Source organism: Ornithorhynchus anatinus, chromosome 9, assembly GCF_004115215.2.
Source record: "Ornithorhynchus anatinus isolate Pmale09 chromosome 9, mOrnAna1.pri.v4, whole genome shotgun sequence".
Classification (NCBI taxonomy): domain Eukaryota; kingdom Metazoa; phylum Chordata; class Mammalia; order Monotremata; family Ornithorhynchidae; genus Ornithorhynchus; species Ornithorhynchus anatinus.
The window spans coordinates 38,208,920-38,497,277 of record NC_041736.1 but is presented as its reverse complement, the minus strand read 5'-3'; the positions used below and the strand labels follow the sequence as shown (position 1 = coordinate 38,497,277).

The 288,358-nt window shown below is 46.2% G+C and overlaps 1 protein-coding gene across 1 annotated transcript; it reads left to right on the top strand.

The window, feature by feature from the left end:
• Positions 1 to 63,096: 63,096 nt before the first annotated feature.
• On the top strand, positions 63,097 to 264,180 carry LCLAT1 (lysocardiolipin acyltransferase 1). Its single transcript, XM_029072100.1, is given in 7 exon segments — positions 63,097 to 63,154; positions 87,809 to 87,864; positions 153,712 to 153,883; positions 163,569 to 163,767; positions 186,581 to 186,727; positions 197,593 to 197,709; positions 262,110 to 264,180. Coding segments are annotated over 5 exon segments (1,134 nt in total). The 5' UTR covers positions 63,097 to 63,154; positions 87,809 to 87,864; positions 153,712 to 153,715; the 3' UTR covers positions 262,613 to 264,180.
• Positions 264,181 to 288,358: the final 24,178 nt, after the last annotated feature.

The window sequence follows — 288,358 nt, the reverse complement described above, 5'->3', positions numbered from 1 at the left end:
GGGGGGGGGGGGAGTAAAGAGAGCTGAGTTGTTTTTCATTTGCAAATTCCAGCTTCTGGCCAAATAACAGCTTTAAAATCCCATTGTCATGACACAGTCGAACTTCTTGGCAGGGACCTGAATTTCTTCAACTTTTTTTGGCAAAAGAGAAAGAATTTGTGTCTCCTCTGGAGCCGTGTCTGTCAGATAGTCTACTCCTTTTCTGCCTGTGTGTGGACAGTTGAAGACACCCTGTCCCCTGGCCAAAACCTGCAATTTGCGGACCCAGAGGAGATTATTTCTGTCGGGTCCCGTTTCACAGATTTTTGCCATGCTGATCTGAAGGGAGCTGAGGAAGAAAATCTGTATTTATGGCAGAAACAGAGAAACTTTCCATTTAAGAAGTTATTTTCGGATGACCTTTTGGATCACTCTGATCTCTTTAGTCTCCTTTATGGTATTTGTTAAGTGCTTACTATGTGCCAGGCACTGTACTAAACTCTGGAGCGGATACAGCAAATCGGATTGGACACAGTCCCCGGCCCTTATGGCTGGCAGTCTTAATCCCCATTTTACAGATGAGGTAACTGAGGCACCGAGAAGTTAAGTGCCTTGCCCTAGATCACACCCCCTTCACCTTCCTCTCCTACCCTGTGTCTAACTGGCAAATGTGAGTCTCTGCGGGCGTATGGAATGGAAGCCCTTTGAGGGGAGGGATCACAGTGCATTAAATAAATGCACTAAATTTACCGTCTACAGACACTTTCACCAGTTAATTTCCTTCCCTCACCTGGTGGTAGGAAGATTGAAGTATCATTTCCTACCTCATGGATTCAGCTTGTTACACAATCCCACAGAAAGAGTGTGTGTCCCACTTAGTTTTCAGGTGCTTCTCACCAAGAGCCCTGGCCACACTCCGGGGCAGGGGTATGGGAAGAAATTGGACAGAAAAAACAAACTCCAAGAGAATACAATTCCATCTCTCTCAGGACGTGGGAGGGGAGGTCAGGGAGGCAGAGAAACGTCAATCAATCGATCAGTCGTATTTATTGAGCAATTACCGTGTGCGGAGCACTTTACTACGCGCTTGGGAGAGTACAACAGTATAATATAACAGAGTTGGTAGTCCAGATTTAGGGATCGAGTTGAAGAATCTCGAGGTTTCTCTGAGCCCATCAATCCATCAATCAGTGCTCTTTATTGAGCACTTACTGTGTGCAGAGCACCTGGGAGAGTGTGGTACTTTCGGTCTCCAAATTGGAAGGCGAGGAATGGAGAATCCCCCTCCATTTGAGAGCAGGGGCTCGCGAAAAAGGGAAATGAAGAAGCAGCATGGCCCAGTGGATAGAGCATGGACCTGGTAGAAGGGCGTGGATTCTAATCCCGGATCTTCCACTTGTCTGCTGTGGGACCCTGGTAAAGTTTCTTAACTTCTCTGTGCCTCAGGGACCTCATCTGTATAATGGGGATTAAGACTGTGAGCCCCAGGTGGGACAGGGACTATGTCCAAACTGATTAGCTTGTAGCTATTCCAGAGCTTAGTACAATGCCTGGCACAGAGTAAGCACTTAACAAATGCCATTTAAAAAAAAAAAGCAGGGAAAGAATTCAACATTAAAGACTGCCAGATGACTTCTCATATTCTGAATGCACCTTCTTCAGTTCAAGCGAGATGAGTTCATTTCTAACAGAGACCCATTATCTATCCTTTGATCCTTGGAGTTCACAGTGACCTCTCTATTTAATAGCCCACGAGAAAACTGGGAAATTACATAAGGCCAGGAAGAGCTGGAGTGAGACAACAAGGCCTCAGGATGGCTTTTTATGGCAGTCGCATTACTGTTTTCCTGCAGAGTATTCCTTTATTTTCTTCCGGGTTTACAAGCCCCTGTGAGGCGGGGACCACAGCATTCTTCGCCGCAACGGATGCAGCAGCCGGAGAGTTGGAGTTTTCACTGACCCTATGGCAAGGTGAGGTGCTTCTTAACCCCTTCAAAATTGGAAGTGTCGTGGACTCTCGAGAAGCGGCGTAGCCTAGTGGAAGAAGCACAGAACTCAGATCGGAATCCAATCCCAGCTCTAGCCACCTGACTGTTGTGTAACCCTGGATGACGTTGCTTTAACTTCACTGCGCCTCCGTCTCCTCATCTGTAAAATGGGGGTTAAATACCTGTTCCCCCTCCCCGGTAGAGCCCCCTGAGGCTTGTACTGAACCTACTCCGGCACTTGGCCATCGTAAGCGCTTAACAAATATCCCAGTATGTGTGAATTGAAACGTTTTTCCTTGGAAAACCTCCATCGGTTGAATTAACACTCAGGTGGAATAGACTAGGGATGAGGGGATTCCTACGAACCCCAAGGGACTGGTGGATGCTGAGGCTGGAGACTGAGTGGAACCCATCTGTGCCTATTAATATTTCACCCCCTTTTCCAATGGGGGCATCCAGGGCCCACACATTGCTTGAGTTCAACCTCTAAAACTGGTCAGAAAGAGGATCCATTTCAGCCTTTCCTACAATCTCACCCAGGTCATGGGAGTGGATGAGAAACAGCATGGCCTAGTGGATAGAGCATGGGCCTGAGAGTCCGAAGGACCTGGATTCGAATCCCAGCTCCACCACCTGTCCACTGTGTGACCCTGGGCAGGTCACTTCACTTCTCTAGGTTTCAGTTACTTCATCTGTAAAATGGGGATTAAGACGGTGAGCCCCTTGTGGGACAGGGACCGTATCCAACCCAATTTACTTGTATCCACTCCAGGGCTTAGTACCTGGCTCCCAGAAAGCACAGATTATTATGATTGGCAGCGACTGAGGGCAGTATCCCCCCAGTGCTACAGCGGGTGGGCCAATCAATCAATCGGTTTGTATTTATCGAGCAGGTACTGCTTTATTTATTTATTTTATATATATTTATTTTTATATATATATATGTATTCATTTATTGAGCAGAGCACTGTCCTAGGCACTTGGGAGAGGACAATACAACAGATTTGGTAGACAATTCTCTGTTACCCAAGGGCCTTACAGTCTATATGGTCCATTCCAGGTGGCTAGGAATCCACCCCAGGACAAAGCCCTTTCCTGACTGCATAGCCCAGGGCACTTCTCCCTTTATTCAGCCTCCCCTCCCAGCCCCACAGCCCTTATGTACAGGTCTGAAATGTATTTATTTATATTAATGTCTGTCTCCCCTCCAGACTGTAAGTTTGTTGAGGGCAGGAAAGGTGTCTGTTTTATTATACTCCCCCAAACACTTAGTACAGTGCTCTGCACCCAGTAAGCGCTCAGTAAATACAATTGACTGACCCAGTGACTGTGGAGAAGGGAGGTGAAGAGCTTCTGGCCAAGGCTGCGTTCCTTTAGACTGTAAGCTCTTTGTGGGCATGGAACTCGTCTACCAACTCTGTACATTCCAAGCGCTTAGTACAGTGCTCTGCACGTAGTAAGCGCTCAATAAGTACTATTGAATGAATGAATGAACTCTGTTGCACTGTACTCTCCTGAGTGCTTTTTACACGGCTCTGCATGCGGCAACTGTTCAATAAATGCCACTGATTGATCGATTACATGCCCTCCCACTGGTTTGCTCCCCTAACACCTAGAAGAAGAATCAGCCCCCAGGAGTCATCACAAGCCATTTACTCTCTCTCTCTCATTCATTCATTCATTCATTCAATCTTACTGAGCGCTTACTGTGCGCAAAGTACTGTACTAAGCACTTACGCCTCGCAATCTATTTGTGTTCAGCTTGGCTCTCCTTCCCCTGCTCCAAAAATGCTGGGAGGATGTACTCAAATGAACAAGATGACAGAAAGGTACTGGACATCGTGCAAAAAAAAAAAAAAATTAGAAGTGGGTACACCAGCTACACTGAAGAGTTAAATATTCTCCAATTTGAGGACAGAGGGCTGGATCAGATGACCTCTTGAGAATTCTCTACTCTGAGAGACCTCGATTAAGCCTCATCTGTCTGAACAGAGGATGGCAGTTCTCAATGCCGGGGCAGTGGGAAGAACAGAGCCCACTCTGTGGACTTGGGTAAATCCCTTTCTTTCTTTGAGTCCCATTCTCCGTCAGCTCAATCCGGAATGCCCGAGGACATCCCGAGAGACAAGAGGTTTGTTCAGACTTGGCTTCCTCGGGAATCGAGCCCGAGCGGCAGGGGCTCGTGTACCGAGGCAGCCGGAGGCATCGCTGGGATGGGTTAGAAGCGACTGTGGTTTGGAAAGAATGTCTGGCATCTGTCATGTCATTCTCTGCCTGTTTGTCGCCATCCGGGCCGCTTGAGAAATTCTCTCTGGGCTCACTGGCAGGAGGACGAGGACCCCCACCCGCCGACCCAGCGCTGGGTGACAGGCCTGCCCTCTGGCCCGGCTGTTTGCCGGCTCTACTCCCGCTAATGGCTTTGAGAAGGGAGTCATTGGCGGGGCCCCTTTTCCGTTGGAGACCAGCGGTACATAGGTCGGGGTCGAGGAGAGCCGCTGACTAGAGGCCGACGTGTTGTTTTCTGCTTAGGGAGAAAAAAGCCACAGGGGGAGTAAGCTGGACGCCGCCAACCCCTCACCCACATCCTGCCTCTGGCCTGGAATGTCCTCCCTTCTCATATCCGACAGAAAATTACTCCCCCACACCCCTGGCTTCAAAGTCTTACTGCAGGCACATCTCCTCCAAGAGGCCTTCCCTGACTAAGCCCTCCTTTCCTCTTCTCTCATTTGCTCCCTTTATTCATCCCCCCTCCCAGCCCCGCAGCACTTATGTACATATCTGTAATTTATGTTAACGTCTCTCTCTCCCTCTAGACCGTAAGCTCGTTGTGGGCAGGGAATTGTATCTGTTTATTGTCATATTGAACTCTCCCAAGCGCTTAGAGCAGTCCTCTACACACGATAAGTGCTCAGTAAGTACAACTGACTGACTGACTGATTGACTGGTGCAGCAAGTGACTGTAGAGGGCTGTGACTTTGTATCCTCAATCAATCAATCGTATTTATTGAGCACTCAAGTGCCTGGGAGAGTACAATACAATAATATAAAAGACACATTCCCTGCCCGCAACAAGATTACAATCTAGAGGGGAAGACAGACATTAATATAAATAAATTAGAGATATGCACGTAAGTGCTCTGGGGTTGAAAAAGGAAATAAGCCGTAGTCCGGTAAGGCCCCTTGGAGGAGATGTGCCTTCAGTAAGGCTTCAGAGGTGAAGAGAGTAATTGTCTGTCAGATATGAAGAGGGAGGACGTTCCAGGCCAGAGGCAAGATGTGGGTGAGAGGTCGGCGGCGAGATGGACGAGATCGAGGTGCAATTAGTAGGTTGGCACTAGAGGAGCAAAGTGTGCAGGCTGGGTTGTAGTAAGAGAGCAGCCAGGCGAGGTAGGAAAGGGCAAGGGGATTGAGTGCTTCGTCCTCGGTTCCGGACACCATCCTCGATGCCTCCGTAGACGTCGGCTCCCTTGGAATCGCAAGTGACCCGGCTTCTCTGCAAAACGGGAGTAAACAGGCAAAGTTCAAATGAAGGGAAGGCTCGGCGTTCCGGTGAGAGGATATCCCACAGATTGGAACCACTCACTGAGGCTCCGGGCTCTACCTGACACACCTTTGCCTTAGTAAGCCCGACTTGATTATGACTGGACTTCCCTTTCGGTGCTTCAGTGGTGCTGCTCAGTGAGCACTGTTAGGGCACTGGACATTTCCTGGTCTCTACACGTCTGAACTGAATACATGGAAGGACACGAACAGGGTCGGGGGAGGGAACTTCTTATTTATTTATTAATTTATTTATTTATTTATTTAATATTAGAGAAGCAGCATGGCATAGCAGAAAGGGCACGGGCCTGGGAGTCAGAGGACCTGGGTTCTAATCTTAGCTCTGCCACTTGTCTGTTGTGTGACTTCGGGCAATTGGGTTCGTTTATCTGTGCCTTAGTTACCTCATCAATAGAATGGAGATTAAGACTGTCAGCCCCATGTGGAACATGGACTGTGTCCAGCCTGATAATCTTGTATCTACCCCAGCTCTTAGTACAGCGCCTAGGACATTACATGCACTTAAATACCATTAAAAATATGTGCTTATTTATATTAATATCTGTCTCCCCCTCTGGACTGTAAGGTCCTTGTGGACAGGAGTTGTATTATACTCTCCCACAGGCTAAGACCGGTGCCCTCTACATCATTAGGGTTCAAGAAATGCCACTGATTGATTTACTGATCGATTGATTTATTATCCACTCTTTAGTGCTCTTTCCACGATCGATCGATTGATCCACTGGTGGTCGTGGACACTTAGGAATCTGGAGGAGGGGCCTAAGAATCAGGGACATGTGGCAGGGCTTCATTCCACTCTCACGGTCCTATGTCTTTATGGTCCTGTCATTCGCTGTTTTATAACTTGAGCGAAAAGCTCATTAAAAAATATAATAGTAACGTGTAAAAGTGGCCCCGCCAAGTCTCTGCTCTCCGGGCAGAGAGGCAGGCTTCTCGAAGCCAGCTTTCCTCGAGGACAAGCCGTAAAACCCGCCTTGGCGGAATGGGTTTGGAGGCCCAAAGGGGAAAGGTCATTTTCTGGGTGCTTCTGAAAGGGAACGGTGCCGAGCACGGTTCTACTCCGGGAAATTCGAAGCAGCATAACCTAGTGGGGAGAGCGTGGGCTCCTAGTGGGGAGTCAGAGGGTCTGGGTTCTAACCTTGGCTCCACCACTTGCCTGTTGTGTGACCTTGGGCAATTCACTTCAATTTTCTCTGCCTCAGTTTCCTTATCTGTTAAATGGGGATCCGATACCTGCTCTCCCTTCCCTTTAGACTGTGAGCCCCATGGGGGACAGGGACTGGGTCTGACCTGATTATCTTGTATCTATGCTAGGGCTCAGTACAGTGCTTGACATGTAATAGGTGCTTAATGAATATCGCAGTTCATATCATTATAATCCAACCATTCTGTACTATTGTTTCTCTTGAGTTAACTGAGGTTCAAGTCTACTTGCAGGGTCTTGAAATGTCCAGATAATTAGTTAGCGGTGACCAACTCCACTTCAGGTATTGTCTTTGCTCCTCTAATGCCAACCAGACATTAACTGAGGTTCAAGTCTACTTGCAAGATCTTGAAATATCCAGATAACTAGTTAATGGTGACCCAACCTCGGACTCCAATTAAGATATTGTTTCTCCGAGGCAGGGCAACAGGCTTGGGAACGCTGCAGATCAATCGGTGACGTTTATTGAGCATTTTTTATGAATAGAGCACTGTCCTAAGCACTAGGGAGCACATAACACAACAGAATTAGCAGACCCGTCCCCTGCCCACCACAAGCTCACAGTCTAGAGGGGAAGACAGACATCAATATGAATAAATAAGGAACTTCTAATATATCATTTAAAGATATGTACGAAAGTGCTGTGGGGTTGGGGCCGGGGAGGATATCAAATGTCCAAAGGTCACAGGTCACATATAACTGGCTCTTTCTCAGTTTTCCAGATATAGAGGAGGAGGAGAAGGAGGAGGAGAAGGAGACAGCTTGCTGCACACTACCATATCCAATCTCCTACAATTACAGAACAGATAGTAAGGATGCTTGACGTATGGCATAAGATTGTGACTGTGAACGGAAATTTATCATCTCAGATTTTTCTCTCTGATCTCTGGGAAGGTTTTCCTGGCATTTGAAAAAGAGAATACAGTCTAACGGTGTGAAAAGGCAAAGTTGCTGCAACGACCCAGGCCATGAAAGCTTTCGAGAAGCTAACTATGGTGCTAGTCTCCTAGGGAAGTGGTTACGGTGGGGTGAGTCACCTGCTGGCTCTCACTGTATTCCTCTCTTTCCCAACTCTTGAAGACTGGACACTCTCTAAGCCCAGAACCAATGGATCAAGCCCATACCGGGGTAGATCTCGTGGCTCTGTTCAGCCTAGGATACCCCCAAGTCCACCCTAGAACTCCACTGAATCTCCAGATCAGTTCCGGAATCTCAAGAAAACGCAGCACTGAGAAGGATTACTGTTTATAGACTGACTCCATATACGCCAGACCACCACTCTCTCCACCTTCAAAGCATCGATAAGGTCGCCTTGTCTCCAAGAGGCGGTCTCCGATTAAGCCTTCTTTTCCCTGCCTTACTCTCCCTTCCACGTCATCTATGCACTTGGATCTGTGACCTTTGGACATTTGATATTCGCCCTAACTCCCTCAGTACTTACGTACATTATCTTTAAACTGTATATTAAAAAATTACTTATTTAGTCGTATTACTGTCAGTTTCCCCCTCTAGACCGTAAGCGCGCTATGGGCGGCGAATGTGTCTGCTAATTCTTTCGTACTGTACTCTTCCAAGCATTTAGTACAGTCCTCTGTACATAATAAGATTCTCCCCCGATTAGACCGTAAGCCCGTCAAAGGGCAGGGTCTGTCTCTATCTGTTACCGATTTGTACATTCCAAACGCTTAGTACAGTGCTCTGCACATAGTAAGCGCTCAATAAATACTATCGAATGAATGAATAAGGACTCTATGAATACCAATGATTGATCGATTGAATGATAAGAGCTAGGAAAGCCCAGGCAGGTTGGCCTGAAGGAACCAGCTGAGCTTGTCCTTGCCCTCTTGCCCTCGTAATAATGACAAAAGAAATAATAATAATAATGATGACTATGTGCCGAACACTGTACTAAGCTCTGGGGTAGATACAAGTTTATGGCTGGATGCAGTCCTTGTCCCACATGGGGCTCAAACTCGTAGTCCCCATTTTACAGATGAGGTAACTGAGGCCCAGATAATTTAAGTGACTTGCCCAAAGTCACACGGCAGATATGCAGAGTTGGGAGTGGGCTGCCCCTGGCCCCGAGTCCTCGTTCCCGGTGGGGACTGTGAACTCTGGTATCCTTCTCTGCCTCGGGGAGTTGGCCCGCTCAGAGGCAGGGGCTGGGAAACACCCCAGTCTGCATCTCCCATCGGCTTGTCACCTCTGATGGGGTGAGAGAATTTTGAGGGCGGCAGAAATGGCTTTAAACAGTTTGTCAAGCCGATGGTGAGCAGGGCAGAAAGACTGAATTCCTATTTTATTTTATTATGCTATTCGTTTAGCGCTTACTATATATCCAGTACTGTCCTAAGCGCTAGGGTAGCTCCGGGTTAATCAGATCGGACACAGTCCCTATCCTACATGGGGGTGACAGTCTAAGTAGGAGGGAGAGCAGTATAAGTCCCCATTTTACAGATGAGGAAACTGAGGCCCAGATATGTTAAGTCACCTGCCCGAGTTCACACAGCAGACAAGTGGTGGAGCCGGGATTAGAATCCAGGTCCTCTGACTCCCGTGCCTACGCTCTATCCACTAGGCCACGCTCCTTCCCTGAATGAGACCTGTATCTCTGGCACACTCTAAGCCACTCTTCCTCACCTGGCTCTTTTCTTCTGCACCCACTCCTCCGAGCCTCACACACACAAACACACATACACACACTTACTCACTATCTCTGTCATATGCTCACAACTGCTCACAGCTTCCTGCCTGTTGCTCTTTCTTGCCAACACCACCGCTCTGCGACAGTCAATCTTGCGAACGCTCCCGTTCTTCTTGTTTCACCTCTCTGTCTCTGCCTCTGTCTCTGTCTTTCTCTCTCTTTCCCCTTCTCTCTTTCTTCCTCTCTCTATTTCCAGACATTTTTATTTCACGGCTCACATTCTGAGAAACAACTTGCTTCAGATCTGTCATGATTCCCAGTCGAGGCAGCTCCTCAGACATTCTCTCCCTCGGCAATGTGCATTTAAAAAAGAATGGAATGAATTTGTTAGAAATACCATGGAAATGAATTCCTCGGGGAAATGTAACAGATAATCTGGGAAATGCATGAGTAATGGAGTCTTTGGTAGGATAAGAGAAGAATGCAGTCCACGGAAACACAAACCAGGAGAGGCCGAACTGAAAGGGGAGTGATTAGTATTAAATATGAATGTGGCAAAGGCAGTGGGATATTTGAGCCCAGTACACCCAACTGGGAGGGGGAGGAGGACAACGACGACGCAGGGAAGAAGGGCAAAGAGGAGGAAAGGAAAGGGGAAGGGCGGGAAGTGGGGCAGGATGGGAAGAGAAACCACTTCGGACGTGGTTTAACAAGGCTCCAAAACGTTCCTGTGGACTATAAATGGGAGAATGGTGTGAGAATTCAGGAGACTCGGCCGACAACGGGTCAGGATGGGAATGAATCTCTCACAGGCACATCGAATTCAGTCGGGCAAACCAGAAATGAAGGTTCGAGCAGAGGACTCGGGATGGTTCGCTTGTGGTGGGAAGTTGAATTCAAGCAGACTCCACATCCTACGGTGCTGTTTCTTGGTCCACTGCTAGTCGGTGAGGCAGCGGGTCACTTCGCCTAGCTCACCCACCTGAAAATCATTAATACGTTGGTGATGATGATGATCAAGCCGTCGATGGCCTTTACTGAATGCTCACTATGTGCAGAGCACTGTACAAGGTGCTTGGGAGAGTGCAGTGCAATAGAGTTGGTAATAATAATAATAATTGTGGTATTTGTTATGTGCTTCTTGTGCTAGAAATGTACTAAGCACTGGGGTAGACACAAGATAATTGGGTGGGACGCAGTCTCTGTACAGATGAACAAATTGAAGCACGGGGAGGGAAGTGACTTGCCCAAGGTTACACAGCAGACAATCAGAGGACCCGAGATTAGAACCCAGGCCCTCCGACTCCATGCTCTTTACACTATGACATGCTGCTTCTAAGGTAGACACAATCCCGGCCCTGGAAGAGCTTACCGCCTAGTGGGGGAGACAGATGTTAGAATACATTACAGAAAGGGGAAGAGTCACTCCACTTCTCTGTGCCTCAGTGATCTCATCTGTAAAATGGGGGTTAAGGCAGTGAGCCCCATGTGAGACAGGGACTGTATCCAACCCCATTACCCTGAATCTACCCCAAGCACTTAGAACAGTGCTTGACACATAGTAAGTGCTTGACACATAGTAAGGGCTTAGCAAATACCATTATTATTATTAATATTATTAATAAGGGGATGTCCAGAAGTGCTCTGGGGAGGAGATGGTGTATCCAAGTGCTTAGGGGGTACAGACCCAAGTGCATAGAGGATGCAGGAGGGAGGGAGAATAAAGTGGGGCGATGAGAGGTTAGTCAGGGAAGGTTTCTTGGAAGAGATAATTTTGATGATGTTGATGATTATGATAAGGTTGCCAGTCTCTTCTATTCTCCTCAGAGATGTTCCAAGAAAGGAGCAGTGAAATCAGGTAATTTAAAAAATTTCTCAAATGACAAATGTATTTCCAACTTTAAGGGAGGGGAAGGGAGGAAGACACTTTGCTCCACCCCAATTTCCCTTTCCTCTCTCTTCTCTTCTATTTCTGGAAGCACCCGGAGAGTATTTTCAGGCAGAAAAGTAAACAGGCAGAGATTGACAATCCAGTGTGGGATCCGGCCTCCCGTTCGTTCATTCATTCATTCCACTGTGTTTATTGAGTGCTTACCCTGTGCACAGCACTGTACTAAGCACCAGGAAGAGTACAATATAACCATCAACAGACATGTTCCCTGCCCACAAGGAGCTTAAGGTCTAGAGGGTTAGCGGGGATTAGCATTCTTTAGGAATGTCTGGATGTGCTTCGAGATGGTCAACAACAGGATGAACATCTACTGTATATTCAGAAAGTAGGAGAGAGCTCGGTTCATTCAAGGGGACTTCCAAACCAAATGGCAAAGATGAGAACTTGCCAGCCCTTCATTCCGGCTGAAATCACATGCTGATAATGTTGGGTTTTTTTATGGTATTCGTTAAGCACTTATTATGTGCCAGGAAATGTGCTAAGCCCTGGGGTAGATACAAGGTTGGACACGGTCTGTGTCCCACATGGGGCTCCCATTCTCAATCCCCATTTTACACATAACTGAGATACGGAGAAGTGAATTGACTTACCCAGGCCACACAGCGGACAAGTGCCGGAGCTGAGATTAGAAACCGGGTCCTGGGCCCCTGCTCTACCCGCTAGGCTATGCTGCCTCTCCTATGATTGAATCTCCCCAAGGGTGGGAGCTTTCAAAACATCACCATTTGAAAAGAAATCAGCGAACATTTACAGTTTGAGTTCAGACCGGCCAGCCCCTCCTCCCTCTCCTAAGAAAAACATGCGTCCTTTTTTTCTGCTAACTGAACATTTACATGGGTACGATGGGCTGCCTGGCCCGTGTCATCCGTATACAGAGAGTTTGGAAGGGAAAAAATGTCTGGGGTGACAAAATGGGAAAAATTAGTCACCAGTGATTCACAGAGACTATAAATATGGAGCTATTGTTCCCTTATTTATGACCCAGCTGGGATGAGTTGTTTTGGAGGAAGCAGGAAGATACACAAACGGTTCCAAAAGAAAAGAGTGGCGGTCCCCCGCTCGGGTTCCAGGTTTCCCTAGACATCCCTGTGGGAGCCTTTTCTCACCTGGGTGAAACTCGTCTCAGTTATCACAGCGAGTTGGGACCACGTCTTGCCATATGGAGACAGAGTTTGGGTTGAGGACAGGGTGGGAGTCGATGGATCAATCCATTCATTATGTTTATTGAGCCCCTGCTGCGTGGAGAGCACAATGTTAGGAAGTTGGAAGAGTGCAATAGAAATGAAAGTCTTGGGCTGTACACTGTATACGGTGGGCATAGGAGGAAAACAAATCGATTCAACCGATAGCAGCAGGAGGGTGGAAAAAAAGGGAGTCAGAGACTCCGCCGCTTGCCTACAGTGTGACCTTGGGCAAGTCACTTTTCTGTGACTCTGTTCCCTCATCTGCAAAATAGGGATTAAGATTGTGTCCATGGACTTTCACTCATTCAATCGTATTTATTGAGTGCTTACTGTATACAGAGCACCGTGCTAAGTGCTTGGTATGTACAATTCAGCAACAGATAGAGACAGTCCCTGCCCAACAACGGGCAGGGACTTTGTCCCAGCCTGATTATCACGTGTCTAAATCAGCACTTAGAAGCTGCGCTATGTGTCTGGCACATAGTAAGCGCTCTAACAATTAGCAAACTTTTAAAAAAGTCACAACTTTTCAGGCCTCAGTTTCCTCATCTCAACCCTCTGAACAGTTTTTCGAAGCCCGTTTCTTGCCCTCAGCCCCATCCATGGAGCCGTCTCAGAGGCCCCGATTTTGAGTCGGCCAGCCTGGGTCGGATTCCATTCTCCTGGACCGGGGATCCAATTTGGACTGGAGACCCTGCAGGTCACTGTCTCCTGCCCCTACAGCTCAGAACTGAGCCGTCTCTCTAGGGGTCTTTGGGACTGTGGTGTCTGACCTACGGGACGTCAGGAACCTGGGGAAGTTACTTCCAACCCAGGGTGGGGAGTTCAATCCCGAGGTAGGGCCAGAGAGAGAGGAGGGTTGGACGAAGGACCGGAGTCATCTGCTTCACTCTTATCACTCTTGGTTGACTTCCCGATCCACCTCTGGTTACAGTTTCCCCCTTCGTTTTTCCAACATGTAAGCTCGCTGTGGCTGGGGAACGTGTTTCCCAACTCTGTTGTATTGTACCCTCCCCGGCGCTTATTACAGTGCTCTGAACACGGTAAGCTCTCACTAAATACCACTGACGGATCGGTTGATTGATGGAGCAAGGTGCGCTGGGGCGGTGCAATGCTCTTGGGCAGCTTCCCGGAACTCCTGGTCCTCTCTCTGCAGCACCGTTTTATCTTCTGTGATTACAACTGGCCCCTAGACCCAGGCAAACCCTTTGTTATTGTCTCCCAATTCTGTAATATTGTATTCTCTCAAGCGCTTAGTAGAGTGCCCTGCACCCTTTGCCTCCATCAGAAACTCCTCACCATTGGCTTTAAAGCCTTCTAATCAACTTGCCCCCTCCTACCTTACCTCGCTGCCCTCCTACTACAACCAAGCCCACGCGTTTTGCTCCTCTAATAACGTTGGTATTTGTTAAGCGCTTACTACGTGCAGGGCACCGTTCTAAGCGCTGGGGTAGACACAGGGGAATCAGGACGTCCCACGTGGGGCTCGCCGTCTTCATCCCCATTTTACAGAGGAGGTATCTGAGGCACAGAGAAGTGAAGTGACTCGCCCACGGTCACACAGCTGACAAGTGGCGGAGCTGGGATTTGAACTCATGACCTCTGACTCCAAAGCCCGGGCTCCTTCCACCGAGCCACGCTGACCTCTTTCCCTTTATTCATCCCCCTTCCCAGCCCCGCAGCACTTATGTATGTATTCATTCATTCAGTCACATCTATTGAGTACTTACTGTGTGCAGAGCACTAGAGAAGCAGTGTGGCTCAGTGGAAAGAGCCCGGGCTGGAGAGTCAGAGGTCATGGGTTCGAATCCCGGCTCTGCCACTTGGCAGCCGGGTGACTGTGGGCCAGTCACTTCACTTCTCGGCGCCTCAGTTACCTCGTGTGTAAAATGGGGATTAACTGTGAGCCTCACGTGGGACAGCGTGATCACCCTGTATCTACTACCCTAGCGCTTAGAACAGTGCTCTGCACATAGTAAGCGCTTAACAAATACCAACATTATTATTATTTCTAAGCGCTCGGAAAGTACGATCTATCCATTCATATTAACGTCTACCTCTCCTGTAGAGCGTAAGCTCGTGTGGGCCCGGAGCGTGTCTGTTTATTGTTCCACTGTACTCTCCCAAGGGCTTAGTGCAGTGCTCGGCACAGAGTAAGTGCTCGGTAAATGCTGTCGACTGCCTGACTGACTAGACGCTCGATCGATGCCAGTGACAGATTGATTTTTTTCTATTGAAAAAGTTCTCAGGTGCACAACAACCAGCCCGGGATCTCGGGGTGTTGCTTCGGCATTCAAGAGTTTCGGTTTTACCGTTCCCCTCTGCCCAGTTATCGGTAAAGGCCCAGATGCTGACCGCTTTCAGAGCGGATGACGGATGACTGCGGATTTCAGGGGGTGGGAAGGGGGAGGGGAAGCCTAAGCCACAGCTCATCCGAGCGTCAGCCAATCCTTCCTCCACGTCGGGTGTTTTTACGTCGGCTTCCCGATCCGTCTCTACTCCGCTCACATCCCGCTGCATCTGTTAGGGGATGGCTGTTGCTATGGCTACTGGATGATGGATTGCTTTCGTGTCTAGCGTGTGAAAATCCTCCACGTTGAAATCTGACCCGGAACGATGGCTATCCTTGGCCGCGGACTGTAGGATGCAAGACTGAGGAGATGGAGTTATAGGAGAAGCAGCGTGGCCTAGTGGAAAGAGCCTAGGCCCGGGAGTCAGCGGAGCTGGGTTCTAATCCCGGCTCCTCTGATTTTCTGCTGTGTGACCTGAGCATCGCTTCACTACTCTAGGCCTACGGTTTCCTCATCTGTAAATTGGGGATTCGGTACCTATTCTGCCTCCTTTGGAGACTGTGAAGCCCAAGTGGAACAGGGACTGTTTCCAACCTGACCGACTTTTATCTACCCCAGCATTAGAAGTTCCCTAAGTGCTTCACAAGTACCATAATTATGATTACTCAGAGTCATCAGCAGGGAGTCGGGCTGGAGTTTGAAGACGACAAGATTCCTGAAAAAGCCTCCAGCTCTAAATCCAGGAGTTTCAAACTCACCTCAAGCAGCTGATAAAGGAAAGGGCCAGAGGAGTTCCAGAATGTGCTTGGAAAGGATTAGAATGTTTTGGTTTCATTCCTGCCTCCGTGATTCATGCTCTGGGTCTTGAGTTCTTCGGCGTCAAAAGAGCCATTTTTGCTGTTGTTCGAGAGTGGAAAGGCGAGTGTGGAGACATCGGTCAACCAATCAGTAGGGTTTATTGAGCTCCTAATGTATGCAGAACACTATGCTATGGGCTTGAGAGTATACAGTAGAAATGAGAGAGATAGGCCCTACTCGCAAGGGACTTTCTTTCTAATGGGCACTGATTTCTAAGCCATATCACCGTATCGTAATTCCACATTCTTCTTAAAGAACTCGAAAGCCCTTTGCAAGCACCATTATCTGACTCACCCTTACCACACTTTTAAAAGGAAGGGGAAGCGGGTATCCAAAGAGCTTGAACATTTTTTCTGACTTCTGGAGATGCTTAGTGCCTTGGGCAGAAGTGATATTTCTAGTATAGCTTTCTGCAGTCGGCCAGGATTTCATCTACCAGTTCTGTTTTGTTCTACTTTTCCAAGCGCTTAGTACAGTGCTGTGCACACAGCACGCTCAGTACGTACTGTCGGTCGACTGATCGGGTGCCTGAGCCAAAAGGAAAGAGTCATCCTGAATAATGAATTATTGTGCTATCTGCTGAGCATTCGCTCTGTGCCGAGCCCTGAGCTAAGCATTGGAGTGGATGTAATAATAATAACGATAACAGTATTCGTTAAGCACTTTCTATGTGCCGAGCACCGAACTAAGCAGTGGGGTAGACACAGGCCAATCGGACCCCATATGGGGCTCACCGTCTGAGTAGGAAGGACTGCAGGCATTGAACCCCCATTTTGCAGATGAGGGAACTGAGGTCCAGAGAAGTTGAGTGACTTGCCCGAGGTGGAACAGCAGGTAAGTGGCGGAGCTAGGATTAGAACCCGGATCAATCGATCTATCGGTGGTATTTACTGAGCGCTCACTCTGTACAGAAGACCGTACTAAGCACTTGGGAGAGAACAGTGTAACAGAGTTGGTAGACACGTTTCCCTCCTACAATAGGCTTACAGTCTAGAGCGGGAGGAGGATCAGAGGTCCTTGGATTTCCAGGCCCGTGCTCTGAGCAGACACAGGGACTGTCCTAATGGGGATCCCAGTCCAGTGGTGCTGCCTTTAGAGATTTCAGGCTTGGGCCTCCTGTCTCCTCTGGGAGTTGTCCTCCTCGCGGACGTTTCGGCCTTGGCCACACTTACAGAACGGCCCTATTCATCCTTCTCCACTTTAGAAGCGCTTTCTCCCATTCAGAAAGTTAGGGTCCACCAGATGGATGTCCTCAAAGGGTGGGAGGAGAAGCTCACGCCCCACTTTATCGGGGGCGACGGCCCCAGCGCTTCCACAGTGTCCAGCGTCGTCGTGTCCGGTTCTCGGCCCGCGGCCCCCAGTGACCACCCTCTCCCGCAAGATGGGAGGTTTAGAAGGGGATGGGTCAGTGAGACTAGGATGCGGTCTATTCGAAGATTCCTTCAGGCTGTTTGGCTGGGGATTTCTGTGAGTGAGTCTCTCCCTGATCCCTTGGCATTTCAGTTCTATTTCTGAGCCCCAAATCTGCAGAAGCCTGAAGGGGTGCAGCTGTTCAACATCTGCCATACACCATCCCCCGGGTAGCTGCGTTTCAGAGGCAAATTGAGTAACTTCTCTCAGCACGGCTTAGTGGATAGAGCAAGGGCCTGAGAGTCAGAAGGTTCTGGGTTCTAATCCTGGCTCTGCCACATGTCTGTTGCGTGAGCTTGGCTGAGTCAATTTCTCTGGGCCTCAGTTACCTCCTCTGTAAAACGTCGATTAAGAGCGTGCGCCTCATGGAGGACGGGGACCGTGTCCAACCTGATTAACTTGTATCTACCCCAGCGCTCAGAACAGTGCTTGGCACGTAGTAAGCGCTTATCAAGTACCGTAATTATTATTTTGAGCCTTTTTTGCAAGGCCCTTGGGGAATCATAGGAGACTAAGGTCACGAGGAAGATGCCGGGGACTGAACCTATGCGTGTTTCCTGCAGATGAAGCACATATAAGCTGGTTGTGAGTAGGGAATGAGTCTGTTTATTGTTATATAGTATTCTCCCAAGTGCTCAGGACAGTGTTCTGCACACAGAACACTGACTGACTGACTGACTGTAACGTGCAAAGGAGATTTTTTAGGATCGGATTAGGAAGAAGTGAGGCCCTGGTAGAGCACAGAAACACTGAACCAGCTGACTTGGATCCGTACCCTTTAAGCACTTGATATTCGCCCCACAGCACTTAGGTACACATCCATAATTTATTTTAATGTCCGTCTCCTCCTCCAAGACGGTAAACTCCTTCAATCAATGGTATCTCAATCAATCAATGGTATTTATTGAGAAGCATTTAGAGCACTGAAAAGTATTTATAGAGAAGCAGGCCTACTGGGAAGAACATGGGAGTCAGAGGTCCCGCATTCTAATTCCAGCTCTGCCAGTTGCCCTTAGACAAGTCTCTTAGCTTCTCTGTGCTTTAGTTTCCACATCTGTAATTTGGGGATTCAGTACATGTTCTCTCTCCTTTTTGAACTGTGGACCCTATGAGAGAAAGGGGCTGATTAACTTGTATTTACCCCAGTGCTTGGAACAGAATTTGCCATGTAGGAAGTGCTTAACCAATATAATTATAATAATGATAATAAAAATACTGAGCACTTACTGAGTGCACAGCAGTGTGCTAAGCACTTGGGAGAATGCAATACAGCATATTTGGTAGACATATTCCTTGCCCTTACAGGAGTTTACTACACAGAAGACTCCTTGTAGGCAGGAAAAGTGTTTATCAAGTCTGTTGTATTGTACCCCCCAAGTGCTTGGTGCAGGGCTCTCAACACAATCGATGCTCAATAAATAGCATGTGAATGATTGATTGATTGATTCACAGCTTTTAGCATTTGCATTAGAAGTTGGAGAGGAAAAATATTTATTTGCTGCCCCAGCGAGTTTCTATGATAAAATTGAGTATGTGCAGTCACTTCCTGTTTTTCAGTACTTGGACTCCCTTTCCTCTTTTATTTTCCCTTTTTTTCTGCTTTTTTCTGTCTCTCAACCCCTCTCGTTTCTCTCTCATTCTTCCTCTATCCCTCTCCCTCTAGTTCATTAAGCCCCTTCTCCCCCGACCCCATCTGCCCCTACCATCTCCTCCCTCTCCGTCTCTCACTCACGATGTTCGGCAACTGAAAACTGACGGAGGGGAGCGGAGCTCGTGCAGCTGGGGCATGTGGGTAAAAAAGACCCAAAAAGAAAACTCAAAGCTGCTAAACAAGATGTCATGCTAAAACAGAGGCCGTCCCGCTGCCTTCGAGGTCAGCCCGGGTAAGCGCTTTCCGGTGATGCAAGGATGAATTTTACAAGGGGCATAAAATGACCACTAACTCGAAATGAAAAACATCGTTCTCCTGCAAAGAAAGCCCCCTGAGGAACGATGTACTGGGAATGACAGACATGTCCAGAATGTAGCCAATCTTCCGGGCTCTGGCTCTGTAATGAATTCTGGGTCTAGACATCAGCCCCATGAACAGGGATGAAGTTTTGGAGTGTTAATAGGACCGCGATCCGCCTCTCCAAGGCAAGTGGGTGAAGACCGCGGAGGGTTAAGAGGGAGAGGGATGTTTTAAAAGCTAGGATAGACAGTGCAGTTTTTAAATTAGAATTAGGAGAGGCCCTGAGAGCCAGGAGGTTGGAGACAAAAGGCAACAAATTGAAGTAATGAAAGGAAGAAAGGAGCCATGCTCAGAGATGTGGTAGAGCAGGGTTTAATGGAGTCATCCTTCTTGCTTGTCCTTCCCGTCCCTGTCACTCTCTCTTACTGCGGGGAGCAGGGAGGGCGGAGTAGGTGGGAAGCTCACTGTGAGGAGAGAACGTGTCTGTTTGTTTTATTTGTTTTATGGTACGTGCTGAGCGCTTTCTGTGCGACAAACACTTGTTCTAAGCTCTAGGGTAGGTACAAGTCAATTAGGTCGGATACAGTCCCTGTTCTGCGTGGAACTCACAGTCCTAAGTAGGAAGGAGAACAGGTATTGAATGCCCATTTTACAGTTGAGGAAAGTGAGTCACAGAGAGGTTAAGCGACTTGCCCAGGGTCACATAGCAAGCAATTGGCGGAGCAGGGATTAGAACCCAGGTCCTCTGACTCCCTGGCCTGTATTCTTTTCACTAGGCCCTGCCGCTTCTGCCAACTCTGTTGTACCGTACTCTCCCAAGCACATAGTAAGCGCTCAGAAAATACCACCGATTGCTCTGCATATAGCAAACGCTCAATAAATATCATTGATCGATTGAGATGCTTCAGTCCCATCTGATTTCAAGTTAGCTCACCTCAGAAGTCTTAACTCATCTTCCCGAGAAATCACAAGATATTGGACTTTCTCTATGAGGACCTAGCACAGCAGCGAGCGAGGTCAAAAGTGGGCAAAAAGAACACGACGAATGAAGCGGGAAGAAAGGCAGCTATCAGCGCAAGAACCACAGCGCGCAAGGCGAGCCATTTCCTTTTCCTCCGGTGTCTCCAGTACCACTTTAGTTGGCATGTGCCCGTGTCACATCTTCCGCTGCTTACCCACGGTGACAGAGTGGGAGAACCCCCTTACCTCTGTCCAGTCTCTCTTGTCTCCCACTTCTGGCCATTTAATAATGTTGGTATTTGTTAAGCGCTTCCTATATGCCGAGCACCGTTCCAAGCGCTGGGGTAGATACGGGGTGATCAGGTTGTCCCACGTGAGGCCCACAGCTAATCCCCATTTTACAGACGAGGTAACTGAGGCACAGAGAAGCGAAGTGACAGTCCCACAGCTGACAAGTGGCAGTCGGGATTCGAACCCATGACCTCTGACTGCCAGGCCCGGGCTCTTTCCACTGAGCCGCGCTGCTTCTCTTTCCCTTGAAGGGTTTTGAGCTCTCCACAGAATTCTTGAAATTCCTTTAAGAAGGTCACACCCATTGAATATGTCAGAAAGAAAATCCCTCCAGTCTGTAGGCTAGTCCATGACTGAAAGCTCGCTGTGAGGAGGGAACACATCTACCAACTCTGCTGTCCTGTACTCTCCCAAGTGCTCAGTACAGAAGCAGCGTGGCTCAGTGGAAAGGGCGTGGGCTTGGGAGTCAGAGGTCATGGGTTCGAATCCCAGCTCTGCGGTGTGACTGTGGGCAAGTCACTTCACCGCTCTGGGCCTCAGTTACCTCATCTGTACAAATGGGGATGAAGACTGTGAGCCCCACGTGGGACAGCCCGATGACCAGAATCTACCCCAGCGCTTAGAACAGTGCTCTGCACATAGTAAGCGCTTAACAGATACCAACCAACACTCTGCCCCCAGAGTGGAATAAGTAAGGGCGGAAGAGCTGGTTGAGTGTTTTAAAGTCAGTGGTCGGGAGTTTGTCCTTGACGTGGAGAGGAATGCGCAGCCACTGGAGGATTTTGAGGAGTGAGGAGTTGAGTAAATACCATTGATTGATTGATTCACGTCTCTATTCCTGGCACCGTTTCTTGTTTTCTTGATGCTGAGGTACAGCTTTCTCCTGGCAGTCAGGACTAGCTAAGCCTCCATGTGAGAAAATAGATGGTCCCCTCAGGAGAATGACTGGATCCCAGATCTACAACCCCAGTAGCCGGGCACAGTGAAATTCTTGGTAGCTTGTCCGAACCTCACACACCAATCCATCCATCAGTAGTATTTATTGCTTGCCTGCTCTGGGCAGAGATTATAGTAGGCACTTAGGAGTGTGCAATGATTAGAAAAGCAACATGGCCTGGTGGGTAGAGCCCAGGCTTGGGAGTCAGAAGGACCTGGATTTTAATCCCAGATCTAGTACTCTTCTGCTGTATGACCTCGGGCAAGTCACTTAACTTCTCTGTGCCTCAGTTATCTCATTTGTAAAATGGCAATTAAATACTGTGAGCCCCACATGGGATCTAGACTGTGAGCCCGTTGTCTCTATTTGTTGCCGAACTGTACTTTCCGAGCGCTTGATACGGTGCTCTGCACGCATTAAGCGCTCATTAAGTACGATTGAATGAATAAATGAATGTAGACTGTGTCCGATCCGATTAGCCTTTATCTATTCCAGGGCTTAGCACAGAGCTTGGCGTATAGTAAGTACTTAACAAATGCCACTAAAAAAATAGTTGACACGATCTCCGCCCTCCAAGAGTTTACAATTTAGCAGAGGAGACAGGCACTAAGATAATTTACAGGATGGAGGAAGAAGAAAAATTGGGAATGTAGATGAATGAGCGCTTAAGTAATTTACCGCCATCGTTCTCGTCTGTCCGTCTCCCCCGATTAGACCGTAAGCCCGTCAGAGGGCAGGGACTGTCTCTACCTGTTGCCGACTTGTTCATTCCAAGCGCTTAGTACAGTGCTCTGCACCTAGTAAGTGCTCAGTAAATACTATTGAATGAATGAAAGGGCCTGCAAATTGATATGCAGAAATGCTAAAGGTAGGTTGTGAGCGTATAAAAGTGCTGAGGTAGTGCACGAGGGGTGACACAACCTGAGAAGGAGAGAAATGAATGGGAAAAATGTCTCCTGAAGATAAAAGGGCTTTGAAGAGGGGAAGAGATGTAATTTGACAGATAGAAAGGCTGAGAGAGTTCCAGAGAGTGGAGAGGTTGTGAGCAAGAGGTCTTAGGTGGGAGAAATGAAAATGATGTACAGTGAGTAGATGAGCTAGAGATGAATGAAGAGTGTGAGCTGGGATGTAATGGGAGAAGAGAGTGGAATGAGTAAAGGGGAAAGAGCTGGTCGAATGCTTTAAAGTCAACGGTGGGGAGTTTGTCCTTGACGCGGAGAGGAGCGGGCAGCCGTCGGAGGATTCTGAGGAGTGAGGAGCCGTGTGCAGAACATCAGTTTAGAAAAATGATCCGGGCAACGGAGTGAGGCGTGGACTGGAGATGGGAAAGGCTGGAGGCTGGGAGATCAGCAAGGAGACCGTAAAATCGGGATTGAGACCGCGAGCCCCAGGTGCAACATGGGCCGTGTCCAACCTGATTACCTCGTAGCTACCCCGGCACTTTGTTCAGTGCTTGGCACGGAGTAAGTGCTTAACAAATACCATAAAAAGAAAAAAATCAGGGCTGTGGCAAGTGTCTGGACCAGCCTTACCATCGGCTTTAAAGCACTCAATCACCTTGCCTGCCCCATCTCACCTTGCTGCTCTCCCACTACGTCCCAGACCACACCTTGGCTCCGTTAATGCCGACCTACTCACTGTACCTCAGTCTTGTCTCTCTCGCTGCCAACCTCCCGTCCACATCTTTCCTCCATCCTGGAACGCCCTCCCTCTTCATATCCGACGGATAATTACTCTCCCCACCTTCAAAGCCTTATTAAAGGCACATCTCCTCCAAGATGCCTTCCCTGACTAAGCCCTCATTTCCTTTTCTCCCACTCCCCTCTGCGTCATCCTGCTTTACTCCCTTTATTCTCCCCTCCCTCAGCCTCGAAGCACTTATGTACATATCCGTAATTCATTCATTTATATTAATGTTTGTCTCCCCCTCCAGACTATAAGCTCATTATGGACAGCATAGTGGATAGAGCATGGGCCTGGGAGTCAGAAAGTCATGGGTTCTAATTCCGGCTCCGCCATTTGTCTGCTATGAGGCCTTGGGCAAGCCACTTCAATTCAGCTGTGCCTCAGATACCTCATCTGTAAAATGGGGATGAAGACTGTGAGTCCCATTTGGGACTGGGACCGTGTCCGACTTGATTTGCGCGTATCTACGCCCGTGCTTCGTTAAAGTGCCTGGCACGTAGTAGGCACTTATTAAATGCCATTATTATTATTATTATTATTATTATTACTCTCCCAAGTACATAGTACAGTGTTCTGCACATAGAAAGTGCTCAATCAATATTGGTTGGTGACCACTTGGGTGAGGGGAAAAAGGAGGTGTCAGATCCCAGAAATGTTGTGAAAGAACAATAGAGAGATTGTGTATGGAATGTGTGGGAGTCCGCGGGGCTTGGAAGATCCCCAGAAGCAGGACTTTGAGGAACAGTCAGGCCTGACTTTGGATCCCAGATCCTGTTTCTCCAGGCCTCAGGCCGGGATGCGAACTGCCTTTTTCCCTCAGAGCAAGGTGGAGCAGAGCAGAGTGGAACGGAAGAGAGCAGAGCAAAGCAGAGCGGAGAGGAGCGGAGCGGAGCAGAGCGGAACAGAGCGGAGCGGATGTGGTAACTGTGGTTCCCAGAAGCTTGCTCCCAGTTTCACTTTCGGCTTCTCACGCCCAAACCCGACTTGGCTTTATTGTTCAGCAGTTTTCACTCTTCAGATGAAAAAAAAGAAGATGAATACACCCCCCACCCCAAAACCAACAACCTAAGACCACCCCCCTTCCCTGAATGATTGCACCTGAAACTCTCTCTCCTTATTCTGAATCATCTGACTAAAAATAGATCCAGGGCACTAACCCTTTGCTGCCACTGCCATCTCAGCAGGTGCACTTGTTCTTCTGTACTGAAGCTCCCGGTTTCTTTAGTAAGTCCAGTTTCTCGAGTCCAGTTTCTCCCTTCCATTTGTTTTGCATCAGCCTGCACACGTTGCCTCCCCCAGTCCAGCCCCGAGCGCACCGAAAAATCTGCTCAGGCAACTCTTTTCCAAATCATCTCCCGGGGTCCGGCTGTTTACGGGCGTTTGAGTTTCCAGGGAGTTGGGAGGGCAAGGAAACACAGGAATGTGGCCAATATATGATTTGACACTTGGGCCTTCAGCTTGTCAGAAGTTTCCAATTTGAGAAGCAGGGGAATTGCAAGGGGGAGGGAAGAGGGAAAGATGGAATTTTGTTTTCCAGAAAGATGAAAGCGGGGGACCCCAGAGGGAATAAAGTTATTTGCACTCTCCAAGCAACCAGAGGTCTGCGGTCAGGGCATGCAAGCCACGCGGTGCATGACCAAACAGAAATCTAAAAATGGGGCAAGAGTACTATCTAACACAAATGTGGTCTTATTTGGCTTAATTTTTCTGGGTCAAGACAGGCCAAGTGTGTCATCTAATCTCATGTCACGCTAAGGGAGCTCAGCCTGCCTTGCCGGTGCTTCGAACATTATCTTGCTTTCTTGCGGGATGCCAAAGAGACACCTTGAATATTTAGTTTGTCAAGCTGGGGTAAAATAACGTACTGAATGCAGAGGGGTTGTGTATGGGGGCTAGGGACATAGGATGGGGTTGGGGCCGTTACCTGGGGTTGGGTTCTGATGCCTGTGGGTCGGTCTTGATGCCTAGTAGGTGAGGTTTATATCTCATAATTGCGGCATTTGTTAAGTGCTTACTATGTGCCAGGCACTGTACTAAGCACTGAGGTGGATACAAGCAAATTGGTTTGGACGCAGTCCCCGTGCCACGTGGGGCTCCCAGTCTTAATCAACATTTTGCAGGTGGGGTAACTGAGGCTCAGAGAAGTGAAATGACTTGTCCAAGGTCACACAGCAGACAAGCGTCAGAGCCGGGATGAGAACTCGTGTTCTTCTGACTCCCAGGCCTGTGCTCTATCCACTAGGCCATGCTGCTTCTCATGATGGGGATGCTGCCTGGGTGTGTGATGTTGTCACCTGGAGGGAGCGGTTGGCGCTTGGGGGTGGGGATTTGATGTCCGAGGGTAGGAAAAATAGGGAAGCCAAGAACTGTCTTGTGGAAGATGTGACGTGGAGAGCTTGGAGCTCACCTACCCTCTAGACCGTGAGCTCGTCGTGGCCAGGGAATGTGTTTGTCTTTTGTTGTGTCGTACTCGCCCTAGCACTTAGTGCAGTGCCCTGCACACAGTAAGCACTCGATAAATACGTTTGAATGAATGATTGAATGAACCTTACCGGGACCTGGTGAGCAGACCCAAAGCGGATCCCGTCCCAGGCTACAGCTTAGCCCTCTGTCTATCTTCATTCACTCAGTCATACTTATTGAGCGCTTACTCTGTGCAGAGCACTGCACTAGCATTTGGAAAGTACAATTCAGCACTAAAGAGAAACAATCCCTGCCCACAACGGGCTTACAGTCTAGAGGGGGGACACAGACATCAAAACAAGTAAAGAGGCATCACTATAAATGAATAGAATTATAGATATATACCTATATACCTAAGTGCCGTGGGACTGGGGGTGGGGAGAGCAAAGGGAGCGAGTCGAGGTGACGGGGAAGGGAGGGGGAGCTGAGGAAAAGTGGAGCTTGGTCTGGGAAGGCCTCTTGGAGGAGGTGCACCTTCAGTAGGGATTTGAAGGGGGGAAGAGGGATTGTTTGGCGGATTTGAGGAGGGAGGGCGTTCCAGGCCGGAGGTAGGATGTGGGCCGTGGGTCGACGGCGGGACAGGCGAGATGGAGGCACAGTGAGAAGATTAGCACCAGAGGAGCGGAGTGTGACTCCTGGGATGTAGAAGGAGAGAAATGAGGTGAGGGCAAGGTGATGGAGAGCTCTGAAGCCAATAGTGAGGAGTTTTTGTTTGATACGGAGGTTGAAAGGCAACCACTGGAGATTTTTGAGGAGGTGGGGTGACATGTCGTGAAAGTCTCTATAGAAAGGTAACCCCACGACTTTCCAGCAGTGGGAAACATTGAAGTGGAGAGCCAGGCTGCATTTCCTCAGACTGGAGGCCCCACGTGGGTCACGGACTGTGTAATACTTTATCATTTTCTCTCTACCCCAGAGCTTAGTAAAGTGCTTGGTATATAATAATGATAGTATTTGTTAAGAGCTTACTATGTGCCAAGCACCGTTCTAAGCACTGGCACTTTACGCATACCACAATTATGGACATGAAATGAACATAAATAAGTATATGTATACATTCAGGAAATTACTGGGGTGGAAGCAGCTTGGTTTAGTGGATAGAGCACAAGCCAGGGAGTCCAAAATACCTGGGTTCTAATCCCAGCTCCACTGCAAATCTGCTGGGTGACCTTGGGAAAGTCACTTCTCTGGACCTCAGGTACCTCATCTTTAAAATGGGGATTAAGAGTGTGAGCCCCTCGTGGGACAGGGACTGCATCCAACCCAATTAAGTTGTATCTACCCCAGTGCTTAGGACAGCGCCTGGCACATAGTAAGCGCTTAAGAAGTACCTCAATAGTAATAGCTATTATTACCAGAGGAACTGAGCCAAACAATCAGTCAATATATGATATTTACTGAGTGCTTACTGTGTGCAGAGCACGGTACTGAGTGCTTAGGAAAGGTCCATACAGCCAAGTTGGTAGACGTAATCCCCGCCCAAAAGTAACTTATGTCTTTAAGGAGCCGGGTAAGTGAGAGGTACAGACTGTGTGGGTAGGGCAGAAGGATAGGAGAGATTAAATGGGTGAATACGGGCTTTTTTATGGTATTTGTTAAGCGCTTACTATGTATTGAACACCTTTCTAAGTGCTGGCGTAGGGATAGGTTAACTTTATGACGGATACAGTCTCACATCCCTCATGGGGCTCACAGTCTAAGTCTGAGTTGGATTCAGCCATCCGTGACCCAGAGCAAGATAAGAACTGGTCCCCCTCTGAATCAATCGGTGGTAGTTATTGAGCACTTACTGTGTGCAGAGCACTGTACTAAGTGCTTAGGAGAGGAGAATACAACAGAGTTGGCAGACAAACTCTCTGTCCACAACGAGCTTACAGACTAGTGGGGAGAGGTTGGGAAGTAGGGGAGGGAGAGGCAGAGTTCAACCCAAGGGGAAAGAGGCCATTTCCTAACCGGGGGCATGAGGAAAAACCCTGGATCCAGGAGGAATTCGCTTTCCCATCGCGTAGCTTGAAATGGGAGCCCAAGTTGGATGATGGTAAATCTATCAAAATGAAACGAACTCGGCTTGCATCCTGAGGGCAATAAACATTCGCAGGTGAAATTTTATGAGGTTTTAAAAGGAACTTTATGGGCTTTGAGGGAGCCTGGGTATCATCCTGAAAACAGCCATGGAAAAACAATAGAACGTGAGCCGGGGCAAGTGTTACCATCGCAAAACGGAAGGGTCCGTTGAGGAAGCAGAAGGGGAATTTGTGGATTGGACACCTTGCTGTGTGTCTCTCTCTCTGGTAATGACTCTCCCTCCTCTGTTTTATTCTCCAAAACTCTGCAGGAACAACTGCCAGCCCCTGGGGTGGAGACTGGGACTATACGTTCACCAGCTCTCTTGGGAGAGAGGGAGGAAGCTAGAGACACTGGAAAAGGAGCAGGAAGAGTTCCCCCAGGAGACTTCCACAGTGCTGCTTCTCCGGGGCCGCTTTGCAGCTGAGCTTCATCGAACGATTTTGCCGTCAAAACTCTTGTACCGCAGCATAAGAATATCAGGCCAGGAGTTAGGAAACCTGGTTCCGTTCCCGCCTCTGCCCCTGGTTCATTTGGAAACCTGAGGCGAGTCGCTTTATTTCTGGCTCCGGTTTGGGATCTGCAGTTAGCGAAGGCTGAGCTTTTTGTCTTTCCTTGCCAATGCTGTACTGTAATAAAGAAGTGTTCCTCTGAGAGATGCGGGAACTGGCAGAATAATGTTCTTCAGTCCGGTAGGGATGTAATCTCTGCCCGGCAAAAGCCGCTGAGATAAATATTAGTCCCAGTTACTGAGGCCGTGGCTGGTTTGTGGCCCTCATTGTGGGAAAGACCAAGGCCTCAAATGTGAGGAGAAGTTGGGGTGTGGCTAGCTGTGTGTTTGTCCAGCCTAAATTCCCACCTCCTCGTCCCTCCTCTCTTGCTGACCTGGGGGTGACCCACAGCGATGACCAGCAGCCCTCAATTTGGTTCCTCGCCAAACTCAAAGGAAGCAGGAAGTGTTCCGATTTTTCACTCACGACTGATCAGAGCTCTCAAATCTGGGGTTTAAGGGACTTGATCAAAAGCACTGAGCATGGTTTAGTAGAAAGAACGTGGGGTCGGGAGTCGGAGGACCTGGGCTCCAATCCCTGCTCTGCCACTTGTCTGCTGTGTACCCTTGGGCAAATCACTTCACTTCTCAGTACATCAGCTTCATCAACTGCAAAGTAGAGATTCAATCCCTGTTCTCCCTCCTACTTAGACGATGAGTCCCATGTGGGATGAGGATTGTGCCTAACCTGATTATCTTGTATGTTTCCCATCGTTCAGAACAGTGCTTGGCACATAGTAAGAGTTAACAAAAGCCACTATTATTGTTATTACAAAGGAAAACCGTGCCAGAATCTGACTTCCAAGCTCAGGAATCAGTGCTCTTTATAAAGAGCTCAGCTGGGCAAAGTAAACCACTCTCAGCTCAGCACTCTGTTATTTCTATCCGAAATAGATTAATCCAGGGCAGAGACATCTATGAAAGCACAAAACTGTGTGCGTCTCTCTCTCTCACACACACGCACAAACACACACTGAGAAAGAACATTATGGCAAGAAAGCAACCTAAGCAATAATTACTTGCTTTATGTCGGAGGTTAAGGGATGTAAGCTGTGTCAGGAGGGTAAGGTGGGGGTGGGGAGGTGTGTGAGGAAATTGTTTTCTCCCATCCATTCGGAGAACTTCCAGATGTTGTTCTGCAGCTGTTGCTCAGACCCAGGTGCTTTTTAGATGGGATTTATGACCATAAATATTGAGTCTTACAGACAGACGACAATAATGCTTACAGGTTCAGAACTGTGGGTCTCGTGGGCCGCTTAATTGCACTTGACAGGACTGTTCTTTCATCAGGCTCCCAGTTGGCTAATTCTAAGGATGATTACGCCTGCAGTTTTGCCCTCTGAAATCACCGAGGTCGGAAAAAGTTGGGCAGAGCATGAGGGAGAGCCAATGGGATCCCGGTAAACGGGAGCCACGGAGCGCTCAGGAACCGCCAGGGCCCACATTTTTCCATCTGGAAAGATTCCCGCCCTTCTCTGAATCCAGTCCCTCCCCTGGAAGTTCACTGTCCTCTGGGAGACGTAAGGCCGGTGCAGCGGATTCCGTGACAAGCAGTCTCTTGAGGAAGACTGTTCTATATGACCACAGCTGTTTTGCGGTTCTGAAAGTGTAGGGTCAGCTTAGGGTGGAGTGTCATATTTTACCAGATGCTTTCTTGGACCAACTTTCTTTTTTCCATGGTCATGAATCATCATTCTCCAAAGTGTTACTAATTGCTCACATTAACCAACTTGCTGTAAGGGACGAGGCCGGGATGAGCCAGACACATGATATTAGCCTAGGACATAAACCTGACTAGTGTTTCTACTTGGCAGAGGTTATTCAGGAAATCTTGGCATCCGCTTAGTTACAGCTTGGGTTCTGACTTGTCCTGAGTGACATGCAAGCAGACAGGAGCTGAATGTCCATTCTACTCTCTCGAGTAAACCCACTGATGAGTCTTCTGCGACCTACTGTTCAGAGCTCACGGAACTCTTGAATCTGGGGTTAAGGGACTTGGTCGAAGGCGCAGAGCATGGGTTTAGCGGAAAGAGCGTGAGGTCGGGAGTCTAGTCCCTGCTGTGCCACTTGCCGGCTGGGTGACCTTGGGCAGATCACTTCACTTCTCGGTGCCCCAGCTTCCTCAGCTGCAAAATGGGGATTCAATCCCCGTTCTCCCTCCTACTTAAATTATGGGCCCCGTGTGGGATAGGGATTGTGTCCAACCTGATTATCTTGTATTTGACTCATCGTTAAGTACGGTGATTAGCACGCAGTAAGAGTTAACAAATGCCATTATTGTTGTTATTACAAAAGAAAACTGGGCCAGAGTCTGACTTCCAAGCTCAGGTATCAATGCTCTTTATTAAAAGCTCACCTGGGCAAAGCAAACCACTCTCGGTTCTGCACTCTAAGGGCTTTCTATTTGAAATAGATTAATTAGCCTTCATTTATTTGCCTTAATTTGCCTTCATTTATTCACGGTCTAGTGGAAAGAGCGTGAAGTAGGGAGTCAGGAGTCTCAGGTCTGCTACTAGCCTTCTCATTCATTCATTCATACTCACTGAGCGCTTACTGTGTGCAGAGCACTGTACTGATTGACTGGAACTCATCAGCGGACCAAAGGGCAATTTATCCAGGAGGAGCAGCGTGACCTAGTGACCTGGCTTCTAATCCAAGCTTGGCCAGTTGCCTCCTGTGTGACATTGTAAGTCACTTCACTTCTGTGGGGCTCAGTTTCCTCATTTGTTCTTCCTCCTACTTAGACTGCGAGCCCCGCTGGGACAGGGACCCTGTCCAACTCCATTAACTTGTATCCGACCCAGCACCTAGAAAAGTGCTCGACACGTAGGAAGCATTTAACAATTCTCATAAACAAAAACAAGCAGCTTCTGTCAGGGTGCAAGATCTGGCAGAACCATTTCCGCTGGGAAACCACCACAGGTGAGGAAATCTGGACTGGCCCAAGATCAGCAGGATGAACTATAGGAAAAGCTTCCTCTGCAAGGATGGAGGTGTGGTTATATGCCTTGTCCAGGGCCAGAGGGTCTCCAGCGTATAAACCCCTCTGAGACTTTCCCAGCAAGTCTACCTCCCTGACCAGACTGTAACCTCATTATGGGAAGGGAAAGTATCTGATAATCCTGTTGTATTTTATGCTCCCAAGTGCATAGTTCAGTGCGCTGCACATCGGAAGCGCTCAATAAATACCACTGATTGACCGATAGAGAGAACCCTGAAAAATCGAATCCACCTCCCCAGCCTTCTCTTTCAACCCTCCGATCCGATGGTTCCCATGGTGATGGGGATGAAACAATGGGTTTCTCTTCCTCCGGCTGGTTGCTTCCCGCCTCAGGGCTGCTGAGTGAGGGGAGGAGAGTAGGAGAGCTGTGATGCTGACCCCTTTCAGTTCCCCACATCCAAATCGCAGTCCTTTAAGAGATCTGTTCTGGCGGGAATGAGAAAGCTCTGAATTTTCAGGGCTTTAAATCATCACGGTCTGGAGCAGGGAAGGGTCTGGAGAATCAGCGGTCCGGGGCTCAAGGCAACGGACACATAGGGCTGCCACCGTGCGTGGACAGAGAACGTTCAGGGTTCGGATTGGAAGCACCACCCTTTGAGAACTATCAGTCAGGATCAAGGCCCCAGGAGAATCTAGGCTGTTGATTTTGAAAGAAGCTGGCACTGAATAGGCATATTTATATTAGGGTCCTGCAATCCACTCAAACTAGAGATCACTTTTGGCAACGGGTACCCCTGAATGGGGAACGAGTCTCTTTGCCCTCCTTCCTCTACCCTCCATCCCATCATCCCAGTTCTATTCCTGGTTTGGAAGATTTGAGAACCGTAATAGGGATATTGCTTAAGGGCTTACTATGTGGCAGAAGGGTAGATACAAGATAACCGGGTCAGACACAGTTCCTGCCCCACACGGGGTTCACAGTCAAAGCGACAGGAAGAACGGGTATTGAATCCCCATTTTACAGATGAGGAAAATGCCTCACAGTAAAGTGACTTGCCCAAGGTCACCCAGCCAGCAAGTGGCAGAGCTGGGATTAGAACTCAGGTCCTCTGACTCCCAGGCCTGTGACCCTGCCACTGAGCCATACTGCTTGAGTGTCAATCCAGGCTCAGCTCAGTCACAACATGGCTCAAGCCTGTGGTTGAGAAAGCAGGGTTGGTCTTGGCCTTAGCAGACACGGGACTGAGGACGAGCCAATAAGGGGGTAGGTTAGCCCCGGGGAGAGGTGTTAAATACCGTCACCCCCGAAACCAGTGGGACCTCCTCCGAGGATGACTGTCAGGGTGAAGGATGCCTGGGAGAAAACTAAAGTGCTTATGTTAACAGAATGTCACATCCCAACGTGATTCAAGCCCGAACGTTCAGGCAGAAGAAGGAGACCAAATGCCTTCCCCATTCATCACGTCGGACACGGTTATTTTTAGCGCGCTGCAGCTCAGCGCCGAGCCCAAAGGATTGTCCTTCATCAGGAGGAAACGTAGCGTGGCCGACGGAGTCAGCCACGAGTGGAAATCTTGCTGCTGTGGGGATGAAGGGAGAGGGAGCCCCGTCTCCACTCCTGTCTCCTCATTTCTCTGTTGCTCCCCAAGGCCGGGAAGAGTCCACTGAGTTTCTCTTTCTTATGGTTTGGGCCACACCCTCCCGCTCCTCCAAGCCCATCTGTGCTCAAAGGATTTATACAAGGTCAGACTTTTTTTTTATACAGCACCAACTGGATGCAGGGCACCCGACGAGGCATTGGTTGGTGGAGAAAGGAAGTAGAAAATGGATTCCTTTATCTCAAAGAGCTGAAAATCAGTTCCAGGGGCCTGTCCTGGTTTGGAACCACTAGGAAGCCTTGCTTGGGATGCTATTCTTACCAACTCTGTTATATTGTTATATTGTACTCTCCGTAGCACTTAGTACAGCTCTTTGCACACAGAAAGTGCTCAGTAAATACATCTGCTTGATTAATATTTCACCCACACTGTAGATTGGAGACATCTGGTCATCATTTGGTCTTACCCAATTCCATTCTCTCCTTCAGTCCTCAGCACTGCCTAAAATGCATCTTTTTTTTCCTCCACTCTTCCAGACCCTGCCTTCCAGCTTCTGTAGAGCCTGCCAGGTCATATTCAGGGCAGGTGCTAAGAAAGATGAGACTTTCCCCTCGTGTCCCGCTGGACCTCACCCTTTGAGCCTGTTGCCTCAGTTTACTATCCACACTAACGTCTAGAGGGACTGAGATAAGGTTCTTCATGTCCTCTGACCCGGGGAAACAGAGCAGGGAAAATTTCAGCTGAATGTTGGCTTGACTGACGATACTTCACCTCTACAGGGAAGTGCACCTATTTTCGGAAGACTGGTGAGTAGCAGGAGAGAGACAGACAGAGAAAGAGAGAGACGGAGACAGAGAGAGCCAGGAATAGCTGGGTGTATGCTGTTTCCCATGCTGTTCTACCCACACCTTTTGCCTCTGTCTAAAATTGAGAAGCAGCATAGCCTAGTGGAAAAAGCCCAGGCCTGGCAGTCAGAGGACTTGGGTTCTAATCGCAGCTCTGCCGCTTGCCTGCTGTGAGACAGTGGACAAGTCACTTCACTTCTCTGGGACTCAGTTGCCTTATCTGTAAAATGGGGATTAAGAGTTGTCAGCCCTATGTGGGACCGAGGCTGTCCCCAAATGTATTTGCTTCTATCTACCCCAGCGCTTAGTAGACACTGGCGCATAGTAACGCTTGACAAATACCATTAAAAAAAATTCCTTTCTGTTCTTCTACAAGCTGTGATTTAAAATAGGCTCAGTGTCCAGTCTCAGGGTATTCTTTTCCAACATCAGTTCTGGCAAAAATATTACTTTTCATCTCACTGCTTTAGTTCTGTTCATATTCGCTAGCTTTCTTTATCATCCACTTCTCTCCCTTTATCTCTGACTTCATTTTCCTTTCTCCACTTCCAGCTCATTCTTGCTTTTTTGGCCATTCTCCTCAGTGTTCTGATGCCAGTGTCCGTGGCAGGGTTGTGTGCCCTGTCATGCTCCGGAATCAATCGATTGATCAATCGATGTCGTTTATTGACATTCTCCCTGTTCTCTAAACTGTAAGCTTATTGTGGGCAGGGAACATTCTAGTAACTCTGATATATTGTAGTCTCCCAATCTCCTAGTACAGGGCTCTGCACACAGTGAGCGCTTAACAAATACAATTGATCGATAGACGATGGTGGTGAGTGCTCCGGGCATTGGTGGATACCTGTGGGGGTTTACCGAAATTGGAGAGAGAATTAAATGAGCCACAGGCCAAAGAGATCAAGCCAGAAGGAACAATACCAAGATCAATGTCGAGAGGTTTCTTGAGGTCCTGTATGAAAAAAGAGAAGGAAGAGCTTAAGAAATGTAGGACTGGGGATAAGATTTTCTCAAGTACGTCTGTAAGACTTCACAGGTATCTGATTGCCACATCAGGTAAGATGCTGAATGCGGCAGAGAAATGTTCTTCTCAAGGGGAATGGTTTGTGTCTGGCTAGGCCAAGGAAAAATGATTATCGAGCCACGGGAAGAGGGAGATGGGAGGAGATTTGGTTAATTCGGATCAGGGAGAGGCCTCTGACAAGAGCGAGGAACAAATTTTTACTTACGGTCTCTGCTGGACCACAGAAATCAAGGAAGTGCTTGAAAACTTTATGTAACAACATCAAGTCAATCCCCATATTTGAAGGAGGGTTTCAGGATGACTAAAATGATGAGACTCCGGTCTGGATACCACTGATTGATGTTCTCAGATGATGATCTCCTACCTGAGGGTTTATGCATCAGGTATTATATTTGTCCAATGTGGGGATGAAAGAAGAGCATTAGTTATGTGTCTATTTTACTCTCACCTCTCTCAGAGTCTGTCACTCCAGGAATCTCTTCAGACCTTCACCTTCTGTTCTTCTGTGCGATGGCCCTCCAATTCACTGTATTTTATCAATCAATGGCATTTATTGAGCGCTTACTGTGTGCAGAGCACTGTTCTAAGCACTTGGGAGAGTTAGTAGAGTTGGTAGACTTATTCCCCGATCTTTTCCCCAAATCTGAACCCCATAATCATCATTGCAGACAATAAATATTGCAGCCTCAGTGGACAGGTAAGAGATATAGCAGTGCATTCAGGCATGTGATGTTTATGCTGAAATCCCAGCTGAAGTAAATAAGGATAGTGGTGACAGGAAATATGGGGAGGATGATGGAGTGAAGTTTGAAAGTAGAAGGGAAAGCTGGGGAACCAAAAATTCTGGGGAACCATTTTTGAGGAAAGATGCAAAGGAAAATTAGGAGACTCACCAGGTAGAAGGCAAAAAAAAAAAAAAATAGAGAGTGGAAGCTCTAGAAGTGAACACTATCACAGGAAGCAGAGTGGTCTAGTGGAAAGAGCAGGAGCCTGGGAGTCAGAAGACCCAAGTTCTAATCCTGGTTTCACCAGGTATCTGCTGTGAGAACTTGAGCAGCTCATTTAACTTCTCTGTGCCTCAGTTCCCTCATCTGCAAAATGGGGATTCAATACCTATTCTTCCTCCTACTTAGACTGTGAGCCGCATGTGGGACCTGATGATCTTGTATCTACCGTAGAGCTCCACAGGTAAAAAGCACTTAACAGATACCACTATAATTATTATAATTATTATTAGTGAATAAGAGCAGCTAATCCACATCACCCAGTTTCCAATGAGGGAAACAGGGTCAGGATTGTTGTGATCACACAAATGCTATCTTACGCAATTCATAAGATGAAAGGGAATGTGATCACGTCATCTACCTAGAGGCAGGAGACAGTAAAAACAGAGGAGGGGGACAATGAGGAGGAGAGGGAAGAGGAGGAGGAGAAGGAGGAGGCGACAAAGGGAGCAGTTTGAAAGGACAAGCAGATGCCACATCTCCATGCCAAGAGGCCAGAGGTCGACAACCTGACCGAGAGAGAACAAAAGGATGATTGCTGAAATAGTAAAGGGCAGCCTCACTTCAAACTGCCTGGTGGATTGTAGGAGGTGAGGAATAGGGATGAAGAGGTGGAAAGAGTCCTAAATGCAAAAGGGGAGAGAGATCCAACGACCGTTCCCCCGGGCTCCACGAAGATAAGAATTGGGCAGATTTGGGGAAAAGATCAGGGAACTTGTCTATAAACACCGTTGTTTTGTCCTTTACCAGGCACTTGGTACAGTGCCCTGCATATAGTAAGTGTTCAAAGAATACCATCGTTTGATAAAATATAGCGAACTGAAGGACCACAACACAGGAGAACAGAAGGCGTGTGTGTCGGGGGAGGTGATCAAAGGTATTCTTGGAGTGACAAGAATACTGGTAGAGGTGAGACTAAAATGGGCAATTGGTGGGTAGAGTGGAGAGAATCTCCACAGTGGAAGGATGAAGGTCCTGGCGCCCCTTGCTTCAACACTTACCTTTCTTTTAGCATTCTAGTAAAACGAAATAAAATGAAAGTGAAAGAGGAAGCAGCAAGAAGGGAAATACTGTATCGTACTCTTCCAAGTGAAGGAAAGGGAAGCAACACTCTTCTAAGCTCTCGGTATTCATTCAGTAGTATTTATTGAGCACTTACTATGTGCAGAACACTGTACTAAGCGCTTGGAATGTACAGATCGGCAACAGGGACGGTCCCTGCCCTTTGACGGGCTTACAGTCTAATCGGGGGACATGCTCTGCTCACGGTAAGCATTAAATAAAAAATAGCAGTGATTGATTAACTGAGGTAATAAACAGGAGGAGAGGCAACCTACCTTAGCACGTCTGCATGAAGCGAAGGATGTTTGATGGCATCGCTCACACTGAAGTCAGTGCTCTGCACACAGTAAGTGCTCAGTGAGTACCACTGAATGAACGAACAATATCAAGATGTAGGCAGTCAGAGACGTAAGCACTCAGTAAATACCACCGATTGATTTGACTGATTGCTTTGCGTTGAGAGGTTCTTCCCAGTCCTAATCTTCAAGCGATGATACAGATTCCCTGAAATTTCAGAAGAACGGAAGGTGCGTGATGTTAACTTGTGATGCTTCTGGGCAACCAAGGTGGAGGAAAAAAACATATAATGCCCACGGATTTAATTAAGCAGGGGATATGGAATCAACAATAGCTAGTTACAGCCACCTGAGGGTACGATTTTAGGTCAAAAGACTTCTCTCTGCTTTTTCTTATACACTGGCTTTTCAGAAGTCTTCTGTCTAGCTGGGGTACTATGACATCACAACTCTTGTTGTGTCCAATCGATCAATAGGATTTATTGAGTGAATACTCTGTGCAGAGCACTGTGCTAAGCAAGGTCCAGAGTCAGAAGCCGTAGGATACAAAGCTCCCCAACCCTGTTACCCTGAAGGGGAGGCTGCAGCCCAGCGCACTGGGCAACAGAGAGGGGGAAAGGATACACTTTGCTTAAATGACACCAATAGTGCTGACTCCCCCCTTCGGAAGCCTTGAGGATGTTGTCACGTTACCGGGACAATATCAAGAAGGGGTGGAGGGTAAGACTGGGGGAATGCCCAAGACTGCTCCCTGGGCCAAATGCAGATTTATCCTTGTAATCCTCCTTTGTGTCTCCCAGCTAGATTGGACCAGCCTCTGGAAAAAATTCCTCTCTATTTTCAGAAACAGATAAACGCATTCAGATTACACAGCACAAATCTAGGCCTGAAAAACGGCTGGAAAAATCCACCCGGCACTCCTGACAGTGACCCCCCCCTCCCCCCCCAACCCGATCCTTCCGAGTCATGAAATTCAGTCTCTGCCTTGATCCGTCCTCCCCGCTCCCTCCTCCATCCCTCCCGGAACAACCATCCCAGTGAACATCTGGACTGTGTCATCTTGCCGTCAAAGCATCTACCCAACTGGGAATCAGATAATGTGGTGGAAGGGAATACTTGCATTTGCCGTCTTTTTTTTTTTTTTTTTGATTCAAGGAGAGAAAAGTTGATATCCCTCAGCATCTCCTGTTGCCTGTGCTATCGGCAATTTTGAAGGACAGGTTTTACATCACAGCAAGATCAGCTCCGGAGCCCACCACCCAAACTGGGCAAGAAGACAAACTGCAGTAGCCCTCGTGATATAATCTATTCCCAAACCCCCTTCTAGTTATGAAAACACTCCGTTCTGGCTAGAGTTAAGGGTCAGGTCCTGATCTCCCCAAAACAATAGTTTACAGCCTCATCGATTAGGTCATTACATTAGAGATTTAGCAGGAGGGATTAGTCCCAGCTTCAGTAGACTGTTCTGTAAGACCTCTGCTGCCTGGTTTACTCTTGTTTACAGTGGATTAATCAGGCTATTAAGAAAGAAAATAGAGTACACAATACAGCCATCTTCCCACAGCGTTAAGTGCAGTACTTGATACTCAGAAGAAATGAGTCAATTCTCACTTCATCCAGATCCAGCTTCCACACAATTAACCTTGGAAAAGTTTGACGCGTTCGGTAAAGAAGAGGGAATCTGTCATTCCTATGAGAACCCTGTTTCCGACTACTAATTTATTTAACCCTCTTCGTTCGGTGGCAAGAGTTTTAGTGTCGTATGAGTTTAGTGTTTTACAGAACCTAGAGGAAGCGCCAGACCCAGGTCAGGTGTCTCCTGGCTGAGAAAAAAACATCGGTTTGTCCCGTTGACGAGGAGCTGAGAAGGCTTGGATGCTGGGTTCTGGATTGGGGATCTGCTTTGGTGTCATTTCAGTTGGTTTTCTCCTTAGGACCTGCCAGTCGGACCAAGATTGAGGGCAACGGAAGGAGTCAGACCAAGGGTATATTCAAGAGGGACTTGAAGACAGTTTGGCCGATGAAAATAACTGTGGTATTTGTAGAAGGCTTCCTCAGTGCCAGGAGCTGGGATAGACACAAGGTAAACAGGCCTTGCACAGTCCCTGTTCCACATGGGGCTCACAGCCGAAGTAGGAGGGAGAACCGGTATTGTATACCCTTTTTACAGATGAGGAAACTGAGGTACAGAGAAGTTATGTAAAGTGTCCTGAGGCGAGATTAGAACCCAGGTCCGCTGACTTCCAGGCCTGTGCTCTTTCCACTAGACCGTGTTGCAGGACGGAGAAAAAAAAATCACGCTATCTGTTAAGTGCTTGCTGTGTTTCAGGCACTGTTCTAAGCACGGGAGTAGATAAAAGTTAATCAGGTTGGACACAGTCGCTGTCTGACTTGGGGCTCATACTCTTATCCCCATTTTACAGAGGAGGCAATGAGGCGCAGAGAAGTAAAGCGACTTGCTCAAGGTCACCCAGCTGACAAGTGGCGGAGCCAAGTTGAGAAAGAAAAGTCGTCCTGGCACAGGAGAATATTCGGCGACCGAAGGGAGTCGAGGGAAGGAAATCAAGGAAACCGAGGGCCAAGTGCATTCTTTCTATGTGCAGATGACAAATTATGATAAAGTAGGTCTAGGTAGATCAGAGGAAGAGAGATGGGAGATGGGAGGAAATGGAGCAAAGGACGTGGGTAATTAAAGGTAGACTATTGTGGGCCCCAGCCAAACAGCACCACCTCCACCACCCTCGATTCATTCTTTTCTCTCGGCTTCTTATGAGTCACGCGTATTATGATGAAGGGGAAACGGCCGAGCGAAGCGGGAAAACGGCTTTGCGGATGGTTTATTGAGCAGCGGAAGCCCTGTGCGGCAACACCGCCCGGTACGAGAATCAGCGCTGAAGAACTTGAAGGTGTTCAAAGGAAATCAATCAGTCAGTCGGATCTAGTGAGCACATACTGTGCGCGGAGCACTCCCGGGTACAATCTAATAGAGTTGGTAGACACGTTCCCTGCTCCCAACAAGCTTATTGTCTAAAGGGACATTCCAGATGGTTTTGAAAGGTGGACAGCAAGTCCAACAGAACTGGAATGATTTAGCCAAGAGGCGACTGAGAGAAACGGCAGGGGCCAACGGAAAGATCCTGGACCTGGGAGTCAGAGGAGCTAGGTTCTAATCCCCATTCTGCCACTTGTCCGCTGTGTGACCCTGGGCAAGTCAATAGTATTTATTTATTTATTGAGCGCTTCCTATGTGCAGAGCACTGTACTAAGCACTTGGAATGTACGAATCGGCAACAGATAGAGACAGTCCCTGCCCAGTGACGGGCGCACGGTCTAACCGGGGGAGACGGACAAAAACGATGGCAATAAATAGAATCAAGGGGATGAACACAACTTCTCTGGGCCTCATTCCTGTAAAATACAAAATCGGCAAAATGGGGATTCATTACCTGTTCTTTCTGCTTAGAATGTGAACCCCACGTGGGACCCAATTATCTTGTATCTACCCCAGCACTTAGCACAGTGCTCGACACACACGGTAAGCATTTAACAAATACCACAATAATTTATTATCATTTTTGAGAGGAGACTGAAGAGAGGTGCTCAAGTCCTGAACCCGAAGGCTTGTCGTACAGAGACCCGACTTCATCTTCCCTGGAAACTGAAGAGGAAATGGTTTTGGCCGCAGGATCAGGATGTAAGGTGGAGCTAAAGGAGGCATTTCCTCTCCCGGGGTTCCAGAAGAGGAGAGCCCACCACCTCCTTCCATAAAGTCATGCCAAACAAGTGAAGGTGGACATAGTGAAGATTGTTTGGGATGACTTATTTGAGGAGGTGGGGAACTCTCCTTTCCTGGAGACTTGGAGAAGACACTAAACTCTAATTTGACTGAGCTGGCGTAGGCGTGTTTTGATTAAAGGAGAAAATAGACTACAGGACCTCTCAAGAAGTCTTTTAGTCCTCTAAATGTATGATCTTCATGATCCCTTATAGAGGAGGAATTGCAGTAAAGAGTTTTTTTGGCTTTTTATGGTGTTTGTTAAGTGCTTACTATGTTCCAGGCACTGCATTAAACGTTGGGGTAGCTATAAGGTAGGCAGGTTTAACACAGTCCCTATCCCAAATAGGGCTCGCAGTTGTAATCCCCATTTTACAGGTGAGGTAACTGAGTCACAGAGAAGGAAACTGACTTTCCCAAGATCACACAGCAGACGAGTGGCAGATCTGGAATTAGAACCCAAGTCCTTCTGATTCCCAAGCCCAGGTTCCATCTCCTAGACCATGCTCCTTCTCGAAAGGGTACTTCAAGGGATATGGCGCTTGTCAGCTGTGTGACTGTGGGCGAGTCACTTCACTTCTCTGTGCCTCAGTGACCTCGTCTGTAAAATGGGGATTAACTGTAAGCCTCACGTGGGACAACCTGATGACCCCGTATCTACCCCAGCGCTTAGAACGGTGCTCGGCACATAGTAAGCGCTTAACAAATACCAACATTATGATTATGATTATTATCATATGGCAGAAAAAAGCCCTGTACTAACTAGGATCATGATTTGTCCCCATAATCAGTTCATCTGATCAAGAGTGAGAAGTAGTTTTATATCTGTTTTCTTCAGTACATCTGCAGAAGCAGAATAGCCCAGGGAAAAGAGCATGGGCTTGGTCAGACGACCTGGCTTTTAATCCCAGCTCTTCCCCTTGCCTGCTGTGTGACCTTGGGAAAATCACTTAACTTCTCTGTATCTCAGTTTCCTCATCTGTAAAATGAGGATTCAAGACCGGCTCTCCCTCCACCTTAGCCTGTGAACTCCTCGAGGGACCAGAATTGCCTCTGACCTGATTACCTTGCATCTATTTGAAGTGCTTAGTCCAGCGATTGGTACATAGTAAGCAATTAACGCAGGCTTCCAACATTATTATTCCCTAGCCTTACCTTGCAAGCCTCGTGGTCTTTAAAAACTTTACGTTACAGGAAAATCCCATTTTGGTAATCGTAGGCACACTTGCGATTCACGGATTGAGGTAGAAGGTTTGAAGTCACCATCAACACTGACATCTCTCATTAAAGGTTCCTGTATTATTATGTCCGATTTTAGCAAAATGCTTTGCGCCTTTGCCACTCATGATCAATTTACTATATTAAATACTAAGCAAGTTGCATAAACACTGAATTCTGTTTGGTAAAGTACAGTAAGCTGACACAGAGGCTGGGAAGCGTAGAGAAGCATCACTGCCCAGTGGATAGAGCGCAGGCGGAGAGTCAGAAGGATCTGGGCAAGTCACCTCACTTCTCCGGGCCTCGGTTACCTCAGTCAGTAAAATGGGAATTAAGACTATGTGGGACAGGGACTGTGTCCAATCTGATTAATTGGAATCTATCCCAGTGCTTAATATAGTGCCTGGCACTTAGTGAGCACTTGATAAACACCATTAAAAGTAAAGGTGTAGCGCCATCAAACTTCACCTGCACCACACACATTCCCTCAGATGTTTCTTTCTACACCGAATCGCCTCGGGCTAAATCATGCATCGTGTTTTCTCCAGAACAGGCTCACGTTGAGTGAAGAGCATTGCCTAATTCTCCCATCCTGTTATAACCGAACACGTATACGCTGACAAATACAGTGGGACAGTCAGGAAGCGCTTCAAGAAACCTCGGAGGAAAAGAAGCCCGACATTGTCCAAGCCCGCCCTCCCCTTTTCTCTCGCCTGATGGTCTTTACAAGGTAGTTTTTTTCTTCTAGAAATTTCAGTTCTTCTAAATGACTTTCTAAAAATCTCTCCTCCACAGCTCCCTCTGGGTAGAGTTCAGCATCCTGGCAGAGTGGGATTTAACCCAGCATTCAAGAGAAGCAGTGTTGCCTAGTGGAAAGAACACGGGCCTGGGAGTCAGATGACCTGGATTCTAATCCCAGCTCTGCCTCGTGTCTGCTGGGTGACCCTGGACAGCTCACTTAACTTCTCTGTGCCTCGGTCACCCTATACGTAAAATGAGGATTTAATCTGTCACCCTCCCACCTGGACTGTGAACCGCATGTGGGACGAGGATGTGTCCAGCCTGATTAACTTGTACGTACCCCAGCGCTTAAGAACAGTGATTAATACGCAGTAAGTGCTTAACAAGCACAATAACGACAACCTTAACAATAATGATAAAGTTTGTGCTCAAACCTGAACCAGGCTGGACAAATAGGCTCCCATACCAAACACCGCAACATTTAAACAGTTCTGAGATGCTGCAAAGAACCCGGAGCTTGTACGGAGAGATCTGCCGGTGAGGTCAGAGGAAACAATTATTCCTACAGTGTGACTGATGAAACTGCCACAGACCGGAAGATTTTTGAACTGCAGTAGACAGGAGCAGCCTGGGATGTGTCTTTGGGATTGGAAGATTTGGCTTTTTTTTTCCCCTTTTAATCTCTCTCTAATTTGTCCACGGAATCTCCCCGTCGTAGGGGTTACTGCCGAAAGCCTCGTGACAGATCGGCGGACGTGCAGAAGCCGAGTTTGGGGACAGAACGCAATCTCACTCCGCTGGCACAGCGATACGGGACTCGGCATGTTTGTGTTGGACTGGTAAAGGCATATAAATAGCCCGGAGAGTCTATGTGCATGAGGGAACACAGGTGTGGGTTCATGCCTGTTTGTTTGATTTCACGTGTTTCCTCAGCAGAAGATGAGCTCGGTGCAGGCAGCGCTGTTGATTTTGATAGCGATCGTCAGTGAAACAACGAAGTCTAGCCCCGTGCTCCTTTAAGTGAAATGGCAGAGGGCTTGACCTTCACCAAATCAATGCAGCGCTTTGGTCTCTAAGGTGATGTTCTCCGCTACTTTTCTTTTTTAGCCCATTCTTCCTGTAAATTCACTTTCCATGAGTGAGCTGGGAAGATGACATCTTGTTGCATCACTTTAGACAGTGCCATAATTCTTTCCCGGGAGCCATTTCCAAGCCTGTCTGAGCAGATGGAATTGAACAAAGACAGACAACCAAACCGGAGTCAAAAAGCGTCCTCCTGCCGACCAACAGGGTGATGTCTCAGAGGACTTGGGTTCTAATCCCGGCGCCCCGCCGCTCGTCTGCTGTGTGACCCTGGGCAAGGCACTTCACTGCTTTGGGTCTCAGTTACCTCGTCTGTCAAATGGGGATCGAGACTGTGAGCCCCATGTGGTAGAGAGACTGTGTCCAACTCAATTTGCCGGTATTCCCCCCGGCGCTTAGAAGAGTGCCTGGCCCAAAATAAGTGCTTAACAAATATCATACTTATTGTTATTATTATTCTAAATCTCCTAACGTGTTTTGAGACAGTTTTCCCTCCTCAAGTAAGATATGTTCCCCACACCTCTGAGCCCACCAGTGACATGTACCTGGACTTAAAGGAAGCAGCGTGACCTAGTAGAAAGACTTGGGCCTGGGAGTAAGAAGAGCTGGGTTCAAATTCTGGATATGCCACTTGCTGACTATATGACTTTGGTCAAGTCTCTTAACTTCTCTGTGCCTCATTTTCCCCATCTGTAAGTTGGGGTTTCGATACTCGTTCTCCCTTAGATTGTGAACCCGACGAGGGATCGGAACTATGTCCAACCTGATTAACTTATACCTACCCCTGTTTTTAGAGCTGTGTTTGACACAGAGTAAATGCTTAATAAATACCATCATTATTATTATTATTATTATTAATGTAGATAAAAGAAAAACAAGTATTCAAAGTCTTTCCTAAGCATCTGGGATACGTGGGTGTGTCGGGGGTGGATGGGTATGCGTTCCAACTTTGTGGTGTTCCTTGATTACTAGGAGCGACAGCTTGGGAAGTAGTTGCATTTATTTCCTGAAGACAATGATTGAAGTAGGGAATTAAAGGTGGGCGAAACAGACTTGTTAAACACATCCTGTGTAGCAAGGGAAGCTGAAGGCAGGAGCTCAATTTAAATCATCCGGAGCGCAAAGGATTGAGAATAATGTGATGAAACGAGACCAGGGCCTAAAAATATCTTTAAGGGAAGAGTGCAAACACAGGGTAGGAGCTAATTGCAGCCTCAGAAGGGACGCAAGACCTTGTGTTATGGATGGAAACGTTCTGGCTGGAGAGCAAAGACCGTTCTCCCACGAAGGCGTATGAAGAACGAATCCGGGAGTTTGGGTGTTCCCGGGAATGACCGAGAAGCTTCAGGCCTAGAAATTAATGGGTCCAATTTATGGAGCCTCGTCCAATGCTCTTGTCCCGTACAGAGTAGCGCCTATGTAGGCATCTGTAAATTATATAAATTATGCACTTATATTAATGTCTGTCTCTCGCTCTAGGCTGTAAGGTCTGGTGGGCATTCATTCATTCCATTCAAATGTATTTATTGAGGGCTTACCGTGTGCAGAGCACTGTACTAAGTGCTTGGGAGAAGGCAGTGCAACAATAAACGGACACATTCCCTGCCCACAGTGAGCTCACAGTCTAGGGAGGAACATGTCCACCATGGCGGAGAACATCTCTACCGACTCTGTTGAACTGTACTCTCCCAAACGCTTAGTACAGTCTTCTGCACATAGTAAGTGCTCATTAAATACCACCGACGAAGAGCAGGTGGTCCAGGCAGCCTGCTTTACTCCTACAGACTCGTAAGGGCCCAAAACTAGTGGTGGCAGACCTGCACGGAGATTTGACCTGGCGTGGACTTCCAAATCCCCCCTACTCCATTAGTTTAATCATTCCCACGAGTAAATTTTCTTCCTGATAATCGGTGAAAACAAAATCTTTTTCATCTCCCTTTGGTGCAGAGCTGCTCCTTGCCTCTTCAGAGCCAATAAACCAGCCCTTGGTGATGCCGGATGACTTGTCTAAAATTGGCTTCCATAAACGGGGCCCGCCTCTGAGAGACCACATCCGCTGTTATCGACTGCCAAGGGAAACTGCTGAAGGTCCCGTCCCAAACACAGCCCTTCTGAAATCCTTCATGTGTCAAGCAGCCTGAGAAGTGCTGAGGCAGGAAAGCAGCCGTCGTCTGTGGGCAAAGAGGGGCCCGGTGTTTGGAGAACAGACTCGAATATTTTGCTCCGATTCCAACTCTTTCTACTTCGAGGAATTGAGATGATGGACTGTGACAGGATTACGATTACAAGGAGGGGGATGAGGTCCTTCTCGACTCTCTTTCTTGAATTTGGCCATCTTGCTGCCTTGAGGTGGGAAATTGGCTCAAAGGGCTCAGTTTCTTTTGTCTTTTCACTCATTTATTCATTCGATGTATTCATTCATTCTTCCGGTTGTATTTATTGAGTGCTTCCTGTGTGCAGAGCACTACGCTAACCGCTTGGGAAGTACAACACAATAATAAACAGTGACACTGCCTGACGGCAAGTCTTCCTCTTAGGCCTTATAGTCCAGTGGTCTGACCTCTTCTGAACCACATCCAGGGCAATGGAGAGGGGTCAGGGTGATCTTAATCACTCTTTCATTTATTCATTCATTCAACTGTATTTACTAAACTCTCACTAGGTGCAGAGCCATACTAAGCACTTGGGAAAATACAATATAACAATAAGCGGACACATTCCCTGCCCACAAAGGGCTTACAGTCGAGAGAGGAAGACAGATGTTAATAGAAATGAAAAAACTACAAAGTAGTTCATTTTCTGGGAGAGGAAAGGAGTCATTATCAGGTGAAATAGTCCTGCCTGATTCTGAAGAGGAGAAGAGGAAGGGACTGGAGGCTTCCCTGAAAGCTTAGTTAGTTACAAAGGCAGAAATGACTTTTGGAAAAAGGCACCGGGAATGGGGATGCCAAAGGAATGGAGGAAGACGGAAGGAAAAAGACATGCGAAGAAAGAATAATAATAATAATAATGGTGGCATTTGTTAAGCGCTTACTATGTGCAAAGCACGGTTTAAGCACTGGAGGGACACGAGGTGACGAGGTTGTCCCACGTGGGGCTCACAGTTTTAATCCCCATTTTACGGATGAGGTAACGGAGGCACAGAGAAATTAAGTGACTTGCCCAGAGTCCCACAGCTGGCAAGCGGCGGAGCCGGGGTTTGAACCCGCGACCTCTGACTCCCACGCCCCGGCTCTTTCCACTGAGCCACGACCCGCTGCTCAACCCGTCGGTTTCCCAATATTACGGGTGTCTACGATCAATGCCAGTGCCAATCAGTGGCATTTATTGAGCACTTACTGCGTGCAGAGACCAGTACTAAGTGCTTGGAAGCATACAGTAGGGTAAGTAGTCACGTACTCCGCCCTCAGTGTGATTACATTCATTCAAGAGTATTTATTGAGCGCTTCCTATGTGCAGAGCACTGTACTAAGCGCTTGGAACGTACAAATGGGCAACAGATAGAGACAGTCCCTGCCCTGTGACGGGCTTACGGTCTAGTCGGGGGAGAACGGTCGAATCCAGCAAGCTCAGAAACTAGATGTCCCAGCAGCCCTGAACAAGCCCAGGATATCCGAAGCTGGCATATACATATACATTTTGGCCCTACTTAGCACTTTCTCTGTGGCTTACGGGTCACGACCATCATCGTGATTTGACCTGCTCCCAGTGCGAAGATTAAAAATGTTGACCCCCACCACGTGACAAAGAGCCAGAGTGGGAAACCAACTATTCACTGGATCACACGTGGTTCTCTGAAGTCCTGGGATCCCAAAGAGAAGCGGTGTGGCCTAGTGGATGGAGCAGGAGCCTGGAGCTGGTTTCTAATCCCAGCTCCGCCACTTGTCTGCTGTGCCACCTTGGGGAAGTCACTTCACTTCCCTGGCTTCAGTTCCCTCATCTGTAAAATGGGGATTAGGACTGTGAGCCCCACGGGGGACAGAGACTGTGTCCAACCTGGATAGCTTGAATTTCAGTGCTTAGAACAGTGCTTGGCATGTAGTGCTTAACAGATACCATATGTTCCCTGCCCGCAACAGGTCCCAAACGTGCTCCTCTTTTGATTTAGTCCAAGATTTCCTCCAATCCCAAACCATCGGCCTTTCCATTCCCAATACTTGCCTCAATTTTCCGTGACCAAGGTGATGATGATAATAATGCTAATGTCGGTGTTTGCTAAGCGCTTACTACGTGCAGGGCACCGTTCTGAGCGCTGGGGTAGACACAGGCGAATCGGGTTGTCCCGCGCGGGGCTCACAGTCTTCATCCCCATTTTACAGATGAGGTCACTGAGGCACAGAGAAGTGACGTGACTTGCCCACAGTCACACAGCTGACGAGTGGCAGAGCCGGGATTCGAACCCGGGACCTCTGACTCCAAAGCCCGGGCTCTTTCCGCTGAGCCACGCTGCTTCTCCACGCCACGATAGGATGATCGTGGAATCGGTGATTACCAAGTCTTACCAACACTAAGACAGAGGTACACCCACTGAAACCTGAGGGCAGGAGGGTCCAACACTCAATAAATACTTTGGAATGCCTGTTAGATTTTCAGTAGGCTCCTTTACATGATGCAGCTCCAACCAAATCCTCGTCCCTCCCCTCCCAACCGCTTACCTGTAAAGACGGAGTCGTGGGCCCCGTGGATAGCCAGTACATGTTACCTGGAGAGTGAGGGCGAAGGTACTGTGAAACGAAAAGCATCAAGATCAGAGAAATATTCAGATTTTCCCTTCGCCCCCAGTAATGATGAGAAGAAGCACGAATTAGTGGAAAGAGCACAGGCCGGGAAGACAGAGGATCTGGGTTCTATTCCCAGTTCTGCCATTTATCTGCTGTGTGACCTCGGGTAAGTCACTTCACTTCTCCGCCCCTCAGTTCTCTAATCCGCAAGACGGGGGTTTAATACCTGTTCTCCTCCCTACTTAGGCCCATGAGGGACCTGATTTGTCCTGTATCTACCCCAAAACGTAGTACAGTGCTTGGCACAAAATAAGCACTGAACAAATAGTATCATTATTATTATTATTATTATCAAAATCTTCATTCTTCCTATTTCTCATATCATCCCATTAGCATCACTGTCAGTCCAACTTTCCAACAGTGACTACTTTCCTTTAGCTCACTGTCTCCTTTGCCACTTGGCTTCAAATGCAATTCCACGCACGCATACACACGCACGCACACGCACCCATTAGCCTTTGCTCTAATAACTTGTTATCCAGCATTTATTTGCCTTGCATGACATCTGCCATTTGCCGGTCCAGGTGATTAAACAGAATAAATCTTTTTTTTTTTTTTAATTTGACTGTTTTGTCCTCTATTATTGCTTCGCCTTTCGTATCACTATAATCTCTGGAAACTTGGATAAGATGCTTCGGCTCTCAGCGTCCAAAAGTAATAAAACGTCGCAGTCCCGAATCTCTTTCCTGCAGTTCATCAACCAACAATCCCTTCCTAACTTGAAACATTCAGCTTTATTGCTACCTTTTGCTTCCTGCCCTTTGGCCAAATTCTCTCTCCAATGGGCCAGTCTTCCTCCCGTCCCACAGACTTTGCTTGCTAGACTTTTCATCTCTGATGTGAAACTTGGAGGCTCTATTTATGGAAGAGTTGTCACCTTCCTGACTTCCGGTCCATTGTTCCAGCGCGGTCCTCAACGAGTTACGATAACTCGCTCCAAGTCTCCTAGGGTAGCCGTTGGCCCTCATCTAGATCCCAGAGTTTTGGCAATAACCACTCAATCTTCCTCTCTGCAGCCGCAGTACTCTAGTTGGTGAACTCCACGTGCTCCTGAGATTTGGTATCTTCTACCTCTGCTCCCTTCATCGCACGTTGAATATCTGCTGTTCACGTCTGGCGTCCAGTCTCGTTTTCAGATTCCCTTAGGCAGGATTTTTTTTTTTTATGCGACTCTGGAAACAGTGGAATCAACGATCATCAGCGTTCCCCAAGAGGCAATGTGTTATAAAAGTTTAGTTGACAGAGCACAGGCCTAGGAGTCAGAAGGATCCGGGTTCTAATCCCAGCTTCATTGATTGCCTGACGAGTGACCTTGGGGAAGTCACTCAACTTCTCTGGACCTCAGTTACCTCATCCGCTAAATGGGGATTAAGACCGTGAGTCCCGTGCGGGACAGGGACCGTGTCCAACCCGATTTGCTTGTATCCAAGTCGGTGCTCACTACGTTGCCTAGTACGTAGTAAGTGCTTAACAAACAACACAGTGATGATGCCGACGATAAACAGAATCGGGGCGACGTACCTCCCATTAAACGAAATAAATAGGGGTGATGGAGCTCTATACAGTCGAGCGGACGGGTACGGTGCCGAGGGGGTGGGACGGGAGAGGGGGAGGAGGAGAGGGAAAGGGGGGAGAGGAGGGTTTAGCTGCGGAGAGGTGAAGGTGGGGGGTGGAGGGAGCGGAGGGAAAAGGGGGGAGCTCAGTCTGGGAAGGCCTCTCGGAGGAGGTGAGCTTCAAGTAGGGATTTGAAGAGGGGAAGAGAATCAGATCGTCGGAGGTGAGGAGGGAGGGCGTTCCGGGAGCGCGGGAGGACGTGGGTCCGGGGGTCGACGGCGGGATGGGCGGGGCCGAGGGCCGGCGAGGAGGTGGGCGGCGGAGGAGCGGAGCGTGCGGGGTTTTTATGAGATGTTCTTCCCCTCGACTCTATTCACTGCCATCGTTCTCGTCTGCCCGTCTCCCCCGATTGGACCGTGAGCCCGTCAGAGGGCAGGGACTGTCTCTGTCTGTTGCCCGTTTGTCCATTCCAAGCGCTTAGTCCAGTGCTCTGCACATAGTAAGCGCTCGATAAATACTATCGAATGAACGAATACTGTAATGGCCTAACGAGAGCAGAGGACACTAATCTAAAGTCTGGGGCCCCCGTGGGACATCTCCTGTGGTACCGTAGCTCTTAGATCCACCGCATTTTCCTTCATCCATTACCTAGTAGCATTTAATAAATGTGTATTTTTTGAAGCGCTTTACAATTCTCCCTATGAATTATTCCGCCCAACTTGGAGAATCGGATTCATTTTGCTATCACCTCCCTCTCGCGGCTGAGGAAACAGAGGTAGAGGCAGCTCAGGTCGGGAGGGTCCTGACTTTCCAAGCTCTTGCGTCCCCCCTCCCTCGCCGCCCTTACGCTTTCCCTTTTGTCTAATCATCTTCTCCACGGCCGCTTTCGGCCGGCCAGCTGCCAGTGATTTCCGAATCTAAGGACCCGATCCCCCAGCTCAGATGGCTCACGGGATCGGAATTCTCATACCTAGGCATCGCCGTCCCTCCGCGGGCCCCTTAATCCGACCGCGACTTGCCGTTTCCTGGGGCCCATCTCGAAACACGCCTGCGCCTGCTGTTATGTTTTCGGCGGGAACGGTTAAACCTCAGATCGTTGTTTCTCTGAACCAGAGGATCCTTATTTCCACAGGGGTCTCGTTCCCGCCCGGAGGCGGGAGGGATTATGATCGGAGAACCCACCTCCTTCCTACTCTTAAGCAGTGGTGACAGAAGCTGGCGCCCAGTTTTATCCTCCTCTCTGGAGCTGGGTGGGCTTTCTGCGCCGCTTCCTCCGATCTCAATCAACGAATCGGTCAGTGGCATTTATTGCGTACTTACCGCACTGTACTAAGAACGTTGGTACCTGTGAAGCGCTTACTATGTGCCGACCACCGTTCTAAGCGCTGGGGTAGACGTAGGGGAATCGGGTCGTCCCACGTGGGGCTCCCGGTCTTCATCCCCATTTTACAGATGAGGGACCCGAGGCACAGAGAAGTGAAGTGACTCGCCCACGGTCGCGCAGCCGACGAGTGGCGGAGCTGGGATTCGAACCCGTGAGCCCTGACTCCAAAGCCCGGAAAAGTACGGTGCGACGGAGTGGGTGGCCACGATCCCTGCCTTCGAGGAGCCTGTAGGCTACAGGGGGAGGAAGATATTAGAAATGTCACAGATGGGAATAACGACACAGGGCGTGGCTCGGTGCAAAGAGCACGGGCTTTGGGGTCAGAGATCATGGGTTCGAATCCCGGCTCTGCCACTTGTCAGCTGTGTGACTTTTGGCAAGTCACTCAACCTCTCTGTGCCTCAGCGACCTCATCCGTAAACTGGGGATGAACTGCGAGCCTCACGCGGGACGGCCCGATGACCCTGTGTCTCCCCCAGCGCTCAGAACAGTGCTCGGCACACAGTAAGCGCTTAACAAATACCAACGTTATTATTATCATTATCATTCTCTGGAGCCGTCTGGAACTGGTCCAGCCCTAACCTGTCCCTGACGGCCAAAGACAGAGACCGGATTGGCCGAGTGGGATCTTCCCGATATCCCGGGGCATCCCACCGGGCTGTCGTTCTTTGTTCCTCGGACTCCCAGGCCGGGGCTCTTTCCGCTAGGCCAGGCTGGACTGTGTCTCCTGGATTAGACACGGGTAGATCCTTGAAGCTGCCTCTGACCCGGTGGAACCATAAGCGTCTCGGACTAAAATGCCCAAAGCCAGCGTTAACTCTCGGGATCGTTCCATCCGCTGGAGCGCCAACTCACAGGGAGGAGCTCAAAGCTTGGCGTCGCTCAAACCCTGCCATTTCAATGACCGTCTGAATGATTTCTGCCGCACCGGAATTAGATCTCACTGCTACTGTCCCCGTCTGTCCGTCTCCCCCGATCAGACCGCGAGCCCGTCAAAGGGCAGGGACCGTCTCTGTAGCCGGTTTGTCCATTCCAAGCGCTTAGTACAGTGCTCTGCACATAGTAAGCGCTCGATGAATACTGCTGAATGAATGAACCTAGTCATTTTTTCCAAACTGTAAAGGCTCACTGTCATCCTCCAGCATTTGGAGCAGTGCGGCCCGGTGGAGAGAGCAGGAGTTCAGGAATCAGAGGACCTGGATTCTAATCTCGGCTTCGCCACCTGTCTGCTGCGTGACCTTGGGAGAGTCACTAAACTTCTCCGCTCCTCAGTTTCCTCATCAGTCAAATGGGAATTGAGACCGTGAGCCCCAGTGGGACAGGGACCGCGACCGACCCGCTTAGCTTGCATCCACCCCGGCGCTCGGTGGAGCGTTCGGCGCATAGTAAGCACCTGACAGATACCCCAGCTGTGAGTATCTGCTGCCCATCCCTAAGACGGGAGGAAGCGTTCAAGTGCTCAGTCGCTCGCCGAGGTACGAGAGCCATCTCTGGAGGCGCCTGAAGTGGGCCGGGTCATTCTCAAAGAGAGAAGCTGGAGTACTGTATATCGCTGGCGAGAGGCTCCGTGACCTTTGAAATGACAAGCGGTCATCATTCCTATGAGCACTTGCAATTACGGGGCATCTTCCGTAAACCCGCTTCCTATTCATTCATGGGAACCTCCTCACATCACCGGGCAACCGGCTGAACCTACGGGGGATCTCTTGGCGGCTTGAATAACCCACGATCCTTCGCTTGTGTTTGCGTTTTCCTATCCGTGACCTTTCAGATCTAGGATCTCCTTTAGACGAAGTCCGTTTGCTGTGCCTATTTTTTTTTTTTTTTTTTTAACTTTCATCTGTCCTTTAGTCTGGGAGCCTCACTTCCTTTCATCAAGATGATGTCGGGTAATATTTCAGGGCCAGCGTGAGAGGAAAATGCTCTATAGGACTGGTAACCCCTCAAGTTTCCATTCATCCGAAACCTCTGCATCCCTCAAGTTCATTGTTGCGTACCGTCCCCTCTAAAACCAAACTGACATTTTCATTGGGAAGTGAAAAACGGTTGACCTCCACCACCGGATTGGGCGGCATTATTCAATAATAATCATCATCATAATAATAATAATTTTGGTATTTAAGCGCTTACTACGTGCCGAGCACTATCGTGAAAACCGGAGTAGACGCAAGGTGATCAGGTTGGACGCGGTCCCTGCTCCACATGGGACCCGCAGTCTCAGTCCCATTTTACAGATAAGGTAACTGAGGCACAGAGAAGTGAAGTGACTTGTCCAAGGTCACATAGCAGACATGCGGCGGAGCTGGGACCGGAACCCTTAATAGCACTTGGCTATCTTATATAAAAGTACATAGATTATACTTTCTATTACTCCCCCTACCTATAATTAATTGAAGGGTCTGTCTCCCCTGCAAGACTCTACACTTCTTGAGGGAAAGAACTGTGCCTTCCGTTTTGCACTCTCCAAAGCACTTGATAATAATAATAATAATAATGTTAACGTTGGTATCTGTTAAGCGCTTACTATGTGCCGAGCACCGTTCTAAGCGCTGGGGTAGACGTAGGGGAATCGGGTCGTCCCACGTGGGGCTCCCGGTCTTCATCCCCGTTTTCCAGATGAGGGAACCGAGGCACCGAGAAGTTAAGTGACTCGCCCACGGTCACGCAGCCGACGAGTGGCGGAGCTGGGATTCGAACTCGTGAGCCCCGACTCCGAAGCCCGGGCTCTTTCCACTGAGCCACGCTGCTTCACTAGCACAGTGCCCGGCAGACGGTAGCTGTGAACACGGCACTTAGGACGGTGTCCGGCACACAGTCAGTGCTGAAAAAATACCGTTAAAAAGTAGGTGCTCAATAAATGCTGTTGATGATGGCGATGAAGACTGATTAAGGGATGGGATTAATAGCGTGTAAATTAACAGAGAACTACGCCTAATGAAACCGCATGAGACTGCAGTTGGCAGGGGACGTCAAGTTTATTCAATTTAGGCATTCTGTCTAAAGAGGCAGCCTCCTCCAAAAACTTCACTTGGTACCAATACCAGTGGAGAAGCAGCGTGGCTCAGTGGAAAGAGCCCGGATTTGGGAGTCAGAGGTCATGGGTTCTAATCCCGGCTCTGCCGCTTGTCAGCTGCGTGGCTTTGGGCAAGTCACTTCACTTCTCTGTGCCGGAGTTACCTCATCTATAAAACGGGCATTAAGACTGTGAGCCCCACGTGGGACAACCTGATCACCTTGTTTCCTCCCCAGCGCTTGGAACGGCGTTAGCACGTTGCAAGCGCTTCACAAATGCCATTATTATTATTATTACCAATACCAGTTTAAGTGGTAGGCTTGACTTATTCTGTGGGAGTCAAACATTCTGAATTCAAATCCCGATTTTGTCCTGGAAATTACAGAAGGGTGGCCCTAATGCTCTCCCTTGAATTTGGGCACTTGGCTCGCTCGGCCTCAGAGGAGGAAGAACACGGTTTGGCACTTCTTTCGATTTCCTCGAGGATGAACTTCTAGATCCTTCTGTTGCCAAAGAAGCCGGCTTCACGGTTCTCTCCCATTGACGGTGGTATCTGTTAAGCGCTTACTGTGTGCAAAGCACTGTTCTAAGCGCTGGGGGGGAGGGGTACAGGGCGATCAGATTGTCCCACGTGGGGCTCCCAGTTTTCATCCCCATTTTACAGAGGAGGTATCTGAAGCACAGAGAAGTTACGTGACCTGCCCCAAATCACACAGCTGGCAAGCGGCAGAGCTGGGATTCGAACCCATGACCCCCGACTCCCAAGCCCGGGCTCTTTCCACTGAGCCACGCTGTCAAAACGAACTCCTTCTTCCATCTTTTTTCAATTCGGACTCTGGACAGGTGGGCCGCGTAAGATATCCGGCCCAAAACGTCGGCACCACCGTGGTTATCCACGCCCTCGTTCCGGCTCTCCTCCTTCCTCATGCCGAGTCTCAGATACGGCTGCTCAGCCTAAAGTTAATAATAATAATAATAATAATAATAATAATGGTGGTATTTGTTAAGCGCCGGGGTAGAAGCCAGCCTCGTGGTTCTCTCCCGTCGGCGGTGGTATTTGTTAAGCGCTTACTACGTGCCGAGCACCGTTCTAAGCGCTGGGGGAGATACAGGGTCATCAGGCCGTCCCACGTGGGACTCACAGTCGATCCCCATTTTACAGATGAGGGAACTGAGGCCCGGAGAGGTGAAGTGACTCGCCCGCAGTCCCACAGCTGACAGGCGGCGGAGCCGGGATTCGAACCCGTGAACTCTGACTCCCGAACCCGGCGGGCTCTTTCCACTGAGCCACGCCGCTTTCTCTAAAGATGGGACGGTGGCAGACCACATCGAGACCACGACCACCTGCTTGTGGTATTTGTGAAGCGCTTACTGCGTGCCGAGCACTGTACTAAGCACTGGGGTAGATACCCGTTAATCGGGTTGGACACAGTCCCTGGCCCACGGGGGCTCCTAATCCAAGTTAGGAGGGAGAAGAGATACTTAATCCACGTTTTATAGAAGAGGATACTGAGGCACAGAGAAGGTAAGGGACTTGCCCAGGGTCACACGGCAGGCAAGAGGGAGGGCAGGGATTTGAATCCAGGTCCTCCGACTCTCAGGTCCAGGCTCTTCGCCCTAGACCATCCCACCTTTCTTTGCCGCGTACTGGGACTCACGTCCTTTGTCCTGAATGGTCTTCATAACGGTGGCTTCTTAATCTTCGGCCCCGGCAATATTTACGTCGAGGAGAACTGTGTGGATCAATTCATGACCGGAGGTCAACTCTACCTTCACGACGGCATCCTATCAGATAGATCTCTTATCTTTTTGATAAAACCGCTTTCAGGCTCTCTTCAGAAAGTCCTAGCTGAATCCCCGCCTTGCAAACCTCACAGAGTTATGCAACAGTACGGCCTGCATTGCCAGGAGATATCATTATTCAGTCATACCTTAGGTAGCAAATCTGGATTAGAGGCAGAAACCCTTTCATTATTATCAGCTTGATTTTTGCATCTGCGTGTGATTCCAAGAGAGCACCATTTATGGCGACTTTTACTCGCGCGTGCTGGTGTGGCTGAAAAACCCAGAGCGGAAGTCTTTATTCCCCTCTGGATTCACGTGAGGACCGTCCTTGGCTGAACACCCGAACACCTGGGAAAAATGACCCTGTCTTTGAAGTCGAAGGGCAACCGTACGAACGTATGTGGGCAGGGAACGTGGGTACCGACTCCGTTATATTGTACTCTTCCAAGTACTTAGTACAGTGTTCTGCGAACGGTAAGCGCTCAATAAATACCGCCGACGGTTAACAACGTACGCAGTGTCCGGGTACATAGCATACGGCATTTTCACAGACATGCGCTGTTGCGTTTGATAGCTTCAGCAACTAGAGGGGTCTTGGGTATTTCCTCCGATAACACGGTTTCTCCAGAGCTCTGGGGCAAGGCGAGTGTTTTTTAGGGTATTCGTTTAAAGACTTACGATGCGTAAAGCCCCGTTCTAAGCGCTGGAGAAGCGCTCGGTAAATACCACCGATGGTTATGAACGTACGCAGTATCCGGGTACATAGCATACGGCATTTTCACAGACATACGCTGTTGCGTTTGATAGTTTCAGCAACTAGAGGGGTCTTGGGTATTTCCTCCGATAACACGGTTTCTCCAGAGCTCTGGGGCAAGGCGAGTGTTTTTTAGGGTATTCGTTTAAAGACTTACGATGCGTAAAGCCCCGTTCTAAGCGCTGGAGAAGCAGCGTGGCTCAGTAGAAAGAGCCCGGGCTGGGGAGTCCGAGGTCATGGGTTCGAATGCCGGCCCTGCCACTCGTCAGCTGGGTGACCGGGGGCGAGTCACTTCACTTCTCTGGGCCTCAGTTCCCTCATCTGTAAAATGGGGATGAAGACCGTGAGCCTCACGTGGGACAACCCGATGACCCTGTATCTACGCCAGCGCTTAGAACGGTGCTCTGCGCCTAGTAAGCGCTTAACGAATACCAACGTATATTCTCCACCCTCTGAACGCCCCCCACAGCACCTGTTTTAGAGCACGTTCACTGAATATCGGAAGACCGTGAGGGTGACGACGCTGACGCTGATCTGAGGGAAGCCTAGTCGATTTGGGTATTTGCAGCGTTGCTCTTTCCCAAGCGCTCAGTACGGCGCTCCGCACACAGCAAGCACTTAATAAACACGACCGGACGAATCCGCAAACGAATGAATGCGGGGAAGCTCTGAAACCCTGAGCGTCAATTAGGACTCTAACTCGTTTGGGTGACTGGAGACCATCTGTTCCCCTCCTCTTAGCCTCGATTCCTCACCGGGAAAAGGGAGGGTCATTCATTCATTCATTCAATTCGACAGTATCTATTGAGCGCTCACTACGTGCGGAGCGCCGGACTAAGCGCCTGGAACGAACAAGTCGGCAACAGATAGAGACGGTCCCCGCCGTTCGACGGGCTCCCTTCGGTCCGATCGGGGGAGACGGACGGACGAGAACGATGGCGGTAGACGGGGTCGAGGGGAAGGACGTCTCGTAAAAACAGTGGCGACTGAACGGAATGGAGGCGATGTACAGTGCATTAACAACACAGTGATGATACTTCGGTCAGTCGATCGATCCATCGTGTTTACTGAGCACCTCCCCTACCTGCGACGAGCGTACGGTCTAGAGGGGGAGTCAGACGGTAAAATAAATGCCGGATAGGTCCATGAATGCCAGGGGGATGGCGGCGGCGTGAATAGCGAGCGCTTAAAAGGGACAAATCGACGTGCGGGGGCGACGCAGAGGGGAGACGGAGTAGGGCAAATGAGAGCTTAGTTGGGGAAGGCCTCTGGGGAGAGAGGTCACTTTAACGAGCCTCTGAAGGTGGGGAGAATGACGGTCCGGCGGACACGAAGGGGGAACTCGATCGCTGAACGGGATACGGTGAGGGAAAGAATGATCGTAAAGGCCTCGGCCCTCGTAACGTGCTCCGTAGAAGCCCCGTAATGATAAGGAAGGGGCTCACCTGCCGCTCCGGCATCCAAACCTACCCGAGACGCCCACGATGAGTCACCCGCCGGAAGCGGCCGACACTGCCTCTCACGCCGTGACCCGAACAGCCAACGCGGTCGCTCTCGCGCAATGTCGCTTCCTCCCCCGCGCAAAAAAAAATGAAAAGCCACTCATTTTCGGGGCCCATTTCCCCTCCCCCGGGGATAACTAGCTGGTCCGGTCTCTTCGGGACTGTGCCGACACGGGTCCGCAGGCCCGTCGATTGCCCATCCGGGGTTATGGGTATCCTCAAGCCCCGCCCCGTCACGCGGCCTCCCCCCCTTGACGCGTCTTAGACCCTCCTCACCTCCTGGGCTCCGGACTCTATCCCACCGTGACCTCGGGCTAGTCGCTTACGGCCGTAAGCCCGTCGAACGGCGGGGACCGACTCTATCCGTTGCCGACCCGTCCGTCCCAAGCGCTTAGTACAGTGCTGTGCACATAGTAAGCGCCCAATAAATACTACCGAACGAACCGCTCCGCGCCTCAGTCTCTCCTCACCCGGTAAATAGGGCTTCAATCCCCGTCCTCCCTCCTACTTGGGCCAGGGATCGCGTCTGCGTCTATCAGCTTGTATCTATCCCACCGCTTGGAACGGCGCTTGACGCGTACTAAGCATCGAACGAAAAATATCCCCGTTACCATTACCGCTCCGATTTAAAGAGGGCTTCTCCGAGAACCCGAAATGTCGGGAAAGAATTCCTCCCGCCACAGAGGTTTCCGTGTTGTGGGGTTTCTTTAAATTTTCCACCACCTCTTTCCCCAGGAGATCCGGAGTCCTCGCCGGGCCTCACAGGAGTCAGAGGAGCTCAGACCTCGGCGGCGATTTAGGCGATGGCCCCCGTGGGTTTTCGGGCCGGACCCTCAGGCCCGCCCACCTCTGCTCTCCGAAAAGACCCCCGTGAGGCGGCTGGCCTGAGAGCCCCCCGCCCCCCGTTTCCTCCCGATCCCCTTGAGAAGCGGTGGGGAAAGAGCACGGACCCCGGAGCCGGAAGGCTTGGGTTCGCATCCCGGCTCCGCCGCTCTCTTGCTGTGCGATCTCGGCCGGGTCACTTGACCTCCCCGGGCCCCGGTCTCCTCCACTCTAAGACGGGGTTCGGTCCCCGTTCTCCCTCCAGTTTACTAATGACGCCGGCATTCGTCGAGCGCTGGCTACGCGCAGGGCACCGTTCTCGGCGCTGGGGGAGATCCGGGGTCATCGGGTCGGCCCCCGGGAGGCTCCCGGCCCACTGTACAGATGCGGGAACTGAGGCGCGGAGAAGCGAAGCCACTCGCCCCCGGTCACCCGGCGGCCGGGCCGGGATTCGAACCCGCGGCCCCCCGCCGCCGAGCCTCGCGGCCTGAGGCGGAACCCCGCTCCGCGGGAGACTCGCCGATCCAGTTCGGTGTGTGCGAGTGGGGAGGTCTGCTTTTCGATCAAGCGGTGGGAAAACCGGAGAGGATCCAGAGGAGAGGAACGGACCCGACCGGAGCGTTGGGAAATCGGATTTCTGAGAGGAGCTGCTGTTAATTTTAGCCCAGGGAGGGGACGGCGGAGGAGGTGACTTAATGACCGCAAGCATCTGGAGAGTTATTAATGATAATAATGATAATAATGTTGGTATCCGTTAAGCGCTCACTACGCGCCGAGCACCGTTCTAAGCGCTGGGGGAGACGTAGGGGAATCGGGTCGTCCCACGTGGGGCTCACGGTCTTCATCCCCATTTTACGGACGAGGGAACCGAGGCCCGGAGAAGTGAAGTGACTCGCCCCCGGCCGCACGGCCGACAAGTTAGGAAGACAATGCCGAGCACCTGTCTGACCTCTCCGGGGGCGGATCAAGAGGTCACCGGCCTACGCAGAGAAGCGGCGCGGCTCGCTGGCGAGAGCCCGGGCTTGGGAGTCCGAGGTCGCGGGTTCCAACGCCGCCCCTGCCCCGCGTCAGCCGGGCGACCGCGGGCGAGTCACTTCTCCGGGCCTCAGCGCCCCCATCTGCAAAATGGGGATGAAGACGGCGAGCCTCCCGTGGGACGACCCGATCCCCCCCGCGTCTCCCCCCCGGCGCTTAGAACGGCGCTCGGCGCCTAGTGAGCGCTTAACACGTAGCGGCATTATTCTGTAGCAGCAGGAAGACTGCCGAGGCAGATTCTCCCCGGGCACACGGAGGGAGAGGAGTTTTCAACCTTTTTTAAGAAGGCGATTTGGGGGCGGGATAACGAGGATCTTTTTTTTAAAGTGTGGGTGGAACTTCAGGTGAAAATCCCCTGGACTGTAAGCTCGCCGTCGGGCAGAGAGCACGTCTACCGACTCCGTCGGGCCGTACTCTCCCAGGTGCTTACTACGGCGCCCTGCGCACGGTAAGCTCTCCGTGAAGACGGTCGGGCCACAAAAACCGGGTCGTTTCAAAAATTCGGAGTTTGTCTTAGGCATCCTTACGGAGGGCGGCCTGGCCTAGGAGGAAGAGGATGGGACCGGGCGTCGGGGGACCCGCGTCCTAATCCGATCTCCGCGACCTGCCTGCCGCTAATGACCTCGGGCAAGTCGTTTAGCCTGGCGGCGGGGCCTCGGTCTCCTCATCTGTTAAATGGAGACGATGGAACACCTCCTCTCCGGGACAGGGACCGTGACCGATCTGATTACCTCGGCTCGGTGGAGAGAGCCCGGGCTCGGGAGTCAGAAGTCACGGGTTCCGACCCCGGCCCTGCCGCCTGGTGCGCCGTGGGACTGTGGGCGGGTCACTTCACTGTACGACGGGGGATGAAGACCGCGAGCCCCACGTGGGACGACCTGATCGCCTTGTATCCCTCGGCGCTTAGGACGGTGCTTTGCACGTAGTGAGCGCTTAACAAATACCCCCGTTGTCTCTGTTCTCTGTGCCTCGGTTCCCTCATCTGTCAAACGGCGGACGGAGACCGGGAGCCCCACGCGGGGCCACCCGATTCCCCTGCGTCCACCCCAGCGCTTAGAACGGCGCTCGGCGCGTAGTGAGCGCTTAACGGATACCAACATTATTATTATTATTATTATTATTATTGTTGTTATTATTACCCCGCATCTCCCCCAGCGGCGACTATTTATCGCCATCGTTCTCATCCGTCCGTCTCCGCCTTTCGGACCGTGAGCCCGTCAAAGGGCGGGGACCGTCTCTACCTGTTGCCGACTTGTTAATAATGATGTTCATAATGTTGGTGCCTGTGAAGCGCTCACTACGTGCCGAGCGCCGTTCTAAGCGCTGGGGTGGACACAGGGGAGTCGGGTGGTCCCACGTGGGGGCCCACGGGGGAAGCAGCGTGGCTCGGTGGAAAAGAGCCCGGCCTTCGGAGTCAGAGGTCATGAGTTCGACTCCCGGCTCCGCCACTCGTCGGCTGCGTGACCGTGGGCGGGTCACTTCGCTTCTCCGGGCCTCAGTTCCCTCATCTGTGAAATGGGGATGAACCGTGAGCCCCCACGGGGGACGACCCGATGACCCTGTATCTCCCCCAGCGCTTAGAACGGTGCTCGGCACATAGTAAGCGCTTAACAGATACCAACTATTATTATTAATCCCCATTTTCCAGATGAGGGAACCGAGGCGCCGAGGAGCGAAGTGACTCGCCCACGGTCACGCGGCCGACGAGTGGCGGAGCTGGGAGTCGAACTCGTGAGCCCCGACTCCGAAGCCCGGGCTCTTTCCCCTGAGCCACGCCGCTTCTCTACTTGTTCATTCCCAGCGCTTAGTACAGTGCTCTGCACATAGTAAGCGCTCAATAAATACGATTGAATGAATGAATGAACAGTGCTCGGGGCACATAGTGAGCGCTTAACAGATACCGACGTTATTATTATTCCCCTGTAGCTCCCCCAGCGCTTAGAACGGTGCTGGGCACGTACTAAGCGCTTACCAAATACCAACATTATGATCATCATTATTCCCCTGTATCTCCCCCAGCGCTTAGAACAGTGCTGGGCACATAGTAAGCGCTTACCAAATACCAACATTATTATTATTATTATTATTATTATTATTATTATCATTATTCCCCTGTATGTCCCCCAGCGCTTAGAACAGTGCTGGGCACGTACTGAGCGCTTAACAAATACCAACATTATTATTATTATTATTATTATTATTATTCCCCTGTATGTCCCCCAGCGCTTAGAACGGTGTCGGGCACGTACTAAGCGCTTAACAAATATCAACATTATGATGACGATTATTGCTAAGCGCTTATTAGGAAGAAGGGCTGCGGGACTGGGGAAGCGCCTATGACGTCACGGGACCCGTCCTAAGTGTAGCGGCGGGAGGGGGGAGGGGGCGTGGCCAGAGGCGGGGAAAGGAGCGTCGCCATTGGCGGGGAGAAGGGGGCGCGGCGAGAAGGGGGGAAAGAAGCGTCGCCATTGGTGGGGAGAAGGGGGCGCGGCCAGAAGCGGGGAAAGAAGCGTCGCCATTGGCGGGGAGAAGGGGGCGTGGCCAGAGGCGGGGAAAGGAGCGTCGCCATTGGCGGGGAGAAGGGGGCGCGGCGAGAAGGGGGGAAAGAAGCGTCGCCATTGGCCGGGGGGAAGGGGCGTGGCCAGAATTGGGGAAAGGGGCGTGGCCGTTGGCGGGGGAAGGGGGCGTGGCCAGAATTGGGGGAAAGGGGCGTCACCATTGGCGGGGAGAAGGGGGCGCGGCCAGAGGAGAGGGAAAGCGGCGCCTCCATTGGCGGGGAGAAGGGGGCGTGGCCAGGGGCGCGGAAAACAGCGCCGCCGTTGGCCGGTCCCGCCGGCGGGGGCGTGGCCTCCCGTCCTTGGTCTCCCCCCGAGGGGGCGGGGCCGTGACGTCACCGCGGCGAGCAGCCAATGAGAGCGGAGGAGCGCGGCACGCATTTCTAAGGCGACGGCGGGGACGCCTGCGGGTAAGAGGGGCGCCCCCCGCTCCCCCCCGACCCCCCCCCCCGCGCCCCCTGACCTCTGACCTCCGACCCCCCCCCCCCGTCCCCCGCTCCATCGGTCCTATGGGGGGAGGGGCGGGGCCCGGGTGCGGAACCCTGTGCTGAGCGCTTCGGGCAGGACCCGCCGGGCCTGAGTGAGAGCCCCTGCCGCCTGCAAAGCCCTGCTCTAAGCGCTGGGGAGAGGGCGGGAGAATCAGCGGTAGTTGTATCGATCGCACGGTATTATTATTATTATCATTATTATCGTTATCATGTTGACTCTGTGCAAAACGCCGAGCCGAGCGCCGGGGAGAGGACGGGAGAATCATCAGGAGTTGTATCGATCGCACGGTATTATTATTATCATTATTATTATTATTATTATCATTATTACGTTTACTCTGCAAAACGCTGAGCCGAGCGCCGGGGAGAGGACGGGAGAATCATCAGGAGTTGTATCGATCGCACGGTATTATTATTATTATTATTAATATTATCATTATTACGTTTACTCTGCAAAACGCTGAGCCGAGCGCCGGGGAGAGGACGGGAGAATCATCAGGAGTTGTATCGATCGCACGGTATTATTATTATTATCATTATTATCGTTATTACGTTGACTCTGTGCAAAACGCTGAGCCGAGCGCCGGGGAGAGGACGGGAGAATCATCAGGAGTTGTATCGATCGCACGGTATTATTATTATTATTATTAATATTATCATTATTACGTTTACTCTGCAAAACGCTGAGCCGAGCGCCGGGGAGAGGACGGGAGAATCATCAGGAGTTGTATCGATCGCACGGTATTATTATTATTATTATTAATATTATCATTATTACGTTTACTCTGCAAAACGCTGAGCCGAGCGCCGGGGAGAGGACGGGAGAATCATCAGGAGTTGTATCGATCGCACGGTATTATTATTATTATCATTATTATCGTTATTACGTTGACTCTGTGCAAAACGCCGAGCCGAGCGCCGGGGAGAGGACGGGAGAATCATCAGGAGTTGTATCGATCGCACGGTATTATTATTATTATCATTATTATCGTTATTATGTTGACTCTGTGCAAAACGCTGAGCCGAGCGCCGGGGAGAGGACGGGAGAATCATCAGGAGTTGTATCGATCGCACGGTATTATTATCATTATCATCATTATCATGTTTACTCTGTGCAAAACGCCGAGCCGAGCGCCGGGGAGAGGACGGGAGAATCATCAGGAGTTGTATCGATCGCACGGTATTATTATTATTATCATTATCATCGTTATCATGTTTACTCTGTGCAAAACGCCGAGCCGAGCGCCGGGGAGAGGACGGGAGAATATCAGTAGTCGTATCGATCGCACGGTATTATTATTATTATTATCGTTATTATGTTTACTCTGTGCAAAACGCCGAGCCGAGCGCCGGGGAGAGGACGGGAGAATCATCAGTAGTCGTATCGATCGCACGGTATTATTATTATTATTATCGTTATTATGTTTACTCTGTGCAAAACGCCGAGCCGAGCGCCGGGGAGAGGACGGGAGAATATCAGTAGTCGTATCGATCGCACGGTATCATTATTATTATCGTTATTATCATCATTATCATGTTTACTCTGCCAAACGCCGAGCCGAGCGCCGGGAGAATCATCAGGAGTCGTATCGATCGCACGGCATTATTATCATTATCGTCGTTATTATGTCCACTCTGTGCAAAACGCCGAGCCGGGCGCCGGGGAGAGGCCGGGAGAATCATCGTCGGTAGCTGTATCGATCGCACGGTATCATTATCATTATCATCGTCATTATGTTTACTCTGCGCAATACATCGAGCCGAGCGCCGGGGAGAGGACGGGAGAGTGTCGGCAGTTGTACCGAGCGCACGGTACTATTATTATTATCGTCGTTATCATCGTCACTGCGTTTACTCTGCGCAAAACGCCGAGCCTGAGCGCCGGGGAGAGGACGGGAGAATCATCGCCAGTAGTCGTGTCGATCGCGCGGTATCACGATCATCGTCATCGTTATTATGTCCACTCTGTGCAAAACGCCGAGCCGAGCGCCGGGGAGAGGCCGGGAGAACGTCGGCAGTTGTACCGATCGCACGGTATTATTAGTATTATTATTATTATTACGTTCCCTCCGTGCAAGACGCCGATCCGAGCGCCGGGGAGAGGACGAGAGACCGGCCGTCGGCCGGGTGGCCGCGGGCGAGTCGCTTCGCTTCCCCGTGCCTCAGCGACCTCATCCGTCCCACGGGGATGAAGACTGGGAGCCTGACGTGGGACGACCCGACGACCCCGCGGCCGCCCCGGCGCCCGGTGAGCGCTCGACCGATGCCGACGTTGTTACGGGAGCCGGTAACGACGGAGTGAACTCCCAATAGGCACGATCGATGGACTGATGGAGCGAGCGTACGCCGGCTCCGCGGACGAGGGGAGACGGCGGACCGTCACCCGGGGCCTTCCCCGGGCCCCCGCGGAAACCGGGTCGGCCCCCGCGGGACGACGGGACGGGTCCGCGGGGCCCGGAGAAGCCGGTCGGAGAGGCGGCCGGTGGCCGGAGGCAGAAGACGGGAGGGACCGTGTCCCCTGATGAGGCGACCGGTCGCGCGGCCGCCGAGCGGCGGAGCCGGGAGTCGGGCCCGTGACCTCTGACCCCCAGGCCCGGGCCCCCGCCACCGAGCCGCGCCGCTTCCCCCGATCAGACCGTGAACCCGTCCAAGGGCGGGGACCGTCTCCATCTGCGGCCGATTCGTCCGTCCCAGGCGCTTAAGTCCGGTGTAGATACCGTCGAATGAATGAGGGAACCGGGATCCAGCGAAGTCAAACGATTAGGACCTGCACCGGCCTCCCCCTCCTTCCACCGGATCCCGTCGCTGCCCGACTGCCAGTCGCCAAGCGGTTGATCGGACTCGGCCGGTCCCCGTTTTCATTTTCTCACGTTCCGGCGGTCCGCGTGAGTCGTCGGTTTTCAGATGCAGCTTGGCACCCGACGAGATCTCTGCAGCTCTGTAGCTCGATGAAGTGATTCCCGCGTGCCGCAATTCTATACCGTGCGTTCGGACAACCCAGTCACGTATATTTAGGGACTGTTCTGGGCATCAGTTGTGTAAATAACAGCGGCGATTGGTCTCGTCGGCCTCCACCGGAGATTTCTGTGGGGTGGTGACTTCAGTCTGCCCCGGTGAGAAGTGATCATCGTGATCCCGTTGGTATCCGTTAGGCGCTTACTGTGTGCCGGGCGCCGTTCTAAGCGCTGGGGGGAGACGCGGGGGGAATCGGGCCGTCCCGCGCGGGGCGCACGCTCTTCATCCCCCTTTTCCAGGTGAGGGAACCGAGGCCCGGAGGAGTGAAGCGACTCGCCCACGGTCACCCAGCCGACGAGCGGCGGGGCTGGCATTCGAACTCACGGCCCCCGACTCCAAAGCCCGGGCTCTTCCCCCCGAGCCACGCCGCTCCTCTGGCGTATCTGCTGCTCGGAACCTGTTGAAAATCGTCAGGCGATGGGATCTCTGCCCCCTCCCGTCTTTGGTTTCCATCATTCTGGCCGCTATTTAAAATCGCCTTAAGGGGTTCTGGTGACTGATTTTTAACGCGATACGTAAATCGATAATTAAGAGAAATCTTCTTTTCTACCCGACTCCGGAAACGAATAATCGATGGGAACGCCTCAAGAGGGAATTTGCGGCTGTGTTGCCGCCGCGCGTCTCGAGATAAACCCCGGCGTTGCTAAAACACCCTGCTGGAGATGCGGCGCGGCTCGGCGGCGGGGGCCCGGGCTTGGGAGTCAGAGTTCGTAACGACGGTGACCTTGGTATCCGTTAAGCGCTTGCTGTGTGCCGGGCGCTGTTCCGAGCGCTGGGGAGGGTACGAGGTGATCAGGTGGTCCCCCGTGGGGCTCACGGTCTGAATCCCCATTTTGCAGATGAGGGAACTGAGGCGCAGAGAAGCGAAGTGACTTGCCCAGAGTCGAACGCGGCTGACGGGCGGCGGAGCCGGGGTTCGAACCCATGATTTCCGACCCCCCGGCCCGTGCCCTTTCCACCGAGCCGCGCCGGTTCGAATCCCGACTCTGCCGCCTGTCAGCCGTGTGACCGTGGGCGGGTCGCCGCGCTTCTCCGTGCCTCAGTTCCCTCATCTGTAAAATGGGGATGAACTGGGAGCCTCACGTGGGACGACGACCTGAGTGTCCCGTGCCCGCCCCGGCGCCTAGAGCGGTGCCCTGCGCGTAGTAAGCGCTTAACAAATACCAACGTTATTATTACTGTGAATCTGACCTCACTCCGCATTGCCCCGTGCCATGAAAAGAGCAAGAAAGAGTGAATCAGCGATGGAGGCTCTGGGGTCTCGGTATTCACCGGCCCTCATTCGGTGCCGCCGAGGTAATTAGCGTGGCTCGGGGGGAAGAGCCCGGGCTTTGGAGTCGGGGGCCGTGAGTTCGAATGCCAGCCCCGCCGCTCGTCGGCTGGGTGACCGTGGGCGAGTCGCTTCACTCCTCCGGGCCTCGGTTCCCTCACCTGGAAAAGGGGGATGAAGAGCGTGCGCCCCGCGCGGGACGGCCCGATTCCCCCCGCGTCTCCCCCAGCGCTTAGAACGGCGCTCGGCACAGAGTAAGCGCTTAACCGATACCAACATTATTATTAATTTATACGGAATCCTCCCTCTTCATTCAACGGGGAGTTGGTATTCCCACAAAATCCCAAAATCCTTATCGTGACGTTCGGGATGGAACGGCGGAGCCCAAAATTATCCCGAGCGCGGGCCGGGTTCCCCTTGGGTCAGGCGAGCTACTGCACTGCATCTCCTCCGCCCGATCCGCCTCCCTTTTCTCAAAACGTAAACTCTCCCCCGACTCTAGACAAATCGCTTGGGCTTCACTGGCAGTAGGGAAGAAGATCTGGGGATCCGTGCGGATTCCTAGACCGTAAGCCCGCCGGGGATTCCCTCTCCCGGTCGCGGAATTGTACTTTCCAGGAGCTCGGCACGGCGCCCCGCACGCAGTAAGCGCTTGATCGACACACGATTGGGTAAAGGAAGATTGCCTCGGGTCCCCCCCCCCCCCCCCCCCCCCAATTGCGTTTATTGAGCGCTTACGGCGTTCGGGGCACTGTACCAAACGCTTGAGAGGCTTGTCCGCTGTGTGACCGTGGGCGAGTCGCTTCACTTCTCTGTGCCTCAGTTCCCTCATCTGTAAAATGGGGAGGAAGACCGGGAGCCCCACGGGGGACGACCCGATTCCCCTGCGTCTACCCCAGCGCTTAGAACGGTGCTCGGCGCAGAGTAGGCGCCTAACGGATGCCAACGTTATCATTATTACGCTACACCAGAGTCGGTAGAGGCGGGGAAGCAGCCTGGCTCAGTGGAGAGAGCCCGGGCTCGGGAGTCCGAGGTGACGGGTTCGACTCCCGGCTCTGCCGCCTGTCAGCTGGGTGACCGTGGGCGAGTCGCTTCGCTCCCCTGGGCCTCAGTTGCCTCCTCTGGAAAACGGGGATTAACCGCCAGCCTCACTTGGGACGACCCGATGAGCCCGTATCTCCCCCGGCGCTTGGAACGGTGCTCTGCGCGTGGTAAGCGCTCAACGGCTGCCGACATCAAAAGCCCTCTTTCGTGAAGGGCGCTCTTTGGCCCAGCTGATTTGAGCTCACTCGGTTTGTCGAGGGGAGAAACGAAAGGTTAAGGGATTGGGCAACTGAAAAACCTAGTTACTAAATATAATAGCCGTGACTCGGTTTCTAATATCCTGTTGGCGGGAGAAAATAAACTGTTAGCCAGAACAAAAACAGGCAGGGCGTTTTGTAATGCCCGGTGCTTTAAAAAGATTCACCTGGACATGATTATTTGATAACGCGCAGATTTGGTTCCAGTTATTTCTAATTAGGGCACACCGCGCCACGGTTGTTGGCGCGATTTTGCGGATTACGACGGGCCTGCCGAAGAGGGAGAGGTTAGACAGTTAAAGGATTAACGGCGTCCCGGAGCCCTTCCGAATGTAATAACTTACCCGAAGGCCACGGAGGGTAGCTTTAGCCTTTTCTGTGGGACCGGGGGCGACGTGGATTCCGGGCTGGTCGCCCTGGAAAGCTAGCGGAGGACACGCGCTCGGCCCTTCCGAATCGCCGGCCTACGCGGCGTGACTCGATCTCGCCTCCCACCCCTCGATCTCGGGACTCCCCTTCCGTACTCGACCGACCCCCTTCCTCACCTTCAAAGCCTTACTAAAATCCCGTCTCCTTCAGGAGGCCTTCTCTCCCAAGCCCCTATTTCCCCCCTCCTTTCTTTGTCACCTACGCACTCGGATCTCTCCCCTTTCAAGCGGTTATAATAATAATAATGATGATAATAACGTTGGTGTTTGATAAGCGCTCACGGTGGGCCGAGCACCGTTCTAAGCGCCGGGGTAGATGCAGGGTCGTCGCACCGTCCCACGTGAGGCTCACAGTCCTCGTCCCCATTTTCCAGATGAGGTCACTGAGGCCCAGAGAAGCGGAGCGACCCGCCCACGGTCCCACAGCTGACAGGCGGCGGAGCCGGGATTCGAACCCGTGACCTCGGACCCCCAAGCCCGGGCTCTTTCCCCTGAGCCGCGCTGCTTCTCCGCCCTACCCTCAGCCCCCGAGCGCTTATTTGCGTCTTAGGCTTGGACTTGGAAGTCAACGATTCTGAGAAGCTTCGTTCCGCGCTTGGAGACAAGAAAATGCGATTTAGACGGAGGTTTTCCTCATCGAAAGCGTTGCGGAAGATCCTGGAGGACTGTAAAAGAAAGGAAACGGGAGCCCGAAGGAAGGGAGTCGATGGAGCGGAAGCAGCGTGGCTCGGGGGAAAGAGCCCGGGCTTGGGAGTCGGGGGTCATGGGTTCGAATCCCGGCTCTGCCCCTCGTCAGCTGTGTGACCGTGGGCGGGTCGCTTCGCTTCTCCGGGCCTCAGTTACCTCATCCGTCAAAAGGGGATTAAGACCGTGAGCCTCCCGTGGGACGACCTGGTGACCCTGAATGTCCCCCAGCGCTTGGGACGGTGCTCTGCACGTGGTAGGCGCTTAGCAAATACCAACATTAGCGGTTATTGAGCGCTGACTATGTGCGGAGCGCTTTACTAAGAGCTTGGCGCAGTCTGATTTAACAGAATTAGCAGACCCCTTCCCCCCCCCATACAAGGAAGAAAGAAGAGACCCACGAGGTGGGGGGGGGGAACATGGAATTTTGTTTCCTTCTCGGTCCAAAGCAGACCAAAAAATAGCTGTGTCGAGCCTCCCGCCGTTAGTCCGCTCCTGCCTCGGAATACCGAGGCACTTAGAAAAGTGACATTGATGATGATGATGATGATGATGATGATATTGGTTAAGCGCTTCGTATGCGCCGAGCACCGTTCTAGGCGCTGGGGTCGGGTTGTCCCGCGTGGGACTCCCGGTCTTTAATCCTCATTTTCCGGAGGAGGTAACGGAGGCCCAGAGCAGTCCGGTGACTTGCGCAAAGTCACCCAGCTGATCGGGGGCGGAGCCGGGATTGGAACCCGCAGCCTCTTCCAGGGTAGACCCAGTTGGCCGCGATCGTTATTAGCGGTGGACGTTAGTTAGCCGTGGCATCCTGGCCACCGCCTCGGCATTTCGCGGCGGGGATTCCAGATTTTCCCGAATCGGGAGAGCCCGGCACCGAGGTACGCCGTGCCAAGCACTTGGGAGAGTGCGCTGTAACGGAGATATCGCTGTGTCCCAGTCTTGTCTATCTCGCCGCCGATTCCTCGCCCGCGTCCAGCCGCTGGCCTGGAACGCCCTCCCTCCTCCCATCACGTCGCGGCGCGGCTCGGCGGCAGGAGCCCGGGCCTGGGAGTCAGAGGTCCTGGGTTCTAATCCCGGCTCCGCCGCTTGTCGGTCGTGTGACCTGGGGCGAGTCACCTCACTTGTCAGTTACCTCATCCGTGAAATGAGGACGAAAGACCACGGGTCCTACTTGGGACAACGTGATTACCTTGTATCTACCCCAGCGCTTAGAACAGTGCTTGGCACATAGTAAGCGCTTAAATGCCAACATTGTTATCGGAGAGACCTGTTCTTCAGAGTCCTGTCGAAGGCACATCCCCTCCAAGAGGCCTTCCCTGACTAAACCCTCCTTTCCTCTTCTCCCACTCTCTTCTCCGTCGCCCTTACGCTTGGATTTGGTCCCTCCGTTCACCCCTCCGTCAGCCCCGCCGCGCTTACGTACGCACCCGTAATTTATTTATTTCTATTAATGTCCGTCTCCCCCTCTAGACTCTAAACTCGTCGTGGCCGGAGAATACGGCCACCGACTCTGTTATGTTGTACTCTCCCGAGCACTTGGAACCCACGATGATAATGGCATTTGCTAAGCGCTCACTGGGTACCCCGCACTGTACTAAGCGCCGGGGCGGATACAGGCAGACGGGGTCGGCCACAGTCCTACGTAGGTCTCGCGGTCTCCATCCCCGTTTTCCGGATGATGTAACTGAGACCCAGTGAAGTGCGTGGCGCAGTGGAAAGAGCACGGGCTTTGGAGTCAGGGCTCATGAGTTCGAATCCCAGCTCTGCCACTTGTCAGCTGTGTGACTGTGGGCAAGTCACTTCACTTCTCTGTGCCTCAGTTCCCTCATCTGTAAAATGGGGATTAAGACTGTGAGCCCCACGTGGGACAACCTGATTCCCCTGTGTCTATCCCAGCGCTTAGAACAGTGCTCTGCACATAGTAAGCGCTTAACAAATACCAACATTATTATTATTATTATTATTATTATTAAGTGACTTACCCGAGGTCACACGGCGGAGTGGTGGATCCAGGCTTAGAACCCGTGACCTTCTGACTCCCAGAGCCGGGCTCTATCCACTACGCCATTCTGCTGCCCTTGCTTTGCGCGCACGGATCGTTCAATAAATGCGACTGATGAAGGGTCGCTAGACGTGTTCCCTGCCTACCGTGAGCTTGCGGTCTAGAGGGGGGAGATAGGTATTGATATGAATTATGGATCCGCACATAAATTTTCCAAGGAAGAGACTGGTTGGAAATGGATTCAGCGTGGGGTTAGGCTGGGGAGAGGGCTGTATTTTAGCTGGGACTTGGAGACTGACGGACGGGGAGAGCACCGTAGTCAGTGATATTTATTGAGCGCTTACTGCGTGAGGCACACTGAACTGAGCGCTTGGGAGGGTAAATACCACAGCGTAACAGACGTATTCCCTGCCTGCAGTGTAGGGAGAAATTGGGTGGAATGAAATGAGGATCTGCAACAGTTGGCCAATCCTCTTCAGCTCCAGAAGATTAGCCATCATTAAGGATAAAATGAGGAGGCAAATCAGCAAAATGGGGATGAGAGGAAGGACCGCATTTCTCGAGACCTCAACGAACGGTTGAGAGTGGCCGTATTCTGCTCTGTAGATGAATGTGAAAGAACGGCACTGGGTTTTGAGATACCCCAAACCCAGAAGAGATGGTTTTTATCGTGAAGCAGAAATAATATTCCTTTGTTTTACATCAACTTCAGTGGAAAATTTCCTCTAGGTAAAAACTACTTAAGTTCAGAGGCCCAAAGCCTCAAACGATACGAATGGGATGAATTAGGTGTGGTTTTTTTTTTTGGGGGGGTTTGGTTTTTTTAAATGGTTATTTGCTCAGCGCTTCCTCTGTGCCTGGCACCGTTCTGAGTGCCGGGGTGGTTACAGACTGTTGAGGTCCCCTGTGGGGCTCACAGCCCCATTTTACAGATAAGGTCACTGAGGTCCGGAGAAGCGAAGCGATATTCCCACAGACGTAAAGCAGACGGGTGGGAGAGCTGAATTCTGACTCCCGGGTCTTGTTTCTATACGCTAGGGGCCACGCTGCTTCTCTAGTTGTGGACTTTTATTCTGTTCCGAGTAGCCGTCGAATAGTGTTTGGGAACGGTAGCGAAGGAATGAGCAGCTACTTTTTGTGCACCTCTTGCATTAAGCGCTTACTCTGTGCCAGACACTGTACCAAGTGATGGGATAGACACAAGCTAATCAGGTTGGACGCAGTCCCGCATGGGGCTCACAGTCTTAACCCCCGTTTTGAAGATGAGGAAACTGAGTCCCAGAGATTCGTGACTTGCCCAAGGTCACACAGCAGGTAAGTGGCAGAGGCGGGATTAGAACCCAGGCTCTCTGACTCCCAGCCTGTGCCCTTTCCACTAGGCCACACCGCTCCACGCTGTTCCTTATGACATTTATTCTTTCTTTTTTCCGGGTACCGATTTAGCCTGTTCTGTTCAAAAGTACTTCCGAAGCTCCGTTTCTTTTTTTCTTTTTCCTCACGTACCTGGGCGCTTTGTGTTACTCCTGAATTTATGTGGTTTTCCATTGTTGTCATGATGATTTTGGAAGGTTGCTATAGTCACATCGTGCTCGTTTGAGAGAAATGAATTATTTACTTGTGTTTTGCCTGAGTCCTGGGAATGTTTGCTATCGTTAACTGAAAAAGTACCAAGCCAACCAGGCATCCAGCGTGGGGGGTTTTTGTGTGTTTTTTGTCTGTTTGGTTCAGAATTGTGTTTCTGTTTTGTGATGGATAACGGTGTCTGGGCCCGATGATTCAGAAAGAGGGGAGAAATACATGGAATTGTGTACGCCTTAGCAAACAGAAGTCGTTTCCTGTTAGCGATGGCAACGTTTTAATTTTTTCAGAGTAAAAAACACTTTTTGGATCTGCTTTTTAGGGCCAAAAGTTTGTCTTGAATCAATGGAAGAAAATGAATTATTTTTCGTTTGGGAAAAAAACGCCAGTGAAGACGGTTAAAAGCCTCCAATTGAATTCACCCTGAAAGGGCCGGCTTCGGCCCGCGTTGGCTCGACGGCGCCGTGGAAGCGGTACCGCCGGTTACCCGGGCTTGTGGGAAGGATGAAAACCTCGGCCAGCGGCAGGGGCTGTGGCCGTCCGAGCTGGGGTTTTCCAGCGGTCCAAGTGGTCGCTCGCTTCTAGACTCTGTTCTCGGTATGGTCACGTCTTCCATCAGTTGGCTCCAAATTCCCAAGTTAGAGTTCCGATGCTAGAACGCGACGGGGTCGGTAGACGTTCCCTGCCCACGCCGAGCGTGCAGTCTAGAGGGGAAGACGGACGTTAACGCAATTATATCACTCCCATGTTCTTAAGTGCCGGAGGCTGAGGAACGGGGTGAATAAAGGTTGCGAATCCAACTGCAAGGGCAGCGCAGGAGGGAGTGGGAGAAGAGGAGATGAGAGGTTATTCGGGGAAGGCCTCTTGGAAGAGATGTACTTTTTAGTGAGGCTGTGAAAGTGGGGAGAGTCGGTCAGATATGGAGAGGGAGGATGTTCCAGGCCAGAGCCAGGACGCGGGCAAGGGGTCAGCGGCCAAATAGATCGAATCGAGGTGCGGTAAATAGGTTGGCATCGGAGGAGCGAGGCGTGAGGGCTGGGTGTTGGTAGAAAATCAGGGAGGTAAGGTAGGAGGGGGCAAGGTGATTGAGTGCTTTAAAGGGGTTGCTTTTTGACCACTGGAGGTCTTTGAGGAGTGGGGAAACACGGACCGAACGGTTTTGTAATAAAAGGATCTGGCCGGCAGAGTGAAGTAGGGACCGAAGCAGGGAGGTCGGCAAGATGACAGGTCTCTCGGTTTTCAGAGGGCTCCTAAAATCCCACCTTTTCCACGAGGCCTTCCCTCAACCCACCCTTACCCCTTATTTGCTCCTTTTTCTCACCCCTCCCTCAGCCCCGTGGCATCTGCGAACATATTCGTGATTTATTTATATCAATGCCGGTCTCCCCCTCCGGACCGAGAGCTCGTCCTGGGCAGGGAACGGATCTACCAACTGATCATTCGTTCAGTCGCATTTATTGAGCGCCTTACCGTGTGCAGAGCACCGTAGCGAGCGCTCGGAACATACAGTTCAGCAATAAAGAGTTATATTGTCCTCTCCCAAGCATTTAGTATAGTGCTGGGCACGCAACGAGCGCTCAGTAAATATGAGTGGATGTATTTTATTCCAATACTCGGGGCCTCTCTACTCCTAGAAGTGGTTTTCTTTTTACAGTCAACTATTTCATCCCAGAAAGAGCCCGGGCCTGGGAGTCAGAGGTCATGGGTTCGAGTCCCGGCTCTGCCACCTGTCAGCTGGGTGACCGTGGGCGAGTCGCTTCACTTCTCTGGGCCTCCGTTACCTCATCTGTAGAACGGGGATGAAGACTGGGAGCCTCACGTGGGACCACCCGATGACCCCGTATCTACCCCAGCGCTTAGAACAGTGCTCTGCACATAGTAAGCGCTGAACCAATACCGACATTATTATTCATCTATCCCCTTTTTTTCTCCCCCTCTCGCTATCTGACGTGATTTTCATCCGTTTCTGCCACGATATCGGTAGACCCCTTGAGGGCCGAGAATATCCGCTTTCTTCTCAAGTGCCTGGTACCTTGATTCACACTCTGGGTGCTCAGTAAATGCCATCAGTTGATCAGTTATTTTCTGTCATCCAGTTTTTTCCTCCCGAATGTTTCTCCCGCGTCCTAGGTCCCACCCTCAAAATTCCTCAGAGTCGTCAGCTTACTCTGTACTTCCAAGGCATGTGGTGCCGCGTTATTTATAGGCTTTAACCAAAGATCCTGAGAGCTGATCAGAGCCTGCTAATCCCCCGGCTTCATGACTCTTTTAGAAGTTCAAGGGTCTTAAATTGGCTTTGAAATTTCATGTCCGGAAGAATATAGAGAGTAAAAATAAATTTGACAGTCCGACTTTCAGCTGGTTAGTAAAATAATTTGTCAAGCATTCATTCTAGGCCTTCCGTATACACTTTAAAACATAGTCACTTATCTTGTTAACACCTGGGTGTTAGCTGTTCTATATATGCCTTTGACATTGACCCCTTTGAAACATTTTTATAACAACAAAGACTAGGCGTGAGGATATTCGATACGTTTAAGTTCATGGAGAAACACGTAGCCAGTCGTTTTCAAACTTAGGGCTAAACAGTTGATCAGATTTATAAAACAACTAGGAAGTGATGTTTTATATCATTTGTAGGGTATATTCAGATCTATGCTGAATGGGATTTTTATTTTTTTTTGGAATTTGCTGTTGCATCCAGAGAAAATACTCTATTTTTCCTGTTACTGAAGCTGCATTTCCCCCAGAGACTAGGTTGTATATAACCATTTTGGATACCTGACAAGATGTCTTCAATTCAGCATTAAAGAAGTGTTTTTATTTTTTTCCGAGGGTGTCTTTTTGTGCCCGACTTGGAGGCAGAGGATGTTGAACAAAGGTTACTCTGTTTTCTTTGTCCAACCTTTCTCACGGAGAATTATAATACAATGAGTAAATAGAGATGGGGAAGCAGCTTGGCCTAATGGAAAGGGCAAGTCCCTAGGACTCAGAGGACCTGGGTTCTAATCCCAGATCCCCCGCTTGCCTACTGTGTGACCTTGGACAAATCACTGTGAGTCTCTGTGCCTCCTTTGCCTCAACGATAAAAAGGGGATTCATTACCTGTACTCCCTCCTACTTTAGACTGTGAATCTCCTTGGACGGGGAATGTATCCGTTCTGATTGACTTATATCTACCTCAGCCCCCGGGACAGTGCTCGATGCATAGTAAACATTTAATAAATGCCATGATTATTAGATAGCGACTCAGTTTCTTCCTTCAAGAGCTATAAACTCGACAAATGAAGCGTGGTGTGTTTTTGTTTGTTATTTTTTTTTGGCTGTTAACCTTCCACTGTATTTTGGGGTGGGTTCCTTTAGAGTCATCTAGCCTTAACCTCTTACTTGTAGGCTTTCCAGAAATCAAAGGAAAGTTCTTTTATGACACTTTGGAGCATTTCTCCAAACAGAGCTTTTCGGTTGGGGAACGACCGGAGAGTCAGGAAGATGTTCTGCGAGTTTAGCATTCCGCATGAGTTTGAGCTCAGTATAATATTCCTCGGCAATAATTGCATCGAGCTGTGTGATTAGTAGTTTTGACAAAGCATTTGTGAAATTCTTGTGCTAGTCATTTCTGGAAATAAATTCATCCCCAGATCGTTTGGCAGACAGACCCTTTAATATTTCGCTGATGATGCAGTTTGTCATTTTCCATCACTAATAAAACCGTGGCTCACGTTTAGTGTGAACCCGTTGGCTGTTGAACTTTGCCCATTAGTTTAGCCCTTTTAAAGATATGCGTATCTCGCGTGACTCTAGTTTTGGCTAAAGGGCACCGTTAGTAGTATCGCCACTAGGTATACGATTTGTGTTGCGCTCTGTAGGTTGCTATTTCCGCTCTCCGATTGACTTAGTAGACGGCCCCAGGTGGCGATTGGTAAATTAGCTTCTCCCCCCGGGGCACTGAGTTTCTCGCAGGGGCAAAGCTGTAGCGAAAATAATCTTACCTAAAACACCCTTCCTCAACAAGCAACGCTACGTGCGCTTACTCTGTGCAGAGCACTGTGCTTAGCTGTTGGGAGAGTTCATTACAGCAGAGTTAGTAGACGGAAGCCCCGCCCTCGGAGAGCTTACACCTGCCAACTCAAGCTTGATAACGAACTAAAGGCAACTGTTTCCTTAAAGTGGATCATATATGAAATTCACAACCCCGAGGGCGTTGTGCAGGCCATATGGGTCGGGGGACCGAGAGGGGTTCTGATACTTTGATGGACAACAGTCCAGAGTGGTTTGCTAGAGGGAAGGCTAGATGTTAAAATTAGGCACGTTAGATAGTCCAGTTAGACCGTAAGCCCGTCACTGGGCGGGGATCGTCTCTATCTGTTGCCCAATTGTACATTCCAAGCGCTTCATACAGTACTCTGCACATAGTAAGCGCTCAGTAAATACTATCGAATGAATGAATTCCATCCCTAACCGTGAGAGGAGAGCATCAAGATAGGCAGGTAGCTCAGTTTTCTTTTGTTTTTTTGGTATTTTTTAAGCGCTTACTGTGTGCCAGTCACTGTACTGAGCATTAGGGTAGATACAAACTAATCAGGCAGACAGGGTCTTAATCCCCGTTTTACAGATGAGGAACTGAGGCCCAGAGAAATGAAATGTCTTTCCTGAAATAACACAGCGGACGAAAGGCGGAGCTGGGATTAAAAGCCAGGTCTTCTGACTCCCAGGCCCCTGCCCTATCCGGGCGAAGCCCCCCTTTTTCTCAGCTTCCCCCCCACATACACCTTACCCCAACTCTCTCCCTTTGCTCTACCCCCCTCCCCACGCCGCATCAGTTGTAGGTATAGGTACATATCTATAATTTTATTTATTTATATTAATGCCCGTTTTACTTGTTCTGATGTATGTATATATATCTCTAATTCTATTTATTTATATTGATGCTATTGATGCCAGTTTACTTGTTTTGATGTCTCTCTCCCCCCCTCCCCCCCCTTCTAGACTGTGAGCCCATTAATTGTCTATCTTTGTTGCTGAATTGTACTTTCCAAGCCCTCAGTACAGCACTCTGCACACAGTAAGTGCTCAATAAATGCGATTGAATGAATGCTGCTCCGAGCATTGTCTTGGCCGTGATAGAGTGAGTACTGGGAAGGAAGGACCAGTGTTATTTCTTAGGTTACCAGTGGCTGAAGACAACTGTACTTTAATCACTAATAATAGTGGTATTTGTTAAGCACCTACTGTGTGCTAAACTCCATACTAAGTGTTGAGGTCCATGTAGGATTATCAGGTCTCACGGGGGCTCACAGAGGAAGTAGGAGGGAGAACAGATGTTAAAACCTCAATTTGCAGATGAGGGAATTGAGAATTTAAGTAACTCGCCCAGGATCACACAGCAGGAGCTGGGATTAGAACACAAGTCTTCTGACTTCCGGGCCCGCGCTGTCTCCACTAGATCACGCTACTACGTTCTCCCACTTGATGTGTAGAAGCTTAACTATTTGAAGCTTGTTTGTTTAAAAAAAAAAATATCGGTTTTACTGGCATTTTGAGTTCATTTTTTTTTCCGCAGTTGCAATCAGATGTATTTTTCCCGAGTGAAAAAAAAATGTAACTGCTGCTGGAATATTTAAGTTACGAGCGGTTATTTGAAATCTTCAAGATGGAAAAGGCGTGACTAACCTATTGAAGGGGTGGATGGGTAATTGGAAATGTTGCAGATGCAGCAATAATTTTGTCGATGAGGAATGATACACTCATCCGATTTTCTTCTTCTCTGTTCTTCCTTTTAAATGGTGGTGGGGCATTAAATAATTGGCTTGGGTTAATTGTAGGTGGTTTGATTTAAATGGTGCTATAAATTTGTCTAGAAGTTTTGCTTTTTTGAAAAGCAGAAAAGAAGATATTGGCTGGGGAGCAAAGTATCAAATCTTCAAAGAAATCATCATAATGAATTTTTTCTCCCTAGGGGTGAAAACTTAAAACATTGCGCTGAATACAGGTGATATTTGCGTATATCTACGACGCTGACAAGCTCATGGTTCAGAGACATTTTTTTTTTTTTTTTGACAGCTTGTCTGGATGTGTTCTTTCCGGTAGACCGTTAATTCCTCCTAATGTGGAACGCGGTTTTGAAAGTGTCCATCCAAATGGGAACATGGGCGTTTTCTACCCGGAAAATATTTGTCACTGCCAGTCGATCCGCTGCATCCCTCTCCCACTTAGATATAAAGGTATTCAACTGTAGGAAATTCCTTTCAAAGGTGGATTCTTTTAGTTGAATTAGTGAATGGGTCTCTTTTTGTCTTCTCCATCTCTCTTCAGTCTTCTCTGCATCGCACATACATCAGTGTTTTTAGGGTTGCCTGGGCTGATTAAAAGCGGGGAAACTGACTTCGGAGAAGAAAGCCTCCTTGTTAATGTTCCTAAAAACAAGTGTTGAGAGCCATCCCTAAATGGGAGCCGTTTTGACTCAGGTCATGAATAGGGCCTGCTTTAGGGAGTATTTGAGTTGAGTTTCCTTTGGGTCTTAGCATTGCGACTTATTGACTGCAGTGGACATTAAGTCCCTTTAGATCGTAAGCTTAACTGGGGGGGCCGGGAACGTGTCTACCAACTGTGTTGTATTGTGCTCTCCCAAGTGCTTCCTAGAGTGTTCTGCACAAACTAAGTGTTCAGTAAATACCATGGATGATGATAGTAAGCGTGTAGTAAATTCCGTTAATAATGAGGGCAAGCACTCAATCAGTACTGTTGATGATGAGAGTAAGTGCTCAATAAATACCGTTGAGAGTAAGCAATCAATAAATACCACTGAAGAGAGTAAACGCCCAATATATACCATTGATGATGAGAGTAAACACTCGATAAATGCCGTTGATGTTGAGGAAGCGCTCAGTAAATACCACTGATGAGAGAAAGCGCACAATAAATGCCATTGATGAGAGTAAGAAGCCAATAAATACCATTGATGATGACAGTAAGCTCTCAATAAATACCATTAATGATGAGAGTAAGCGCCCCATAAATACCATTGGTACTTATTATCGGCGCTCAATGAATACTCTAGATGCTCCCCGTAAATACCACCGATGATGGTAAAACCCTGGTTTTCTTGCTCAGTTTCTGTAGGGCAAGTTGGAGGGAAGGGTATTTTTCACCCCTGGTCTCATATTAATGCCTGTAGATAAGCTTCAGGCACCTCGAACCTCTGCAGACGATACCTATCTTGAGTCCACATCAACCTCATTTTCCGGCTCCTCGATTTCCTTTTTGATCATCTCGTGGAGTTAGCATTTATTATCTTGGTCCTTATTGCGTATATGTTTCTATTTGCTTCTTGCTCTGTTATTTACAAGAGACAGATGGTGCTGTGCATTGAAGTTGGCTGTGTTTGTTTTTTTTTCACATTTGGTATGTTCTTCTGTATTTTGCAAACAACCAAATGCGAGGGAGAGGATAGAGCTCTTGACTCAAAATATTTTTATTTTCGAATTTCTCTGTAAGCAGACTTTGTTATAGTCTCCTTGTCCCAGAGCTTCACCGTCAGAATGGAAAAGAGACCCCGAAACGATAACCAACTTTGCTTACAAAGGAAATTCCAAAATAAACATTATGATAGTTTCTGGGCTCTAGGCCTCGCAGACTATCACCTGGTTTTCCTCCCCTCACCCCCCCCCCCCCCATCCCAGGCCCTTTGGGATTTTTTTCTGTCTGCAGCTAAGCAGTGGCAATAGTCAGTCGGTGGTATCTATTGAGCGCTTACTGTGTGCAGAGCACTGGACCAAGAGCCAGGGAGAGTGCCGTGTAACAGTAAACAGACACATTCCCTGGCCGCAACCTGTTTACGTTCACTTTTCCCGCTCCCTTTTCCCACTCATTTTTCCCCGCTCCCTTTTCCCGTACGTTCCCGCGCTCGCCCTCTTTCCCCCACGCTGTGCTGACAGTCAGCCCCCCAGGGGGGCCGTGAGCACGGCACTTTGGGGCTAGGGCTGTGGCCTGCATCATCGGCACATCTTTCCAGTCCTGTAGCAGTTTCTGCCGCATGCTACTATAGAATGCTTTTGAAGCACCATAAAGCCGTTTTTCTTCCAGCAGTGGAAACAGCTGTGTCGGTAGGGGGACTATTCTTTCCTCATGCTTTGGAGAAAATCAGCATGAGTGGAAAATCTCTGAAGGAGCTGCCCCGGGGAGTGGACTGTTTCTCTTCCGTGGTCGTCGCCACCACTCTTCTGGACACAGAGGGGAAAAAACAAAATGTCCAACTGATTAATAAGTGATCAAATGACATAAGATCCGCGCCCTTTCACCTCTCTGGAAACCCTTTTGTCAGAATGCAGTAGAATAGTGCGTCGCCTTTAGAGCGCGTGCCCTTTTTTAGGTAGAAAAAGTTAACTGAAGCGAAGCTCTTACGCTGTTCTCGAGTGTTTCCTTTATGGCCTATATCAGTTACTTTGAGGCACGCTAACTGAATACATTAAGAAAACGCACCTTTTAGGAGCATAATAAATACAGGATGTGGCAGGGTGGAGGAGTATAGCGGATAGCTTCATTACGTGTGATTTATTTTATTAATTATTTTCCTGAGGTTTCTTGGACCCCTCGATCAGTTCCAAAGGCGTCATCTCACAGAGGTGACTTCCATCAGCGAGTACATTGTAATGCGAAATCTCGCTTAACTTTTCGAATCGGTATTGTAATGGAAAGGAAGAATATTTACCTTTTCAGGAAGGTAATTACACGCCTTGCAGATTACCCAGTGGTTGTTTCATCTTGAAGCACTTAGAAATACATTTTGGTTTCTCATAATTACAATGTTTTAGGAAGACAGACATCTAAACGGGGGGACTGCATTTTGGCAATAGCAGGCATGTTCTTTTTCTAAAGTAAGCACAGTTTCTGTGGTTTACAATTTTCCTCTATAAATATAGATTTAATCAGCGTAGGCTGAGCTTTTTTCCAGGCATGTTAAAATTAGCGTTAGCCGTAGCTTAATCCTCAAATGTGTAGAAATCGAATATAGTTTTTACTAGCCTACTTGCCGGGAAATGAAAGTGAAATGTAGTCTTTGAACCTTTTTGACATTTCTGAGTGCGTGTTTTCCATGAAATCTTTCAAAGCCCATATAACTTCATTAAAAAAAAATACCTCCCCCCCTCCCCCTAATTGGCTGTTTTCCAGTGACATAAGTGTCTCCCCGAAAAGTTAGTTGCTAAAGGAGGCAAGATCACCGGCTCAGCTGCCGGGATATCATCTAATTCGCTGCAGCAGAAATACACTATGTTCTACCCTTGAGGCCTGATACAGCTGATGGGCTTATCTAGCGCCTTATTGTCTGGAAAGGACACGGGCACACCGAGGAAAATTGGCTCATGGAGCTTCATCCTGACAAATAAGAAGAAACTGCGAAGTTTTCCGAGATGCATCTCCTTGTGTGAGAATAGTAATAACGGTATTTGTTAAGCGCTCACTGTGTCAAACGCTGCTCTCAGCGCTGGGGTATCCGCACCTACAAGCTAATCAGGTTGGACACAATCACGGTGTTGATCCCCATTTTACAGATGAGGGAACTGAGGCACAGAGGGTTGAAGTGACTTGCCCAGGGTCACACAGCAGCCGAGCGCGGAACCAGGATTAGACTCTAGGTCCTTCTGACTCCCAGCCGCGGCCTAACGGAAAGAGCACGAGTCTGAGAGTCAGAGGATCTGGAGAGAACGCAGGCATTGGGAGTGCTCGGCGTGGCTTAGTGGAAAGAGCACGGACCTGGGAGCCAGAGGTCATGGGTTCGAATCCCAGCCCTGCCACTTGCCAGCTGTGTGACTGTGGGCGAGTCACTTCACTTCTCTGGGCCTCAGTTCCCTCATCTGGAAAATGGGGATTTAAGACTGTGAGCCTCAGGTGGGACAACCTGATTACCCTGCATCTCCCCCGGCGCTTAGAACAGTGCTCTGCACATAGTAAGCGCTCAACAAATACCAACATTATCATTATCATTATGGGACCAGGAAAACGAGGAAGTTTTCCAAGATGCAGCGCCCATCTCCTAGTATGAGAAGCAGCGTGGCCGAGCGGAAAGAGCCTGGGAGTCGGAGGCCCCGAGTTCTAATTCCAGCTCTGCCTCTTGCCTGCTGGGTGACCGTGGACAGGTCATTAAACTTCCCTGTGCCTCAGTTTCCTCATCTGTAAAATGGGGGTTAAATAGACGTTCTCCCTCCTACTTAGACGGTGAGACCCATGTGGGCCAGGGACCGTGTCCAACTTAATTATCTGGTATCTACCCCAATTCCTAGCACAGTGCTTGGAATGTAGTAAGTGCTTAATACTGTTATTATTATTTGTATTAGTATTATTACCTTAAGACATTGAACAAGACACTGTCTTCTGCTGTTACTTTTTACTTTGTCTCCTTGGAGTTCCCATTACCTGCTGTACCTGTACAGTTCTCCTCTTACCCCATAGAAGATCATAATAATAATTATAATGATGAAGGCATTTAAGTGCTTACTACGTGCCGAGAACTGTTCTAAATACGAGGTATCAGGTTGTTCATTCAATCGTATTTATTGAGCGCTTACTGTGTGCAGAGCACCCTACTAAACGCTTGGAAAGTGCAATTCGACAACAGAGACGATCGCTACCCAACAACGGGCTCACAATCTAGAAGGGGGGAGACAGACAACAAAACAAAACAAGTAGGCGCACAGTCTCAATGCCCATTTTACAGATGAGGTAACTGAGACACAGAGAAGTTAAGTGGTCTGCCCAAAGTCGCCCAGCAGACAGGTGGCGGAGCCGGGATTAGAACCCACGTCCTCTGACTCCCAAGCCTGGGCTCTTAAGGGAATTTGAGGGAATCACAGCCCCCGCGCCAGTGGGTTAACGCACAGTCCAGGATCTTGTTTTTGGTGATTTCATCAGGCTATTTGAAGACAAGAATGCCCCATCCAGGAGGCAGTTGAAACTCCTTTAGAAGTCAGATGACGTTTATGGAAGGTGAGAAGCTGCATGGCCTCGTGTATAGAGCACACGGGCCTGGGAGTCAGAATAGAGAAGCAGCGTGGCTCAGTGGAAAGAGCACGGACTTTGGAGTCGGAGGTCATGAGTTCAAATCCCAGCTCTGCCACTTGTCAGCTGTGTGACTGTGGGCGAGTCACTTCTAATAATAATAATAACGATGTTGGTATTTGTTAAGCGCTTACTATGTGCCGAGCACCGTTCTAAGCGCTGGGGTAGACACAGGGGAATCGGGTGGTCCCACGTGGGGCTCACAGTGCTTCACTTCTCTGTGCCTCAGTTACCTCATCTGTAAAAATGGGGATTAAGACTGTGAGCCCCACGTGGGACCACCCGATTCCCCTGTGTCTACCCCAGCGCTTAGAACGGTGCTCGGCACATAGTAAGCGCTTAACAAATACCAACATCGTTATTATTATTATTATAAGGATATGAGTTCTAATCCCACTTCCGCTGTTTGTCTGCTGTGTCACCTTGGGCGAGCCTCAGTTACCTCCTCTGTGAAGTGGGGATTAAGACTGCTGTACGTGGACTGTGCCCAACCCCATTAGCTCGTAACTACTCCATGCTTAGTACAGTGCCTGGTACATAGTAATGGATTCACAAACACAATTAAAAAAAAAAAAGTCCAAGTTTTGAAGCTCTGGGGGGAAAAAAAGAGGTGGGATACTACAGTTTAACTCAGTCTGGAGCTTGATGCTGTTTTGACGGTGAACTCTGTTTGCCTCCCAACGGGCAGGCTGGCTTTCCTGATTCTGTTTAGAAATTCTTTGAATATCAACACATCATTCGACAATGTGTTTGAAAGTAGTAAAACTCAGTGAGAGGTTTCAGCTTGATATTGCCAGTGAAAACGATGCTAGTTGATTCATCATTTTGGTTGTCTTAAGATTTTATCCTCAACTTTTTAGCGCTGTGCTAACCCTGTGCAATTGCCCCTGGATTTCTTGTGTGGCATCTTGTGTATTTTCTTGTGTGTGTGTTTCCCATGCTGTAGCGTCTGACTGACCCAAGGACTGTTTTGGTTTTGTTTTTATGGTATTTAAGGGCTTTCTATGTGCCACACACTGTACCAAGCGCTGGGGTAGATTCAAGCTAATTAGGTTGGACACAGTCCCTGTCCCGCCTGAAGCTCACAGTATTAATCCCCGTTTTACAGATGAGGTGTCCGAGGCCCAGAAAAGCAAAGTGATTTGCCCGAGGTCTCAGAGCAGAGATTAAAACCCAGGTCCTTCTGACATCCATGCTCATGCTGTATCCACTAGGCCACACTGCTTCCGACTTCAGATCATTCTAGCAGGTCACAGAAAGTATCACCCAGAGGGTTTGGCGGCTCAGTCTTAAGGCAAGACGTCCAGTTCCCTTGTTGTCGCCTCCGGTGTATCTGTGTAAACTAGTCTGAAAAAGACCAGACTTAACGGTGCTCGCTCTGCTTTTCTTCCTTTATCGATGGGCAAAAGAAGGCCGGCGCATCGTAGTGAACGACGAACTGAGTGTGAGAGATTCACGTAGCGCCGTTTAGGAAAAACGTCCACGTAGTCCTGTCGGTTTATGGGTAATAATAGTAATGTTGGTATTTGTTAGGCGCTTACTATGTGCGGAGCACCGTTCTAAGCGCTGGGGTAGATACAGGGTAATCAGATTGCCCCACGTGGGGCTCACAGTCTTAATCCCCATTTTACAGATGAGGGACCTGAGGCACAGAGAAGTTGAGTGATTGCCCACAGTCACAGAGCTGACGAGTGGCGGAGCCGGGATTCAAACCCGTGACCTCTGTCTCCCAAGCCCGGGCTCTTTCCATTAAGAAGTGCATTACCCTTACGAGCAAGAGTGACGCTCGTGCAGATCCTTGTTCTGGATTGTCCGCTCCCGATGGTTGCGTTTTACAAAGGACGTGTCGATAAGAGCGGGTTTAGAGAACGGCAGCAGTCGCTGTTGAAGGGATAGAAAATGAGTCCTATTAGGAAAGTCCAAAGGCTTAGAAGGGAAAGTTCCTCCTCTTCCAAATCCAACAGACTTCCACTCTCCCACCTTCAAGACCTTATTAAAATCACATCTCCCCCATGAGGCCTTCCCTGACCGAGCCCTCGTTTTCTCTTCTCCCGCGCCCTTCTGTGTCGCCCTTGCTCTTGGATTTGTACCCTTTGTTCATCCCTCAATCCCACCACCCTTATTTACATATCTATTTTCCTAGAGGCAGTGTGGTGTAATGGATAGAGCCCGGGCCTGGGAGTCAGAAGGTCATGGGTTCTCATCCCGGCTCCTCCACTTGTCTGCTGTGTGACCGTGGGCAAGTCATTCCACTTCTCTGTGCCTCAGCTACATCATCTGGAAAATGGGGGTTGAGACTGTGAGCCCCACCTGGCTCAGGCACTGTGTCCAACCAGATTTGCTTGTATCCACCCCAGCGCCCAGTACAGTGCCTGCAACCTAGTAACTTGGAACAGTGTTTGGCCCATAGTAAGCGCTCAAATACCGTCTCGTTGTTATTAACAAATAACGTTATTATTATATCCATAATTTACCACAGCGTTTGCCTCCCGCTCTAGACTGTAAGCTCCTAGTGGGTCGGGAACCTGTGTTGCAACTTTGTTGTACTCTCCCAAGCGCTTAGTACCGGGCTCTGCACACCTAAAGTGCTTAGCACCTAGAACAGTGCTTGGCACATAGTAAGCACTTAACAAATACCATAAACAAGTAAGCGTTCAGTAAATACTATTGATCGATCGATATAGCTTGGTGTGCTGAACGGTCTTGAGCGTCGTCGAGTGCTCTGCACACAGTAAGCGCTCAATAAATACCGTTGAATGAATGAATGAAGAAACACCATCGACTGGACGATAGTGAGCACGTACTGCGTGCGGAGCACTGTGCTCAGGGCTTTCGGAGACCTCAGAAGAAATGGCAGTTGTGATCCCGGCCCTAAAATTCCCAACTCTGGGTTCGGGTGGGACTGGAATTGTGTTTATCGGTGAGAAGATTAGTTCAGTGGGAGTGGTTTCTGTACAGAGTGATTTGCTAAACCAGAGGCATCGTGGACACTCCGTTGCTTGGCTTAGTGTTCGTAACTTTGGTGGTCACCAGAATGAAAGCTGGCGGTCTCGGTTCTTTTTAGTTCGTAAACGTCTCTACTATTTATCCTCCTCTTAAAATCCAAGATTACAAAATCCTGAAGAACAAGCCCCAAATGACTTGGAATTGTAATAAAATTCTTAAAATCTAACACATGCCAAAGTGAATATGGCCCTCCTGACTTGAGTGCTCATATTTGTTTTTTCTTCTTTTGTCTTTTAGGAAGCCGAAGCTTCAGGACAGTTCCCAAAGTGCTTTCCTGTCACCTGACCCATCTTGTAAGGAATTTTATTGATCTCGGGCCTCTCCCCCGTGAGCCCTGGTGAGGCTCCACCGGCCTCTGAGTTGGTCCCCTTTCTGGTTTAACGAATCAGGAAAAGTCCACCGGTGACCATATTAAGTCCTCTTTTTAAAATTCAAAAAAGTATTTCGTAGGCATGATTATGTCTGAGGCTGCAGATCTTTTTCTGATGTCAGGAAAAATTTTGGTAAAACGTTTATTATTCTTCCTACCGTTTCGATTAAGCAGAGAATTGCTTAGGACCCCACCGATGAAATTCCCCAAACATTAGTAGGCTGCTCTGAGGTAGAAGTGGTTTTGATAATGGTTCCACTTAAATCAGGCTTGTGTTTCACCAATGAATACTTGAACATTTTCCATGAAGAGTAGCACGATAAGCTATCTTCTACCAGTGGAAACCATTAACTTCAGAAAATTATCAGCAGATGTTTTCCATTCGTGGTTTGTTTCATTTGGTTTAATCCCCCTCAATTGAATAATTCCAAACCGACTGGAAAGACGCAAGATGAACATTGGCACGTGTGCTTGAAACTTGTTTAAGAAAAGCGTCGGGTAGTATTATGTTGTTTTCCCAATCATTTGCCTTAGTTTGTGGTGCCTTTGGTGTTTTTTTAAAGGAATAATTTCTTATTTCAGAAAAATCTCTTTCCAGCTGGTGCAAATGGCAGAAACGTGGTACGAGATAGTGACACTAATAATAGTAATAATTCTGGTATTTTTTAAGCGCTTACCACGTACCGGGCACCCTACTAAGCGCTCGGGTAGATCCTGTGTTTTGTCTGTTTGTCTTTAAACCTAGGGCTCCAGTGGCAGGAAAGAAGGGCCCACATTACGGGCAGGGAACGTGCTCACTAATTCTTTTGTATTATAATAATAATGTTGGTATTTGTTAAGCGCTTACCTGGTGCCGAGCACTGTTCTAAGCGCTGGGGGAGAAACAGGGTGATCAGGTTGTCCCACGTGGGGCCCGCACACTTTTAATCCCCATTTTACAGATGAGGGAACTGAGGCCCAGAGAAGTGAAGTGACCTGCCCACAGTCACACAGCTGACAAGTGGCAGAGCCGGGAGTCGAACTCATGACCTCTGACTCCGAAGCCCGGGCTCTTTCCACTGAGCCATGCGGCTATTGTACCCTTCCAAGTGCTTAGGCTAGTGCTCCGCACAGAGTGAGCACTCAGGAAATGCCAGTGGTGGATTGATATCTGCGGGCCTTGTCCTGTGCCCTTCGGAAAAGGCTTCTCGCTGGTGATAGTTGATGGGAAGGGGAAGGAGTAGGTCGGCCAGTCAATCATTCGTATTCATTGAGTGCTTATCATGCGCAGAGCATGGTACTGAGCTCTTGGGAGAGGACTGCATAACAATTCCCGGCCTACAACGAGCTTAGAGTCTAGGCGGGGAGACAGACATTCAGTAAATAGAGGAGAGGTGCCATCGCCCAGCTGGAACTCCGTTGCGTGTTGCGTTTAGATTGCACCGTGGCCTAGTGGAAAGAGCACAGGCCCAGAAGTCAGGGAAGCTGGATTCTAATCCCGACTCTGCCGCTGGCCTGCTTTGTGACCTTGGACAAGCCACAGTACTTATTGGTGCCTCAGTTTCCTCATCTGAAAAGTGGGGATTCAATACATGTTCTTCTTCTCCCTTAGGTGGAGTGCCCTGGGTCTGTGTCTGCCCTAAGCAGCGTGGCTCAGTGGAAAGAGCCCGGGCTTGGGAGTCAGAGGTCATGGGTTCGAATCCCGGCTCCGCCGCCCGTCAGCTGGGTGACTGTGGGCGAGTCACTTCACTTCTCTGGGCCTCGGTTCCCTCATCTGTAAAATGGGGATTAACTGTGAGCCTCACGTGGGACAACCTGATTTCCCCTGTATCTCCCCCAGCGCTTAGAACGGTGCTCTGCACATAGCAAGCGCTTAACCAATGCCAGCATCATCATTATTGCTTAGTAGAGTGCTTGGCATATAGTGAGCCCTTCACAAATTCCGTTTTGGGCAGGGATGTGGCTTAGTAGAGGGCTCTGCACACAATAGGTACTCGATAAACACATGGAGTGATTTATCGCTGCTTCCTCTTTGAAGTGATCCCTAACGACCTGCAGGTCACACTGGACGTTCGTCTCCAGCGCCCAGTTGTCCGGTCACAACACAGAGACCGCCCTGATGAAAATATCTCCAAGATTAAAAGATCTTCAGCACTAGACGGTGACGTTAGCCTCTTGAACTAAATGGTGAGATCCTCAGGGGCAGGAGGGCCCCCTTCTGCGTTTTGGACAGGTTTCCCAAGCACTTAGTACAGGGCTGGGCCTATTTTAGGGGCTCGCTAACGACCGTTCTTACCCACTGTGAAAAGCACTGTGGGGAAGCAGAGGAATGAAAGCAAGGTGAGTTTTCGTGGGGTAAGGTTTCCGGATGAAAGGGCCGGACTTTGCCCCCCAACTTTCACTCTTGACAGTTCCCCTGAGCACTGCCTTAGAGTCGAAACTGGGTATTTCCAAAAGTTGTCCCTCAGGGAAGGTATTGGTAGAGATATAATGACCCGTTTTCCTGGGGACAGCCCAGGTGGTCTGACGTTGCATCTGCTAAGACGGTTGATTTGCTCTTTCCTGAATGCTGCCGTTTTCCATTCATTCATATTTATTGAGTGCTTACTGTGTGCAGAGCACTGTCCCCGACCCGATCCGGTAAATCGCCTGGGAGAAATCATCCACAGATTTCCCCCGCCCTCTCTGTCCCACACCTGGCCCGACCTCTTTGGTTTGGCAGCCGCCTCAGAGATCGATTTCCCCTCCTCCTCATTTTCCTTTCAAACTGGCAACTGTCTTCTCAGTACTCTTGGAAACAGCTGCCCTTTGAAGCCGCTTTATTTTTTTGAATGGTCCTTTTTTTTTATGGGAAGCAGCGTGGCCTAGAAGAAAGAACACCGGCATGGGAGTCGGAGGACCTGGGTTTTAATCCCGGCTCTGCCACATACCTGCTTTCTGACTCTGTGCAGATCACTGAACTTCTCTGTGCCTCAATTCCCTCATCTGCAAAATGGGGATTTAATATCTGTTGTCCCTCTTACTTAGAATGTGAGACCTTAGTGCTTAGTTTAGCGCTTGGCATGAGGCAAAGTGCTTAACAAATACCTTTGTTAATAATAATAATAATAATAATGACACTTGTTAAGCACTTACTTACTGTGTGTCAGACACCGTACCAAATGCTGGGGTAGATATAGGATAATCAGGTTGGACACAGTCTCTGTCCACAGTCAAGTCAGAAGGGGGAGGATTTAATCCCCATCTTACAGATGAGGTAACTGAGGCACAGAGAAGTGAAGTGACTTCCCCGAGGTCACACAACAGACAAGTGGCAGAGCAGAGATTAGAACTCAGATCCTCTGACTCCCAGGCCCGTGCTCTATCCACTAGGCCACACTGCATATTTCTAACCGCCCTAAGGGATCATTGGCGGTTTCTTCCGTTCGCCTCATAGACTTTAAACGTCTTTTGGGCGGGGATTGCAACTTGTCCTTCTTTTTGAAGCTCCTCAAGCTTCTAGTACCCAGCCTGGCACACAGCGGGGCTCAAGTGAATAATGTTGGCTGATTGATTGTCTATTAAATGACTAATGCCCAGCAGTCCTCCTTGACTTCATTGACTTTGAATGCAAAGTTAGCTCAGCAGAAGTAAAAAAACCACTTTACTGCATATCTGGCAAAACAGCAGCTCGCTAATAACAGATTCTGGAGCTCCCTATTTAGAGTTCCTGCAAAATCACCTTCACCTTTTGCACTGAGAAAATAAGCTGTTTCACCACTGAACCTTTCTGTAATTAACCCCTATCATCATATCAGGTCTTACACCAACCTTTGCTGTTCAGCTACCTAGGCTGTTAACAGTAGGAAATTCATTCTTACCTTTTCCTTTGCTTTTTTTCTTCTTTTATCGTATTTCAACGCTTACTATGCACCACTCGCTGCACTAAGCACCAGGAGAGGTACAAGGTAGTCGGGTTGGAAACAGTCCAGGTCCCACGTGGGGCTTAAAGTCGTCATCCTCATTTGGCGGATGAGCTAACTGAGGCACGGAGAAGCTAAGTGACTTGCCCAGGGTCACACAGCAGATAAATAATGGCGCTGGGATTAGAACCCAGGTTCTTCTGACTCCCGGGTCCACTAGGCCACGCTGCTTCCCGTAAAAAAAGAATACACTGCTTCTCCTTCGGCAAGAAAGGAGGGGTGAATGCAGGAGAGAGAAATGGCGCCAAAATGGAGATTTCAGGAGATGTAGTGAACAAGTGACAGGACTGATATTTACTAAGCACTGTACTAAGCACTGAGAAATAAACCGTAGGTGGGAATCACACATGGCTCCCGTCCCTCGGCCGGCTCGTAATATGAAAAAATGATACCATTTTGAATCCAAAGCATCAGTCAGTGAAGATGCACTGAGCTCTCCCTTAACGCAGGAGCTGTGGGCTTTCGGAACCCTTATTAAGGAATGCCCATGTTGTGACGCTCCACGTCTGGCACTCCATATGTGAAAGCAAACACTTCTGACACCGCGTCACACCGTTGTGTCCCGACAAGCAGGTGGGATCGGAGGACCCTTCCCTAATTCTGCCACCGTCTCCTATCCCTGGGGCGGGGAATGCGTCTAGTAGACTGTTGGGTTGTTCTCTGCCAAGTGCTTAGTAAAGTGCTTTGCACAAAGTAAGCGCTCAATAAATACGATTGACACACTATCCAGCGGGCAGAGTGCAAGCGAGCGGAATGGAAGGACCGTTGTCCCTAGACTTTCCTAAGAACGGGGTGAAGTAAATCGTGGTTTGAAAGAGAACTTCCCCATATTGCAGGTCTGCCTATGCATTATCTACCTCTATATTTTTCCGGAGGGAAGAGTGCTCCGCTTACATTAGAAGTGACTGAGGTTGCAGCGAAAAGAACCCAGGGGATTTCTGAGCGTATTCCTTAAACGGAAAATGTTTGAAATGCAGTCAATTTTTTTATTCAGTGCTGTTTGTTAAGTGCTTTTACTGTGCGCCAGGCACGGTACAAAGCTGTGCGGTCAGCTGATCAAATTGGACATAGTCCCTTTCCCACACGGGGCTCACAGTCTTAATCCCCTTTTTACAGATGAGGTAACTGAGGCCCAGAGAAGTGACTTGGCCCAGGTCACGCAGCAGACAAGCGGCAGAGCCGGGATTCGAACCCAGGCCCTCTGTCTCCCGGGCTGTTTCCACTAGGCCGTGCTGCTTCTATGTTATCTCTGCTCAGGAAGAAAAGAAATGCAAATGCGAAACACGAAATGAGAGACAACTTGCGGCCCATTTGTACCACTGTTTGGGAAGGGATGGAGCCGAGGGACCTGGAGAGAGAGCAAGGACGCTACCGGTTTGAAATGTGAATGTGAAAAAAGGTTGGAAGGAATCGATCTGTTGAGCACTTACTGGGTGCAGAGCACTGTACCGAGCTCCTGGGAGAGCACAGCGGAATAGAGAGACACGGTCCCGGCCCACGGGGAGCTTCCAGACTCCACTGGGAGACGGCCGCTGGAATAAATTAGGGATACGTACATAAATGCTCTGGGGCTGAGGCTGGGGTGAATATCTAGTGCTTAAAGGACACAGATCCAAGCCCCTAGGCGATGCAGACGGGAGAAGGCGTAGGGGAAATGAGGACTTATTCGGGCAAGGCCTCTCGGAGAAGAGATTTTTATTAAGACTTCGAAGGTGGGAAGAGTGGTGATCTGTCATATACGCAGAGGGTGGCTGTAGGCCAGGGTAGGCGAGATGGAGACGCAGTGAGCAGGTCGGCGCTTGAGGAGCAGAGCGTGTGGGCTGGGTTTGTAGTTGGAGGTGAGGTGGGAGGGGGTGAGCTCATTGTGCTTTAAGGCTGATGGTGACGAGTGAGTTTCCATTTGATGTGGAGGTGGTTGAGTAACCACTGGAGGTTCACGAAGAGTGGGGGGACGTGAACTGAATTTTTTTTTTTAGAAAAACTATCTGGACAGCAGAGCCAAGTAAGGACGGGGGCGCAGGAAGCTCAGTGAGGAGGCTAATGCGGTAGTCAGGGCGGGATATAAGTGCTTGGATCATCACGGTAGCCGATGGGATGGAGAGGAAAAGGCAGATTCTAGAGAAGTCGTGAAGGTAGAACCGACAAGATCTGGTGACAGGTTGAATGAGAGAGATGAGTTGAAGATAGTGCCTAAGTTACAGGCTTGTGACACGGGGAGGATAGTGGTGTTTTTTACAGTGATGGGAGAGATGGGGAGGACACTGGGTGGGAAGATGAATTCCGTTTTGGACAAGGAAGCAGCCTTGTAACTGAACGGGAAAATCCATTAAGTGGTCCAGGGAGGATTGTGGTCAGTTCCTGTGCTTTCAGCCCTGGGTCTTCAAACTCTATAGTTAAACATTTGTTCCTGGTGTGAGTATTTCTTGAGGGATCCCATCTTGAATTCATTCATTCATTCAATAGTATTTAGTGAGCGCTTACTATGTGCAGAGCACGGTACTAAGCGCTTGGAATGTACAAATCGGCAACAGGTAGAGACAGTCCCTGCCCTTTTGACGGGCTTACAGTCTAACGACGCCCTGGATTGACGCGGAAATAATATCTCGGGAAATTGTATTCTCTAGCCCCAGGACTACGATGAATTCAGAACGCACTCAATAGTAAAGCCTCACCTTTTCTTCCCTGCCACCCCCCCCCCCCCGACCTCACCGCCCCCACCCCCCACTCCCCATAAGGGCATATATTCACGCGATTTTTCAACAAAACCCCCAGGGACCCTTGTTTTATCCACACATTCCCCAAGTGAAAAGAAGCTTGAGAAACAGTCGGGTCACTAAGTTAAGTGAACGTTGTTCTCTGAATATGTTGAGTTGGTTTTTGAACGCGGAAAACACCTAAAGGACCACATATTGGGTAGATTTATTCTCCGCAAACCATATTTTTAAAAGGCTGAAGGATGAAGCTTGGATCCACTGAGCAGACAGCACTTTGTTTAATAAGATCTTTTGAAGCTTTAAAGATGAAGGTGGAATTCAAGACTCTTTGAATGAGAAAGCACCTACATTTTTTTTGCAAAGGAAAGCTGAATTCAAATGGAATCCTGGTGAGAAAATTTGGAACTTGGTAAAGAGATGTGAGTGATAGTTCATCACTAATATGAATCGAGGGAGTGTGGGGAAGATTGTTTAAGGTAAGTACACTCATCCATATGGCATGAGAGCTTAGTTGAGATTAAAGCAAGTCTGATAAATAAATAGGCTTTTCCATTAATTTCCGTTCTCCTTCAATATCACTAAAATCTAACTCTTCCTTACTCTACAGTATTAACAGTTGTTATCAGTGCTTTTAGAAGTCTTACTTGAAATGGAAGTATTCCCTCTATCAACTCCTCTGCGCAACCTTTTCTTGTGACACCCCATTATGCCATATCCAAACCGGTACTCGTTGTCAGAAGAGCTTCAGGAGCAGTGTTGAGAAGCAGCGTGGCCTAATGCATAATAAGAATAATGTTGGTATTTATTAAGCGCTTACTATGTGCAGAGCACTGTTCTAAGCGCTGGGGTATATAGGGTCATCAGGTTGTCCCACATGAGGCTCACAGTCTTAATCGCCATTTTACAGATGAGGGAACTGAGGCACAGAGAAGTGAAGTGCCTTGCCCACAGTCACACAGCTGCCAAGTGGCAGAGCCCGGGACTCGAACCCCTGACCTCTGACTCCCAAGCCCGTGCTCTTTCCACTGAGAGCACAGGCCTGGGAGTCAGAAGGACCAGGGCTCTACCACTTATCTGCTGTATGATCTTGGGCAAGCCACTTAACTTCTCTGTGCCTCAGTTCCCACGTCTGTAAAATGGGGATTTACACTGTAATCCCCATCTGGGACATGGATTGTGTCCAACCTGATTAACTTGTACCTACCCCAGCACCTAGTACAGTGCCTGGCACATAGTAAGTGCTTAACAGATACCTTAAGAAAAAAAAGCTGGGCCTAATTCTGGAATAGTATTCTTGCCAAAATGGGTAGTGAAAATATATATGGCATAACTGAGTGTTTTAAAATATATATGGCATAACTGAGTGTTCTGGTAATGTGGTTGGCATTTTGAAATGCTGTAACGTAGAGATCGCACAGCGTGGGTTGGGAGAGGGCGTGGAAACAAGGACTCATCGAAGCTAGAAACTCTTTTTTCTTCTTTTTTTAAACTAAAATCCCACCCGGACAAAGGGAGGAAGAGTTGTCATTTGGGTATGGAACAGCCAACCCCTTGTGGGTTCACAATTGTGTTACAGCTCCAAAGTTAGCCTCATCATCATCATCATCATCATCATAAAGATAATGATATTAAATAGTTACTAAGTGCCGGGCTAGACAAAAGATGATCAAATTGAACACAGTCCCAGTCCCACAAGGAGTGCTTACTCTGAGGTGGGGAGAGCAGATATCTTATTATTTTACAAATGAGTCAATCATTGGTATTTATTGAGCACTTACTTTGTGCAGAGCACTGTTCTGAGCTCTCGGGAGAGTACAGTACGTCGGTAGACACTTTCCCTGCCCAGAATGAGTTTACAGCCTAGAGATGGAGAAACACAGCAGAGATATGCCGGAGTCGGGTCGGGAAACAAGAGCTCTAGACTGTAAGCTCTTTGTGGGCGCGGAACCTATCTCTCAATTCTGCTATATTGTACTCTCCACAGCATTTAGAGCGCTCAGCACGCAGTAAATGCTCAATAAATACCATTTATGGCTTGATCTCCTGTAATCTTAGTCACATGTCCTCCCCACCAAACCATGTGCCTCCAAAGCTTATTTTGTGTGTTTTTGTGTTTGTGAAATAATATTCAGTTCAATTTACTGGCTGGCCAGGTTCTAAATTTTCCCATTCTTTATCAACACTAGGGAATTTTGTTATTAATTTGGAAGAATATGAAGTGTTACTTTTAGACACCCACTAAATAGAATGAGTTAGAATCTAGGTTAAAAAGCAAAATTAAGTTGTAGATCTTATTAGGAATGATAGGATCTAGCTATTTTTAAAGTTCAGTCTAGACGGTTGTTTAAGGCATTACGCTCTGCATACAGAAGTGTATTGGCCTGAAAAGCAAACTTTTGGGTTAATTACAGCTTTGATGTTACATCTTCTTTGTCTATGGGCTCATTATCAACCGACTTGTTTGTATTGGTTTTTTTTGGAGGTGGGGGGTTTAGTATGCCTGTGGCATTCAAGTTAGCTTTGTATAAATAGGGTGAAATGGAGGTAATTAAGAAAACCAGAAAGGCTCTCTTCCTTTGTCTTCAGCACACGATGAGGTCTTCAAAGTGGCCTCTGGCCTATAAAATTGAATTAGGTATTCTTCTTGGCTGAACACCTTGATGTGATGGCTCGTTTTTCATGGAGCAGTTGGTCAATTTTAAATGAAAGTGAGCCATTTTTTCGGAGACTGAAGCCTTAGGAAGAGCCCACCTCGTGGTTATAGGGCTGCTGCTCACCCCACTCATTAAGCTCTTTCGAGACTTTTCTGAGTGATGCTGATGTCAGTCCAAGGGGTTGTAGGTAGAGGTTGAAGGAGAGTTAAATCGTGAATGAGGCCCCGATGGGTTAGGATGCCAGCCCATTTTTCCACTGCGTGTCAAAGAGAACAGCAACAAATTCTCAACCTCCTTGCCCAGATCCGCTTCTTCACCCTGCCTCCACTGAATAATCAGTCAGTGGCATCTATCGAGCATCTACTGCGTGCAGAGCTATACTAAGTACCTAGGAGCGTACGGTAGAATCTAATTGGGTAGACGGGCACTAAAATGATTTACAGATTGGAGCATGAAAGAAAAGGGAATATGAACAAATACTACTCAAGTTAGTGCTTGAGAAGCAGGTCACATAAGATACATATATGATTTTTCTAGGAGGCCATGCGTACCTAAGTGGAAGGGGTGCATAAGCGGCTGAATTTAAAGTCAGTCGATCAGTCGTATTCATTGAGCGCTTACTGTTTGCACGGCACTGTCCTAAGCACTTTGGAGAGTACAATGGAACAGTATAACAGACACATTCCCTGCCCAAACGAGCTTACAGACTAGAGAGAAGCAGCCAAAGCACGGGCTTTGGAGTCGTAGGTCATGGGTTCGAATCCCGCTCTGCCACTTGTCAGCTGTGTGACTGTGGGCGAGTCACTTCACTTCTCTGTGTCCCAGTTCCCTCATCTGTAAAAATGGGGATTAAGACTGTGAGCCCCACGTGGGACGACCTGATTCCCCTGTGTCTACCCCAGCGCTTAGAACAGTGCTCGGCACGTAGTAAGCGCTTAACAAATACCAACATTATTATTAGAGGGGGAGACAGGCATATATAGAAATAAACTACAGATATGGACCTAAGTGCTGTGGAGTTGGGATGGGGGATGAATAAAGGGAGCAAGTCAGAAGGGAATTGAAGAAAAGGAAAGGAGGACCTAGTTAGGGAAGGCCTCTTGGAGGAGGTGAGCCTCCAATAAGGCTTTGAAGTTGGGGGAGAGCAGCGTGGCTCAGTGGAAAGAGCCCGGGCTTGGGAGTCAGAGGTCACGGGTTCGAATCCCGGCTCTGCCACTTGTCAGCTGTGTGACTGTGGGCGAGTCACTTCGCTTCTCTGTGTCTCAGTTCCCTCATCTGTAAAATGGGGATTAACTGTGAACCTCACATGGGACAACCCGATCACCCTGTATCTAACCCAGCGCTTAGAACAGTGCTCTGCACATAGTAAGCGCTTAACAAATACCAACATTATTATTATTATCATTATTAAAGGGGCAGGGAGTTCCAGGTAGGGGAAAGGCGCGGACTGTAGGTGGAGAAATTGGGAACAAGCCTTAGAAGAGGTTGGCTTGAGAGAAACAGAGACTGTGAGCTGAGCTATAGGGGGAGAAAAGTGGGAAACAGAGAACTTTAAAGTCGAGGGTTTCCATCTGATGGGTGAAGAAATGGATAGCCTTTGGAGGTCTTTAGGAGTAGGGAGAAATGTGAAGAGTAGCATTTTGGAAAAATAAGCATGGCAGCAGAGTGAAGAATGAAATGGAGAGAGGGAGACGAGCAAAGGAGGCCAATATAGTCGTCAAATCAGGCGTAGTGGCCTAGTGGAAGAAGCACAGGTCGGGGAGTCAGAGGACCTGGGTTCTAATCCTGGCTCTTCTACTTGTCTGCTTGTCTTGGACAAGTCACTTAACCTCTCTGGGCCTCAGTCACCTCGGCGGTAAAATGGGGATTGACCGGGAGCCCTACGAGGGTGTGATCTGGATTCAGCCCCATTATCTTGCATCTAGAGCAGTGCTTAACACAGTGCCTGGCACATGGTAAACACTTAAATACCATAGAGAAAGGGGCCTGGAGCAGTATGGTGGCTGTTTGGAGGGAGAGTTGGGGGGGGATGCTGGAAAGGTAGAGGAGAATCCCACAGGATTTGTGGACTGACAATATGGGGACTGAGAGGGAGGCATCAAGGACGATGCCAAGTTTCGGCTCCAGAGACGGAGAGGTTGGTGGTCCCGTCAGCCTGGATGGGAGCGTTATCTGGGGGAGAGGAGGCGGGAGGGAAGACGAGAAATTGAATTTTGGACATATTGAGGATTAGGTGCCAGCGGGATGAAAGGGATGCCCTGGCGAAGAAGGAAATGTGAGATTGCAGAGGGGTCAGAGGTCTGGACTAGCCGAGATGGTCTTTGAAGCCAACGCAGGAGATGAAATCAATCCCGGTTGGCAGCAGTCCATGTGCTCACGGGAATAGAAGGGTTCCGATTTAGCTGGATTCAAGAGTTAACGTGGGGAGAGCGTGGGCTAGTGGCTAGAGCACGGGCCTGGGAGGCAGAGGACCTGGTGTATAATCCCATCTCCGCCACTTGGCTACTGTGTGACCTTGGGCAAGCCACTTCAATTCTCTGAGCCTCAGTTACCTCATCTGTAACATGGATAAGACTGTGAGCCCTATGTGGTATAGGGACTGTGTCCAACCCAGTTACCTTATATCTACCCCAGTGCTGAATACAGTGCCTAGCATATAGTAATAGCTTAACAAATGCCGTAATTTTTATTAATAAAGAAGGAGGTCCTGCTTAGGTGAGAGAGGTAGAGATGAATCTTTAGTCATTACAGGGAATGGGGCCCAGAACCTGTTCCCTGGGGCCGGAGGGAATTGCTGAGCTCAGTTTTCGCTTCCGTGTGGGCCCGGAGAGAAGCCGCTGTCTCTGACTCCTCTTGGGTTCTCTGAGTTGGCACGGCTAACTTGCTTAATTCCACTTTATTTTTTCCTTATTTTATTTTTATGGTACTTGTTAGGCACTTCCTTTGAGTCAAGCACTGTTCAAAGCCCTGGGGTAGATATAAACCAAACAGGTGGGACACAGTCCCTGTCCCACATGGGACACGCTGTCCAAGTAGGAGGGATAATAGGTATTCAATCTCCATTTTAGAGATGAGGCAAACAGCCGGCAAGTGGTGGAGCTGGGATGAGAACCCAGGCCCGCTGATTCCCAGGCCCGTGCTCTTTCCACCAGGCCAAGCTGCTTTAGTTAATCAATGAAGTCCTCCCCTCGTCAAATGACTATATTTGAATACCGTGAATCCATCATTTTGTTAGGTGTTGTGTTTTGTTAGCTTTACCTCTTGGTCGGCTTGTCTGACTCAAATTGAGTCCTTTCTTGTCCAACTGGTGGTTGCCAATATGTGGTGTGTGAAGGAAATCCCAGTCCTAATTACTCCTAGGTGTACTTCGTTGCTTCAGTGTACCCTTATGGCGTTTCTTTTGCCTGCCTCGTGTATAGTTTCTTTACTTCACATTTTCAGCAGTTACGACTGAGCTGGCTGCGTTTCATTCCTCCTCAAACGACTAACTCAGAAAAGCTGTGCTGCAGATATCTGCTGTGGTGGGTGGGTGAGCTTTCACTTGGCTCTCATGGATGACTTCTATAGGTTTTGGTTATTTTGGGGGACGTTTTGACTCCCACTTCATCCTATGCCTGTATTTTTTCTTCCTTCTCCTTTCGTCTTAGTGCCGATTCTGTGAAGACACGAGCAATACTGAGCAATCCCGCTAGACTGCCAACCCTTCAAGTTGCACTGTACTCTCCCAAGTCCTTAGTACAGTGCTTTCTCACAGTAAGGGCGCTTAGTTCAGTGAATAGCATTGATTCAGTATCGATGCCATCAGCCCTCTGAGTGGAGCTTTCCCTTTCGCCATGGAGGTAGTATATTCAAGGATATTCGCTATATCCCACTTCTATTTCCTGGATGCTCAGAATTTCTTCCCTTAGAGCTCCCTCTCCTCATCCTTCCCTGACTAAACCCTCACTTAATCTCTTCCTACTCCCTTCCGCGTCACCCTTGCACTTCGATATGCTCCCTTTTTTCGCACCTCCTTCAGCCCCGCAGCGCTTGTACACATATCCAACATATACACGTTGGAGAACCAGCGTGGCTCAGTGGAAAGAGCACGGGCTTTGGAGTCAGGGCTCATGAGTTCGAATCCCAGCTCTGCCACTTGTCGGCAGTGTGACTGTGGGCAAGTCACTTAACTTCTCTGTGCCTCAGTTCCCTCATCTGTAAAATGGGGATTAAGACTGTGAGCCCCATGTGGGACAACCTGATTCCCTTATGTCTACCCCAGCGCTTAGAACAGTGCTCGGCACATAGTAAGCGCTTAACAAATACCAACATTATTATTATTATTATATCCGTAATGTATTTATTTGTATTAATGTCCATCTCCCCCTCTAGACTGTAATAACGGTGTTGGTATTTGTTAAGCGCTTACTATGTGCAGAGCACTGTTCTAAGCGCTGGGGGAGATACAGGGTAATCAGGTCGTCCCACGTGAGGCTCACAGTTAATCCCCATTTTACAGATGAGGTAACTGGGGCACGGAGAAGTGAAGTGACGTGCCCAAAGTCACACAGCTGATAAGTGGCAGAGCCGGGATTCGAACCCGTGCCCTCTGACTCCTAAGCCCGGGCTCTTTCCACTGAGCCACGCTGCTGTAAGCTCCTTGTGGGCAGGGGATGTGTCTACCACTCTCCCAAACATGATTCCTCTCCCTTCCACTATTTTCACCTTCATCTTTGTTTCCCCTCTCTTTGCCCTTTTTGTTTCCTCGCTTCTCTCATTCTTCATTTTCTGCCACTTTTTTCCTCCCTCAGCACGACAGTCCTCTCCACCTTCCTTGGGCGGTCAGGCGATCCTACCCCTCACGCTTAAGTGACAAACTAACTCGTCATATGGCACAGCTAGTTTCTTCTCTTCTTAAAGATCTCGAAGGCTGCAGAATCCTCAACCTTCCTTAGAAGCCCGTTCCTCTGATTTTGCCATCCGAAGATCAAGGAGTTCTCTCAGGTCCGACCCACAATTTTCATTTTTTTTGAAAAATTTCATCCCTTATCCTCTTGTTCAGTTCTCTGTGGGTGTAGATCCACCCACCAATCAATACTAGTTACCGAGCACCTGCTGGACGGAGAGCATTTTACTAAGAAATTGGGAGAGTACAATGGAAGTATTCGTCATAATCCCCATCCACAGGGATCATACGGTCCAGCTTCGGAGATAGTCATCAGATAATTTACAAGTAGGAGAAAGAAGTGTTCCAATAGTATATTATTTAAAAATTTGTTCAAAAAAGCAAGTTGTTGAGTACCAAAGTGCCGAGATGACAGTAGGGAGGCTAGGACCTGGCAAAAATAAAAATGACTGTAATAGGGACGTGGGATTTCACAAGGGTTTGGAATATGGAGTAAACGGTGCTCTCGTGGCTATAGATCAGATATGAATGTGAATCACCCCAATTTATCATCTTTGCCATAGTAAAATTCAATATAATTTTGATGACAGTCCTTACTAAATTGTCCTGGCCTCTTCTCCAAGATAAACAACACATCCATTTGAAAAGCAGCATGGCATAGTGGATAGAGCACAGGTCTGGGAGTCAGAAGGACCTGGATTCTAATGCCGGTTCTGCCACTTGTCTGCTGTGTGACACTGAGCAAGTCACTTCATTTCTCTGGGCCTCGGTTTCCCTCATCTGTAAAATAGGGATTAAGAGTGTGAGCCTCATGTGGGACAGGGATTGTGTCCAACCTGATTAACTTCTATCTACCCCAGTGCTTAGTTCAGTGTCTGACGCATTGTAAGTGCTTAACAAATACTATCATCATCATCTTTCCACCCAGAATTTATTTTCTGTCCCGGGAATCATTTTGTCACTGTCCAGTTTCTCTACATCTTAAAAGTGTAGTGATCCGAATTGAAGTAATCGCATCCCAGCAAAGATGGGCTTCACTCACCGAACAGTTGGAGTTTTGGACTTCTTTTTGCATAAGTTACTGATTCCCAGCTCTCACTCGCTGTCAGAGAGACAAGTGGTTTTCATGAACTTTTCTAATAGGAGTCTCATTTGTCTGCTGGGTGTCCTTGGGCAAGCCACTTAACTTCTCTATGCCTCAATTGCCTCGTCTGTAAAAGGGGGATTAAGACTGTGGAGCCCCAAGTAGGACAACCTGATTACCTTGTATCTACCCCAGTGCTTAGAACAGTGCTTGGCACATAGTAAGTGCTTAACAAATGCCATTATTATTGTCAAGGGTCTCACAATCTAAAAATACGGTAGGAAGGGGTGGCAACCAGACATTTATGTATATCTATATATCTGGATATATCTATCTATATAGATATATATATCTATCTATATAGATATAGATATTTCCTTAAGACTGTAAGCTCGTAGTGGGCAGGGAATGTGTCTGTTTATTGTTGTATTGTATTTTCCAAGTGCTTAGTACAGTGCTCTACACACAGTAAGCTCTCAATAAATACAATTGAATGAATAAATGTATACACACACATGCAATACGCAATTATATTGTATATTTTTATAAGTACAGTATAACAATGAGTTTACAGTCTGGAGAGTCTGTACTCTCCCAAATGCTTGGTACAGTGCTCTGCACACAGCCAGCACTCAATAAATACCACTTTTCGATTGATTTTCACTATAAACAGGAATTTTGGGAAAGAAGCAACCTCCTCTCTTTTCGGTCGTGACTTCTTGGGACTTTTTCTTCGAGTTACTGATTTTTCTCCATCTGAAGTCCTGATTCCCTTGGCTGGCAAGTTTACTCCCAAATCAAATTTAAAAATATGGTAATTTCAGGTGACCACTACCCAGCGGGAAGGGATAAGCTGCTCTGTCCAATAAAAAAAAGGAAATATGAAATTCTGGCTCCAATCAGTCATGTTTTTTGAAATATTTCCCATAAGGCTTTAGTGACGCCAGTTCATTGTCTTAAAGTGTTAGTCTCCCTCAAGCTGTATGATTTCTTTTTACTGCAGTGTTCAAGCTGTATGGCTAATACCGAGGAGCTTGGAAAAGTTTAAAAAAGAATCCTTATAAACATTCATTACCTTTCTTGACTCTCCATTTGGTTTTGTTATCGAGTGAAACAGTTTCATTGGCACGTCATATTAATCGCCCCACCTATTTTCATTTGCTAATGGCAAGAGCATGCTATATGAAACTTTGTTAAAATACATGGAGTGAGCTCCTGGGTCAATGTCCATCTGTTATTTATTTTGATATGTGCAGGCCCAGAAAAAACAAATCACGTCCGTTATATTTTAATGGCTAGGCAGCTGTTTCAACCATTAACCCTGCTTATTGTTTCTACAAGATGTATATATTTTAACGGACCAAAATCCGTCTGTCTCTTAGAACGAGTCAGGGGAAAAAAATGAATAAATCTCACTTTAATATAGTAAGCACGATTTATGAAAATAATCATTTAAAGGCCTCTAAGTCGTTTTTATGCTATTTGCTTAATGGTTACTATGTGCCAGGCACTGTACTAAGCGCTGCTGTACATACAAGCTAATCAGGTTGGACACAACCCTTATCTCAAGTGGGGCTCCCATTTTAATGCCCGTTTTATAGATGAGGTAACCGAGATACGGAGAAGTGAAGTGGCTTGCCCAAGGTCGCCCAGCTGACAAGTGGCAGAGCCTGGTTTAGAACCTAGGACCTTCTGACTTCCAAGCCCATGCTCTACCCACTAGGCCACACCGCTTCAAACTTAACAGATGACGTCTTGTTGAAGGAACAGTCTGAAGATTTTTGGAGGAGGAGCCCCGAAAAGAGGAGTGGATTCAAACTACAATGAAAAAGATTTAAATTTGGCATTTAACGATGCATTGAGCAGTGATCCAGTGCCTAAAACAACCATTTTACTGGTTCATGAAATTTCCAGCATTATTTTTTGACAAGAATGATTAGGTTGTTTAAATCATTTGGGGGGGGGCTCGGAGAAGCGTTTATATGACTGTCTTCTCTCCCCCTCCAGACCGTAAGCTCACTGTGGATGTGGAGCGCATCGAACAACTCTTGTTATATTCTACCCTCCCAAGTGCTTTGTACAATACTCTGCCCACCACAGGCGCTCAATAAATATGATTGGAAGGTTTAAGTGGTTTCATGGGTGATAGATTCTTGAGGGAAACTAGAGGATATGAGGAAATATATTCCTAATCATGTGATTGGGTGCCCATCCCAGTGTCACTTCAAGCATTTTTGGGTGTCACTGATGGAGGGAGAATACCAGGCTTAAATAAACCGTTAGTCTCGTCTGTGATGGCATTACTTATAGTCTTTACAGTCCGCACTGCAGCTAGGGTTTGGACTACTTGACCTTGAAGCACCTTGATTTATTATCTCTACTTTCTAATTATGTATCCCATTAAGCCGCGCTTCGGAAAGACTTAGGAAAGTTCGTTTTCCATCCTGGTTTTCCTTTGCGAATCCATTTCTGCATCTTTTTGAACACTGCATATACATTATACTGTTGCTACTGCATGTGATTAATGAGCGTCTTTTGTAAAGCTGTTACTAGAACACGTTACCTAGATGAGGAAAAACAGGATTAGCCGCATTTGTTCATTTCACAGTTTTCCTCGCGCACAGTGTGTTAGAGAGCTGTTTATAGCCTCGTAGGCATTTTGGGAGTAAGAGGAGAAAAGGAGAATTGGGTCCCTACTTTCAAAGAGCTGGTGACTAATGCGCATCTTTTTCCAGTACTTAGTATAGTACTTTGCACACAAGAAGCTCCTTTTATTCACCCCGCCCCACCCATCAGCCTCACTTATGGACATATCACAGTAATTTTATTTATATTAATGCCTGTCTCCCCCCCCCCCCCCCCCCCCCCCCGTAGACCATAAGCTCACTGTGAGCAGGGAATCTGTTATATTGTCGTTCTCTCCCAACTGCTTAGTACAGTGCTCCGCACACAGTAAGTGTTCAATAAATACGGTTGGCTGACTGACTCCATATTTATGTTTATGTCTGTCTCCCTCTCTAGACTGTAAGCTCATTGTGGACAGGGAATGTGTCTACCAGTTCCGTTATATTGTACTCTCCCAAGCACTTAGAACTGTGCTTAGCACACGGTAAGTGCTCAATAAATCCGACTGACTGATTGAATAGCCCTTTCATGACTCATATTACTAAAACTACTATAAACGATGCCCCCATATTTACTGAAGATCACACATTTTGTGGAAAGTGTTGATTTTTAGAAAAAAGGTTTCGATGGGGGTTGGCCATCAGTGGCTCTGGAGAAACCCGTAAGACGTGGAGTGGATGAGCAGAGAAGTTGCTCGCGGGTCAGGGTTCTATTTCTGTTATCATTCCTGTTAGGGCTTTTTAATGATATTTGTTAAGTGCTTACTATGTGCCAGGCACTTTTCTAGCCCTGGGATAAATTACAAGATAATCGGGTAAAAACACGGTTCCTGTCCCACCTAGGGTTCACACTTTTAATCCCCATTTTACAGATGAGGGAACTGAGGCACAGAGAAGCGAAGTGACTCGCCCGAGGTCAACACAGCAGGCACGTGGCAGAGCCAGAATCAGAACCCGGCTCTTCTGACTCCTGGGCCCATGCTCTATCCACAGTCTCGAGTGCTTCTCCCAACTCATCCCAAACACATAGTACAGTGCTCACGGTAGGCAATCAATAAATAGCACCGAATGAAGGGAGTCCGTGGAGCCCGGGTACAGAGAGGGGAATACTTCAGCTGACTCTTGAGCTGGCAGGTTTATGTTTCTATGAAAAGGGGAAAGCCCCTTCTCTGTAGACTTGTATTTCACCTCTGTCCCTGATGGGCTTCATAATTTACTCTTGACCCAGCCCTGACTAAAGAGATAGATTCTGGATGATATGTAAGGAAATTGGCTGTAAAATAGCTATTTAAAAAGGTATATGTCTTTTTATAGAAAAAAGTTTGCTTTCCTGATTTTCACTTTTAATCTTTCCTAGACATCCAACAATATTTTGTTTCCTCTTCAGAGATTTATCTGTCAGTGTGCTGTGTTCTTTACTTGGCACATTGAGTGAACAAATCAAAAAAGAGGAAATTATTGTTTTAACATTTTGTTCTTTATTATTATGCAAGTATTAAAAACAAACATTTAGCATAACAGTCTTTTTGTTCTCATTCATTGGCAAGTCTTCAGCTTGTTCTTCCTATTTTCGTTAATCTTGATTCTGGTTACAGTTCATCCCTCGTTCATATCGGTTCTCTGCTTAACGCCAGAGTTCATTTATTTTATTTTGATGTGGAGGGCGGCCAATGAAGAGTACAAAGAAGTAACCTACGTATTTTTAATCTCAAGCCTAAGAAATACCGAGAGCAAAGACCTTCCTAGAGCCAATCAGTTATTTACGACGGCCAGAAAGCACTCCTGACTTTACATTGGCTAGATGTATTTTTCAACTCATTCATTCCAGACACATCTGCTGTGATCTTTTTCTTCATAATAGTAGATGGTTAGATCTCAGCCCGTGATGTTTTGGGGCTTGAAGGGTAGTGCGTCTCTTATCATGGCCCGATTCCTCTCCTCGAATGAAATGTTATGGAGAACCGGATACTTAGTACTAGAAAATGCTGACTTCCAGAAAGGAAATGAACATGCATTATTTACAAGAGGACAGTTTGTCAGGGCAAGTGTATTTAGTTTGTGGAGACGAGGAGCTCCTTAGAGGACATGGTGCTTGGGAAGCCAAGCCCTCGTCTCAGCTGAGACTTCCTCTTGGGTTTATTTTTTTTTCTGTGTAAGTGCTTACTGTGTGCCAAGCACTGCACTAAGTGCTGGGATAGATAAAAGATGGTCGGGTTGGATAGAGCCCCTGACCTGCGTGGGGATCATGATCTTAATCCCCATTTTTCAGGTGAGGTAGCCGAGGCCGAGAGAAGTGAAGCGATTTGCCCGAGGTCACCCAGCAGACAAGCGGCGGAGCCGGGGTTAGGACCCTGGTCCTTCTGACTCCCAGGCCCGTGCTCTAGCGGTTAGGCCTCGCTGTTTCTCTGAAGCTAGTTCTCTGAATCCAAGTCATAGAAGAGGAGGCCGGGTGGAGGCATGGCCGGTATTGGTGTGGAGACTCAATAATTCTTCAGATAGATCAAAAACATGAAGCTCTAGACTTCACTGCTTTGTAGTAGTTGCCTGTGGAACATCCTGCCTGCCGGCTGCGTATCAGGGAAGGAATGCGTCACTCTCTGCGTCCCATTAATTCAACTTCTCTCAAGCACCTCTCTTCCCAGTAACTCTCCTTTCTGTCAGTCAGTGGCATTTATTGAATGCTTAATATTTGCAGAGCACCGTATTTAACTTCTCTCAAGCACCTCTCTTCCCACTAACTCCCCTTTCTATCAGTGATATTTATTGAATGCTTAATATTTGCAGAGCACCGTATTCTTCTCTCAAGCACCTCTCTTCCCACTAACTCTCCTTTCGGTCAATGATATTTACTGAACCCTTAATATTTTCAGAGCACAGTATTAACCGCTTGGGAAGGGACAATACAACAGAATCAGCAGACACTTTCCCTGCCCATAACGAGCTTACAGGGTAGAGTTTCCAGGCTACTCTCCTCTGATGTGAGGGATTTTCATACTTGGCCTTTCCAGTCTGTTGGTCTTTATGAATATCGTTCCAAATTGTGGTTCCTACCCTGAGGAGCAGTGGGAGATGATCCAGAGGAGGATAACGAAACCTATTATGCTGCAGGTTCTCGGAGGCAGACCGAGGCAAATTGGTTTGGCAACAGGTGCTCACGCAAGCGCCTCATTTCTCACGGTTTAGAGCTCCGGCAAGAGGGATTTCGATTAGATATACAGAAAAGTCTTCTAATTTTAAGGGTCCTGAATTATTGGAGACTACAATCACAAAAAAACTCCTTCCAGGAACATTTTTAATAATAGGATAAATAATTATCGGCCTAGGATGGTGTAGGTTACCAGCGTTTTAAAAATTCTTTAGGCTTATTTAGGTTTCTTAGGGCAGTAGTCTGACTTGCTTGAATGAGTCAATTATTCAAGTAGTCTGAATGAGTCAATTATTTCTGTTACTGAAGAATTAAGAAATTGAAAGATATACTGTTTTGGGCTAATCTATTATCTGCTTGTCTGCAAAAAAGCAACAAATGACCCTCCTGAATTTGTGGGCATAACCATCTAGAAATTTGTATGGAAAAATGTCAGTTGTGGTGGTAAGTTTGAACCATCTATCCAATTCCCACCGAATCAGTGGGCGCCATAATGGCGATTTTCCCATAATATGACGTTTTTCAACAACACAACTACCATGCTGATGCAGAAATGACTGTATATTATGTTTGTGAGAGGACACTTTGAATACGGTATTATTAATCTAAATTTCCATGCAACATCGGGCAGACGCAGAAAACCCCAGCAGGTCTTAAAGTCAATCATATTAGGCGGAATTTTGCAGACAGTTCTAACAGGGGCAGGTTATTTTGATACTTAAAAAGGTCAGGGGAACCTCACCGATAGCATCTTGAAAGAGCAACGATAGAGAAACCCCAGTCAACCTTTATGTAGTAGTGTGCCACTGTGGGTGTGTATGGCAAATTCTGTTAACAGTTTCCTGTTATTGCACTTTAAGAAAAAGTGAGGTACATCTGCCTTAGGTAAAGGTGATACTTGCCATTCACTAGAAATCCTCTTTGTGATGCTTTCATTTCAAAGAGATCCTGCTAGTGGTGGTATAGCTTTGGAGAGGAAAAAAAAAACCACCCCCCCCCCCAAAAAAAACAACATTTCTTAATGGTATTTGCCACCAAGAACAACACCTGACTTTGTTGATGTAACAAACCAGTAGCTTGGATAACTGTCTTTTCTCCTTAACCTTTCCTTCTGCCACACCCCCAAGGGGAATCATAGATTCTTTCTGACTCTCGGTTGCCTTCAGTTACCAAAACCGAGAAGGATGGTTTAAAAGCACAGAATGATTTACTAGAAGGCTGGTGACTAGTCAGTTAGTTGTATTTATTGAGGGCCTACTGTGTGCAGACACTGTACTGAGCGCTTGGGAGAGTACACTACAACAGTAAACAGACACGTTCCCTGACCACAGCAGTCTTACAGTCTATTCATTCAATAGTATTTATTTATTGAGCGCTTACTGTGTGCAGAGCACTGAACTAAGCGCTTGGGATGAACAAGTCGGCAACAGATAGAGACAGTCCCTGCCGTTTGACGGGCTTACAGTCTAATCGGGGGAGACGGACAGACGAGAACGATGGCGATAAACAGAGTCGAGGGGAAGAACATCTCGTAAAAACAATGGCAACTAAATAGAATCAAGGCGATGTACAATTCAAGTCTAGAGGAGGCTGGTGTGGACTGGTGGAAAGAGGACAGGACTGGGGTGTGAAGAACAAGGTTCCAATCCCACCTCTGCTCTTTGCCTACCCAGACTTCTCTGTGCCTCAGTTTCCTCATGGAACTCCCTCCCCTTTAGAGTCTGAGCCACGCATAGATCGTAGACAGCGTTTCATCTGATTCAATCTGTTCATATGGCAGTGCTTAGCAAAATGCTTGCCATGTAGCAGGCAGTTGACAAATAACCACAATCATTACCATTATTAATATTATCTTTAATCATCCATTTACAACCTCATCTTAGAGGATTAAGTAAAATGTGTGTTGCAAAACCAAACCGAAAGGAAGGTGACCAAACAGAAGCCCTCCACAGCTAAGGGAGAAGGAGAGGGAGAAGTTCACCCTTTAGGAAAACAGAAGGCCCATCCATTTAATGTCAGATGGGAGGAGATGAAAAAGATTCATTAAAAACAGCAAGTCAGGTGTAAACAAACTGCGGCCAGACAGAGCTTGAGATGTACGGTGCAAGTGTTGTCGAAGCTGATAACCAATGATTCTTCAGATAGATCAAAAACATGAAGCTCTAGACAGTATTGGGTGGGGAATGTATCAGCTAACTCTGTTAAAGTGTACTTTAAAGTGTTAAAGTGTTCTCGCCCACAGTGAACGCTCAGTAAAGTACGATTGATAAATATGATTGATTAATGAAGCTGGCTAGAAAACCAGTGAGCTCTTGATTCTGGTGTTATAATAAATGCTTGGGAGAGATCATTATAACAGAGTTGGTAGACACGTTCCCTTCACACAAGGAGCTTACATTCTAGAAAAGGAGACAGACATTCATTTATAGTTAATGAATTAAAGATATGTACGTTGGTTGAGGGGTGAATGAAGGGTGCGAATCCGAGGGCAAGGGTGACTCAGAAGGGAGGAGGAGAAGAGGAAATGAGGACGTAGTTGGGAAGGATGGGAGAAATTGGATCAAGTTGAAGTATCCACTCAGAATGTTTTAATCCATGAGTTTGGTATAAATTCTGGCAGCTTCATGATATCCATCCGAGCGCACAGATGAAAGAACTTGGTAGAGAAGTTGCTGAATTTGGGGCAAGAGCATTTTTAAGAAGAACTATGGTATTTGTTAAGGTTCTACTGTTCTGAACACTCTTCTAAGCGCTGGGTTAGGTACAAGCTAATTAGGCAGGCAAAGTTCCTGTCCCACACGCGTCTCACATAAGCTGAATAGCTTATCTTTCCAAACGCCCATGGAACCGGAGAATTAGTGGAGTGCCAATGTAATGCCCATATATAAAAGGGTTCCAGAGGTGAACCTGGGCATCCCAGACAAGTAAATCTGACTTCTGTATCTGACACATTGATAGAATAGATAATTAAGCTCAGGATCAGTGAGCACTTTGAAAAACACCATCTGTTGAGGGAAAGATAGCATGGTTTCTGTAAGGGGAAATGGTGCCTCGGTAATCCGCTGGAGTTCTTTGAAGGTGGATAGAGGGGAGCCAGTGTACATGATATATTTAGATTTTCTAAAGGCCTTTGAGAAAATGGAAGGCTCTTTAAAAAGCTGATTAAGATCTTCCTTCTGTATGTCCATGTCTGTGCCATCTGTTTTAGAGTTGAAGTTTCCAGATGGCAGAGAATGCCTTCTGTTGTGTTTGTGTGGTGCAGCTAGGCGCTTAGCAGTCCTGGAAAAAAAAAGCCAGATGCCCAGGGTGATACAGTTTATACTGTGAATAAATAATAACGGTCATGAAATATGTTGGATAAATGCCTTCTATTTCTACTCTGGGGAGAAACTCTGGAATATTTTTCTTTTAAATGACGTCTGGTAAGATTTTCATGCTTATGGTATTTGCAAGTCCTTATTATGATGCCTACGGCCAATATTTCATCAATTCGGCCAACTGAGGACGTTTATCGGCATTCTGAAATAGGTCCACGAAGAAATAACACGCCAATGTAGTATCACCCTACCTGTCAGTCCCCTTTTCCGTTAACAGTGGTGTTAAGTAGAGCTACGGGGAGGAAATGCTTGAACCTTGTTATTGTACCATGGTTGATATATACAGTGGTATATCTCATAAAAGTGAAAGTTTGTTTTGGCTCATGTAGAAGGCTCCTTTACCTGAGCAGACTGCAATTCATTATAGTCTTTGAAGCAGTCATCTAGGATTCGCATTTGGATGGTGGAACCCTTTGAAAGACTCAAGAAAATAAAAGGTAATTGTTAATTGTTTTTATAATAATAATAATTGTAGCATTTGTTAAGCACTTACTATGTGCCAGGCACTATATTAAGCACCGGGGTAGATACAAGGTGATTGGGTTGTAAACAATTCCTGTCACAGATGGGGCTCACAGTCTTAATCCTCATTGTACAGACGAGGTATCTGAGGCACAGAGAAGTGAAGCGACTCATCCGAGGTCACACAGTAGACAAATGGCGGTGCCAGGATTAGAACCCAGGCCCTTCTGACTCCCAGGCCCCTGCTCTATCCATTAGCCCACACTGCTTCATTGTTTTGCCAAGTTGGCCCATATCTAGGCTGCCTGAAAGGGTGCCCTGGGCTCGGGCAAACCTGACATCAAGTTAGCATTTAACATGACATTTTTCCCGAACGGTTTTCATTTTCGAATGGAATTTTCCACTAAAAAAAAAACTTTGAAAATAGGCCTAGTTTTTGCAGACGTGACTTCAGTTGACTGGGAAGGAAGTAATTAAAAAGGTAATGTTTTTAATTGACAGCATCAACTTGAAAAAAAAGCCTCATGCTTGAATTCTGTTGTCACCACGGCATGCTACTCCATGGTATGGAATTAAAGAAGAAGAAAAGACAAGACTTCCTTGTGAAAGGTGGAAGCAGGGCACAGCACACTTCTGGGCCTGGGAGTGAGAAGGACCTGAGTTCTAATCCCAGCTCTGCCACTTGTCTGCTTTGTGACCTTGGGCAAGTCACTTTACTTCTCTGGGCCTCAGTTACTTCATCTGTTAAATGGGGATTAAGATTTTGAGCCCAGCGTGGGACAGGGACTGTGTCCTTCCCAATTTGCTTGTGTCCACCCCAGCGCTTACTACAGTGCCTGGCACAGAGTAAGCGCTTAACACATGCCACAATTATTATTACTGCTACCAAATGAGAATTGGAGATCAAAGTCTGCACAATGAGGAGGTGGGGCACTCTGTTCTGTGGCTCCGAGATTTGGATTTTCCTACTCTACCTGCATCTCCTAGGTTTCATACTTGCCTTTAGATGGGAGGACAAAGTTTCCTACAGTGAAATTGTAGAGCAAAGTCACTTTTCAGGGGTGTAGGCCATAGCAATTTAAATTTTATTGAGGGATGTAGATGACGGGAATAGGTACCTAACCGAATTATCCAGGAACTGTTTTCCAGTGAACTGACAGAGGGTGAATATAGGGTCAAGGTAGGCAGTTGGAAGCACTTTGTAGATACGTTGGAAGCAATTCTGAGGTTGAACAGAAATTCTGTCTTGCAAATTTTCTCCTCCAGCGATTTCTGTAGGATGTGAGAGTGAACATTATTTCAAAATTTAGTTTATGTATTTTTTTCAATGGTATTTAAGTGCTTACTATGTGCCAGGCACCGTACTAAGCGTTGGGGTGGATACAAGCTGGTCGGGTTGGACACGGTCCCTGTCCAACATAGGGCGCCCAGATTAAGTAACCGAGGCACAGAGCAGTTAAGTGACTAATCCAAGGTTACACAGCAGGCAAGTGGCGGAGCCAGGATTAGGACCAAGGTCGTCCGACTCCCGGGCCTGTGCTCTTTCCACTAGACCATACTGCTTCTCATAGGCATGTGTCTTATCTACGTGTAATAAATACACAGACGCAGGAGAAGTAGCATGGCCTAGTATGAAGCAGTGTGTAAACTCAGAACATTATTCATTATGCTATTTATTAAACATTACGTGCTGAGCCACTGTACTAAGTGTAGGGACAGAAATGAGAAAATCAGATTAGGCAAAGCCTCTGTCACACATGGAGCTCACAAGCTAAGAGCTAGAGAGAGCTAGGAGAGAGCTACGAGCTAGGAAATTGAGCCACTAAAAAGTTATGGGACTTGTCCGAGGTCTCACACACACCCAACAGAACCCTGGCGGAGTTGGGGCTAGAATCCAGGTTCCCCGGCTCTCATTCCCATGCTCTTCTCACTATCGTGTTTCTGATGTAAGCATTCTTCACTTATATCTGTTATTATTGACGCTTGTAATTTATTTTTTTTAATGGCATTTATGTGCGTACAGTGCCTGGCACCGTTCTAAAGGCTGGGGTAGATACAAGATAATCGCGTTGAACACACGGGGCTCACCATCTTAATATTCCGGTCAAATTTGGGTCATCTACTTCTAATGAGAAATGAAATCTCAGATTTTTTTCAAAAGAGTAGGCCAAGGATCGTGTTTATCCATTCTGTTTTACTGTACTCTCTTAGGTGCTTTGTACTGTGCTCTGCACAAAGTAAACGTTCAATAAATACCCTTGCTTAGTTTTTGAAGAATACTTCTCTTTTTTTGGACTAATGTATAGAATGAAATCAAGAGAAGCAAACATCCTGTTAATGGTAACAACTCAAATAAGGTCTTGTGATCCTTTGCCAAAGTTACAAAATTATGGTACAAGTTTGTCTTGTAACTGACTCTCTTTTGTTTGTTCAGTTTCTTATTTTTTTGAACATGAATTTTCTATCCTTTTGACACTGTGAGCTCTGTATCTATCCTGGCTTCCTGTCTGGGATTCACAAATACTTCAGAATCCCTTGGTCTGATCCTCGAATATAAATTTTATTGTCAGCCTCCTTGTCTCTTGGGAAAAAAATCAACAGTTTTAAACTCCAAATGAACCGAAATAAATGCCGTAGAGTCAAATGGTTTTGGGTGGCCTTTGTTATTCTAGCAATCCCTGCTGGTGCTACTGTAGGGTAGAAAATGTCCATCATCATTTCTATTTCAAACCGTGTTTTCAGAGGTTTCTAATATAGCTCTAAAATAAACTTTTGGGTTTAAAAGTATGGCAAAAAGTGTTTTGGTTCAGAAGAGTTGGTTGGTCACCTCTTCCTCTAGTCCTTTTCTGGCTTGATTTTGAAATCGTGGATGGATCTTAAGCACATGCCTAAGATTGTTCCATGGCCAAGATTGAATTCCATATCTTTCATGAGGAATTTCAAGAAGCAGCTTGGCCACAGAAGACCGGATGAATCTGTTTGTAGTTCTCACCAAGTTTTGTTTTCGTGGAGCTTAGTTTGCTTTTGTTCAAGATTTGTTTAGCCCCCTCCTTTTTCGTAGTGTCACTCCGTGGTGCTTCTTGTCACTCCTGATTTCTTCCGCCTTTTTGAAGAAAAAGTGTGATGCTGTGAGCCTTTCATATTGTTACCTTCAACAGAACCCAGGTCCCTGCTTTGTGCCTGGCACTGTTGTAGGCTGGGAATTCATGTTCAGAACACATATTTTCCTCTTAAATTTTCTACCCTTCCTAGTTACTTTACTGTGTTTTTCCCTTAATTTTTTCTTCTGTGCTTGTTATGAATTTCAGAGATATCCTCACAGATTTCTCCTCAAGCAAGGAAGTTAAAAGGTAACCAACCTATTAGGGAAAATTAAATAGGTATTAAAAAAAGCGGTTACCTCCCATGTTTTCATAAACTTTTTTTTTTTTTTTGGAAGATTCATCTCTTTCTCTGAAGGTTCAGTACTTTTCCATTCATAACCATTTCCCCATCTTGAAGAGCAAAGGAAATAGAAGCATAAGCTACGGTTTCTTCATATAGACACACTGACATCTGGTTACCAGGGGGGTAACCTGGTGGTCCTGCTTGGAATTCCCAGGCCCACCCTGGTTTGTCCTTAATTCCCTAGCTGAGTCCAAGAATTGCAGTTCTCCCCCTCTAGACTGTGAGCTCCTTGTGGGCAGGGAATGCGTCTGTTCTATTGTTCATTCATTCCTTCAATCGTATTTATTGAGCACTTCTGTGTTCAGAGCATTCTAGGCACTTGGGGGATTACAATACAGCAGTAAACAGTCACATTCCCTACCCACAGTGGCTTGCAGTCTACAGTGGGGGAGACAGACAACAGTACAAATGCAGAAAATTACAGTTATGTGCATAAGTGCTATGTTGTACTCTCCCAAGCGCTTAGTCCAATGCTCTGAACACAGGAAGCACTCAATAAATGCAAATTGACTGACTCTCCATTAGGGAGAACAGGGTGGGGTGGGGGAGGTGGGAGCTCTATATCCCGCTGCCTCCTCCATGCAAGAAATCAGAGCCTCCTAAGTGAGAGGGACACTAGGTGATTCACTACTGGCTGTGCCATTTTCTTATTCTTGGTTGCCCCGTGTGAAGGAAGATCAGCTGTTTTCCTAGAAGGAACACTAGAAGGAAATAGACCCAGTGTTTGCATGAGAGACCGGGAATGCCTGTTTTTAGCAGATTTTATTTCTGTGTCTTTATTTCCTTGTAAGGATCATCCTTCTCCTTTCCTTTCCTCATGGTGCCGAATTCTGGCAACCAGACAGTATTCGGGAAGCTTAGCTCGTAATCTTGTATTGCCCAAGCGACCGAACAAAAGAACCGTGATCTCTTCAAGATAGTGCCTCTTTAACGACTTTTTTAAAAGCCTATTTTGGAGGGAAGGAAAACGGTGCTGCGAAGTCTTGGTTTTGAAGTAGAAACAGATACTTTTGGGGGCGGAGGGCAAATGCATATTTTGTCAGCTAGTATTCTTTAATATCTTATCAGAGCACTATTAAGTGTTATCGAAGAACACTGAATGACATTGCACATCTCTATTTGAAGACGATGGCATCTGTTAAGCATTTACCATGTGCCAAGCGGTGCTCTAAGTGCTGGGATAGATATAAGGTAATCAGGTTGTCCCACGTGGAGCTCACAGTCTTAATCCCCATTTAACAGATGAGGTAACTGGGGCACAGAGAAGTGAAGTGACTTGCCCAAAGTCACACAGCTGATAAGTGGTGGAGCCTGGATTAGAACCCAGGATCTCTGACTACCAAGATCGGGCTATTTCCACTAAGCCACGGGTGAAGCTACAAAGGAACACCCGTCCATTTAGCAGGATCGCTTCACTCCACGTTCCCGCTGTCACCTTGGATTGGGCCACCCGAGCACCACAGTTCAACAGGTGAGCAAAAGGCCCCTTATCTCCCCGTGTTTAAATCACCTCCCGCTCACTCGTCCTGTGGGAAATGTCTTGGTTCCCCACCCTCCATTTGCTGTCCTTTAGGGATATCCGCCATGGTTCCCCTCGCTTCCGCCCTCCTGCTTTGGGGCTTGTCCCTCCCCAGGGAGAGATCAACAGTGGCACCTCGTTGGTTTATGTCGCCATCCGGCAACTGGACTGGAAAGACGCCCATATCACTGCAGCCAGTGTGACTGGGTTGACCGTTGTTTGGTGTTCTCCAAACACATGCCAACCAGGCACAAGGAGTGTACCCAAAAGCAGCATCCACCTTTCAAGATGGCTCAGGGCCGACTTTCTAGAGAATGAAGTTGTCTAAAAATAGCTCTGCAACATCAGTCAGTGCTATTTATTGGGCACTTAGTCTGTGCAGAGCACTGTACTAAGCACTTGGGAGAGTGCGGTACAAGTGCGCTCCCTGCTCATAGGAGGGAGGGACAACACGCGTGGCTCAGTGGAAAGAGCACGGGCTTTGGAGTCAGAGGTCATGAGTTTGAATCCCAGCTCTGCCACTTGTCAGCTGTGTGACCGTGGGCAAGTCACTTAACTTCTCTGTGCCTCAGTTACCTCATCTGTAAAATGGGGATTAAGACTGTGAGCCCCACGTGGGACATCCTGATTCCCCTGTGTCTACCCCAGCGCTTAGAACAGTGCTCGGCACATAGTAAGCGCTTAACAAATACCAACATTATTATTATTATTATTAACACGCCAGAAGCCCTGTGTTCACACAGCTCTGTCTGCAAAGGTCACTATGAATGGCAAACAGATGCTCCTCAGGCATATACTGTCTATATCAAGCAGTTACCAAGACTGGGCAGAGTACAATGACTCTACCAAGATGAAAAGAACTTAGAGATGAAAAAACTACTTGAAGCAAAACAAAGACTCACATCCAGTATCTTCATGCTCTCGACTAAAGAGAAGCTTTCAGAAGATTTCCGTCGGGCGGAGTCCTGATCAAACTAAGGAATATGTGTAACCACCTGGAGGATACCCAGGCGATTTAAGGTTCAGCGACGTACCCCGAACCATGAACGTATAAGCCCCACGATCCCTTGTTACCTCGTAGGCCCGTTGGAGGGTCCGTATAACCTTTCCCTGATCACAGACACGAAGGAGCTCTGGGCAGAACGGCAGTAACAGTTTAATAATCTTCTGAATCCCCACTACTGCTATTGATTTTGAAGCCAGTCCCCATATTAGGGCCGAGAATCGAGAAGAATTGATGACAGTGCTAGTGGCTGACCCCGTTCCTTTCGCATTTACTCATTCTTACCAGTCATATTCTCTCTGGGACCCAGAGCAATTAGGCGAGCAGGTGTGTAGCACATTGCTAAGTGAACGGGTGCTCTTTATTCAAGTTAGCAGCAGGTAGATTGAGGACTAGAATTCGGGTTTCCTGATACCCGCAGCGGTTCTTTTTCTACTGGACTGGCAGCAGGGCTATGAAGCATATGAAGAACATTATATTTTTTATATGGTATCTATTTAGTGCACTGCACTACGCCAAGGGTAGATACAAGTTAGTCTGTAGGCTGAAAGCTCTCTGTGGGGCAGGGAATGGTGTTATATTTACTCTCCCAAGCATGTAGTACTTTGCACACGGTAAGCACTCAATAAATACGTCTGAGTGAATAAATACAAGCTAATCAGATTGGGCACAGTATATGTCCTGCATGGGTTCACAGCCTGAAGCCCCATTTTACAGATAAGGTAACTGAGGCGCAGAAAGGTAAAGCAATTTGCCCAAGGTCACACGGCAGACATGTGGTGTGGTCAGGATTAGAACCAGGTCCTTTGACTTCCAGGCCCATCCTCTCTCTGTGCTGCTTCTCAAATCCTTGACCGTCTTGTCAATGTTGTCTTTATTTTTCAACTGTAATTCACAGCAGTACTATATATAAATTTAAAATTTCCGTTGAAAACGACCACTCTTTTACAGACCACCCTGTAGATAGTCACTTACCTAAATGGATTTTCAAAAACTTCTCAGGTCATCGTTTAGGAAATCCCCGTTTATCTTTGGACAGAAGGTAGTTGTGTTATTCCCATTTTTACATGGCCACCAAGGTCAAATAGTCTGCTTTGTGTTTCAGAAATACCAAACAGCTATAGTTCAAATGTTTTGGATATCTCTCTAAGCTGGGCCATAATGCAAAGCATTCACGTTGTCAGTTGAATCTTGTGTGACTGAACTGTAATGTTAAACCATTCCAGTAAATGAGTGCTTGCCAGACATAGGAGATGCTTGGAAAAATAGCACTTGGTGAGTGTGATTTGCCTGTTGATTATACTTTTTTACAAAATGGTATTTGTTAGCGCTTACTTTGTGCCAGGTACAAGACAATCAGGTTGGGTACAGTCCCTGTCCCACATAGAGCTCACACTCTTAATCCCCATTTTACAGATGAGGGAATTGAGGCACAGAGAAATGAAGTGACTTGCCCTAGGTTACACCGCAGGCAAGTGGCAGAGCTCACCCAGGTCCTCGGACTTCCGGGGCCATCCTCTTTCCGCTAGGCCATGATGTTTCAAATAAATTAACAAAGGCATGAACTGAAAATCTTAACGTTTCCCGCTCTGATTATTTTATTTATATTTTTTATATGGTATCTAGTGCACTGCACTACGCCGGGGTAGATACAAGTTAGTCTGTAGACTGGAAGCTCGTTGTGGGTAGGGAACATTGTTATATTTACTCTCCCGAGCATGTAGTACGGTGCTTTGCACACAGCACTCAATAAATATGTCCGAATGAATAAATACAAGCTATTTCCTGCTCTGATCATTGTGGGATGATGACTGAACTAATCAGAATTGGGGGGAAAAATAAGCAAGGTACGTGATTAAGGGAAGCTTTCAAACAGGTTTCCTCTTCTGTCCTAGAGAGTGAAAAGTAGTCATGGTGAGGAAAAGAAAGAGTTCCTCGCCTGAAACGTTAGGAGTGGATTAAGGTGATGCACCGACATACATGGAGAGGATTAATGTTCATGTGGTGGACCAGTATGTGGGCCTAGGGCATATCAGCGAGAGTTTTAGTAGTAATGCTAATTCAGGGAGTCAGGAGAACCAAATGAGCGAGAGTCAAGAGCATCCTTCGGCAGCGCAGTAGCGGTGAAACGAAGACGACGAGTTGGAGAACAGTGAGTGAAGGGAGCGTTTTAGTTAGGCGAGAACAAGATGGTGGATAAGCTTTTAAAGCTGATGGTGGGTAGCCTCGAAGCTGATTGTGAGAAGTTATTTTTGGAAACGAAGAGACTCAGGAAGCCATCGGAGGATTCCGAGAAGAGGGATGCTTTGGGAAGATGATCTGGGCAGCAGCATAATAGGTCGGAGGCTGGGAGACCAAGCGAGGAGACTAATGCAATAATAGTTTAGCCACAACAGGGACCAGAACTTCAACCCGGTTGGTAGCAGTTGGAGTGGAGACGACCTGGGAGATCTTGGGCAGGAAAAACCTGTAGAATTTTCCACCGAAGGCTGGATTCCATATTTTCTTTCCCCTGTGTTCCCACACTCCTAATATGTAGTTATTTCAATTATCAGATAACGAACCCTGATAAGGATAGGTGCCCAGTGCCTCCTTATGCAGTGAGATGAGAAATTTAGAAAAAAGGTCATTTTGTTTACAATTTGAAGAATGCGAGGTAAATGACAAACCGTTAAAATAAGACACATACAAAGCTAAATACTGAAATAAACATACCCATGGAAAGTGAATGTACTATGGTCATCAAATAGCGGGAGTACTAACCCCTTTGTTCAATCAATCAGTGACATTTATTGAACACTTACTGAGTGCCAAGCAGTGTACTGAGCACTTGGGAGATTACAGTACAACAGAACCTTGGAGTTTATGCAATAGCTATGCTCTCAGTTGATTCCACTTTTTCTTTTGAATGCTGGGTTATAATCGAAGCTCATATTCTAGGTCCCAAACTTTAACACTCCTATAGCTAGACTGAAGAATATTGCCAATTATTTACCAAATTATAAGATTTCATTACTTATTTATCTCGTATAAAGCAGCCCTTAGGAAAATAATGTAAAAATAATCATGTTTTCGTAAGCATTCCTAGGGAGATTTATTTTTTTAGCCTCTATCACCTGATTTGGTAGAAGGCAGTGTAATCCTTGGACATTATCTGGAATAAGTTGTTTTATTTTTTTTCCTTTGAGAGTGTGCGTTTCGTTTTTTTTGGTGGGAAAGCATTTTGCTATCGGCCCCCAGGACCCAATCTATAATTTCTCTAAGGACAAGGTAGTGTTGTCTATTTCAGTGTTTGGAAAATCTGTTTCATCTGGGGCGCATGTTTGGATTCATCTTGAAATATTAATAGAGGATTCCTAGTATGGTTTTTCAGTTATGATATTTCTTTTGTTTGCACAAATGTGGGGAATTCCCAGAACTCTCCAGCTGGTACAGTGGAATTGAAGAAATTTAATTTACATGTAAAATAGAATTTGTGTGTGTGTGTGTGTGTGTGTGTGTGTCGTGGGGATTTTATGGAATGCTTTTTTTCTGAGGACATGAATATAACGTAGGCCTTACTTTCACTAAATACATATGGACTTGAGGTTTAGGTCACCAGAATAATTGGATCTGATCTATTTGTAGCATCCTCCAATGAATACTTTAAATTTAGCCGCGGTCATGATTGAAGGATCTGAATTTTACAATAAACTTAGGTATTATTTGCATGTAAGGGGGACAAAAATCAGATGGATTTCCCCACTAACAGGGTATTGGTGGAATAGGGGAAAGGCTGGCTGTATAATTAATCGACGGAAACACATCCGGTATCTCCTCTTGCCTCCCGGACTTTTCCACCTGGATGTTCTGCCGACCCCTAAAACTCATGTTTGTCCAAAACAGAATATGTCGTGAGCGGTGGAAAGACCCAGGGCCTGCTGTGTGACCTTGGGCAGGTCATTTAACTTCTTCGTGCCTCAGTTTTCTCATATGTAAAATGAGGATTCAGTGCTTGTGTTCCCTCTGCTTAGATTGTGAGCCCCATTTAGGTCAGGGACTGTGTCTGGCCTGACGAATTTGTATCGACCCCAGCGCACAGAACAGTGCTTGAACACAGTGTTTAACCAGTATCATACAGTCAGGCTGTTTACTGAGGCTCACTGAGATCACTGTACTAATCCCAGATCTGCCACTTGCCTCCTGGGTGGCCTCAGGCAAGTGACTTCACTTCTTTCTGCCTCAATTCCTTCATCTGTAAAATGGAGATTAAATACCCTTTCTCCCTCCTTTTTAGACTTTGAGCCCCATGAAGGACAGGAACTGTGTCTGACCTGGTTATCTTGTGTATATCTCAGTGCTTAGTATAACTCTTGGCACATAGTAAGGCCTTAACGAATACCACAGTTATTATTAGTAGTCAAAAGAAACTGCATAATAATAATAATAATAACGAAGGTATTTGTTAAACACTTACTATGGGCCAAGCACTGTTCTCCCGGCTCTGATTTAAACAATTCACTGAAATTGGAGAGAGAGAGAAGAGAAGCGAATAGAGCATATGCCTTGCTAGGTTTTACTTTCCCAATCTGAGTCTCTCCCTACCTTTCTCCTTTTAAGTGTCTCTCTCAAGGCCTCATGCTTCCCAAAGCTTACCTTGCCTACCGTAAGCGGACAAATGAAAATCCTATGGAACTGTCTGCAAAGGTGAAGCAAAATGGCCTGATGCACAAGTTAGGGAACCAGAAGGACCTGGTTTCTAATCCTGACTTCACCACCTGTCTACTGGGTGATCTTGGCAAAGTCACTTTTCTGTGCCTCAGTTCTCTCATCTGTGAAATGGGTGTTAAGACTCTGATCCTCTTGTAGAACGTAGAATCTGTTCAACCTGATGAGCTTACAACAGTGCTTGACACACAGTAAGTACATAGCAAATGCCATTATCATTATTATTATTATTTTAGGGGATCACCCTTGACCACCTTAGTGCTTCTAAAGAACCCACCTAAATCTTCAGGTCTTTAGCCTAGTTCCATTGCTTTAATTATTGTTTCCACCACTTCTGTTGCTGTAACATTTTGTAACAGGTACTGAAACAGATAATGATTTGTATATGGGAAAATCCATCATCAATTTCTTAGAAAAAGAGTAAATGTCAAATGGGTTTGATGGTGTTGCATTTTAATAATGTACTGAAATGAGCCATTGGGATGACATATTTTAAGACAGCTATTTGTCGTTTATTAGAAAGTCACGAAAAATTAATTCTGATTGTCCAGTTTTGAAATACCTCTACTTGACTGTTGAAAAAGTTCACACTTCTAGAGCGTTCCAAAAACCGTAATGGACTTTGGAGTCAAAGGGTATGATTACTCAGAACTCGGGTTTTATGTTCTGTGACTTGTTCCATAATTTAGTATCTGTGTTGGTCTTCCTGATACAACTTGATAATGATATTATAGCAACATAACGTAAATTGTATATCGGAGAAGAAGAATCTTAGCAAAGGACACTGTTTGTGACTAGCGGTATTCCAACCAACTTCCTTTCATACAGTGGGGATGGGAAATTAGTATTTCTTTGATAGAGTCAAGCTTGATTCACCCTACACTTGCAAGCAGTGTGGCTCAGTGGAAAGAGCCCCAGCTTGGGAGTCAGAAGTCGTGGGTTCGAATCCCAGCTCCGCCACTTGTCAGCTGTGTGACTGTGGGCAAGTCACTTCACTTCTCTGGGCCCAAGTTCCCTCATCTGTAAAATGGGGATTAACTGTGAGCCTCACGTGGGACAACTTGATTACCCTGTATCTACCTCAGCGCTTAGAACAGTGCTCTGCACGTAGTAAGTGCTTAACAAATACCAGCATTGTTATTATTAAGTTGGATTCAGGAAGAATAGTTAATCTCTAGCTATTTCTCTCTTAACCTTGTGTACTCTCTGCATAGCCTGGACAAAAGCGTGATTAACACCTAATGCCAAAGGGGTCTTTTCCCTGTGACTCTTCTCTCTTTCTCCCTCCTCTCCCACAGTGACCCTCCCTTCTTAATTACAAACCCTTAATTAGTTTACAAACATAACTTCTGCCTTCTTTCTTCAATAATAGCCAGGAAGGCAATACGATAGGTACGTTCTGTGGAAACGGGATTTTTTTCACGGCTAGATTTTCTTGGAGAGACGCTTCAGGTAGAAGGAGATTTAGTGTTTCATAGTCCACCCGGCAGGACTATCTGGAGTCCCCTAAACACACCCACCCCTCCCTCATCCCAGACACTCATAGGGGAAATAGCCTTGATCTCACTGGCCTACCCTAAGGTTAGACAAATTTTGAGTCACCTTAATGGACTTGGAGTGTGAAAGGGGGTAGGTGGTGTTGAGGTCGGGATTGGGAAGTAAAGAGGAACAGACCTGTCAGCAGACCTCTTGGCCCATCTCTCTCGCTTTTAACTACCTCCCCCACCCTCAACAGGAAAGAGAAAAGAGCAGAAGGTGGGTAAGCTTTTTCTCCAGTTATCCTCAGTTCTGGTTTAATGGTGGAGTTTTTTTTGTGGGAACCCAGAACTGAGGTGGAGATTGATAAAAAATATCAACGAAACTATTTGGGGGGAACTCACAAAGTACTAACGAAAGCTAGATTGAGAAGTGTTAAAAACCCATTATTCCGTATGTGCTTCCATGAACTCAGTTTTTTTCGTATTAAAATGAATTCAGTTTAGATCTAAACTTATGACCTTTGTTTTAACAGCCGGAAATGACCTGCGTGGTATGCAATTCTCAATAACGACTGTTTACTTTTTTCCATTGACCATAAAAATAATCAGAAACTAGAAGTATTCCCCTTAGAATCAGCTTTAATGAGACTGCAGTTTTATTGCCAATGTCTATTAACCCGAATTCTGATTAGGGGCCAGAGAGACCTAATATATCTAAGTATTGTTGGTCTAGAAGCAATAAAGAATTTTGTATTATTTAATGATGGAATAAAGCTGGTTTTGTGGACTCTGCCATTTCAGTGCTGGAATTCAGTTGAAGAATAAAGGGGGACGTCGATATTTTGCCCCTAAATGATCGTATGTATCTGGCCCGACTCCGCCACTGGCCAACTGTGTGACTTTGGGCCAGTCACTTCACTTCCCTGGCCCTCAGTTACCTCATCTGTAAAATGGGATTAAAACTGTGAGCCCCCCGTGGACAACCTGATCATCTTGTATCCCCCCAGTGCTTAGAACTGTGCTTTGCACGTAGCGCTTAACAAATACCACCATTATTACAGATTAAATATATGCTTCACTGAATAAGAAAACGTCCATAGACAAACCGTAGATTTTTCTCTGGGTTGAAGATGACCCTGCCAGTGGTGGAATTGTATCCGTGAGTGTCACTGAAAGAGAATATTGGGTCCACTTGCATGTTTGTCATTGAAAATTCAGTGGAACGTCTTTATTTTTTCTGATATTTGTTAAGCGCTTACGGCGTGCCAGCACTGTTACTAAGCGCTGGGGTAGAAACAAGGTTGTCAGATTGGACACAGTTCCTTTCCCACAGTTTTAATCCCCATTTTACAGGTGAGGTAACTGAGGCTCAGAAAAGTGAAGCAAACTTGCCCAAGTTCACACAGCAGACATGGGGCAGAGTGGGAATTAGAACACAGGTCCTTCTGACTCCCAGGCCCGAGCTCTATCCACTAGGCCAGGCTGCTTCTTGTCTGTTCTGGTCTTTTGCCAATGGTTAGACACTAGTGGTTAGGGACAGAGGTGTGGCCCTTCGCCAGCAGATATGAAATGTTTTCACAGTATGGGGAGATGGTGAGCACTGAGCCGTCTACAATTTCTCCCAGTCCCCCTCGATGCGGGAGCACAGACTGCTAGATGGAATGAGTACGGTCAGGGATGTCGTCATCATCGTTACTGTTGCTGTTCTTATGATGGTATTTAAGTGCCTGCTCTTTCCAGCAATGTTCTAAGCGCTGGGGGTAGATTCAAGCTATCAGGCCAGTCTAAACGTTGGGCTAGATATAACTTTTATCAGGTAAAACACAATCCCCGGTCCCACAGGTGGCTCGCAGTCAAAGTATTACAGTTGAGGAAACTGAGGCACAGAGAAGTTAAGCGACTTGCCCACCATCACACAGGCGGCGAGCGGCAGAGCTGGGATTAGAACCCAGGTCCTCTGATTCCTAACCTTGTGTTTTTTCCAGTTGGCCAGTTGGTATGAAACTGCGTAGAATGCCAGACCTATGTTCTGTGCTAGGTAAATTGACAAGGCAGGTTACTACTGCTTTGTAAACCTTGAGTTTAATCTGAAACTTCATTCAGCTTTTTCACTAAACTGCACCTGTCATCCTCCCTTCTTGATCTGTATTTCTGCTCTTTACCTTTCTTTTCATTGTTGGATAGAAGAATTAAATGATAACATGAACTTCTCTCCGGGCTACCAGGTATAGTCCTTTGAGCTTCTTTTTACAGAATGCGGCAGACGGATTTTAGGACGCTTTTATAGTCATTCCTTATTTTTGGCAATCTGGGCATCATTTAGAGTCCTATCTCAGCAGAATTTGGGGTGGCGTTACACAGTGGGTGGCTGATGAAAATCTTTGATCTAAGGTCTTCCTGTTTCAGTTGGACTTCTTCAGGCTTAAAGTAGATCTATAGTTCTGTGCTACAGGGTATTTCGCTGCCTTTCAATGCTAGCAGGATCCTTCTGGACTGTCTACTGAAGAATATTATTAAGCAGGCACTCCCTGAGTTGCAGTGTGGCCTCAGACCAAAACGACGCAAATGTTATATGTTCTTCACATCGCGATTGGGGCGTGAAAAATATTGAGCCACACCAGAATTGCTTTAAGTGTTCTGAAATGCTACCAAAGTATTCGACTGAGCTCTGGAAAGTACCAAGTAAACCGTGATTCTGTTGCTATTCCGTGACTAAGGCCGATTGGATCCCTTTTAGAGCGTATCTGATTTATAGCTTGATCTTTTTTTATTACTTGAAAACTTTTAATCACTCAAACCTTAGCAGTGATATACCAAGTCACTAACTTGAATCTAAGCATTCTTTTTTGAACCCTTTGAATTACTGAACCAACTAATCCATTTCATCGGCTATAAGAAAATAGTTTTCATATCTTCCCAAGCCAGGAATCTTTCAGTTGTCAACACTGTCATTTGTAGCAGAGAACAGACCTCTTTTTTTCCTCCCCTTTTAGATTCTGCATAAGGTATTTGGAAATCCCACCTTAATAAGCCTTGATTAATAGTGGATTTACTTGTACTTGAATGAAGCATTTAGTTTCCAGTATAATTTTGAAACAGTAAGTAAATGGGAGCCAAAGCAAGATTTGAAACCTCTGCCCTTCCCCGCCTCCACTCAAAAAAGGATTTGCATAAAGGCCAAGAGTGGCTTCTACTTAAAACAGCAGTTTACAAGAATGCAACTGTTTTGAAAAGTGATTTGTCCCAACTGAGTCAAGTGTGTTTAAAATAACCAAAATGCAAGACCAAAATTGTATTTTAGGAATGAGTGTTTCCTGTTTTCGGCTCTGCTATGGTTACTAGAGTATGGGAACTCAGACATCAATAACTTGGAGTTCTGCCACCAAATTCATGAGCATTTGTAGGAAAACTCAGAATATTAGGTATCTTAGCATCTGAATTATAACATCATGTTCTGGTCTTCTTTGGTCTCTCCTTTTCACTCACCCCCTGTTTTTGATTTGATTTTTTTTTTTCCCCTCTTGTTCTCACCCTAAATTCTCCGATTTGGGACAGTTTTGAAGTCAAAGGGAATGTGGCCTATGTGGTAGTCATCTTTTTTTCTGTAAGAAAGTGATTTCAGCTGGTCCATTTGACAATTGAAGAATAACAGCAGTAAACTTCTGTGACTAATTTTACAGAAAAAACATGTGTGGTCTAAATGTTAGAAGTTTGTTTTTGAGGATGGAAAGAAAGAGGGTTAGCCAATCACCAGAAGATAGGTTTTATAACCTGAAGAGGATTAATTGCTGCTAGAAACTGAAATTGAAAAATTTGTAAAAAAGCATCTATTAACTAAGAGAAGTAAAGTGGCCTAATGGAAAGAGCACGGCCTGGGGATCAGAGGACCTGGGTTCTAATCCTGGCTCGGCCACTTGCTTGCTGTGTGACACTAAGCAAGTCATTTAACTCAGTTTCCTCATCTGTAAAATGGGGATTTCCCTATGGGGCAGGGACTGTGTCCACCTCGATTAATTTGTACCAACCCCAGTGCTTAGTACAGTGCTTGGCATATAGTAGGCATTTGACAGATGCCTTAAGTAAAACGTAGAGTAAATGAGATGTTCGTATGGGACTCATCTGTGAACGCATTGGTAGATTTTTTTAAACTTCAGTCCTGCATTTTCCACATAAAGAAGCCTAAGCAGGATCCTAACCTCAGTCATGAGCTTTTCCATCCCCTAGTTCATCGGGACAGTTCACTGCTGAACTTCATCTGGCTTGGTTATGTCCTTCTGAAACTGTGGCAGCCAGAACCGCAGCCACTAATTTAGGTGCAGAAGTATACACATTTTATTGAGCGGCAGAGCATTTAAAAAAAAAATTTTCCAAGCCCTTCACGATGTCCTACATTTTGTTGGCCTTTAGCTGGTCACCATGATCGTCGTCATCGATACTGTTGAGTGTTTACCGTGGGCAAAACACTGTACTAAGCACTTGGAAGAGTACAATACACATCACCTATCAGACCAGTAAATTGAAAGGAAGTCACCAGTGATTCAATTACATTCTTCCTGAGTTGTGACTAGTAGCTCAACAATGATTACCTGGTGGTTATTGTTTGGATTTTTTTTTTTGAAGAAGCATTGTCTTCTCCCAAGTCACCTCAAAGCTCATCTATCGCTTTTCTTCTCATTAATTCACCCTTCTGAGGAATTGGCAGTTTAATCCCACATGCATGGGAAGTGATCACTGAAAGGAGAATCAGGGTTGATTCTCTTAGAATATGGGCCTGGGAGTGAGAAGGACCTGGGTTCTAATCTCGGCTCTGCCACTTGTTTGCTGGGTAGACTTGGACAAGTTACTTAACTTCTCCGGGCCTCATCTGTAAAATGGGGATTAAGACTGTGAGCCCCAAGTGGGACAGGGACTGTGTTCAACCTCATTAGCTTGTATCTATCCCAGTGTTTAGAAAAATGTTGTCACATAGTAAGCACTTAACAAGTACCATTATTATCATTATTATACTTTGGTTCATCCTCTACTCTCTAAAACCCGGGGTTGTTAGCTATCCTGTCCCAGTTCAGATGGATTTTGATTCAGGAGATAGGGAGAATCGTATCCAACAGTGCACTTCCAAAATACATCCCCCAGTTTTATATGAACTTCAGATTTCACTGTATCTAATAGCATTGATTAGAGAAGCAGCATGGCTCAGTGAAAGAGCCCGGCCTTGGGAGTCAGAGGTCGTGAGTTCTAATCCCGGCTCCGCCGCTTGCCAGCTGTGTGACTTTGGGCAAGTCACTTCACTTCTCTGAGCCTCAGTTACCTCATCTGTGAAATGGGGATGAAGACTGTAAGCCCCACATCAGACAACCTGATCACCTTGTATCCCCCCCCCCCCAGCGCTTAGAACAGTGCTTGGCGCATAGTAAGTGCTAAACAAACACCACCATCTATTATTATTAACATAGTCTACATACTTCATTTCAAACACAGACTCTGTCCAGCCTTTCCTTAGGGGGAAAAAAATGCACAACCCTCCCCATATTCAAAATCCTCTGAGAGGGGTAGAGAAGCAGCGTGGGCTACTGGATAGAGCACCGGCCTGGAAGTAAGATGGATTTGGGTTCTAACTGCAGCTCCACCACTTGTCTGCTTTGTGACCTTGGGCAAGTCACCTCACTTCTCTGGGCCTCCATTACCAATCTGCAAAATGGGGATTAATACTGTGAGCCCCATGTGGGACATGGACTGCGTCCCAACCTATCTTGTATCTATCCCAAGTGCTTAGTACAGTGGCCTGATACCAAGTAAGTGCTTAAGAAATACCACAGAACCAACCAAGCAAAAAAAAAAACCAACACCTGGAAAACTCACCTTCTCCAGTAAGTTTTTCTTGGTTAATTCCCACTTTCTTGGTTAATATGTCTAGCCCATATGTAATTATTATATCTTTCCTCAGCATTTATATATATATATATATCAGTATTCCCTTGAACATTCAACTATTTAAGTATTCTCTGTGTAAATATGTCTATGTCTGCCCCATCCATTGTAGTGCAAGGTGGGGTAGGAGACATGTTATTCTTGTTTTTGTTTTATGGCATTTGTTAAGGGCTTGTTATGTGCCAGACACTGTAATAATAATGTTGGTCTTTGTTAAGCGCTTACTATGTGCAGAGCACTGTTCTAAGTGCTGGGGTAGATACAAGGTGATTAGGTTGTCCCACATGAGGCTCACAGTCTAATCCCCATTTTACAGACGAGGTAACTGAGGCACAGAGAAGTTAAAGTGACTTGCCCACACTCACACAGCTGACAAGTGTACTAAACACTGGGGTAGATATTAGATTTGACTCAGTCCATATTCCACATGGAGCTCACAGTCTTAATCTTCATTTTACAGATGAGGTAACTGAGGCACAGAGAAGTGAAGTGACTTGCCCAAGTGATTACACCCAGCGGAACATTCCATAAACGTGATCATTACTACTTCTATTATTTAATCACAGGGATTGGTGTGTTTCTTAGGGTGTTCCTTGGTTAAGGATTTGTTGAGAAGTAGCATGGCCTAGTGGAAAGAGCACAGGCCTGGAAGTGAGAGGATCTGAGTTCTAATCTCATCTCTGCCATGTGCCTACAGTGTGCCTCAGTTTCCTCATCTGTAAAGTGGGTATTCATATTTATTCTCCCTCTGCTTTAGACCACGATCCTCAGGTGGGACAGGGACTGAATCAGATCTTGGATCGTCTTGGATCTGTCTGGCACTTAGTACAGATTTGCTTATATCCACCCCAGCGCTTAGTACAGTGTCTGCCACATTGTAAGCACTTAAATATCACAGTTATCATTATTATCGTCATAATTATGGTATGTAAGTGCTTACTGTGTGCCAGACACACTATGAAGTGCTGGGGCAGATACAAGATAATCAGGTTGGACCCAGATTCTGCCCCATATGTCCTATCGTCTAAAGTAGCGGCGACCGTGGAATAAACTGTTATTTATTGTTGTCTGGCAGTGGGAGATGCGTAGAAACCACAGAGTATCACAAAGTCATATGTTTTCCAACATTAAAGAACTTGGGGAGGGTTTCCATAGTGTTTCCTTTTTCTGAGCTGTGTAATTTATTGTACTGGTGGGCTTAAGTGCCAAGTTTCTTTCTTGAGTAGTGGATATTAGGTTCTAATCTGGGTTCCTCCTCCTAGGAGAGAGTATTTAGAAGTATTTAGTGATGATGAAGATCAGGCTAGGACCTTTAGGCTAGGTTGCTGGTAAATGTAAATCAAAGCCAGGGTGATAGTTCCCATGTTTCATGTTCCTTGCTATGAATGAGTATTATGTCTAGGCAATTTAGACTTTGACCGCTTTTTTCTCCCCATCTGCTAATAGTATTCAGTGAAACCTTGCAGACTAAAACCTACTCTCCTCAAGTGTCCATCTGCTGGAATATTTTTCACAAGACTTTACTTGGAATCTTCCTCCACCTCCCACTGTCTCTTACCCATATTAAACCCTCCTTTCCTCTTCTCCCACTCTCTTCTGCATCACTCTGATTTGTTCCCTTTATTCATCCCCGCTTCCAGCCCCACAACACTTAAGTGCATATCTGTAATTTATCGATTTATATTAATGTCTGTCTCCCCCTCTAGATGGTAAAACTTGTTGTGGGCGTTGGAATGTGTCTGTTTATTGCTATCTTGTACTCTCCCAAGCGCTTATACGGTGCTCTGAAAAAACAGTAAGTGCTCAGTAAATACTATTGATTGACTGTCATATTGTGAGGGCTAATTGTCGCGGGCAGCAATATATCCGTTGCTATATTATACTCCCTCCCAAGTGCTTAGTACAGTCCTTCGCACACAGTAAGCACTCAATAAATATGATTGAAATGAATGAGTGAATGAATGTGTCTTTAGGGCCACCATTCTCTGGGTCCCAGAAACTTTTATCCCGGTGGCGTATTTGACTCCTTCCTATCCTTTATCTTGCTGCCACGGTTGTCTCTAAATCCTGCCTGTTTTATTTCATAGATCTATTTTGCACAGACCTGACCCTTCCTTTCCAGGCAAGCTACCTCCCTGTTTTAAGTTCTGGAAAGCACCTAGCCAGGGAATTTCTGGCCGCCTCTTCTCTGATCTCCCCTACCTCCTGCTTCTCTGTTCTTTTATCAAGCAACCATCAAGCACATTTTTATTGAGTATTTACTAAGCTGAGCTGTACTAAGTGTTCGGAGAGTAACGGGAATGACAGAATCGGTAGACCTGTTCCTGCCCACAAGGAGCTCTTCAGTCCAGGCCTCTCCAAAAACACTAAAGTGCATATCCTGCTCTTGCTACGATATGCCTTTGCCCTTTTTCTTTTTATGTATCTGTTAAGTGCCAGGTTGGCTTCGGTCTACATCCCGCATGCGGCTCCACGGTCTTAATCCCATCTTACAGCTGAGGTGACTGAGGCCCACGAGAAGTGACTTGCACAGTCACACGGCAGACAGATGGCAAAACCAGGGTTAGAAACCCAGATCCTTCTGACTCCAGGCCCCATGCTCTATCCACTAGGCCACGATGCTTCCCAATAGATGTCAGAGCACTGTTCATCCCGAATGGCAAGGGCCAGGAGAGATCACTCTTGTATTTTCTGGACAGGGGTATGCAGGTGAGAGTGGTATCCGGCTCAGAGTACTCACATCCGTGACGCAAATTTACCATATTGCCATCAGCGATAGCAATCTTCAATCCTAGAGCTGAGAGAACATCTTAAATCTCTACTGCTGAAGAATCGCGTAGAAGTCATGTTCAGAGATCTGTGTTAGGTACTGTTTTGGGAAGTGTCCGTGAATCTCTTTCAGCATCAGAATCCCACTATTTATGGGGCGAGTTTGGAAATTCCCCCAAGATCTTGCTCACAGATCGGGGGAAGTTGAAGGGGGTTAAGAATAAACCCATTCGCCCAAGTAGTTCTTTGCTTTGGGATTATTCTTATGAAACCAAGCCTGGTGGTTTCCCACTACATCTGCCCAGAGGCCTTAATGGTTTGCTTTGGGAAGACAGGACGTCAGGCAAAACCCAGGTTTTTTCCACGTTGGTAGTGGGCAGATAGCGTTCGTACTCCAGAAGCCACTGCTGCCGTTTGTCATAGAATTCCTGGCAAGCGTCTTCATTCACCCAGAATTTGGACGTTCGATCCATTCAGATGGTTTGGATGCCAATTTGCAATGCACCGGGTTTATTTCCAACAGGGATGTTTGGATCCTTCAAGTGATTGGTTCAGCACCTGGCACTGTGCACAGCAGCAGAAAATAGGAGCATCCTTCAGGTCTTGTAAAAACAAATCAGGTTCTCTGTTTAGATCTTGGGTGTGTAAACCATGGTGCCTTTCTTTTATTTGGGTAAGAGGCAGATTATGTTTAATAATTACAAAGTCACCGAGTACGAATAGGCCATATATAGCTTTCCAGTGTTTTGTGCTAAGTGCCCCCGCTGTGTTTGAAATAACTGCTGTTCATATATGTTGAATCTCTCCTAACCATCAGTTTTGTCAGATGTTGGAAGTTCTCTTTAACACATCTCTCCAGATCCCTTGTAGCACTTTCTTTTCCCCTTCAATCAGTCTCAGCTGAAAAAAGCTCATCTTACCTTGACCAGAGAAAACAAGAAATAATCCCTAAAACTGACTCCTAATTCAACATCTTTTTCACAGCGGTGGCGTCATCCCGGCTGGAGTGGTTTATTAGGAAGCGTATTACTACCTCCGCAGTTTTTGCCAAGTAGAGTCCATTGGTGGCTTTTTTTATTAGTGATAAAGTAGAAAGGAACGTAGGCAATACAAAGTGTCAGTCAATTTGTGTTTATTGAGCACTTCCTGTGTGCAGAGCCCTGTATGAAGCGCTTGGGAGAGTACAGCTTGGAGAAGCAGCCATGGATCAGTGGAAAGAGCACGGGCTTTTGGAGTCAGAGGTCATGAGTTCGAATCCCAGCTCTGCCACCTGTTCAGCTGTGTGACTGTGGCAAGTCACTTCACTCTCTGGCCTCAGTTCCCTCATCTGGAAAATGGGGATGAAGACCGTGAGCCCCACGTGGGACAGCCTGATTCCCCTGTGTCTACCCCAGCGCTTAGAACAGTGCTCTGCACATAGTAAGCGCTTAACAGATACCACCTTACAGTATAAACATAGCTGGTGGACCCATTCCCTGCCCACAAAGAGCATGCCAACGGTATGCTGTTGGTACCGTGTTGTCATCAGGGAATGTGTCTGTTGTACTCTCCCAAGCTCTCTCGTCCGGTGCTCTGCGCGCAGTAAGAGCTCAACGAATATAATGGAATGATAGAATGCTAGGTGCTTGGGTATATGAGATTCAGTCTCTGCATTCAAGAAGTGAGTGTAAACCCCCTGTGGGCAGGGGACACGTCTCGTGCTTCTGTTCCAATTTCCCAAGAGCCTCAGTAAAGACCGTCACTATTACGATGGTCCCCCCCTATTAGATTCTAAAAGTCTCCGAGGTTGGGGACCATATACGATACTTTTATTATTCAACCATCGTAGTGCAGCATTTCTGCGTTCAGCGGGCACTCGAAAAAATACTTCGGGAGGAACGAATGGAAAGAAAATTACAGAGACGAAGCTCTCCCAAACCAGAGTTCTTTTTTAGAATTTCAATTTGCCCTTGAGTAAAGTGGATAAAAATGGACTCTGTAGGAAGAATGGCCGTACTCAGCAATCTTGGGAAATGAGAGATGCTTTTTTTTTTCCCTTTCTCTGGTTACGTGACTGGGCCCAGGCCTTTGCAATTATGACAGGAAAATTCATTATAAAGAAAAATAAACTTTTGTAGCCCTATTAATCCGAATAGCTCTAGTCAAAATGTTTTGCATATATACCCTCTCTGATCTTCACCACATCCGGGAAGGGTAGGAACGTATTAGGATCATTTTCCATTTCTCCTGGAGCTACTCTGGACAGTTACCAGTAATTGATGGCACTTAACTGGTTGGGAAATTGGTAGGCAGGACTATGTCAATATCTTCATCCCTCCCCTCTTTTTGTCCTGGCTTAGCGTCCCCGTTTCTACCCCCTGCCACTGCTGTCGCTTCTATCCATCAGTCAGTGGTTAGAGAAGCACCATGGGCCTAGTGGAAAGAGTGTGGTCCTGGGAGTCAGAGGACCTGGGTTCGAATCCCGGCCCTGCCCGACTGCTGCTGCGGTGACCTTGGGCAAGTCGCCTCAACTTCCCTGTGCCTCAGTTTCCGCAGCTGCCAGAGTGGAGAGTCAGGTACCTGTTTCTCTCTTCTAGAAGCAGCATGGCTTAGTGGAAAGAGCACAGGCTCGGAGTCAGAGGTCGTGGTTCTAATCCCGGCTCCGCCACTTGTCGGCTGTGTGACTTTGGGCAAGTCACTTAACTTCTCAGTGCCTCAGTTACCCTCATCTATAAAATGAGGGTTAAGACTGGGAGCCCCACGTGGGACAACCTGATCCCCTGTGTCCACCCCAGCGCTTAGAACAGTGCTCGGCACATAGTAAGCGCTTAACAAATACCAACATTATTATTATTATTATTATATTATTTGTATCTACCCTTGTGCTTAGAACACTGCTTGCACATAGTAAGTGCTTTACAGCCCATTGTTGGGTAGGGATTGTCTCTATTCGTTGCTGAATTGTACTTTCCAAGTGCTTAGTACAGTGCTCTGCACAAAGTAAGCACTCATTAAATACGATCGAATGAATGAACAAATACCATCATCACTTAAACTGCAAGTTTCATGTGGGACAAGGACTGTGTCCAATCTCACTAACCTGTATCTACCCCAGTGCTTAGAAAAGTGCTTGAGACATAATAAGCGCTTAATAAATACCATAGTAAAATTCATTCAATAGTATTTATTGAGCGCTTACTATGTGCAGAGCACTGTACTAAGCGCTTGGGATGAACAAGTCGGCAACAGATAGAGACGGTCCCTGCCGTTTGACGGGCTCACGGTCTAATCGGGGAGACGGACAGACGAGAACGATGGCACTAAACAGCGTCAAGGGGAAGAACGTCTCGTAAAAACCGATGGCGACTAAATAGAATCGAGGCGATGTACAATTCATTAACAAAATAAATAGGGTGACGAAAATATATACAGTCGAGCGGACGAGTACGGTGCTGTGGGATGGGAAGGGAGAGGTGGAGGAGCGGAGGGAAAAGGGGAAGATGAGGCTTTAGCTGCGGAGAGGTGAAGGGGGGACGGCAGAGGGAGTAGAGGGGGAAGAGGAGCTCAGTCTGGGAAGGCCTCTTGGAGGAGGTGATTTTTAAGTAAGGTTTTGAAGAGGGAAAGAGACTCAGTTTGGCGGAGGTGAGGAGGGAGGGCGTTCCGGGACCGCGGGAGGACGCGACCCGGGGGTCGACGGCGGGATGGGCGACCGAGGGACGGCGAGGAGGTGGGCGGCGGAGGAGCGGAGCGTGCGGGGTGGGCGGTAGAAGAGAGAAGGGAGGAGAGGTAGGAAGGGGCGAGGTGATGGAGAGCCTCGAAGCCTAGAGTGAGGAGTTTTTGTTTGGAGCGGAGGTCGATAGGCAACCACTGGAGTTGTTTAAGATAAATAGTAAAATAGATAATAGTAAAATAATTTATTGAGCACATTCAGTGTGCAGAGCAGTCCTCTGCCTTCTTTTTGCTAGTCCTCTCTTTCACTCCCCTGAATTTAGAGTGGTGGCATTGGAAAGTCATAAATGGCGGCCTTCGTACCTTCTAGTTATCTATATTTTATGGATGGATGGAGAAATCAAAGCAAAGTAATGCAGACCGAATTGCATTTGCTAAGAGGTACGTGAAATCAATAGGGGAGCTGGGAGCAGAATGGTAGTCTTTTAACCCGGTGCCCTATTCACTTTAGACAACACTGCCTCTCAGATTGCATTGCCAGCTTCTCTTTGGCTAGATGGGAGAACACAGTAGCGTCGCTTTTAATCTACTCTAATGAGTTTTTTCCCTCTTTTTCTAGTGGGAACTACTGCCCTCTACTGTGGCAGCCCTTATCTTCTAAGAAGTGTGTCTCTCGTTTGGAAACCAAGCAGAACGGGAGAGATATGTATTTCCTTTTTCGGCAGTTCTGAACCCACTTGAGCAACCTTTTATAAGCATTTGCTTAAGTAAATGACCATACCCCAGAGCAAATAGTATTCGTAAAGTCAGAGAATCCGTTTAATAGCCCTCTGTATGGCAGGCCCGCATAATCACCCCATCCCTTCACTTCTGGTTTACAGTGATACAAAGTTCATTTAGCACATTTCATACGCTTTATTGAACATAAGTAAACATGTTTTGACTGGGGATCTCTAGAGGTGAAGGTAGGCGACCAGCTTTCTGGGCGGACCACAGACCAGATCAGTATGTCAGAACCGCTGAGTGGCGATACTCAAACCTCTTAGATGAAATGACTGCCACGTTTGCTTCAGTAAGGAAGAGTGAGGATCATCTGCTTACTTGCTCTCTTTAGATAATCACCAGGCTCTTCTGATGTAAATGGATTGGCCTTGATCAGAGCGTTTTCATTTTCCATTAGAAGATTATTCCTCCTGGAAGACCACTGATCATGCACCGCGGGGTCTTTGCCCCCTGAGTTATGAAGCAGTGGTTTGTAGCGTCTCTTGACGGTCTAACCCGCTTGTGCCGGGAAGCCCCATTTCTGGAAAAGTCTGCAAGGGATAGGTCTTGCCAGTGGAATTTAGCTTCACCAGAAGTGGCTTGGATTTTTCGATCGCAAAGAAACTTTCCCCAGTACCGGTGGAAACAAATGTTAAACCAATTCCAAGATCCTGTGACGAAAGTCCTTTGCAGTTTCGCAGTGCCAGGTCTACAATGGGCTTGGTTGGGCTAAGTAACCTTGATGGTATCCTACCTTTAGGCTATTGAAATGAATTTTTCTATTAAATGGAATACTTGCTTTGCTAGTGTTTGCATATCTACATCTTCGTGACCCCACAATATCTTCAAGACCCCACAATACGTAGCCCTTCTGGAAAACAACTAAATTTGGCCAAAGTACTGGGCCAGGCATGTGAACTGAAACGGATCCCGGTTTGAGTTTGAGATAAAATTCACATAACTGGATGGTGAGAGGGGATGCTGAGAAATGCTCCTTAACATGGAGTGGAAGGCAGGGGGCTCCGAGTTACGGAATCATTTGGCAGCTGCATCCTGTGGAAAGTCGCGCTGTATGCGGGCCTAGGTGGTGGTGATTACAGCAGTTAACAGCATATATCGAGTGCTCTCTTGATGCGGTGTACTGTATTAGGCATTTATGAAGCACAGAATAACCTGTTTCCACTCTAAGAGGGGGAGACAGACATCGCATACAACTAGAGTGGTCAAAATAAATTCAATAGGCATCTATACATGGGTGTTAAGGAGAGTGTAATTAAGCTTTTAAGTCAGTCCTGAATCATTCTTGGGCATAGCTTGGGTGACTCCCCTCTGCGTATTCCAATTTAGAAATCCCCAAGGAATAAGCTTGTCATCTCCCCTATGGTGACAGCACTAATGGCATGGAAACTATGACTTTTTTCAGATGTTCTCATCATGCTACCTGATCCTTTGATTATCATTCACTTCCCTTACTTGTAAGATGCATTGAAATAAATATCAGCTTCATAATTTATATGCATACCTTTACATTGTATGTTATAAATAGTTTATATAAATGTCTGCTCCCCCTCTAGACTGCAAGTTCGGCAGGGAACGTGTCTGCCAACTCTCTCGTACCGTACTCTCCCAAGTGCTTAGTACAGTGCTCTGCACATAGTAAGCCCTCAATAAATACCATTGATAATTAAGAAGTGATAGGGATATGGTGGAAAAGAAAATTAAGAACAATTTAATCAACTTAGTACGTGTGGAAAGTCCGATATCAATTTACTCAACGTAGTACGTGTAGAAAGTCTGATATTTGTACTTAAAGCCTCGGCTTGTACTACTAAGCAGAACTTCAATTAGTAATTATGTTTAAATTAGTTTAGAAGTTTAAATACTCTCCCACGTGGTCAGTGCAGTGCTCGGCACAAGTAAGTGTTCAGTAAATACGATTGATTGTTTTTGCTCTGTCCAATTGCCTGCTTTTTTGCTCATTTTCTTAGTCCATTAGTCAGCCACCACAATGCTTCTCATTTCCTGTTGGACCCTGTCGAGGTACATATCGTTTTGGGCCTGGAGAGTTGAGGTCCTATATACTATCTGTTGTGATTTTCATAGTAGGTGAGTTACTCAAAGCAAAATTCCTTTTCAAATTAGAAGCAGCATGGGCCTAGGAGTCAGAGGACCTGGGTTCTAATCCCAGCTCTGCCACTCGCCTGTTCTGTGACCTTGGGCAAGTCGTTTCACTTCTCTGGACCTCAGTCCCTTCATCTGTGAAATGGGGATGCAATACCTGTTCATCCTCCTACATACAGCGTGAGCCCCATGCAGGGCCCGAGAATCTTGTATTTACCCCAGTAGTTAGTATAGCGCTTGGCACATAGTAAGCACTGAACAAATACCAGTACTGTCGTTATTCTCACTATTATTGCTCATTATCGATAAAAGTACGCAGCAGTTTCCAGGCACGCCTAGCTATGTCATCTCCATAAGACCTAGTCTTTGAATTGTAATAGCAGCAGAAGGGGGAAATAGAATACGTAACTATTTAACCTGTGGTCCCAGAGGTCACTTCCTAATCTCCATCTCTTCAGCACATTCACTAAAAATGTCTCAAAAAAGATTCAGATTTACTGAGGTTCAAGTAATTAGAACTTAAGAATAATTGAATCAAGCCTGGCAATATGTTCATTTCCTTTAAAAGAGGCTGTCCTTTTGGAACCTGCACAGTGCTCATACATTTTATCCATCTCTTTTCTTTCCTGAAAACCTCTTCCAAAAGAATGAATTCCCAGGAAGCACCAAAGGATGAAATGCTGCTTTCCATGATTCCTGCACAACTTCTCCTGATGCCAAAGGGCTTAGGATTCAGTTCCTTCCAGGGACAGTGGGTGGATGAAGTTAGCTGTGATCCAAGTCCCTGTCACTGGGGGTAAGGTCACTGGGACACCAGGACTTTGTGTCCAAGCTCCAGCCCTCCCCAGGATGGTGGTTGAGGGAAGCAGGATTGAGGGCTTTAGCTGCTACCCTCAAGGTCAGGCTCCTGGGGACCCTATTTAATAGGATTTGTTAAGTGCTTACTATGTGTTAAGCACTGGGCTAGGTACAAGATCATCAGTTCAGACACAGTCCCTGTCCTATATGGGTCTCACAGTCTAAGTAGGAGGGACTAGGATTTAATCCCCATGTTACAGGTGAGGTAACTAGGGCACAGAGAAATTACGTGATTTGTCCGAGGTCACACAGTAGACATCTGGCAGAGGTGGGATTAGAACCCAGGTCCTCTGACTGCCAGATATCTGTGTTCTTTCCACTAGATCATGCTGCCCCGTTGCATTGAGTCTTGCTACCTAAAAACCTCCAGTAGAGGGGACACCTTCCGGTGTGGGCAGCGTAGGGAGATGTGGCGATGAAACTCCAAGAATCAGTCCTCCCAGAGCACAGCCCTCCATTTTTCATTTTCTTTTTATGGTATTTAAGACCTTACTATGTGCCAGGCACCGTACTAAGCCCTGGGGTAGATACAGGCCAATCAGATTGGACACAGTCCACGTCCTGCTTGAGGCTCAGAGCCTTAATCCCCATTTTACAGATGAGGTAACTGAGGCACAGAGAATTTAAGTGACTCGCTAAAGCTCACATGACAGATGAGTGGCGGAGTTGGGATCGGAACCCAGGTCCTTCTGACTTCCAGGCCCATGCTATCCACTAGACCACGCTGCTCCATCGCACCCAAACTCCTTCCTCCCTCAGGTGAAAGAGCAGCCATCCTTTATCAACTGTAGTACGTCGGTCGTTTTTCTCTTTTCTGCTCATGCCACTGTTGGGCCTTGCTGGTCCGAGGGACTTCTCCAGGAAAAACTTGTTTCAACATTGATCTGTGGTCCAGAATGTTAATTATTAATATGTTTGTCTCCCAATCTCCTCCCTGGATTGCGAACTCCTGGTGGACTGGTGCTGTGACTAATTATTTTTCTCTGAACATTTCCCAAGCCGCTGGTACAGCGATCTGGACAACCTAGGCACTCGATAGTTTTGATAATGATGAATTATGGAGAACAAGGTGAAACCAAGGGTTGACTTGCTGGTGCTTGGCCTTAACATTCATTCGTTCAATCGTATTTATTGAGTGTTTGCTGTGTGCAAAACATTGTACATCATTGGGAAGACCTGGACCCAGCTCCTTTACCCTTTCTCAGCCCTTCTCCATTCAGCTTCTTTGATTAAAATTGATTTCTGCCGATCCCGTCTTCTCCACGTGCTCTTTTACAATACAGAGTGGGCAAGTAAGCGGTGCGTTGTAATTTAAGGCTCTGGGGTAGGGCGACAAACTATTGAAAAACATCAGTGGATTTCGGATTACAGTATTGCAGCATAAGAGAGGCTGTCTGTCCTCGGTAACTGCGGGATACCCGCTCTAAGATCAGACATTGCTGAGTTTTTCTAATGCCCTAAATTGACTGGAAGAGGCACTTTCTCCTTAAGTTAGTATTTGGGAACTGTTTAAACTTCTAAAGTGTGGTCTTTACCATGCACAGTACTAACGTATAAAGGCCAACGCACTTCATTATCTGAAAGTTTTCAGACAGCCTTCCTACAGAAGTTCTTTTAGTACATTTTGCTCCGGACCACAGTCCAAAAAATCACAGGGTAGTGAGAGCTGGAGAAAACACAGCTGACTGCCATTTTACTTGGACAGATCGGTCCAGAAGATCTCATGTTGTTGACTGAGGCTGAGCAAAGGAGGTCTTCCTTTCCAAATTAATTTGATTTATCGCAGCTTCTAAGCATTTGGCAATATCACTTCATAAGGCATGTTGTGAGAGACCAAGTTAAAGGAAAACATGTGCTGATGTACAAAGCCCCTTTTGCTTTTCAGTTTGAAGATAAATTGGCATCAACAACTGAGCCGTAAAGATGTGCGACTTCACTAGATCCTGAAAGGACAGGAAGTCTCCATCGGTAGTCAGTTACAAGCATCTATTGAGCCTCTGCTAGGTGTAGTGAGCTAGGTGCTCGGGGTGGTTGTGAGTGGGTGTGTGTGGGGAGTGGTTTACAAAGGAAAGAAGGTACACGATCCCTAGGCCACAGTAGTTTAAAGGAGGGGAGAGGGGGCAAACGCTTGAACACAAACAGGAACTACACATGCAAAACAGAAGCATAAAACATTCAAAAGAACGTAACGCAAATGACACGAACCAGTAAACAACAACAGAACCGCTCTCCGTGGCCAAAGATAACACGGCTGAGGGTGATCGGTGATCTCTTCGTGGGATGGGGGTTGAAAAAGGAAGTCTCTTTTTATACACGCAGAAAGATAGACAAGCACTTCTGTCAGTCTCCTTGCTCAAAAACAATGAGTCGGGCTTTTCTACAGAGCCACTGAGGTACCAAGGTGACCGGTAAAAAATGGTTTTTGACACCAATGTTGTCCCGCCACTTTATGTAAGTCGTATGTTTTGGACGGGGGAAGGGATACCCTACTCTTAGCAGGATGTGCACTTTGATGTTTTTAGCTCTTCCTCCTCATCCCCATCCAAGCCAACAGCATACATCGCAGGGTGTGGGTGCCCTTTGTATGAAACACCTTTTTCAACTGGTCTCCCCACTCTCTGATGGAAGGAACCGTGTCTCTTACTCAGTTGAAATCCCCTAAGCTTGTAATATAGTGTTCGGCACATAGCGGTTGCTCAATCTAATCAACTGGGCAGTTACTTAATATCCCAGGCATGGACAGACACTCTAGATGAAGTCCAGGGCTCGGGAGGTGGGTAGAGTTTGGAAGGGAGCAGAAAGAAGGCCAGGGAGGTTGCCTGGGTCTTGGGGGAGAAATAATAATGATAATGATGGTATTTGTTAAGCGCTTACTATGTCACAAGCATTGTTCTAAGCACTGAGGTAGCTACAACAAGTTGGATACAGTCCCTGTCCCGCATGGGTCTAAAAGTCTTAGTCCCCATTTTACAAATGAGGTGACTGAGACCCAGAGAAGTGAAATGACTTGCCCACTGTCACACAACAGACAAGTGGCAGAGCCCAGATTAGAACCCAGGTCCTTCTGACTCCCGGGCCTGTGCTCTACCCAGTAGGCCCCGCTGCTTCTGTAGTAAGCACTTACTGTGTGTAGAGCACTGTGCCAAGTGGTGGGAGAGAATACACAGGTGGACATTAGACATGATCCCTGTCCCTTGGGGTGAGTCACCTAATCTAAAAATTAAAAGGGCCAGAAAGTCCTGGTGACAGACACATAAAGAAACATGATTCAAAAGCACTAAGATAAATCAAGACAAAACAGTTTAATAGGGTATCAGAATGCTCCTAGTTAGCCCCATTTGCACGACCACGTTATGTTGTAGCCTCTTTCTCAAATTCAAGGAACCAATCTGTGTTGAGCCTTGAAAAATCAGTTTGCCTTGAGTAAATTGAAACTTGTGAAGGAGCATGGCCTAGTGGAAAGAGCACAGGTGGGAAAATCAGAAGTCCTGGGTTCTAATCCCAGCTCTGCCACTTGGCTGCTGTGGGTCCTTGGGCAAGTCACTTAAGTTCTCTGTATCTGTTTCCTCATCTGTAAAATGGGAGTAAGTCCTACTCCCTCAGACTGTGAGCCCCTTGTAGGGATTGTGTCCGATCTGATTAGCTCCTATCTATCCCAGTGTTTAGTGCAGTGCTTGCCACATAATAAGAGCTTAACAAATACCACATTTATAATTTTTAAATTCTCTATATGCTATTTTGGAGCAGGAAGGCTTAATTGTTTCTTTAGGTTGAACTAGTCCCTTGAGCCATCTGAAGAAGTGTGGCGTTATAGCGCAGTACTTGGATACTGTACATTTAAAAGCAGAGATTGAAAGTTTCGAGTTGCTCTTGAACAAACCGCCCTCAAAGAATGGACCTGCTTCGGAGAGCTTTATAAAGGCAAAGCTTCTCCCACCATCTATCTCTGGAAGAGAAACTGTACCAGGATGGGCATTTGTGACTTCAACAAGTATTTATGAAGCACATAACCTTGTATTAAGGGCTTCTTGCTATCTGCTGTATTTTTATGGCTCCTTCCACCTCCCATTTTAAACAATCCAGAACTTCAGTTTGGGGACATGTTTCGGTGTTTAATCACCCTCAGCTTTAAGAAATTCTCCCTTGTGTTTAACCAAACTTTCCGGAGAGATGGAGACCGAAAGGTCAAGGAACTCATTGTAATAACTCTTTATATTCTTGGACAACTCGAGTCACCAGTTAGCCTTCTCCTTTTCAAACTAAACAACCCCTTTAACCTTTACCAGTTTTCCATCTTCTTAATCATTTTGTCCCTCTTTGGACTCCCTCTGCCTACTCCACATCCTTCTTAAAATGAGAAAGATATTATTTTAATAAAGGCCTGAACAGTGCCTCATCTAATGCAAGGATTGTTCCTCACTCTTTTTATGGGAAACTCCTCTTAATACACACCCGTATACGGCTTGTAAGACCCCTCAGATTGTTTTGTCATCCCCAGCTTGTAATGGTATAATTTAGAGGGTTTTTTTCTTTTAAGCATTATTAAGAGCCTTTATTGAGCCGTCACTCAATCAGTGGTATTTATTGAGTATTCTCTGTGTAAAGAGTAAAATAATACTGATAATTATGGTATTTGTTAAGCACTTACTATGTGCTAAGCACTGTTCTAAGCACTGCGGTAGATACAAGGTAATCAGGTTGGACGCAGGCCGGTCCCACAGGAGTCTCACACTCTTAATCCCCATAGCCCCATTTTGCAGATGAGGTAACTGAGGCACAGAGAAGTTAAGTGACTTGCAGCAAAATTGGTAGACACATTCCCTCCCCACAAGACTGTACATCTAGAGATCGCCTATTGTTTGGAAAGAACTTTACCAAAACCTTTAGGAGCATACGGTGGAAATGTCATCCCTACCATTAAGGACTATATAGTCTAATAGTGGAGCCAGTACATATAGATTGACCAATGCATTATGGAGTGTGATAAGTATGGCAATAGAAGTAAATAGACATAAATTCAGGAGTGCTGAGATCAGGCATACCTTGATTGGCAAATGGCAGGGCAGAGATTTTAAGCTATCTTAAAACTTAAATTTTTTCCTAATGAACTTCATTCTGTTCAGTTAGACCAGTTATCTAGATTGACAAGGTCCCTTCAGAGTCAATTCCTATCTTCTGTAGTGGTGGTTCAGTTTGGTATCATGATAAAAACTTAATGAGCAGGTTTTTCGATGCCCATAGATCATTATTAAGTTCCACATCTAACCCCTTTGGGATATGACTTGATTTTCCCTTCTTTCAGTTTGATCATCTGATCGGTCATGTGGAGAGAGAACAAGAGGGAGAAGCAGAGTTGCTTTCCACAAAACTTACTATAGCGTTATAGAACCAAACCTCTGCTGCTGCCCTAAAGATCGGAAGCTTGTTCTAAGCAGGGAGTGTGTCGCGTTTATTGTTATGCTAGACTTTCTCAAGCACTTAGTACAGTGCTTTGCACATAGTAAACACTCAATAAATATGATTGAGTGAATGTCATCATCATCAATATTTTCATCAACAGCATTTATTCAGAGCCATCTGTGGACAAGAGCTCCTGCTCAGCTCTAGACTCATTGTGGACAGGGAATGGATCTATTATATTGTTGTGGTGTACTCTCCCAAGCGCTTAGTACAGTGCTCTGCACACCGTGAGCACTCAGTAAATACCGACTGACTGACTAGATTCTTTGGGAGCATATATTAATTCAGTTCAATTCAATTCGTCATCGATTGAGAATTTACTGGGTTCCAAGGTCTGTAATAAGTGCTTTGGAGAGACAGTATAACAATAAACAGATACATCCCCTGTCCACAAAGAGCTTAGAGTCTAAACGTATGAAATAAGTTCCCTCCCTTTTCATAGGACCAACAGCAGGGCTCCAAAAAAATACCACAGAGGGATTCATTGGTTCCCCTGCCTCATGTTTCTTCCCACTTGGGTCTCTTTTCTCTGATTCTGCAAAGATCATCCTTTTAAATCACCTTTCAAACCCTGTCCTCCCGACCCTTGACTTCTCCCGAAACCACTGATGGGCACCAGGTGCCAGCTCGGTAATTCATTCATTCACTGGTATTTATTGAGCGCTTACTATGTGCAGAGCACTGTACTAAGCGCCTGGAATGAACAAGTCGGCAACAGATAGAGACAGTCCCTGCCGTTTGACGGGCTTACGGTCTAATCGGGGGAGACAGCTCTGTTCAGGTGTGGGGCAGAGTGGCAGAGATGCCTGGCCTTGCACCTGAAATAACAGCGAGGACTGGAGAGGAAACGTGAACAGTAGCCAAGCAACGGAATGCCACCTTCTGCCCCGATTGCAATGTTTTCTCATAATTATTTTCATGAGTATCATTTGGGATAGAATCCCTGCCTGAAGCCTATTTAGATTTCAGTGTTGGGTACTTTCTTGACTGATACCTCAGAAATCATCAATTTGAAAAAATAAACTATTGGCTTTGTACCCTGCTGATTTTAGAATAAATATAGGTACACATTTGTATGTATTCAGATGTATAAACATTCTCTGAGCACTTTTTTTTAACTGTACCATTTTTTACGATTCTCCTGTTTGCCATGATCTGGCAGTTGTCTAGATATCACATGTCTAGTTTTTTTTGGCTTGATTTTTTTTTTTTTGGATATGGTATTTGTTGAGCACTTACTATGTGCCAGGCACTGTACTAAACTCGGAGGTAGCCACAAGCTGGTCAGGTTGGACACAGTCCATGCCCAACATGGGGCTCAAAGTCTTAATCCTCCTTTTACAGATGAGGTAACTGAGGCCTGAAGAAGTGAAGTGAGTAGCCCGAGGTCACACAGCCGACAAGTGGTGGAGCCGGGATTAGAACCCAGGTCCTTCTGACTCCTAAGCCCAGACTCTATCCACTAGGCCCCACTGCTTCTCAGTTTTTTGATCACCCTTGGACTATTTCGTAACAACAGCGGTCATAAAACCAAACAGATAGACAACACACAGAAGTTCTATCTTAGTCATCTCTATAAACTTTCCTGGAAATCGGAATATTAAGGGCGGTGCCATTTTCTTCTTTTGTGTCTAAGGATTATTCCCCAGTTACTTTTCATATTTCTTGTTGGTTCCTGGACCATTACCCTGAGAAGTTAACTGTAGCCACAAAACAACATGCATTATTTTGCAGTAACTGAGCAATTAGGTTAACTCACTGCTTCCTTTAAATGTCTAAACATAATTCAGAGAATGTTACATGGTAGATTTCAAAGTTTTCTGATAAATAGGGACATTTTATGGTAAATAGGGACCTCATTTCTCTGCTTTCTTCCCATATTCCAGTCTCTCCTCCAGCTGATGCACGTGAACTGTTATTTTAATAAAGGAATTCGTGTTGAAGACAGAAATTAGGGAAGCAAATGTTTATTTTTAGATCTACCTTACCAATGTTTAAAGAATTCTGCCGTGACCTTTGAAGGGTTTTTTTCCCTCTTTTTCCTGTAGTTGCCATTCAAAGAGATTTAGGGAAAATATTTTGTTTCGAAATGCTCTTTTTCATTATAACCAACCTTAAAAGTTTCTTTTTATATCACACTGTAGAGAAAGGGAGCTTTGGCATCATAAAAACAACTTGGAAAAAACATTTTATATAAAATGTATTATGTGGGTTTCAGGATACGTAATTTAATGAATTCGTCTTTTAAACTGTCTTTCCCTGCTTTATTTCCAAACATCAGTTTCCTGTTTTTCAAGTTCATAAGGATCCCAAAACACTATCATTTGCTGAAGAATTTAGCAAACCAACTGAAGAGCTTGACTTGTACTTAACCTTTCAGTTCATAAAAAGCCAGTTTGGATGGCCCGAAATGTCTGAAAAACTAGCTATTTTTAGATTCCAATTTAGAGAATGATCATTTCCAGACTTTTTTTTTTTTTTAATCTCCATTCTGTCTGTGAAATTGCAAAAGCTTTTAGTCCACAGCAACCCTTGGGGAATTGTTTTGAACTTTATTCCTACAAACCTGCTTCTCGGTTATTGTTTTGCTATACATGCATTCACATGGATCTACATAAGAGTTATATCTAGAGTGGATATCGGGTATCATAGATCTAGGGAAGGGACTATAGTTTCCTAAACTTTCAGAACTCTGCACATAGTAAGCGCTCAATAAATCCATTGATGATGATAAGTTTCAAGCCCGTTATGTTGAGAAAAGCAGTGTCCGACACTGCCTTGTTCCACTCTACGGTGGAAAATAGCTGGTGAGATGTCACCCCAAGGCATCAGTGGAGACGTTCTCATTCAGTGCTTTCTAAGACTGCAAACGCTCTGTTACCGATTTGTACGTTCTGTTACCGATTTGTACATTCCAAGCGCTTAGTACAGTGCTCTGCACATAGTAAGCGCTCAATAAATACTAGTGAATGAATGAAAAGCTATAGTAGTAGCTTCATCCCATTCTGTAGAGCCAATAACATCCGTCCAACCCCACCCAAATTTCTGCAGCTCTCATGTGGTGATAATGCTGATAGGTCTTTAAAATCCAACTTTTCAGCTGCTTTTGAGAAGCAGCATGGCCTAGTGGATAGAGCAGGGGCCTGGGAGTCAGAAGGACCTGGGTTCTAATTCCCGACCCCTCCACTTGTCTGCTGTGTGCCCGTGGGCAAGTCGCTTCCCTTCTCTGTGCCTCAGTTCCACATCTGTAATTCGGGATTAAGACTGTGAGCCCCATGTGGAACAGGGACTGTGTCCAACCTGATTAGCCTGTATCTGCCCTAACACTTAGAACAATGCCTGTCACATAAGCGCTAAACAAATGCCCTTAAAAAAAAATGGTGCAGAAATAGTGCGCACTAATGCTTTTAATGTTTTTTTTTTAAACCAAAGCTCTTCACCTGCCCAAAGTTATCCCTTAATAATGAAACAGGAACAGTTTGGGATATTTTTATAGGTGGTCCACAAGGGTTTCTTGTGTTCCGCTAGACTCAAGCCGGTGTGAGCAGGGAGTGTGTCTGTTACACTGAACTCTCCCAAGTGCTCAGTACATTCAGTAAATGTGATTGATTTTTTCCCCCTTTCTCCCACTTTATTCTGTTGAGAATTTTCTTCTAGAAAGTACTTTTTATTCACATTTATTTTTGATTCACCTCCCAGTAACATCTGCAAGGCCAGGAAATGTGTGAGAGGATTGGGTAATAACAGCTGCTGGCAAGTGAACTGAAGTTGGACATAAGCAAGCAGGACTGAGATATTAAAGGCGTAATGAAATATTGTCCAGGGAGTGAAATAGGAAGCTTTAACGAGACTCCAGTGCAAGCAGGAAAGCCAGCGTGATCGTCAGCAATCCGGAGAAGGTTCCTCTCCCTGAACAGAGATTTTGGAAAGAATTTAAGATTAAAAGTTCGAGTTGCTGCAAGTGGCAATATAAGTGTGGCAAAGGCCTCTCTTTCTGTGCAGTGGAGATTGAAATGGTGGTTATATAGAGATTTATAGTATTTTTTGAGAAACCAGGGCCAAGACGTCTTTGGCAGTGGCATCATCTTCATATACGTAGGACAGCGGTATATCAGTTGATGGATAGGTGCACATCCATGTAAAATTATATTTTTTATTAGGTTTCTACCTCTTTGGTGATATCCAGTCAACGTCACAGCCGAGCTCCCTTCTCTGAGTCGTGATGGATAGGCTCTGAGCTATCTTCCCAAAGTTGTAGTTGGAGTCATTCTTCTGCAAATGTTATGCTTATGCACTTGAAGCTGATCTGCCACTTTTCTGGCCATCCAGCTTTATGAGATTATCCTGTACTTAATCCTCAGCAGCTGGTACGTTGTCACCATGTGGCAGAAACTGTCCGAATGTGATGATTTCACTGGTGATACCTCTTGTAGATCACTTTTGAAAAAATGGAAAATGAAACCAATCTCAGTATGGATTCCGTAGGATCCCTAGCACCTACGCTTTTCATCCAGAAAAGAACCGATTATCCCAACCCTCGGCTTCCTGTTTTCACTCAAGTATCCATTGCGATGGTAGTTCTTTTTTCTTTATATATACAAGGATGGCTGATCTTGTTACAATCATACATATTTCAAACAATATTTTGAAAATATAAATACGTTTATGTCTACTGGTTCCCTTTTACCTCCAATAACACATTTTATTGACCCCTTCTAAGAATGTCAACCAGTTTAGTGAGTCCCATTTTTCGAAGTGAAACCCCATGCTGTCCCTCCCCCAGAAGTTGTGGTCATCAGAGCAGTTACTGATTTCTGAACTTTGTTTTAGGTTCTGCTAGTTTGTTTAATTCCTGTCAATAATTCACAGGCTCATTCTTCTTGAAGATGGACAACTGATCTTTCAATTACTCCAGCATGCGATATTCTGGCAGATTTGTTTGGGATAAAGAATATTATACAAGCTGTCTGTCCTTAGACTTATGGGCGCAGTTGGTTCTGAAACCTGCTTTTAGGTCTGAGCATCATGTTTCGGGAACGAGTTTTCCCTCTAGGAACAGCGTCATAAATGGAAGATATGTTCTTGAACCAAGGTCAGATAACCAATTTCTTTCGGGACTACCCACAATTGCGGAGTCAAACTACAGTAATATATTTATATCGAGATGGAGATGTTCCGTGATTGGGGACCCAAATTTTGCTAGACGTGACTCCGGTGACTCTACCTGGTGAATATGGGTAGCCCCAGGTTTCCCCCTCTGTTCTCCCATCCTTTTTAAACCTTTACTCCCCCAACAACCTTCCCGTCGCAACTTTCAAATTCATTTCCTCAGAACCCCGTATGTATTCCTCACAGCACAAACAATTCTCTAATCCCCCTGCAGCATGTCACCCTGCTCCTCAGTTTAGAACCACTTTTGAAATATCCTTTTCCCAGTCTTTTTTCTCAGTTGGACCCAATCTTCTCCAGGCGCAGTCCCTCAACCCCACCTACCCCCCCGTCACTGCCACAGCCATGGGGACCGGACAGGGCTGGCCCCGGGAGAAGACCGCTGTCACCCTCCTCCGTGGCTTGTGGTGGTCTGACAGTCTGAGGAGGGAAAGGAAACCCTCTCGTGATCTGGAGTGGGGGCTAGGACGGTAGTTAGGGAAGTGGCCAATGTGGCTGTGAAACAAAAAAAAAAATTCAAAACGTGGCCCTGGGGATGGAGTTGAGGATGTGAGGGGAGAGTGTGTGTGCGTGTGGCACAGAATATAATAATAATGTTGGTATTTGTTAAGCGCTTACTATGTGCCGAGCACTGTTCTACGCGCTGGGGTAGACACAGGGAATCAGGATGTCCCACGTGGGGCTCACAGTCTTAATCCCCATTTACAGATGAGGTAACTGAGGCACAGAGAAGTTAAGTGACTTGCCCACGGTCACACAGCTGACAGGTGCAGAGCTGGGATTCGAACTCATGACCTCTGCCTCCAAGCCCCATGCTCTTTCCACTGAGCCAACGCTGCTTCTCTAAGCCACAGGTCAGCAGATTTTGGGGGAAAGGAAGGGTGTATAAAGAGGAGTAATGGAGCAGAGGGGGAGATGCAAGAATGCCCGAGGAGCTGCAACTTCCTCGTACCTACCGGGTGGAATCACGCAAGGAATGTCACCTGTCTACTTATCCCCGCACCTACAGACATCAGGCAGCAGACAACTCCCGTGGCTTAAAGGAGATTAGTGTTGTAAAGTTGGATCCTAATCGTTTCGTAAAGCAGAACTGGGTTACCCTGAGAACATCGTAAGTTCTCTTGTCGTTTGCTTACACCTCGAAGCAGCGTGGCGCAGTGGAAAGAGCACGGGCTTGGAGTCAGGGCTCATGAGTTCGAATCCCAGCTCTGCCACTGGTCAGCTTTGTGACTGTGGGCGAGTCACTTCACTTCTCTGTGCCTCAGTTCCCTCGTCTGTAAAATGGGGATTAAGACTGTGAGCCCCACGTGGGACAACCTGATTCCCCTGTGTTTACCCCAGCGCTTAGAACAGTGCCTCTGCACATAGTAACGCTTAACAAATACCAACATTACTATTATTATTAAGCAGTGTAAGTCAAGGGATTGCCCGTGTCCAATCAGAGGACCTGGTTCTAATCCTGACTCCACCATTTGCCTGGGGTGGGATCGTGGACATTTCTCTGCGCTTCAGTTTTCTCATCTGTAAAGCGGAGATTATATACCTCTTATTCCTCATACTTAATAATAATAATGATGTTGGTATTTATTAAGCGCTTACTATGTGCAGAGCACTGTTCTAAAGCGCTGAGGGAGATACGGGGTAATCAGGTCGTCCACGTGAGGCTCACAGTTAATCCCCATTTGACAGATGAGGTAACTGAGGCACAGAGAAGGGAAGTGACTTGCCCACAGTCACCCAGCTGACAAGTGGCAGAGCCGGGATTCGAACTCATGACCTCTGACTCCGAAGCCCAGGTTCTTTCCACTGAGCCCCGCAGCTTCCCCTCACTTAGACAGTGAGCCCCATACGGGACAACGTCCAACCTGATTTTCCCATATCTAACTCCAGTGCCCGGTACACAGTGGTTGGCACATAAGCCGCTTAACGAACGTCGCTATCATTATTATTGAGGCAGTACATTTAGAGAATCAGAATGAAGAGTAACAATGTATGTTGGTTTTAATGTCTTTCAGAGCCATGGTGTCATGGAAGGGGATTTACTTCATACTCACTCTATTTTGGGGAAGCTTTTTCGGCAGTGTTTTCATGCTGAGTCCTTTCCATACCTCTGATGTTTGTCTCGCATACTGGTACCGCTGGATGACCAGTCGTCTTGTGGCCTCCTGGCTCACCTTCCAGTGGTAAGTCAGGCCATTGTGCCCTGGTTTGTAGCGTACAACCCAGATGGGGTGATTGATGGGTTGTATAGCAAAGGGTGATATCATCTCCGTTACCCGCCACGAAATGTGATGAATCTTCCATGCACAGCTTTCTGTGTGGAGGTTGATTCGCTTGTACATTCAACTATTTACTTTGGTCCACTCCAGTTGTAAATATTTTTTGTGCCTTTCTACCCCTGTCAGAAGCCAGCAGGGTAATGTCACATAGTAAAGTGTACACGAGACGACAGTGTTTGTTTTGCTTCTGTTAACCATGCGGGACCTATTTATGGCCGAAGTGACCACATTATAGTAATAATATTGATAACAATTGTGATGTTTATAAGTGCTTACTATGTGCCAAGCCACTGTAAAATAAACATAAATTGTGGTATTGTTAAGCGCTTACTACTGCAAAGCACTGTTCTAAGCGCTGGGGGGATACAAGGTGATCAGGTGGTCCCACCGTGGGGGCTCAGGGTTTTAATCCCCATTTGACAGATGAGGTAACTGAGGCACAGAGAAGTTAAGTGACTCGCCCAGGGTCACACAGCTGACTAGCGGCGGAGTGGGGATTAGAAACCCGTGATCTCTGACTCCCAGCCCGCACTCTTTTCCACTGAGCCACGCTGCTTCTCTAAGCACTGTACTAAGCGCTGGGGTGGGATACAAGCAAATTGGGTTGGACACAGTCCCTGTCCCAAGTGGGACTCACAGTGTCAATCCCCATTTTACAGATGAGGTCCCTGAGGCCCAGCGAAGTGAAGTGACGGAGCTGGGATTGCAACCCACGACTTTCTGACTCCCAGGCCCGCGCTCTATCCACTACGCCACGTGATGTTGTTTCTCTGGTCCCACTCTCTGGCTTTCGTAGCTGCCGTGGTCTTGACTGCCCATGTTTAGCCAGCTATTTCAATCATTGATGAACGATATTTTTCAAGTGCTTCCTGTGGGCCAGAGCACCGTAGTAATCCTTGAGAGGGTACAGTACGGAAGGATTGGTCGACACGGAGGTGAATAGTCTAGAGCTATTTTTCAGTGTTCCTGCTGAGCCTATCCACCGAAGTGACTCGTCCGTGAAAAACCTGCAGCGCTAATGTTGTAGCCCCAGCAGGCAGAACTGGGACTAGAACCCAGGGTCTTCTGACTCCCAGAACAGCACCTTTTTCACTGGACCAACAGCAGTACTATATAACAAAAATATTATGACAGTTTGGGAAGTGGCATTCGTTTCCACGCTATTTCAATTGCCTCATCTCCGCAAACTTAAAGGGACACTTCTTTGTCTTCTCTTCCTAGGAGAGAAGGAAAAGTAATGAGGCCAGAAGTAACCAGATGTTAGGAATTTGAACGGGCCGAAATTGCCATAGCACTGATGTAACTAGGAAAGCCAGTTGTTGAAATTCCCTAAAATGGTTTTTGAATCAAAACCTTGGAGGAGAAGGGGAGGATGTTGAAAATGGTGGGGAAAACACCAAAAGTAGTCTGATTAAAAGCAAGGAGAACCGGAAGTTTCTATCCCAGAACTTTGATCCTCCAATTAGTGAGATTTTGAATCATAAATTTCAAGGGTGAAGAATGCCAGCGATCCCGTTGGAGTCAAGAGCCATAGATTGAACTTGAACTTTTAACCGAGGGACAATTTGGAATAGTCGATTGAGCTGGTGAAAGGAAGAGACAGTTGCAGTTGAATCTTATTATAAAACAATGATTATTTCAAAGCCACTAATAAGTAAAACCACGTATAGCAGGTATTATTGAATGGTGCAAAATAGTATTATTTACAACTTGTCAGCAGTACGGCCTTTCTCCGAGGTTTGAGTATGGGGATTTATATCAGGTTTGATTTTATTTAATAGCTTTAGCATTAAGGGACTATAACGGGTGATAAATCGGGATGTGAAAACAACAGCTGTGGAGAAAAGAAAATAAAAACGGTGGAATTGGACTGGGAAAAGTAATTTAAAATTCTCTGGGACGGAGGACTCTGCAAAGAAATCTCTGAGCGTGGAAAGGCAATGAAATTACTATTTTTTTAAATCTTGAAACTACATGGTACTATGCCCGGCTCTATACAAAAAAGTGACTCTAAAATGCGGCAGTCACTGCCCGTTAGGACAGAGAAAATAGAGGGATTGATAGCTCATCCAAATGCGAAGGAGGAGGGCTCTGGTGTTTTTCAGTTAGCAGTAGCGGTATTTATTAAGCACTTAGAGTGTGTCCAGAGTACTGTACTCAAGTGCTGGAAAAGATTACACAGGTGGGAATTAGACACGGTTGCTGTCTCTCGAGGGACTCACAGTCTAAAATGAAATGGAGAGGGACTGGCGACAGATATGTAAGGAGAGAGTTGGTTTGCAGTGCAATGAATGCTTGCGTTGATTCAGTTGTACTCGAGTGCTTAATGCACTGTGCTGAGTGCCTGGAGAGTGGAATGTGTGAGGGGTTCTTGAGGAGAGAGGAGAGGCATCGGAGTTAAAGTCAGAAGTGGCCCGAACTGTGCAGTTACAGCCACGGGTCAATATTCTGCTTGCCCGGACTTGATCTCTTGCCGCTAGCTGAAGGAGCACGTCTGGCTCGAAGATCTTCTCTCTTTCTCCACTTACCTCCGCCGCTGCTTCTGATCCAGCAGCCTCTCCCCCCCCCAAATCACCGGTTTGGGATTCAAAAGGGAAGCGGGGAAGAGGGAACTGCTCCACCAATTGACCGCACCCTTGCCTGATTGACTGGAGTTCAGCATCACCAGGTGCGGTTGCTACGACGGCTGTCACTGTTCGGTGTCCAGAAGTCCCAACCCGGACCCCGAGGAAATCTGGGTAGCCAGCGCTGTCGGGGTTTGGCAGCATCGACAAGCAGCGTGGCTCAGTGGAAAGAGTCTGGGCTTGGGGGGCCGAGGTCACGGGTTCGAATGCCGGCTCTGCCGCTTGTCAGCTGTGTGACTGTGGGTAGGTCACGTCACTTCTCTGGGCCTCAGTTCCCTCATCTGTAAAATGGGGATTAACTGTGAGCCCCACGTGGGACTACCTGATTACCCTGTTTCTACCCCAGCGCTTAGAACAGTGCTCTGCACAAAGTAAGCGCTTAACAAATGCCAACATTATTAAGGAGACCAGTCGGTCATTCAGTCACGCATATTTATTGATCCCTTACTCTGTGCAGAGCACTGTGCTAAGCGCGTGGGAGAAGACAGTAGAACAATAAAAGACGCATTCCCTACCCACAACGAGCTAGGGGACTGTAAGCTAGACCACTCTGGAGAACGAGAACTAGACCGCTCTAGACTACTCTGGAGAAGGTAAGGGGCACTAAACTAGGGACGCCCAGAGGCAGTAGACTAGACGCCAGCCAGTAGCGGTACCCACCTGGAGTTTCATCCATCTTTTCCTACCAGCACGGCTTCCACTATGGGCCAAGGGCACATCTCAGCGGACATAATAATAATAATAATTATGGTATCTGTTAAGCGCTCACTATGTGCAGAGCACCGTTCTAAGCGCCGGGGTAGATACAGGGTGATCAGATTGTCCCACGTGGGGCTCACACTTTTTAATCCCCATTTTTACAGATGAGGTACTGAGGCACAGCGAAGTTAAGTGACTTGCCCAAGGTCACGCAACAGACAAGTGGCAGAGCCGGGACAAGTGAGTCTCAGGAAGGACAATCTCTGGGTTAGATCGTGGCGAGGGAGCAGTGTGCATGAGTGAGGCCAAACTAGGTATCTTTTCCGTCTCTCCCTTTGTCCGGCAGGCAAGATTCCAACAGCGAGAGATGAGGCTGAAGCAGAGTGAATAGGTTGAGCGGAATGATCCAAGCTAATCCGATCAGACGCAGCCCCTGTCCCACAAGAGGCACTCAGTGTAAATAGGAGGGAGAACAGGACTTCATCCCCATTTTACAGTTGAGGAAACTGAGGCACAGGGAATTTAAGTGGCTTGCCCAGGGTCACACAGTAGACTGTGAAACTGGGATTGGAATCCAGGTCCTCCGACTCCCAGGCCCGAGCACTTTCCACCAGGCCAAGCTGCTTACCACCTTTCTCGGTTCACTCATTCGGCCGTCAGGGAAACGGAGATATTTGGTTGAGAGCCTGGAATTCAATTCAGAAATTTCCGACTCTCAGAATGCCATTTGGCAAATAAGGTCGATGTTAAAATCTCCTTGTTATAATATTTAATTCCCAGTCCTTTCCATTGTTGAAAGTGATGACTCATATTGACATTCGGTGAGCAATAATCTGATTAGAAGTGAAGGTTTTTTTACTAACAATGTTCCGTAAAATGGAACACGTAATAAATACCAGCCACCCTTGTGGAGGTATCTGTGTAAATAATTGTAATACACTGCTGTAGAATCAGGTCAGCCAAAAATGAGGGTGAGTCACGTGTTTCAGAGTCAAAAGGTGAGTTTAGGCGAAGGTCTCACCTTCAGTTTCATACTAGGAAAGACACCGAGAAGTGCCCAGATTCTCTAGATCTATGGAAAACTCCAAATTACTCAAATGAAATGTACACATTGAGCTTGGCGCATAGGGGTGCTGATTGTTACAGAAGAATAGAAATTGGGAATCGAAAGGGGAGAGATGTCATGGATGAGGATTTTCTTTTTACCTCAGCAGAATGAAAATATCTCCTTACTCTGAAGAATGGGTTAGTAGAATAAAAATAAATGGCAATCTCCTGTGGAGGCATTAAAGGATAATTTAATAAAAAAAATACTTTTCCACCCTCAGATGTGGGACGTTCTGGAGGCGTTCAATGCTGTAACGTCCTTCTTTGCTCATTTTTACTAGAGTTTCAGCTAAGTAATATTCTCTTCGAACTAGGATGGGGAACTTCTTTATACTTTGCAAAAGAAAGTTCAGCTTTTAAAAATGAAAAGTTTGCAAAAACCCCCTCAAAAATATCCTGCAGTTTGACTTCCAGAAGCAGCCGTATCTTTTAAAGTATATGCTTCCCCCCGTCCTGTTTGACTTTTCGTCTCACTAGGGAATGGCGTGCTTATGTGCAAAATTCAGAATCCTAAGCGAGTTGTATAAATAGCAGTCTTCCTGTTTCTTAGACACTAGCCAGGAAATTACTATCAGTGATTTAGAGTACCCCAAAATGTGCTTTGCAGGGTTCTATGGACGAAAATCTAAAAAGACACAATCTGGCGAGTCCAGATGCAGCCACACGCATTATTTTCTTCTGATTTAATCTTTTTCTTTTCATCTCTGAACTCAAGTGGCATAGCCTTTAGTCAGGGGTTTACTGTCGATGTATGATGAAGGATTTCAGTTGAACATAAGCGAAAATGTCCTGACTGTCGTGGGGATAAAATCCCGGAACGGGCTGCCGGTGGAGCTTGTAAGGTCTCAGTTTCCGTAGATATTTGATAAAACTTGACAGGTATGGCCCCCGGGTGGTTTAGCAAGTCACCTACCCAGAGACAAACTGCCGGGCCAGATGATCTCTTGAAGTCCCTTCCCAGCTTTGATATATGAAATTTTTGATTCCACAATAGGCTGCCCTTGTTGTAGATAGGGAATGGGTTTACCGACCGTGGTATATCGTACTCTCCCGAGGGCTTAGCAGGACTCTGCGCACAGTAAGTGCTCAGTAAATACCGTCGATTGATTGATTCCCCAGTTTAAGAGTTAAGGATGAGACGGAATGGTGGCTGAGGAGGTGAAGAGCTAGGAAGTAGACTTTTCTTTGTGTGAGAGAGAATGGTAAATATAAGAGATGGTAGGTAAACGGCAGTCACGTCTCTCGAGCTCTTCCTGTGTGTGCAGGGCACCGTACTAAACGCTCGGGAGAATACGCTATACCGATATAACATTCCCCGCCACGATAAGCTTCTAGTCTAGAGGGGGAGACAGGCATTAACGTAAATAAATCACAGAGATGTACGTAAGTACTGTGGGCCTGGGAGAGGGGATGAATGCAAGTCAGGGTGACGCAGAGGGAGAGCGAGATGAGGAAAGGAGGGCTTAGTCAGGGAAGGCTTTTTGGAGGAGATGTGCCATCGGTAAGGCTTTGAAGGGAGGAGAGTAATTGTGTGCTGCCCCAGCATCCACTCTACTAGCCAAAGCTGTGCAAGGTCTCAAATCCTGGGCCCTTCGGGGCCAGTCAGAACACGGTCCCCGTAGCGAGGGGCCACGAGTGATGCCAAGACCCAGCCGACCCAGAGCCCGGCTTCGCTTCACAGGAGGAAACGAGATGCTTTACATATGATATACTGCCTCTGTGCGCTTGTCCTATGGGGCTCTCGGATATGAGTCCCAGGAATATCCAGAGATTTCCAAAGCCGTGAGATTCCTTTGGATCTCTAGACTGCGTGCTCACTGTGGGCAGGGAACGTGTCCGTTTCTTGTTATATTGTACTCTCTCGAGTGCTCAGCAGAGTGTCTGCCCTCAGTAACCCTCAGTAAACGTTCAGTAAATCTGATTGAATGAATGAATGATCATTCAGAGCAATGCCACATTTGTTGTGTTTGCCAGGGGATGTTGTTCCCCAGCTGGTGAGTAAGATTAGCTTCGTCACCATCTCAAACCAGTCCTGGAGTGATCAAACTGGTAAAAGAGGTGTGACCCTTTTTGACTGTCGTGGGGCAGTGCCCCTGCTCACCACTCCCTGATCGGGGAGAGACTGTAGCACCTTTTTTTTTTTTTTTTTGCAATGGTATTTGTTAAGCCCTCACTGTGTGCCAGGCGCTGTACAAAACACTGGGTTAGATGCAAATTAATCAGATTGGACAAATCCGTGTCCCGGATTGGGCTCACAGTCTTACTCCCCATCTCACAGATGAGGGAACTGAGGCACAGAGAAGTGAAGTGACTCACCCAAGGTCATACAGCAGACAAGTGGCAGAGCTGGGATTAGAACCGGGGTCCTCTTGACTCCCCGGCTTGTGCTTCCTAATTCCTAAAGATGACGTGTCACCTGTAAAAAAGAGGATCGGAGAGTAGAGTCTCATTTTCAGTTGGGCAGTAGAATGAAGGTAGTAATTCATTTTGGTCTTTTTAATTCCTTTTTTGGGGGTCGGGTGGTCCTTTTCTAGCAGTTCTCTCTCAGTTAAGTGAAACTTTTATTTCGCCGTCTTTAAACTGCAGATTTTACCCTAAGCAGTGACTTTCTTGGAAAATTTCAGTGTTAATCTTAGAATTTGATTCGGTGGCAGCTGTGACTTTTTATCCCCCTCTAGGCCCATATTTAGTCTCCTGTCTGCAAGAACGGACCTCAAGGAAATTTTCTTTAATGAGACCATAAAAGTGTTGGAGTTGAGGGAATATAATGGTAGAAGTCAACTTAATAATCAATCAACCTTGAGATACAAGGCCTTAGAAAGTCATTCTTCATTAATCCGGGTGTTTACTTCCTGGAACCATTTGGTTTCTAAAGCATTCAGAATGACCATACTTATTCAAGGGTGCTCAAATTCTTGCTGCCTCCTTTTTTCGGACAGAATTAGATGGTGTATGGCAGCTTGGAACTTGTTCTTTCCACTGCTATGATCATGCAGGAAAATAAAAATTCTCTCTCAATGATTGCATTGTATATTTGATATTTTACCCTTACCTGAAGCTGTAATTGAATTTTCATGTTGTCTTGTCTGGTTATGAAATAGGGAATGCAAACAAGAAATCTGCTCCATTGAAAGGATTCTTTGTATTTCTGGTGTGTGCCTGAGAATGATGACGTTTGACTGAGAAAATATTATTTGCGAACAATAACCCGTTTAGGACCAGTTTAGTTCTTCTTTTGAGGATTTTTACATTACGTTGTAGTTGGAGAACCTTCAGGTTATTATATATTTTAGACATATTCAAGGAAGAGCTTGCTTTGATGTCTCCAGTTTTCCTTATAGAAATTTGTAGAGTAGCTTTTTTTTTTTTTTCTGAAATGTAAAATGCTCGGTATTCCTAAGCTGAAAACCACGGACCAGGTAAGCGGATGAAATTACTTCATTCACTCAGTGGTATTTATCGAGCACTTGCTGTGTACAGAGCACTGTACAAAGTTCTTGGGAAAGTACATTACCCAGAATTGGTAGACATGTTCCTGGCCCACAAGCACAGCCCGGGAGTCAGAAGGACCTGGGCTCTAGTCCCAATTCTGCCACTCGTCTGCTGTGTGACCTTGGGCAAGTCATTTCACTTGTCTATGCCTTGTTCCCTCTTCTATAAAATGGGACTTCATGCCCCATGTAGGACATGGACTGTGTCCAACCTGATTATCTTGTATCTACTCCAGCACTTAGTACAGTGCCTGGTACTTAGTAAGCGCTTAACAAATACCATAGAAAACAAAACAAGCAAACAAAAAACACCTCTTCCACAGGAGAAGCAGAACATACCCTTTGCGGGGGGGAATCCCAGTGGAGGGAGGGGAATGGGAGGTGGATAAGAGTGTATCCTTCCTGCGGCAAGGCAGAACTCCCTGGACACCTGTACAGCTTGTAATGTGTCAGCATTGCTGAGTCTAAATGACATTCCAATTCTTCTATTTCTTTGGGATCTTTTCTTTCGATGCCACTCCTACCTGTTCCCAGAGCTTTGGCCCATTTCTTTGCGCCACTGGTATCTTCCACCAAATAAAAAGCCAAAAAAACACCAGCAAAAAGACAACCACCCAGTAATGACTCATTTTTGCAGGATATGGAAAAAAATTTTTCCGTGGAGAAATGGAAACACTTGATTAAAGTGAATTGATGATCGCTGTGTGGATTTAATTTATCAGGAATATAATTTTTGTAGGGCCTTTCTTCCAGGTATGTCCTAATGTGGTTCACGTGTATTTTGTAATCTATCTTCGATATCCCTGGAGTTATTTTATGCTTTTGCACAAATTAACCAACAGAGGCTCAGGGTCATACAATTAGAACAGCCAGGAGAAGGATTTGGGATTACAGTTCCCAGGCTTGGTTGGACTCCCCTGTTGGGAACGATTGTTGAGCCTCGGTTCCTAGGCTCTAGGTCCCAGAATCGGCACAGAAGAATTGATTATAGTGTCAGCATCTTGTTGGGTGCCACTCGCACAATCCCTGGCCAGTCACATTGACATTTATTGTGAGTGGAATAAATCACTCAATATATCAATCAATTGTATTTATTGAGTGCTTTCTGCTACCCATAGTAGCCAGCTGCAGGCAGAACCACGACTTGAATCCAAGTCTCCTCCTTCATAGAACAGTGCTCTTCGTATTTGACCAGCAGCAGGAAACTTGTTAACATGCCTTTTCCTCCGGGAGTTAGAGATAGAGAAGCAGCGTAGCTCCTAGAGAAAGAGCACGGGCTTGGGAGTTAGGGGTCGTGGGTTCGAATCCCGGCTCTGCCACTTGTCAGCTGTATGACTGTGGGCAAGTCACTTCGCTTCTCTGTACCTCAGTGACCTCATCTGTAAAATGGGGATGAACTGTGAGCCTCACGTGAGACAACCTGATTCCCCTGTGTCTACCCCAGCGCTTAGAACAGTGCTCTGCACGTAGTAAGCGCTTAACAAATACCAACAGTATTATATTCAGATGTGGTCTGTAAAGTCGTGAAGTGTACTGTGGGCAGGATGAATTGTTCTTTCCCACGCGCTTAGTACTGTGCTCTGCACACAGTAAGCGCTCAGTAAATGCCATCGGTTGATGAGCAGTAAGAGCGTTGACGGACGTCTTTATTTTCAATTGCTATTTCTCGTAGGCATTGCTGGAGATCGTATTTGGTGTAAAGGTGATCATAACGGGTGATGCCTTCATTCCTGGAGAAAGGAGTGTCATCATTATGAACCACCGGACGAGAATGGATTGGATGTTCCTTTGGAATTGCCTGTTAAGATACAGCTACCTCAGACTTGAGAAAGTCTGCCTCAAATCCAGCCTCAAAAGCGTTCCCGGATTCGGTAGGTTATTCCCACATCCTAGAGAAATGAATAGTGCATTTAATTTATATGTCCTGTTCCTTTTCCACTACTCCATCAAGTGACTCATCAAAACCCTCTTAGGTATTAAAAGCTTTTCCATTTCCCCACCACTCTATTACAGAAGCATTTGTTTGACCCTGTTCCTCAGGATATTAGAACTCAGGAGTGTTTTCTTTTGTTGCCTTTTTTTTTTTTTTTTCTTTTTGAGACGTGCGAGTGTAAAGTTTCTAGAATCTCTGTAGATTTAAGTGAATCCCGAGCTTCAGGCAATACCAGCAAAACCTCTTCATTTTGCACACCGTTTTGTACTGATTTAAGCCGGAAACTTGTTTGGGTTTAGAGGGCCTTAAAAGTGCCTTTAAAGATTAAAAGAAAGCATATTCAATTCGCAGTCTTAAAAATAAGAAGCGACAAATTAGTTAGTCGACGGGCGCTTCAGAATCTTTGTTAATGTTCCGGGAATGTTCTCAGTACCAGGAAGTCAGATTCTTGTGTTTTCTTCAGAAAAATTGGGAGACTTCCTACGTTGCTTGGTCAATACCAAAATGGTTGACGTCCTTTTTTGTGCTTTGATTGCATGTCTGAGGTTAAAAAGCAACCCAGCAACATAGTATTTCAATGTCTGTGGCATCTGCAGTTTTCCTACCAGCCTCACGCCCCTGGCTCAGTCTCTCCTCGCCACTTTTTTAACTTTTCTGCCTACTTCTATTTTTCTTCGTTCCCACTTAGCCACCCCTGCCGTCAGCCGTAGTTCAGGCATTCTGGAAACGACGGCATACTCGAAATCTATTTGTATCTCACCTCCGTTGTAGAGTTTGGCTCTCACCCACGGAGAAGCGGAACTATAGAATCCTAATGGCCCCTCTGTGACAGACAGAACCCCTGGGAATTAGAGCTTCTGATTGAAAAGAAAATTTTCTCCACCCTACAAATGTTTGTGCCATGGTAGTTTACCCTCAGCATCAGGGTCCTAGTGGAAAGAGCAGGGGTCTAGGAGCCGGGGGACCTAGTAAGCGCTCAGTAACTATGAATGAGTGAATGAGTTTTAATTCCAGCCATGCCACTAGCCTGCTGCGTGATCTCATTGGTAAAATGGGGGTGAAATACCTGCTCTCCCTTCCCCTTGGACGGTGAGCCTCCTGTGGGACTGGAACTGGGTCTTGTAGTGGCTCCAGAGCTTAGTAGAGTGCCTGGCCCAAAGCAACAATTTTTAAAAAAGGAGGTGATAATAATAATAATAATAATGGTACTTAAGTGCTTACTATGTGCCAGGCACTGTACTTATTGTTGATTCTATCCAGTCCTCCTTTCTCTCAGCAACGATATGGCTGGAACGGTCACTTCCTGCCACATTCAGAAAAGCCTTACTTCTTCGGCACCGGTTGAAAACTGATGGCATTTAGGGGCAGATACCCGCGTCATCTCCTGAGTAGGCAAGCCGTCATTTCCTCTTTTCCCACTCCCTTCTGCATTGCCCTGACTTGCTCCCTTTATTCTCGACCCTCCCTAGCCCTCCAGGCCCACAGCAGTTATGAATATATCCATAATTCATATATTTATAATAATGTCTTTCTCCCCCTCTAGACTGTAAGGTCACTGTGGGCAGGGAAAGTGTCTGTTGTACTGTTGTGTTGCATTCTCCCGGGAGCTTAGTACGCCGCACACAATCAGCCCTCAATAAATGTGATTTTTTGATTGGTTGATAATAATGTTGGTATTTGTTAAGCGCTTACTGTGTGCAGAGCACTGTTCTAAGCGCTGGGGTAGATACAGGGTCATCAGGTTGTCCCACGCGAGGCTCACAGTTCATCCCCATTTTACAGATGAGGAGACTGAGGCACAGAGAAGTGAAGTGACTCGCCCACAGTCACACAGCTGACAAATGGCAGAGCCAGGATTCGAACCCCTGACCCCCGACTCCCAAGCCCGGGCTCTTTCCACTGAGCCACGCAGCTTCTCATCACCTGGCAGGTCCCGAGACAAGCTAACCGGGTAGGACGCGTCCACGTCCCACATGGGGCTCCCCGTCTTAGTCTCCGTTCTGCGGTTTCGGTTGAGGTAACTGAGTCCCAGAGAAGTTAGGTGACTTGCATAAGGTCACACAGCAGACGAGGGGCGGAGCCGAGATTAGAACTAAGGTCCTTCTGCCTCCCAGGCTCGTGCTCTACCTTCTAGGCCCCGCTGCCTCAGCTTTAAAAGAGCCTCCAACGGTGGAAGGACATAAACACAACAAGGGCATACCGTCACGGAAAGGAGATGTAAAGGAAAGACCGAAAGAGCTGGTAGGAAGGAATGAGAGAATGGAAAAAGAACTGATGCATAACTTCAGGGTTAGTAAAATTGTATTTTAGTGTACAGTTGAGAGCTGCTCCCAAGTATTTTAGATTCAGCCAGCTATTAAAAGTAAACCAGCCGCACGATCCAATGAGTGACTGCAGATTGCCACCTAGAAACATTCCTCAGCCTCCATGCTATTTTTGCAGACCAAATTAATTATATTCTTGGCCTTCCAGTGATATGAATAGCCGCTCAGTTACCTGCGGCCGAACGTTTTGAGCTAGAGGGTGGACCCTCTACGATATATTCGGCCCTAGAGTTGGACAGGTTGGTGGGAAGGCAGAAGCAAGAAAGGGGCAGGAAGTGGAAGATATGATCATTATCATTTCTTTATATCAGGTTGGGGGAAAACATAACTGGTGAGTTTGGTCAAACGAGAGCAGGCTAAAGAAAGAGACTGCTGCAGCTAAGGCAGAGGTTTCCATCCTCTCTAAGGAATTGGGATGCCACGTGGCCTAGTGAATGGAGCTTGGGAGTCACAAGGACCTGGGTTCAAATCCTTTCACTTGACTGCTGCGTGGTCTTGGGCGAGTCACTTCACTTCTCTGTGCCTCAGTTACCTCATCTGTAAAATGGGGATTAAGACCGTGAGCCTCAGGCGGGGCAGGGACCTGTCCAACCTGCGTAGACTGTAAGCCCGTCAATGGGCAGGGATTGTCTCCAGCAGTTACCGACTTGTCCATTCCAAGCACTCAGTACAGTGCTCTGCACATAGTAAGCGCTCAATAAATACTATTGAACGAACGAATGAATGAGTAGCCTGTATCTATCCTGGAGGTTAGTACGGTGCCTGGCACGTGATGATAATGTTGGTATTTGTTAAGCGCTTACTAGGTGCCGAGCACTGTTCTAAGCGCTGGGGTAGACATAGGGGAATCAGGTCGTCCCACGTGGGGCTCACAGTCTTAATCCCCATTTTACAGATGAGGGAACTGAGGCACGGAGAAGTGAAGTGACTTGCCCACAGTCACACAGCCGACAAGTGGCAGAGCTGGGATTCGAACTCATGAGCCCTGACTCCAAAGCCCGTGCTCTTTCCACTGAGCCACGCTATGATTGTTATTAAGGCTTTGAAGGTGGGGAGAGTACCTACCCCAGTGCTTAGTACAGTGCCCAGCACATTGTAAGTGCTTAATAAAAACCATAAAAAAAATAATGCCCTAGTAGTCGGGTTTCACCTGAAATCCACCCCTTATTCCATTCCTCCCGCTCATGAGCTCTCCTCCCCCGTTTCACAAACGCCCCGCTCATCCGGACTCCCTTCCTATCAGTCGGCCAATCAGTCAGTGGTATTTATCGTGCTCTCCCTGTGTGTGGAGCACTGTACTAAGCACTTGGGAGAGGACCAGTGCAACAGAGTTGGTAGACCCATTTTCCTGCCTTCAATGAGCTTACAGTCCAGTGGATACTGCACACTAAACCTTTCTCTCTCTTTCTCCACCCAAAATCTCCCACTCACCCCCAAAATGACCTTTCTCTGCAGCAGCCCAAGTAGGGAGGGAAAGAGATCAGCTCTGGTGAGACATAAAGGCTTTGGCAACCAACCACATCCTGTCATCATTCCTTGCTCCTGTCTAACTCCAACTGTTCGCTGGGCCTCAGTGTTCCGTGCCATAATGGTTGTTACTATCTACAGGACTCCGGGTACTTCAATCCCCTGACAACTCTGGGTCCTATTAATATTCCTCCCCAAGTCAGAATTCCTGCCAATTAACTTCCTTAATTTGAACGGGAGCGTGAAGCAGGAGGCCAAAAAATTGCTTGCTTAGAGACTTCACCCTGCTGTTTTGGCTCAGACTAGCGGATTTAGACGGACAGGTTCATTTCCCCTCACCTACCCTGTCAAGCAACCAGTGGTATTTATTGAGCGTGTGCAGAGGACTGCACTAAGTGCACGGGCGAGGGCAGCGTAACAGACTTGGTAAACATGTTCCCTGCCCGTAATGAGCTTCTGAACAGTGCTTTGGCACCTGGCAAGTGCTTAACAAATACCACAGTAATGATGAAAGCAGCGTGGCTCAGTGGAAAGAGCGCGGGCTTTGGAGGCAGAGGTCGTGGGTTCGAATCCCAGCTCTGCCACTTGTCAGCTGTGTGACCGTGGGCAAGTCACTGCACTTCTCCGGGCCTCAGTTACCTCATCTGTAAAATGGGGATGAAGACCGTGAGCCCCACGGGGGACAACCTGGTTCCCCTGTGTCTACCCCAGCGCTTAGAACAGTGCTCGGCACGTGGTAAGCGCTTAACAAATACCGACGTTCTAACAAGTGCCGAGTACTTAGTTCTTAATACCCAGTTCTGTCTAAGCAATGGTTATGGGAGTAGTCCCTCTGGCATAGGAACTCTCACACATGTCCAACTAGAGTGACAAGTCCTAAAAAAGCCAGGAAGGGGGCAGGTGCTTGTGGGTTGGGGAGACAGTATTGCTCCAAGCCTGTATCACCGGGGAGAAGGATGGTTTGTTCAGTTAAGCAGTCGAAGTTGGAGAAGTTGATAAAGGAACAGGGGTACTTGCGGGTAAAGTGTACTGGCTACAATCTGGCTGCCTAGCAAACAGAAGGGAATTCACTTAATGAACTGAAAAGCCAATTATTCGTTCATTCACTCAGTCATATTTATCCGGCGCTTACTGTGTGCAAACCACTGAACTAAGCGCTTGGGAGAGTACGGCATAAATAGACACATTCCCTACCCACAGAGAACTTACAGTCTAGAAGAGGAGACAGAGTTATAAATAAATAAATTATTGAAAGTTGAAACTGTTGGGCTGGATTATCAGAGAAGACAGCTAAATTTGAGGGTCCTAGACTATTGATAATAGAATAAAAAAAAAATCAATGATAGTTTATGCCTCTCATATATCTTGTTTTCCAGTTCCATTTGCTGCTAATGACAGTACCTGTATTACAGTGGTCTGTGTCTTTAGGGAAAGTGAAATTGGGGAGGGGGTTTTATTTGGGCATTCAGTCCCCACAGAGCAGAATTTGTCTGCCAAACCCTAAAAAGATCTATTTTGAATCTGATTTACAGAATATCTGCAATTGTATTTCAAAAGCTATGTGAGTGTTTGCCTTTTGAAGGTCATAAGTAGTAACAACTTAAAATCCATTGTACACTTTGTCAGTACACTATATGAGATGATTTCAGTTCATATTGCTGTAAATCAGTTTCAAGTGTCGAAATTAAAAAGGAAATGTATTTTCACGCAGTCAAGATTGTAGTTTGTATAACAATATGTTTAGAAAAGTGCTTGAAAAATATTAAAATATAAATTACTAGATGCTCCCTGAAGTAGATTTAAGAAACCCTGATATTATTCTGATTTCTTAATTACGTTTACGCTAACGGGCTGAACATATTGAATAATTTTCTCCGTCTACGTATCAACAAACAACTCATATAATTAGGATCGGTAATCGTCTTAGGCGAGAGGTCTCGCAGCTTGTCACCACGCCCAACTCGAAAGAAAACACGGATAAATGAACTTACAGCATTACGGGCCATTCTGTGCTCCTTCGGGCCACATTCTTGCCCTGCATCCCACCCTTTCCTCCCACTCTGCTTCTGTCAGTATCCTCCCCCCACCTTTTCCTCTTCCCTTTTCCTCATGATATTCCCACCCCTACCCACGCTCTTTCCCTGTTCGTTGTACTTCCTCTCCCTCCCCTAGCATTTTATACCTTTTTCAAAATGTACCATTATGGTTCTCGGGTAATGACAAGGCAGGGTTTGGCTTCAAAGTGGTGTCATACACCACATCAAGATGAAGGCGCATGTAAGGCCTCTGTAGTGTCAAACTTCGGATAGGGCTGTGAGACCATTCATTCAATAGTATTTATGGAGCGCTTACTACGTGCAGAGCACTGTACGAAGCAGGACCCACTATAATAGGATCTAACCCCGGCTCTCCCACTTGTCTGCTTTGTGACCTTGGTCAAGTCCCTTCACTTCTCTACACCTCATCATCTGTAGAAATGGAGATTAAGACTGTAAGCTTGTTGTCGTCAGGGAATGTGTCTGTCGTATCGTTTATACTGTACTCTCCCAAGTGCTTAGTACAGTACCCTGCACAAAGTAAGCGTTCCAACAATACGATTGACTGACTGTCAGCCTCGTGTGGGACACAGGCCGTGTCCAACTTGATTACCGTGTATTCAGGGCGTAGTACGGTGCCTGGCACGTAGTAGACGTTTATCAAATACCATTAAAAAAAGAACAACAAAATAAGCAGCCTCTGGACAAGCTGCACCACCTCCAAACCCTCAAATGCCAGTTCAGAGTTCCTAAAAGTGAGGTTCTGGAACACAGGTCGCCCACGTTGAAGAATTACCTCATGATCGGCCCAGCAGGATACGTGAGAAAATTGGATGACAGTAGAATCTGTAAGCAGCTGTTGTGCAAGGAATCGCAACCAATTCACAGGGAGACATACTCTCAAACACTGCACTGTGAAAGTGGACGGATGGTTGACCGCTAGAGCGGAGAGTCCAGCCCGGCGCGTGGCAGTAGGGAGAGAGGCTGGTCTCCTTGAGCAAAGGTTTCGTGAAGATACAGATACAGAGATCGGTCTTGCGGGGTGCAAACCAATTAACACAGCAAGGGTTTATTCTCAAGAAGCAGCATGGCCTACTGGAAAGAGCACGGGCCTGGGAGTCAGAGGTTCTGGGTTCTAATCCCCACTCTGCCACCGGTCCGCTGTGTGACCTTGGGCAACTTACTTACTTAACTTCTGTGCCTCAGTTCCCTCCTCTGTAAAATGGGGATTAAGGCTATGAGCCCCATGTGGGATAGGGACTGTGTCCAATCCAATATGCTTGTATCCACCCCAGCACTTAGTACAGTGCCTGGCACATATTAAGCACTTAGCAAGTGCCATTATTAACTTTTCTGTGCCTCACTTCCGTCATCTGTAAAATGGAGAGTAAGACTGTGAGCTCCCTGTGAAACATGACTGTGTCCAACCGTGTGTATTCCCCAGTGCTTAGTAGAGGGCCTGGAACACAGTAAATACTTAATAAAAAACATTAAAAAAATGCAGGGTGGCAGGATGTCACACATTGGCCTTTTTAGACACGGTCGCTCACTTAGAAGGGATCCTAACATCAATGGTGCCTTCTTCGACAATGAAGGACGTATTATATTTTATAGATATAGTTGTCCTTTCTTTTTGAGGAAAACACCACTTATGGTATAGTTTACCTCCAAGTGAGAGCGTATGTGACTGAAAAGGGGATTCTTAGTCCCAGGCACATGGGGCACACAAGAAGTGTTGCTGTACTTAGTGTTTTTTAGGACCTATTTTTTATTTTTCCTTTATGTCATTCTTTCTGTACGAAACTTTTGCTCAAAGAGAACTATTCTCTTCTTAATGGCAGGTGAGCAGATGACTCCCAGTTTTCATCTGGGAGGTGGCATCGTTTGAGGCCTTGCTGTACTGTGTCCTTAAAATGCTTCCTCTGCCCTCTTTGATTTGAGTTTCCCCATTTCAGCTGTTGTAAAATATGTTTGTCCACATGCATGCAATCTCTCTCAGCCCCTCTCTTCTCCACTATCCTCTTCTCTCTTCCACCCCCTCTACATTTCCCTAACTGGATGAGTCTCTTGTTTTAGGCCTGCACATTTGATGTCTTCCAGCAATTCAAACAGAAACTGTCAGACTTGATTACTTGGGTCCTGAAATTTTGAGCTATTGTCGGTGGAGGACCGTAGCTACCGCAACATCTGTTTGTGATCCCAACTTGACTGTTTGGTTGAAGGACAAGTTTGAGACTGTGGTGAACTTTGGTGCTGGAGGGAAGTGAAGTAGAAATATTAAACGACTCTTTAATTTGCCAATAACTGTGGGCAGGATTATTCCCATTGGCAGTGTCGATCGTTAGCATTTAAACTGCATTAAGTATTGCTGCCTCTCTGGGTCAGCGATGTGGGATGCTTGGATCCCGTAGTGGAATTTTTTATTCTGTTCTCATTTATAAGCGGTAATTTGCTAAGTGATAAAGTAAATACCAAGTAAATCACAAGCCGACCTATTTTCTTCTTCGTGATTCTATTGCTAGTCCTACTTAGAGTGCCATTATCGGCGTTGGACGAGTGAGTCGTAGCTTCACATCAGGGTAATGGTGATTGTGGTGTTCGTTAAGCTTGTACTATGTACCAAGTACTGTACTAAGCTCTGGAGTAGGTACACGTTCCCCGGGTTGGACAGAGTCCCGTGCCATATGGGGCTCACAGCCTAAGAGGGAGGGAGAACTGGTAATAATAATAACGTTGGTATTTTTGTTAAGCGCTTACTATGTGCAGAGCACTGTTCTAAGCGCTGGGGTAGATACAGAATAATCAGGTCATCCCACGTGAGGCTCAGGGTTAATCCCCATTTTACAGATGAGGTAACTGAGGCACAGAGAAGTGAAGTGACCCGCCCACAGTCACAGAGCTGACAAGTGGCAGAGCCGGGAGTCGAACTCATGACCTCTGACTCCGAAGCCCAGGCTCTTTCCACTGAGCCACGCTGCTTCCCGGTATTGAACCCCTATTTTATAGATGAGGGGACTGAGGCACGGAGAAGTTAAGTGACTTGCCGAAGGTCACAGAGCAGGTAAGCGATGGAGCTGGGACTAGAACCCAGATCCTCTGACTCCTGGGCGTGGGCACTTTCCGTTAGGCCGTGCTGCTTCCCAGGATCGTCTCTGATGAAGACTGAACTTCCTCTCTTCCTGTAGCCCCATCTCATCCCTGGAGTGAGTCTGAATAGTTCCCTCGTTCTTCCCTTCGTTTAGAAAAAAATATCGGGGAGCTACTGTGAGGGTTCGAAACTGTAAAATTTGGGTCCCTAATCTCAACTAGTAGTTTTCTCGAGAGCCCTAGATTTAAAAAATCGTCCCATAAAGTCATTATATGGAAGTGCTCTAAATTATCTACAGGATGTGAAATGGAATGGAAAGGAAATAGACGGTTTACTTGACTAGGCTTCTTTAGCAAGCTCAGTCGCATCAAGGCACAAGCCCAGTAGATATGCAAAAGCCTTGGCTCGGATCCTCCCGGAAAGATTCATGGCATTCCACGTCAGCCTGGCCAACCAAATTCCGAAGTCAACTCAGACACCGAGAAGCAAAGGAGCAAATGTGTGATCGAGTTTTTCAAACTCTCCCAGACCCTAATTCTCAAAAAGATCGCCCCTTTTGAAGTATTTCACACTTTTGAACAGTCTTCTAGGTTATGTTTTTAGTAACTATTTAGTCCATTGACAGTTCACGGTTTCCAGTCATCTCTTGCAAGCACCACTGGCCAATTGCAAGGTAAGCACACAGACCAGTCTAAAATCTTGGGCCTCCTACTACGACTGTAAGCCCCTTATGGGACAGGGGCCATATCCAGCCTGACTAACTTGTATCTACCCCAGCGTTTAAATCAGTGCCTGACACACAGTGTAAGCGCTTCCCAATTCCATAGTAATGCTGAGGTAACCGGGTTGAGACTGTTCACTTCAGGGGACCCAAAGATACGACGAATGAAAATACAGTCAATTCCATTCTAGCAGGTGTTTTCCTTAGGCATCTTGGATAGAATGCGCCAGAAGATATAGGGTCCATTTCTTCTGACAGGGCACTTCTGTCCACACAGAATGCGTAGCGGTGTCAGAAGAAACAGCCGTGCACATTCATTGATTCAATCGTATTTACTGAGCGCTTCCTCTGTGCAGAGCACTGTACTAAGCGCTTGGAATGTACATTTCGGCAACAGGTGGAGACAATCCCTGCCAAACAACAGGCTCACAGTCTACGTATGCATGGCACCGTGCAAAGCTCAAATACTCTGGTGGGAGTTTTCCTTAACCTCGCGTTCTTCAAAAACACAACCTACTCTTGACTCTGTTTGAGAAAAGGCACAGGTCTCTGTCTTTTGATTCTGATTCCTCTTATCCGACCAGGACTACGCCAGCTGTGAAATCCGTAGCGGGAAATTTCAAGAGAAACATATGACAGTGGAGAGGAAGGAGGTTTGGGGAGTGGAAGGTCCTTTCCTTTTGTGTGCCTGGAAATAAAGGAGCTGTGGGGAGGATTCACAGACAGCCACATGTGGCCCTGGGCTGACTCTCACCAAGCCTGCGTGAGCTAATGGAGCCAGCCCACCCCAGGCGATTCCAACACTCGCACTTCCTTGAGACTGTAAGCTCGTGGTGGGCAGGCAATGAATCTACCAACTCTGTTACGTGACACTCTCCCAAGCGTTTATATAACAAGAAACAGACACATTCCCTGCCCACAATGAGCTTGCAGTCTAGAGGGGGAGACAGACATTAATATAAATAAATTACATCCACTGATGCTGTGTAGGTCCTCACTTCTTTTGCTGGACATCATGGTCCATTTCTGCCTCTCCCATTTTCAGGACATCTTTACTCAGGTACCTTTTCCTCTGGCTCAAAGTTGAATGTGATAAAGGCAGCATTTTTTTCTTTCTCCTGGGAGACCTGTCCCCTACTTGTCCTCTGCATGCCTCCTGACCATACAGAATGTAATTTCCTGTCTAACCTGTCCCCAAAGAACAGAACTCCAGAGCCAACTTCAACTCATTATTTTCTTATCCTCCTCACATTCAATTTTTAGCTCTGAAAACTGGGATGGGGAAATTGCCAAAAAAAAAAGTGCTGGAATTATTAAGACTCTACTTAAATATGATAACGATACGAATAAACATGGCCATTTATTGAATAATGGTTGCTGCATATTTTATGGCGATCTAGCATAGCAACACATAAATCCCGTTGATGAGGTATCTAAGGGCATGTTTTCTTAACAGCAACACGGGATTACTATAATAATTTCAATTTCCATCTCTGCACGCAGTGTACTGGGTGCTTTACAGACAAGGAAGTTAGGTACGTCCATGTTCTCTACTGCTTAAGCCTCCTCACTGACCTTTCTGCCTTCTGCCTCTCCCCACTCTAGTCTACGCTTCACTCTGATGCCCAGATCATTTTTTCTAAAAAAAGAGTTCAGTCCAAAAGGAGTTCAGTCCACATCTCCCTATTCCTTAGGTACCTCCAGGTGTTACTCATTCACCTCCGTATCAAACAGAAACTCCTTACCTTTGGCTTTACAGGACTCAGGCTCATCCCCCATTACTTTATCGTGCTGGCTTCCTACTGTAACCCAGCCTGCTCATTTCTCTCTCGTAATGCCAATCTCCTCCCTCTACCTCAGCCTCATCTGCTACATTGGGGAGTAAAAGCTTTATTTGCCATTACTGCCCCTGCTGACCCCTTTCCCACAACCTCCCTCTAGCCTGGACCTCCCTCTCCCTCCAAAGGCCTCACATGGGACAACCTGATGACCCTGTATCTACCCCAGCGCTTAGAACAGTGCTGTGCACATAGTAAGTGCTTAACAGATACCAACATTTTTATTATTATATGACAGACCACTACTCTCCTCACCCTCCAAAAGCCTTATTAAAATCACATCTCCTCCAAGAGACCTTCCCCAATTAAGCCCTCTTTTCCCTTACGTGCTCTCCCTTCTATGTCACTTAATAATAAGAAGAATGATATCTGTTAAGGGCTTACTCTGTGCTAAGCACTGATCTAAGTGCTGGGGTAGATTCAGGGTGATCAGATTGTTCCAAGTGGGGCTCACACTTTTAATCCCCATTTTACAGATGAGGTAACTGAGGCACAGAGAAGTGTCACACTTTTAATCCCCATTTTACAGATGAGGTAATTTAGGCACAGAGAAGTGACTCACAGCAGACAAGTGGCAGAGGCGGGATTGGACCCAATTCCCAAGCCCAGGCTCTTTCCACTAAGCCACGCTGCTTCTTGGATCTGTACCCTTTAAGCTCTCGATATCCACCCTCCACCCAGCCCCCGGTACTTCTGTACCTATCCGTAATTTAGCGGATTATCCGTGTATAGCAATGTCTCCCCAACTGGACTGTAAGATTCTTGTGGGCAGGGAATGTGTCTGTCTTGTAGAGTACTCTGTCAAGCCCTTAGTAAAGTGCCCCGCAGATGCCAATGATTGACGTGACCTGTAATTTCAAATTTGGTTAAATGATTCCCCGTACACATCTGGGGTAGTTGATTAGATTGTTTCAAACTGTAAGACATCGACTGTGCTAGTGTCCTTAACGTGTCTTGGGGTACATGAGGTCAGAGAGGGGAACTGCAGTTCATTGGATGGCATCTCTCTTTCCTAGAGAAAATACTCTGTGCTCAGTGGTCTCCCTTTACAATGGATTTCAAATATTGCCGCACATTCGGAAGCCTAACATGTGCAAGCAATCACACGTTAAAACAAACTTGGTTCTAGGGTTGATGGTAAAAGTGATTGCAAAACTGTTCATACTAATCAGCTTGTATTATATTTATAATAAGGAATCTCAAAAATTGGCATACACCATTCGCATTATATCATGACCCTCCCGTGAGCTACCGGCCCTCCGTTCCCTGACTTTATTGTGAATTTATTCATCTATTTTCGGTTTGGCTGCTTCTCAGTCCCATTACTTTCTCAGTTGGCCAGACATCCTCCAAGGAGAAAACACGATTTCGCAGCCCAAAGAGGTGGAACCAGACTCATTAGTTTACCCATCTGCAGTTATATCACAGATTGCAATTAACCACATTTAACCAATCATCAGAGTGTGGTGAATAATTTTTCTAGTGTTCTGTTTGTTTTGGAAACACAGCGGACCAAAAAACACGGAACTGTTTCTGATGGAAATTTTGCTAGATTCCACAAAGACTTAATGACTGGGTATCTACCAATAATTCTCTCATATCTCTATGGATTTGCAGCCCATGGGTGAATAGAACGACTTTGGAGAAGAACAGACTCACGAATAAGTCTTCCCAAGCACTTAGTGGTGTTTGGTGAGCGCTTACTACGAGCAGAGCACTATACTAAGTGCTTGGGGGAGAGTTCATTACAACAGAGTTGGCAGACGTGTTCCCTGCCCACAACCAGCTTACAGTCTAGAGGGGGACAGACTTTAATATAAATGATGTATAATATAAAATTGAAAAATGTATTCAGAAGTGCAATGGGGTTGAGGTAAGCACTCAGTAAATATGAGTAATTGACTGATTCCAGGCTATGGATAAATAGCCACCACACCTGATTCCCCCTCTTTTTGGCAAGTTTGAACGCTCATAAATTCTTCCTCCCTAGTCAGTCGACCAGTCAGTGGTAATTATTGAGCTCTTACTGCGTGCAGAGCGCTGTACTGACTGCACGCTGCTTCTCAACAGCGGCATTTTAAAGTCCGAGGTGAGGGTTGGTCCTCCCTAATCCCTGGTGCATTTCTGCCTACCTAGAACGTATGATGCCGAGCCATTTAGGCGAGCCCCAGCTGTATCAACTATTGGGAATTGGGGATTGACCAGACTTCCTCCCTTGAAAATAAATCCGCATTTGGACTGAGAAAAGCAGGACAGTTCAGTGAACTAGAGGCTGGGCTGTGTTCAAATACACATACGAATTCATGACAGATGATTGCACTCGAGAGTTGACATTTTTCATTTGTATGGGTTTTGCTTCCTCCATTTTAATTAATAATAGTAATTGTGGTATTTAAGTGCTTACTATGTGCCAGTTACTGTTCCGTGTGCCGGAGTACATACGAGGTAATCAGGTCGGACAGAGTCCCTGTACCCCATGAGGCTCACCGTTTTAATCCCCATTTTACAGATGAGGTAACTGAGGCACAGAGAAGCTGAGCTACTTACCCAAGGTCACCCAGCAGACACGGAGGAGCTGAGATTAACACCCGCATCCTCTGATTCCCAGGCCCCTGCTCTCCCCACCAGGCCCGCTTCCCTTACGTATGCAGTTCTTCCCCAAGACATATGAGAAATGCCACTGGAAAGGGATATTTAGAAGCACATAGAGAAGCGTGTGTATTTAGCAAAAACTCTAATCCAGTGCACCAACATTTGTCATTTAGTTCTGTGTGGGTTTTAATCTATTTTGGAAACCTGCTTCTATTACAGTTTCAGCCACACAATGCTGATTAATGAACTTGAGAAGTTTTGGCAAGACTAACGCTCTAGGAAGCACTCATGAATGATTGTATATAATATAGGTTAGTGATTGCATTTGGGTTCATTTGTGAGCTGACATCAGCAGCTGGAAACTTCTGGTGTAGCCAGTCTTGGGTCTCCTAAGATAGTCTCCTTCACAAAGCCCCTGGGTACCCATTTGATAGAAGCTGTTAATATACTGTTTTTCTTGCTCAAGAAATGAAGTTTTGAGGATAACAAATCTGTAGTTTTACTTACATTCTTGTCAGGCAGTCTATTCAAATGGCAGAATGGCGGGGAAGCGTTGAGAATCGGAGTGGTCTAATGGGAAGAGAACAGGCCTGGGTTTCAGAGGACCTGGGTTCTAATCCCGGCTCCACCGCTTATCTGCTGTGTGACCACGGGCAAGTCAGTTAACTCCTCTCTTCCCTCATCTGCAGAATTGGGAGCCGCTACCTTTCCTACTTAGATTGTGAGTCCTGTGTGGGACATGATGATCTTGTATCATAATAATAATTACGGTATTTGTTAAGCACTTACTATGTGCCAAGCACTATACTAAGCGCTGGGGTGGATATAAGCAAATCAGGTTGGACACAGTCCCTATCCCTCAGGGGGCTCAGTCTCAATCCCCGTTTTACAGATGAGGTAACAGAGGCACAGAGATGTCAAGTGACTTGCCCAAAGTCACATAGCAGATGTGGCAGAGCCGGGATTAGAACCCGTGACCTTCTGACTCCCAGACCCGTTCTCTGTCCACTACACCATGTTGCTTCTCTACTCTAGGACTTAGTATAGTGCTTGTCATATAGTAAGCACCTGACAAATGCCATTAAAATATATGATTTAGAATATATAAAGATATATGCACATAAATGCTGTGGGTTTGCGAGTAGGGCACAGATCTAATGCTTATTTAAATTAAGATACACAAATTCATACAGATATAAAATAAATGGCAACTAGAGGAAGTTATATAGAATATGCAAAAGTATGAAAAAAAATGCAATCACAAATGGGAAACTACAAGAAATCCACACAGATAGTGTCAATAGTAGCAAACATATAAGTGGAGATCTACACATGCAGAGTATGGATTATGATGAGCAGTGGGAAACCTCGTGGAAGATTATTATCATGAAGGGGTATTTTTCAGATATTCCCACTCTACTAAATGGAGTTTTAAGTTTTCCATGTCGATTGACTTTTTAGCACTGCCATTTAACAATGGTAAAACCACTGCCCCGAGCAAATTTTTTTTCCTTGTAAAATGATTTATCAGTACGCCACAAAGCCTTTTTGCCACCGAAAAGGCCGAGGCGACATAACTGAATGAGGAGGTCCTGGTCGCGTCTGTGGACATTTTGTTTGTGCCTTGCTGTAATAGAAGTTGGCTGAATTTGAGACTTTCACCTTAATAGGAGTGACCCACAAAAGAAGGTGACGTGCATCTTGCAATTTTGGAGAAGCAGAATGGTCTAGTGGATAGAGCACGGGCCTGGGAATCAGAAGGACCCGGGTTCTAGCGTCGCCTCGGCCACCTGTCTGCTGTGTGACGTTGGGCAAGTCACTTCTCTGTACCTAAGTTACCTCATCGGTAAACTGGAGGTTAAGACCGTGAGCCCTTTGTGGAACATGGACTCTGTCCAACCTATCTTAACTCCAGTGTCTAGTACAACGCCTGGCACATAGTAAGTGATTCACAAATATCATAAAAAAAAATCACCTAGAGTTGTAGCGGATCTTGTTTTATTGGGCTGATTACCAGATCTTGCGGTTAATATATGACAAAGTTTTACATGGTAAGCTCCTTGAGGGTCTGTCAACTCTGTTGTGTTGTACTTTCCCAAGTGTTTAGTACAGTGTTTTACACACTGTAAGTGTTCAGTAAATACCATTGATTGATTCAGGGTAGTTGACTTGATGCCTTGTGGCAGAAGAGTTTGCATACGCTGATGAAACTTAGAGCTGTGCCATATTGGGTTACCATAATGGAAAGGTCTAAGCCAGAGCATCAGACAGAAGTCCGATTAGACCGTAAGCCCGTCAAACGGCGGGGACCGTCTCTATCTGTTGCCGACTTGTTCACCCCAAGCGCTTAGTACAGTGCTCTGCACATAGTAAGCGCTCAATAAATACTACTGAATGAAGTTTATTCACTTGTGCCGGGCAGCAGCGGCATGGGACAAAGTCAAAAGTGGATGATCCAAGTGATCAAAACGTTGATCAAAAACAGCATCAGAGACTCAAGTTTATAGTGCCCGGAAGAAGGCAATGGTAAACCACTTCCAAGGCTATACCAAGAAAACTATGTGGATACACTTACCAGAATGACTTTATGACAGAAGACGGGATGTTCTGAATTGGTTGTGTCCAAGGAGTTGCTATGGTTCGGAAATGACTTGACGTCATTTTAAGAAGTGTTTGTAGAGCAGTGCCAACTGTTTTTTTTTTAAAAAAATTTATTTTTCTACCCCCTAAGGCTGTTTTCTCATCAGTTCCAGAGTTATGTAATGTATGTAAGAAGTTCATTTTGAAGAGGGGAAAAATTGGACATGAGTCTCCCTGCTTTTTTCCCCATTTGGAAGAAATCTCTTACGAGAAATCTAATTTGCCCCCCAATTTTGCCAATCAAAAATACCGCCTTTATATGTGATGACACATAAGTATGCTGGAAAAGAAATAGTGGACACAGGTAAAGGAGTCATTGTGGGCAGGGAATGTGTTCCCAACCCTGTTATTTTGTACTCTCCCAAACGCTTAGTACTGTGCTCTGCAAACACTGATTGATTGATTGATTGATTGATTGATTGATTGGGGAAAGAAACTGTCATCTGAGCATAGTCATCAAATTAAATTCATTCAATTGTATTTATTGAGTACTTACTGTGTGCAGACCACTGTACTAAGCATTTGGAAAGTACAATTCAGCAACAAGTAGAGACAATTCCCGCCCACAACGGGCTCACAGCCTAGAAGGGGGGAAATTGTAAAAAAAATTCTATTTTACAAGTATATTTCAGAATTACCTCCTTGATTTTAATGCAGCCTTTTGCTTGACGGTGTAGGAGATCAGGATGCCTGTACAACAGCTGAAGCCATTGTTATTTAAAAAAGTGATATTTGCATTTTGACTGTTGGTCAGGTAATGTGCTACTGTTATTTAATGTGCCGCAGCAGTTACAAAACAATTCGATATCTCTTCTAACACGCGAACCATCTATCGGCAGTTAATGCTGATATTCTTTTGTTGATATTCCCGAACTGTGATATTTCCCTAACTCTGCTTAATCAATGCTATTGTCATTTTAAGTGGTCTTCTTTCTTTTATTTTAAAAAAGCAAACCAAAATCAAGTCCAAATTTTTTAAAAAAACAACAACATATCAAACAATAGTGCCTACCGAGCCGCCAACATTGAGCAGAACACTGTACTAGACACTTAGGAGAGCATAAAAGAAGTAAAGGACAAGGTTCTTGCCCTCAAGAAGCTTGTAGTCTGAAGTGAGAGATTCCATCAGAAAAATCAATACAATAACTTAAAACTTTACATCGATTCTTGCACTTCAGAGTGCAGTGTGAATGTATAGTCCTTCATAATGGATTTGAGCAGGCGGTGGTCATTCAAATACATGTCTGCTTGCGTTCTTGTATTCCAACAGTCCAGACCCTGGAACCGCCTGTGACAATTGGGTCAAAATAGTTTTGCGGCGAGGGTGATGTGCGTGCAGCAGTAGCGAGAACAACACCGGTTGCTAGGGCAACCAACACCCAAGAAGGGAACCTGGTCCCCATCCCTTAAAATCCCAACTCTTTCTCCTGGATGACAACCAGGATCTGAACCAGATGCTGCCTCAGGATCTCAACTCCCAGCCAGGACTAGGGGACGGGATAAAGGAACAGCAGGATATCTTCATCTTTGACGGCACCGAAAGCAAACAGTGAGCAGAGACCTCAGACAGATGTTTCTTTCCGGATTTCATTTTATACTTTTCTGCCCCTTTAACTAGAGTTTGGAGAAACTGCATGACTGATGCTTCTGCTAAATTCTAAATGTTCTTGCCGTTTTTTCTTTCAAAATTCCCCAAGTCACCTTTGGTTCTTAATGAGGTGTTTTTATACCTTTTCTAAAAACCAACTCTGTGAATTCAATTCTGGGTTCTCCGTGTCTTGTTTTATCTTTAGGGAAGCGGCATGGCTTAGTGGATAGGGCACTGGCTTGAGAGTCAGAGGCTGTGGGTTCTAATCCCGCCTCCTGTCTGCTGTCTTGTCTGCTGTGTGACCGTGGGCAAGCCACTTAACCTGTCTGGGCCTCAGTTACCTCATCTGTAAAATGGGGATTATGACGGTGAGCCCCATGTGGGGCACCCTGATTACCTGGTATCTACCTCAATGCTTAGAACAGTGCTTGGCATATAGTAAGTACTTAACAAATACCATAATTATCATTCAATATTATTATATTTTCATAATACCAAAATCCTTAAATAAGATAGCTGTCAAACCTGAAAGGCTAGACTAGGAAAGCAAAGCTCTAAACTGGTCCCATAGCTTGTTTGGGGAATTGTAAACGTTACTTAGTAGTCAGGATTTTAACTTGTTATTTTAGGGTGCCCTAGCGGTAAATACTTTAGAGCCCTCTTATAAAAGTGTGATGTTGTGTCCAGTTGACCCCCAAAGTAGTTTCACCCACATGCATTTTGGGGTACAGGCCCTTATTATCATGGTGCCCACATGGCTATGAAGAGTTTTATGTAAATAAATTCATTCTAAATGAAAGATGATGTGTAAATCTGTCTCCTCATAACAATGCTTTGCTTAATAATAACTTCAAAAATATCCCATTTTAAAGAATTACTATATTAAGTTCTGATTCTTTTTTTTTTTTTTTAACTACTCATTATCCCAGGGTTGAAGTACCAAATAAATAAAACATTGACGGTCTGGAAAAAATATTTGGAAGAGTGAGCATTAAAATGCCTCCTTATTTAGACTCTGATTTTCTGAAGAATATACAAGCTAAATTCCAAGCAGTTTAGCTAGCCAAATATCTCTTAAATCCACAAGCCCGCCACATCTGGGTGAAAAAAATCTTCATTTCAGCTTAGGAATGATCTCAAATCAGCAGTTTGCTATATAGTAATAGAGAATAGCATGTGTCTAGTCAGTAATATTAAAACTACAGCATAACCCGATGGATAACGTGCCCACTTTGTTGTTGAATATTGTGATGGCATTTTAAAATTACAGTGCTTTAGGAAAGTCAGCAAAGTGTCAAACGAGAGCTCCACTGAGAGCTTACAGTTTACAAGCGTCATGTAGCACCATGATGGTCTTTAGAGAGAAGAGGGATCCTGCCATAAAATTACCCTCTGATTCTTCACAAAGATGGGGGAGAGATCTTAGACTCTATGGGAATTCCTTGGGTTTTTTTGTTTTGTTTTGTTTTTTGTTTTAATGGTATTCGTTAAGCGCTTACAACCAGCCAGGTACTGTTTTCAGCGTTGGGGTAGATACAAGGTAATCAGGGTGAGTCCAGTCCCAGGTGGGGTTCACAGTCTTGATCCTCATTTTACAGATGAGGGAACTGAGGTACAGAGAAGTTAAGTAACTTGCCCAAGGTCACGCGGCTGACGAGTGGCAGAGCTCAGATTGGAATCTAGATCCTTTCGATTCCCGGGCCAGTGTTCTCTCTACTAGACTCTGCTGATTCTCTGGGTCACCGGAAACAATTCATCAGTCTTATGTTTTGAGCGCTTAGATGCAGAGCACTGTACTAAGTGCTTGGGAGAGTGCAGTGCACTAGTGTTGGTAGATATGAACCCTACCCTCAGGAAGCCCAAACTCTAATGGAAAAGACCCTCTCAGGAAACGGTGGGTTAGTTTTTGTGTTACTGATGAGAAGGTGTCTTGGGTTGAAATAGTTTCATAAAGTGAGGGAGGATTTGAGATTAAAAAGTGGGAAAAGGCTTTCAAGGGTAAGAGGTATTATGAAAAATTATGAAGAAAACATAGTTTGACCTGTTTACATTCACTACAGATCTAGTACTGGACAAGCAAAGGGTTCTATTTGTAAGCAAGTTATGGCTTTCAATCAGTGTCTTCCACTATTTTGTCCCGTTTCAACTGATGGTTTGTAAAACGATGCCCGGTCACCGGTAAGAACAATACGGCAGCTTTTCCGACTGTGCTTTTTCCTGATTTGGGTCATAGTAAAGATAATTATACAAATGCACTTAGATAGGGGAGTGAGCAGGTTAGGACAGAATATAGCCCGTCAGGAAATTCACTTTAGTTTACTGGGGAGTGACTGCTAATTTTTTTAAATGTGTGGTATTTTTTAAATGCATTTTTAAGTGTCGGGCATTGTACCAAGCGCTGGGAGAGATCCAAGTTAATGAGAGTTTGGATACAGTCCGTGTTCCACATGGGTTGCACAGGCTTAATCCCCATTTTACAGGGAGGTAACAGAGGCACTGAGAAGTTAAATGACTTGCCCAAGAGCACACAGCGGAGAAGTGGTGGAGTCAAGATTTGAATCCAGGTCCTTCTCTCTCCCAGATCCGTGCTCTATCCACTAGGCCACATTGCTTCCCCTCCTAATTATGTCCAGGCTTCTTCTTGTTATAATCTCCATCTGCATGCACCATAGTTCCCTGTTGGTCATGCTGCTGGTCGCAGTGGGGTTTCGACATGAAGGTGTTGCTTGTTGCTGTCTCTACTCCTCGCCAAAGCAGCTGAGAGCAGGGTGGCAAAATAATCGACCCACTCTTCGCTCAGAGTGACGCTATTATGAGACGCAGTGTAGCTTAGCGGAAGGAGCGTGGGCTTGGGACTCCGAGGTCGTGGGTTCGAATGCCGGCTCTGCCACTTGTCAGCTGTGTGACTTGGTGCAATTCACTTAACTTCTCTGTGCCTCAGTTGCCTCATGTGTAAAATGGGAATGAAGACTGTGAGTCCCACGTGGGACAACCTAATTACCTTGTATCTACCCCAGTACCTTGGCCCATAGTAATTGCTTAACAAATATCAGTGCTTAGAACAGTGCTCGGCACATAGTAATCGCTTAACAGATACCATCATCGTCATTATTATTATTACCCCAGTATTTCCATATTAATGATTATGGTGTTGTAAAGCGCTTAGTATGGTCCAGGCACTGTACTAAGCACTGATTCTATCTACAGTTATCATCTGCTTTCTCTTTTACAATATCACCCATAGAAAATATGAATCACATTCCTGTGACGTGATTATAAGCTTGTCGTGGGCTGGGAACATGTCACGTTGTTGTGTTGTACTCTCCCAAGTGCTTAGTACAGCGCTCTGCCCATAGTAAGCGCTCGGTAAATATGATTGATTGGTGTTTGTCTTTTCTGAGCCCTATCCAAAATGAAAGTGTGCTTGGGGGGAATCTTTGGAGCCTCCTAGGATGATATCCATCTGTCTAGAATGGAAACCACCGAAACCAGCGCAGCCAGCTCTTCCGTATACAATTTGTAGGTTGCTGAGTCACATCCTTGAGATTATGAGCTCTTTGAGGATGGGGGAACATGTGCCTCGCTTCTGTTGAAATCTCTCTAGCGCTCAGTCTAGTGTTATGAACTCAGTCCAGGCTCAATAAATACCACGGCTTGATTAATCTGAGTCGGATCTCGGCGGTTTTCACGTGGCTAGACTTCTGCCTTCTGGTTCCTCAGGGCCTCCTCTCCTCACTGCCCTCACCCTTCTTAGGGCTGGATGATTAGGGTTCAAGATCCTTTCCCAGTTTTGTCTTATTGATGCTATGTCTTTAGATGACAAGGCCTTCGAGGCCGGGGACCTTGTCTTTTTGCTTTTATTGTCTATTTCCAAGTGCCTAATAATGTGTTCTCCACAGTGGCTGCTCAATAAATCCTGCGAGTGATTATCATTCCACTAATCCTGGTATTTCAAGAATTAGACAGAGGTTTAGCAAGCCTGGCTCGCTTCTCATTGTACTCATCATCCTCATCGTCAATGGTATTTGAGGTTTTACTGTGGCAAGGCACTGAGCACTTGGAAGGGTACTGTTGCCCATGAAGGTTACATGCCCTAGATCAGCGTGGGAGTTAAAATGCATGATGAGATGTGGATCTGAGTATCTTTCCCGAGAAACCTAAACATTAATGTGGATATTAGAAGGAAGAAAACCCAAGGACCTGGCTTCTAATGCCGGCTCAACCTCTTTCCTGCTGTGTGACCTTGGGCAAGTCGATTCACTTCTCTGTGCCTCAGTTACCTCATCTGTAAAATGGGGAGCGCGACTGTGAGGCCCACGTTAGAAACTATATCGCACCCGGTTTGCTTGTATTCACCCCCGTGCTTAGTACAGTGTCTGGCACACTGTTAGTGCTTAACAAATGCCATTATTATTACTGTTATATTACATTTAAAAGACTCGTTGAATTTATTCTAGGTTGGGCGATGCAGGCTGCTGCCTATATATTCATCCATAGACGATGGAAAGATGACAAAAGTCACTTTGAAGCCATGCTGGATTATTTCTGTGACATCCGTGAGCCTCTTCAACTCCTCATATTCCCAGAAGGAACTGACCTCACAGGCAAGTCATTCGAGTTGCTCTTTGCCTATATTAGGTGGAAATTTAGGTGTGTTAGGTCTTTCGAAGGACATCAGAATTACTAAAGAGACTCTGTGCCTTCTTACAATCAGATGACTGGCCGAGAGGTGTTACGGCAGGCGGTTGCTTTACTTTCTAATTGAGGTAGAAGGCAATCCCTTCCCACCCTTCCTGAATATATAGGGCCATGTCACTCTCTCCTGAGTGTTTCCTGAGCCCAGTCTATAAACAAAGTCACCCCTTAAGAGACCTGTTCTCCGTCCCTCTTAGACTTGGAGCCTTATGTGGGACAGGGATGGTGTCTAATCTGACTGTCTCGAATGAACCCCATTGCTTAGCACAGTTAAACTTAGCAGGCCCTTGAGAAATACCAATATTCTTCTTATTACCTGATGCATTAGCTTAATTGCTTCCACCACATAACCTCCCCTATCGATTTCAAGGAGAAAATAAAATATTTTCAAGCAGTGATAGAGGCACAGGCCAGAGTAAGAAGAGTAAGGTTAGACTGCTGATGAATACAGGCTCACGGACACCTGTAAACTCTGAGTTAGAAAGAGGAAAAAAGCGGGGAGGAAAGAATTACTATAATTCAGTGAGTTCATACACAGTGTCAAGTGTCCTCTTACTACTCTCTTCCTTCTCCCCGCTTTTCCTCCGTTTTTTTTTTTTTTTTTCTTTTTACTTCTTCTTTTTCCTGCTCCTCTTCCTGGTAAATATAATTCCTGGTGTAGTAGCCCCTCTCCTGTTTTAGAGTTAGAGTTACAAAAGTAACTCTAGAGTTTTAGAGTTACAAAAAGTGTGCAGGTACAAAAGTATTTATGGTACGTTCAATATAAGGAGAAAAGCGTAATTCTTCCTAAGCACAGAAAGTAAGCTTGAGTCTGTCAACTCAGAGGAGGGTCTGTTTATTTCATGTCATTCACCTGAGCAAGAATTCAATCAATCAGTGGAAAATATTGAGCACTTACTGTCTGCAGAGCACTTTTCTAAGCCTTCGGGAGACATGCTCCCTGCGCAGATTCAGTCAGGGTAATAATTGATACCTCAGGCATTGTTTCTGCAGGGTTTCAAAATACTGAGATGAACTGATCATAGCATAATTAACAAGAGCCCATTTGTGTTCTCTTCTCTCCCAAACAATTTCTTCTCCGAAATATTTGTCCTGATAATATGATCGTGGCTTTGCACGTATCAGGAGTCAATAGCAAAGAATGTTAATTCTACTAATTTAACAGCTTGTGTATTAAGACCCAGAAATTCTAGAATGCATAATTCTCCATTTCTCTTCCTTGGCCTGGGAAAAATTGCCCATGTTTTTCAAAGCTCCCTAAGAACACCAGTCTACCTCTGCCCTTGAATCTAGAACTGGAAGATAATAGTGTGGTTCAAGGATACAAAGATTGAATGCTATAGTACTGCTTTATAAAAGAGAGGAAAGAATAGGGTATGAACAGATCTCTCTTTCCTTCTATGGAATATGCTGTTTATATTTGGTCCTGTGGAATGAGTTTTGGAATCCAGGAGACGGGTTCTAGTCCCAGCTCTGGGTGCTGGGAGCTCAACCTCCATTGTCAATGGGAAATCCCATCACCATCGACATAATTTTAAAACAGCAAATTTTGAATGTCATGGAAATTTTAAATATCTGATCTTAGTCTAGCCTGCTTGGACCCTAGGGTCGGAGAAGGTTTCCAAAGCCTAAAATTGGACTTTAAGGTTCATTTGAGAAAATCTTTAGAGCCATAAAAATTATTTTTGTCCACCCCAAACCGACACCATGCAGTCCCTTCCCAAGTTCGCAATACCACCCAGTCCTTCAGTCATTCCTGCTTTTTGCAGCTCCTCTTTCCACTAATCAAAAAATCCACAAGCCAACATCTGCTTGAGACAGTCCAGAATTCTCCCATAAACACAAACATCCATAAAAAAACACACAAAAGGAGTCCAAAAGGAGAGGCAGAGTACATTAAATTTCTAATTAGGCTTCCAGCCTGATTTTCATTAGGATGGCAGCCTGCTTCTCATTTGACCCGCCTTGATTTTTTTTTTTAGGCTCTATACATGTCGCGTAGACCTTTTTCCCAAGCTGATCCAACCCATTCTCCTGCCTCCAGATGTGTATATACCTAAGGCATCTTAAACAGATGGTATATATCCTATTTTTGAACATCTCCAGCCTCCCTGGTGTTTCAGTTTTATTGCTAACCTAAATTCCACCTGCTGTAATTTAAGCCAATTTCTTTTGTTCAGTCACCAATGGAAATTGAGAGCAGTTAATTGGCAACATCTGGAGACCAACTCCTTCAGTACCACACTGAAGTAGCAAGGGAAGTGGTTGGGTAGAAGAAAACTTTGGCATCTCTGTCAGGGGTTAGGAACTAAGCAAAATCCGCCTGACGGCCTATTAAAGGGTCAAGAGCCCAAGAAGAGGGCCAGTCTGGGGAACCTCAGGGAGGAATTGCAATACAGCTGGAGAGACGGGGAGCGATCCAAGCTCCCGAAAGCCAGAATGCTCGTTGGGTTTGTTTTTTTGGGGGGGGGGGGGGTTCGGTTTTTCCAATGGCATTTGTTAAGCGCTTACTATGTGTTGGGCACTGTTCTAAATGCTCGGTTAGATACAAGGTAATCGGTTGGACACAGTCTTTATCTCGCATGGGGCTCATAGTCTTAAGTGCTCATTTTACGGGAAGAGGTAACGGGGTACAGAGAAGTGATGTGACTTATCCAAGGTCCCTCAGTAGACAAGTGGTGAAGCTCGGATTAGAGCCCAGGTCCTTCTGACTCCCAGGCCACGCCGCTTCTGGAATTTGCAACCCTGTAAAAACAGAAAATCCCAGCCGTAGATGTAACCTGGCCCCTTAGTGATCTCAGACAGTTCAGGTGCCCAGTTTGATACGAAATATTGTACTTCTTTAGTTTTCAGTCGGCATCACTTGCTTCCATCTTCCTGACACTTCTTAAAAATTATTCTGTTCTGTGTTTGATTATAAAACTTGCCAGAACCAGTCATAGGCAAGTCACGGACATCCATAATGCACTTGAAGAGAACATGCGACAGGGACTGTGTCCAATCTGATAAACTTGTATCCACCCCAGCATTTAGAACAGTGCTTGATGCATAGTTAGGACTTGACTTAAATGCCATTTAAAAAATGGAGTTATTGCTATTTAATTTTTAGTAAATACAGAGGTTTCATTCCCCAAAAAATGGTGTGTTCACGAAAACTCACACTGGGCTCACGCTGTGTTTAATATTGGGCCTAAAGATGTTTCTTTCATCACCTCATCATGTCTTATCTGGACTGATGTTTTTGGAAGAATGTTCCCTAATTCCACATTCAAGTTTTATCCAAAGCGTATAATGAAAGTATGCGTTATGACAGAACTGACTCTACTTCACTGATAATCAATCGTTGAAACGTAATAATAATTATGTCTTGCGGGGCTAGAAACAAGATAATCACAGTATCTTGGGAGAGACTTCTGAATGATTAGAGTAAGAGTCTCTCTCTTTTGCAACCCACTTCCAAGTTAATTCATTATTTGGTCTTATTGTCCCCTCTGCAGCATTTACCCCCTTGAAATTACCATTTTAAAACTGTAAGCATAGTGCTAGGGCTATTTTTTTATGGTATTTAAGTGCTTATATTACATGCCAGGCACTGTTCTAAGTGCCGAGGTAGATACAAAGTTAATCAAGTTGGACACAGTCCGTGTCCCCCATGGGGCTCACAGTCTTAATCCCCATTTTACAGATGAGGTCACTGAGGCACAGAGAAGTGAAGTGACTTGCCCAAGGTGACACTGCAGACAAGTGGTAGATTACAATCCAGGTACAGTACAATCCCTCAGGCTTCCAGGCCCATGCTCTGTATCCACTAGTCCATGCTTGCTTTTCACTGAGGGAAATCAATAAACACCAAATCAGGGGCTCCCAGGGAAGTCATTTATCCTACTCATTTATCAGCCCTTTATCGCCTGTCCACCCCTAAGAGGTAGTGACAATAGGAGATGTAGTCACCATTTTACAGGTAGTGAAAAGTGGAAGCAGCGTGGCTCAGTGGAAAGAGCCTGGGCTTCGGAGTCAGAGGTCATGAGTTCGACTCCCGGCTCTGCCACTTGTCAGCTGTGTGACTGTGGGTGAGTCACTTCTCTGTGCCTCAGTTATCTCATCTGTAAAATGGGGATTAACTGTGAGCCTCACGTGGGACAACCTGATGACCCTGTATCTGCCCCAGCGCTTAGAACAGTGCTCTGCACATAGTAAGCGCTTAACAAATACCAACATTATTATTATTAAGGAAGGAGACTTGGCCATTTTCAGACTCTGGAAGGCCTGGATCCAGAGTCTCCATTTTCTACCTAGAGGAGCAGCATGGCCTAGTGGCAAGAGCCTGGGCTTGGGAGTCAGACGTCATGGGTTCTAATCCCGGTTCTGCCACCCGTCTGCTGTGTGACCTTGGGCAAGTCACTTAACCTCTCTGTGCCTCAGTTACCTCATCTGTAAAATGAGGTTTGAGACTGTGAGCCCCAGGTGGGACAACCTGATTACCTTATATCTACCCCAGTGCTTAGAACAGTGCTCGACACGTAGTAACTGCTTACCAAATGCCATCATTATTATTATTACCTCCTACCCTATTAGGTTTCTATCAGGTAGGTCTCTTAAGAAGTGCAACCTTTTAGGTGCTCACCACAACAACCCTGAAAAGAGCCCAGACCGAATTCAAATTAGGCAAGCTGGGTAATGTGCCGTGGGCATGGTAGAAGACGTTCCACATTTTTGTCGTCAACTTGGACAGCTTTACGCAGGATTATTAAAAGACAGATGCCTAATATATTTGATTTTTACGGTAACTGTTCTAAGAATAGCTGAGGAGAGGGAGAATGTAGCTTGCCGGAATGAGAACCACTCTGGCTGTCCGGAGTATAAACGAGAAGATCCCTTATGATGAATTAATTTACTTTGTTTGAGGTTGTGATTCACAGTGTTGAATTGTAGTTAGAAAGTGGTACTGTACGTACTGGGAACTGTCATCTAAATTTATCATAACACATTTAAATTTGGAGCTTATGGGTAGCAACTGCCAGGTTTTTTTCTTCTTGGCTTGTTTAGAGGAAAAGGCCACTACTATTCAGTTTGTTTGATTTGTGAATGGTTGCAAGACTCAGAAAAGAATGGCAAACGTGCTAGCTATTGTATAGGTGAAAGGTAAAATGGAGACCGTTTTTAAGTTGCAGTGATTGATGCTAGAAATATTTACATAGCAGGCATTCATTCAGTTCTGATTCGGGTGTTCGTCCTAGACTTTTCATTTGTTTCCCGTGCTTTTCCTCGCTTTGCCTCTCCTTCATTTTTATGGTCATTTGTTTTACATTTAGCTGCATGCCTTCAAGAAGGGGTATGAGGCCTACATGCGTATCCATGACATAATTTCCCAATATGGGGAGAGAAGGAACTAGCAGGAGGGAGGGGAGAAGGGAAGATGATAATCAAGAGAAGGTTGAAAAGAGGTTACAGGGTTGCTAGTGGGGGTTCTACTTATTGCCAAGTACAGCCACAGGCATCATCCAACTGTCTGGCACTTTGAAATCTGGTGAAATGAGGCAGATCGCACCCCAGCCCATATCTGTCAGGGCAGGGAATGAAGCGCTATCGAGTCAGTGAGCATTTTCTTTCCCATTACACCCAGCCCGAAGTTTCCGACAGACTTCTCCATGGAATAGGAGACAGGATCGAGGGACAACCTAGTATCTTGGCCTCCAAAACCTCAGGCAGATTTAAGAAGTTAAATGGAAAACAACATTTCCTAGTGGAAAGAGCACAGACCTGGGAGTTGGAGGACCCGTGTTCAAATCCCAGCTTCGCCACCCATCTGCTATGTGACTTTGGACAAATCGCTTGACTTCTATATATCTCAGTTAGCTCAACTGTAAAGTGGAGATTAAGATTGTGAGCCCCGGGTGGGACGTAGACTGTGTCCAACCTGATAAGCTAATATCTACCCCAGTGCATAGTACAGTGCCTGGCACATAGTAAGCACTTAACAAATGAAAAGAAAAAGTAGCTCGCCCTTATTCTGGTACAGTTAAGTGGGTATCTATAGAGACCACTGAAATCATAGGTGAATCGATTGGCCATAAATAGCTGGTGCTGTGCCTCTGAGCTAGTTTACTTAACCCCAGATGGCTTAAAGATAAAGTCATACTAAGTTAAAGAAATTGGCCCTGGAATGCTTAGTACAGTGCTTTGCACACACAGGAAACACTCAATAAATACATTGGACTGACTGATTATTGCAACCAAAGTCAGAGGTAAATGCCCTTGATTTACATTGGGCCTCTATTCTCCCTACGTGTCCATTTTCTCCTCTGTCTCAGATCTTTTGTTTGGTCACTTGGATCTGTGACCCTTGGACATTTGATATTCACCCCACCCTCAACCCCACAGCACTAAAAAGATATCTTAACACTGTATATTAATAAATGTTTTATTCATATTAATGTGTCTCCCCCTCTAGACGGTAAGCCCGTTATGGGCAGGGAATGTGTCTGCTAATTCTGTTGTATTGTACTCTCCCAAATGCTTAGTACAGTGCTCTGCACATAGTTAGTGCTCAGTAAATACCGTTGATTTATTGGAAAATGGGAATAATAATACTCTCCCTCTTCCTACCTTACCAAGAAAGTTGTTGGGACGTTTGGCATTTAAAGAAAAATAATGAACTCTGCGAAATGCTTCCTCGGAGTTCCAAGGAGGCAGGCTTAAAACAATATGATTTTAAATTGAAATAAAACTAGGACTCCAGTCGGCCAGAGATGATGGAGACTGGGCCTTACGTCTTCCTGCCACTCACTGTCTGTACTCCAGTTTACAGGACAAGCCCTGTAATGTGGCAAACTTTGAAGTGTCCGAGATGACCTCATCCAGAAGTGCTGGAAGGACTCGGCATTCGAAGCCAACTAAGTTCTGGGCACTTTCCTCTCTTTTAGAGTTGCTGAATCAGGAACTCGGTTCTTGTTGGGAGATGTGTAGTTCGTTACCTCATAAGATGGAAAGAGAAAGTTTCCTTTTGCCAGCAGTTGAAACGTACACTCAGCTATGCGACTGAATGGCCAAACCAAATTCAGATGCTTGTACATAACGTACTAAAAGGTACCCATCTTGCTGGCGAGAGAGTTTTTTTGCTGGAAAAATGACCAGGGTGTATGCCCGGGCCTGACGAATTTATTGTCGGTTACAGAGTATTCGTAACTGTTCCACCATGCTCCCTTATGACACGTTTCATGGCGTGTTTGAGTTGACACGATCAGAAAAATGTTCTGCAAAAGAAAAGTCACCAATAACAACCAGCACGCAACAAAAGCACTCACAAAACCAGCAAAAATACGCCGTATCAAATGTTGGGAGGCTTCAGCCATTCAGGTGGGCCTCGAGTAACAAAATGCAAAGTTCTTGCCTGATGATGACGTAACAGATCATGCTGAACAGAAGAACCCAGGTCGCCCACGTTAGCTACCCCGTCACCGTTGCTGGGTGATGTACACAGTCCCGTCTCAGAGAATTGCCCTTTGAGGGCTGTGCTTTATTGTCAGTTTCTGTGTCTTCTCTTAGCACATCAACTTTGCCAATAATGTTGTGTAACTGGCAGTACTAGGTGACTAATTAACAAGGAATTTCCTCTCCCTCCCTTTCGGCCAAATCCAAGGTGCAAAGGAATATGAGGTCTAAAGCTGCAGCTCACAAAGCTAGTGTTCTTGCAGGGCAACACCAGGACTGTTGCAAAACAGAGATTTGTTTTGCCCTGGTTGGGAAGTTATTGCGTGCTTCAATCCGACAGCAGAAAACCAAAGGGGTTTGTTTTGGCCTGAGCAAGAGAACTCTCCAGTTGTCAAGAGCTCAGCCGGAGAAGCAAACCGGAGGGGACGGAGAGGGAATGGAGTAGAGCGGACTCATGCCCTATCAGTAAATCAATTGGTGGTATTTATACTGAGCCCTTACTGGGTGCAGAGCACTGGGCTGAATGCTTGGGAAAGGGTTAGGCACAACTCTGGCCTCTGCTGATCCAGAATGAGACTCTCTCCCTGCTCCAAGCGGTAATGTATCTCTGCTTATCATTATAAGAGAAGAGTTTTCAACTGATGCTCATCAGGGCAGCTTCACCTTCCTGCCGGACAAGTGAAAGTGAGAAAGCAAACACTAAACTCCAGAGGATGACTATCCAATAGGTGCAATACAGAGCAGCTTGGACAGAGAGGTGGAATTTGGGGCCATTAACAGTTTGCCTAATGTACTTTTTACCCTTCAGGGCCAAGACATAAATGGATGTGATGAGCCTTGATGCTCTTTGGCAGAAAAATGAATGGATTCTTTTTATAATGGAGGATCCTTTCATGTGTCTTCACGTGGCAAACATATTTTGGGGAAAAAAAACCCTCTCAGTGGCATTTGTTATTTTGACCACAGTGCTCCAGGGGACAAACCGAGCCTGGCTACTGGTTTTTCGGATCGACCACGAGGGCAAGAAGGAGACAGGAATTTTAGGGAGCATAGGAACTAGGAGGAAGCAGGCTTCGAAGAGCTGACGGAAAAATCATCATGTCAAGCACTGTTCGAAACAGCGGGGTAGATACAGATTAATCAGGCTGGACAGTCTCTCTGTTCACACTTGGGCCTCACGGTGTAAGTCGGAGAGAGAACAGGTATTTAAATCCTCATTTAGAGAAACAGATTGGTGTCGTGGAAAGAGGAAGGGCCTGGGAGTCAGAGGACCTGGGTTCTAATTCAGGCTCTGCCATTTGTTGTACGACCTTGGACGAAGTCACTTCACTTCTCGGTGCCTGTTTCCTCTTTTGTAAAATGGGGACTAAAGCCTACTCGCTACCTTGTAGACTGTGAGATCCATAGGGGACAGGGACTGTGTTCAACTTAATTATCTGGTATCTCCCCTAGTGCTTAGTACAATTCTTGGCACATAGTAAGCATTTAATAAATGCCATAATTATTATTATTTTCCAGTTGAGAAGTGGCTTGCCCATGTCACACAGCCAACAGTGGTAGAGCAGGGATTAGAACCCAAGTCCTCTGACTCCATGGCCTATTCTCTTTCCACCAAGCCATGCTGCTTCTATAAAAACACTTCTTGAAAAGTGTAGGTGCATGTTTCATATTCACTTTTAAATGATATCAGAGCCTATAATGTTCGTAGCAGTTTTTGCCCGTTTAAAATGGGGAAAAAAAAAATCTTCATTCAGATACAGTTGTGCCCACTTTAAAAGGTATAGAGAACAGGAGACCAAATGAACTCAATTTTAAAAGTATGGCCCTAGAAACAAACCATAAAGCTATAAATTCAACATATTTATCTAATCACATTATGCCTGTAACTCTTAGGGTCTTAAGGTCTTGACAGAGACCTGAGAGGAGAGAGGCTGGGAGTCAATCAGTGGTATTTATTAATAACAATGACATCTGTTAAGTGCTTACTATGTGCAAAGCACTGTTCTAAGCGCTGGGGGGATACAAGGTAATCAGGTTGTCCCATGTGGGACTCACAGTCTTCATCCCCATTTTACAGATGAGGTAACTGAGGCTCAGAGAAGTTAAGTGACTTGCCCAAAGTCACAAAGCTGACAAGCGGCGGAGCCGGGATTAGAACCCATGACCTCGGACTCTCGAGCCCAGGCTCTTTCCACTGAGCCGCGCTGCTTTGTTTATTGAATGCTCATTATGTGTGGACTACTGTACTAATCGCTTGGGAAAATAAAATTCAATACAGTGGATAGAAATGATCCCTGCCAACAAGGAGCCTACTCCAAAAGCCATGGTAGAGGCCCCTTTGAAGCCCAGGACTCAGTCCCAAACCAACACCAGCCTTTCCTCCGCCATCTAAATGTGGCGAGTGTTTTGGGGACCACTTATCGTTAGCCGCACCTCCAAGTCTGAATGCCTGTGGCCCCCAGCGTATTGGCAGCCTCATCGTTATCATCACTGGTATTTAATGAGGGCTTACTGTGCGCAGAGCACTGTACTCAGCACTTGGGAGGGTATATCTGAGGTGTTTCCCACTCGCTTCCCATTTTTGCTTTAAGCAGCACCATCTCAGTGGCAGTCACAGCAGAATAAGCCAGCCGGTGGAAGATTAGGTGGGAGGGGAGGGACCACTGTGCTCCTCTGTGGAAGAAATCTCCTCTGTGGACCCCACAAACTAACCTTGCCATATTTATCTACTGCCCAGCCCTGTCTAGATCAGAGACGTAGGCCCAGCTTCACAGCTGGCAGCTAAACTGGGCTGCATTGCCACAAAAATCCAGCGTGACCAAAGTTCTTGCTATCATTTTATTATCGTGTCTCATGACATTCACACCATTAAGCGGCAGGCAGGATCCATTACTTTTCTTTCTCTTTGGTTTTTTAACTTGTCGTACGGCACCTCCACAAATGCCCGGTGTTAGGAATAATCAACATCGTGATAATAATCGTGGTATTTGTAAGCACTTACCGTGTGCCAAGAGTTGTACTAAGTGCTGGGGGAGATAGAAGATAATCAGGTCCCGCATGGGGCTCACAGTCTAAGTAGGAGGGAGAACTGGTACTGAAACCCCGTTTTACAGATGAGAGAACTGAGGCACAGAGAAGTCGTGACTTGACCAAGATCACACAAAAGACAAGCAGCAGAGCCGGGACTAGAACCGGGTCAAAATGGAATGACTTTAGTCCTTTAGTGCTTGGATAGCTCAAATACATTCTGGATTTTCACCGTGAACTTTGTTGCCTCTTCCCTTTCGTCCATGCCCTTATCTCCCAATGGTCCGCGTTCTGAAAACCTTTTATTTCTATTTAGAAAACAGCAAAGTTCGCAGTAACGAATTTGCTGAAAAAAATGGACTGCAGAAATACGAATACGTCTTGCATCCACGGACTACAGGATTTACTTTTGTAGTGGAACGTCTGAGGGAAGGTAAGAATATTTTTAAATGATCTTTGTTTGTACAGCATACCAACTATCTTCACAAATGAAAAGTAATCTACCTTCTGTTCATTCATCTGTTAAACCACCGCATCTTGAACGTTCACCAAGCAATGCGTACAACTAATGTGACGATCTTCTCTCCTATATTTCTACTAAAATTGTGGCAACCAGAATTCAATACTGTATTAGACTGCTTTCAAATACTAATTCTTGACTCTGAGTATTTACAGTTCAGCATCTCAAAATTAAGATTTCAGGGCATGAGGAAAAACCAAGAAACACACCCCAGGCAACATCCTTCATTACTGAGCACCGGTTTTCACACGGAATAGTTTAGACTATAGATCCACATCAAATTCTTGTAAATTTTTGTTAAAAATGCAATTCAGTCACGGGTATTTTTGTTTCAAAATGTTAAAAATATACAATATCTGTTTCCTCTGGGCCTTAAACTGCAAACCGAGGTAATGTCACTCTTGGGGGTGATTTTTACGGAAAGTAGAACACTGTATGTAGGTAGGGATTTATAAGATGCAGCACGGCATTTGCAGTGTGAAATGTGAAGTTCATTTACATTCCATTTTGTAGGCTCCTCACTTATTGATAATGCAATCGAATTAGCCTCAGGTATTATGATTACTGTGTCTACCATGGAAAGCTACCATTAGGTGCAGTGGAAAAGAAAAAAAAAAGAATTTTCTTGTATGTGTTTTTAGCTTCCCAAATAAATAATCGTGGGCTTTGTGATTACTAGGTGCCAAGCCCCGCTGTAAGCCCCAGGATAGAATCACGATAATGAGATCGGACACCGTCCTTGCCCCACATGGGGCCCAAATGTGTGATTGCATTAGATAAATATTACTTCGGTAACATTAGAAATCCAGCTATTTATCCTTCCTTACTGCCAGTCTTCTCAAAATCATCCAAGGCAGCATTTTCTTAGGGAAGGAGGTAGAACGGAGAACCTCGTGAGTGTTATGCTCAGATTTCACATGGATGACCACCCGTTTCCACCATGACTTTCTGGTATATAAAACGAGGCCTGAAGCAATTTTCCATTCTTTGTGAAGTGCCTGTCCTCCAGAATACAAAAATTCAGGTTAGCAGAAAGGGGCAAGGAAAAAAAAAATCCCCTAAGTTTAATTGTGGTCTTTTTTTTTTTTTTGGACTGGAGAAGAAGAATTTAATTTGGCAGGGATCCTGTTTCATATGTAATGTTGCATCATGGATGGATTACTTACACTTTTTGCAAAAGCTTTGCCAGGACACACATTGATCTGCCTGTTGGAAGATGGAGAAGCAGCGTGGCTTATGGATAGAGCGCAGGCCTGGGAGTCAGAAGGACGTGTTCTAATCCCGTCTCCACCGTATGTCTGCTGTGTAACCTCGGGCAAGTCACTTAACTTCTCTGGGCCTCAGTTGCCTCATCTGTAAAATGGGGATTAAGAGTACAAGTCCCATGTGGGGTGGGGACTGTGTCCAACCTGCTTAATTTGTATCTATCCCAGTGCTTAGATCAGTGCTTGGCCCTAGTAAGCACTTATCAAGTATCGTAATTACTCTTATTATGCATCGATGCGAAAGATCTGCGTCTCGGTTCAGTCGTCCCTTTGTCACAACTGTGTTTCTCGGTTATTTAGAGTAAGGTGCAGCATTTTGGATCATCCCAGCCAGCTGATAATATTGTAGAGTAGCCTTTCGGAACAGACCTCTGGGGACTCAGGAGGAGCTGAAGCCTATGGGAGCTGCAGTTGAACATTGCCAGGTTTAACAGGTTTTAATGGGGTCTCCTATAGCCTTGGTGTTAACACCATTTCCATTTCATATCCCTAGGCTGCCGAGACTTTTCTCATCTCTAAGGAAGCAACAGAGGCCCTGGAGAGGCTTCCTCAGGCTTGCAGAGAGGCACTGGGCTAGGTTTAGAGAACTCACAGCTTTCCCAGAACATTTTTTTTTTAATGGTATTCGTTAAACGCTGACGATGTGCCGGGCCCTGTTTTTAAATGCTGGGGTAGATATAAGCTAGTGGGGTTGGAAACAGTCCGTGTCTCACGTGGGGCTCACGATACTAATCCCTATTTTAATAATAATTATTTGTTACGTGCCTGCTATGTACCAGGCACTGTTCTGAACGTTGATGCAAGATAATCGGGTTGGACACAGTCTCTTTCCCACCTAAGAAATCCCCATTTTGCGGATGAGGTAAATGAGGCACGGAGAAGTTAAGTGACTTGCCCAAGGTCACACAGCCGACAAGTGGCCAAGATGGGATTAGGACCGCCAGGCCTGTGCTCTGTCCACTGAGCCATGCAGCTTCTGGAAAGAGTTCAATACAACAGAATCGGCAGACAGGTTCCATACCCGTAATAAGCTTACAATCTATTACAGATGTGTTCACAGGTATTATGGGCCTTGTGTATGTGTTTGTGTGAACAAAGGGCACAAATCAAAGTGTAGGGGCAACGCAGAAGGGAGAGGGAGGAGTGGAAATGAGGGCTTAGTCGAGAAAGGCCTCCTGGAGGAGATGTGATTTTGATAAGGCTTTGAAGGCGGGGAGAGTTGTGGTCTGTCAGATACAAAGGAAGAGAGATTTCCAGACCAAAGGTAGGACTTTTTTTCTTCCCCACACCTCCCATGCCCATTCCTACCCATCGGGGGACCAAAGAGGTGAATCACTGAAGGGATACTCTCTATCTCAGGCCGAGCGAGCGTGGGCTGGGAATTAAATTTATCATCAAAGATTTTGCTCATTAATAATTCTCTGATTTCCGGAAAGTCCAGATCCCCATTTTTGCCACACCGTATCATTTTTCTTAAATGTGGCGTATAGATGAGAAAGTTTGACATCTTATGGCTGACATTTGAAAAATATGTGTATTTTAAACATACAGAATAATTGAAGGAGCCGGATCCGTAAGTAAAAACTGGAATTGCTGTGGGGTTTTGCCTTAACCTTCCATTAGGAAAATTGTTACATACATGGAAAAAATAGCCCATTAACTGGAAAGATCATGAAATTTCCGAAATTTTACCTTCCCTTTCTCTCCTCAGAGGTTAGCAGTAGGTGGTCGGGGGAAGCATCAGCTATTTAAGTTATATGTGCTATAATATCCTTTTCGCTTGCTGCTGCTGAGTTGAGACCTGCTGCAGAAAAAATCAGATGCCCCTTTTGTTCCACAGGCCTGATAGAGCACTTCTCGTTTTTAATATTGGTTCAAAGGAAAGACACTTTAACAAAGCGATTCACAGTTCTGCTGTGCTCAAAATGTATGTAACAATATATGGATTAACATCCTGTTCATATGACTGACGTTCAAGTTTTATTGCCTTTCGAATTCAGCTGTTGACCTGACCTTAAATATGATGCATATTTATTTGTTGGGTCAATCATTGGAGAAATTTATGTCAACAGGATTTTATGTCAGCCCGTTGGAGCTGTCGCCTTTTATAATGCCTGCGGTGTTTGTATTTGGGTGTTTTGGCCATGTTTGTTCAAAACTGTCTCATCGTGCTTCTCCGATGATGAGTGTGTGTGTTTGTCTCCTTGCTGTGGGTGTGCTCTGCTTTCTCCTTCGCCTATCACTGATGAACCCTTCACACCAACATTTCTTCTGTGATTTTCTTAGTTGCCGTTACGGCATCCGAATTGCTTATTTCACCCACTTAATCGAGGTGCGTGGTGAGTGCCACAGTGGACAAGCACATATTTGCAAATTGGATCTTCTTTCATTTTTATTCGAATAATGACAGACCGTGGTCTGTGAAAACAAAGACCTGGAAGAGCCGTGAAACTTAATGGGGTGAAAAATGCAAGGCGGATTGCAATGTGCCGAAATGGTAAAACTGAAAATCCCCATAGTGATGCTGTAAGAATTTCCAGCTTTCGCCACGTTCTTTGCCAAAGATCCGGTTGGTAACCAAGCTCCGTTACATCTGTGGCCTACAGAGGCTCCGAAACATCAGTGGGGTTGCGGAGCCTGAGGGGCTTCGGCTAACGCTCTGGTGCAGTCCTTGTCCGATAGCCCCAGCCAGCTGAGCATGGCAGTCGGTGGTATTTATTGAGCGCTTACTGTGTGCAGAGCCCTATACTAAACGCTTGGGAGAGTACAATAAAACAGACACATTCCCTGCCCACAGTGAGCTTACAGGGTAGAGGGGGAGCGGACATTAATGTAAATAAAAAATTCCAGATATATATTCCAAGTTCTCCGGGGCTGGGAGTGGGGATGAATGAAGGCAGCAAGTCAGGAAGGCGCAGAAGGGAGTTGAAGAAAAGGAAAGGAGGGCTTAGTTAGGGAAGGTCTCTTGGAGGAGATGGGCCTTCAATAAGGCTTTGAAAGGGAGGAGAATAATTGTCTGTCCGATCGGAGAGAGGCCGTTCCTGGCCTGAGGCAGGACGTTGGTGAGAGGTTGGTGGTGATATTGGCCAGGTCAAGGTACAGCGAGGTTGGCATTAGAGGAGCTAAGTGTGGGGGCCAGGTTGAAGTAGGAGAGTAGCGAGGTGTGGTAAGAAGGGGCAAAGTGATCGAGTGCGTTAAAACCAACGGTGAGGAGTTTCTGTTGGATGAGGAGGTGGATTGGTGACTACTGGAGGTTCTTGAGGAGGGGGGAAACGTGGCCTGATCATTTCTGTAGAAAAATGATCTGGGCGTCCGAGTGAAGTATGGACTGGCGTGGGGAAGACAAAAAGCTGGGAGGTCAGCGAGGAGGCTGATATAGTAATAAGAAGTACCCCCGGTATCTTATGATTACACGTTTTACCTATGAAGCATAAAGATTTAGCTTCAACTTTGTAAGTATTCCTCACCAATCCGCTCATGGTATTTATTGAGTGCTTACTGTGCGCAGAGCACTACGTTAAGCTCTTGGGAAATTATAATGCAAGAGAACTGGTAGATATGATCCCTGCCTACAGGAAACTTCCAGCCCATAGGGGGAGAGAGACTTCAAAATAAATGAGAAATAAGGGAAATAGTGGAGCGTAATGAGCTGTGGGGATGGGGTGAGTAGCAAACTGCTAAAGGGGTACACGACCAAGCGCATAGAGAAGCAGCGTGGCTCAGTGGAAAGAGCCCGGGCTTGAGAGTCAGAGGTCATGGGTTCGAATCCCGGCTCTGCCACTTGTCAGTTGTGTGACTGTGGGCAAGTCACTTAACTTTTCTGTGCCTCAGTTCCCTCATCTGTAAAATGGGATTAACTGTGAGCCTCACATGGGACAACCTGATTACTCTGTATCTACCCCAGCGATTAGAACAGTGCTTTGCACGTAGTAAGCGCTTAACAAATACCAACATTATGATGATGATGATGATGATGATGATGATGATGCGGGGGTGGGGGATGGTGAAAGGGGAATTGCGGGCTTTGTTGAGGAAGGCTTCTCAAAGAAGGTGTGTGTTTTTAGGAGGGCTTGAAGGTGGGCAGAGTAGTAGGCTGTTGCATATGAAGAGTTAGGAAGTTCCAGACAGTTTTATGGACAAAGCCATAAAAAAAAAAGATAAATCACCTTGATTTGGTGACAGGCCTAAGGACGTCTATAAGTGCCTGCACACCCTCTTCCTCTCAACATATGGGACACTGAAGAAATACCAGAGAACTTCAAGGATGACACCTTAATCCCAGTCTTCAAGAAGAGAAGTGAAAAGAACAACCAGGTGAAAGCAGAGTGACCTAGTGGATAGAGCCCTGGGAGTCAGAAGGACCTGGGTTCTATCCCGGCTCTGCTACTTGTCTGCTATGTGACCTTGGGCAAATCACTTCACTTCTCTTTGCCTCAGTTGCCTCATCAAAATGGGGATTGAGACCGTGAGCCTCATGGGGGAGATGGACTGTGTCCAATCTGATTAGCCTGCATCTACCCCAATGCATAGTGCACAGGTGTTTTCCTTAGTTGAATAGAAATTCCTTCCTCCACAAAAAGGGGAAATCTAGAGTGATATAAAAGTAGACAAAGGGAATCTGAGTAATAGCAAGCGTTTCATTAATCATCTTGATGACTTTACTCATATGACTGTTCAGGCTGTAAAAAAAAAAAAGAGCATCCAGTTGTACATGATTAATTCTCCTTCCCCCAAATGAGCAGTTAATTCTCTGCTGTTTGTTGTAAAGCTGCTGTATTTTAATGGTAAAAGCCCCCAAACAGTGTCCTATTTTGAGTAAAAGTCAGTTAACCTGCCGCAGTAGCTGCCCACTGCATTTGCCCATTTCCTTGGAGCTGGAACCAGCATTTACAGGCCTATGTGGAAGCAAATCTGGGAAGGCGGGGGAGAGACAGAGGTGCTTTAATTCATCCCAGTCATGAAAATAGGTTGCAGAGAAGCTCCTTAAACAGGATCTTTATACCCATTTTTATCATTTAACTCACCGGCTGTGTTCTCACCATGGGCAGGGAAGGTGTCTTTTATATTGTTGTGCTGTACACTCCCCAGCCTTTAGTACAGTGCTCTGCACACGGTAATCGCTCGATAAATACGATTGATGGGTTCGTATACAAGGGGGTGTATATGTGGGCATTTGCTCAATTTTTATTTTTCGGTCTCTGAGTTCAATTTGGTGTTTCAATTAATCGGTGGGATTAAATGAGCGCTTATTGTGTGCAGGGCACTGTATTAAGCACTAGGGAAAGTTCGCTATTTGCCAGAATTACTCTGAGATTTGAATTAATGTGGTATTTTTAGCTGTGATCATTGGCCTACTTTCAAGTTCAGATAGCACGGGCTCTAATGAATAGAGATTACTCAAGTTGTTACAAAATAGTTCTAGAACTCTGGGTGAAAATGGAATGTACCGTCGAGGCCTTGAATCATTTATTTTTGGTAGCATAAATGATCAAAGGCAAACTGATAAGGTAGTTGAACTATTAAAATAATGGATCACGGAAAGAACTTAAATGGGTTCTTAATGACAGCAGTGTCTTGGACAGTTTCTCCTTTTGGAGGTGACACATCTTGTCAGAGGATAGATGTGAAGGATGAAATGTCAGGGAATTCTGAGCTGATACCCTTCATAGAGCCGAAGCAAAGACACCCTCTGACCATCTCCAAAGTACCCCAGAATCGACAGTACCCATTTATTAACATGATGCCCAGCACAGTGCTCTGTATAATTAGTTGGCGCCCAATAAATACACTTGAGACTGATAATACAGTGCCTGACTCTCCCCGTATTTGACGATCTATATAAAGTGGCACAGTGCAAAGATGTTGTAAGCGTCATCGTCATTTTCTGGTTTATGACATACTTGCCCCACTGAATCATTACTGATTTTCCACGCCCTTCAAAACCGGGGAGAATTGAGCGCATCATTTGGAAACAGGACAGAATATCAAGCAGTGTGTAAAAAAAAAAAAAAGAAAAGCCTCCCTGGGAACAATAATAATAATAATGTTGATATTTGTTAAGTGCTTACTATGTGCAGAGCACTCTTAATAATAATGTTGGTATTTGTTAAGCGCTTACTATGTGCCGAGCACTGTTCTAAGCGCTGGGGTAGACACAGGGGAATCAAGTTGTCCCACGTAGGGCTCACAGTCTTAATCCCCATTTTACAGATGAGGGAACTGAGGCACCGAGAAGTTAAGTGACTTGCCCAAAGTCACACAGCTCTAAGCACTGGGGTAGATACAGGGTAATCAGTCGTCCCACGTGGGGCTCACGGTCTTAATCCCCATTTTACAGATGAGGGAACTGAGGCACAGAGAAGTTAAGTGACTTGCGCACAGTCACACAGCTGACAAGTGGCAGAGCCGGGATTCGAAGCCATGATCTCTGACTCCCAAGCCCGGGCTCTTTCCACTGAGCCACGCAATAGGTTTCTAAAATGTCTTCCATCTTTTACCACTTGTAAGAAATTTTGGAAGGACTTCTAGGATATGATGTAGCCATTAATGATGGTATCTATTCAGCGCTCACTACGTGCCAGGCACTGTACTAAACACTAGGGTAGATACAAGCAAATTGGGTTGGACACAGTCCTTCACCTACGTGGGGTCCACAGTCTTAATCCCCATTTTACCGATGAGGTAACTGAGGCACAGAGCGATGAAGCGATTTGCCCGAGGTCACACAGGAGACGCGTGGCAGAGCCGGGATTAGAACCCGGGTCCTTCTGCCTCCCGGGCCTGTGTGCCGTCGCCTAGGCCATGCTGCTTCCTGACTGTTCGTTGAAAACAGTCAGCAGACCCACGTCTATATGTTTCAACAGATGCTCTATTACACAATCTCAACCATGCCTGCGAATGGCAGCCCAGAAGGGGAAAAGCGCGCAAGAAAGCGGGTTCTCGGTGACTGCGAAAAACGTGGCAACAAGCCCTGAGGACGCTACTATAAGAGGAGAGGAAGTGGAAAGGCAAGAGGAAATCAGAGGATGAAGGCAGTTGGGAAAGGAAATGGGCAAAAAGGGAAAAACGGAACCCACCAAAATGTGGTTTTCTCCTCTCCAGGTCTCGGCTGCTAGTTTAAGGCAGGACTTGAAAACGCTTTGCCTAAATGAATAGAGGTGGACACGTAGAAACTAAATGAGAAGCAGCATGCGTACTAGAAAGAGCACGGGCCTAGGAGACAGAAGGACCTGGGTTTTAATACTGGCGCCACCCTCTTCTGCCGGGTGACCTTAGTCAAGTCACTCAACTTCTCGGTTCCTCGGTTACCCGATCTGTAAAACGGGGGTTAAAACACCGTGAGGCCCTCTGTGGCCTGGGGACCGTGTCCAATCCGGTCACCCTCTATCCAGCCCGGGACTCAGAACAGGGACTGGCACATGGTAAGCGCTTAACAGATACCGTATCAAGAAAACAAACTGATTTCTGCCTTGCTGCAAAATTTGCTTTGCCCTACATTTGTATTTAGCAAAAGCTGTAATGAGAGAGATACAGTGTGGTAACATCAGTTTCATTCAAAACGTGAACCAGAACACTGTAATTATCTTCTTTCCTTCCTTTCTTCCTTCCTGTACAGTTTGGAAAATTCTTGCTAGCCCAGCCCAGCACACCTTTAATGACTCTGGGGCTCATCACACCGGTGGCCGCACCAATTAGTTTAAATGCTCCAGTGGACCCAAGGGTTCGGGACCGCTGGGTTTGTTTATGTCAGGTAACCTAAAAGGCCATTTTAGATTCCGGTGTTGCCGTGGAAGTAATCCCGAAAAGCCCCAAAGACAACTGTGGGTAATAATAATAACGTTGGTATTTATTAAGCGCTTACTATGTGCAGAGCACCGTTCTAAGCGCTGGGGTAGATACGGGGTCGTCGGGTCGTCCCACGTGAGGCTCACGGTGAATCCCCATTTTACAGATGAGGTCCCTGAGGCCCAGAGAAGCGAAGTGACCCGCCCACGGTCACCCAGCTGACAAGTGGCAGAGCCGGGAGTCGAACCCGTGACCCCTGACTCCGAAGCCCGGGCTCTTTCCACTGAGCCACGCCGCTTCCCCGGCGTGGCTCAGAGTGGGTGCTCTAGCCCACTGGGATTTTTTTCCTGGAGGACCACCCCGCCAGATTATAAATTTCTTTTTTGCTTTTTCTTTTTTAAAATGGTATTTGCTAAGCACTTACTGTGTATCCGTCACTGTCTTAAGCATTGGGGTAGATACAGTTTAATCAGGTGGGACCCGGTCCCTGTCCTACATGGGGCTCAGAGTCAAGCAGGACGGTGACCCATATCGAATCCCCATTTTACAGGTGAGGCGCCGAGAAGCGAAGTGACTTGCCCATGGTCGCGGAGCGGGCAGGTGGCGGAGTCAGGATTAGAACCCAGGTCTTCAGACTGCCAGAGCCCTGCTTGATCCACTAGGGCAGGGATCACCTCTGCCACCTTTACTGTACTGTAGTCACCCAAGCACTTAGTACTTAGTCTTGGGGGTCAGAGAAGCAGCGTGGCTCAGTGGAAAAAGCCCGGGCTTGGGAGTCAGAGGTCATGGGTTCGAATCCCGGCCCTGTGACTCTGGGCAAGTCACTTGACTTCTCTGGGCCTCAGTTCCCTCATCTGTAAAATGGGGATTAACACTGTGAGCCTCACGTGGGACGACCCGATGACCCTGTATCTCCCCCAGCGCTTAGAACAGTGCTCTGCACCTAGTAAGCGCTTAGCAGATACCGACATTATCATTAGTATTACTATGGGTTCGAATCCCGGCTCTGCCACTTGTCAGCTGTGCGACTGTGGGCAAGTCACTTCACTTCTCTGGGCCTCAGGAACCTCATCTGTAAAATGGGGACGAAGACTGTGAGCCTCACGTGGGACAGCCTGATTCCCCTGTGTCTCCCCCAGCGCCTAGAACAGTGCTCTGCACATAGTAGGTGCTTAACAAATACCAACCTGATCACCCTGTATCTACCCCAGCGCTTAGAACAGTGCTCTGCACGTAGTAAGCGCTTAACGAAGACCAGCATTATTATCATTACTGTATCTTGCACACCGATAAATAGCCCTGATGGATGGACTGCTCTCCTTTCTCAGACCTGATCCGAGGAGCTTCGAGCAAATACTTGAGGTGAATTGAGGCCAGGGAAGCGGTGGGTCGCCAGAACTCCAGACGGTCCCACATCCTCCAAATCACATTCAGTCCTTTCTCCCACCGAACCTAATAACACCGGAGTCCCGGCCAGCTGGAACGCGCCTCAAAGTCACGATGTGGGGGCGAGCCTGGCCCACGTCCTCGGCCGGTGCCTCAGGGACTGGTCCGTCCCAGAACCGAGGACCCCGCCTAGAGGCGGCTTTGTCCCCGAGCCCGGAGCCAGACAAGGTCCTCTGCCAGCTGGGTCGTGAACTCCTTGCCTGGCTGCAGGTCCGCCCCGTAAACCTTTTCTTTTTAATGGTACTTATTCAGCAGCGGTGTACTAAGCGCTGCGGGAAGTACCAGCTAGACAGGTTGGACACAGTCCATGTCCCGTATGGGGCTTACAGTCTTAATCCCCATATTACAGATGAGGGAACTGGGGCACAGAAAAGTGAAGTGACTTGCCCAAGCCCACACAACAGACAAATGGAGGAACTGGGATTAGAACCTGGGTCCTTCCGACTCCCAGACCTATGCTTGTTCCATTAGGTCATGCTGCTTCTCTTTGTCTTTCTTTCTGGCAATTTGTTAAGCGCTTAGTGTGTGCCAGGCACCGTACTAAGCCCTGGGGTAGATGCCCATCAGTCAGGTTTGGACACAGTTCCTGTCCCACATGGGGCTCACCGTCTTAATCCCCGTTTTACAGATGAGGGAACCGAGGCCCAGAGAAGCGAAGCGACTCGCCCGAGGTCACGCAGCCGACAGGCGGTGGGATTAGAACCCAAGTCCTTCGGACTCCCCGGCCCAGGCTCTGTCCCCAGGGCCATGCTACGCCACGGCAGGGGCCCGAGGTCGGACTGGACCAGCTTCCAGCGAGAGCAGCGGGGTTGCGGTTGGCTTTAAACCGGCCCGTGAGAGCCTGGGGTTCCCAGGGAGAAGCCGGACGAGCCCGGTTTGCGGGATGACTCTGGGCTGGCGTCGCCTCCCCGCGAGAAGCCGGGCTTCGCTGGATGCAACGCACGGAGCTGGTAGCGGGCCTGCCTCTGGGAAGGCTCTGTGCCGCTGCTTCTGTCTTCTCACCCCGTATGATTCTGTGATGATTATCTTGATTCTATTTATTGCCATCGTTCTTGTCTGTCCGTCTCCCCCGATTAGACCGTAAGCCCGTCAGAGGGCAGGGACTGCTCTATCCGTTACCGATTTGTACATTCCAAGAGCTTAGTACAGCGCTCTGCACATAGTGAGCGCTCGATAAGTACTGTTGAATGAATGAATACGACAGCTGCCTGAGGCGGGACCCCCAACCAGTCCCGATTAGTGCGTATCCTCCCCGCGCTGTTCGTTCAGTCATATTTATTGAGTGCTTTCTGGGTGCGGAGCACCACAGTGAGCGCTTGGGAGAGTACACTAACACAGAGTTGGTGAGACCCGCTTCCTGCCCACAGCGAGCCCCACTTCCTGCCAGAGTCCTGATTTCTCATTCGCCTCGCCCTTAGGGAAGTGGTCTGTTGACCAAAAAACCCTAGAAAACGAAAGCTTTCGGTTCTCTTTACTTTTCCCTCTGTGATCTCCACTGGGATTTTTGATTTATAGGTCACATCAAGGAAAAGATGTGATGCCTTGACACTTCTCCGCGTTCAGCCCTCTCACCCACTCACTCTCCCGGACTCAGGTGTCTTACCCTAGAAGCGTGCGGACTGAACACAGCAAGACCTGGGAACAGCAGGGAAAATGAGGCTAAGCAGGATATCCAGGGCCACCAGAAGTCTCTCGGGGGCCACTAGTAGAAAAATAAGAATAAGAATAACGGTACTTAAGCTCTTACTATATGCCAACTACTGTTCTAAGTCCCTGTCCCACATGGGGCACTCTTAATCCCCATTTTAATAATGAGAATAATAACGGTGGTATTTGTTAAGCGCTTACTATTCATTCATTCAATAGTATTTATTGAGCGCTCACTATGTGCAGAGCACGGTACTAAGCGCTTGGAATGTACAAATCGGTAACAGATAGAGACAGTCCCTGCCCTCCGACGGGCTTACGGTCTAACCGGGGGAGACGGACAGACAAGAACGATGGCAATAAATAGAATGGAGGGAATGAACATCTCATTAAAACAGTAGCAAATAAATGGAATCAAGGCGATGTTCATTTCACTGTTCTAAGTGCTGGGTAGATACAGTGTTATCAGAGTGTTCCGACTGGGGCTTACAGTCTCAATCCCCATTTTACAGATGAGGTAACTGAGGCACAGAGAAGTGAAGCGACTTGCCCAAACCCACGACCTCCGACTCCCAAGCCCGTGCTCTTTCCACTGAGTCACGTAGAGATGAGGCAACTGAGGTCCAGAGAAGTGAAGTCAGTTGCCCAAGGTCACACAGCAGACATAATAATAATAATGTTGGTATTTGTTAAGCGCCCACTATGTGCCAAGCGCTGGGGTAGACACAGGGGAATCAGGTTGTCCCACGTGGGGCTCACAGTCTTCGTCCCCATTTTACAGATGAGGGAACTGAGGCACCGAGAAGTTAAGTGACTTGCCCGAAGTCACACAGCTGACATGTGGCCGAGCTGGGATTTGAACCCATGTGGTGAAGCCCGGCTTAGAACCCGTGCCCTTCTGACTCCCAGCCCCATGCTCCATTCATTCATTTATTCAATCGTATTTATGGAGTGCTTAAGGTGTGCAAAGCACCGTACTAAGCGCTTGGGAGAGTACAGTATAATAATGGACACATTCCCTGCCCACAGTGAGCTCACCGTCTATCCATTAAGCCACACTGCTTCTCCGCTGAGGCACACTTTGGAAAGAATCTCCATTTGTACTCTGAAAAATGTCCTTTCTTTAAAAGCAAGGAGGCTCACTAGGGGAGTGCACGTCCAAGTGATTACTCTAACTTTTAATGGTTTAAATTGCCGGGTTGCGAGCCTCGTGCCTCTCGGTGCCCTCTGAAGCATTCCGTAACGACGCAGAAGCTCACATCCTGTTGTGTCTCACTTTGCTCGCGTCTAATGAATTCCACCTTGGCTTTTCTAGTCGCTAAGTGCTAAGGCAAGAGCGCACTATAAACCTAGACTTCCATCTTCGCTCCTTCGCTAAGCCGAAGGAACTCCGTGTACCGACTTCAAATCGCCTCATGCTGTTTCCTTCGGAAGGTTGGGCTGGGAGTGGAAAATTCGGGAAGGGGACATCAAAGGCACAGGCATTATACTTGTGGCAATTACAGAAAATGGAAATGTTAGAAGTAGCAAAGTATGATGGAGGGTGTCCAGGACTTCTAAACTTTACCCAGCTGAGAGCCACTCTGGCTAGTTTCCGGGAGCCCGAAGCCTACCGCCTTATTTATATTAGCCGAGCACCTCACCCATCTCCTTGCATTTCAATAAGGCCACCTGACCTACAGAAACCACAAGCCACAGCATTTTCATCTTGGGACCAAGTCGAGTGTCTTTCGGTCTCGGCCAATTCCCCCTCCGCGTTCAGATGTACAGTAGGGGTTTGGTCTCCCGGGTTGGAAGCACCGCGGTCCAGTGGATAGAGCACGGGCCCGGAAGTCAGAAGGACCCGGGTTCTAATCCCGGCTCCTTCGCTCGTCTGCTGCGTGACCTTGGGCAGATCGCTTCGCTTCTCCGGGCTTCAGTTACCTCATCGGTAAAGTGGGGATTAAGACTGCCAGCCCCACGTGAACTGTGACCAACCTGATCACCTTGTATTTACCCCAGTGCTTAGAACGGTGGCTGGCACGTAGTAAGCGCTTAGCAAAATAACGCTCATTCAATAGTATTTATTGAGCGCTTACTATGTGCAGAGCACTGGACTAAGCGCTTGGAATGGACAGATCGGTAACAGATAGAGACGGTCCCTGCCCTTTGACGGGTTTACGGTCTAATCGGGGGAGACATATAAACAAAAAGAGAGATGCCCATCATCTCTCCCCCCAGTGATGCCCTCTGATGACCAATGCTCTAAGGCAGCGAGTTCTACTCCCCAACTCTAACTCCACCTCTTTGACCGTATGCATGGACGCACGGTAGAGACAACAAGAGCAAACACGTGAGAGTCACCCAGATGTTTTTCCCACTTCTGCAATCAGGGGCTCGTTGCGAGCTCAAGACTGTGGGCTCCTGGGGGGCAGGAAGGATGTCTTCAACTCTGCCGTGCTGTATCGGCACAGGTGTTTCATATAGTGCTCTGCACAGAGTAAACAGTCAATAAACTCCGCGGATCGATTGTAGGAGTGGGATCTCTGTGTTGTTTTATAAGGTGAGAAAGAGGTTTTGTTGAAGCAGACCCGTGGGATATCCCGGTCTCCTGAATATTCAGTGGTTCCATAACTGTGCGAGGTTCAGAATCGTGTAGAAAGGACAACAGAAAGTCCCGTAATTGGAAAAGAAACCACTCTGAGTGGGCCAGGATGCAGCAGTAATGTGCCAAACCACTACATCCTCTTCTAGGCAATATATTTTTCTTTTAAGGCGGTGGCACTGATTGTAAGGGTGTATTGGCACATTTTTTCTTCTCTTTTGTGGGTGGTTTTTTTCGCCTCTCTCAGGAGTTGAACCCATTCCTAAAGCCAAGAAACAGAACCTGTGCTTTTTATGTTGTTTTCATCTTGTTAAAAAATCATTCTTTTTTTTGTTGTTGTTGGAACTGGATACTGAAATATGAAAACTCCATCAATGTTAAAGTGGGAAATGTTTTCTTCCTTTTATTTTCATTTTAAACTTTTGTTCCCTAGAGTCATTTTAAGTTCACATCTTTCTCTTGAGGGTCCCAGGAGTCAACAGTGTTATTTTTGCCCATTTTATTATTATGCATACAATAATCAATTCATCAGAGCACTATGTACAGAGCACCGTTCTAAGCACTTGGGAGAGTACACAGAATAAGTGAGCACATTCCCGGCCCATACGAACATGCCGACTGCTTAAATCTGAAATGATCATCAATTCTGAGCACACTTTTTTTCCTTTTATATCAAGATAGAGTCTTAAATAAGAGATTTTAAAATGTCTCGGTTATTTTATGTCTCCACCATCTGTTGTAGAACAGGTACCTCAATCCAGCATTTCTGCTGCTAGTTTTATTAAAGATCTTCAGGAATGAGGTTGAAGGTAGGGTTTACAGAAGGCCGGTATAGAAGTAAACATAAATATACCAGAGCCGAGGTATGAACGACCTGGGTACGATGTACTAAATGTTTCAGTTTTTTTAATGGTATTTGTCAAGCACTTCTTATGTGCCAGGAATTGTTCGGAGAGCTGGGGTGGGTTCAAGATAATCGGGTTGGACACAGCCCATGTCCCACATGGAGTTCACGGTCTTAATCCCCATTTTACAGATAAGGTAACAAGCACAGAGAAATGAAGCGACTTGCCCAAAGTCACACAGCAGACAAGTGGCAGAGCCGGGATTAGAACCCAGGCCCTTCTGACTCTTAGGCCCACGCTCTATCCACTGGGCAGTGCTGCTTCTCTAATCAGAGATCGACTCGAATCGGCTATTAAGTTTGGTCTCATGGACACTGACTTGAGCCCGTTTTAACAATAATAAGAATAATAATGTTGGTATTTGTTAAGCACTTACTATGTGCGAAGCACTGTTCTAAGCACTGGGGGAATACAAGGTGATCAGGTTGTCTGATGTGGGGCTTACAGTGTTCATCCCCATTTTACAGATGAGGTAACTGAGGCCCAGAGAAGTGAAGTGACTTGCCCAAGGTCACACAGCTGACAAGTGGCGGAGCCGGGATTGGAACCCACGACCTCTGACTCCCAAGCCCGCGCTCTTTCCGCTGAGCCACGCTGCTTCTCTTTTATGCTTTACGCTGCTGCTTTTATGGGATTTAAGTGCTTACTATGTGCCAGGCACTGTACTAAGGGCTGAGATAGAGGAAAGCTAAGACGCTTTATCCATTAGGCCACCCTGCTTCTCCTTTTAGGGCCTGGAAGGGCTGCCTGTTGCTGATTCCCCTTCCCTCCCAGGACTTGGAGGAAGTTTAGTAGTTGTTGTTTGTGGCGGTGCCCAATGACATAGTGGCAACGGGTCTTGTGGGTGTTTGGGGAGGGGTCCGCTTTGCCCCAGGGCCTGGGCAGTGGTTTGAAATAATAATAACAATGTTGGTATTTGTTAAGCGCTTACTGTGTGCAGAGCACTCTTCTGAGCGCTGGGGTAGATACAGGGCAATCAGGTCGTCCCACGTGAGGCTCACAGTTAATCCCCGTTTTACAGAGGAGGTCACTGAGGCACAGAGAAGTGAAGTGACTCGCCCACAGCCCCACGGCTGACAAGTGGCAGCGCCGGGAGTCGAACCCATGACCTCCGACTCCGAAGCCCAGGCTCTTTCCACTGAGCCACGATGCCTCCCCCCACCTCCGGGGCTCTACAGAGAAGCAGCGCGGCTCGGTGGAAAGAGCCCGGGCTTGGGAATCAGCGGTCGTGGGTTCTAATCCCGCCCCCACCGCTTGCCAGCTGTGTGACTTTGGACCAGTCACCTAACTTCGCTGTGCCTCAGTTACCTCATCCTTAAAACGGGGATTAAAACTGTGAGCCCCACGTGGGACGACCTGTTCACCTGGTTATCCCCCCAGCGCTTAGGACAGTGCTTTGCACATAGCAAGCGCTTCACGACTACCATCGTTATTATTATTACAGTCCCAGGCCGCTCACTCTGGGAGAGATCGGCAAGGCATCGTAGGCCATTTAGCGCCTGGGTGAATTAGAAGAAGCAGGGTTGCTTCGTGGAAAGAACGTGGGCCTGGGAGTTAGAGAGACCTAGATTCTAATCCTGGCTCTTCCGATTGCTTGCTGGGTGATCTTGGGAAGCCATTTGGCTTCTCTGTGGCCTCGGTTTTCTCAACTCTAAAATGGGGATTAAGTCCAACTCCCTCCTGTACTTAGACTGTGAGCCCCGTGTGAGGCCGTGTCCAACCTGATAAACTTGTCTGTCCATCTCCCCCGATTACGCTGTAAGCCCGTCAGACGGCAGGGACCGTCTCTATCTGTTGCCGACTTGTTCATCCCAAGCGCTTAGTACAGTGCTCTGCGCATGGTAAGCGCTCAATAAATACTATTGAATGAATGAATGAATGAACTTGTATCGCTTAGAACGGTGCATGACACGTAGTAAGCACTCGAGAACTACCGTAAGCCCGTCCTCAGCAAACCAGGATCTTGGGCTGAAAAAAAGACCTTGGCCACCTGATCCGAGAAGGGCAAGAGTAAACTGAGTGATTGAGAGATCACTTGGTCTATCATGTTTCCTACCCATTCACCTTGAGAGAATATTGCTCCACAAAGCTGTAAGTCCCAGAGAAGCAGCATGGCCTAGTGGATAGAGCCCAGGCCTGGGGGTCAGAAGGACCTGGGTTCTATTCCTGGCCCTGCCCTTTGTTTGCTGTGTAAACAGACTTAACTTCTCTTTTCTTCTCAGAGAAGCGGCGTGACTCAGTGCCGAGAGCACGGGCTTTGGAGTCAGAGGTCACGGGTTCAAATCCCGGCTCGGCCACTTGTCAGCTGTGGGACTTCGGGCAAGTCACTTAACTTCTCGGTGCCTCGGTTCCCTCGTCTGTAAAATGGGGATGAAGACCGGGAGCCCCACGTGGGACAACCTGATTCCCCTGTGTCTACCCCAGCGCTTAGAACGGTGCTCGGCACATAGTGAGCGCTTACCAAATACCAGCATTATTATTATTTTCCTCAGTTCTCACCTGTAAAATGGGGATAAGACCCTGAGCCCTCTGTGGGGCAGAGATTGTGTCCATCCCGGTTATCTTGTATCTACCCCAACGCCTAGTCTAGTGCCTGGCACGTTATTATTACTATTATTATCATCCCAAACAGAACAGTTTAACTCATGCCCATGTTAAGAGGGATAAGATATTTTTAACTCTAAGAGCTGGATATTTATGCCGAAGGTCTCGTAAAGAAAAAATATTAGTGTCTCCGTTTAAGGAGATGTGAAAAAAAAAGATGTTGCCGTTTTTCCAGCCTTAAGACGGGGGAGAAATCCACTTACCCTTTTATTGTGCTTTTGATTCTGCCAGCCACATAGCCCCCTACGGTTAAAATGGAAAATGTTTCAGAGTGTAGTGATAGTCCTAAGTAGGTTGGCATTTGCACTTTGTTTTCCAGCGGTTTGGCCGTATTAATAATGCAGTGTGAGAGCAGGATATCCTTCAGCTCACCCAGTTGAAAAGGTGTTTTATTAGCATTACAGTGAGCAAAGTTAAATATACCCACTTATTTTCAGGAATCTTTGCCCCGCCTTAGTGGCGTATCCAACTTCGAGATGATTTAGAGAGTATTTATATGCAGCCATATTAGGAGAGGAAATTGATTTTTTGTCGCAGCTGAAAACACAGCATCTTGCTCATGCTGTGTCTGTAATTTAAAAATATTATTTTTAGTAGCAGAGTTTATTATTATAAACATGCCCAGATCCAGATAAACACGCTAGGGAATCTGTTTAAATAGACATTAGTTGGATTTAAGTTAAAAGCCAGAGAAATCAAGGTGGAGCAGTAAGGTTTGTATTTAAACATACATTTTAAAATTCAGAAATAGAGAAATACTACTACAATAATATACAGGGCATTTGGTGGGATCGCAGAGGATAAGCCTAGCTTTAAAGTCCACATTTTCCAGGGAAATTAAAGAGAGAGCAAATATTCCACAGGGATGTGATGAATGTGCTGTTCCAGTGGAGGAGGAGGAGGAGGAGAGGAGGGGGAAGGAGGAAGGAGTATGGTCTGGAAGGTTCGTGATTATAGTCGGAGGAATCATTTATATAGCATATTCCTTCTGAAAATTCTATCTTCCACGTGCAGAATTTCTGGGCAGAACAAGATGCTGAATGCCGTTCCCCATCCCTGACATTTTAGACAATAATTTGATTTTTAAAAGTGGTAAAACAGGCTCTCCCAAATAGTATTTTTAGTTGCCTTGAGCAGCAAGTAACTAGCTATTTACTGTGGACTTTTTCTGAAACCAAGTTCTGCAGTCTTCTCTGTGGGCAACCCTCCCTTAAACGGTGAATATAGGGATCCGTTCACCTGTGTTATCATCATTATTATTATCATTGCTATTATTATTATCGTTATCAGTCTTGTTGATTTTGTCATATCTGCTAGGCACCTACTACGTGTCAAGCGCCGTTCTAAGCGCTGGGGTTGAGACAAGTTAATCAGGTCGAGCACGTTCCCTGTCCCACCTGGGACTCACAGTCGTGGCTCAGTGGAAAGAGCCCGGGCTTGGGAGTCCGAGGTCATGGGTTCGAATCCCGGCTCCGCCGCTTGTCAGCTATGTGACTGTGGGCAAGTCACTTAACTTCTCTGTGCCTCAGTTACCTCGTCTGTAAAATGGGGATTAACTGTGAGCCTCACGTGGAACGACCTGATTACCTTGTATCTACCCCAGCGCTTAGAACAGTGCCCTGCACATAGTTAGCGCTTAACAAATACCGCCATTATTATGTGTAATCTTAATCGCGGTACCTGTCAAGCGCTTACAGTGTGCCAAGCACTGTTCTAAGCGCTGGGGTAGATACAAGTTAATCAGATTGGATTAATTTGTGCAAAAGGTAAACTAGAAGGGAGGGCTTCCTCAGGGAAGTGCTACCAAGATTTAGCTTCCAGGGGTAGGGCATCAGCATTAATTTGGCACAAATGCTTTAACTTGACAGGTCAGGCAAATTGGGAGAATTGAATAGTTATTTCTAAACCCACGGGGAAGTTTGGAGGGTTATTTTATTTTTCTGGGTTGCTCTACATCTAGCGTTGCCCAGCCAGAATTTTATCTTGCAGGAAAAATATTCCCGGTACTGTACTATCACTTCAACTCCCAATCATGAGTTCTTCTTGCTATCTTTTCATTCAAGGCTTTAAAGTTTATCCCCTTTTCAGACCGAATACCACTTAAGATAATGCTAAGCTTTAGAATTCTGGTCCCTGCTTGTTTTCGTTATCAGAAGGGCTGATTGTTCCAAAGGGCTTGCTGAACTCATGCCTGACTCTCTTTTGAGGCCACCTCTCCAGCTGCAAACTGGAATTGGATTGGTATTTTAGGTTTTACCTAGAGAAGAGCGTTGATACCTGTTTCCCGCTAATGAATCTGCCTACAGAGGAAGAGAACGCTGGTTCTTTCTGAAAAGAACATTTTTTCCAATGTTGCCATGAAAGACTGTCCGGTCTTAGAGCTCGCAATCTAGTGGCTCACGGAGAAACAAAAATTTGGATCAACATATTTGACCAAAATAATAAAGCTATCTTTAGCCCTAAAAATATTTTCTTAAAGGCATAAAAGCATGAAAAATGCCACTACTGAGAGATCAATGGTCCATTCAATCTGGCATTTTGTCTCTGACATTAGAATTGGGATGCTTGGGGAAATAAGAGAAAATAAGCAGCGTGGCCCAGTGGATAAAATACAGGCCTGGGAGTCCAAAAGACCTGGGTTCTAATCCTTGCTCTGCCACTTGTCTGCTGCCTGACTTTGGACAAGTCACTTCACTTCTCTGTGCCTCAGTTACCATGTGTGTAAAATGGGGATTCATACTGTGAGCCCCACGTGGGTCATGGACTGTTAACAACCTGATTAACTTGCATCTACCCCAGCACTTAGTAGTAAGCACTTAATAAATATCATTCAAAAAAAAAAAAGAAGAAAAGGATGGTTATCCTCAGTAACATCTACCCTTCTTTTTGGGTTGCACTGTAAAACACCCCCAATTATTTTCCTCTGTGTAGCTTTCCCATCTATTAGTTCATTATCAACCTCTCAACCATGAATTTATGTAATTTCCTCCTAAAAACAGTAACATTTCTGGCCCACGCACTCTTCCTGTAATAATGAATTCCATATTTTTTCACACCCACCTTAAGAAAGAGTATTTTCTTTGTAGGTCTTGAACCTCTATAATCAATGAAACAATGAAAAGCTTGTATAGAACACCTGTGCAGAACATCACTTCGAGCGCTTGGGAGAGTACAATAGAATTAGTAGACGTGATACTTGCCTTCATGGAGTTTACAGTCTAGATGGGGAGTTATGGGGGTTGGGCACAGTCCCTCTCAACACACCTGTGACACTGAATGTTTGGCTGTACCACCCTGTGGGTCCAGCCCGACACAGGGGGTGCTTTTCACCAGCACCCTTCCGTTAAGTCAGGGTGTTAACACAATCGTGTCCTCGCTCATCCTTATTTCACGGACGCTGAAAAACTCAGCCTTAGTTGGTTAACGGGTGTTTAAGATGGCTTGCACTTGAGGGAGGCACAGAGCTAAGTCACGGGTCCCAGGTTGGGTGATGAGACGGTCTCCCCCTCTAGACTGTAAATTTGTTGTGGGCAGGGAATTAGGTCCGTTTATTGTTGTCTTGTACTCTCCCAAGCGCCTGGTACAGTGCTGTGCATACAGTAAGCGCTCAATAACGATGACTGACTGACTGACTTTGCAGCTAGAAATCGAAGGGTTGATTTCCAAAAGGAAGAATTGGTGAGGAGCAGCGTGGCCTAATGGAAAGAACACAGGCCTGGGAATCAGAGGAGCTGGGTTCTGATTCTGGCTGTGTCATGAGGGTGCTGTGTGACCTGGGGTAAGTCACTGAACTTCTCTGTGCCTCAGTTACTTCATCTGTAAAATGGGGATTCAATACCTGGTTTCCCCTCTACTTAGCCCCATGTGGGACAGGGACCGTATCTTCCCCAGCACTTAGAACAGCATTTGATGCACAGTAAGTGCTTAACATGTGCCAAAATTACTTTTAATATTTGTCTTAAAATCATGACAGGAAGTTGCACGTGGCACTAAGACCCTATTCTCCACTCGCCAGAGGTTCAGGTTGACGTTATTTGTCCTGGGATTGTCGAAGCAATAAAGCCCTGGTTAGTAAGTGCCGCAGGTGAAGGAGGAAAAGCGAAAGCTAAGAGCAACTTGACTGTCAAATGGAAACTTTCATTAAATAAGATCGTCTTATGTTTCACTGTTTGAAACCCAGTAAGATTTCCAGGAACTAATTATCTAGCAATGGGTGGTCACATGGAAATGTATTAAATATACATAGAAGACTAATCATGAATTCTTGATGCGTGTTAAGGGCCAGTTCAGTCTATTTTTAGGAAAATAAAGCTAGGTTTAAGGCGACAGTGTTCAGCATTAAGTCCAGAGTCTCACCGACTTTAAAATATGGAGGATTGATATGCCCAAGGTCAAAACTGCATCCTTTAAACTCATCTTTCCGTATTCAGTGAGCTACAGCCAGCTGTTCTGCACTCTACTGTGAAGGATTTCTCACTTCTTTGCAAGGTAGACAAAGGCCAAACCAGATCACCATCACACTGCATTTGCGGCCACAAATTCTGGATTGGAGCACACTATGTTAGGTGGAATTTTTCTTTCGTTTTTAGGGGACAGTATCTAAACCAGCATATTCTACGATGGAAAACACTTTTATGGAAACATGTGTCATATAACTGGGCATCGGCGGGATTTCCAAAATGTGTATTTATTTGCCGAGCTCTCCAGAAAATGAATTTATGCACTTAGGTCAGAATTGATCAGAATTAAGTACTAGGCTACCCATGGACAAATTTTGACTTATTTTTCCAAACAGGAGCATGCAGATTAAGAAGTTACATTTCTAAGTACCCTGTTTTTCTCTGTGGCTGGCTTTGAAAATGATAGCATTCTACTCTAAAAACTCCAAAGTGCATTAGGCTAAGGGTAGAGGCTTTAATTTGCATCCCTCTGGGTAATGGTCAACCATTTCTGAAGGAGGCGGGTGCTCATATTCTTTTTGATTTAATTTTGTAGATTGCCACAAAAATGTCCCTTAACTTATTGCATCTGGGTCTTCATTCCTAGATGGGCCATAAAATACATATCCCACAGATCCCAGTACTAGAAGGCACCCACCAAAGCTTGAAGGTGGTAAGGTCAAACCCAGCCAAAGGATTAATAATAACAGTAATCATAATATTCATTAGGCATTTACTACATGCCCAGTTGGGCGCTAAGTGTTAGGGTAGATACTAGATAATCAAATGGGAGCCCTCCTCAGGGCTCTCCATCACCATCATCATTGTTATTTATTGAGCGCTTACTGGCTGCATAGCACTGTACTAAGCATCTGAGAGAGAACAGAACAACAGAGCTGATAGACATGTTCCCTGCTCAAGGTCTGAGAGGGAGGAAATTGGTAAGCAAATGGAATTCCTGACCACAGGAAGTAGTGAAGATGAAGACTATATGTTCAAGAAGTGATTAGATAAATGAAAGGATAAGAGGTTCATGGCAGTTAGTAAGGGGAAAGGTTAGGGAAGGAGGCACATCTCTAGCCATAAGCTTGGAGACAAGGGCAGAAGAAGCAGGTTGGCCTAATGGAAAAGAGCACAGGCCCTGGAGTCAGAGGACCTGGATTCTAATCCTGACTCCGACACTTGTCTGCTTTGTGACCTTGGGCAAGCCACTTAATTTCTCTAGGCCCCAGTTATCTCATCTTTAAAATGGCAATTAAGACTGTGAGCCCCAGTTGGGCTCACCTGATTATCTTGTATCTACCCCAGTGTTTAGTACAGTGTCTCTAAAATATAAACCCCCTCTAGACTGTAAGCTCCGTGTGGTCAGGAAACATGTCCACCGAGTCTGTTATGTTGGACTCTCCCTAGCGCTTAGTACAGTGCTCTGCATGCAGTAAGCACTCAATAAATGTGATTGACTGCCCAAAGTAAGCGCTCACTAATACAATTTGATTGTGTGAGTGCCTGGCACATAGTGAGAGCCCAAAAAATTATATCTAAAAAAGGGGGGTGGGCATCACTATCTGCTTCCTCCAAAAGGTCTTCCACTGCCCAACCAGATACAGAACACTGAGTAATGTTGCGCTTTTCCAAGAAGAATTTTGTAGCCCAAATTTTTTAGTTTCTGCAGAAGACCCAGGTTTTTGGTATGGAACATCTGCCGGCGGTTTTTGCTGGTGAGTAGGTAGAGTGGATTGAATGCAGAGTACCTGTAACTGAACCAACAGTTGAAAAGACCTTGATCATTCTGTGAAAACATTCTGTTGAAACACACAAAGCAAGGGCCATCCTGTGAATGGTCCGGCATGTCTAAAGGTGCTCTGTTCCTGATTAATGACTTATGTTTCTTAAGCAACCAGAATGCAAGTGCGAAAAAATTAAAGTTTCAATCCAAGAACCTCTCTTTATGGCAAACAAAAATCCTCCTTGTTTCCTGATATGCTAAGTTTTGGCTCAGATCAAGCCATATGGCAAAATTCCAAGAAGATTCTGAGAAGCCGGGTTCTCAGTGGAAATAATGGCACAGGGTTGATATCGTTGCTAAATAATGCTTTTGTAATAAATGGTAATAAAGGTGAGAGGTGATCAGAATTGTGGCCAAGTTGGCCGATTGTTGCCATCAAGAGGAGATTCTGGTTTTCTGGCTACTGGCCTATGGCAGGTAAGTATGTTGAAATTTGTACATTTAATTTTAGAGGGAAAATAAGTTGATCTTTAGTTTGGCACCCTCCTTCAGTAACTGCTCCAGCGTGCACAGTGCTCTTTCCTTTTGTCCAGGTGACAGGTAAAATGGCATTGCGCAGCCAGAAATCAAGAAAATATAACTGCAAACACAAGAAAATTCATAGTATTAGTAATAAAGAAAAACTGTATCATCTTAATAGGTGCTTAGAACACACAGATACAGATTGCCAATTAGGAAATGATAGAGGAAACGTGGCAGAAGGGGAAGGAAGTGTATCGGTAGAGACAGCAGAAAGCAGAGAATTGAGCCTATTTAACCTATAGCTAAATCTTAAACCAGTTATTTGTTGTTGAGTAAAGCAAGCATTGATTGGACTGGTTTTGAATGAGATGACATAAAGTAAATATTAAACCAATTATTGTAGAATAAAACGAGCAGTGGTTGGACTGGTTTTGAATGAGAATACATAATGTGGAAGAGTGAATTGAAAATAGAATTCCGTACAGTGAATGAGGAAAGTTTTCTGTTTAGCTGAAAAAGTGGCTGAAAGAACCTAAGACAACTGACTGCAAATACCCCTTACCGCCGGAATATTTTATTCAGAAGGTTTGACTTGTTTTGAGAGCAAGTGAGGTAAGATGGGCCTCGTAATTTGCAAAATTCCTAAATACTGAGTTTACTCACACACTGCATAATTTCCTCACCCCAATTTCTGAGAAGCAAAGGAAAGAGCCGTTTTGGTACCTCCTAGTTGTAAGCAGTGATGACAGGCATGGGAAAGGAAGAGGGGAAAGGTCAGACTGTGATAAGAGGGGGAAGACAAGATCTGGAGGGAGATTGGGAATTTCTGCTTTGAAATGACTCTCATCTGAAGGAGGAAGAGGAGAAGGGAGGGGGAGTTTATACAGTGAATGTCTATTGTATGCAACAATCTCAAGTCAATTGGGTTAAGGAGCAGCAGGCTGTACCTTTCTCTTCTTCCCTCACCCTTTTTTTTTTTTCTCTTGACCCTTATTTTTAGCCTTTTATGGCTCACACATATTTGGCTACCCCTCTCTTAGAGTTACTTCAGCGCTTAGTACAGTGCCTGGCACATAGTAAGCACTTTATAAATGCCGTTATTATTATTATTACATTTTGCAGAGAGTGGGCAGTTATGTGAGTAAATAATAATGTTGGTATTTGTTAAGCGCTTACTATGTGCAGAGCACTGTTCTAAGCGCTGGGGTAGATACAGGGTAATCAGGTTGTCCCACGTGGGGCTCACAGTTTTTATCCCCAGGTTGCAGATGAGGTAACTGAGGCACAGAGAAGTGATATAGCTGACGTAGAAGCTGTCCCATGGTTAAGAGAAGCTGTCCCAGCTCCCGCCACGGGTCTGCCGTGTGACCTAGGGCAAGTCGCTTGACTGCTCTGTGCTTCAGTTACATCATCTGTAAAATGGGAATTAATACCGTGAAGCCTCATATGAGACATGGACCGTGTCCAACTGGATTAGCTTGTATCACCCCCTGTGAGCCGGGGGTCCCCGGAGAGATGCTCCCATCCTCTCCATGATCTCGACACTTACCCTGCCCCTCACAAGGAGTCTCCGCCGCTGGCTCCGGTGAAGAATTCAGTGCTCTGCCCCCTCACCCTGCTACCCCTGAACAGCTGCTCGCCCCAGATGGCGAGAACCGGGTGGACCAGTAAGGTGACTGGCATAAAGTAAGCGCTTAACAAAAACCATCAAGAAATAATTTGAATCTTGTCAGAACCTGAAAGGAGTGGTGATATCTCCACCCCCAGCCCTATATCTTGATTTGTACATTCCAAGCACTTAGTACAGTGCTCTGCACATAGTAAGCGCTCAATAAGTACTATTGAATGAATGAATGAATATCTTTGATAGTGTCTGGTGGTAGCATTAAAGGGTGCTTGAAGGAACAGTGTAATTGATGCCCTCCTTTCCAGCCTGGAGTTGTTATCCATTCAGCCTTTTCCCCGACTGCACCACCCACTTTGGTCACTTTGATTCAGTTCCCCGAACCATCTTCAGCTCTGTTATGACATTCACCCTTAACCTATTCTGTCATTAGAGATCAAATTGAGATGAGAACAAGTTGCCAGGATGAATGGCCAAAATGCCTGGAAATGGACAGCATGGAGTTAAAAAGAAACATTACGGTATGTTAAGCGGCTGAACTAAATTCATTACATATGAAGTTGAGAGAAAACAATAAACAATAGACAAGGTTAAATGGCAGACACAACCGGAATTTCATCAAGGTGGATCAAAATAGGAAAATATGGTAGGGCAGTGAGAATGGAAAGGACATTAAATTGTAAAAAAAAAATGCAGTAGGAGTCATCGACCACAAAAATGTCTTGCATTCGGAAAAATCTGGTACTGCAAACTGCAACGATGAATATAATTCGCTTGCAATAGTTCCTAATAGCAAAAGGAATTCAAAAACCCAAAGGAAGCCTTGTGCATAATGGATTTAAAACAATAGCAGAAGCCTCCCTAACAGTGGTCAAGGTAAAATAGCAGATTTTCATAGTGAGGTATTGTCATAGGAAATGTACAATGTGTTGGAAACTGCCCTGATTGGGTTATAAAACAAAATTAAGTATACCTGAAGTTGTTTTCCCTCCCCGGTCGATCAATCAGTGGTAATTTTTGACCACTTACTGCGTGCTGAGCAGTATGCTATGTGCTTGGGAGAGTACTGTTCAGTAGAGTTGACAGACATAATCCCTACCCTCAAGGAGCATAGAATCTAGTGGGGGAGAAAAGACTCCATCTTAAGATGTGTACAAATAGATCAAAAATTAAACCAGAACTGTACAGTTTTTGAGAAGTGACACCCAAATCATTCACTAGAAAAGAATATTTCAACCAATTGTTCAGGTAAAGTTAGGAAGGCATCTGTACATTTGATTACTGTCAAAGGAAATATTTTGGGGGAAATGTGCGATACCTTTAGAAGTAATGAAAATAATGAATAACTGACCAGAAGAAGGTTGTGGAAAGTGTGAAGGTACATAATAAGAGATATTTGAAGGTGCAGTGAGATTGCACACCCAGCAATAAGATTGACCTTAGAAAATATTTTACTCAAGCACATCATGTGTTCTTAGAACAGTACTTGGCACATAATAAGTGCTTAACAAATACTATTTTTTAAAAAAAGTTCCTCACAGCAAGTATGAAATGTAAGGAGCCTGCCAGCAATGCTGGAAAGCGCACTGCATTTCAAGATCTGCCACTGTCTGGCCATTCGGTATTAAATATGGTCTGTGAATAAAAATAATAATAATAATTGCGGTATTTGTTAAGCACTTACTATGTGCCAGGCACTGTACTGAGTGCTGGGGTGGTGCTGGGGTGGATAAAAAAAAATTAATTCAGTCAGTAGTATTTATTGAGTGCTTACTGTGTGCAGAGCACTGTATTAAGCGCTTGGAATGTACAATTGGGCAACAGATAGAGACGATCCCTGCCCAACTATAGGCTCACAGTCTAAAAGGGGGAGACAGACAACAAAGCAAAACAAGTACTGACCCATGTGGGGCTCACAGTCTCAATCCCCATTTTACTGATGAGATAATAGTAATAATAACGTGGGTATTTAAGCGCTTACTATGTGCAGAGCACCGTTCTAAGCGCTGGGATAGATACAGGGTCATCAGGTTGTCCCACGTGAGTCTCACAATTAATCCCCATTTTACAGATGAGGTAACTGAGGCCCAGAGAAGTTAAGTGACTTACCCACTATGGCCCAAAGAAGTTAAGTGACTTGCCCAAGGTCACAGAGCTGACAGGTGGCAGAGCCGGGATTAGAACCCATGACCTTCTGGCTCCCAGGCCCGGGCTCTACCCACTTCACCTTGCTGCTTCTCATAGGACGATAGAGCCATCTGTACCCGTCAGCTGTTTTGGCTGTGGATGACTCCATTTCCTCCGGGAGGCTGGTGGAATGTGATATTAACAAGCTTCAATCTAAAGTGAAAAGCCAGAGAATTGACTGAAGGGCCCAGCCTTGTCTCTAGAGGCCTTCCCCGACTAGGCCTTTATTTCCCCTTCTCTCACTCCCTTCCGTGCCGCCCTTCCCGTTGGATTTACACCCTCATCCACCCCTCCCTCAGCCCCACAGCACGTAGAGAAGCAGTGTGGCCTAGCGGACAGAGCACCGGCCGGGGAGTCAAAAGGACCTGAGTTCTATCCTGGCTCCACCACTTGTCTGCCGTGTGACCTCGGACTTCGCTTCCTCTGTGCCTCAGTTATTCATTCAATAGCATTTATTGGGCGCTTACTATGTGCAGAGCACTGTACTAAGCGCTTGGAATGCACAATTCGGCAACAGATAGAGACCATCCCTGCCCAGTGACGGGCTCACGGTCTAATCGGGGGACACAGACTGCAGAGCAAAACAGAACGAAACAAAAACAAGACAACTCTACCACGATAAATAGAATCAAGGGGATGTACACCTCGTTAAAATAAATAGGGTAATAAATAATATATATAAATGAGCAGAGTGCTGAGGAGAGGGGAAGGGGGGAGGCGGAGGAGCAGAGGATGGGGTGGGAAGGGAAGGGGGAGCAGAGGGAAAAATACCTCATCTGTAAAATGGGGATTACTACTGTGAGCCCCATGTGGGACCTGGACAGTGTCCAACATGATTAGCCTGTATCTACCCCAGCGCTTAGTCCAGTGCTTGGCACATAGTAAGCGCTTAACAAATACCATCATTATTATTAACAAATACCACAGTTATTATTATCATTATTATGTACATTTCAGTAGTGTATTCATTTATATTAATACCCGTCTCCCCCGCCAGACTGTAAGCTCACTGTGGGCAGGGTACAGGTCTATCAACTCTGTTATACTTTACTCTCCCAAGGGCTTAGCACAGTGTTCCGCACACAGTAAGTGCTCAATAAATAGGAGGTAGTGATTGATTCTGACCAGAGCCTCCCTCTGCTAAGCTGGTTGTAGTCACTTGGTTCACACTGAAATCTACCCCCTTGCAAGAGCAAAAACTTCCTTTCCTCAAACTCCTTCACAGCTCATTAAAGTCCAATGAATGAGCTTGCTAAACTCTGTTTAACGTTCACTTATTAGGTTTGTGTCTGTTGTTAGTTAGCTGAACCATTTGTTATGCGTCTGCCCTGATAATCAACAGCACAACGCTCGTCTTAGGAATTATTTGTTTGCTATTGCTTGAACTCTGAAGTGTCTCTCATGCTTTGTTTTTCTCCGGTTTCCTGCAAACTGTAAACACTTCCTGTACCTCTTAAACCATTCTCTTTTCAACTGACCTTTAGTTCATTTGCACTCTTTCTTAAATTCAACAGGGAGCAACTACATTTAGCATTCATTTACTGTAAAGAAAAGAGAGAAGCAAGATCATAGAAGGGGTGGTTCATTATATCCACTTGGACCATGATACCTCCACACTTGTGAAGCTCCCCGGGGATTATTTTGGTGGCATTTTTTAAGCACTCACTGTGTCAAGTATTGTACTAAGCATTGGGGTAGATACAAGATAATCAGGTCAGACACAGCCCCTGCCCCCATATGAGTCTCACATCTAGATAGGAGGAAGGAGGATTTAATTCCCATTTTAAAGGGGAGGAAACAGAGGCACAGAGAAGTTCACTGAATTGCCCAAAGTCATGGCGGGCAAGTCGCAGAGACAGGATTAGAACCCCGGGCCTTTCATTTGGCCATGCTGCATATTGTCTTAGATCATCATCGCTCCCACCAAAGATGCAATTTTTCGACCTATGCCAAGCTTATTCGAACTGAGGAATAGCCAGAAGTCTTTAGTAAGGGAAAAGCCACCTGCCTGCTCTTTTGAGACCTTAAGGAAATCACTTAACATCTCTATCCCCCAGTTTCCTCCTCTGTAAAATGGGGATTTGATACCTGTTCCCCCTCCTGCTTAAACTGTGAGCCCCATGTGGGTTAGGGACTGTTTCCGGCCCGATTATCTTGTATCTACCTCAGTGCTCAGCCCAATGCTTGTCACTCTGTAAGTGCTTAACTCATTCCTTTGTTCAGTGGTATGTATTGTGAGTCTGCTGTGTGCCGAGCGCTGTACTTAACACTTGGGAGAGTACAGTATAACAATAAACAGACACATTCCCTGCCCACAACTAGCTTAAGGTCTAGAGGACAAGTACCATAAAAATAATTACCGTGCTAATAATGATGGTAATAATTAGCACAACTTGAGGTGGCCGTTGTTAATCAAAAATCTGTCCCAGTGAACAAACCAGAGGTGCTTACTTAAACAAACACTACCTGCCCCCAAGTCTCCACAAGTCACATTTGCCTTACCAGACTGACTTCCAGGGGATTACAGTGTGGATCTCAGTCGTCCAAAGGACAGTACTGACCTACAGCTTCCATTCCTTTTCTGTTCATTCTCTCCTAAACCCTTTACAACCTGAATTTCACCCGCTTCACTCTCCTGAGAGAACATTCACCATGGTTTCCAGGGACCTGTAGCTGGAAAAATGAAATGGCCTCTACAGGGTTTTCTTCCCATCTACTTTTCAAGTGCTTTTGACACAGTGTACCTTCTTTGCCTCCTAGAAACCCTGCTGGCTTTGGTGTGTCGAATCAGTGTAATCAGGTACACCGAGTAGGTTGACGTTAGAGGAATGAAGTGTGCGAGCTGGGTTGCAGTAGGAGAGTAGTGAGGTGAGTTAGGAGGGAGCAAGGTGATTGGTGGTTGGTTGGGTGTTTCTGTTTAATGTGGGGATGGATGGGCAACTACTGGAGGTTCGTGTAATATGGACTGAACGTTTTTTTAGAAAAATGATACGGGCAGCAGAGTGAAGTACGGACTGGAATTTTGATTTTTGATTTTTGATTTTATGTACTGCTTGTCATCCCAAAACACTTCCACATTACTTATCTCTCCTTGTCATCGCGGCATCCCTGTGAGGTGTGGAGAGGCAGGTATCAGTATGACGGATTAGGAAACCAAGGTGCGGCATGTTTAGGTGACTTGCCCAAGGTCATACTGTAAGCAAGAGGCAGGGCTTGGTTAATATGCTTGTCCCGTATCGGGTCTGTGTCTGTCTTCTAGCCCGACTCTTGTTTTCCTGATATTTGCAAAGCCCTTGCTCATGTAGAGTGACCTCAGTTTCCACTGCCGCTCATCAGGCTGTTTTGTCCTCTAGGCGTCTTCCAGCCAACCACTGCTCTATAGCAGTGTCGGAGACTGTGCTTCTGATGTCTGGTGAGAGCGACCCACCAATAAGCTCAGTGTCTAAATAAGCCAAAACGAGATTTTATCGCTGGTGTAATACGTCTGCATTCTAGCGCGCACGTTCATTTTAAGATTTACTGTTTATTAATTTCTCATTTTATTTTCAGCAGTGTACATGACATCAGAGAGTGAACCGTATGATATCTTTTGCTCTTAAGCTATAAACATTACCAGACCTACAGCAAAACGTATAGTACAAGTCAACACAAGTGCCAAGTAATCCCATAAATGCCGGTTGCCTCCCCGTAATTGATATCCTCACTGTCCGACCGAAAGTCGATTTTATGTATAACTGTTTGTAGGAATAGATTGTCTCTTTCATATCTGATCATTTATGATCTTCCATTGAGAAAAGGTTGTCCAGAAGAGTCTGTGACCTCAGATCATCCCAATACAGTCGATCTTTTTGATGCGTCTGTTTGGAGGGAGTTCATATTAGGTCAGGTAATGTTGATATCATCTTGGGCATTAAAAGTTAAACTTCAGGTTTTTTTCCAGAAAAGGGAAGTTATGAATATTTTAATATATCTGACAAAAGAAAATCATAAATATTTCAAAATGTCACACATAGCATATTTTTATTAAACATTAATCTCTAATAATAATGTTTCCAAGTTATGTTATGCTATAATAATAGTACTGTTTTCTTGACTACCAAAACTCTAAAAGTTAAGTTTCATGAGCTGCATTTACTAGGCGGGTGATGTTTTTAGTGTTCCTCCCTCCCCCATTTTGGGGATGGTTATAGATAGGAAACGTGTCTGCTAATTCTGCTGTGTTGTACTCTCCCAAGTGCTTAGTGCAGTGCTCTGCGCATAGTAAGTGCTCAATAAATGCCATGAATTGGTTGATTAAATAGGCATCCAGAGTTTCCTCAAGCACAAGTTCATTCATTCACTCAGTCGTATTTATTGAGCGCTTACTGTGTGCAGAGCACTCTACTAAACGCTTGGAAAGTACAATTCGGCAACAGATAGTGACAGTCCCTACCCAACAACAGGCTCACAGTCTAGAAGGGGGAGACAGACAAAAAAACAAGTGCGGACCCATTCTCAAATGTCCAGTTTGCACAGGACTTTTATTTAAGGGGTCGGAGATTGGGGTATCCGGTTGACCGTAGAATATGTGCTTGAATGTTTTTTTTTTCCAGGAGCGGTGAGGGTTTGCCCAAAGCCACCCTCACTTCCTCATCTGGTCTACTTGTGACCAGCAGCAAGAATGGCCAGCCATCTGGACGGAATTCGGGGCGCGCTCGGTGAAAAGGGATGGGAATATCTCTGTGGGTCAGCAGCAGTAGACACTGTTGTGTGTGGCATTCACACCTGCCCTTCACACAACTGTGGTCTTTCCCTGTTTTTAAATGGGTGTCTCATCGGTATGAAATAGTAGGGAAACCTGTTCATTCACAGACAGAATTGGAAGGCGGGAAGGGTTTGTGTGATTTTTTGGAATGGAACAGAGGAAAGAGCAGTAAGAGAATAATTGAAAATACGATGCTGATAATGGTATCTATTAAATACTTAGGGAAGCAACGTGGCCAAGAGGCCTGGGAGTCAGAGGACCTGGGTTCTAATTCTGGCTCTGACACTGGGCCTGCTGTGTGACTTTGGGCAAGTCACAAGTTCTCGATGCTTCGGTTTCCTCATATGTAAAATGGAAATTACCTGTTCTCTCTCTCCCTTAGGACTGAGACCCCCATATGGGACAGGGACTGTGTCTGACATGTAAGATTTATGTAAGCACCAGAAACTAGGAAAAACCCTACTTCTGCTTCACTTAGTATTAGCTCTATATTCCAATCATGACTGTTTCTATTCTTTTTTAAAAATCATTTAATGCTTTACAAATCCCTAGCTAAGTTATTTTGCATTTTAAGCTGTTAAAGATTCCTGCCATTTTCAGTCACTTGGGCATGCTCCTCCTTTTTGGATCTCGAATTTATTTTGCCAATATAAACTGATACAAAATGATTATATCCATAGCAGCAACAGATTTGCCTGTATATGGCATATTTTTGTGGTTGATAAATGATTTCACGGCATTTGCATTTTAATGTCTCTTCCACTTTCATTGTATTATCAGATTTTCTTGTTTGATCCCCTTCAACTAAATTCTGGTTGTCCTCTCCATAGGAATTCTTTCATTGTTGATTCACCACAATTGCAAGCATATAATAAGCTAAATTCAGCTACTTGACTTTTCAAATGGTTTTGGTTAAATCTAGTTCACTGGTTTCTTTCTTTATTTTTTTTACTGTACGTATTCATTTCTTATTCCAGTCACAATTTTTACCCTTCATCAGCATTCCAAAATTACAGCTCTGACATAAATTCTCTAGCACTGCTAGGTTGCAAGGGATAGAAAACCAAATTTGGATCTTTCAATCAATTTGTTGTTCTTTGGCAAATAGTAATTCTGAAATCTCTGAATGATAGATTAGAGTCACTTTATTTAAACTAATAGATTAAAGATTCTATGCAATGATGATTTCTTTCCTTGCTGTAGTTTGGAACTTTGCAGTATTCTGAGGATCTTCTGTTAGATTCATTCATTCATTCAGTCAGTCATATTCATTGAGCGCTTACTGTGTGCAGAGCACTGTACTAAGTGCTTGGGAAGTACAATTCAGCAACAAATAAAGACAGTCCTGCCCACAACAGGCTCACAGTCAGCTCAAGAGTAACTCAAATTCTCGTTTAAAATATTTCCAGTCATAAAGAGCGTTAACAGTCATTTTAGAACCTTAGGTGCTTTTCACTGCTTTTTGTCTCTGGGGAATGTTCTACATTAACAAATCTGCAAGATGGTCGAATTAAATGAATTTGTGGCACTGTGTTGTGAATCTTTATTGAGGCAAATTCCAGGTGCTGCACGTTGTGTCCGACAATTTTTTATGATTTAACTTCTATGCACGTGTACCTCGTTCATATTGTCCTCTAACCTTGATTTACTGCTCATGTTCCCCGCTGAAGTACTTCCTATTTGATCCTGGAATTTTTTCTAACTCTTAAAGGTCTCTCATATTATCCAACAGACCCTTCATCTAAGCAGTAATAAAAGTTGGAGAAAGACAGGGTGTGAAGGACCTTAAGGATTTATCATTCAATTACACTTATTGAGCACTTACTGTGTGCAGAGCATTGTACTAAACTCTTGGGAGAATATAAGACTATAGCAGACACTTTCCCTACCCATAACGGTATATTCATATTCTATTCCCATTTAAATTCTAAATGCTTTTGACCACCTTGAACTTGATTTTCTCCCTCAACCTCAGGAAACGGAAGGTTATTCTCCTTGAAACTGTTATTCCTTGACTGCAAGCTCCTTGAGGGCAGAAATCATGTCTTCCTGGTTTGTTCTTGTATCGTCCCAAGGGCTTAGTACAGTGCTCTGCACACAGTAAACATTGCCTTGATTCTATTTAGTTGCCATTGTTTTTACGAGATGTTCTTCCCCTTGACTCTATTTATTGCCATTGTTCTCGTCTGTCCGTCTCCCCCGATTAGACTGTAAGCCCGTCAAACGGCAGGGACTGTCTCTATCTGTTGCCGACTTGTTCATTCCAAGCGCTTAGTACAGTGCTCTGCACATAGTAAGCGCTTAATAAATACTATTGAATGAATGAACAGTAAACGGGTCAGTAAATGCCTTTGATCGATTGGCATCTTGTCCGGAGCCACTGAATCCATGGCCTGCTGTACTCAATCCCAATGACTGGTTCTGTCTTCTTCTCAAAAAGGCTTGGTTCAGGTGACTAGCTGACCGCTTTTGAACTCCTTTTCCTTTAGTAAGTTCTTTAAAAGTTTATTTTTCTCCGCTTTAATAAACGTAGTAGTCTTTTTTGCCTAGACCCTGAATTATTTTTGGTTCTCTGAAGCTTAAAGACAATCCCCTCATGAGCTGTCATTAGGACGTGGCCATTTCCCACCCCTAGTATGCTAGAACCTTCCCACCCCACACACTGTAACTTCAAATTCTAAGCTGTTAGACTAGAATCCAAGTGGATTTGTGTTTCATTTCTTAATTAAAGTAATCTCGTGTATGGTATTCCACTGACTTCGGCAACTGCTTTATAGCAGATAGTTGTATGTAGCAGTACTGCTGATCAGCCTCCTTCCTGCCTGCCTTCCTCCGTCTATATTCCTTTCGTTTCCATTTCTCCTTCCTCCTTTCCTCTTCCTGCTCCCTCCAAAAAATATTCACTTCTCTCCCAAATCCCCCAGCTTATCTTAACAGGGCCTGTCACACTCCATCATTTCTGAATACTTTCTTCCAAAAAAAGCTGTCTTTGTGCCATTCCTTTGAGTAAGTTCAGCTAATACCAATAGCATCTAGAAGCCCTAGAGAAAAGAAGATTTTGGAAAAATACTGTTACACTCCTATCTGTTCCTTGCTTTCTCAAATCCTTAGAAAGATGTTTTAACCAAGAATCAGGGAAGCGGTTTGATGGGTGCAATTGGAATCTTAAAGGAACGCCATCCCTTTATGCACTACTAGGTCCTCATTCGTGGATGTTTTATGTCCACTGGACTTGCTGGTTTAAATCAAGTCTTGTGTTTTCTTGAATTCCATAGTTTCTTTGTTATACCAGACTTGATAAATCCCTGAGGACCTTTAGCTGTTGATTCACTCATGAGCCCGGCTGAAATTTAGGTTATCGTTCCCCCGTGAGAGTAGAGAATTGGTGTTAAATAAGAAAAAAGAAAATGAATAAGAAAAGCAGCACGGCCTAGTGGTTAGAGTGCAGATCTGGGAGTCAGAAAGAACAGGGTTCTGATTGCAGCTCTGCCACTTGGCTGCTGTGTGACCTTGGGCAAGTCACTTCACTTTTCTGGGCCTCAGTTACCTCATCCATAAAATGGGATTAAGACTGTGAGCCCTATGTGGGTCGGGACTGTGTCCAACTTGATTAGCTTGCATCTACTCCAGCGCTTAGAACTGTGCGTGGCACATAGTAAGCGCTTAACGAATACCATCATCATCGTTATTATACAGTCTGGTGTTTCCTTTGCAAGAAAATAATTAATCCTTTTTCTTCCTCCACTCATTTTTGCTCAATTTCAAAGACTAAAACCTTCGGAGCGTAGTTATGGAAGGCTATTCTTATTGTTGGTCCATTAGAAGTTGATGACCATTTGTGTGTCTGATTGGCTTTGGTATTCAAAAAAGAAAATAAATGCATTCAGCATATACAGAGTATTGGTTTAGTTGTGTTAGTGTTCAGGCAAAAAGCAACCAGCCATGCCATTATAAGGATATATATTATTTCCTCTCTACACTTTGAAAACGTTTAGAAATGCCTTCCCAGTACAGCTTCCTCCTTCTCTGTCCCCCTCTTTTCTCTCTAACCCCAAGGAGAGTGTCTCCTGTTGTATTGTTCTTTCCCAAGTGCCTAGTATAGTGCTCTGCACCCAATAAGCACTCAATAAATAAGATTGAATGAATGAAATTTTGTACATCTGCCTATTTGCTACCAACTTATTATTTAAGGTAAGCTTTCTAGTTGACTTTAACAACACTTCGAATTCCACAGATTTTCATTTTTCAGTACTAACATGCTATGTTTTGGAGAAGATCAACTGAATATAAATTCTAAAATTAAGCCATATGACATTTTTTTCTGTCTAATTATTGCTGTAGAAATATGAATCCAGTTTGACAGACCTAAGGGTTTTTAGAAAGGTATCACTGACAGGGAACAGTAATCTGCTTAGTCGGAATATCCTGTAAGTACAAATTCATCTGGGAGATGTATGTTTCTCATGAGCAGAGGCATATATATATGTAACTCAGCAAGTTTCTTATGAATGGTTTGTAGCTGCTCTTCAGAACGATGTTTTTCTGTATTAAATGCTGACCTGGTACTGTTTGGCTTGTAGCACTTGCATAATCTGAACGTTGACTGGAATTGAATATTCTTTAAAGTGATCTATCAAGATCAACTGAACACAAGATCTCTCTTGTGCCCAATCGCCGTGTAGTGGTCTGGGTATGGTTTTGAATATTGAAGCATATGGGAAGCGTTTTGAACAGCGAATGATACAGCGTAAGCATTTAACAAATACAGAAATACTAGCATGAAGACCGGAGTGAAAGGAGTCAGTTGTATACACAATTTTCAAATACCACCACTAGAGGACAAGAGGACAAACCCTCTAGTAGTTGTATTTGATAATTGTGGCATTTGTTCCAGAAAATGGTCTGTCATGGTTGCTCCAGCACTTAGTATTTTACCAGAACTACAGTTAAGACAGATTTAGCTTACTTTGACTTGTGGGTGAAATACAAACATATGGTAATGATGATTCTGGCACTTGTACTAAGTGCTGGGGTAGAGCCAAGATAATCAGGTCAGACGCAATCCCTGCCCCACATGAGGCTCACAGTCTAAGCAGGAAGAAGTCCCAGCGCTTAGAACAGTGATTGACAAATAGGAAGCGCTTTACAAACACCGTCATTATTATTGAATGGTAATGTAACTCCGTTTTACAGAGGAGGAAACCGAGGCACAGAGAAGGCCCACTGCGGGCAAGTTGAAGACCCAGTGTTAGAACCCTGGTCCTCTGACTCCCAGATCCGTCCTCTTCCGACTAGGCATCACTGCTTCTCCATGGTGAGATAACAAATTGGGAAGTGTGCTGACGGCTAAGGTAATTGAAGAATAACTGAGAAGCAGCATGGTGTAGTGGATAGAGCGCGGGCCTCGGAGTCAGAAGGTTATGGGTTCTATTCCTGGCTCCGCCGTTTGTCGGCTTGTATGACCTCGGGTAAGTCAGTTAATTTCTCTGTGCCCCAGTTACCTCATCTGTAAAATAATGGGGGTTGAGACCGTGAGCGTCACATGGGTATTATTATTATTAGTAGTAAGAATAGACTGAATTAGAAAAGTTGTGAGATCTATTCTTGGATTTGTAAAGAAATCTCATTCGTCGTTTGTATGAATACAAACTGATATTAAATCTGCTCCAAAGATAGGAATGAAATAGACAAAAATGCCTGTCCAGGTCTTTGATACTAAGGCTCTTGGTTTTTTTTGTTTTTTGCCTTTGGCTTAATTTTTAAACTACACTGGGCCTGATTCTATTGATGAGAGGGAAGCTCAGTAACCCTTTGGAGGTGCAGTTGTTTTCAGACCACTGTGTCCATTACTCATAAAATGACTTCTTGTACAGTTGATGAATTTCTTCCATGTTCTTCCAAAAAGTCACCAGTAGTTCTGAAGTTTCTGCCTCACAAATCAGTACAGACCAACTCTAAGCTAAAACGAAAGAGCTAAGCATGAATCCAAAAAGCTCTTTCTATTTCGACCCAGAAATAGGTCTGGCTTTTTAAATACAGAGATACAGTTTTACCTCTTGAAGTACTCATTATCATCCAGTCATATTTATTGAGGGCTTACTGTGTGCAAAGCACTGTACTCAGCGCTTGGGAGGGTACAATATAATAACAGACACATTCCCTGCCCACAGCGAGCTCACCGTCTATTCATTACAGTCTGCTAGACTGTAAGCTCATTGTGGCAAGGAACGTGCATAGCAGCGTGGCTCAATGGAAAGAGCACAGGCTTTGGAGTCAGAGGTCATGGGTTCGTATCCCAGCTCCTCCACCTGTCAGCTGTGTCACTTAACTTCTCTTTGCCTCAGTTACCTCATCTACAAAATGGGGATTAAGACTGTGAGCCCCACGTGGGACAACCTGATTCCCCTGTGTCTACCCCAGCATTTAGAACAGTGCTCTGCACATATTAAGCGCTTAACAAATACCAACATTATTATTCTTTTGTATTGTACACTCCCAAGTGTGTAATATAGTGCCCTACACACAGTAGGCGCTTAATAAATGTGATTGATCCTAAATTTGCAGCCTTAGCAAACAGTTCTATTAGAAAGCATTAGGTAGTGTAGCTTTAATAAGAAAATAAAGAATTAGGCTATTGTAGAGAGAGAGAGAGAGAGAAGGCTGACGTTGTTATAGATTTTGACTTCAAGATAGATGTTCCTGCATGGATTTTGTGATTTCTGGAGCACCATGACACTACACAAAGTTCAAAATGTTCCTAGAGTTGTTTCTTGTGAAATTTGGTATGGGGAATTATTCTTCTTATCTATCAGATGATTCGTCTAATCAAGATCTAGAATTTATATTCATTTCCGGAAAAACACAGCCACTAATATTAAGCTCTTTCTCAAGTAAACAAACAAAAAAAGTCACTGTACCATTTATTCACAGATCTACCTTTTTCAACCAAACTTTCCATTACTCTTTACGCCAAAATCAATATTCCACCCTTTCTTTTTGACAAATTGGATTTTTTAAATTGTAGGAAAAGCATAAGGAGTGTGGGCTGATACACCTGAGAGCCTCTGTGGTATAAATTTGCCTATCTGAGCTACTACTTACAAAGTGTTTATTATGCCATTATAAATCATTACACAGTGAAGTTTCCGTTCATTGCTGTACTTTTTGGGCGGTATTAATCAGGGGGTTCTAAAATTGCCCAGTGCGATGCATTCCTCTGACTAAAGAGTCTCTATCTCAGTTTAATTATATGTAATAGTAAGTGCTTAACATATACCATAATAATAATCTTACGAATATTAACTGTGTCCCATAGTCAGTCAATCAGTCAATCATATTTATTGGGCGTTTACTGTGTGCAGAGCACTGTACTAAGCACTTTGGAGAATACAATATATTCAGCACATTCCCTGCCCACTACGAGCTTACAGTCTCGGTGTGTGCATGGGGACGGGGAGGGAACAGGCATTAATAAACTTCTTATTTAATGTTTTCCCCAAATATTCTATTTATGAGAGGCTACAATATCCAATTAGAACAATTACAAAAGGCTTAGGTGTGCAAAGGTAGCCTTACTGGGTCCTATCAATCTCTGTCTACATCACTAAATACATAAGTAAATAGAACACAGTTCTCCTAAGGTTATGGTCTTCATTGGAATTTACAGCTTTCCACAGAATAAAAATGGCGTTAATGTTCCGCTGTGGTCGTTTCAGCGCTTTTGCGATGGTGTTAAATCTCAGAGCAGTTTGGCGTTGAAAAGTTGTCCTGAAACATTACAGCAACTGTTGGCATTCAGTAAACATTCTAGGAATGATCGCATGCCACACCGGCACATGGCATCTCAGTTTGCAGATTGTCATTTGGAAAAACCAACAAGTCCTATTATTGGAAACTGGCTTGAGTACTAGAAACTTTCTCTTTCCAAGAGACTGAAAGGATGAAAACTGCCCGAATCAACAGAATTTTTAAAAGGGACTTGCAATGTGAGAAGCAGACTGCTTTTATGCTAGCGACTTCAACTATCTCAGTCCCTCAGAAAATGATTTTTTTAACTCATGATGTTTATTTAAAAACACTTTATATGTCAGTTTAAAAATTAGGAAGCTCAAGATCCCTCAGATAAATTCAGGATCTACATCTTTGCCTTATTTCCTGTTGATTATGTTGTTCTTGCCCTCTTTTCAAACTTCCATCACAAAATGAATTTTTTACCTAGAAGAAATAATAAATTTTGAAGCTTCCCTTCGACCAGAGTATAAATCACTGAGCAGTGGTAGCTAAAGACTTCAGTCCTTGTTAAAGCGCCTTGATACTCTCCCCCCGCGCCCTCCCCCCCAAAAAAACCCAGTATCTTAATAAATACATTTTCAAGGCCATCAGTTTTTAAAGTGACAGTTGCAGATCTGTCAGACATTAAGTTCTAAGTGTCAGTGTAGATGTAGTTACAAGAACTGCACTTGAGAAGGAGTATGATTGATGCCTGACTGGTGAATAAAAGAAACCTACACTAAGAACATGAGACAAAAATGTTGCATCTTTCCAGCCATGGAATGAAAGATGTCAGCACCTCCCTCCTGCGACGTCAAAAGTCAACCCTTGGGTTTCTGTGCTTGGGCTGAAGGAACAATTAGCGTCAAATGGGGAAAATTAGGGAGCCAGGTCTTGAGCCTTTTTTTCCCTCCTCTTCCCCTCCCTTCCACCATCCCGTCCCATCGCTACTCGAGAGCACTACAGAACAGAACATAGAGCTTTTATTATTATACGTGACCCTATATCCAATTAGAGGATAAAAACACCATGTAAGGATTAAGCTCCTCCTCTACCAAACCTATTGTATTGTACTTTCCCAAGCGCTCAGTCAGTCGTATTTATCAAGTGCATACTGTGTGCAGAGCACTGTAATAAGTGGTTGGACGAGTACAATATGACGATAAGCAGACAAGCTTAGTACAGTGTTCTGCCTCCAGTAAGTGCCTCATGAGCAAAGATCACGTCTATCTCTTTTACTTTCCCAAGCACTTTAGTTAGTCATATTTATTAAGTGTTTACTATGTGTAGAGCACTGTATTAAGTGCTTGGGAAAGTAACAATAGAACAATGAACAGACAAGCTTAGTACAGTGCTCTGCCCAAAGTAAGCACTCCATTGATTGACTGATTGATCTTTTACGCTTTCATAGATGCCATGATGCAGCCTAAGCTGTAAAAACAACCTTGTTTAGGATCGAGGGGAACATGGGCGATCACCTGGTGTGTATTAAAGCATGGAGGCACCCAAGATGTCAATGCTCATTTTCCTCTTAGCAGCTACAGGGCACAGCTCTCCAGGGAGAAGACACAGCGCTCCACCCGAGACGCGTGTGTCACCCTAACCTCCTTGAAACTGGGACTGAAAGGGACCCTGGAGCCCGCTGGAAGCCAAGTCAAATGTTCCAATCCAGAGAGAGGGCCTTGGACCGTGCCTCATATTGGTGGAAAAAAAAAAAATCAAAACTATTTCAACCAAAAAAAAAGAGGGAAGGATCAGCCCCAACAAGATTTTCTTTGGGCAAATGAGATTTTGTTTTATTATTATTGTGGGACTGGAATGGAGAGGGAAGCTAAAGCCCTCACGGCTATTTTCTCTCAGCTTTTTTAATTGTCGCTTACCTTAGTTCCTTGTGTTAATAGAATCTATTGCTTGTGTTTTGGCTTTTGGGGTCTATTTTCACTTCTGAACTCCTAGATTGTGTTTCACTTACCCCTTCCCAAGGATCAATGTGGTAGGACTAACCTGCAGGCCTGTTGCATGCTAAAAAGATGGCTTCTGTAGGAGAAAAATGGCTTTTTGTTTGTCATTTTTTTGAGAGGGGAGGTGGAAGGTGGCGAAGGTGGAAATATTCCTGTTACATATCCCTTTGGTGAATTGATTATCTGGCCTCTTTGGGTACATTTTATTGCCAAATAGAGCAACGTAATTCACTTACAGGGTAAGTAACCACGGTTCTCTGGGCCACAGGAGGCTCACAGCCTGTTCCTGCAAATATAGTTACCAGATATACAATCATTCATATTTCCTTGCATTCCTAATCCAATCTCTGATCACTTTAATTCCTATCGATTGTTTCAAAGAAGCTAATCAAAACAGCAGACTTTGACAAAACCTGAAAGTTCCCAGATTTGCAAACTTTTAGTGCTACTGAGTTAGAAGTACCTAAGGCTTCTTAAACCCTTCAGGGGAGCCATGGCAGAAGAGCCACCTCCTTCCAGCTACCTCTGCCTGGTTCCTCAAGATTTCTAGCCTTGAACCAGATCCTTAAAATGTGTGGGGAACCAGAGCCAGAAAGGGCATTCAAGATGAGAGGATGGTGGGAGCCGTGTTGGCAAAGAGCAACTCAGAGAGCACCAGAGACTTCAGAAATGTCCAGGTGACATTCTGAGAATTGAGTGTTGCCACCAAAGATAATGTGGTATGAAGCAAATTACTGAAAAAAAATGTAGGGGAAAAAAATGAGAGGAACATATATCAAAGAGAAGCAGCATGGCCTAGTGAATAGAGCATGGGCCTGGGAGTCCAAAGGACTTGGGTTCTAATCCCAGCCCTGCCACTTGCCTGCTGTGTGACCTTGGGCAAATCACTTCACTTCTTTGCGCCTCAGTAAAATAAGGATTAAGACTTTGACCCCATGTGGGACGTAGACTATGTCCAACATGATTAGCTTATAGCTATCCCAGTGCTTAGTACAGTGCCTGGGACCATAGTAAGGGCTTAATGAGCACCATTAAATATATATATATATATATATATATATGTGTGTGTATATCTATTTCCATTAAGCATAACCATAATTAGACTCTGAGGTGTCCCAAACATTGTTTTAGGAAGATGATACGTGCACCTGTGTATAGGAGAGAAAGTAAGGGGTGAGAGCTTACTGTGTGCAGGGCACTGAATTAAGCACTTAGGAGAGTACAAACAACATACAACCGATACATTCCCAGCCCACAGTGAGCTTACAGTCTTAAAGGGACCAGTTTAGACCGGGAAAGAGAATGTTAGAATAATCCTCCCTTACCACCTTACCAGCAACATAGATTTACAGGAAATCGAGCGAAAGAGAAAGAGAAATCTTCTTTTTGGCCATGAGTTGATTCTTCCTAAATAATGAACGTGCTAAGTTTTCACGTGCACCACAATGCAATGACTCCACTTAATGTTGAAAAATGCTTAGAAAAATAAGGACATTTGGAGAGGTGTGTCACATAAATTAAATCTTTCAAATCAAGCATTTATGATGCTTCCATTTGAACAGACTACTTACTAGCCTAGACATGTTTGCACACAGCAGTATCATCTCATTTAAATTCAATCATAGTCACCAAACAACCCTGGCTTAGACTAGCTGAGGGTATAAACTTCATTTTCATCTCATTAGACCACCTGGAAGCAGCAATCAGTGAGTAGTCCTGACGTCAATGGCCTCTCTACTTCATTAAAATGTTAATTTCATGGCTTTAATTCTCTTTGTAAAATGTGCCACTGCAGGACACTATATGCAGATTTATTCCGGGCCAGCCTAATCTCTAGGTGGGAATTTAGTATTTTTATTGCCCTAGGCTTCTAGGAGTATCTTTTCTATTTTTAGAAAATTCTATACTTACAAGATGTTTTGGGATACGGCCCGTAAGGATAATACCGAGATTAAAGGAAAAATCAGTATGCATAACCTGTGAATTGTCCTTGTCAAGGCTAGTGATGCCTTGAAGAAAATACTTTCAGATTTGTAAGGCTGGAAAACCCTTTCCTCCTTTCTTAGGATTTCCTAACCTAGCCACCTAATCCAAGGCAGAGCCAAAAATAGCACACATCAAACAGAGGGTGTCACATTCCAGGTTAACCAGTAAGAAGATCAGAAACCCAGACACCCCACTACTGAGGAGAGACGGGCATCGAACAGTATCACCAGAGAACCCTTGGCCTTAGACCTGGAATGATCATAATAACGGTGGTACTTGTTAAGTGCTTACTATGTGCCAGGGGAGGGGAATACAAGCAAGGCCACCCTGTAGACAGTTACACTTGCCCAAGTTCTCGGTACGGTGCTCTGCCCACAGTAGGAGCTCACTGAGTTCCATCAATGAAAGGATTGACTGAATCTTGATCTGAATGGGGTTTAAAACTAGCATTAAGCAGTGACTTAAGGGGAACTGAAATTCCATCAAGCTGAGTGGCGGAGACGGAGGTCTGCCTTAGTGACATTTGCAGGGGCGGGAAGGAGAGCCGGCTCCGGATGGTAAGCGGGTGAGGTAGCTGCTGCAGTGAGCACCGGTCAGGGACAGCCGTGGGGCCGGAGGGCAGTGGTTAAAAATTCAACAGCACCCAGCCAGCCAGAGACTTGTGAGGAGAGAAGCGGCGTAGCCTAGTGGATCGAGCATGGGCCTGAGAGTCAGAAGGACCTGGATTCTCGTCCTGGCTCATCACTTGTCTGCTGTGTGACCTTAGGCAGGTCACTTCCCTTCTCCGTGCCTCAGTTACCTTATCTGTAAAATGGAGGTTAAGACTGGGAGCCTTATGTGGGACAGGGACTGTGTCCAACCCAATTGTGGACTCTCTACCCTTGTGCTTAGCACAGTGTCTGGTACATAGTAAGCGCTTAACAAATTCCATTAAAAAAAGCACACACACAGAGATCCTGGACAGGCCAGGGTTCTTGAAAGCACAGGGTTCCAACTGTCTCCTGGTACTTACTATGATTCATATGTGGTGGTGGGGAGAAGGGCTTTTTCCCTTCCTCAGAGCAACTATGGGGGGAGGGGATATTCATAATTGTGGTTTTGGCTAAGAGCTTAGTCTGTGACAAGCACGGTTCTAAGCACTAGGAAAAGTACATGTTAATCAGATCAGACGCAGTCTCTGTCCCACAGTCACAATCCAAAGGGGAAGGAGAAGAGGTATTGAATCCCCATTTTACAGTTGAGGGAACAGAGGCCCAGAGAATTTAAATGACTTGCCCGAGGCCACACAGCGGACAAGGAGCAGAGCTGAGATTAGAACCCAGGAGCTCTGACCCTAGGCCTGTGCTCTTTCCACTAGGCCATGCTGCTTCCCCAAGCATTGAAAAAGTTCAGAATAGATATAAAAGCATCTGTTACCATATTGGAATTGGACAGGCTTGCTGAAAACCAATGGTTAAGCCACTGAAGCCTGGAGCTATGTGTAAAGGATTATCCTTGTACCCTTTCACAGTACCTGGTACTCTACAAGGCTTTACACAGAAGAAGTGCTTAATAAATGTAATGAATAATAATGCTTGTTTGGGAGCTATCAGACACTTCTTCCACTTCTGAGATTTCCCCTTGAACCCAGCCTGAAGGACAGAGAACAGTTGGAGCTCACTGGTGGGAGGGAGTGTGTCTGACTGATTCTGATGTATCGCACTCTCTCAAATGCTTAGTTCTATGTTCTTCACATAGTAAGTGCTCGAAAAATACCATTCATTGATTGATTGATTTGGAGCTGTCCCATCCCCTCTTCATAAACACACCGGCCCAGTCCCTGGAGAAGTACAACTGATAGGATTTCTCACTTCACATCCTATCAACGTGCTTATTCCTAACTTTCAACTGAGAAGATATTTTCACTAGACCGCTGTACATATGTTCATGGCTCTTACTCGATGAAAGAGAAAGATCTTTCCAAATAAAGACACCTCTGATTCCCAAATGTAATCTTTTCACCTGTTTTTTGTCTCACCACTTTTTGAGCTCCTCTTTCTCCCTTCTCTCTCTTGAATTTCCCCTTTGTTCATTCCCTTTTCCTCCTCATCAGCCTGTTTCCTCTTTCCTTCCTCTCTCCTCTCCTTTCTCTTATACCCTCTCCTTTCTCCTTCCTTCTCTTTTTCTTTTTTCTGCTGTACCTCCTCTCTTCTCCTTCACTGCATCCCTCCTCCCCTCACCCTCCCTTCAGGATAAGAATAACAGTGATGCAAGACTTCTTCAGTCATTAGTGCAGACCCTCAGTTTAGAAAAAGCCTCAGGACTAATTGTGTTTTCCAGTGGATGAAGAGAAAAAGAAACACTTAGGCTAATCACTGAAGGGAGCTGAGCTCTATGGGAAGGTATATTTTCTCTTCTGGAGAAAGAACGGAGGCCCTGTGGGTGAACGATTTCATACTGGTAATGGTGAAGTCAAAGCATGTACCATTTAATTTAAGTTCAACCTGTAAGCGGTTACCTTTCTCTGAAAATATAGAATTGCATCCATCTCTCTGTGCGCATATAGAGCAAGGGCTCTAGAAACTCTACATATAGTCACCTTGCAGATCTCTCCATTTATGAACATTCCTGCAGTTTTCTATTTCATGGTGGCTGAAACAGATAATTGAAGGAAATTGCACTTATTGATATACCTAGCAGTTTAATGCATTTTAAAAGCTAAAGAAAAAAATGAGACAAACCAGTGTAACCCTGCTGGCAAGAAGCAATTTTATTTCACTTTAAGGCTGGTGCCATCCCAGCATTGCATCACTAATTTTATTGCAGTAATTAGTAAAGGGGTCACTTTAAAATGCAAATATACTGCCCTCCTTCTCCTAATAGAATTATGTATTCATTACACCACTCAGCAAGTATGGTTCAGTGGCACTCTCTCAAGCTCAGATAACTAGCTCGTAGGGCAGTCAGTATTCCTTAACTCAGTCCTTTTCCCTGGGCACAGTCACAATTTCAGCAGCGTGTTCACCCTATGATGGTTAAATTTTGATTAAACAGTATTTGCTATATAATGCATCTCAGAAACGGAAAAGCATTTTGGCTACTGGAACCCATGCTGTGGCAAAATGGGGACTTTTAAGTGCCACTAAGTGGATTTTGCTGTCAACCTTGACATTTTGAGAAGATCATTTTAAGATAATATGGTGGAGACCAGTATTTGTGCTTTTGCTTTTTGAAAACTTAGAATGGGGCTTTACTGAGAATAAAAATAGACAAAGGTTTAGGTCCTTCTGACTACTTGACTCCACTTCCTGCGGTCCCCACGGTTCTGCTTCAAGGTAAGGTCGGTCACACCAACTCCTGAGGAGACTGTTGGATTTGAGGAAAGAACTTTTCTACCTCATGTTATGCCAACATCAATGCTGGTAATGGTTGGGTGGGTGAGAGTCTAATGATGCCCCTCCCCTACCTCCCAGCTTCCCACTTCCTCCCATCCCCCTGGCTCCAAACTCCCCCCTTGTCCCTCTACCTTCCTACCCCTACTTCCTTTCCCCACCACCTTCCTCATCCCCACTTCCTTCCTCCATCTCCTGCTCCCTAGCAACCCTAGAAGTCCGTATGGCTTGAAATTTAAGCCCTTTAAAGGAGACAATTCCTCCTTTCCAGGTAAATAAAAATACCTCAATGCAGGCTAAGGATCTAACACTGCTGTGGATGCTTTTGTTTTATTTGGGAGGAAGGAGGATAACGTGCAATAATTTTTTTTGGCAGGCTGACTTCGATTTTCTCTTTTACCGCTTTCCTTTCCTCCCTCCCCGCTCCCACTTAAGATTGCAGCTTTTGTCTGTATTATTTTGGGAGTGAAGACATCGTTGTCATCCCTCGAACTGGTGACACTCCAAGCTAGACAAGGATTCAGTGTCCCAGAAGATCTGAAAATAGGGGCTTTCTTTAAGCCCAAGAGCCAAATAAAAGCTTTACACCTTGATTTGAAAAGGAAAGCTGTTTTTAAAAACCCATTCAAATCATTCTGCCGTCCACCCCATTCCCTCTGATTAGTGGTCTGCCGTAGCTTGTTTTTAAACTACAAATGAAAAAATACCTTCTGAATTTGGATTTGCAGTAACCAGGTGAGCCAGGGAATTTTTTTTTTTCCCCAAGCATTCAGCTGCCAAATGCGCTTTCCGTTTCCATATCTTTCCAGTGTTTCTGTCGCCGGACTTGGGTGGCTGGAATGTGGATGTCATTGACATTTAGGAAAATCAGTACCGCCCCCAGATTGGCAGTTTAATGGATAGGGCAGTGACTTAAGAAGAAGCAGGTGGCCTGAATTATGTACCTAACCATGATTTACAAATGATGCTAGTCTATGGTAGAAGACTAATTATTCCATTTTAACCAGGTGTTTGTTTACATCTTGTGTTCAAAAGAAAACAAGTATAATTGAAATAGCCCTCAATCACATTAACAAGGGGAATTTGAACATGGAATACCTCCAAATACCTTTTTCTCTTTGTGGTTTCATTTTGTCTAGTTTTTCCTTTACGAATCCAGTGACGAGCCGTCGTATTAAACAAATCATCCACGTGACAAAGCGATACATTATAATTAGGGTTCCATTATCATTTAATTAGGCATTCATTATTAAATTGACGTCTCTTGGCTTTTTCCAGGTCTTGGACTAATCCTGAAACAAATTCTTCTTTGTGGATAAATATTAGTCTGTCATAATTAAAGAGTAAGGCTTTTCATTAAATCCCTTTCTGATTAAGATGGCTCCCCCAAGTACCAGACCGAATGAATTTAATAAGATTTGTCCACTTGTGTATCACGGTCTGGTTGAAACCGTTTTTAGTACCAAGAGAATTAGGAATAATAAAATTACTTCTCCATCTAGCCTTTCACGGACCTAAGTGTCTGTTATTCAGAATGCTTTATAAGCCTAGTTCTGATGTCTCTCTGTTGGATTATTTAAATTATAGTGAGTAATAGATCAGTCATCACAAACCATATACTGAGTTTTTTATTGTTTGAAATATGGGATATTTGAGTAGGTATATAGGAAATTAGAATTAATGCCATCCCCTTATTGTTTAGGATTTAGATTTCAGATCACCTTTTATTTTTGATTAGTTGAGTCCCCAAGGAAGAGAAAAACTAGCTCCATTTAAAATAATTCCGTAGTATATTGGTGCTTACAGTTCAAAAGTTAGTAACATATTTTTCAGGGCACCCAGGAACTGATTAGAAAATAAGTGAAATACAGAAATGTAGAAATGGACAATCTCTTGGACTTGAAATTAAAGGGACATTCCATTCTTTACAATTGCTCTTACAAGTGAAGTATAAAACTGGTCTGAGCCAACATTTTACGCTGCATTAGTTTATCTAGATTTTACATGCATACATGCATCCATGCACACCTGTATCCATATGTGTGAGTCTCCCCTTGAAAATTACCAACCCGGTAACTCATGTATTGAAAAATAACATATCCAGGGCACGTAAAATGGTTTAAAGAAGCTGCTTATTGGAGGGTTTTTTCTTGATGCTTTCACTTTTTCATATTATTTGGCTTCTTTATCGTATCTTTTTTATGGTATTTGTTAAGTGCTTACTATGTGCCAGGCACTGTACTAAGTGCTGGGGTAGATTCAAGATAAGTAGGTTGGACACAGTCCCTGTCCCACATGGAGCTCACAGTCTTAATCCCCATTTTAAAGATGAGGTAACTGAGGCACAGAGAAGTGAAGTGATTTGCCCAGGATCACACAGCAGACAAGTGGCAAAGCCAGGATTAGAACCTTCTGACTCCTAAACCTATGCTCTATCCACTAGGTCATGCTGCTTCCCTGTCCTTAACAAGTTTACATTCTAGAGGACCAAGCCAGGAGAGGTGGTGAACACACAAATCAAGCACTCAGTAATACCACTGGTTGACAAAATCAAATTAGGAGGGCATGGAATTAGCATCATTATATTCTGACCCTGAAAGTCTCTGCTGATCCAGGGGGGAAACTACACTTGGTCAAGACTCTTTCTCTGGCCTCCACCCCAGAAGCACTTAGGCTACTCCCCGCCATGGACGCCCCACGGCACTTGGTCTTTATATGTGGTTGCCTCCCCTACCTTCAATTGATTTTGTGTCCTCTGTCTCCTGAGCTAGTTGGAAAGCGTCTCGAGGGCAGGGATCATGTCTACTTACTCCCTTGTAATTAAACATGTAGCACAGTGCTCGAGTAAGCACTCGATAAATACTGCTGATTGGAGAGTGGAATCGTGTCGGGGGTTAGCTGTTCTTTCCCCTGTCTGTCTCCCCATTTCCAACGGAGTAGGCCTTGTTGTGTTTATACTTCCGTAATTCTAGAGAAGCAGCATGGCATAGTGGATAGAGCATGGGTTTGGGAGTCAGAAGGTGATGGGTTCTACTTCCGGCTATGCCACGTGTCTGCCATGAGACCTCGGGCAAGTCACTTTACTTCCCTGTGGCTCAGTCACCTCATCTGTAAAATGGGGATTGAGTCCGGGAGCCCCACGTGGGACAGGGACTGTGTCCAACCCGATTTGCTTGTATCCGCTCCAGCGCCTGGTGCAGTGCTTGGCAAATAGTAAGTGCTTAACAAATACCATAATTATTATTATTAGGGGAAAGAAACCAAGGTCTGGGGCTGGGTTGATGGCTTCAAGTCCGAGTGGAGTTGAAATTGTAATCCACATGTGTTGGCAGGATCAACTTTGTCTCTAGCAGTAAACAATCCAGAATGACATTGTTTTCCATTTCATTTTGAACTGCGGAACGTAAATGGCAGGCTACTGGGGCTATCAACTCACCCAGTTTTAATGCTCAACAGCTGTTTTAGTGGCCTGCTTAGTCAGGACTTCCCTTCCCTGGGGCAGTGCTGGCAGTGCAAATCACATCTCCTCCAAGAGGCCTTCCCCAGTTAAGCCCTCATTTTCCCTACTGCCTCTCCCTGCTGCATCACCTAGATACTTGGATCTGTACCTTTTAAACGCTCGATATTCACCCCACTCTCAGCCCCACAGCCCAGCATGGCTTAGTGGAAAGAGCACAGGCTTGGGAGTCAGAGGTAATGGGTTCTAATCCCGGCTCCGCCACTTATGAGCTGTGTGACTTTGGACAAATCACTTAACTTCTCTGGGCCTCAGGTACCTCAAGTGTAAAATGGGGATTAAGACTGTGAGCCCCACGTGGGACAACCTGATTGCCTTGTATCTATCCCAGCGCTTAGAACGGTGCTTGCTACGTAGTAAGCATTTAACAAATAGCATAATTATTATTATTATATCTGGAGTTTGTTTTAATGTCTGCGCCTTCCTCTAGATTGTAGACTCCATGTGGTCAGGGAACATATCTGCTAACTCTGTTGTACTCTCCCAAGTGTTTAGTACATTCCTGTGTACCCAGTAAGCTCTCAGTAAATACCATAGATTGATTGAGGTGTTGCCTGGGACCTTGCATAAATACAGTTATGAAATAATGAAAGGTCAGTTTGTATCCAAAGAGCAATTCATAGTTAATGGTTGAATCGGGTTGAGACAGAGGGGGGAAAAAAGGGGAAATCATGGAAAGCGCACTTGTTTGGATGGAAAATTTGTTAAAGGAATAGTTAAGTATGTCCTTGCCACCTACGCATCAGAGAACAGATAAGTTCAAGAATGGGTAAATGTGGCCGCATTTTTTTTCATATCTCCCAAATCTTAAACCTGTTTTACTTTCTATTAGGATTTTTGATAAGGCGAGTTCTCCCTTGTCCAGTCCCATTCACATAGCAGCATGTATAAATGATTCACATGTTCTTGAATGATTTAAATGTCATTGACTCAGAGCTTCTGGAGAAAGTCACAAAGGCATTTGAAACAAGAAATTACTTTAAGTATAAATAAATTCTAGTACCAGTAGGTACCCCCCTCTCAGGGTTGCACCTGGAGAGTTTCCGGTACTCCACCAGTCCTGATTAAGGAAGGGAAAGTCAAGGAGAGGCCTACCCATTCCATTTCTAGCTTGGGCAGTGGCTAGCGAGTGGAAGGCAATCTGCTACCGGTCAAAACTCACCCGTGCTGGGCAGCAGCGGCATGCGAGAGAGTCAAGGGTGGAGACTCGAGTTAACTATGCGGAAGGTGGCGATGGTAAACCACTTCCATATTTTTACCAAGAAAACTCTACGGATACCCTACCAGAATGATTGCAGATAGAGAGAGGGCGTTCCGGGAGAACTGTGTCCGTGGTGTCGCAGTGGGCCGGAAACGACTCGATGGCGTAAGACAAGACCAGTAGGTACCAAACTCGTAACCATGGCATGTCAGTCACCGGGGTAACTAAACTCACTGTGGGCAGGGAACACATCTACCAACTCTGTTATGTTGTACTCTCCCAGGGACAGTAAGTGCTCAACAAATACTATCGATTTATTGATTGGAGACGGAGGTTGGCGTGCTAGGCTGTGTCCTTCTGGTATGTAATCCTATAGGTGTCACTGACCCTAAAGGAAACACCCTGAACATCGGGACAATACATACATAGATAGCGGATGGTGAAACTTACATCTGACGTCCAAAGAAATGACTCCGCAATTTTACTGGTCTTATGGGGCCAAGGGGATCAGTCCTGCTCTCTAAAGCGGCAGCCATTTGGAGAATGGAGTTGGCACCAAAAGGGATCATGAGATTGATGCCCCTTGTTCCGAAGCCCCCCAAAATGGGTCAAATGACATGATCAGCAGTGAATGAACCCCGTGGCCCGAAGCTGGTTAAGTAGAACGATTACGGCCGCAGTAGAGATACTTTTTCCTCAATTTTTCATTTCAGATCCTTCACGCATCATATAATCCTGGATGAGTGATCCATTTGGTATGTTCTGTTTGAAAGAATAACTTCACTGTTCTCCCCAGTCTCAGGAGAATGAGAATTTGTCCCTCATAAAAACTGACCGTGGTCTGTTTCTTTGGCCCTTTCTGTGATTTCTCCCTGGATTCCAGGCTTCTCTTTCCCTGCGTCATGGCAACGGGAGAACTGAATGTCCTCCCCGGTGGAATCTGATGCCCCGGTCCAAGTGCTGGGCAGTCAGAATGACATGACAACCCCACTGCCTCTCGGGCTTAGGGAATGCGTGTTACTAAGGGCCAATTTCCCTTTGTTAAATTCTAAGCTGGGTCTGCTCTTGTGTATGGAGCACCTTCTTCCGCATCCTACTTTAGCACCTTTAACAGATGCTTCCACCCCATACCTGGATGATAGACTGAATTTGAACCATGCAGGAAGTCCCCACTGAAACCAAAGAATAGAATGCCGGGATTCACTCCCTGCACTCCACTCGAGGGCACGAAACTAGTCTATGTTGTTTTCTGTGTTGTCGTATGGCCTGATGAACAGAGCTCAAGGCCTTGGAGTCAGAGGTCCTAGCTTCGAATTCTGGCTCTGCCACTTGCCTGCTGGGTGACTTCACTCATTCCACTTCCCTGTGCCCTTGTTTCCTGATCTGTAAAATGAAAATGCAATACCTTTTCTCTTTCCTGCCTAGACTGCGAACCCCATGTGAGACACGGATGTCATCCGATCGGCATATACTGTATCTACCCAGGGCTCGATACAGTGCTTGGCACATAGTATCAGTTAACGGATGCCAGAATTATTACTACTATTATCATTATTATTATCGGTAGTAGAAGTGTTTGGTGGGGAAGCATCTTTAGCTTTAAGCAATCTAACCGGCTAGAGTTTTGCGCTGTGCTATTGCCATGCGGTTTGTATTTTCCAGACAGATGTGAACCCCACTCATGTATAAATCAGAGTGTGGCATTCCAATGTGGAAGAGTCCGTATTTCTTCTTTGGGGCCTACAGGTGGAATGGGTTGACGATAGATGACGATACATTATAGAAAGATCATTTCCGAAGAATATGTGAGAGGTAGTTTGTCAATTCATTTTGTCTCTGCCCTTTGACACCTCAAAAGGTTTGTGAGTCGCAAGACTTGCTGACTTTGGGAGGACCTTTGCTGTGAAATCTAAGATAACCCTAAGTGGGACAAGATGCCTATTTAATCTACCTGCTTCACCAGTCACTGTGCTGCCTAGGGGTTGGTGAATAAAAGCAGCCTGGGAGGACCAATGATAAGATAACAGATAGGGAAGTCGAAAATTGGATCCGGCCCTAGTCTTTGAAAAACTATTAGAAAATTTGTTGTGGCAGGGCGGTGAAGAAGCAGCGTGGCTTAGTGGAAAGAGCACAGGCTTGGGAGTCAGAGGACTTGGGTTCTAATCCTGGCTCCGCCACTCGTCTGCTGTGTGTGACCTTGGGCAAGGCACTTAACCTCTCGGTGCCTCAGTCACCACGTGGGACAACCTAATTATCTCATATCTACCCCAGTGCTTAGAACAGTGCCTGGCACATAGTAAGCGCTTAACAAATACCATAATTATCATTATTATCATTATCAGACTTCAGCCCAAACCGAAGGGATTTCAAAGCTGGGTGCTGGCTAATCTAAGTGATTGTGAGGACCGGGCCCACCTCAGTGACACATCTGACTTCTTTCAATCAATCAATCAATTAATACTATTTATTGAGCACTTACTATCTGCAGAACATTGTACTAAGAGCTTGAGAGAGTACAGTACAACAGAATTAGCAGAAACAGCCCTTGCCCATAAGGAGCTTACAGCTTAAATCAGCATCACCCAAAAGCCACAATTATCATCAGTTGACAAGACAGAATCCAAAACAGCGGATTCTGGAAAGGAAGGCAACTTCCAGCATCAAAGTTAGACTAGTAATAGTAATAATAATATTTGTGGTATTTCTTAAGCTTACTATGTGCCAAGCATTGTAGCAGGTGCCCTGGCAGATACAAGATAATCAGGTCGTCTCCTACATGGAGCCCACAGTCCAAGGCAGAGAAAGATCTGCCCCATTGTAAAATCCCCATTTTACAGAGGAGAAAACTGCGGCCCAGAAGCATTAAGTGACTTGCCCAAGGTGATGCAACAGGCCGTCGGCAGAGTCAGAATTAGAACCCAGCTCCCCGGCCCATGCTGTGTCCACTGGGCCATGCCGCTTCTCTTCTCCCCACACAGCTTCTCTGTACTCACTTCAACCCAGAGTCAATGGGAAGGAAATCTATTAAGGAGGAATGCCAGTGGAATACATGTGATCACTTAATACACACTATTTGTTGAGGGTGATAATTTTGATTCCCCCCACAACTGTTAGCACAGTTCTGCTAACCATTGGTCTCTAGATGCTGCATTGCTGGGCCTGGTGCTGTCGATGTATTGGGAGTTTTCTTCTAAAACAAAGAAATGGAGGATTAATCTAGCTATTTCTGTACTTAAGGAGAGAGCAGAATTGATAGGTGGTTGCATTAAGTTCTTGGAGATAGAACTATGTATGCCTATATAATGGAACCTCCTATTAATTTTTATTTTTGGCAAGAGATGTATCTAGCCAAAAATGAAAGTGTAGTCAATATTTTATCCTAACACCACCCACCCCATTAAGATATGTGTGTAGTATATATATAAATATCTGTATATCCACATCATTTATTTACCAAATTGGACAATGAGGTTAGAGTGCATATATAAATATATATATATATATATAACCACATAAATTTTTTTAGCGTATTGAATGATGAAGATAGAGTTTCCTAAGAGTCCTGGAACATGTTTTTGAAAGTTTTTAAATTCCACATCCTGTGGAATTTGACTTTGTCTTCACAACACATAATTCTTTGAAGAGGCACATATGCCTCTTGGCCCCTACACTTTACTTCCCTTTGTGCATTTGCTCTTCTCAAATGTTTGATTTCTGGTTTAAAAATAAATCTGAGTTTTGATGGCATGTCTGTCCCACCCATCTAATAAATTCATTTTTAAGACATATGATTCTGGCCTCTCCTATCCTGGGGGTTGTTTACCCTGGAAAGGCTCCATAAAATTTAAGAACTTACAGTTCCCTCAAGGTGTGATTAACTTCCAACCTACCTGAATGGGAAAAGTTTATCTTCTCTTCATGTTAGGCGGTGTTAAATCACTGTAGGAACCTTGCCTTAACTAGTAATAAAATGTATCTTTAGGGACCTTTCATCATGAATTACAAGGCCAGGACTTTTATCTGGAATCTAAAAACATGTAAGTAGGTAGCATGCGAATCAGAGAGATAACTTTGATATCTGAGGAAAATGAGTAAAGACATCCCTTCCCGTATGTGAGGGAAAAGCTATAGATACTGAAGATTCTGAAGTTGTACTTGATAAATGGAATTACATGTTTCCTCACTTTCCTATAGTTCCCTTCAGGTTAGTTTGATGGATTTATAATTCAATTCACTCTTCTTTTGGAATTTCTCATCTCTCCCAATTCCTCTCTCCTTTTTAACTTTCCTACCACTGATTTATACCTCCACCAACCTCCTTGCTTCCTTTCCATTCTTACAGTCTCCATCTTGGCCCATGTTCTTGTCCCCACCAGCTGGACTACTTCAAGAACCTCATTTCTGATCCTGCCGGCAGCCTGCCGTCTTTCAGTGTGTCCTTAATGCCACCTTTTTTAGAAGATTACTTCTTGCATAAAACAAAATCTTCTGATTTGTGGCTTCAAGGTTCTCCATCACCCAACTCCCCTCTTAGCTCTTCTCTTCTTAAAGCCCAGATCAAACTGTTTTCTCCTCCCAAACAGACCTCCTAACTACCCTTCACTCACAACTCTTCTACTTCTGACCCATTGCTTATGCCTTTCCTCTGAGCTAGGAAAATGCCTTTTAATATGAAGGACAGCCTCTCTTTCACTCACAACACATCACAAACACACACTTACACACACACGCTGTGTTTCCCATTAGACAGAAAGAAAAATGTCTAGTACAATCGCATGGGAGACGGTACCCTTTTCCCAAAAGATAAGTGTTAAAAATGTTACAAAGTGGAACACCTAATAGATTTTGAATGGCTCAAGCAAAAGTCTGGTAAAATCATGTATATTTTTCTAATAAAGCTAAAGGACTTCCCTGCTGTGGCCCTTTTTAGTTTGATTAGATGGCTGATTCCAACTGTAAGTAAGTGCTTCAAAGTGCACCGAACAGCAGTGATTTTTAAGGTCAGGTAACAAATGGTTCTCTTCTCCTTTCTCCCCATGTCCCCGCAAGCTGTACAACACTGTCCAAGGAGACCTCATGATGCCGCTTTATGCTTTTCAACCCAGGTTTTTCCTCCAGATTTTTACTGTCCCTATCTCCCCTCCAAAGATTATAATAATAATAATAATAATAAATTAAGCACTGATTATGTGCCAAGCTCCATGAAGGCAGGGAACTTCCTACCAACTGCTATATTGTACTCTCCCAAGCACTTAGTACAGTGTTCTGCACACAGTAAGTGCTCAATAAGTGCCATTGATTGATTGATTGATTGCCAAGCACTGTTTTAAGCTTTGGAGTAGATATACGATAACCAGGTCCTACGCGGGGCTCCGAGCCTAAGCAGAAGAGAGAACAGGTATTGAATCCCCATTTTGTAGAGGAAGGAACAGAGGCACAGAGAAGTGATTTGCCCAAAGTCACACAACAGGTAAGTGGCAGAATCATTATTGGATCCTGGTCCTCCGACACCTAGGCCTGTGGTCTTTCCACTAAGTCATCCTGCAAAATTACACAGTCGAACTCCTGATTGCTAGACTTTCCATTCTCCGGTGTTAACACAAAATTACCACAGAGCATTGACTTGGATTCTGTATTTATAAAACTTGGGTTTAATAGCTGCCTTCTTGGAATCATCCTCATGCACAGTCTTCCAGTTTAATGGATCGTTCAGGTTGGTGACCTCCTGAGGCCTGTCGAGACGGCCTCCCACAGTCATGAATAAATAAAGGATAGGTTGTAACAAATTTCGTGAATGCAGTTGTTTAGTTTAAAATCAACAGTGGGGTAAAGAAAAGACAATAAATACTACAAGATGTATTTCTAATAGTTGTCCAATTTATAATGGGTAGAGCCATGTTTTCTGAATAACTGAAGGTGATTCATGAACTGTAGTCCTTCTTCTAATGGAGCCATAGGTAGTCACATATGACTTTTGGAAGGTACTGAAAAATCCCATCATGATAGTGTTCTTGTTGGCAAAATTTCGTGAGTAGCAGACTTAACTACACTAAACAACACATCTCAATTCGGAATAATATGTCAGGGAATCATTATTTTACATCGTTATCAATCCCTAATACAATTCTAGTACAATTCTAGTAGACAATTAACAATAATAATAGTATTTGTAAGCACTGGTTATGGGCCAAGCATTATACAAAGCACTGGGGCTGATACAAGATTATCAAGTAGAACATAGTCCCTGTCCTTTTAAGGGCTCACGGTGTTTGTAGGAGGGAGAACAGGTATTTAATCCCCATTTTCCAGAGGAGAAAACTGAGGTGCAGAGAAGCTTCATAGCCTTGTGGAAAGAACACTTGGAAATGAAAGGTGCTGATACTGATTAGGCCAGAAGGCACTTGTAAACTGTCTTTCTTCAAATTCTCCTCTGCCCTCAGGCTGAAGAAATTAAGGTTCTACATTTGCTGTCTAAGTAGCTGGGGCTGTGCTGCAGACTCCAAACTAAGTCTATGACCTGGGTTTTAGGCTTTAGCCATGTAAGTCAGCCTGTTGTGGACAGGGGTTGTCTCTACTTGTTGCTGAATTGTACTTTCCAAGCACTTAGTACAGTGCTCTGCACATAGTAAACGCTTAATAAATACGATTGAATGAATTTGTTTCCAGGATAATCCGTTTTACCAGGGCATTCAGTCACTGCAGACAGAGCATAAAATTAGATATTGCAGGGAGTTTCACAAGAAGCAGGTGACACCGTCCCTGTCCTGAAAGATCTTCCAACTTAATGGCAGATTTAGAACTGAGACACGGTGTACTTAGAGATATTAAAGACAGAAGCATGCAAACATAATCAATCATATTTATTGAGAGCTTACTGTGTGCAGACCTCCAGACTAAAGACTTGGGAGAGTATAATACAACAGAGTTCATTCATTCATTGAATCGTATTTATCGATGGTGTGCAAAGCACTGTAGTAAGTGCTTGAGAGAGTACAAAATAACAGACACTTTCCTGCCCACAACGGGTTCACAGACTAGAGGGGGAGAGTTGAGACATACCTGACACCCAACCGCTTTGCTCCTCATGTCTCTCATTCATCATGTTTTTGACTCTAAGCTTCTTATCAACGGTATTTATCAAGCGCTTACGTCTCCCGAACACTGTACTAAGCACTTGGGAGAATACAATACAAACAGAATTTTATTGGAATTCTCTCCCTCCGTGTGGAAAGGGAACATGTCTACCAACTCTGTGGTATTTTACTCTCCCAAGCACTTTTAGTGCTCTGCACACTGTAAGTGCTAAATAAATTTCACTGATTAACTGATTGATCAATTCTTGGGTAGCTATTTTCTTTCTCTTATTATCCCAGGCTTTACTCAGCTTCTGCATTGGGCTACAAAACAGAACATAACACCTTCCTGCAGATACTAGTAATTGTGGCATTTGTTCAGCTCTTGCTCTGTGCCAGGCATTGAACTAAGCACTGGGGTGGATACAGTAAAGTGTCTATTGTGCCAATAGGATTGGGCACAGTCCCTGTCCCATATAGGGCTCGTAGAATTAATTCCTATTTCACCGACGAGGTAACGGAGGCACAAAGAAGTGAAGTGACTTGACCAAGGTCACACCACAGACAAGTGGCAGAGCCACGATTAGAACCCAGGTCCTTCTGACTCCCGAGCCCATGCTGTATCCAATAGTCCATGCTGATTCTCTTATCCCAAACTCCTGGTGACAATGCCAAAACAATAGAAGGGAATTGGGACAAGACAAGAAAGCAGCTGCTGTATAGAGTGGTTTGGAGTGGTTATTTTTCCTTTCATTGAGGAGATCATTTTCCCTTTTAAAACAAAAGCAGTAGTCAGCCCCAGTATAGAGTAGCCTTGGGTTGGAGGTAGGGGGAGGGATGATGAAGGCTTCTAAAGTTTCAACTTCACCCAGGGTGTTTGGTGCCAAGGGATGGGAACGAAAGCAATGGAAAACTATGGCCATGGGTGGGCCTAGATGATCTGGCAAAATCCTCTGCGGCTCGGTCGAATTGTGAAGAGGGTTGGCTTGTGACACGTTCACAGTGGGTCATCCCTAGCCCTTTTTGTTTGGGTCTGTAATGGGGGTCCATTAGATCACCACCTAAATAATAGATTGGAGATGGGTTCTTTTCAACAGCTATTAAATAATTGGCTCAAGTTTGTCATCCCCATCCACCCTGACCTTCTACAGACTAGGGAATTAAAATCCCTTTTTTACTGTCTGTTTCTTTAGCATTTTCAATATCTATGACTGAAGACTTAGGTTTCAGAGGTGGAGATGATTTCAGAGAGCACTAATCCAATTAAAGGCAAATGAGTTACTTTTGTGTTCTAGCTACAACCCAGCAGCCTTTTATGCTGCTTAAGGTGAGACCCTCTTTGATCGGTAGCTCTATTTTGGGCCCACCTTTCAACGCTTGCATTAAAATGGAGAATGTTATCGGATGTTCTGGTGTAGAGTCAAGAACAGGTATAAAAATCTCCTTTGTAACATTTGGAGTGGCACCTGAAATCTGGCATTTGGAGCACTGTGTGACAGGCTTTGTCTGAGACAATTGAAAGGGCACAGTAAAAAAATGTCACTCGACTTCCACTTGGTCGCAATCACTACTAGAACTTTCTATCACAATTCAGATTGGATGATCTGAAGACGATAGGCTTGGGGCCTCCAGGTAGAGTATGTGTAGAAGCGTTATCAATCATCCGTCACGCCCATAACAGATACCGTCATCATTATTATTATCATGGCATTGAGCGCTTACTGTTGCAAAGGGCTGAACTGAGCACTTGGGAGAGAAGAGTACAGCAAAGTGAGTAGACGTGTTCCCTGCCCGCAACGAGCTCACAGTCTAGAGGGGGAGACAGACAGTGTAAATAAATAATTGATAATATATAATTTTAGTTATGTATATAAGTGCCGTGGGGCTGAGGGTGGAGTGAGTACCAAATGCCCCAAGGTGACAGATCCAAGTTCATAGATGACACAGAAGGGAGAGGGAGCCAAAGAAAAGAGGACTTAATCGGGGAAAGCTTCTCATCGGAGATGTGACCTAAAAGCGGTAACAGCAGGTGGTAGTAATAGTAAGTACCCCCTGGGTTCAGTACACTGTACAAAGCACTTGGGAAATACAAAGCAAGCAAGTGACCCATTCCCTACTTATATTCCTCACCTATTTGAAAAAATATTTTCAAATGGAGTAATTCAGATAAATAATGGAACGATCAGTTGACACAAACACCGAGCATGGGAACAAGTAGGTATGTATGTCCCTGAGATGGCTGCTGGGTGTCTGTGACTTGGGATGCTGGGAATTAATTGGGCAAGACATGTCAGAAGAGGTGGGCTTCCAGGAGGGGTTTGAATATGTGGGGGGCTGTAGTCTGTCAGATTTGGGAGATGGGGGAATTCCAAACTGGGGAAAGGTGTGAGTGAGCAGATGGAGGCGGGAGAATCTAGAGCAAGGTAAACAGCTCAGAAGGTTGATGTGGGAGGAAGAAGAGAGTGAGTTGGAGAGTAGCAAGAGAAGATATAGGGTGCAGAGATATAAGCTGGGGTGAGTTTGGGGAGAGCCTTGAAGTCAACTGGGAGGCATTTGTGCTTGTTGTGGAGGGACCCAGGGAGCCAGTGGAGGGTTTTGAAGGCCAGAGAAATGTGTACAGAGCAATGCTTTGGGAAGATGTGCGTATCCTGTGCATAGCTTTTAGTGGGCCAGAGTCTGCTGGTTAGACAGATTCTGCCCAGAGGTGCTGGCACCGGGCGAGGAACGAAATCTGCTGCCTCTCGCTCTCACCTTTCCCTGAAGTGGGCATTGAGCCACCCTGTCTCCCCTGACGCCGGCTCTCCTCCAAACCATCGAGGAGATTCCATCTCATCCTGCCTTCCACCACCCAGGCTGGAAAGAAAAAGGGACCCATAGCCTGGGACCTCCTCTAAACCTCCGGCTGCTCTACTGCTTGCTGTGTCTATGGGTGTGTCTTAAACTGTAGGCCAAGAGGACCCTGAAATGCCGCTCCTCTAGCCACGGCTCCATACTAAATTCATTTTTATTTTGTGTATTTCTCTGAGTTTTGTTTTACTATTTCATCATTCCTGGCATGTCTGCCTCCAGTCCCTTCTTTCCATTTCTACTCTTAGATTGTGAGGAACAGGAACAGGGTCTAATTACCCCCTGTGGATTCTCTCTCTTGCCACTAAGTACAGTGCTCTGCATATAGTAAGAGCATAATAAACACCATTACAAATACCATTTGCCCCCAGTGCCGCTCTGTGCCAGCCTACCTGGATTCTGACGATTACTTACCCCAAGCCATCCAGGGAAGGAGACACCGAGAGTTCACCGAAGTGAACAGTACCGAAACCAGGGTTCCTGAGCCGGAAGACTGAGTTAATGGTCTGTTGCTCCAAAATGTTGGTTTTGTGTACACTGATGCTATCCCTACAAACATCGGGGTGGTCCTTGGGGGTCAGGCTTTCTCCGTGTAGAATCAGGTCGAAACATGTCTAGCCGGTGAAGCCCTTACAGTCAAACAGACTATTTTCCATTATTGTTCCTCGCTAGTAAGGATCAGTGAAACCGGCTTACTCTCACTTCTGTGTCTTTCGTATTGAGTTTCATTAATTTCAAAAATTATTCGTTTCCCACAGAAGTATCCCAGCCCTATTCGAGTCTTGCATCGAGCATGGCACTGACAGGGATCATTCAGTAACCTAGCAGTGTCTTTCTCGAGGCTTTCAAAGAATTACAGTTAGAGTCTTCTTTTTAAATGATTCCCCCCTCTGTAAATGACCTGTGTGGCGTAAATGAGTGACAAATGACTCGACCGAGGTCACAAAGCAGACAAGCGGCGAGGCCGGGATTAGAACCTAGTTCCTTCTGACTCCCCGGCTCGTGCTCTGTCCACTAGGCCACGAAGGTTTTCCGCCCCAGCCTCCAAGTATTGCAACCAAAAGCGGGCCATCGCCTTGACCGTGTTTCTCTCTTTCTAAAACCCCTAGGACGGAACCTCGATGCCATCCACGACATCACCGTGGCTTACCCTCATAACATCCCTCAGACGGAGAAACACCTCCTGGAAGGAAATTTCCCCAAGGAGATCCACTTTCACATCCACCGGTATCCAGTGGACCTCCTGCCCGCCTCCACAGAGGAGCTCCAGGTCTGGTGCCACAAGCGATGGGAGGAGAAAGAGGAGCGGCTTCGCTCGTTCTACGAGGGGCAGAGGAATTTTGAAGTCTCGGGGCCGATCACAATTCCACCCTGCAAGTCAGAGACCAGGGTCCTGCTGGTGAAGTGGATATCCCTCCTGTACTGGTCACTGTTCAGCCCTGCTATGGTCGTGCTCATGTACTTCAGCAGCTTGGCCAGGTGGTACTTTGTCACTTGGATCCTCATCTTTGTCCTGCAGGAGAAGATATTCGGTGGCCTGGAATTCATCGAACTGGCATGTTACAGGTTCTTAGCCAAACGACAGAGTGGAGAGCTCAAGAAAGCCGAATGAAGGTCCCGAATTCGCCAGGCAGGCTCCTAGGGGCAGCTTTTTGAGACGTCCGTAGCCTTTGTAAGCCAGGAAGCGTTTTTTTGCATGAAAATCCTCAATCTTTATAACTACCGTCATTATTTGTTAAAGACATTTTGCACTTGATTTTGTGGAAAAAAAAAGAATTCCTAGTTATCGCTCCATATGAACAAATGATTTTTAATCTCTGAATGTCGATGCTACTGTAGCAGGCAGGAAACAACTGAGGGTTGTAACTGTGAAATAACTCTTGCCGGGTAATCGAACAATCATCAGGCTGTTGCTAGGCCAGGTTAGATAGCGGGTTTTTCGAATCTCTAACCCCGCTGTCCAAAAGATCCATCCAGCAGCTTGGTCTGGCTTGGAACCACTGGCACAAATCAGACATCCAGACTTGAAAATTATAGATTGCCTCAGGTACGTAAGAGTCTCAATCTTCTCTTTCCAAGCTGCCCTCTCTGGGGATGTCTTATCCTCTCTGTCCTCCTTCCTTTCCTCTTTCCTCCCCATCTCCCGGCCTACCAAATGCATAGCTAACCATTGGCCGGCAGATGCGGCCTTCTCCCAGTGAGAACTGTTTACGTGAAAATTATCTGAAAGGAAGCCGGGGAAGAGACACGGACTCGGAATCGGCTCGCCTGTCTGTTAAAACACATCTGCCGTCCTCTACGGCTTGACCCGAGAAAGAAAATGCTGAGTTTTCTCCATTGGTTCAGAGTGCACCTCTGACTTCGGGAAGCCCGCTGAAACTAGCGAGCAGAGTAGTGAGTTGCCTGAAATCAGATGGCCAAAGTTAGGGTCTCGCCCGGCTCTAACACTGACAAATCAGATTTTATCTCCGGGGTCGTCCAGAGATTACAGGAATGCCCTTTGACACTGACCATTTTCGGGCTTGACCAGACCCCTTCACACACTAGGAGTAGCCCGTTGGATTTGACCCCAGACAATCACTCCCTTAAACATTACCATCAATGGACAGTCCAAAGATCCAGTTGCCCGGTACCCTAGCGAAGCAAAGGAACACTGTTAATTTTGTGTTTGGGGTTGGTCTCCCCTCATCTCATCATATAACAGGGACGGAGGTTACAGCGACAGAAACTATGAAGCAGTCGTTAGCGGGTATCCATCTTTCGTCTTGATTTCAGCATTTAACCAACCTCCCGATCCATTTTATTGCTCCGTACCCTCGGCTGGCATGAACAACCGCCTCTTAATTCAACCTCTTCTTTGCCTGGCGGTACTTTCCTCACATGGCCATGAAAGGTAAATACACTGTGAGCTTAATTTATGGAGCTCATTCTTGTAGAAACGCTTGGCTAAGCCGGGCAGGGCACCGTTGGAGAAAGGGTTTGGTTGGAAATTAGCATTCGGACATGTTGTCTAGGGCCCCGCAGAAAAGCATCAACCTATATTTAACTGTCCCTTACAAGGGGACAGCTGTTTTTCATAGCTACTAATTAGTTATTACGCACATGTGCTCTAAGCCATCTGTTTTACTCCATGCATTTTTTTTTTTACCTTCCTTCTTAATAAAAGTGATTTCTAATTTAGGTTGGTCTCAACGAACTTCCTCCGGTTATATTTAGAAGCGCAGAAATAGTTTGACAATTAGGATCTCATTGTGATGGGAGGGAAGGCAAGAAAGACCTTTCTTTCTCTCCTGGAGGCCTTTATAATGTTACCCTCCCAAACGGAGATTATAGCCGCTGTCTAAATTCACATAGCTCCCTGTTCAGGGAACAGTTCCCATCTAATTTCATGCACTTTTAACTCTCTGGACCCCTGCAGAGAAAATCATCTTTTTTTTTTTTCCAGAGAAAAATATCCTTCAGGTGAACAGCAAAGCATATTCCCCTGACAAGAAGGAGAATTCAGAGTAAAAAAGTTACAGACACTAAGAGCAGGGACCCCCTCTCCTTTCCCCACTTCCTGGGTCAGGTTTTGGTGGTTCTAAGGGTAGTGAAACCCTCCCCCTTTTGGCAAAGCCAAAAGCTCATCTTCTGCCCCAGCAGCAAAATGAAAGTCGGTTCGCATTTTTAACCACGTTGAAATGTTCCTCCCATCCCCTCCTGATTTTTTAAGAAACTTTTAAACGTTTAAGAAGAAAATCAATAGCCATTCTCTGCTTCGGAATCCTAAACAGATTTTAAAATTAAAGTGTTGTTTTTTTTGAATGAACACGCAAATGATGAAGACAGGTACATCGTCTCGATCCTGCCCCTCTGGCACGCTTCTCCCTCGGGCTTCTCCTCTTCTCATTCCTTCTCAAATCCCCGCTCTGAGCACTCAATCCCTGCCCCTCGCCACATCTCACATAATTATCTGTACATAGTGGGGGCTCTTTCTCCCCAGCGTGTCCAACTGCAATGGTTTCCATTCACCATTTTGTGAAGTTTTAAATAAAGCCAGCCTGGTTTGTCCGAGACACAACCCATGCATGGGCTTTAGTGCTCCAAGCTTGCCAGCATGTGAGTCCATTAAGCCACGCGTCCTCTGCCCAAATCTAAGCTGGCATCACTGATGAGGCTGCTTCAGTGAACATAAACGGTGATGCAATATTCATAGGAAGAAGTATGGCCTAATGGATAGAGCACAGGCCTGGGAGTAAGAGGTGCTGGGTTCTAATCCCAGCTCCGCCGCTTGTCTGCTGTGTGACCTTGGGCAAGTCGCATCTCTGGGCCTCAGTTTCCTCATCTGTAAAGTGGGGATTAAATCCCATCCCCTCCTCCTTACACTGTGAGCCCCATGTGGGACAGGGACTGCGTCTGACCTGATTATCTTATATCTATCCCAGCGCTTAGTAGAGTGCTTGGCACATAGTAAGTGCCTCACAGGTACCGTTTAAAAAAATATACCGATTCATCAAAGGAAGCCGAAATGCCTCGTTAAATTTCCGGATGCATTTGAAGGTCAAGGTGTGGGTTTAGCACCTACTAAATGAAGTCCAGTTCTGTCCAAGTGAAGGAGAGACTTATTTTAAGGCTCCTAGGGAATGGTTTCTTTTGTACATTACCCTGTAAGAATGCAGGCTATGATCCTACTCAAACAGCTCCACGTAAACTCTTTTACATTAATTGCTTTGGAATTGAAATCATTCCAACGAGGCCGGATGGGAAGATTTAGTGCTGGGGGAGTAGAAGGAGCTGTTGTTTCCGGGATAGCATTGGCAGAGAGACCTCGTGTATCTGCCCAATCTTCAAGCTCTCTGACTGCCATAGCCGAGCCTCTGTGCACTTAGAGTGACAACTCTACTAAAGTGAGCTTCCTGGAGTTGAGTCGTTTACATTTCTTCTACAAATGATGTGCTTTTAGTGCCTTGGTTAAGGGCCCCATTGATTCTCTCCTTTCGGGCTGTTTCTTCCTCAAGTCTCTTGATAAAGGTCTCTTTCTTTTGACTCATTTGGAGAAGAAAAACAAACAAGCAGGTTTGGCCTTGAAGACTGTGAGCACTAGTCCTCGCCGTTGTGGAAAAACACCGCTTCGTGGCAACATCTGGAGAAACTGGAGGGGCTCGCGTTTAGTATTAGTAGAACAGAAACAATAAACTCATTTATCAAGTGGTGTTTATCCCCTCAGAGGGGATCCTCTAAAGAATTCTGAGCTCCATCCATCAGAAGGTTTGTTTCCAGAAATGGACCGTGGGGGTTTGGGGGGGTTTTTTGGGTTCCATTTTTCAGGTTCATTGTACAAAAACAACAACGTTGGAATATGAAAAATAGCCCACAGAATAGCCTTAGTTCTCAAAAGTCCAGTGATGTTACGATGTTTGTGAGTCATGTATCCGTAACGTTACCATCCGTCCGAAAATAAAATGAGAGACAAATATCATTTACGTATGTGCTGTTTTGCTGGCTTGGCAGGAGTGAGACCGGTTACAACTCGTAGAAGGAAATGTTTTTGTTGTGTTTTCCCACAAGCGCACACGACATCTAGCACATACTTGCTCTCATGCTTTTATTAAGAGAGCAGCTGTTACTATTAAACCTCCCCTGCAGCATTTGGTGGGAATAGAAAAGCAGTTTGGCCTAATAGATAGAGCATGGGCCTGGGAGTCACAAGGGCCCGGGTTCTAATCCGGGCTCCTCCACTTGTCTGCTGTGTGACCTTGGACAAGTCACTTCACTTCCCTGGGCCTCAGTTACCTGATCTGTAAAATGGGGATTAAGACCGTGAGCCCCACGCGGGACATGGACTGTGTCCAACCCGATTAGCTTGTATCTATCCCAGTGCTTAGTACAGGGTAACGACCCAAATCACTACTGCCTCTGGCAAAATGCCCTGAAACTAAACTTAGGCAATTCAAGACCTAAGGAGCTGTTCTATTATAATCTACCCCTGTGATGGAGTCCATCTTCCCATTTGGTTCAAAACAACTTTGTTTCCTGCAGTGTGACCTGGTGAAAAGAACATGGGCCATAGAGCCAGAGGACCTGGGTTCTCGTCCTGCCACCACTTGGCTGCTGTGTGACTTTGGGCAAGTCACTTCTCTGTGCCTCAGTGCCCTCATCTGTAAAATGGGGATGAAGACTGTGAGCCCCACATGGGACAACCTGATGATCTCGTATCTACCCCAGCGCTTACCAGTGCTTGGCACATAGTAAGCGCTTGACCAATACCACCATTATTATTATTCTCTGCACCTCTGCACCTCACTTTCCTCAAATGCGAAGTGGAGATCCGACACCCGTATGCCCTCCTACTTAGACGACGAGCACCGTGGGACAGGAACTGTGTCCAACCTGATTAGCTCGTAGCTGCCTCCGCGGTTAGAACAAGGCTCGACAAATAGTAAGTGCTTAACGCATACCATAATTATTAGTGTTCCCTGCCCCTTTCCTACTGGTGTTCAGAGAGACTCCCAAACTATCGCTGTTTGGTCATTTTGATGGGTAAGTCCAGTCCTGATAGAGTGTTTCTCATTCCCCTTCGTTTCCTCACTGGCCTCAGCCTTGGAGCAGAACGGTACGATAAACAGTTCAGCTAGAAACAGGTCCTCGAGGACCCACAGTTTAATTGGCTGCCCCAAGCATTGCACAGTTTTCCTCAGACTCCCGCTGGGTCGACTTATTTGGGATAGGAAATGCTAGAGTTAAACTGTCTAGTCTAAAGCCCGTTTACTCAGAAGTTTCCAAAGAGTATTATCATATGCTAATATTATCCTATGCTAAAATTGTCCTTTTAGACCAGATCCTGCTCTCACACATGCCTCTCCCGGAGATAACTTTGAGGCCAGGTCTCTACTAAGGAAATAAAAGTGGTATTTTCCTAAGAATCCAAGTAGCAGACCCCCAGAGTTTAGATTAGTGGGGTTTCTGACTCAAGCTAATGAATAGGAATTAGATTTGGGGGGTTAAAAATATAGAATTCCGAGAATGATTATCAGGATGGGGAGTTGTGTTTCTTTCAGGTTTCAATTTCCAGAATTTTGTATTTTCTTTTTTGGGGTCTTGTTTTGTTTTATTCACATGCAAGAGGACCCGCAAGGCAAATGTTTCCTCCGTAATATGATTCATTTCCAGTATTTGTAAATGACTTGTATGGCTAAACTCATTCATTTGATCTTATTTATTGAGCACTTACTGTGTGCTTGGGAGAGTACAACGTAACAGTAAACAGACACAGACAGTAATTTATTTTACTGCCTCCCTCACTATATTGTCAGTTCTTCGAGGGTGGGGATCATGTCTACCGGCTCTGTTGTACTCTCCCAAGCACTCAGCAAACTACTCTGCACATAAGCAGCATGGTTTATCGGAGAGAGCACGGGCCTGGGAGCCAGAAGGACCTGGGTTCTATATCCCATTCCACCACTTGTCTGCTGTGTGGCCTTGAGCAAGTCAGTTCATTCATTCAATAGTATTTATTGAGCACTTACTATTTGCAGAGCACTGTACTAAGCGCTTGGGATGTACAGTTCGGCAACAGAGACAATCCCTGCCCAGTGACGGGCTCACAGTCTAAACACTTCTCTGGGCCTCATCTGCACTTCATCCGTAAAATGAGGATGAAGACTGTGAGCCCCAGGTGGAACATGAGACTGTGTCTGATCCGATTACCTTGTATCTACCCCAGCGCTTAGTACAGTGCCTGCCACATAGTAAGCGCTTAACAAATACCGTTTTTTTTTAAAAAAAAGGAAACATCCGCAACAGTATTCCCAGTGAGATGAGAAAAGAATACATCTCACTGTACCTCGATCTCGTCTATCTCCCCGCCGAACCCTTGCCCACGTCTGCCTCCCTCGTCAAATCTGACAGTGACCTTCCCCCTCTTCATAGCCTTATTCAAGGCACATCTCCAAGAGGCCTTCCCTGATTAAGCCCCTCTTCTCTCTTCTCCCACTCCCTTCTACATCACCCTGACTTGCTTCCTTTTTCATTCCTCTCTCCCAGCCCTACAGCACTTATGTACAAATCTGTAATATATTTACAATAATGTCTGTCTACCCCCTCTAGGCTGTAAGCTCACTGTGGCCAGGGAATGTGTCCGTTTATTGTTATATTGTGCTCTCCCAAGTGCTCAGTAAAGTGCTCTGCACACATAAGGGCTCAGTGGATACGACTGAATGAATGACTGGGGAGCCAGTTTTGCCAAGGGCGTCCGCACCATTAGCTGGATGAAAAGAAGGTCAGTGCGGGGTGAGGGGCAGGAAGGGCTTTGCCGGGCACAATACCTAAATGAGGAGCCTTGCGTCACCTGACAAAGGGCAGCTTCACTTGTCCCAGGCTCTCGCAGTGACCCTGCTAGCCGGTCCTTAATCTTGCCAGAGGCCTGATAACCAGTGGCTCCCCCCACACCCTCACTCCCAGTGACTAGGCCATCCCTAGTCGTCACCAACTCACGTGTCCAGCCCAGGCTTTCTTAAGAGGGCTTCCGGGAGCCATGCCATTACCATGCTGTAAGATGGCTTCTGGGAGCCATGGCATCGCCATGGTAATGGGGAGCCATTCCTTGATGGATAGGGTAATTATCATTTTATTATTGTCATTATTATTACTTTAGGCTAGTTCAGCAAGGAAGGGTTTTCTTTGCTTTGAAGTAGAAATATAGAGGCTGTCACTCTGGCTAGGTCACCATGGTTGAAATCTATGTCCAACAGCAAAGCTCCTCTCCTCCTCATCCCATAGTCAAACCACTGCCCAGTATGGCTCCAGTTTCCTCTGTGTTTCCGTCTCAGCTGGGTGCAAGCCCTGCCCCATCACCCCCCGGCCACCATCCCTGTTAGCCCCCACCTCTCCCTCCTTTCAGCACAAATTCTGTGGCTTAGTTCATCCTCAGGATCCTCTGTCTCCCTACCTTCCCCAGAGGACACTTGTTGCTTTTGAGGCTCTCAAATCACTCCTGGTCTGTGCCCATGATTCTCCTTGCCCCATCGAACTCAATACGCTTGGCTTAGAGAAGCAGCGTGGCTCAGCGGAAAGAGCCCGGGCTTTGGAGTCAGAGGTCACGGGTTCGACTCCGGGCTCCACCGCTTGTCAGCTGTGTGACTGTGGGCAAGTCACAACTTCTCTGTGCCTCAGTTACCTCACCTTTAAAATGGGGATTAAGACTGTGAGCCCCACGTGGGACGACCTGATTCCCCTGTGTCTACCCCAGCGCTTAGAACAGTGCTCTGCACATAGGAAGCGCTTAACAAATGCCAACATTATTAACGGTGCCTCCATGCTCGGTTTTAGACCACCATTTCCACCTTTCACCCTCTCAAAAATCTCCCCTTTCCTCTCCATGCGAACTGTTCCCACATTCATTCATTCAGTCAGTCAGTTATATTTATTGAGCGTTTACTGTGTGCAGAACACTGTACTCCAAACACTTATTCTAACCCGCCTTGATTACTGCATCAATCTCCTTGCTGACCTCCCTGCCTCCACTTTAGTCCCTACTTCTCTCTGCTGCCAGGATCATTTTCCTACAAAAACATTCAGTCCTTGCTTCCCCACTCCTCCAGAATCTCCAGTGGCCGCCCATCCTCCACCACATCCAACAGGAATTCCTTACTACCAACTAAAAACACTCCATCACCTGGCACCCTCCAGGTGACCTTTTTCCCTGCCTCTATGTCTTGCCTCGTCTTATATGCTGTCGAGTCATTTCAGACCCGTAGCAACTCCGTGGACACATCTCTCCCCAAACGCCCCACTCTCTATCTGCGATTGTGCGATCTGTAGAGTTTTCATGGTAAAAAATGTGGAAATAGTTCACCATTGCCTCTAGGAGTTGCCGCTAATACCATTCAGGAGCTGAAAGGAGAGTGTCCCACATATCTGTGTAGTGGACAGAGGCAGACTCCCATTTTAGAGATGAAGACACTGAGGCTTGGAATGGTTCTGTGACTTGCATGAGGTCACTCAGCAGACCTTTGGCACCAGAACTCATATCACTGACTCCCAGACTTCGGGTACAAGCAAATCGGGTTGGACACAGTCCCTTGTCCCACGTGGGGCTCACAGTCTCAATCCCCATTTTACAGATGAGGTAACTGAGGCACAGAGAGGTGAAGTGACTTGCCTCAGGTCACACAGCAGACAAGTGGAGGAGCAGGGATTAGAACCCATGCCTTTCTGACTCCCAGGCCCGTGCTCTGATACTATTTTTATGGTCCATCCTGTACCATAAAGATGGATGTCAGGAGGACCATCCGTTCGTGGCCTCCAACTCAAGCATTTTGTTGCCACTTTAGTAGGCAAAACCCAGCTGATTAGACCACTGAATTTTCCCAGCACTGGAAACGGGGAAGTTCCGGTGTACGGTGGGAGTTGAAACGCTCTGGCAGGGCAGCAGAAACTGAAGCTCTTGCACAGTACAGGAAAGGTTTGTTTTTTTTAAAAAAAGAATGAAGCTATGCAAAAGGTGCCTTATTAGGAAAACCAAGCAGCGCGTTTCCCCGAGCGGCCTACTTTCCCACAGATTAATCAGATTTCAGGATGCAGGACCGAGCCCCTGAGCCATCGTCCTGGGTGATGCACAGCAGAAGGAATACGGCCTGCGTCTCCTCCGAACCTGGAGTACTTCCAGGAACGGGCGCTCGGTCTTGAGTCACCAATTAGCCATCGAGAGCGGAGCGCCTTGAAACGAGGCCTCATTTTGCACCTTCTCCTTTATGCCCTTCCTGTTTGAGGCGGACCCCCGTGCCTTGAAGCGACTCGCGGGGAAGAATGAATTCACTCGAACTTTGTCGTCCGCCTACCTTTGGAGTTGATGCAAGTCTTGCACTGGGCCCATCTTATCCAGGAAGCCTTCCAGGCTTAGTCAAGGGACGGGTTCGTCCTCCCTTCGCCTTCCTCTTCTCCGTACACCCCCTGGATCCGGGAAGGGTTCGGTCATCGGTATTGAATATAACGGTTTAATCGTATCGCCTGAGTGTCGACTGGGTAGGGAAGGAAAACCTCAGGGAATACAGATGGGCAGGGCCTGCATAATAATAATAAGGATAATAATTGTTAAGTGCCATGTGCCGGCACTGTACTAAGCGCTGGGGTAGATACAAGGTAATCAGGATGGACATCGGTTGCCTGGACTCACATCTCCAGAGGAGCACTTCACCACTAGGAGCGTCTTATTCGTGCATGAAAGAAAAACTGACCGCGTTGGCCGAGGTCACCTGTCTGTATATGTGAGAAAGGGTGTATATGGACATGTGAGCAAAAGTGTGTGACTGTATGACAATGTGGGTGAGCCCCACGTGGGACAATCTGATAACCTTGCATCCATCCCAGCGCTTAGAACAGTGCTCCGCACATAGTAAGCACTTAACAAATACCATTATTATCATTGTTATTATTATTATTATTATGAGTATGAGTTTATGTGAATGTGGGTGTATGGGTATATTTGTGTATGTCTGTATGTGTGGGTATACGGGTATATTTGTGTGTGTGTGGACAAATATCCAGTTGTTTTAGGCAACCAAAATACTCTTTCATGTGAAGTGTCCATGAAATTGAAAGCTGAACTATCCAGATAATTTGCAAGTGCAGATCCAGGGTGATTGCAGGGAGGCAGGTAGAGAACCCTGGGAAGCAGCATGGCCTAGTGGATAAAGCACTAGGTTCTAATTCCGGCTCCACCGCATGCCTTCTGTGTGACCTTGGGCAAGTCACGTAACTTCTCTGTCCCTCGGTTTCCTCAGCTGCAAAATGGGGATTCAAAACCTGTCCTCCCTCCTATTTAGACTGTGAGCCCCATATGGGATATAGGCCTTATTTAACCTGATTAGTTTCTACCTACCCCTGCACTTAGAAGAGAGCTTGACAAAATAGTAAGCACTAAAAAATACCATGTATATATATAAAAAAATCTTGTCCCACCCCTGCTTTCCTTTTTTCACCTGCCGGAAAATTCCCGAGCCCAGTGACGTGGAGAAAACTTCGCACAGAGAGCCCAGGCCGGGGGAAGCTTGGCCTGTGGTTTGGCTTGTTGGCTCTGGCAGGCCGGGATGGGCTACCTTCTTGGGATCTCGTCTAGAAGCCGCCGTTTTGAAACTGGCCCCAAATAATCGCCTGGTCCATCCCGGGGTAACAGAGGAGGAACCGCGGTGAATATTCTCTCAACAGAGCAACCCGTGGGCCGTTTGGGTTGGAATGTCTCGGCCAACCGGCTGGGAAAAGGTTCTAAAACAAACAGCCCTAGCTGGCCCAGGAGGCAGACCGACTGGCTTGTTTTTCCTTCCTGCTCGGCAAATATTTGGAGTTGAGCGGTGCGGTCCAGAAGAAATGGCTGCCGGTGTAAAACAGCCGTGGAAAAAGGCCCAGAAGTGGACCTAGCTCAGGTGGGCTGAGTGGGGCGGGCAGCCTCAGAGGGACCGGTGGCTCTACCCACAGATAGAGTCATTAGTGAGGCATAGGAAGGGGCTAGCGGGAGCTGCCTGGGAACAAAAGAGATGGGGTGGAAGTTTGGATATTCCTCACCAAGCCCCATTTACCTAGATAGCACTCCACAGACGTAAAGTTAAGCAACATGACCTAGTGGATAGAGCATAAGCCTGGGAGTCTGAGGACCTGGGTTCTAATCCCTGCCCCACCACTTGTTTGCTGTGTGACCTTGGCAAGTCACTTAACTTATCTGAGCCTCAATTAACTCATAAAATGGAGAGCGAGACCGTGAGCCCCATGTGGGACCGGGACTGTGTCCACCCCGATTTGCTTGTATCCACCCCAGCGCTTAGTATGGGGCCTGGCACATAGTAAATTCTTAACAAATACCATTATCATAACTATTATTAACCATGGTGCTGTAAGGACAAAGTGAGGTTAAGAGCATGGCAGTGCTCTAGGGAAATTTGTTGCCGGATTATTTCCGTTCTTGGTATATCTGAATATCCTGGATTCTATTCCATTGACATTCTGTGTCTCAGTTCCAGACTGTGACATCGAATGGTGGGTGGGTTGGGTGGGGGAGGGGGGGGACGGTGGGGCACGAAATACCAGCCTTCGGGGTGTTCAGGATGAATGAGAGCTGAAAGTAAATAATAATAACAATAATAATGGTGTTCGCTAAGCGCTTACTATGTACCAGGCACTGTTCTGAGCCCTGGGTTGGACACAGTCCCTGTCCCAACTGGGGTTTACAGTCTTAATCTCCATTTCACAGATGAGGGAACTGGGACACTGAAAAGTTAAGTGACTTGCCCAAGGTCACCCAACAGACAAGTGGCAGAGCCAGGATTAGAACCCATGTCCTCTGACTCCCAGATTTGAGTTCTCTCCACTAGACGACGCTGCTTCCCAAGAACCAGGCTTCCGGGCCCCGGCGCTAGAGGAGTATCCACAGTTATTGTTCCCGGAGGACTCATTTTCAAAGACTTGTGCAAGTAATGGATGGATTCACCAGTCTGGTCACCAAAGAAAAGCCAACGTCAGGCATCATTTGTCGGCGGCAGCAGTTCCCCTGAATGAGTGAGTGTTGGAAAAATGAGGCCGTCCCTCCGTAGCGCCTTCATTAAGATGTGCTGGAGAGATTAGTAAGTAAAAGAACATCGATGTTGTTTGAACAATGTAGCTGTTCCATATTAGATATGATCTCGGTAACGCTATCTTGGCTTTAAACACCAGCCCTGTTGTACTCTCGTTGAGCCGGGGAGTGCGGCTGTGAGATGGAAAATGTCCAGACACATCAGCCAGTGTCCTCTGGAAGCAACGGGGCCACCCTAGAAGGCGCCCCCCGACCTTGGGGCCCAGCTTCCCCGGAGATCCCGCTCCCCACACCAGGCACATCCAGGCAAGGGAGCACTGTGAGAGTTTTTCAAACTGCGCTGCAAACAAATGCAATCCATTTTGGACGTGGGGCTGGAATTAGGGAGGTTTTGTTTTCTTCTTCTTTTTGAAATGAGACACACTTATTATGTGTCAAGCACGGGACTAAGTGCTGGGTTAGATTGTACTCTCCCAAGCCCTTAGAACGGAGCTTTGCACACAGTAAGCGCTCAATAAATAGGATTGAATAACAAGGTGATCAGGGTAAACACAGTCCATGGGGCTCGTGGTCTAAGTAAGAGGGAGTGGGAGGGAGTGGCTCTGCCACTTGTCACCTGGGTGACTTCTCTGAGCCTCAGTTACCTCCTCTGGAAAATGGAGATCAAGACCGTGAGCCCCATGTGCGAGAGAGGTTGGGTCCGACCTGATTACCTTGTATCTACTTGAGCGCTTAGAACAGTGTCCGGCACGTAGTAAGCTCTTAACAAACACCATAAAAAAAGATTGAATCCCCATATTACCAATGAGGAAACGGAGGCCCACAGAAGTTAAATAACTTGCCCAAGGTCACACAGCAGAGAAATGGTGGGGGTAGGATCAGAACCCAGGTCTTCTGACTCCCAAGTCCATCCCCTTTCCGTTAGGCCACACTGCTTCCCTGGATTAGATCCTGTCTCCATCACCAAAGTGCGGGCAGTCCTGGAGTGTCTCTGCTTCCTCGCCTCCTCCCCTCTGTTGCTCTTTACTACGAAATGCCTTTTCTCTCTCTTTTTCTCTCTTCCATCGACTATCATCGGGCAAAAGAGTAATGCACCTGTGGGAACTCGGCGCCGTTTGGGGAGAATGAGAGGTTAGATAAACAGGGCCGCTCCGCTCCTTGCAAGCTAGGAGGGACAACACTGAGACAAGAAGCCCGTCGAGAGCCAAACACAGACTCACATTCAACTGTCCAAACAGTGAAGTCAAGCGGGAATAAATCTGCAAGCAGAATAAAGGTGGTTTTTTTCCAATTTATAAAGGTTAACACCTGGAAAGGGGACAGTGAGGAGTGGGAAAGGTGGGGGCAGATGTAGCCCAAGATGTTGGAGGGGAGGATGAGGTGGCGAGTCCTTCCGGAACTGAGAGTGGGCAGCGACATGATTTAGGGGAAAGAGCACTGGCCTGGGAGTCCGAAGACACGTTTTCTGATCCTGGCTCTGCCACACGCCTGCTGGGTGACCTTAGGCAAGTCTCTTCACTTCTCTGTGCCTCAGTTGCCTCTTCTGTAAAATGGGGATTAAGACTGTGAGCCCCACGTGGGACAGGGCCCGTGGCCAACCTGATTACTTTGTATCTACCCCAGGGCTTAGATCAGTGCTTGACACCTTGTAAGCACAGAACAAATACCACAATTCTTCTTCTTCTTATTGTTATTAAGTCAGGGAAGGGTAAGAGTGTCTTAAACTGACTGGCCACATTGAGAAAGTTGGCACTGTATAAGGCTGGTCTAAAAGATGGAATAAACACCTCTCCTCTATACAGGATAGAGAAGCAGCGTTGCTTAGGGGAAAGAGCACGGGCTTGGGAGTCAGAGGACGTGGGTTCTAATCCTGTCTGCTGTGTGACCTTGGGCAAGCCACTTCACTTCTCTGTGCCTCAGTTACCTCACCTGTAAAATGGGGATTAAGACCGGGGGCCCCACATGGCACAACCTGATTACCTTGTAATTTACCCCAACACTTAGAACGGTGCTTGGCGCATAGTACCACATGGGGCTCACAGTCTTAATCCCCATTTTACAGACCAGGTAAATGAGGCTCAGAGAAGTGAAGTGGCTTGTCCAAGGTCACACAGCGGACAAGCGGCGGAGCTGGGATTAGAAGCCACGACCCCTGACTCCGAAGCTCGTGCTCTTTCCACTGGGCCTTGCTCGTACCCACCCAAGCGCTTAGTACAGTGCTTGGCACATAGTAAGCCTTTAATAAATACCACAATTATTCTCATTATTATTATTATTAGATGAGGCCTCTTCCTCCACTTCTCAGTCGCTCTTCAGCTTCCTGCCTCTCCACCTATCCAGGCCAAGGAGCAGAGACTCAATCGGTCCAAGCTGCCGGAAGCTCTCTTGGGAAGGCACTGTGGCTCAGTGGAGCCACGATAGGATTGGAGATCCCCGGCGAAGTATCCTATTCCTGGCTCTGTGGTTTCAGGGACCCGGTTTGCCCATTTTGGGGATCAGGGCACAGACGTCGGCCAACAGGAAGTTGCGACAACTGCCGTGAAGTGTTTTGCGAAGCACTGTGCCGAGACACACCAGAAAATGAGCAGAGTTGGGCTTGAGCGGGAAGGAGACAGGGGATGAAGAATGCGGAAGGAACCGTGCTTATCGCTGTGGAGGAAATGATCGAATTTACGCCTCTTTCCAGGAAAAGCTTGAGGCGGAGGAGGCTCGGCTCAGGTCTTCAGGACTCCTGCTCCTCTCTGCGGGAATATTCTTTAAGGATCTGGCCTAGCGTGTTTCGGGACCCTGAAACTCCACATCTGGAGCCAATCTAACACCCAGAATCCTAACGACCTAACGCCTTGTGGAGAGCCCCAACTGGCATTTCACTGAGCTCCACATCCTCCCGACTGCCCTGCAGATTCCTTGCCCCTCGTTCCCGGGGCTGTCGGAATGAGAAACAGACTCCTCGGTTCCCATGAACTCATTTGCTCCGGCCTCTGGTCCCTCCCCACCTGCTGATTCCCCGGGCTGGAGGATCCAGGGACCGTTTCCACAGCAAACAGTCATAAATGGTGTCGGAGGAGGGGGCCGCGACTTCAGGTGGGGGGACCCGCAGTGGGAACCGGTACATTCTTTGGAAACCACGGGGCCTATTTTCACGCAGATGTTTTTAGCCATAAACAGAGGGAGACCGGCAGAGCTAGGGTCGCCCGCCAAAAAGAGTCAGATCCAGGACTGCAGAGTGCATTAAGCGGAGCCCTTCGACGTGATTCAGAGCTTCCGCGGGCCGGCCAACCTAAGGGCAGGGCAGACCTGGTCAGGGGAGACGGACTTCTAGGGCCGAGACACAGACAGCTTCCACGGCTTTCCTCGGTGGTGAGCGCAGGTTCTGAGGCGGGGTGGCGGGGTAGCTTGAGGCCTTCTCAACTCTCAGAAGGTTAAGAAGGTCGCCAGTGTAACCGCAGCGGGGACAACTGGGATCGTTGGCCTGAACCGCGAGGAGCCCGAAATCCGGCTGCTCCTCACACGGTTGTCGTGGTCTGTGTCTTTCGTCTTTCTGTTAACCCCTTCCTTATGAGTGTGTCGTCGCCACGGCCACTCCCCCCCCCCCCCAGCCTTCTTCCTCACTCTGAGATTGGCCGGGCCTGTACTTTATCCTGGCATTTCTTTTCCAGTGTTAAGCATAGTGCTTTGCACAAAAGAAGTGCTTAATAAATATCATTGCTACTACTAACGGCTACTACCAATCAGTCAGTCATATTTACTGAGAGCTTACTCTGGGCAGATCAGAGAAGCGGCGTGGCTTAGTGAAAGAAGCAGCATGGCTTAGTGGAAAGACCAAGGGCTTTGGAGTCAGAGGTCATGAGTTCGAATCCCAGCTCTGCCACTCGTCAGCTGTGTGACCGTGGGCAAGTCACTTCACTTCTCTGGGCCTCAGTGACCTCATCTGTAAAATGGGGCTGAAGACTGGGAGCCCCACGTGGGACAACCTGATTCCCCTGTGTCTACCCCAGCGCTTAGAACAGTGCTCGGCACATGGTAAGCGCTTAACAAATACCCACATTATTATTAAAAAGCACGGGCTTGGGAGACAGAGTTCTAAACCTGGCTCTGCCACGTGGCAGCTGTGTGACTTTGGGCAAGTCACTTAACTTCTCTGTGCCTCAGTTACCTCATCTTTAAAATGGAGATTAAGACTGTGAGCCCCACGTGGGACGACCTGATTACCTGGTATCTGTCCCAGTGCTTAGAACAAGTGCTCGGCTCATAGCAAGCGCCTAACAAATATCGTTATTATCATTAACACTGTACCAAGCACTTCATTCATTCATTCAATAATATTTATTGAGCGCTTACTATGTGCAGAACACTGTACTAAGCACTTGGAATGTACAATATACTAGAGTAGGGACATACGTTCCCTGCCCACAACAAGCTTACAGTCTAAAGGGAGCGATGGACATTTAAATATATGAATAAATTGCACATATGTACATAAGTGCTGTGGGATTGAGGGAGGGGTGAATAAAAGGAGCAAATCTAAGTGCAAGGATAACCCAGAAAGAAAGCAGCGTGGCTCAGTGGAAAGAGCCTGGGCTTCGGAGTCAGAGGTCATGGGTTCGACTCCCGGCTCTGCCACTTGACAGCTGTGTGACTGTGGGCGAGTCACTTCACTTCTCTGTGCCTCAGTTCCCTCATCTGTAAAATGGGGATTAACTGTGAGCCTCGCGTGGGACGACCTGATGACCCTGTATCTCCCCCAGTGCTTAGAACAGTGCTCTGCACATAGTAAGGGCTTAACAAATACAAATATTATATTATTATTATTATTAAAAGGAGAGGAAATGAGGGTTTAGATGTGAAAGGCCTCTTGGAGGAGATGTGCCTTCAATAAGGCTTTGAGGAGGGGAAAGTAATTGTTGAAGAGAGGTTGTTCCAGGCCAGAGGCAGTAGGTGGGCAAGGGGTCAGCGGCGATATATGGTAATACACTATTACAATACTATACTCCACTATCACACGCTTCCAACATAATGGAGCCACCCTTCAAGGCCTTTCTTCAGGCTACGTAAGACAGCAGCCTGTGTGGAGTCCCTTTAATATTTTTATACAGGTGAATTCTGGTTATGACAAATTCTGAGGTCAGCCTGCCTTTTAAATATTGATAGCTCCCAGCTGTATTCTCATAATATAGTTAGAGCATAATGTAGTTCTTCTGAGTAATTATAATGAAGTTCATATAATTAAGTAACCGTGAACTTTTCCAGAGACCCTTTCGGTGATTTAGCCATTTCTTCTCTCTCCTCTCTTCTGCCTTTTACCTGGTTTCAAGTTAGATTTTCCCCAGTTGTCTCAGTTCCTAGACGTGAGCCAGAGTAGGCTAGAAATCTGGGCCCCCTCAGCAAACCCCTAAATTAGATCAACTTCTGACATCCTGACTGCAGTGGCCTCTCCTCTTTTCTCACGGTTCTCAGTAACCACCGGTGCCCGCAGAAGTTCCACCCAAGCAAGGAGCCAGAGATGCTCTTCAGTGCTCACTGAGCACTGCAGCCAGCTGATCCTCCCCGTCAGCTGGTTTCCTAGGAGGCGGGTCGTGGGGCAGCTCCAGATGGAGGCGGTGGGCGGTGAGTGGGCTCTGTTCAGAGTTTCTCGGATGGAAAGAAAAACACCCTCCCTGCAAGACGAAGTCTGGGAATCAGAGGGAAGGATGGACTGGGAACGTGTGCGGTGGGATCTGAGAGAGAAGCCACAGCCGGGCCCAGAGAGGGAAACCAAAAGCGCCTGGAGAGAGTCTGTCATTTCCCCTCCTTTCCTTCAGAAAAGAGGCTGTGTCAATATTTTCTCTTCCAGCCGAGGGAATCAGCCAGCTCCAGCCCAGAGCTGGAGGCCTCGCTGACAGATGAAGGGTAGAGGGAGACTAGGTTGCCATTGTCACTGGAATGGGGAGGTGCAGGCCGGGAGAGGAAACACATTCTTACCTCAGTGGGGTTTGAGGACACTGATGGAAGGTGGCCATTATTTTAGGAGATCAACCCGTGGGTGCTGAGACAAACGTAAGCCGCCCCCCTTGCACCTCAACCCCCCGCCTCCCCCCGACACCCTCTATCTCTCTCTCTTTTGGCACCTGTGTATGTGTTAAATGGTATTTGTTAAACGATTATAATGTACCAGGCACTGCAGAAAGTACTGCGGTAGATAGAAGTTTGTCAGATTGGACACAGTCCCTGTTCCACATGGGCCTCACAGCCTTAATCCCCATTTTGCAGATGAGGGAACTGAGGCAGAGAGAAGTGAAGTGACTTGCCCAACAAGCCCACGGCAGACAAGTGGTGGAGCTGGGATTAGGGATTAAAACCCCAGACCTTCTGACTCCCAGGCTCTTGTCTGGGTTTTATTATTTACGGAAGGCGCTTCTTTGTGCCTCCTTGCCTCATTTGTTAAATGAGGATTCAATGCCTGTTCTCCCTCCTAGTTAGATGGTGAGCACCATATGGGCAGGGGCTGGGTCCAATCTGATTTACTTTAATCTATGCTAGTGCTTAGAACAGTGCTTGACACATAGTAAGTGCTTAACAAATACCATAATAATAAAGCCACCGGGAAATGTTGGGTTTTTTTCCATTTTCTCGATTGTGTTCATAGTGGTGGGAACTTCTTAGTCTGGAGGCAAGATTACCCACATTGCAATAATGATTTTAATTGACAATACGTGACACCCATACACACACACACACCCCGCCCCCCTGCTCTCCTTGGTTGTAACTGCTGAGATGTCAGCTAATGAAACAGTAGTATCCCATGCCACCCACAAAGTAACCCAAGTCTCAGAACTCGTTAAAACCAGTTGATCACCCTGCAAACCCTCGATCCCCTCTCAACATAGTATGAACGACAATTCTTAAAAACAGATTCGGGGCCGGCCTTTTGTGAGGAAATCGTCCCGTGTTGCGTGAGAACAATTCGCTTCGCCAAACCAACTAATGTTGAATCATGGAAGACCTAACACCTCCTACTTACAGCGTCCAAGCCGCCGCACTGAAAGGTCAATCACTGAGAAGAAAAGCAACTCTAGCAGAAAAGTTTTCTGGGGTTTCTTCTATTCTGCCCGGGCATTTTCTTTCTAAAGTCTCCAGGCTCTTTGCACCCACAGGCTCTCCTCCCAGGGGTTTCCAACTGTGAGAACGTCCACATTGTCAATCGGCCAATCAGCCATATTTATTGAGTGCTTACCGAGTGCCGAGCACCGAACTAAGTGCTCGGGAGGGTACGACAGATTCCCTGCCCACAGTGAGCTTACACACTAGACGGGACATTGTCTTCAAGGGGCTGCTTCCCCAGAGGATGCTTTGGCTCCTGTGGATAATGGGCCCTCTCATCCTCACCTGGGCCCACCGACTGACCAGAGAAAGGATTTTTCAAACCACACCCACCGGAACTCCGGGGGCTGGGAACTCCTATCACTGCAAAGCCTCAGAGTGCACTGGGAGAGAGGCTGGGCTCAAGGATGACACTATTCTATCCCTGGGGGAGAGGGCTCTTCCCACTCCTTACCATCTACCACACAATATTGTGTCTACAATATTGTGTCCGGGGTTCTGGAAGAGCCCAGGGACCTGAAGGAAGTTGCCGAGGATGAGAAAGAGAGACAGAGAGAAAAAGCGGGAGAAGAGAGAGGAAAAGAAACAAAGAAAATCAAAGGGAGTGAGAGCGAAGGGGAGTAGCCAAGAAATACATCCAGAACAAGGAAAAGTAACCTAGAGAAGTTCTTGGGTTCAAATTGGGCTAAGAAATCTTCCTCTTCCCCAGTCACTTAATCGTATGAGCCTTAATGAACCTTACTGTATGCAGAGCACTGTGATAAGCGCTTGGGAGAGCAAAATGTACCAGAGTTGATAGACGTGCTCCCTGTCCTCAAGGAGCTTAAAGCCTATCCTCACTGATCATAGCCAATCAATCAATCACTTGTGTTTAGTGAGCACTTACCGTGTGCAGACACTGTGTGAAGAGCATTTGGGAGACTTAAATGCAACAGAGTTGGTATAAGGTTTGAGTGCTAGCAGATTCAGGCTCCGTTTCATAGGAGAAACAAAACTTCAGTCCAGAGGTCCTCTGCTGGAGGCCCTTGTACCTGTCAACCTCTTCCCCACATCCTCCTTCAGGCTTGGAACTCCCTCTCCCTCCAAATATGTCAGACCACTTCTCTTCCCACCTTCAAAGTCTTATTAAAGTCACATCTCCAAGAGGCCTTCCCCGATTAAGCCCTCTTTTCCCTTACTCCCCCCGCCCCCCCCCACCCCGTTTCTGCACTGTCTCTGCACTTGGGTCTGTAACCTTTGGGCACATGGTAATCAACCCACCCTCAGCCCCACGGCACTTATATACAGACCCATAATTTATTTATTTATATCGATGTCCATCTCCCTGTCTTGACTGTAAGTTCGTTGCGGGCAGGGACCGTGTCTACCAACTCTTGCTTTTTCTCCAGGGGGCCTAACAAATCCAGCAAGAGCTCAGTAAATACCACTGACTGTGCCCCACAACCTGCCACGGCTTTCGTGGGGGAGCAGAAGCTCTTGGAATGATCTCGTCTCCCACCAAGGTTTTCTAATCGTCGGATCAGCCGGGTACACAGGTGAAACTTAACCTCCCTCAGGTTATCTGAAATACTGTGCATGGGCACAAGAACCCTCTTCCCTGAGGGAAAAGGGGATGAAGTCACCAAAAGTGTGGGGCGAGGGAAAGAACAAAATGATCAGCAGGAAACAGGCTACATGCCACTCAGCCTCTCCCTTCTTTCCCACTCGACACAGCTCGATGGAATAACAAACACACGCATCCTCTCACTTCCGTAATTTGAGTAAATCCTTGCACTTTGATTATAGTCTTTGCTTAGAGCGGTGGGGTTTTGTTATTCATTGGCACAATGTGCCTGTTGGCTTCTCCTGGATGCATTTATCTGATCAGTGTAGTGAATGGGGATGAGGTGACATCTCCATGGCAACAGATGTTGATTTCCCAGTTGCCTAGCAATTGTGATGCAGGATGATGTAAACCGTGTTCTGCTTTCCTGCAGCGTTTGATATCCTTTGATGTGGCTATGAGATTGGGATGTTTTTTGTTGGGGTTTTTTTTTTTTTCCTGGCTATGCTTAGGTATCGGGAACATTGACTTCTATTTACTAAAAATCACGGAATACAAGATAGGTTTGTGTTTTTTTTGAGGTTGGTTGTAATGTGAAAACACCGACACTCCAGGCTGCTACGTACACGTCCAAACCTGTCCTCCGTCCCCTTTTCTCTTCCGACTTCACATGGTTAGGAAAGGTGAACCTTCTGTGGATGTCCATAAGAGTCTTATTTGCCCATACAGGCCAGTCTGTTAACCACTGGAAAATCAGGAGCTCTGGTTGCAAAGGAATCAATCAATTGGATTTGTTGAGCGCTTAAGCACTCCAGTTTCCGGGCTCTTGGGAAGGATTGGCTCCAATCTACTCTCGTCCCCCCTCACCCTTCCCCTTTCGGCTCCCCGGAGAGCCATCTGGAGTCCTTAGGGGAGGGTCAGGTAAGCCCACTGTGCTTTCCAAGCATTTAGTACAGTGCTCTGCACACAGTAAGCGCTCAATAAATATGATTGAATGATTGAATGAATGAACCCCCTCCTTTGAAGACTGCGCTTCACTGTCATTTCCCTCCTTAGGCTGTAAGCTCGCTGTGGGCAGGGAATGTGTCTGTTATATTGTTACATTATACTCTCCCAATTGCTTAGTACAGTGCTCCGCACATAGTAAGCACTCAATAACTATGATTGACGGACTGACAAGGGGCACTGGTCACGCTGGGATGAACACCTAAGAAGCAGCATGACCTAGCGGAAAGGACACGGGCCTGAGAATCAGAGGATCTGGGTTCTAGTCGTGACTCTAACACCTAACTGCTGTTTGACCTTGGGCAAATCATTTAATTTCTCTGGGCCTCAGTTATCTCATCTGCAAAAAAGAGATTAAAGCTGAGATGGATTACACATCCTAAATTTGTTATGTTCTCCTAAGCACTTAAGTCAGAGGTTGACCCTCAGTAGATGCTCAATTCATACCAGACATTGATTGAATAAAGTCCTAAGAAAAACATGAAACTCCAAGCCGAGTTTCTGCTAAGGGGGAGAGAGCAGAGAAGCAGCATGGCCTAGTGGATAGAGCATGGGCCAGGAGTCAGAAGGAGCTGAGTTCTAATCCCTGCTCTGCCACTTGCCTGCTGTGTGATGGTTGGCGAGTCACTTCACTTCTCTATGTCTCAGTTACCTCATCTAGCAAATGGGGATCAAGACTGTGACCCCCCCAGGTGGGACATCGACTGTGTCCAGTGTGATTACCTTGTATCTACCCCAGACCTTAGATCAGTGACTGGCACTCAGTAAGATCTTAACAAATACCGTTTTTTTTTTAAAACAGAAAGATTGTGGACTTCACATGGTACAGGGACTGTGTCTAATCTCCTTACCTTCGATCTACTCCGGCGGCATCCGAGAACACTAAGACTCTTTTTGGCTTGCCTCAAATAACTCTTGGAAGTCTCTGCATTTGCTTAATAAATACCATAATACTACTAATAAAAATATCATATCCACTATCAATAACTTATTCAGAGGCAGGAGTAGGTCCCAGTCTCCTTCTGCATATACAGTGATCTTTTCAGGTGTCTAAGTTGTCCCATTCACCATAATTTATCTCTAACACACACACGATCTATTCTTACCTGGAAGATCCCCGAATTCACTTCCAAAACCTTCGTGACACCTCTAAAGCACACCCCTCCCCAAGGACGGCAGATTAGGATAAAGCTACCGCTTTTCTGAAGAAATGCTGATGGTTGTGTATATTATGTAGCATTTCAATTTTTTTCTTCTCTAATGTTGTGTCATAAGTGCCAAATTATAGTATCATCTTATTTGAATAAAGCGCCTTTATCTGAAGACACTCCAGGCACTTAATAAATGTCAAGTTAATTACTGAGTGATTAGATAATTGATACAGTATGTGTAGGCTTGAAGAATGGATAATGACGAAGTCAGTGTTTCTATTGTAACGTCAGTTACGCTAACTGATAGGGATCCGAAGCGTTGCAAGTAAAAGTTTGCTGGCTTATTTGGATTTTCCTTTGCCAGAAAAACATCCTAGAATCAATCAATCGATCGTTCCATCAGTGGTATTTATTGAGCTGGGTGCAGAGCACAGCTCTAAGCGCTTGGGATAGTTTGATGTAACCCAGTTGGTAGACATATTTCCTGCCCACAAGGAGTTTTAAGTTTTAGAGGAGAAAGGGGGAAAGTTGGACAGAGTCCCTGTCTCATGTATTAGTTCCCCCTGCTAAGAAGTGATCTAATTCAGAGGAGATCTCATGGGTGTGGGGGGAAGGAAACCTGATCCATTAGGTCCCTCAGGTGTGCGTGGGAATGTGAGCCAAGCTAGCTTGAGTCCCTCCACCTGCGCTAAGGGGGTGAAAACCTTCATTCCAACTCACCCGTGGCTGGATGTTTGTGGTCGGAATATTCACGCGTGAAACCTTAAACCCGTCAGTGGCCTACAAGGTAAGAAAATTGTGGCAATGACCCTTTCCTAGCTGAAGAGGGCCAATGGCCACTTCCAGCATTGTTGGGGAGTTTGGTCTCATCTGGGTTCTGGTCAATGAAGCTTTGGAAGCCCTGCCATGAACGTAAGAGGCGTTCCAGCCTGCTTTTAGGTCTCGATTTTTTTTCCTCCACTCCTCCCATCTGACTCTTCTGTGGGAATCTGGTGTAAGAGCACCTATGCTCCTAGCAAAGAGATTTTTTTTTTGTCCTTGCTGTGCTTCTACTTTGCAACCGGGAGTGTTGGTAAGAAAGAGGCTGAGTGCTTTTTCGTTAGCAGTGCAGGGGGCTTGTTAAACTAGCGGTTCCTTGGACCCTGTTCAGGAGGATTAAGACTCCTTTGGGCTTGCCCCTAGCAACTTTTGGAAGTTGCTGTGTTTCCTGTCTGTAAAGAAACTCTTATCAATTGGGATTGAACTTGTTTCTTAATTGGTGCTGAGGTAAAATGAGAAGGAATGATGCAGATCCTCATATGTCACCTCCTCCAAAGCTCACCTCCTCCAGGAGGCCTTCCCAGACTGTGCCCCCCCCCCTTTTCCTCTGCTCCTCCTCCCCTCCCCATCGCCCCTACTCCCTCCCTCTGCTCTACCCCCCTCCCAACCCCCCAGAACTAGCGTATATTTGTACGTATTATTCAATTTATTTTAGAAATGATGTGTATATATCTACGATTCTGTTTATCTATTTTGATTCTACTGATGGCTATCTACTTGTTGTTTGTCTCCCCCATTCTAGACTATGAGCCCGTTGTTGGGTAGGGATTGTCTCTGTTGCCGGGTTGTGCTTTCCAAGCACTCAGTACAGTGCTCTGCACCCAGTAAGCACTCGATAAATACGATTGAATGAATGAATATCACCATTGCCTGCTGAGGTTTGGAAGCCAGGCCGTCTGTCTCGTGACATTTTTCATTTTACGGTTCTTTAACCCTGCGTTGATTTCTTCTACGACTGCTGCATGTAAACAGTCTCTAATACTACATCATAGTTATGTTGGGAGGATGAACTGAAAGGCTGAAATGAGAGAAGAAGCTTGGCCTAGTGGATAGAGCACGGGTCTGGCAGTCAGAAGGACCTGGGGTCTATTCTTCATATCACCACTTGTCTGCTGTGTGACCTTGGGCAAGTTACTTAACTTCTCTGTACTTCAATGATCTCATCTGTAATTAAGACTGTGAGCCCCATATGGACTGTGTCCAACCTGATTACTCTGCATCTACCCCAGTGCTTAGAACAGTTCCTGGCATGTAGTAAGAGCTAAACAAGTATCCTTAAAACACACACACATACAAACAAAAAATAATTAACCCTGTGAGGTTGGAGATGAATGATCCAATGGAAGGTGATGGAAATAGAACTGTGGAAAAAGAACCCTACTGTGATCAGAAGGAGAGTCCGATGAAAGATTAGGTTAATTCTGACTCATTCTGATGGATAGGCTTTAATCCGTTGGGAGTCTGTGTGGGCTACCTTTTTGAAACAGGGATGGGTGAGGGAAAAAGTTGTCGTTAGAGACATATACTAGCAGGTGTAAAGCAGTGTGGTCTAGTGGAAAGAACACCGGCCTGGAAGTCAGAGGGCCTGGCTTTAATCCTGACTCTGCCACTCATCTGCTATGTGATCTTGGCCAAGTCACTTAACTTCTCTGTGCCCCAGTTCCCTCATCTGTAAAATGGGGATGAGTGGCCTAATGGAAAGAACATGGGCCCGAGAGTCAGAGGATCTGGGTTCTCATCCCAGTTCCACCATATACCTGCTGTGTGACCTTGGGCAGGTCACTTCACTTCTCTATGCCTCAGTACTCTCCTCTGCAAAATGAGGATTCAGTCCCCTCCTAATAATGTTGGTATTTGTTAAGCGCTGACTATGTGCAGAGCACCGTTCTAAGCGCTGGGGGAGATACAGGGTCATCAGGTCGTCCCACGTGAGGCTCACGGTTAATCCCCATTTTACAGATGAGGGAACTGAGGCACAGAGAAGTGAAGTGACTCGCCCCCAGTCACACAGCTGACAAGTGGCGGAGCCGGGAGTCGAACCCATGACCCCCGACTCCGAAGCCCAGGCTCTTTCCACTGAGCCATGCTGCTTCTCATGCTTAGCCTGTGAGCCCGATGCGGGACCTGAACATTTTTTTTTATCAAAGTGCTTAGTACAGTGCTTGACACATAGTAAGCACTTAATAAATACCCTCATTATTAAGTGGGGAGTGGGTGAGG